At 38.2% G+C, this 288,358-nt stretch overlaps 1 protein-coding gene, 1 non-coding gene and 2 pseudogenes across 10 annotated transcripts; 2 read left to right on the top strand and 2 right to left on the bottom strand.

The window, feature by feature from the left end:
* Window positions 1-11,570: 11,570 nt before the first annotated feature.
* Window positions 11,571-14,997, bottom strand: LOC131400283 (G-protein coupled receptor 83-like; annotated as a pseudogene).
* Window positions 14,998-98,279: 83,282 nt separating this feature from the next.
* HEPH (hephaestin) lies at window positions 98,280-252,263 on the bottom strand. 9 transcript variants are annotated; one of them, XM_058536031.1, is made up of 20 exons: window positions 252,084-252,263; window positions 250,193-250,437; window positions 248,977-249,189; window positions 248,073-248,255; window positions 246,786-247,040; window positions 243,964-244,132; window positions 242,637-242,773; window positions 227,705-227,836; window positions 218,887-219,098; window positions 217,776-217,926; window positions 215,220-215,432; window positions 200,770-200,983; window positions 199,073-199,212; window positions 198,148-198,279; window positions 114,024-114,130; window positions 112,359-112,584; window positions 109,413-109,552; window positions 108,369-108,531; window positions 105,454-105,498; window positions 98,280-100,772 (listed from the first exon to the last, which is right to left on the bottom strand). In XM_058536031.1, the coding sequence occupies exons 1-20, from the start codon at window positions 252,257-252,259 to the stop codon at window positions 100,540-100,542; spliced, it is 3,486 nt and encodes a 1,161-aa protein (XP_058392014.1). In that variant the 5' UTR covers window positions 252,260-252,263; the 3' UTR covers window positions 98,280-100,539. The 9 variants fall into 9 exon arrangements, with proteins under 9 accessions (XP_058392014.1, XP_058392015.1, XP_058392016.1 ...); XM_058536032.1 differs by having other exon boundaries at window positions 98,280-100,769; window positions 252,084-252,250; XM_058536033.1 differs by having other exon boundaries at window positions 227,705-227,830; window positions 252,084-252,250.
* Window positions 252,264-268,464: 16,201 nt separating this feature from the next.
* LOC131401537 (U6 spliceosomal RNA) lies at window positions 268,465-268,564 on the top strand (annotated as a pseudogene).
* Window positions 268,565-284,339: 15,775 nt separating this feature from the next.
* Window positions 284,340-284,446, top strand: LOC131401516 (U6 spliceosomal RNA). Its single transcript, XR_009217715.1, has one exon. It is a non-coding gene; the product is annotated as a U6 spliceosomal RNA (small nuclear RNA).
* The last annotated feature ends 3,912 nt before the right edge of the window (window positions 284,447-288,358 follow it).

Raw genomic sequence — 288,358 nt, 5'->3', positions numbered from 1 at the left:
CTGCATCACATAAGTTTTAATGTTCTATTTCCATTTTCATTTGTCTCAAGGTATTTTAAATCTGACTTTTGATTTCTACATTGGCCCATTGGTTGTTCAGTAGCATGTTTTTTAATCTCCACATACTTGCGAATTTTCCACTTTTCTACTTGTGATTGATTTCTGTTTTATACTATCATGATCAGAAAAGATGCTTGATATGATTTCAGTCTTAAATTTATTAAGACTTGTTTTGTGGCTTAGCATACGAGCTATCCTAGAGAATTTTCTATGTTTGCTTAAGAAAGTTGTGTATTCTGTTTATTTTGGACAGAATGTTCTGCATCTGTTAAGTTCATCTGATCTATTGTGTTATTTAAGGCCAACATTTCCTTGTTGATTTTCTGCCTCAGTGCTCTATTCTTTGGTGAAAGTGAAGTATTAAAGTCCTCTACTATTATTGTATTGCTGTCTATTTCTCCCTATAGGTCTGTTAGCATTTGATTTATATATTTAGCTTTTCCTATATTGGGTGCATAAATATTTACCAATGTTGTATTATCTTGTTGGATTGATCCCTCTATCATTATATAATGACCTTTTTTGTCTCTTACTACAATCTTTGTCTTAAAGTCTATTTTGCCTGATATAAGTGTAGGTACCTCAGCTTTCTTTTGATCGCCATTTGCATGGAATGTCTTTTTCCATCCTTTCACTTTCAATCTGTGTGTGTCTTTATATCTGAAGTGAGTCTTTTGTTGATAGCATATAGATGGGTCTTATTTTTTTATCCATTCAGCCACTCTATGTCTTTTGATGGGATAAATTATTCCATTTACATTTAAAATACTTATCAATAGGTGCATACTTATTGCCATTTTATTAATTATTTTCTAATGTCTTTGTGATTCCTTTGTTCCTTTCTTCTTCTCTTGCTCTCTTCCTTCGTGATTTGATGCTTTTCTATAATGGTATGCTTAGATTCCTTTCTCTTTATATTTTGTGTGTCTACTATAGGTTTTTGTTTTTAAAGGTTACCATGAGGCTTACATAAAACAACTTATATTTATAACAGTCTATTTTAAATTGATAACAACTTAATTCTCAATGCATTCTAAAGCTCTATAGTTTTGCACCCCTCCAAGTTTTGTGTTTTTGATATCAGAATTTCATCTTTTTATCTTGTGTATCCATTAATAAATTATCATAGTTATAGTTATTTTTACTACTCTGATCCTTTAAGCTCCATACTAGCTTTATAAGTGACTAACCCACCACCTTTACAACATTAGATTTTTCTAAATCTTACTATATATTTACCTTTACTAGTGAGATTTATACTTTCATATATTTTCCTGTTACTTATTAGCACCTTTTAGTTTCAGTTTATAGAAGTCCCTTTAACATTTCTTGTAAGGCCAGACTACTGATGATGAACTCTTTCATCTTTCCTTGTCTAGAAAACTCTATCTTTTCTTCAATTATGAAGGGCATCTTTGCTGGGTAGAGTATTCTGGTTGGCAGTTTTTTTCTTTCAGCACTTTGAATATATCATGCTACTCCCGTCTCGCCTGAAAAGATTCTGAAAAATATGCTGATAGTCTTATTGGGGTTCCCTTGTGCATAAAAATTTTTTTTTTTGGTGAGGAAGTTTAGCCTGAGTTAACATCTGTTGCTAATCCTCCTCTTTTTACTGATGAAGATTGGCCCTTGGCCAACATCTGTGCCCAGGAGTATTGGCCCTGGGCTAACATCTGTGCCCATCTTCTTCTACTTTATATGTGGGACACCTGTGACAGCATAGATTGATAAGTGGTATAGAGGTCCATGCCCTGGATCCGAACCTGCAAAACCTGGGCTGCCAAAGCAGAGCACACAAACTTAACCATTACACCACTGGGCCGGCCTCATCACAAGTTAATTTCTCTTGCTGCTTTTAAGATGCTCTCATCTTTAATTTTCAACAATTTAATTATAATGTATCTTGCATGAGTCTCTTTGGGTTCATCTTTATTGAATTCTCTGGGCTTCCTCGATCTGGATGTCCATTTCCTTTCCCAGTTAGGGAAGTTTTCAGCCATTATTTCTTCAAATAAATTTTCTGCCCCTTTCTCTCTCTATTCACCTTCTGGGATCTTTATAATGTGAATGTTGGTCAGCTTGATCTTGTCCCTTAAGTTCCTTAAGCTATCTTCATTCTTTTTTATTCTTTTTTTCTTTTTGCTGCTCTGATTGGATGATTTCTACTGCCCTTTCTTTGAGTTAACTGATTCTTTCTTCCAATTCTCTAGTCTGCTGTGTTAAACTCCCCTAATATGTTTTTCAGTTCAGTTATTGTATTTTTCATCTTTGTGACTTCTTTTTTTTACTTTCTTATATTTTCCATGTCTTCATTGAAATTTTCACTTTGTCCATCCATTTTTCTCCCAAGCTTAGTGAGCATCTTTATGACTGTCATTTTGATGTGTTTTTCAGGTAAATCCTATATCTCTGTTTCATTAAGGTCTTTTTCTGAGGTTTTATCTTATTCTTTAGTTTGGAACATATTCTTCTATTTCTTTATTTTTCTTGACTCTCTGTCTTGGTTTCCATGCATTATAAAATAGCCACTCCTTATGTTGAAGGAGTGGCCTCATGTAGGAGATGAACCTTATCATTCAACCCTGTCCTAACTTTTGTTTGTTTCTCAAACCTTTGTGATTTTCAAGGAACCTACTTTATTCTTAGTGGCTCTCAGTAGTTGAGAGTGTGCCAAGACCAGTCAGTGTCCAAAAGGACAGGGGTCAGTCAGCACCTAGATTCAGGCTGATTGGAAGCCAGACCCTCAGGCAGCAGCCTTTCAAGGATGAAAATATACTTCTTTCAGGGGAAGAATGGGAGATATTGGCATTTCTTTCTGCTCCCTCTGCACTGAGCCCTGGGGTGATATCCATTTAAGAACTATTTCTTTATTTCTTACCATCCCATTGAACCTATGAACACAATCCTTGCTGAACACCAGAGCCAGGCTATCTAGGAATGTGTCTTCTGGGCAGCAGACACAAAAACCAAGGCTCCAGACATGTAAACATATGAGTAAGTAACAAGGTTCCTCCACTGCAGCATAAGAGAGGTGCTCATAGGAAAATTGCCCTGTGTCAGCCACCAGGCAAGACCTCCTGGCCATGGGGGACCAATGCCCACTACTGAAGTTGATCTTGCTCTGTCTCTTCTCTGTGTAAGTAAAGCATTGTTCTATCCAGTTCTTGACTGTATTGTGTTCTCCTTGAAGACTTCAATTCCAAGATGCAGTGGGCAGAAGTGTTCAGTGTCCTCCCTTAGTTTGGTAAGTGTTGTACAGTACTCTATTCCCTTGAGATGGTAAAAAAAGTATAGGTGGCTTTTATTGCTTATAAAGCTGCATTTCTATTCTTTTAAAGACTTTATTTGTAAGACCAGGCCAATTGTTTTCAATTCCTCAAAGAATTGGATTGCAGCCTGAATGATATCAAGGAGCTGACCTACCTGTCCAACTACATTACCTTCAATTTACTTCTTTATATTAGGGAGACGATTTCCAACTAAGACAGAAATCAAAAGATTCCTATGTTTTAGGAACATAGGAGCTGTGAGTCTGGAGTGTTTTAATAAATTGTTCCACAAAGCCTTCAGAATGTTTAATATCCCTTGGATACATAGTCCCATTTTAGCTTAGAAAATACGGCCTTAAAAAAGTGCTTATCAGGCTCTGAATATCAGTCTCCAATTCAGCCAACTTCTGACAATAGAGATCCTTTTAAAGAAAAAAATCCTTTCAACTATCTTATTATCAGGTTTCAGCCAAGACAAATAGTAAATATTCCTGACAGTACTGAACTCTTTAAAGAGGCAATTTTTGACTCATTTACTCTTAGAAGCTTCTGCATACAAACAAAAAATTAATCCCACTGTTTTTGTGAACTTTGGGATGCTTTTTTTCTCTAAGGCTCTTTTAAACTTACCTGTCCCTACTGTCTTACTTTACCAAGTCCAACCAACCTAGCTTATGAGCATGTGGTTAATTTTGATATCTGAGAATCTCATGTGTCTGGAGGAAGTCAAACTAGATCTCAAGGCTGGTTAGTTAGCTACTCATCCCCTTCTGGAAGTTCTCCTACCAGGTCTAAACCTTGAAAGTCCTACATTTGGTTTTATTGAGTGAGGCATGTTCTGTGCTCTGAGCATTTTATATTTGACCCCACCAATTCTGGGAGTCTTCTCCTCTTCCCACTCCTTTCCATTGAGGTCCCAGCATGTTTTTCTGGTTACTAAACCAGAAGGTAGAGATTGACTCCTCAGTGTTCTTGTGGAAAAACTGTTTGTCTCCTTTGCTAACCGGGAAGCTTTTCCAAGGCAGAGATTAAAAGATTTGCTTCTATGTTATACCTTCATACCTATCCACTCCCACTTCAATGCCCGCATGTTGAGCACATAAGTTTTCTATGGAAGTTGACTTTAGCTTATCATAGCTACTGTAGATCACAAATACTCACTGGTGTAAGCTACACCCAACCCTCCCCAACAAAATCCACTCATGTAAGAAGAGCTTGAAGTGTTTAAAATATATATTTTTAGTGTATGAATACATATATATCCTAATCTACTCCCGATTCCCATCCACCATGCTATTCACTATCCTGTGGTCTCTCCCCTCCCCAACCCAGAATCCACAATCAATCATTAAATGAGGATACAGAGGAATAGAGACACTAGTAGAGCATATTTAAAGCAATAATAACAAGAAAATAAGTAACACAAGCATCCCTGCTGGGAACCCAAAATAATGTCCACTCTCCTGTTGTAACAGGGATAGACTTTCCTCATTCACCTTTGTCAGGATGTACCATTGCAATTCATCAATTTCTCTGAAGGGAGCTTTATTTCCTGTGCCATTTAAACACTGCTGCTGCAACTTGCATACAAAGAATGTGGCAATCTCACAGTCTTCTTCCCTGAGAGTCTTCAGTCCCACACAGCCCACCCCACCACTAAGTTTAAACCACGTAGCTAGTGTGGGATGTGAGTGTGCACAAATGCCTAGGATGTTTCCATCACTCCACAAAGCTTGTGAGTAAGGACAGAGCAGTGGAAAAGGCTGAAAAGTTAAAAGTCATTAAGGTATCACCAAGTTCAGTTTCATCTCATGGTAGGGCCAGGATGTACTGCTCAGGCAGGTATTGGAGTAGAAAATAAACTTCACTACCTTATAAAGTCTAAAGGGTCATTTATTTTCTTTCTTTCCTTTTGGGGGTTATTTTTTATTTCATTTTATTTGCAATTAAAATTTTATTTTATTGAGGGATTTTTTTCTACTAGACTTTCCTACTTGAGTTCCAAGTTGCAAGTACAAAGGTCTTGAAAAACAGAGCCTCTTGTCTAAAGCTACAAAAAGGATATTTACAGTTTCCCAAGTCTTAACGAAGGCTTTACACCACTTTGCAATCAGTATTCTGAGTGGGAAACTCTCTAGATCAAAGGTCTTGTGGGCCAGCTGGATCTGTATCTCTCTCCTAGATGTTTTCCAAGATCACCCTATAAAAATACTCAAACTGATGGAAACTTTACTCATAGTAGGATCTCATGACAAAAGAATAGCTAGATTCACTCCTGAATTGTAAATTTCATTACTACATTTCAACTAGTCTCATTAATATAAATCTATTTATATAAATCCAAATACAGGCACTTCCTTCAGAATCTGCATCTCTAATGCCATAAACTTATGTACATCAAACTAAAATCTACATTTTCCTCAGTACTCACCTTGGGCATCCAGATAAGGCTATTTCTTTCAGCATCAGTCTTTCCCTAGGATACAAAAAGACTCCTTGCCAAGCTGTAGAACAAAAATAGTTGACCCAGTGCTTTGCTGTTTTCAAAGCATGTCTCCATTCACCAGCATATTTGCAAATGAAATCTGCATTCTTATCCAGACTCCCTGACAGTCTTTAGTTTTTCAATGTGGGGGAAAACACTGACAACAAACACTTTGGAAAACACCAAAAGGTCTTACTTTGGGAATAACAAAATCATCATCACATTTAGGATAGTTTTATTACTATTACAAGGGAAGCGAGTTTGAACTAGCCACAGAAATGTCTCTGAGCAAGAGTTATCAGAATAAACAACTTTATTCCCACTCTCAAACTGTCCACACTGGGTCCATCTCCTTTCCTTCCTCACATGGCCTAGAGGAAAACAGTGTCCATCAATGAGGCTTTGCCTCACAGTCTAGAGAGGTTGACAGCATTCAGCAATGGCAGAGTAACACACGTATGGTCCAAATGTGCAATTATGGTTCCAGATAGTCACTTGCTGAAGTAAAGGCATGTACCTCTCCTAGAGCAAAACTACCTATTAAACCATGTCATGGAGAAAAAAACACCCAAGCTTAGAAATTCCTTACAAGGTAGGCAAAGGGATTTCAGCCCTTTGTTCTCCTTCCTACTCTATGCGTGTTAACAACTGACTGAGCACATATCTCAATATCCTTATAAATTCCCAGTTGACTATCAACTTTATATGTAATCCTTTTTTAACAAAAGAGCATTTAGCCTTGTTTTCTAGCATGAACTAGGAAGATTCTTTTATGTTAAGGGCTTCTTGAAGCTGTGTGTCTATCTTTTTGTGTCTGTGTATATGTGTATGTTCCTCTGCGTATATTTATGTAATTATCTGTGTATGAATGTGTTTAGGTTCATGTGTATTCAAGTTGCTACTCCTTTAAGGGCTTGTTTTTATGTGTGTTTAAGCATAAAATTAAGTGGATTGTCTTTAGAACAATAAATATCCAATTAGTATTGTTATACACATTTGTTAGTAACACACTTGCCATGTTATGATGTCAGAAATGTGAGCGATACAACAGATTTTAATGTCAGGGTCAGTAACTGCAACAATGTACAAAATAGTCATATAATCACCCAGAAGAATGATGAAGGTGTTCAAAAGATCACAGAGTTTATTCGTTCAAACAGAAAATTGACTAAAAGAATGATGACTAAAAAATAAAATTTAGATTTGAAATATGCTTTATGAAAAGATCCGGTATGTTTGTTTTAAAATACAATAAATCTGTGTGTATGCAATTTTCTGTATGTGTGTGCATGACTGTATACATGTGGGGGGTTATGTGTGTTCATACAGGTGTGAATGTGTGTAGGTATGTGTGTATTTGTGTATATGTGTGAGTGTGTATGCGTACGTGTGTGTGTGAGATTGTGACAGCATACAAAGATTCCTCAACTATAGGAGGGGAAAGAATTCTCAGTGAAACAGGTCTTCAGCTCAGAACACCTAAGAGTGAATCTACATTACTCATACCCAGTGACTAATACATAAGATTGATTATCAGCATCCTAGATATATATGTGTTAGGGGATAAATTCCCCCACTCTGATCTGTCCCAGTGAGATGAGACATTGGATCAGCTGCATGCAGATCTTAGTCTCATCAAAGCGTTTCTCCAATGTCCTAGGTTGAACCAAGATTCAGTTTCTCAGCATTGGACAAAGGCTGATATACGCATTTGGATGTATGAAAGGGGAGAATTTGGCAACTTCTTCTGTCCACCATTGCTGTAACTCTCTTTGTTCAAGTATGCATTTTAAAAATGATGTCCTTCTGACAAGAAGGTGACACTACTAACACACTATCAGTAGGGAATACACTTTAAACTGTTTCTTTAGAAGTGAAAATAAATTTTGCTGGGCTATTCACACAACAGTTTTGCTGGGTCTTCCAGGTGGCTGATAATCCATGTTCAGAAAAAAGCTGGCCGAGGTGAGTGGTACAGTCTGTGTAAACAGACACACATGAGGTTTTAAAACCATGTGCCCATAGTTCTTTAGGACAATGCTCGAACCCACAGAGCTAAACAGTTGCATGTGGGTTAGAGCCTAGGACCTAGAGCTCATTAGCACCATGTTCCAACCAAATGAGCCTCCCAGCCAGTAACTATCTACAATGGTAGTACCCTCAGACTTGGCTGGGTGCTGAGTTCAGATTAGTTGCTGTTGAAAAAAAACCTAAACAAAACCCACAAGAAACTCAAACTAACAAGAGGCCTAATTCTTTAACCATCCTGTATATCACCAAAGCTGATGGGTAGACAAAGTCCTGTGAGTGTGGAGTCGAGGCAGCAGCAAACATTGAAGCAGGATCATCTGTCAAGCATGGAACATTCCAGATCTCTAGCCTTACTGAAGGTGAAAAAAGTTTGATTTTTTGGAGGATAGGGGTAGGAGTAAGAAGGGGATTTCCTGGGAATGAGAAAATATTAGGTGAAAATACAATAGCACAATAATTATTTAAATTAAAATGATAATTTATCATTTTATGTGAATTTCTCCTAAGTCTATGCAGGAGAAGGAGCATATCAGAGCAAGGTATGATTCCTCTAAGAAGCGCTGGGTACCTAGGGGCAATTTTACTCTGTCCTCTCCTTGCAGGGAGGCAAAACCCTAGACAATCTTGCCAAAAGAAGACTGGGAAGGACAACTCTCTGTCCTTAGATAGAAGAATAAGAAAGATTTACATGAGGAGGGAGGAAAAGATACCAGCAGAGATCACCAGTCACAAACACTACTAATCTCAACAACAGCTGAAGCTGAAAGGGGATGATAAGTGGATGCATAATTTATAATAGTGGCAACAGCAGATGTGGTCATCTACTCAGTCCAGGACTTCTCTAAATATTTAGTTTTGTACTTGTGTGAAAAAAGTTCTATATATATGTATTTTTAGTTTTGGTGGTGAGGTTAGGAAGGGAGAGGAGATAAAGTGTTCATTGATGAAACTGAAAATGGAAAGAAACAGAATTTAAACTATTGCTCTTTTCCCTCAAATTCTCCTTGATCTGAAAAAGGGATGCAATATTCTAGCAAATATGGAAATTTTCCAGAGACATCTCGCGTTTTGACTCCAAAAAATCCACTTTTCCTTGTCACTGGGTGGGATAAGACTAGCCAGAAGCTAAACTCCAGTTAATCTGCTTCATACTCCTAGAGCCTGGCTTGCCCTTTTCCAGAGGAAACTGAAGGATTCACAGAATTTTGAACAATATGTCTTTGTTAAGAAGAGAATGGTTAAGATGAAGAGAAGAAAGAGAAGATGGTTGAGGAGAAAGAGGTGGAAGCAGACACACGCATACACTCTAACCAGATGATGATAACCCATTCTCAAAACTGCTAAAGCCAATGGGGTGGTGCAATTGCTATGAAGTTCATAGCAAAGGCAGCAGCAAAAGTCTAAAGCCAGTCAGCTGGGGTTGGGACTTCCAAGAATCTCCAGGGTTATCCTGTGGTGATAAAAGTCTGTTGTCATTTTTAGTTATTTTATGTTTTTTAGAAGTTATTCTGCATCCTTGGGGGTGGCTATGGGAAAGGGAGTGGGGAGGGGAAATGAGCAATAGCTAAAATGCTATAGAATAGAAAGAGTTTGAAAAAACATAAGTGGCTAGAAAAGAAACATGCCGGAACTGGGTACAATTCCTCCAACGTGAACTAAGTCATGTTCTTGTGGGTCACTGCATTGTATTCACTTCTCAACGGACTCAGAGAGTATGGCGTAAGGCTGGACAATTTCTTTCATGATCCTTTGTGAGCCATCCTATCCCCCAGGACAGCATAGTGGGTACTCACCTTCCAATAGTTAGAATTGAATGAGAAAGAGAAATATAGAAGAGAAAAACTTATCAGTGGCCACTACTCACTCTGACCATTATACATTCCACACAGAGGCCTATGGAACAGAGACAGCAAAGTTTAAACCCAGAGGCAGCAGATTCCCAAATCCCCAGGCTTCCACTAAGGGTGAGAGAAGTCTGAATTATGAAGAAAAGAGAGGAATGTGGTTGGGAATAGATGAACAATAGCTAAAATGCAAAGGGAAAGTAGTAGTTTAAACTATGCATTAGAATTCAAAGAAGTAAAGGATGAACAGATAGACCGTGGAGGAGGAATGAAGAAAGAAAAAGAAATTAGAGAAGGAGTGGTGCTGAAGAAGGAACAGACTCAGGAGAAATGAGGAAGCCAGAGAAGGAAGAGGAAGGGCAAGGAGAGGAGAAGAGGTAAGAGGAGAATTGGGAAAAGTGGGGGGAGGAGTGAAGAGGAGGAGAGACGGGGAAGATGGACAGAAGTAGGGGGAAGTGGGGGAAGGAGAGGAGGAGGGGAACGAAGGAGACATGGAAAGATGGTGGGAGAAAGGGAGGAATTTGGAGGAAGAAGAAGGGGGAAGTGGGGGAAGGAGAGGAGGAGGGGAACGAAGGAGACATGGAAAGATGGTGGGAGAAAGGGAGGAATTTGGAGGAAGAAGAAGGGGAAGAGGAGAAGGAGGAAGAGAATGCTGGAACAGAAAGTGTAGAGGAGGAGAAGACCAAGGGGGAAAGGAGAAGGAGGAGAGGAAGGAAAGAAAGAAGCAGGGGCAAGGAGGAGATGAAAAGGGGGATGACGAGGGTAGTGAGGAAAGGAACCAAGAGGAGGAGAGGAAAATGAGGAGGAGGAGAAGAAATTTCACCCTCATTCTGGCATCATCCTGACATACACAGTCAGCTATGCCCTTCTAAATGCCTTAATAATATTGTCTCCAGATGAAAGGCAGTGGCAGGGGAAAGATGATATAATTACTTCCTCTTCATCTCTCCTGCTGAGTTGAAACCTGTGTAGCTTAGAAAGATGGACACAATTAAATCAACAGTGAACAATTACACTTTCTCTTTTTTCAGAAAATGGAAGGCAAAACTAGATAATACAAGTTTACATGAGACAAGGTATGATGTTAAATGTAGGGTCAAGAAATAGGGAGGATGTTTTGGAGTGCTAAATTGGGCACTTAAATTGTCAACACATTCAAAGGGAAGCTATCACCAAATTACTGTATTTGCAACCTGCGGAAGTAACCCAGGTGATGTGGGGTGAGCCATTAACTGCCTTATCTTTTCCTGTAAGATTTCTCATTCTCACTCTGCCATAAGGAAATAAGATATGACTATTTGCATTTACAAAGTGCTGTACGTTCCCAGAGCACCTGATAAAATTTCAGATACTATATCTTTTTCTTTTGGCATTTTCCTGGGAATATTTTGGGAACAATAGAGATACTGGCTTCTTGACCATCTAAATAAAATACAAATAAGAATCTCTGGGAGCTCTTAGCACCTGAGATGATGTGCATGATGTCAGAAGACAAGTGCCATGGCCAGGTGGGCACACAAAAAATGGAGAGGGGAACAGTGGCCAAAATCAGAGGTGGAATTCAGGACACCCCAAATCAGAGCGTAACTTTCCTTTGAGTGATGGAAAAACACCTCTGATGAGACTGGAGATCTAATATCTTCAGTTTACTCACTGTCAGGAGAGAGAAAAAAGTAGGAACGGGAAACAGGAGAAAAGACAGAGAAAAGGAAATGAAAGAGCAAGTGAGACACATATGATGGTTCATATGGCCCCCATCCCTCAAGTTCCAATCCGTCCCTCCACTCCCCCCATCATAAAAAATTAAAGAAACCAAATTATTTTGGCCCCACCCTATCTCAGAGATTTTGCAGATGGATAACCTATCGCGGTCTCGGCAGCTTAAACTCTAGGCACTGTTGGCTAGAGAAAGGAGATTTCTACCTCTGGGAAGGGAAGGGTACTGGGTAGCTCATTGAAATCTTTGAATTGTGGTAATTTGGGCATTCCAGGATTGAGATCCACCCAAGGAGGGTGGTGAGTGGGTGAGACAGAGCTAAACCAGCGGTGCTCCCCTCGCTGTTGGCTGATTCCACCTAGCAGCATCTTCTGGACTTCTGTGATGACTTTCTGAACTTCAATGTGGAAGCTATTGCTGAGCCAGCAGTAGATGTAGGGATTGTAGCAGTAGCTGCTAACTGCCAGCCAGTGGAGGAAGAAGTAGAGACCCTTGTGGCTTGAGATGGATTCACTGGATGGCAGCATCAGGTAGAGGTTGAGGGGAAGCCAGAAGATAGTGTAGACAAGCACCACCATCATCAACATCTTCAGGGTCTGCTTCTTCCCACGCTGGCAGATGTAGGTGTAGATGTTGATGTCATCAACAGCATTATGGATCCACAGCTTCTTGGCCACATGACCATAGATGACCACCAGCGCCATCAATGGCAAGATGAAGAAGAGCAAAAAAGTGCTCAGGTCAAGGTATTTCCATGTGGAAATATATGGGAAACTGAGGAGGCAGAACGTTTCTTCAGTTATGTTTCTAGGTTATAAGAGAGACAGAGAAAGAGAAACATTAACTTTATTTGCCTTTTCCCTAAGGCCCACAGCTAGGTGTTTTAAGGCAGTGAGGCCTTAAAGAAGAGACATATTTACTATTTGTGTGTACATTGGGCCTGAAGACTAGTTATAAAGCCGAGAGCTTTAGGGTTCACCTATTCCAGACCTCTCATGTGACATACAGGGAAGCCATGGACCCCAAACAGAAAGTGATATGCCTAACAACTCATTGTCATGAGAGTTCTTGGGTACTCTTAATAAATACCAATTTAGAGAAATTTATTGCCGTACCCATGTTTGGAAATGTGCTATTACAGCTCCTACTCCAAGGTCGTGTTTTGCTGGAATCCAAACACTGGCCAGCCTGTGTTCCTCTTATCGAATCTCCACTCGGTAAAGCTTTTGGTATATGGAATGTGGCAAAGCAGCATAGGTGCTAACAATCCAGATGAGAATGACGCAAACATTACCTTGCATTGGAGTAATTTGGGACTTCAGGGGATATAGCATCACCTGGAAGAAAAAGGACCCCACCACAATTCAACAACTCAAATTAGGGCTACTTATTAGCCATTCATTCTTTTGCAAAGGTGCAAAGACTTGGGAGGCGGGGGGTAATGTGCTTTCTGTACTAGTTCAGTAGACAGATGAGTGGCATTTTGTTTTATGAAAGAACAACATTGACTAGTGTCGAGAGAAACATTTCAATGGGAAGACAGGAATCCAAATGGACTGACTTCAAAGCTTCTGTTTCTGAGTAGGAAGTTCAGTGGAGAAGAGGGTTGGATGTCCAAAAGTGTGACTTATTTTTCCTTTATCATATATGGATGAGTAAGCACCCCACATCCCTCCATCCTTTCTTCCACTTGGCTCCCTTCATGCCCTTCTCCCTCCACCCGCTCCCACCTTGATCCCTCCATGGCTACTCTTCCCTCCCTCCCTCCCTTTTTTCTCCCTACCTCCTTCCCTCCCTATGTCCTTTCTTCTATTCCCTCTCCCATCTCCCTCCATTTCCTGTCACCTAGATGCCTCCATGGCCCCTTCCATCTGGATCCAGCCACAACCCCTTCAATCTTCCTCTATGTCCCTCCCACTTCATTTGTTTTCTGGCTCCCTTCCAACTGATTAACAATGTAACTCCTCCCAGCTTCTCATCCTCTGCCCCACCTCATTCCTTTTAAATCACTTCCAGCCCTCCTCCCAACTCCTTCTTCCTCAAGACTCTCTATGCCTTCCAACTTCATTTGCTAAGTCCTCATTCACAGACTTCATGCCCACATCCCAGACTCAACCCACCACCAGCCCTGAAGCCATACCCTCCTCTGACTCATCTCTTCCCTCTTCTTCCCTTAGCTGGTCCTGCAATGCAACAAATAAAAAATGTTTTCCAAAGGAGAAGGAGGGTACTTTTTAACCATTTGCTTATTGCCACATCTCTGTTCTCATAGCACCATATCAAAGATGGTGGCATTTTTATTATGTAAGATTTGATTTGGTGACGGTCTATATTTCACCATCTTACAGTCCTCCTAAATTATAGATATACATTCACATAGGTAGTCTCAAGGAACTCAAAGAACATTATAGATTATTTGTGATCTTAGCTGCTTCCATGTATCTAGAAGAACCTACCCTTTTACAAGACCTGAAGAGGCCTGGGAAACACATACCCAAGGTCAGTCCAGGGAAATAGCACAAGAGTACGGAGCAAAATGATTGAGATGGCATGTTATCTTCTCAAAAACCAAGGAATTACACAGATAGAGCACCTGTGGGAGAAAGGGCACAGTAAGGCATGGGAATTCAGCCCTGGATTTTCAACTCTTACAAGCTCCAAAACATAGGTAAAAGCCTCCTTGCTTCACCAAACTGGCATTGTCTCAAAAAGCAAATAAACGTTTTCACCTTGCAGTTCTCATGCACCTCTCATCTTTTCCAGCTTGAAGACACAGACCCCAAATCACAAACATTGTTAGCCACCTTCCAGTCCAAGCACTGCATATGAAAGATGAGGAAACCAACACTAGGTCTCTGTGACAAAGCTGGGACTCACATGTCAGTCCAAAGCTTACCTGCAACAGGGCCCCACTGCCTCCCTGGGCAACCTAAATCTCTCAGCATCTGCCAAGGTAGGAGATTAGCTCAGCAAAACAACCACAATCATGCCTGTAACAGCCCACTCCCCAGTTTCCAAACTCTTTACAACATCTCTGTTATTCCCGTCTCTAGGCGCAAACGCTCTCTGAATCAACCAAACCCACTCCACTCCAGCTCTCTTTTCTACCACGCAGCTCTCTCTGTTGCAAGTGCAAAGTTGTGTTTCTGCTGTCATGGCCTGTGATCATCCTCCTCTGAACACAGCCTACTATGGTGAAGGGAGGCCTGAGAAGAGCCACCATCATGTTGGTCATGGAGATATTGACTATGAGGAGGCTGGTGGCAGTGTGCACCCTATTGTATTTCATAATCACACGGTTTAAGACCCAATTGCCTAGGATGCAGCCAAGACCACTGTGGTGTGCCCTATCAATAGCCAGAACTGCACATGCTCATCCTGGGACACCATCTCCAAAGCCATGAGACCTGACGTATTAGCCAGGTTGCCCATGTTCCGGATGTGGTTGGGCAGCTTATGGATCATGGAGAGCACGCTATCACGACCTGAGTGGCAGACAGCAGAAGCAGCATTGGACATAAAGTGCAGCACCTGGGAGGCAGTGGAGGTAATCAGGTCATTAAAACCGCTTGGCCCTCTCAGAGCTTTGGAGGGTCAGCTCATCCCCGGTAGCTCATGGTGCCAGGCTTCAGGAAAGCCTCTCCGGGCAATTCTGTGGGCTGGACGACCAGCTTGACACCTTTGGAGAACCTCAAGGTCCGTAAGCTACTGGGTCAGGGAGTGCCTAGGGAAGAGAGAGGGAGAGGTGAGGGATCTCCACAGAGCGCTGGGCGAGCTCTGCTCAGCGTCAGGAAGCTTTCAGCAGAGAGGGTGCTCTCTAAGGTGTGTGTGTGGAGGAGGGAAAGAGGGAGTAGTGCTAGCCTCAGGGGACGAGCAAGAAGGAAGGCAAAAAGACTGGACCGCTGAACCGACTCGGAGTGGGCAAGTGCAAGGAGCTGAGCTGGGCAGTGGAGCACGGGGCGGGGGAACGCGGCGGGCTCCAAATACCCGACAGCTTGGGGAGCGCAGGCAGCGCCCGTTCTAAACTGGAGACAGCAGCGCCAAGTGCTGCCCCCACACCGCTCCTCCTTCGAGCAACCCAGGGTTGTTCCGACTATATTTCTGTTGCCGTCAATCAGTCTTTGAATCTTTCTAATGCCAGTCTGCGCCGCGGGCACAGCAGAGCCAGATGCTGCCACTAGCGCTCTGAACCAGTGCCCTCAGCGCCTTCTGCAGGCGCCCTTTATAGAAATTCGAGGGGCCCCGCACGGGAGCCGCGGCTGAAACCCCGCCCTGTCCATCGGGCTGGGGAGCCAAACTGGTTGGTAAAGTCTTTGCAGCTCCTGTCTCAGGCCCCCCTCCTTTCGCTGCACTTCCTTGGCTCCCCCTCCTCCTTCTTGCTGCATCTGGGAGGCAGGACTTGAGGGGTTCTCTAGACAACCTCCACAATCTGCCTTCTTCACCTATCCTTTTCCTTACTCTCTCTGGTTCTTCTGCACCAGTGCCCGAAATACTGGCTAGGAGCTGTGGGGCAGGGAACTAAGAGGGGGCTGTGGAGACTGCAGTGGCAATTGGACAGAATCATGATCTGACCAACAAGTTGCACGCCACATTCGGAGCCAGCGACCTGGGTGGCGTTGGCGGAGAGTGGTTGCCAGGAAGAGCCTGCACAGATTTGAAGGCTGTGCAAGAAGAATGAGTGAGGGGGCAGTCAAAGAATCGGGAGGGGACACCGTAGAGTCTGTGAGCCCAAGTAAGGGTCACCTAGAAGGGGGAGACTTTCACGATGATGATGCTGATGCATGCTCTGCTTTCTCCAATGAGCAGCCAGCAGCTTCAAAACCACATGCAGTGACCCTAGGGTTCTGAGTCTGGCCCCCTTGGGAGACACTGTAGTCTCCTCCAACACCCAGGGAGTACTACTTTGGGATCTGGACTGTGGCAGGTTAGTAAGAAGACTGAAGACGTGATCCCAAAGAGGGTTTAGAATTTGGGAAGCTTTTGTAAGTCAATTCTCGCACAGCCTGATGCTGCAGGGAAAGGGAGATGAAGTTCAGTCTTTGGAGTTGTGGTGGAAAAGAGGCTGGGGCTGGTGGTTTCGAGACTGACTATTTTCTTGGGAGTTTTAAGCTGCCTCCTGGAAAAGGGATCTGGAGACCCTTTAGCCACAACTAAAGCAATTGAGCTGCTTCCCTAGAGGTGCTTGGAGGGAACACAACAGTGCCCTGAACCTTTCAGGGTTTGAGTATCCTTTCCTTATCATCTCCCACCCCTCCCCCATCAATTTACAGGTAGAGAAATGGAGGCTTGGGAGTGAAAGAGCTTAAGGAAGGTCACAAAGATAATTAGCACCAGGACTAGAAGTGAGAAATGAGGAGACTGTCAGTCCAGGATGCTTTGCTCTGCAGTAAGCTGTCACTTGAGAAATTCTGGTATTTGTTTCAACTACAGTTTCAAGACTTCCTATCCACTCCCAATCACCAAGGGTGTGGAGAGAGCTAGCAGCTGCACCCTTCTTCTCCTAGAGGAGTCAATAAAGGAGTTACCTATTGTCAATAACTACTTATTAAAGCATAAGCAGAAATTCATTATCATCATCATCATCATCATCATCATCATCTTCTTCATCATCATCATCTAGGCATCAAAGATCCCCAAGCAGCCACAAAGGAGGCAAGCAAATTTCTGCCACACACATTGTGTGATCATGGGTGGGTGTTAGAGAGAGGCAGATTTCAGCTCTTTAGAAGGCTGCATTTGAGAAAAGTGGCTTGAGGTAGTTCTTCTTATTTTCAAGAGTAAAAATGATCATAATAATAGGCCCTTACCAGTGTAGAGCATCTTACAATCATGCAAGTACTTTCATAATCCTTACTTCATCTGATGATAATAGCAACCTTCTCAGGTATGTAAAGTTATCTCCATTTTACTGACAAGGCAAGTGAGGCTCAAACATGTGAAAGTGACATGCACCTGTTCATTGGACAAGATTTACCAAAATGCAGGAATTTTTGTTTTGTTTTGTTTTGCTTTACCTTCTAACCTCATATTCTTTTTCACTATAGCCTGCTATATCCCTTTCAGTAGCTGCTCGTAGTGTTGCAACATTTTTCTCTCTAAGCCTAGCCTGGCTAACTAACAAGCATATGGGGCTGGGAGCTTGAAGAGATCAGCATGGCATAAAGCACAGCCACACATTTCTGCATTGGCTGAGTGGGCTTTTTATGTATGCTACGGCATCCAACCCCTATTGGTCTCAGTGGTCTTTACCACTGCAGGTAGGGCACTGGCCTCCAAGACAGGTGAAGGAAATTGGCTGAAAAAAATGTTATAGATTCAGGAAGTATCCAGTGATGCTGTCTGGAGAAGGCAGTGTGCTTGGCTGGGAGCCTCTCTCATCAAAAGCATATGATTTCAAATAATTTTAAACACATAATGCATATTCTTTGCACAAGAGATCACAAAACATCCATCTGCCCATCATCTTCCCTTAGCTAGTGAATGGAGATTTAAGGAAGTTATTATTTTTTATGTTTCTGTATTTTGAAAGGGCAATGTTTACCAAACTTATACTGGGTACACTCTCCCTCCCTGTCTCACACTGCTGATCATCTCTTTGTTTAGTGAAAAGAACATTAGCCTTTGCTGCCGGGAGACCAAGGATTTTGACTCTCTCTCTTCTCCTAGCTCCCTTTATGAGCTCAGACAAGTCACTGAGCATTTCTGAGTCTCAGTTTTCTCAGCAGTAAAATGTGCATAATAATCTCTGTCTTGCTTCCCCCATAGCATGGTTGTGAGGCTCATACATGTTCACATATAGGGAAACACTGTTTGATGGTAAGGTATTGTTATTGTTGTGCATTCACACCATTGTTTAGCATCTGTCTAATTTGTGTACCCTCTCTCTCAGGTGCTCATCTCCCTGCCATAGCATTTCAACTTTTTTTTTTTTAAAGGTTTTATTTATTTATCCCCCCCCCCAAAGCCCCAGTAGATAGTTGTATGTCATAGTTGCACATCCTTCTAGTTGCTGTATGTGGGACGCGGCCTCAGCATGGCCGGAGAAGCGGTGTGTGCCCGGGATCCGAACCCCGGACCGCCAGATCGGAGGGCGCGCACTTAACCGCTAAGCCACAGGGCCGGCCCAGCATTTCAACTTTTGAACTCAGAAATTATTTTTCAAGTAATCATTGGGAGATGAGAGATGCTGATCATGGAGATAGTTCTGCTGTGAACTGAACTCAATTCTTTGCACTTGGGATCCAAATGGAGGAGAGTAAAAGAAAGATGACTGACCCCAGCAGACAAATGCGGTGAATAATTTCTTTCTCTCACTCCCATTTTGCTTCAGGGAACCAGCCTTGCGTATAACCACTAGCCCCTTGCAACTCAAAATATGGTCCCTGGATCAGCAGGATCCACATTACTTGGGGGCTCATTATAAATGCAAAATGTCAGGTCCCATTACAAACTAGTTGAATCAGAATCTGCATTTTAACAGGATGCCCAGGTACGCACATCAAGTTTGAGAAGCACTGCAATAACCCACATGTCCAAATGTGGCACTCATGGTTTTTAAATGCTTGTTTTAATTGGACTAAATGAGAAGTCAACTAGTCTTGCAAATAACAACTAGCCCACTGCTTTTCCAACTTGCCCACAAATTGGAATCACCTGGCTAGCTTTAAATACTACTGATGAGTGAGTCCAACCTCCAAAAGGTTTTATATAATTAGCCTTCTGTGGTTCTGGGTATTGGGGATTTTTAAAAGCTCTTCAAATAATTCTAATGTGCAGCAAAGTTTGAGAACCACTGCAACATTTGAGAACCATTGTCTAAAAGTGGCCCATATGGATATAGAATTACTTATTTTAGTTAGGATAGTTAGGTTATTTTCATTAAAATAAAGAGAAATTATTTCAGAATCATTAAAAGTAGAAAATGCATGGAGATAATTCTGAATTTCAAGTAAAATTGCCAGAAAGGGTACTCGTTAAGTGCAAAATAAAATATCCAGGGTAGAGAGGGTCTCTCCTTAGTTACTTAGTCCCTACCCATCCTCACATACATATTTGAAAGTTAAGAGTTATTCCCTGGCCTATAGAGGAAAGTATAAATTGAGCAGAATTAATTACCTAGGTGACTTACTTCTGGGTCACTTTAATAGCTGGAATGAAGCCATTCTAGATGTTGAGTTAAATAGATACATGGAGGCTCCTCCTCTGTGGTGCCTAATGAACCTTCTATCACCTGTTCCCAAGAGCCATGCCCACCCACACTGGACTTAGTGTGAGCTCAGGCAGCAGCATGCTGCATGTACCTCCATTTATCACTTGCCTGCTTTATGTTAGCTATTTTTTTCTGTGCTGTCTCTACTAATAGAGTCTTATTTCTTGGAGGCCAGGGCCTAAGTCTTGATCATCATTGTACTGCTGCTCTTCTGTATTCCCAGTCTCTGGCACATGCCTTGTATGGGAGAAATGCTCAATGTTTATCAAACTGCATTTAACTGAAATAGAAAGGAAATCTAAATCACAATCTTGTATTTACCAGAATTCACTGTCCTAGTCAGTGACAGACTCCCCACAGACTTCTTGGGGGGGAATGCAGACTGGCAAATTCTGTTCTTCTTTGCAACTGTGCATTAACTTGCCTGAGGCATGTCAAGAGGATGCCCACTGGCTCTGTCTCATTTCTATGTAGCTTGGTAGTCCTAGTTGTACCATGTGAACTAGCAGGACCTGCCCTGGCTTGTTAGAAGATAGAGAACTAGAGGAAGAAAACAAATAAGGTGAAAAATCACCTTACAGTTAGCTTTGGGAGCCAAAGCTAATTAATCAACATGGAAATAATGAAAGTTAACAAGCAGGAAGTTCTTGAAATTACTACGCCTGCCCAGGCCTTCTAATAATTCTGTCTAGGATCATTCCTCATAAAAAGCATTAGAGGTTCCCAAGTGGAAGAAATATTGATTGCCAAAGATAGAAGGTGCCTCAGTGATCACAGAGTGAGAGAACTGATGCCCAAAGAGCAGAAAGGACTTGATCAAAGTCACATAAGGAGTATAAAGATTTAGGTCTAGAGTTTCATTCACTAATACCTCATAACTATTCATTAATTACTGCCTTTTATGAAGACTTGTTAAGAAGGCCACAATAGAATAATAAAATACAGATTGTCCTTCTGTTATGGGGATCCTCATTCATTCAGTTAGTCATTCACTCAATAAGAAGTGCATGCTCTGTGATTTCATTGTGATAAGTACTGGGGAGATACACAGGCAGCCTAGTATTTAAGGTCAATTATTAAATGTAAATAGGTTACTCTGTTTGCTAGTTACAACATGAACTTTTGCATTTTTATGGCTTTTCACTGGTACCTGCCTTCTTATGCCAACATATCTGGGAGATGTTAACCCTGTCTTAGGGCCACAAAAAGGGCTACTTACAGCATCAGCTGTGTCATTTTCCTCATGGGTGGTGGAGGTGGTGCCCAGGTCTCCTTGCATTAGTCCCATATTTTGCCTTGATGATCATGCCTCATCAGACTAAGAGTTTCTCCAGGGTTGGAAGCATGGCTTTCCATTTCTCTTTTATGTCAGTATTTGGACTCTTTGTCCTAAAGGTACTATAGTTGTGCTGATGGTTAGAAGTCAGATAGATTCTCCTTGATCTTGAGGGCTAGGAGTGAAGGAGCCAAGAGGAGAATCACTTCCCTCATGTAGACACAAGAGGGAACAAGATGCAACCGTAATTCCAATCCCATACATATGAGATATTTTAGGACTGACAGAGGGCCTTTTAAAAATCGTTGTCTCAAGGCCTTACAATCCTGCAAAGTAGGCAGGGTAGAATTCAGTGTTCCCGTTTTACAATTCCAAAAACTGAGGTTCAGAGGTTAATGTGACTTGCCTAAAATCACAAAGCTGCTATGTGACAAAGCAAGTACAAAACCTGGGTAAATCTTCTGGTCAATCATCTAGAGCTCTTTTTCCTGAGGGCAGATCATCCCCAGAGGGTTTTAGTTTGGAAAATTGAATGAAGGAGAACAATACAATGGAAGAACTTTGCACCGGGGAGTGAGGAGACCTGGGTTTTCTTCATTCATTCATTCAATCCACAAGAATTTACTAAGCATCTACTCTATGAAAAGCCCTATCTTTAGCTTTGGGGTACAGAGATGACTAAGACACAGCTATTGACTTTGAGGAATCCACTGTCTAATGATGTGACAGACATGTCTACAAATCATTTCACTGGGGTATGATAAAGATATACCTAAGGTAGAAAGGGGGCACTCGTGATCTAAGGTGGCTTCATGGAAGAGTTTATGCCTGAACTGACCTAGTGAAACCTCTGCTTCTAAAGTAGATGATCTTATAAAAACCTTTCTTCCATCTTTACCATTAAGGATTGAGCTAGATAGTGTCTAAGGAAACACCCAGTATTTTTCTAAGAGGTTGTAGTTCAGAGTAGGGAAGAGTTACAAGTCTCTAAACTTTCAAAGGGACCAAGATCTCCTAATTATGTCTCTTAATTTTCCTACTGCCTTACTATTTGGAACCACTTGGAATGATGCACGGGTTACTTGGCCTAAGATATCTTGAATCACTAGCTATAGGTTGCTAACTCATTATTCCTGTCTACTCTCTTTTTCTGATTCCCACTGGCATAATGCTGTAATAAATGCTTTCATCTCTCACTTCTCTACCCGTACAACCCCCAATCACCATCTTGGACACCCCAGTCCCTAGCAGGCCCTGCCTTCTTCAGCATTTTAATTTATTTTATTTGCCACAAAGTTTTTAATACCTACTGTATGCCAGGTGTGTTGCTAGTTGCTGGGGATACAATCATGAACCAAAACAGACTCGGTCCCTGACTTCTCTGAGTTTACAGTTTATTAAGGGAGAGACAAATTAATTTTAAAAACCACACAAAAATGTAAAATTACAGGTAGGATAATTGCTAGGAGGGAGAAGTACATAGGGTTATGAAAATGTATAAAAAAAGTAGGACTTGACTTAGTCAAGCATGTCAGAGTAGGTTTCCCTGAGAAAGAGACACAAATTATGATGTTAAGAAAGAGCAGAAGAAAACCAGGTAAAGAAGATATGTGTGGAAAGAGTTGTTCCAGATAGAAAAGCATGTGCAGAGGCACTGTGGCAGGAGAAAGCATAGTTCATTTAAGAAACTGAAATAAAGGCAATGAGGCTGGAGCTGAATAAATGAGGGAAAATATAGTGAAAGAAGAATGGGAGAAATAGGCCAGGCCAGACCATGCAGAGTCTTTAGGCCATGGTAAGGATTTTGGTCATTATTCTAAGAGTAATAGGAAGCAACCATTAAAGTGGTTCTAGGAAAGGACAGGGCTAGCTGATATGATCAGACTTGTGTTTTTGGAACATCACTTTGGCTGCAGTACGGAAAACATGTCAAGTGTAGATTCAGAAATAACTGGTGGGAGGTCATTTCAGTAGTCCAAGTAAGAGGTTAGGGTTATGGTAATGGAATGAGGAATAATATTATTGGAAATAGTAAAAACATATTCAAGAGCTATTTAGGAAGTAGGTAGCATTGACAGGATGTGGTGATAGATTGGATGTGTGGCTGAGGGGGAAGAAAATGTCAAGAATGACTTCCAGGTCTCTGGATGGATGGTGGAGCCATTCACTGAGGAGAACTCTGGGAAAGAATCAGACTTGGAGAGCAAGATCATGTTGAGCAATGTGGAGATAAAGATGCCCTTGTGACATCCAAATAGAGAAGTCAAGTAGACAGTTGGACATAGAGGTCTACTGTTCAGAAAGAAGAATTGGGCTATAAATATAATTCTGGGAGTTTTCAACATATGAATGATAATTAAGGCCAAGGTCTTGGATAAGATCACCAAGGGAAAGAGTAGATACAGACAGAAAAGAGAATGGAAAGGTCTGAGGCTCACTAAGAACTCAGGGGCACCAGGTCTCTGTCCTGTAGAAGAAGCATATAGGTTCTGTGGGGCCCCAGGGTGGGAGGTAATGGAGTACTTTCCAATATCCTGAGCTCCTGAAGTGGAATTGGATGGCTTGGGAGATGGTGCATGAGGTCTGTACACAGAGGCTAGATGGCTTTCCACCAGAGATGTTCTACAAAGTCTTCAAGCATCAAATAAGCATCATCCAGTGCCAACGGTAGCACTGGATGCCCTCTAAGCTGCCATTAGGTCTTAAACTCAGGTACAATATTACAAAATGCCAGTTTACAATATGCAAAGAAGTAAACCAGTAATGTCTGTCTTTCGGGAAGAAACACTTGGCAGAAATAAAATGATCAGGGGTGTCCCAGATCTCTTGAATAGAGACCTTATCCTGGGTTCTCAAATACTTGAAGTGCTAAAGCTGACTTTGTTCTCTTCATTTGGTAGGCACCTGGTATATGGAAATACTGTAGACCGTCATAGTCTTTGCTTGTGTTCCTCTCTTGTGAATCCCACAATCAATCAATGAAATTTGGGATCCTGAATGACAGCCTCTTTTTGAAACACTGGAAAATTCCAGGAAGGAAATAAGTGCTTATTGAATACTCACCATGCTCTGGGTACTTTAAATCTCAACACAGCCAGGGAAGTAACTATCATCATCCCCATAACAGATGAGTAAACTAAAGTGCCTAGAGATCAAGCAACTTATCCATCACATAACTAGAAAATAGCAGAACTGGGATTTGAGCTCAGATATTCCTGACTCTAAGTCTAATGGACTGCATCTGAGCTCCAGGCCACTCACTTCTGCCTCATAAGCAAAATTTCCAGTGTCATTTACCCTCAGGGCCTTGCTCACTAGCTAATTTTTAATATTTTTATTTTGAAATAACTTTAGACTCATAAGAAGTTGTGACAATGTTATAGGGAGTTCCCATGTACCCTTCACCCAGTTTCAGTTTTCCCCAATGATAAAATCTTACCCAGCCATAGTACATTATCAAAGCCAGGAAACTGACATGGGAACAATAATATTATCTAAACTGCAGACCTTATTCAAATTTCACCAGTGTTTATACATAATATGTGTGTGTGAGTGTATATGTGTGCAGTTTTGGGAAATTTTATCAAAGGTATAGATTCATGTAACAACCACTACTGTTCCATCATGACAAAGAAATTCTCCTGTGCTACCCCTTTATAATCACACCCTCCCTCAAGTCTAACCAATGGTAACCACTGATCTGTTCTCCATCACTATATTTTTGTCTTTTTGAGAATGCCATATAAATGGAATCATACAGAATGTAACCTTTTGGGATTGGCTTTTTCAATTAGCATAATTGCCTTTGAGGTCTATCCAAGTTGTGTGCATCAATAGTTCTTTCTTTTTCATTGCTGAGTAGTATTCCATGGTATGAACATACCATAGTTTAACCATGCATTCATTGAAGGACATCTGGGTTGTTTGCAGTTTTTTGGCTTTACATATAAGACTGCTATGGACATTCATGAACAGGTTTTTGTATGAATATAAGTTTTCATTTCTCTGTGAAAAATGCTGAAGAGTGAAATTGTTGTGTGATATGGTAATTGCATGTTTAGTTTTATAAAAGACTGCCAAACTGTTTTCCAGAGTGACTATACCACTTTACATTCCCACCAGCAATGTATGAGTGATCCAATTTCTTCACATCCTTGCCATCGTGGAGGTGGGAACTATTGGCCTCTTTTCTTGTAAATGTAGTTCAGATTTGGGAAGCAAGTGACTGTAACCTGCCTTGGGGAGGTCTATGTTGGTGAAACATGTATTTCCTTTCTGATGATGACATGGTGCATTTCAGGTCAGTGTCTGCATTGCTGCTGGGTCATTTGAGGTTGCAGTATCTCCAAAGGAAAACCTAGCCAGCTTTTGCTCAGCCATAGAATCACAAAGTTTCAGGGCTGAAATAGCTCTTACAAATGGGGAAACTGAGATCCCAAATGGGAAGTGGAGTTACCCATGGTCACACCAAAGGTCAACAGTAGACTTGGACTAGAACCCAGGCTTCCTGATTCTTAGGACAGAGGTGAGGAAGAGCTGGGAAATAACATCTTATGGCTCAGTTCCATTGAGAGTATCAACCTTCTTACATCTCAAGTCTTTTCTCAGGACTGACAATGAGGCAACCCACTGGAATGGGAAAGGGAGTTCTTTCTTCCTGTCAATGCCACAAGAATGCAATGGGCATAATCAGAGAATACCAGAGATGAGGAAACTAAGGCCCAGAGAAGATATCTCATTTGTTCAATATCACACAGCCAAGAGTCAGTAACAGAACTGAGATTTAAACCCTGACATTCTTAGTGTTTTGTGTTTCATGGTGCCATGGATGCTTCAAGTTCTCAATCCAACAGCTTGTGACACAGGGCCAAGACTCAGGTCTCCAAATCCTAGTCCTAAGCACTTACAAATAGCCCATAGTCCTTTAGAGTGCATGTCATGACCTGCAGCTTCCATTTGCTCCTTCCTCTCAGTCTACTGGTCCCATTTCTTTCCTCCCTGTCAAAGGAGCATGCTCCTTCCTGATAGCAGTGAGAGAGTAAACTTGGCCTACAGCAGTAAAAGGGTGACTACAGAAAATATTTAATTACTCTCAGCCAGCTAACTGCAGCTAATCCTTAGAAATAGAGACTCCTCAGGTAAAAATTACTCTCTATCCAATACAAACCATAGTTTAACTTTTTCCTCCCTGAACATGATTGAGGAAAAGAGAGATTGAAGAGAGATTGCCTCTTCCAAACCTCTCATTGTATACTGAGGACTAGAAGAGGGGGTGGGACTCACCGAGTTTCATCCAGTTATAGGACAGCTGAGACTAGAACAGTAACTGCTAACCCTTATATAGTGCTAACATATTGCCAAGCACTGTTTTAAGTACTTTACATATATCAGTCTGTGAGGTATAATAAAAATTATTATCCCCATATTGTGGATGGGGAAACTGAGTCATATAGAGGCTAAGTAATTTGTCTGAGATCACACAACTAGTAAGTTTCAGGATCAGTATTAAAACTCAAGCTGGCTGATTCCGTTGTCTGGTTGAATAAGCACTACACTATAACACCTCTCTAGGCTTTCTGCTTCCTGGGCCAGTGTGCATTCCTCTGCATCAGGTTAACAGCTCGGACTCCAAGGTAGGGAAGGTCCTACCTGAGACCAGTAAAAGAAGTATTTCAGATGTCTTATCTGCTATTTAAGTCTTGGATGCCTTCTGACTTCATCTCCATTCATCTTTATATCCAACTAATTCAAATCTAGCTCTCTACAGGAAATAGTCTTCAACCACTCCACTCCCTATTAATCACAGAATATTGGAGTGGAAAAGCTGGGGTTCCCCACTGGATACTATTTGGTCCATACCCCACATAATACAAATGGATAAACCAGAGCCCAGAGTGGGGATAGGATTTGTCCAAACATCAATGTATTAAAACCTTTCCTTTGGTCTAGTAATTCAACAAATATTTACTGAGAACTTACTATGTGTGAAGTGCTGGGTATAGAGAAGTGAAAAAAACAGCCAGATATATATGCCCCTAGGAACAACAAACTAATGGGGGAAGACAGATAGTAAACAAATAAATGGGAGAGCAGTCAAGATGGCGGTGTAGGCAGATTCTGAAGTCACCTCTTCCCGCAGACATAGCCAATTTACAACTACTCTTGGAAAAATTACCCCTGATACAGAACTCAAAACTGGATAAGAGGAATTCCTGCAACAAACGACAATGCTAATTGAGGTGGAAGAGGCAGAAACTCCCTTCTGGAGAGATAAAATGCCACTTTCACAAGCTGCAGTGCCTCATGGCCACCCGGGAGCAGCCCAAAGGTATGCAGCCCTCCCTGGAGGAGCAGGGCCTGAGCCGGGAAGGAACCCCACTGTAGGTATTTTTTGGACGCAGCACAATCGAGATGAGTGGCATAATATCTGACTTTGCTTGCTACTAAAACATTGGGGACTACCCCCAGAAAAGCTGGCTCACAAACAAATTAAACTAGCTCTTAAAGGGCCCACACAGAAACTCACCCATTGCAGAAAGCAACCTAAAATCACCAGAAAGAAAGATACACAGCCCTTTGGTGAAAAGAGACTCACCTGATAGGCTCTGAGTGCATCTTGGTGAGAGGTGAGACCTCTCCAGGGACTGGGACATTGGCAGTGGCCATTGTTGTGGCCTGGTGTGGGCATGTTGACACAGATGCTGGCAGACACCATTGAAGTTCTCCCTGGGGCCTGCTAGCCCAGGGTCTGCCCCACCCACTAGAGCACCGATTTAATCCAGCTCAGCCAGGGTGGGCAGCCCACCCTAGGGACTGGCCTCAACCAACAACAAGCCCTCGGGAAACTTGTGGGCCTGCATAGATTGGTGACTGGGTTCTCCACAGGCTGGTGAGTGGGTACACCTCTCTGTGGGGCAGGGCGTGCGCAAGGAGCAGGTGGAGAATGTGGGGCAGTGGTGGAGTGTGTGGGGCACCCGCCTTGGAGAGACTGGGTCCACTTCAGGATGCTGGGGTGTGCACATGGGGCAGGACTACGTTGACTGTGTGTGTGGACCTGTGGGTGGTGAGGCTTGCCGGGTTCAGAAGACTTGTACTTCTCAAACAGCCACATTGGGGATCAGCTCTACCTTCCAAAGCCTGAAACAATTAGAAGCTCCTGTGCCTGAGGCCAGCCCCATCCAGCTGTAATCCTCAGAGAGCTCACAATAGTCCTAAAGGCTGGAGGCTTATAGCAATTGTAAGCCCCTGAGGCTATCAACCTGCCAGGCTGGGGGCCTACTCAACAGAAATACTGCAATAGGAATGTGCTATTAGAACTTGCAGCCAAATGTAGTGGGGCTCCGCAAAACTGATAAAGAGAGTGAAGGGCCTACAACAACAACAAGGAACTGAGCATAACAACAGCTGGCCAGAGGCATAGCTCAGCCTCCCTGGACACATATGGCAAGAGCAATCATGCCACAACAGAAGGACACGTGGAACCCACATAGGGGTCATTCCTGGAACATTAGGAACCGAGGGAAGTGCACTGCCAGGCCTCATAAGGAATCACTTATATAAGGTCAACTCTCCAAGAGCAGGAGACATAGCTGACCTACCTAATACATAAAAACAAGCACAGGGAAAGAGGCAAAACGAGGAAGCAAAGGAATATGTTCCAAGTAAGGTAACAAGACAAAACCCCAGAAAAGGAGCTAAGTGAAACAGAAATGAGCAGCCTACCCAACAGAGAGTTAAAACAAAGACTGTTAAATATGCTCACTGATCTGGGGAGAAGAATAGATGGACTCAGTTAGATCATCAACAAAGAAATCGAAGATATAAAAAAGAACCAATCAACAATGAAGAATACAATACTGGAAATGAAAAATTCACTAGAGGGACTCAAAAGCTGAGTAGAGGATACAGATCTGCCAGCTGGATAAAAGACTAGAAGAAATCACCCAAGCTGAACAGATAAAAGAAAAAAGGATTAAAAAGAGTGAGGACAGTCTAAGGGACCTCTGGGATAACATCAAGCACAGTAACATCTGTGTTATAGGTGTCCCAGAAGGACAAGAGCGAGACTAAAGGGCAGAGAATCTATTTGAAGAAATAATAGCTGAAAACTTTCCTAACCTAAGGAAGAAAACAGACATCCAGGTATAGGACGCACAGAGAGCCCCAAACAAGATAAACCCAAAGAGGCCCACACCAACACACATCATAATTAAAATGTCTAGAATTAAAGATAAAGAATGAATCCTAAAAGCTGCAAGAGAAATACAAGATACATACAAAGGAAACGCCATAAAGCTATCAGCTGACTTCTCAGCAGAAACCTTACAGACTAGAAGAGAGTGGCACGATATATTTAAAGTGCTAAAAGGAAGAAACCTACAACCAAGAATACTCTACCCGGCAAGGTTATCATTCAAATTGGAAGGAGAGATAAAGTCTCCCAGACAAGCAAAAATTAAAGGAGTTTGTCACTAAGAAACTAGTACTGCAAGAAAGGCTCAAGGGACTTATTTAAGGGGAAAAGAGAAGACCACAAATAGGAAAAATTACCTATTTCCATGATAAGACGGTAATGGATACAAATGCAAAAAAATGAGGTTAGATATGATATCAAAAACATAAAATGTGGAAGGAGGGGAGTAAAAGAGTAGAGCTTTCAGATAAAAGTCAAACTAAAGAGACTATCAATTTAATATAGATTACTATATATGTAGGTTACTGTATATGAACCCCATGGTAATCACAAACCAGAAAAATATAATAAATACCAAAAAAACGAAAAGAAAGGAACCCAAACATAACACTAAAGAAAGCAAACAAACCACAAGGGAAGAGAACAAGAAAAGAAAAAGGGAACAGAGAAGAACTACTAAAACACCGAGAAAAAAAAGTTAAAAAATGGCAATAAGTACATACTTATCAATAGCTACTTTAAACATCAATGGACTAAATACTCCAGTTAAAAGGCATAGGGTGGCTGACTGGATAAAAAAACAAGACCCATATATATGCTGCATGCAAGAGACACACTTCAGACCTAAAGACACTCACAAACTGAAAGTGAAGCAATGGAAAAATATACTGTATGGAAACAGCAAGGAAAAAAAGCTGGGGTAGTAATACTCATATCAGACAAAGTAGACTTTAAAACAAAAACTGTAACAAGAGACAAAAAGGGCACTACATAATGATGAAGGGAACAATCCAACAAGAGGATATAACACTTATAAATATCTATGCACCCAATGTAGGAGCACAAAATGTATAAGCTATTAACAGACATAAAAAGAGAAATAGACAGTAACACAATAATAGTAGGGGACTTTAACAATCCACTTACACCAATGGTTAGATCATCCAAACAGATCAATAAGGAAACATTGGCCTTAAATGACACTAGAACAGATGGACCTAGTAGATATATACAGAACATTCTATACAAAAACTGAAGAATACACATTCTTTTCAAATGTACATGGAACATTCTCCAGGACTGATCACATATTAGGCCACAAAACAAGTCTCCATAAATTTAAGAAGATTGAAATAATACCAAGTATCTTTTCGACTACAATGGTATGAAAGTAGAAATCAAGAATAGGAGGAAAATCAGAAAAGCCACAAATACATGGAGATTAAACAAAATACTACTGAACAACGATTGGGTCAACAAAGAAATGAAAGCAGAAATCAAAAAATACCTGGAGACAAATGAAAATGAAAATACAACATGCTAGAATTTGTGGGACAAGAGTGATGTCAGCATCATGGCGGAGTGAGCTTTCCCATGAACTCTTCCCCCGACAAGATACAACAAAAGCAACAGTCACAGACCAACAACGGAATCCCAGACAGTGAAAAGCCAGAGCAGAAGGATCCACACTGCTGCACATCTGAGAGCAGAACGTGCTGGGCCCCCGGAAGAAGTGGGGAGAGGTAAGGAGATTTCCTCTCCCTCCCCATCAGATCAGCGATCCCGGTCCGCGCGGCTCCCAGAGAGGGAGGAGAGGCGGCCCTCGGCAGGGAAACCGTGGCTCTTCGGACTCTCTCAGCCAGTGGGAAACTCCCGCACAGAGGACTCAGAGGAGCCACAGGCTGCCCAAGTGGAGCGTGCGCACTTAACTGCTTGTGCCACTGGGCTGGCCCCTCTAGCAACTTATTTTTTATGAAATCCTGACTTCTTATTTGAATCATCTAGGAAGCTTAGCAAAGACCAATGCCTGAGTCTCATCCCCAGAGATTCTGAATTAATTGGTTTGTAGTGTAGTCTGGGCATTGGGTTTGTTTGTTTGTTTGTTTGTTTTAAGTTCCCTAGGTGATTATGTGTAATCAAGGCTGAGAACCACTGCAGAGGTAATGATTACAATGTTAGAATGTGTAGGAGGGAAACTTGTGTGATAAGAAAGTAAGGTAGAGCCTGATTGTAAGAAATAAGGTAATTTCTAAGTTCCCATCTAGCCCTGAGATTCTAACACTGAATGAGCCTGAATGTGTTATCGCTTCTCGGGAGAATTTGGATTTAAAGAGGTCTATAGTACTCAGACAGTGATTAACCCCAAATGAATGAGTTCCTAATGGTGAAATTTTAGATCCTGTAGAGCCTAATGAGCAAGATAGTTTGGACTAGCCTTTACATCATAGCGTGTAGGTGACAGCCTATTTTTGTTCTCCCTCAACACTGGCCCAGGGGATGGGAGTCCCTGGGATTCCATACAAAGCCCATACAGAAGCCTTTGATTCCAGCTTATTGGCAATGAGCTGTGTTTAGGTTGAATGCAAAGTCCCATGAGTTTTCTCAAAATTTATGAGGATGGATATGAAGGGGGTATGGATAAAGATATGTGGTTATGGAGTAGGGGAGAAAAAGACAGAGACAGAGCTAATACAGAGAAAGTGAAAGGCAGAAGAGACAGAAGAAGAGTCAGAGAAAGACACAGATGGAGAAACAGAGACTAAGAGAGAGTCAGAGATAAACATACACACATAGAAGGAGGGAGATAAGTGAGAATATTTGACCAATAGTCCCATCCCATTTGTCATCCAGATTTGTCCACAAAACAGTTCTCTTTTCTTCTTCAGAGTTTCAAGAATTCCAGACAAAATTGTAGGACCTCTAGCCTTCGTCATATTTCCAGCCAGAAAAACCACCATCCTCCCACCAAAGACTCAATGTTTCCAGCACTTCCTGCTTTTCCAATTGAATCAGTCTTCTAGGTCAGATCTGTTGAAACTATAAGCCTTAGGTGGTGTGGTTAAATCCACACTCCAAATAGGAATCCCAATTACCACATCTTGACTTTTTCCTACCTAAGGAGGCTGAATGAAGACACCATTTCCTCAAGATTTTGGAGAACAGAACCACCTTAGCAAGAACTTCCATCTTTGGGGGCAAGGAGGACTATTTCAAACATCATCTTCAGCCTTGTCTTGAACTTCTGTCACTTTAAGAAGCAGAAAGGCTACGTCTAGGCTGGCTTGGCCCGTCCAGGACTTTAAAGGTATCTTGTCTTTTGACCATTTCCTGTTGGCTGCTCATTTGTCTGAATATTTACTTGGCAGGGACCCTGGTTTTAAGCCTTTAGCTTCACTGTACTTTTTTCTCCCAGACCCTTCCCATCTCTGTAAGTTTTCCCAGTGTGACCAGGGGCTGACTCTGGTTCCCTGATCATTTCTTTCTTGCAGCTTTGACTTCACTTCCAGTTTCTGAAGTCCCATGAGGGACAGTTGCACCCCATCAGGATCTCTAGCAGGGTGAAAATATGAGGCCCTGAATTATAGCCCTAGAATAGCCCACACCAGAAGCTCTTTGATATGTCATATTTCCTCTTCCATTTTGAGTAATTTTTCTGGCCGCACTATCATCTAGGGCCCCTCCAAAGCTATGCCTTTATGCTGCATCCCTGCCTTCCCTACTGCAGATCAGTGCACACAGAGTCCATTTAATTGGACACTTTCTACTCATAGTACACACACAGCAGAAATTCAGCCAATACACGCTAGTATAATCTTACCTGTTATATAAGGTTGGTGACAATTCTGAATAGTCATGGCATCTCTTCTGATTAGTTGGTGCTATTGCCACATCAAGTAATAAATATTTTGATTTCATGCTGGTTACAAACATCATGCCTCACAATAAATAACTTGGTAAAAGTTTTCCCAGTCATCCAAGTTTTGCTTCCTAAAATGTGAGTGTTCCACATCAATCCCAGAACCCTGAGGAGAATGGTCTCCTCTAATTCTACTCCTCCTTGATGTGTGGTTCTCAGAGGCCAACTCCTTCAAGCTGTCCCTACTTTAACACTTTCTTTCTTGGCTTTAAAGTAGTACTTATTAACCATTTGCTTCACTCTATCTTGTTTTTTAAAACAAAAGTTTTGGATTTTTCCCCTTGCTCTCAAACTTTGAATCTCTAAAGAAAGCTCTGTCATCTAAGACTCCCAGTCTTTTGTCCACATGTTCTAACCCCCTCCCTCATGATGTACCATTCAGGTTCTCTCTTAGGCATTATTATTTCTAAATTATAGAATCCTGGAATGTCAGAAGTGCAGGAGATCTGACAGTCTAGTCCCACCTTTTCATTTTCAAAATGTAGAGATTCCGAGGCCCAGAGATAGGAAGGATATTGTTTAAGATCCCAAATGGATTATGTGAAAGTTTTCTACCTGGTAGAGGACACCTGCACTTACTGGGTTCTGTTTCTCTACAGCAACATAACCTTATACCTTTTGTTTCTTGTTTTTATTTGTTTAAACAAATATATTGAGATATTCACTCATTTAAGGTGTACAATTCAATGATTTGGGGTATATTACATTATTAAATTTTTTAATTTGTGAAAAATATATATGACACAAAATTTGACATTTTAATAATTTTTAAGTGTATAATTCAATGACATTAATTGCATGTACATGATTGTGCAACCATCACCATTATCCATTTTCAAAACATTTTCATTAATCCAAATAGAAACTCTGAAACAATTAAGCAATAACTCCCCATTCCCCACTCCCCAGAGCCCTGGTGACCTCTAATATACTTTTTATCTCTCTAAATTTGCTAATGCTAGATACTGCATATAAGTGGAATCAAAAAATATCTGTCTTTTTCAAAGAACAGCAAATGTTGGAGAGGATGTGGAGAAACGGGAACCCTTATACACAACTGGTGGGAATGCAAACTGGTACAGCCTCTATGGAAAACGGTATGGGGATTCCTCAAAGAATTAAAAATAGAAATACCATATGATCCAGCTCTCCCATTACTGGGAATCTATCCAACGAACCTGAAATCAACAATCCAAAGAGGCTTATACACTCCTATGTTCATTGCAGCATTATTCACTATAGCCAAGAAGTGGAAGCAACCTAAATGTCCCTCGACTGATGATTGGATCAAGAAGATGTGGTATATATATACAATGGAATACTACTCAGCCATCAAAAAAGACAAAATCATCCCATTTGCAACAACATGGATGGGCCTGGAGGGTATTATGTTAAGCGAAATAAGCCAGAAAGTGAAAGACAAACACTGTATGTTCTCACTCATATGTGGAATATAAACCAACACATGGACAGAGAAAACTGTATTGTGGTTACTAGGGGCAATGGGGGTAGGGGGTGGGCACAAGGGGTGAAGGGAGACATATATATGGTGATGGACAAACAAAAATGTACAACCCAAAATTTCACAATGTTATAAACTATTAAAACATTAAAAAACATCTGTCTTTTTGTGTCTGGCTTATTTCACTTAGAATAATGTCTTCAAGGTCCAGCCATGTTTTAGAATGTGTCAGAACTTCATTCCTTTTAATGATTGAGTAATATTCCGTTTTATGTATATACCACATTTTGTTTATCCATTGATCTGTTGATTGACATTTGGGTTGTTTCCACCTTTTAGCTATGTGAATAATACTGCATCTGAACATTGTTGTACAAGAATCTGTTCAAGTCCCTGCTTTCAATATCTCTGGGTATGTACCTAGGATTCGAGTTGCAGGATTATAGTAATTCTGTGTTTAGCTTTCTGAGGAACCACCAAACAGTTTTCCATAGAGGCTGCACCATTTTACCTTGTCATCAGCAATGTATGAGTGTTCTAATTTCTTCTCATCCTTGGCAAAACTAATTATTTTCTGTTTTTGTTTTTCAATTAATACCCATCCTAAAGAGTATGATGTGGTATCTCATTATGGTTTTGGTTTGTATTTCCCATGACAAATGTTGAATATCTTTTCATGTGTTTCTTGGCCGCTTGTATATGTTCTTTGAGAAATGTCTATTTGAGTCATTTGCCCTTTTTTGAATTGGATGGCATATATTTTGTTGTTGAATAGTAGGAGTTCTTTATACATTCTGGATATTAAATCTTTATCAGAAATATGACTTGTGAATATTTTCTCCCATTTGTGGGTTGTATTTTCACTCTCTTGATTGTGTCCTTTGATATACAAAAGTTTTAAATTTTGATGAAAGCTAAGTTACCTATTTTTTCTTCTATTCCATATGATTTCAGTTTCATATCTCAGAAGTCATTGTCAAATCAATATTATGAACATTTCTTCTATGTTTTCTTCTATGAATTTTATGGTTTTACCTCTTAAGTTTAGATCTTTGATCCATTGTGAGTTAATTTTTTATACTGTGTAAGGCAAGGGTCCAACTTCATTCTTTTGGTATGGACATCCATTTTCCCAGCACCATTTGATGAAAAGACTTTTTCCTCATTGAAGGGTCTTGAGACTTTTGTCAAAAATAACTAACCGTATAGGTGAAGGTTTATTTCTGGGTTTTCTATTCTATTCCAATTGTCTATATGTCTGTCCTTATGCCACTACCACCGTGTTTTGATTACTATAGCACTGTAGCAAGATTTTATATCAGGAAATGTGAGACTTCTAACTTTGTTCATCTTTTTCAAGACAGTTTTAGCTATTCAGAATCCCTTGAGAATACGTATGAATTTTAGGATGTGTTATTTTATTTGTGTAAAAATGCCATTGGGATTTTGATAGGGATTGCATTGAATCTATAGATTGCTTTGGGTAGTATTGTCATCTTAACAAATTAATCATTCCAATCCATGAAGACAAGATGTTTTTCCATTTATTTAGGCCCTCTTCAATTTCATTCAGCAATGTTTTGTAGTCTTCAGTGTACAAGTCTTCACCTCTTTGGTTAAATTTATTCCTAAGTATTTTTTTTTTTTTTGCTATTGTAAGTGGAATTGCTTTAAAATTTTTTTTTAGATTGTTCCTTACAAGTTTATAAAAATGCAACTGATTCTTTGGTATTGATTTTATATCCTGCAAATTTTTTGAATTCATTTATTTGCTCTAACAATATGTTTGTGGATTCTTTAGACTTTTCTTCTTATGAGATAATGTCATATGTGAATAGAGATAATTTTATTTCTTCCTTTCCAATGTAGATTCCTTTCACTGCTTTTTCTTGCCTAATAGTTCTGGCTAGAACTGCCAATACTATGCTGAATAGAATGGAAAAAGCAGGCATCATTTCCTTATTCCTGATCTTAGAGGAAAAGTTTTCAGTTTTTCAACATTGAGTATGCTGTTAGTTGTGGCTTTTCAAATATGGTCTTTATCATGTTGAAGGAGTTCCCTTCTGTCTCTAGTTTATTGAGTGTTTTTATCATGAAACGATATTGAATTTTGTCAAATGCTTTTTCTGTATCAATTGAGATGATTATGTAATTTTTTCCCTTCTTTATATTGATGTGATATATTACATTGATTGATTCTCTTAAGTTGAAGCATCCTTGCATTCCGAGAATAAATCCCATTTGGTCATGATGTATAATCCTTAAAATAGTCTATTTAATTCTATTTACTAGTATTTTGTTGAAGATTTTTACATCTATATTAATAAGGAATATTGGTATGTAGTTTTGGAGGGAACATTTCCTTCCTTCTTCTTCAATTTTTTGGAAGAGTTTAAAAATTATTGGTGTTAATTCTTCTTTAAATATTGGCTAGAATTCCCCATGAAAGCCATCTGGTCCTAGGTTTTTCTTTGTTGAGAGTTTTTTTTTTTTTTTGTCCTTGCTCTCTAACTTTATTTTTTTCCAGTTTTATTGAGATATAATTGATATACATGACTATAAGTTTAAGGTGCACAGCATAATGGTTTGACATATATGTTGTGAAATAATTACTGCTATAAGTTTAGTTAGCATCTATCATCTTGTATAGATACGATAAAAACAGAGAGCAAAAAAAGAAGAAAATTTTTTTCCTTGTAATGAAAACTTTTAGGATTCACTCTCTTAATTTTCCTGTATATCATACATCAGTGTTAACTATCATCATCATGCTGTACATTACATTCCTAGTACTTACTTATCTTGTAACTGGAAGTATCTACCTTTTGACCACCTTTCTCTTTTCCCTCCTCCCCTCACCCCCCGCCTATGGTAACCACAAATCTGATCCCTTTTTCTATGATTTTTTTTTTTTGATTCCACATATAGGTGAGATCATACAGTGCTTGTCTTTCTCTGTCTGACTTATTTCACCTAACATAATGCCCTGTTGAGAGGTTTTTGATTACTGATCTATTTTATTATAGTTATCAGCTTATTCAGATTTTCTATTTCTTTTTGTATCAGTTTTGATAGGTTGTGTGTTACTAGGAATTTTTCCATTTCATCTAAATTATCTAATTTTTTTGGAGTACAACTGCTCATAGAACCTTTTATAATTCTTATTTTTGTAAAATTGGTAGTAATGTCTCTACTTTCACGTCTGGTTTTAGTAATTTGAGTTTTCTCTCTTTTTTTTTTTTTTTTTTTTTGTGAGGAGATCAGCCCTGAGCTAACATCCGCCAATCCTCCTCCTTTTTTGCTGAGGAAGACGGCCCTGGGCTAACATCGGTGCCTATCTTCCTCCACTTTATATGGGACGCCGCCACAGCATGGCTTACCAAGCAGTGCGTTGGTGCGCGCCCGGGATCCGAACCAGCGAACCCCGGGCCGCCACAGCGGAGCGCGCGCACTTAACCGCTTGCACCACCGGGCTGGCCCCCGAGTTTTCTCTCTTTTATCTTTGTCAGTCTAGCTAAAGGTTTGTCAATTTTGTTTATCATTTCAAAGAATCAACATTGGTTTCAATAATTTACTCTATTGTTTTTATGTTCTCTATTTTATTTATCTCTACTCTAATATTTATTATTTTCTTCCTTCTGTTACTATTGGGTGTAGTTTGCTTCTCTTTTACTAGTTCTTTAAGGATTTGAGACCTTTCTTCTTTAGAATGTATGCACTTACAGATATACATTTCCCTCTCATAACTGTTCTGATGCATCCCATAAGTTTTGGTATGTTGTGTTTTTCTTTTCCTTTATCTCCACGTATTTTCTAATTTCGATTGTGATTTATTTTGAACCACTGGTTGTTTAACAGTGTATTGTTTAATTTCCACATATGAATTTTTCAGTTTTTCTCGTTATTCATTTTTAGTTTCATTCCATTTTGATCAGAAAGACATTCTGTATAATTTTAATCTTTTCAAATTTATTTTTTGATATAAGTATACATTGTGAAATGATTACCATAATCAAACTTATTAGCATATCTACTATTTCACATAGTTATTTTTTTTTGTGATGAGAATTTTTAAGATGTATTCTCTTAGCAAATTTCAAATATATAATACAGTATTATTAACTATCACTATGCTGTATATTAGATCTCCAGAACTTATTCATCTTGCATAACTGAAACTTTGTACCCTTTGACCAAAATCTCCCAATTTCTTCCAACTCTTAACAACTGGAAACCACCATTATACTCTCTGCTTCTATGAGTTTGACTTGTTTAGATTCCACCTGTAAGTGAAATCACGCACTATTTATCTTTTTGTGCCTAGCTTATTTCACTTAGTTTAATATCCTCCAGGTTCATCCATGTTGTCACAAGTGATGGGATTTCTCATGTATTTTAGGCTGAAATATATATATATATATACACACACACTACATTTTCTTTATCCATTCATTGATCAAGGGACATAGCTTATTTCTGTATCTTGGCTATTGTGAATAATGCTGCAATGAACATGGGAGAGTAGATATTTCTTTGAGATACTGATGTCATTTCTTTTGCCTATATACCCAGAAATGGGGTTGTTTTATTTTTTTTAACTGTCGAATATATTTTATTTTATTTTTTTATTGTATGATTCCATTTGTGTAACTTTTTTTTTAATTTTTTGTTTATTGCAGTAACATTGGTTTATAACATTGTATAAATTTCAGGTGTACATCATTATACTTCTATTTCTGCATAGATTACATCACGTTCACCACCCAAATACTAATTACAACCCATCACCACACGTGTGCTGAATTATTTCTTTCGCCCTCCTCCCTCCCCCCTTCCCCTCTGGTAACCACCAATCCAATCTCTGTCTCTATGTGTTTGTTTGTTGTTGTTATTATCTACTACTTAATGAGGGAGATCATATGGTATTTGACCTTAAGGGAGTTCTGTTTTTAATTTTTTGAGGAGCCTGCATACTGTTCTCTACAATTACTGTACCAATTTTCATTCCCACCTACAACACAGAAGTGCTCCATTTACTCCACATCCTCACCAACACTTGTCTTTTGTCTTTTTTGATAGGAGCCATTCTAACAAGTGTAAGGTGATATCTCATTGTGGTTTTGATGTGCATTTCCTTGATGGTTGGTGATGTTGAGCAATTTGTCATATACCTATTGGCCTTTTGTATATCTTATTTAGAAGTTATCTATTCAGTTCCTTTGCCCATTTTTGAATTGAGCTATTTGTTTTCTTGCTATTGAGTTGTTTAAGTATGTTACGTATTTTGAATATTAACTCCTCACCAGATGTATGGTTTGCAAATATTTTCTCCCATTATGTAGCCTGTCTCTTCACTCTGTTCATTGTTTCCTTTGCTGTTCAGAAGCTTTTTATTTGGATTAAATCCCATTTGTCTATTTATACTTTTGTTACCTGTGCTTTTGGTATCATAACCAAAAAATCATTGCCCTGACCAATGTCGAGAAGCTTTTTTTCTATGTTTTCTTCTGGTAGTTTTACAGTTTCAGATCTTACATTTAAGTCTTTAATCCATTTTGAGTTGATTTTGGTATATGGTATGATCTGAGTCAAATTTCATTTTTTTGCATGTGGATATCCAGTTTTTCCAACACCATTTATTGAAGAGACTGTCTTTTCCCCATTGTGTGTTCTTGGCATTCTTGTAGAATATCAGTTGACTGTGAATGGATAGATTTATTTCTAGGGAGTCTATTTTATTCCGTTGGTCTACATGTCTCTTTTTATGCCAGCACTATGCTGCTTTGATTACTATAGCTTTTTAATATATTTTGAATTCAGGTAGTTTGATGCCTTCAGCTTTGTTCTCTTTCTGCATGATTGCTTTGACTATTCAAGGTGTTTTTTCATGCCATATAAATTTTAGGATTTTTTTTTCAATTTCTGTGAAAAATGCCATTGGAATTTTGATAGGGATTGCATTGAATCTGTAGATCTTTATGGGCAGTATGGACATTTTAACCATCTTTATAATCCATGAACACAGAGTGTCTTTCTATTTATTTCTGTCTTCTTCCATTTCTTTCATCAAGTTTTTATACTTTTCAGTGTACAGATTTTTCATCTCCTTGGTTAAATTCCCTCCTAAGTATTTTTTGATGCTTTCATAAATGAGCTTGTTTCCTTAATTTCTTTTTCAGATAGTTTATTGTTAATGTATAGAAAAGCAACTGAGTTTTGTATGTTAATTTTGTATCTTGCAACTTTACTGAATTTATTTATTAGTTCTAACAATTTTGGGGTGGAGTCTCTAGGGTTTTCTATTTATAAGATCATGTCATCTGCAAACAGGAACCATTTTACTTCTTCCTCTCCAGTATGAATGCCTTTTGTTTCTATTTCTTTCCTAATTGCTCTGCTAAGACTTCCATACTATATTCAATAGAAGTGGCAAAAGTGGACATCCTTGTCTTGTTGCTGATTTGAAAAAAATCTTTCGTCTTTTCACCACTGAATATGATGTTAGCTGTGGGTTTGTGATATATATAGCCTTTGTTATGTTGAGATATCTTCCTTTTATATCTAATTTGTTGAGTGTTTTTATCATGGAAGGATGTTAAATTTTGTCCAATGCTTTGTCTGCCTCTATTGAGATGATCATGTGACATTTATGCTTCATTCTTTTAATGTGGTGTATCACATTTATTGGTTTGTGTGTGTTGAATAATCCTTGCATTACAGGGAAAACTGTACTTGATGTATTATCCTGTTAATGTACTGTTAAATTCAGTTTGCTAGTATTTTGTTGAAGATTGTCATATCTGTGCTCATCAAGGGTTTGGCCAGTAATTTTCTTTTCCTGTAATGTCTTTGTCTACCTTTGTTACTAGGGTAATGTTGGCCTCATAAAATGAGCTTGAAATTTTTCCTTCCTCTTCAATTTTTTGGAAGAATTTGAGAAGGATTGGTATTAATTCTTTTTGAAATGTTTGGTAGAATTTACTAGTAAAGTCATCAGGTTCTAGGCGTTTCTTTGCTGGGAGGTTTTTAATTACTGCTTCAATCACCTTGCTCATTGTTGATCTGTTCATATTTTCTTTTTCTTCATGATACATGAAGAAATTTTATGTTTCTAAGGATTTTTCCATTTATTCTGTTATCTAATTTACTGGTATGTAATTGTTCATAGTCATCTCATGATCCTTTGCATTTCTGTGGTATCAGTTGTAATGTCTCCCCTTTCATTTATAAACTTGTTTGACTCTTCTTTCTCTTCTTGTTTTTTATTGCAGTAACATTGGTTTATAACATTATATAAATATCAGGTGTACATCATTATACTTCTATTTCTCCATAGATTACATCATGTTCACCACCCAAAGACTAATTAAAATCCATCACCACATACATGTGCCTAATCATCCCTTTCACCCTCTTCCCTCCCCACTTCCCCTCTGGTAACCACCAATGCAATCTCTGTCTCTATGTGTTTGTTTGTTGTTGTTTTTGTCTACTACTTAATGAGTTCATATGGTATTTGACCTTCTCCCTCTGACTTATTTCACTTTGCATAATATCCTCAAGGTCCATCCATGTTGTCACAAATGGCTGGATTTCATCATTTCTTATGGCTGAGTAGTATTCCATTGTGTATATATACCACATCTTCTTTCGCCATTTTTCCATTGATGGGCACTTAGGTTGCTTCCAAGTCTTGACTATCATGAATAATGCTGCAATGAACACAGGTGTGCATGTATCTTTAAAAATGTTCTTTGACTAAACACCCAGCAGTGGAATATCTGGATCATATGCTAGTTCTATCCTTAACTTTGAGGAATCTCCATACTGTTTTCCATAGTGGCTAAACCAGTTTGCACTCCCACCAGCAGGGTGTGAGAATTACCTTCTCTCCGGTAATTGTTGTTTCCTCTTGTTAATTATAGCCATTCTGATGGGAGCAAGGTAATCTCTCACTGCGGTTTTGATTTGCATTTCCCGGATAGTTAATGATGTTGAACATCTTTTCATGTGCCTGTTGTCCATCTGTATATCTTCTTTGGAGAAATGTCTGTTCAGATCTTTTTCCCCTTGTTTAAATGGGTTGTTAGTTTTTATTGTTGTTGAGATGTATCTGTGATTTATATATTTTGGATTTTAACCCCTTATCACATATATGGTTTACCAATATCTTCTCCCAGTTGTTAGGTTATCTTTTCATTTTGTTGATGGTTTCCTTTGCTGTGCAGAAGCTTTTTAGTTTGACGTAGTCCCATTCGTTTATTTTTTCCATTGTTTCCCTTGCCTAGTCAGACACGGTGCTTGAAAATATGTTTTCTTCTAGAAGCTTCATGGTTTCAGGTCTTACATTCAAGTCTTTAATCCATTTTGAGTTAATGTCTGTGTATTGTGTAAGATAATTATCTACTTTAATTTTTCTTTTCTGTGGCTGTCCAGTTTTCCCAACACCATTTATTGAAGAGACTTTCCTTTCTCCATTGTACGTTCTTGACCCCCTTGTCGAAAATTAGTTGTCCATAGATGTGTGGGTTTATTTCTGGGCTCTCTATTCTGTTCTGTTAATCTGTGTGTCTGTTTTTTCCCAGTACTATGCTGTTTTGATTACTATAGCTTAGTAGTATATTTTGAAATCAGGGAGTGTGATACCTCCAGTTGATCTTTTTTCTCAGGATTCCTTTGAACAGCAGTATTCGGGTTCTTCTGTTGTTCCATATAAATTTTAAGATTCTTTGTTCTATATCTGTGGAAAAATGTTGTTGAAACTTTGATAGGGATTGCAGTGAATCTATAGATTGCCTTAGGAAGTATGGACATTTTAACTCTGTTAATTCTTCCAATCCAAATGCACAGAATATATTTCCATTTTCTTCTTTCTTCAATTTCTTTCAATGATGTTTTATAGTTTTTAGTGTACGTATCTTTCACGTCTTTGGTTAGATTATTCCTGGGTATTTTATTCTTGTTGTTGCAGTTATAAATGGGATTGTATTCTTAATTACTCTTTCTGCTACTTCATTGTTCGTGTATAGAAATGAAACTGATTTTTGTATGTTGATTTTGTATCCTGCAGTTTTACCATATTCATTTATTATTTCTAAAAGTTTTTTGGTGGATTCTTTAGGGTTTTCTATGTATAAAATAATGTCATCTGCAAGTAGTGACAGTTTCACTTTTCCCTTTACAATTTGGATACTTTTTATTTCTTTTTCTTGTCTGACTGCTCTGGCTAGAACTTCCAATAATATGTTAAATAGATGTGGTGACAAAGTGGGCATCCTTGTCTGATTCCTATTCTTAGGGGGATATCAATCAGATTTTCACCATTGAGAATAATATTAGCTGTAGGTTTGTCATATATAACCTTTAGTATGTTGAGGTACTTTCTGTCTATACCCTTTTTATTAAGAGTTTTCATCATAAATCAATGCCTCACCTTGTCAAATGCTTTCTCTGCATCTATTGAGATGATCATGTGATTTTTATGCCTCATTTTGTTAAGTTCGTGTATCATGCTCATTGATTTGCAGATGTTGAACCATCCCTGCATCCCTGGAATAAATCCCACTTGATCATGGTGTATGATCTTTTCCATATGTTGTTGTATTCTATTTACTAGTATATTGTTGAGCATTTTTGCATCAATGTTCATCAGTGATATTGGTCTGTAATTTTCTTTGTTTGTGTGGTCTTTTTCTGCTTTGGATATCAGGGTAACGTAGACTTTGTAGAATGAGTTAGGAAGCCCCCCTCCTCTTCAATTTCTGGAAGAGTGAGAAGGATAGCTATTAAGTCTTCTTTGAAGGTTTCATAAAATTCACCAGGGAAGCCCTGTGGGCCTAGACTTTTATGTTGGGGGAGGTTTTGTTTACTGTTTTGATCTCCTTACTGGTGATTGGTCTATTCAAATTCACTGTTTCCTTTTGATTCAGTTTTGCAAGTTGTATGATCCTAAGAATTTATCCATTTCTTTTAGATTATCCAATTTGTTGGTATATAGATTTTTGTAATATTATCTTAAAATCTTTTGTATTTTTGAGGTGTCCATTGTAATTTCTCCTCTTTCATTTCTTATTTTATTCACTTGAGCCTTCTCTTGTTTTTCTTGGTGAGTCTACTAAAGGTTTGTTAATTTTGTTTATCTTTTCAAAGAAGAAGCTCTTGGTTGCATTGATTTTTTCTTTTTTTTTTAGTCTCTATTTCATTTATTTCAGCTATGATTTTTATTATTTCCTCCATCTTCTTATTTTGGCCTTTGTTCTTCTTTTCCTAGTTCCTTTAGGTGCACTGTTAGATTGTTTATTTGTGATTTTTCTTGTTTGTTGTGGTAGACCTGTATTGCTATGAACTTCCCTCTTAGAACGGCACTTGCTGTATCCCATTAATTTTGGCATGTCCTATATTCCTTTTCATTTGTCTCTAGATTTTTTTTTTTAATTTTTCCTTTGATTTCTTCATTGACCCAATCATGTTCAGTAGCGTTTTTTTTTTAATCTCCACATATTTGTGGTTTTTCCATTTTTCTTCCTGTAGCTGATTTCTAGTTTCATACTGTTGTGGTCTGAAGAGATGCTTGGTATTATTTCAATCTTCTTAAATTCATGGAGACTTGTTTTGTGGCCTAATATGTGATCAGTCCTGGAGAATGCTTCATGTGCATTTCAAAAGTATGTGTATTCTTCAGTTTCGGGATGGTATGTTCTATATATATCTACTAAGTCCATCTGGTCTAGTGTGTAGTTTAAGGCCAATGATTCCTTATTGATCTTCTGTTTGGATGAGCTATCCACAGGTGTAAGTGGAGTGTTAAAGTCCCCTATTATTATTGTGTCACTGTCTATTTCTCCTTTTATGTCTGTTAATAATTTCTTTATATCTTTAGGTGCTCCTATGTTAGGTGCATAGATATTTACAAGTGTTATATCACCTTGTTGGATTGTTCCCTTGATCCTTATGGAGTGCCCTTCTTTGTCTCTTGTTACAGCTTTTGTTTTAAAGTCTATTTTGTCTGATATAAGTATTGTTACCTCAGGTTTCTTTTCATTGCCATTTGCATGGAGTATCTTTTTCCATCCCTTCACTTTCAGTTTGTGAGTGTCTTTAGGTCTGAAAAGTGTCTCTTGTATGCAGCATATATATGGGTTTTATTTTTATCCAGTCAACCACTCTATGCCTTTTGATTGGAGCATTTAGTCCATTGACATTTAAAGTAGCTATTGATAAGTATGTACTTACTGCTATTTTCTTTTACTTTTTTTCTAGGTGTTTTAATAGTTCTTCACTGTTCCTTTTTTCTTCTCTTGCTCTCTTCCCTTGTGGTTTGATGGCTTTCTTTAGTATTATGTTTGGGTTCCTTTCTCTTAATTTTTGTGTATTTAGTATAGGTCTCCGGTTTGTGATTACCATCAGGTTCATATATAATAACCTATGTGTATAGCAATCTATGTTATGTTGGTGGCCTCTTTAGTTTGACGTCTTTCTAAAAGCTCTACTCTTTTACTCCCCTCCTCCAACATTTTATGTTTTTGGTATCATATCTAACCTTTTCTTTGTGTGTTTGTATCCATTACCCTCTTATTATGGAAATAGATAATTTTTCCTATTTGTGGTCGTCTCTTTCCCCTTAAATACATCCCTTTTAACATTTCTTGTAGGACTGGTTTCTTGGTGATAATCTCCTTTAATTTTTGCTTGTCTGTGAATATCTTTATCTCTTCTTACATTCTGAATGATAACTTTGCCAGATAAGGTACTCTTGGCTGTAGATTTTTTCCTTTTAGCACCTTAAGTATACCGTGCCACTCTCCTCTAGCCTGTAAAATTTCTGCTGAGATGTCAGCTGATAGCCTTATGGGCTTTCCTTTGTATGTAACTTGTTGCCTTTCTCTTGCAGCTTTTAGGATTCTCTCTTTATCTTTAATTCTGGACATTTTAATTATGATGTGTCTTTATGTGGGCCTCTTTGGGTTTATCTTGTTTGGTGCTCTCTGTGCTTCCTGTAGCTGGATGTCAGTTTCCTTCCTTAGGAGAGTTTTCAGCTTCTATTTCTTCAAATATATTCTCTGCTCGTTTGTCTCTCTCTTCTCCTTCTGGGACACCTATAACACAGATGTTAGTGTGCTTGGTGTTGTCCCAGAGGTCCCTTAGACTGTCCTTGCTCTCTTTAATTCTTTTTTCTGCTATCTGTTCATCTTGGATATTTCCTCTAGTCCTTCATCCAGCTCGCTGATCCATTCTTCTGTATCCTCTACTCTGCTTTTAAGTCTCTCTAGTGATGTTTTCATTTCCAGTATTGTTTTCTTCATTTCTGATTGGTTCTTTTTTATATCTTCCATTTCTTTGTTGAAATTCTCACTAAGTTCATCCATTCTTCTCCCAACATCAGTGAGCATCCTTATGACTCTTTGAACTCTTTGTCAGGTAGATTGCTCATTTCTGTTTCATTTAGTTATTTTTCTGTGGTTTTGTCCTGTTCCCTTACTTGGAATGTATTCCTTTGCCTCCTCATTTTGTCTCCTTCTCTGTGTTTGTATCTATGCAGTAGGTAGGTCAGCTACCTCTTCTGATCTTGAAGAGGTGACCTTATGTAAGTGATGCCTTATGAGGCCCAGCAGTGTGCTTCCCTCTCATCACCAGTTCCAAATGGTCCAGGAGTGACCCCAGTTTGGGTTGTGTGTGTCCTTCTGTTGTGGCAGGGTTTCTCTTCCTGTAGCTACCAAGGGTGGCTGAGCTGTCGCCCTGGCTGGATACTTGTAATGTTCAGCTGTGTGTGGTTGTTGTGGACCCTTCGGTCACTTTATCGGGTGTGGTGAGCCCCAGCACAGTTGGCTGCAAGTTCTAATAGCACATTCTTGTTGTAGTTTTTCTATTAAGTGAGTAGGCCCCCAGCATGGCTGGTTGTTAGGCTCTGGGACTTATAATTGTCATAGGTTTCTGGCCTATAAGGCTCTTGTTGGCTCTCTGAGGATTGCAGCTGGGTGGGGTTGGCCTCAGACACAGAGTCACCCAATTGTTTCAGGCTTTGGAAGGTGGGGCCAGTACTTTATGTGGCAGTTTGAGAAGACCAAGTCTTCTGCAGCTAACAAGCCCCATTGCCCACAGGGCCACACACATCATCAACATAGTCATGCCCCATGTGTGAGCCCCAATCCCCTGAAGTGGACCCAGTTGCCCCACAGCAGAGGCCTCACACACTCCACCAATGCCCCACACACTCCACCTGCTCCTCATGCATACCTCGCCCCACAGAGGTGGACCCATTTGCCAGGCTGAAGAGAATTAAGGCACCTAGCCTATGCAAGCCCACAAGTTGCCATGGGCCTGCCATTGTGTGGGGCTAGTCCCTAGGGCATGCTGAGCTGGATTAAATTGGTGATCTAGTATGTGGGGCAGACCCTGAGCAGAGAGGCTAGGGGGAGAACTCCCATGGCATTTGCCAACATCTGTGTCAGCATGCCTGTATCAGGTCACAACAATGGCTGCCACCAATGTCTCAGTCCCTGGAGAGGTCTCACCTCTAACCTCTGCCCCCAGAGCCTACCAGGTGAGTCTCCTTTTCACCAAAGAACTGTGCACCTTTCTTTCTGGTGATTTTAGGTTGCTTTCTGAAACAGGTGAATTTGTGCATGGGCCCTTTAACAGCTGGCTTTAATTTCCTTATGTCTCCACTTTTCTGGTGGTATTCCCCATTGTTGTAGTAGCCAGCAAAGCCAGATATTATGACATTCATCTGGGTTGTGCTGGATCAAAAAAAATGTCTATAGCAGCAACACTCCTTGACTCAGGTCCTCTACTCCTTCAAGGAAGGCTGCATACTTTGGATTGCTCCCGGGTGTCCATGAAGCACTGCGGCTGGTGAAGGTGGCATTTTTTCTCTCCAGAAGGGAATTTCTGCCTCTTCCACCTCAGTCAGGACTGTCATTTGTTGCAGGGGTTCCTCTTATCCAGTTTTCAGTTCTCCCTCAGGGACAATGGTTCAAGAGTAGTTGTAAGTCTGCTGTGTCGGTGGGAGGAGGTGAGTTCAGAGTCCGCCTACGCCACCATCTTGACTTCTCTCTTCTTTCTTTTCTCAGTCTACCTGAAATTTAGTCAATATTATCTTTTTTAAAAAAACTAACTCCTAGTTTCATTATGTTTTCTCTTGTTTTCCTAGTCTCTATTTCATTTATTTCTGCTTTGTTATTTCCTTTCTTCTGCTACCTTTGGGTTAAATTTGTTCTTTTTTTTCTAGTTCTTTAAGGTGTAAAGTTACATTGTATATTTGAGATCTTTCTTTTTTCTTAATGTAGGCATTTATTGCTGTAAACTCCTCTCTTAAAACTGCTTTTGCTACATCATGTAATTTTGGTGTGTTGTGTTTACATTTTCATTTGTCTTAAGATATTTTTTATTTCCTTTTTAATTTCTTCTTTGACTCATTTATTGTGCAGGGGTGTGTTATTCAATTTCCATATGTTTGTGAATTTTCCAATTTCCCCCTCTTATTGATTTCTACTTTTATACCATCGTCTTCAGAAAAGATCCTTGCTATGATTTTAGTCATTTTAAATTTGTTAAGACTTGTTTATTGCCTAACATATGATTTATCCTGGAGAATGTTCATCATGCTCTTGAAAAGACTGTGTGTTTTGCAGCTGTTGGATGGAATGTTATGTATATGTCTGTTAGATCCATTTAGTCTATAGTGTTGTTCAAGTCTACTGTTTCCTTCTTGATTTTCTTTATGGATGATCTATCCATTGTTGAAAGAGAGGTATAAAAGTCCCCTACTATTATTGTATTGCTATTACTTTCTCTCTTCAAGTTCTCCTAATATTGGCTTTATATATTTAGGTGCTCCAATGTTGGTTGCATATATGTATTTGTAACTGTTATATCCTCTTGATGAATTTCTCCCTTTGTCATTACATAATGACCTTGTTTGTCTCTGGTGACAGTTTTTGACTTAAAGTCTATTTTATCTGATATAAGTATAGCCACCCTTGCTTTCCTTTGGTTACCATTTGCTTTGAATATCTTTTTCCATCTCTTCATTTCGATCTTTTTTAAATTCATCAAGACATGTTTTGTGGCCTAACATATGGTCTATCCTGGATAATGTTCCATCTTCACTTGAGAAGAATATGTATTCTGCTTTTGTTGGTTGGAGTATTCTTTATATACGTGTTAGGTCAAATTGGTCTGCAGTATTGTTCAAATCCTCTATTTCCTTATTGGTTTTCTATCTGATTGTTCTATCTATTATTGAAAGTGGAGTATTGAAGTCTCATACCACAACTATCAATTTGTCATGTCAATTCTGTCAATGTTTGCTTCTTGTATTTCGGAGCTCTGAATATATATATATTTCTCTTAATTTTTTGGTGAATCAACACTTTTATAAGTATGTAATGTCATTTTTTCCCTCTTGTAACAGATTTTGATTTAAAGTCTATTTTGTATGATATTGGTATAGATCGTCCTGATCTCTTTTGGTCACTACTTTTTTGCATGGAATATCTTCTTATATCCTTTCATTTTCAACCTATTTGTATCTGTGGATCTAAAGCGAGTCTCTTATAGATAGCATAGAGTTTCATTCTGTCTTTTTATCCATTCTGCCAATCTACATCTTGATTTGAGAGTTAAACAATTTACATTAAAGGTAATTACTGATAGGAAATGACTTAATTTGCCATTTTGTTATTTGTTTCTACATATTTTTTAGCTTTTTTTAAAATTTTTTGTTTATTGCAGTAACATTGGTTTATAACATTGTAAAAATTTCAGGTGTACATCATTGTACTTCTATTTCTGCATGGACTACATCATGTTCACCACCAAAATACTAATTACAACCTATCACCACACACATGTACCGAATTATCCCTTTCACCCTCCTCCCTCCCCGCATCACCTCTGGTAACCACCAATCCAATCTCTGTCCCTATGTGTTTGTTTATTGTTGTTATTATCTACTACTTAATGAAGGAAATCATACGGTATTTGACCTTCTCCCTCTGACTTATTTCACTTTACATTATACCCTCAATGTCCATCCATGTTGTCACAAATGGCTGGATTTCATCGTTTCTTATGGCTGAGTAGTATTCCATTGTGTATATATACCACATCTTCTTTATCCATTTGTCCCTTGATGGGCACTTAGGTTGCTGCCAAGTCTTGGCTATTGTGAATAATGCTGCAATGAACACAGGGGTGCATGTACCTTTGTAAATTGGTGTTTTCAAGTTCTTTGGATAAATACCCAACAGTGGAATAGCTGGATCATATGGTAGTTTTATCCTTGATTTTTTGAGGAATCTCCATACTGTTTTCCATAGTGGCTGCACCAGTTTGCACTCCCACCAGCAGTGTGTGAGAGTTCCCTTTTATCCACATCCTCTCCAACAAATATTGTTTCCTGTCTTGTTAATTATAGCCATTCTGACGGGCGTGAGGTGATATCTCATTGTAGTTTTGATTTGCATTTCCCTGATAGTTAGTGATCTTGAACATCTTTTCATGTGTCTGTTGGCCATCTGTATATCTTCTTTGGAGAAATGTCTGTTCAGGTCTTTTGCCCATTTTTTAATTGGGTTGGTAGTTTTTTTGTTGTTGAGATGCATGACTTCTTTATATATTTTGGAGATTAAGCCCTTATCAGATGTATGGTTTGCAAATATCTTCTCCTAATTGTTAGGTTGTCTTTTCGTTTTGTTGATGGTTTCCTTTGCTGTGCAGAAGATTTTTAGTTTGATGTAGTCCCATTTGTTTATTTTTTCTATTGTTTCTCTTGCCTGGTCAGATGTGGTGTTTGAAAAGATGTTGCTAAGACCGATGTGGAAGAGCGTACTGCCTATGTTTTCTTCTAGAAGTTTCATAGTTTCAGGTCTTACATTCAAGTCTTTAATCAATTTGGAGTTAATTTTTGTGCATGGTGTAAGGTAAGGGTCTACTTTCATTTTTTTGCATGTGGCTATCCAGTTTTCCCAACACCATTTGTTGAAGAGACTTTCTTTTCCCCATTGTATGTTCTTGGCTCCTTTGTCAAAGATTAGCTGTCCATAGATGTGTGGGTTTATTTCTGGGCTTTCGATTCTATTCCATTGATCTGTGTGTCTGTTTTTGTGCCAGTACCATGCTGTTTTGGTTACTATAGCTTTGTCATTACCCTGATACCAAAACCAGACAAGGACAACACAAAAAAAGAAAATTACAGGCCAATATCACTGATGAACCTCGATGCAAAAATCCTCAACAAAATACTAGCAAATCGCATACAACGATACGTTAAAAAAATTATACACCATGATCAAGTGGGATTTATTCCAGGTATGCAGGGATGGTTTAACATTCGCAAATCAATCAACGTAATACACCACATTAATAAAATGAAGAACAAAAATCACATGATCATCTCAATAGATGCAGAGAAAGCATTTGACAAGATACAGCATCCATTTATGATAAAAACTCTGAATAAAATGGGTATAGAAGGAAAGTACCTCAACATAATAAAGACCATATATGAGAAACCCACAGCTAATATTATCCTCAATGGTGAAAAACTGAAAGCTATCCCTCTAAGAACATATTTTATAGCTTTTTTAACCCGTCATTTCCTTTACTATTGCCTTTCATTGTGTTTAGTTGATTTTTTAGTGATACATTTTGTTTCCTTTCTTATTTTCTCATCTGTACATTCTATAGATATTTTCCTTTTGGTTACCATGGAGATTATATATAAGATCTTAAAGTTATAACAATCTATTTTAAATTTATACCAAATTAACTTCATTCACCTATAAGAACTTGATTCTTTTATAGCTTCATTCCACCCACTTTATGTTATTGATGTCACAAATTACATCTTTATATATTGTGTACCTATTAACATAGAATTTATTATATTTTTTCTGCATTTATATTTTAAATCCCATAGAAAATAAAAAGTGGAGATATGAACCAAAATTACAATATTGGTTTTTGCATTTGTCCATATATTTGCCCTTACCAGAGGTCTTTATGGTTTTATATGGCTTCAAGGTACTATTTACTTTCCTTTCATTTCAATTTGAGAAAATACTTTTAGCATTTCTTATACGGCAGGTCTAGTGGTATTGAAATCCCTCAGTGCTTGTTTATCTAGAAATGTCTTAATATCTCCCTCAATTTTGTAAGACGATTTTGCCACATATATAATTCTCAGTTGAAAATTTTTTCCTTTAGCATTTCTCACTGTCTGTTGGTCTCCTAGGTTTCTGTTGGGAAATCTACTGATAATCTTATTGAGGATAACTTGTATGTGACAAGTTGCCTTTCTCTTGCCACATTCAAGATTCTCTCTTTGACTTTGGCTTTTGACAGTTTGATTATAATGTGAGTACTACTTGGAATTTGTTAACCTTCTGGATTTGTAGATCTATGTTCTTCCTCAAATTCAGAAAATTTTCAGTCATTACTTTTTCAATTAAGCTCTCTGCCCTTTTCTCTCTCTCTTCTACTTCTGAAACTGCCATAATGCATAAGTTAGATGCTTATGGATTATTGATGATACCATATAAGTCCTTAGATTCACCCTGAGCTAACATCTGTTGCCAACCTTCCTCTTTTTTTTTTTTTTACATGAGCCACCACCACAGCATGGCCACTGACAGATGAATGGTGTGGTTCCATTCCCGGGAACCGAACGTGGGCCACCAAAGCAGAACACACTGAACTTTTACCACTAAGCCATTGGGGCTGGCCCCATTCTTTTTTTTTTTTTCTTTTTTTCTTTCAGACTCAATGATTTCAAATAACCTGTCTTCAAGTTCATGGATCTTTCCTCTACCTGTTAGAGTCAGCTGTTGAACTTATCTGTTGCATTTTTAAATACAGATATTGTACTTTTCAGCTCCAGATTTTCTATTTGGTCCCACTTTATAATTTCTATGTCTTTGTTAATATTTTAATTTTGTTCATATATCATTGTCTTATGTCCTTTAGTTTTTTTGTCCATGTTTTCCTTTAGCCCTTGAGCATATGTAAGACAATTGTTTTAAAGTCTGTCTAGGAAGTCTGGTGCCTGTGTTTCTTTTTTTTTTTTTTTGATGTTTTACTGGTTTTTAACATTGTGAAATTTTGGGTTGTGCATTTTTGTTTGTCCATCACCATATATATGACTCCCTTCACCCCTTGTGCCCACCCCCCACCTGCACTGCCCTTGGTAACCACAGTACAGTTTTCTCTGTCCATGTGTTGGTTTATAGTCCACATATGAATGAGATCATACAGTGTTTGTCTTTCTCTTTCTGACTCATTTCACTTAACATAATACGCTCCAGGCCCATCCATGTTGTTGCAAATGGGACGATTTTGTCTTTTTTTATGGCTGAGTAGTATTCGATTCTATATATATACCACATTTTCTTAATCCAATCGTCAGACGAGGGACACTTAGGTTGCTTCCACTTCTTGGCTATGGTGAATAATGCTGCAATGAACATAGGAGTGCATAAGCCTCTTTGGAGTGTTGATTTCAGGTTCGTTGGATAGATTCCTAGTAGTGGGATGGCTGGGTCATAGGGCATCTCTATTTTTAATTCTTTGAAGAATCTCCATACTGTTTTCCATAGAGGCTTGGTGCCTGTGTTTCTTCAAGGACGGTTTCTGGATATTTATTTTGTTCCTTTCAATGAGGTATGATTTCTTATATCTTTTTGTGCCTTGTGATTTTTGTTGAAAATTGGGCATTTGAAAAAACAGCCACCTGTACCAGTCTTTACAAACTGTTAGGGAAGACTTTCACTAATTAGCAGAGCATGTTCTGAGCCTTGGAATCAGCCTGTAATGAAGGCTAAAGTTCTTAGGTCTTTCCTGTACATCCATTTGTCTGAGTTTCTGTGTGTGCTTTTTTCAATTTTCCTCTATATATGGCTCATTTTAAATGTCTTAATTTCCTAAGGAATTTCACCCAGGCTTCTTCTGAGGACTTAGATATTACTTGCATTACTCTACTTATAATACCTTGTCCCAGGCATCTAAGCTTTCACAAGCTCTTCCCACTGCTTCCTGCAGCTTTTCCTTGCCCAAGATCTGAGCTATGCCATTTTTCCCCATCTGAGCTCTAAGTCAAGCAAAACAGTGACAAGTCTCTTGGACAGCAAAAAAACAGGTTTGAACAATGTAAATAAGGCCCTCCTTACTTCTCTGTCTCCAGGAATAGAATCAGGAATTGGGCCACTTTCTCCTGACTGTGCTGCTCCATGCCAGGAAGGGGTTGTGCCAAGGTGAGTAAAAATGTTATGAAATTTCTTAACATTATGAACGTGGCTTGATTGAGCATTTGCTGGGTTGCTGTAGATTTTTTACTGTTTTCCATAGCTCCTTTAGAATTATTTTAGTCAGTCTCTGTTGTTTTTTAATGTCTCTGTAGGAGGATGAAGGCCTGAAGCTTCCTAGTCTGACATTTTGCAGATGTCATCCATTAACTTTTCAATTAAGATGATTGAGACTATTATTGTTATTGTTATTGGATAATTGGTTTTTACTTTATGTCCATTCCCAAGTCTCTATCTAATTATCTGTGGAGTACCCTAAGATCACTTTGTTTTGACTGCTGCCTCATGTAAACTGTACTCCTGCCCTTCAACTTCAGATTTGTGTCTTTTCCATAGAATAATATTGGTGATGGTAGCATCAGATTAAAAACAGGTCTTGAGTGTTTACTTTGGGCCTGGCATGGAGCTGAGGACTTTTACTTCAATTATCTCATTAAATGATCCAATTACCTTCTAGGGCAGTTACTCTCTTGTCCTTTCATTTTTATATTTGAGGAAATTCAGATTTAAGGGAGGGGAATTACTTATAATAGGTAATACCAGTAGTGATAAAGGGCTGGATTTTGAGCCCAAATCTGTCTGATTCCAAATTCCATGATTTTAACATCTTCCCTATGCAGTCCCCTCCCAAGGCCAATTGCCTTCCTTTCTGGACATTATCTTTCCCCACCTAGTGGGACTGCTTGCTCCTTCATCTTGAAATTATGCTGCTGCCTCTTATCAGCCTGCCTGCAAAAACTGTGGACTGCCATGGATGTAACTTTGCTGTACCCTGTGTAGTAGACACTGTTCTGTGCCTACTTAAGAACCATTCCCCACTTTTTTGTGAACACAACTCTGAAGTTCTTTGAATACTTTTCTTTCATGTGTTTTAGGAAGTTGCTCTTATCAACAGCTCTATCGAACAAGTTTCAATTCATCTAAGACCATTATGGGGGTCCCATTCTTCTTGTCAAAGATTTTTTTATGTATCAGCATATAACTAGACATGAGAGGTCTACTGGAGAGTTTCTGAGAAATTTTTTTTTTTTAAGGAAATGTTTTGGAGAAACAGTACGTTTTTATGCCTCTGGATATTGATAAATGAGGATATAGTGCCTAGATCTGCTGTTGTCTTCTTGGGGGGAGATCTTTCCTACTGAAGGTTCATGAGTAGAATTTTCACACTGAAAGAAAGGTAAATGAAGGAAAGAAATAAGTCTTTGATGACGTTTTGTGCCACTGAATTAACCAATCCAGGAACTGTCCTATCTTTGCACTTCTGGTTATGTGAAATGATAAATATATTCTGAGTCTTCAAGCCAATAGTTTTCCTTGACTGAATATTAGAAGCACCCAGGAACTTTAAAATAATATACTGATTCCTGGGTCACATCTCCACCAATTCTGGTTTAGTCTAGGAGTAGAACTCTGTTCAGGGTTCTATTTTTTTTAAACCTACTCTGTTGATTCTAATATGCAATCAGGATTGAGAGCCTCTGGTTTAAGCTATTTGTGGATGGAGGTATCTGTTACTTGAAGCTTGCTTTTCCAATCATATTGATGGCTTTGTCAGACCATTTGCACAGACCTTGTTCCATTCCTGGAATGTTCTCTTGGCCACCTACCTTGATTGAAGTACCTGGGTCACAACCAAGCAAGTTCCCAATTGGGCCATATTGGATGATAGTGAAGATCAAGGGAAGCTGGGAAAGGGAAAAGGCTTTCTATGAGGTAGCTGGAGTAGTGCAGGAGAAAGGAGTTATTTTCATCACTTCATTTCACTTCAACAAGCATTCCCTGAGCTTCTATCATGTTGACAGTCCTTGTGTTGGAATCTAGGGATATACATAGAGAGCAGACCTAATCAGACCTTCACAAACTTTATAATGTACATATAAATTACCTGTGGAATGTCTTAAAATGCAGATTCTGAATCAGTAGGTCTAGATGGCACCCAAAATTTTGCACTTATAACAAGTTTCCAGGAGATGCTGAAGCTCCAGATCTAGGGACCACACTTTGAGTAGCAAGGATCTAACCACCTTATTAGAGAGAGCACAAAGAATAATTAAATTAGTGTTATAATAAAAGCAGGAGAAGGTGATGTGGGAAACCAAAAGCTGGAGAGGACTGAATGAAGAAAGGGAGTCAGGAACAATATAACTAATAATTGATATTTAACTGCAGCTGGTAGACAAGGTATCCATACAATGGACTGGAAAAAATTTTAGTGTAAGAGTCAGGAAACCAATTTTCTAAGACCAATTCTGTCACTGATTCATTGTGTGATCTTCAACAAATCCTCTTCCCTTTCTTGACCTCATGATTGGGGAATGGAATGAAAAGATGATCTCTGACGTCCCGTACACTTCTGATGTTCTGAGTGATATTTTAATGGATAAATCTGCTGAAAGAAGTAAAAGAGACAAGAAAAGAGAGGAGATAACTGAACTGAGTAACAGCAGCGTCTAAGCCATACATTTTAAGTGGTGAACCTTACATGCTATCTACACACTGGTGATTCACTAATTTGTATCTCTGGCTTTACTCTCTCCCTGGGGTACAGACTCATGTACCCAACTCTATACTCAAACCTCTCCATCTTGATGTACAATAAACAACTCAAATTAACTGACCTTGATTGACATATTGGTTTCTTTGCTATCACAAAACAGCTCTTAGCCATTCTTTTTATTTTTTAATGTGTTTTTTTATTGAAGTTTTAATAGTTTTTAACATTGTGAAATTTTGGATTGTACATTTTTGTTTGTCCATCACCATATATATGACTCCCTTCACCTCTTATGCCCACCCCCCACCCCCATTGCCATTGGTAACCACAATACAGTTTTCTCTGTCCATGTGTTGGTTTATAGTCCACATATGAGTGAGATCATATAGTGTTTGTCTTTCTCCTTCTGGCTTACTTCACTTAACGTAATACCCTCTAGGCCCATCCATGTTGTTGCAAATGGGACGATTTTGTCTTTTTTTATGGCTGAGTAGTATTCGATTGTATATATATACCACATTTTCTTAATCCAATCGTCAGTCGATGGACACTTAGGTTGCCTCCACTTCTTGGCTATGGTGAATAATGCTGCGATGAACATAGGGGTGCATAAGCCTCTTTGGATTGTTGATTTCAGGTTCGTTGGATAGATTCCCAGTAGTGGGATGGGTAGGTCATAGGTCATCTCCATTTTTAATTCTTTGAGACATCTCCATACCATTTTCCATAGAGGCTGCACCAGTTTGTATTCCCACCAGCTGTGTATGAGGGTTCCTGTTTCGCCACATCCTTCCCAACACGTTGTTTTTTGTCTTGGTGATTATAGCCATTCTAACGGGCGTGAGGTAATATCTTAGTGTTGCTTTGATTTGCATTTCCCTGATGATTAGTGATGTTGAGCATCTTTTCATGTGCCTATTGGACATCTGTATATCTTCTTTGGAGAAGTGTCTATTCATTTCCTCTGCCCATTTTTTGATCGGATTGTTTGTTTTTTTGTTGTTCAGTTGTGTGAGTTCTTTATATATTGTGGAGATAAACCCTATGTCAGACGTATGTTTTGCAAATATTCTCTCCCAGCTGGTGGGTTGTCTGTTCATCTTGATTCTGGTTTCATTTGTCTAGTAGAAGCTCTTTAATCTGATAAAGTCCCACTTGTTTATTTTTTCTTATTTTCCCTAGTCTGGGTAGGCATGTCATCTGAAAAGATTCCTTTATGACCAATGTCAAAGAGTGTGTTGCCTATATTTTCTTCTATGAGTTTTATAGTTTCAGGACTCACCTTCAGGTCTTTGATCCATTTTGAGTTAATTTTTGTGAATGGCGATAGCAGATGGTCCACTTTCATTCTTTTGCATGTGGCTGTCCAGTTTTCCCAACAACATTTATTGGAGAGACTTTCCTTTCTCCATTGTATGTTCTTAGCACCTTTGTCAAAAATTAACTGTTCATATGTGTGGTTTTATTTCTGGGCTTTCAATTCTGTTCCATTGATCTGTGTGTCTGTTTTTTTAGTGGTACCATGCTGTTTTGATTACTATTGATTTGTAGTATGTTTTGAAGTCAGGGATTGTGATGCCTCCAGCTTTGTTGTTTTTTCTTAGGATTGCTTTAGCTCTTCGGGGTCTTTTGTTGCCCCATATAAATTTTAGTATTCTTTTTTCTATTTCCGTGAAGCATGTCATTGGGATTCTGATTGAGATTGCATTGAATCTGTAGATTGCTTTAGGTAATATAGACATTTTAACTATGTTTATTCTTCCAATCCACGTGCATGAGCTATCTTTCCATTTCTTTATGTCATCATCAATTTCTTTCAATAATGTCTTGTAGTTCTCATTGTATAGGTCATTCACCTCCTTGGTAAGATTTATTCCTAGGTATTTTATTCTTTTTGATGCAATTGTAAATGGTATTATCTTTTTGAGCTCTCTTTCTGTTAGTTCATTATTAGCATACAGAAATGCAACTGATTTTTGTAGATTGATTTTGTACCCTGCAACTTTGCTGTAGTTGTTGATTATTTCTAATAGTTTTTCAACGGACTCTTTAGGGTTTTCTATATATAAAATCATGTCATCTGCAAATAGTGAGAGTTTCACTTCTTCGTTACCTATTTGGATTCCTTTTATTCCTTTTTCTTGCCTAATTGCTCTGGCCAAAACCTCCAGTACTATGTTGAACAGGAGTGGTGAGAGTGGGCAGCCCTGCCTTGTTCCTGTTCTCAGAGGAATGGCTTTCAGTCTTTCCCCATTGAGTAGGATGTTGGCTGTGGGTTTGTCATAAATAGCCTTTATTATGTTGAGGTACTTTCCTTCTATTCCCATTTTGTTGAGAGTTTTTATCATAAATAAACAAAATTAGAAATGAAAGAGGAGAAATTACAACGGATATTACAGAAATACAGAGGATTATTAGAGAATACTCTGAAAAATTATATGCCAACAAATTGGACAATCTAGAAGAAATGGATAAATTCTTAGACTCATACAACCTCCCAAAACTGAACCATGAAGAAATGGAAATCTGAGTAGACCAATCACAAGTAAAGAGATTGAAATAGTAATCAAAAACCTCCCAAAAAATAAAAGTCCAAGCCCCAATGGCTTCTCCGGTGAATTTTTGCCAAACATTCAAAGAAAATTTAATACCCATCCTTCTCAAACTTTTCCAAAAAATAGAGGAAGATGGAACACTTTCTAAATCATTCTACAAGGCCAACATCACCCCGATACCAAAGCCAGACAAAGACAATACAAAGAAAGAAAATTACAGGCCAATATCGCTGATGAACATAGATGCAAAAGTCCTCAACAAAATTTTGGCAAACCGAATACAGCAATACAGTAAAAAGATCATACACCATGATCAAGTGGGATTTGCACCAGGGACGGAGGGATGGTTCAACATCCGCAGATCAATCAACGTGATACATCACATCAACAAAACAAAGAATAAAAACCATGTGATCATCTCAATAGACGCAGAGAAGGCATTTGACAAGATACAACATCCATTTATGATAAAAACTCCCATTCTTTTTAATTTCATGAAATTACACCACCATCAACCAGCTGCTCAAGCCAGAAACCTAGAGATCACTCTTGATTATTCCCTCCCTCTGTAATACATAAACCAACAGCAAATCATGTTGGTACTAGCTCTAAAACATGTCTTGAATTTGTCTACTTGTCTCTATTTCCACTGCTACAACCCCAGTGCAAGCTTCTGTCATCTCTTGCATAGACTATTGCAAGTCTACTAACAGATCTTCCTGCTTCACTCTTATCCTCTATATCCATTCTCCACAAAGCAACCAATGGAATATTTTTAAAGCAAACATAAAACTATGCTACTTCCCTCCTAAGAATTCTCTCTGTTTTCCTCACAGCACTATCTAAACTCATATGGTTTATTCATTTTCTTATTTATTTATTTTTCGTAAGCTCCCACTAGAATAGGAGCCCCATGAGAGCAGAGACCTAGTAGGTACTGTTGACAGCTTTGTTCCCTTCTCTTGGCACTATGCCAGGCAAAGGAATTCAATAAATATTTGTTAAATAATGGGGCCAGCCCGGTGGTTTAGCAGTTAAATGATCATGCTCTGCTTCGGCAGCCCGGGGTTAGCAGGTTCGGATCCCAGGCATGCAACGATGGACTGCTTGTCAAGTCATGCTGTGGCAGCCTCCCATATAAAGTAGAGGAGGATTGGCATGGATGTTAGCCCAAGGCCAATCTTCCTCAGCAAAAAAAAGGAGGATTGGCATCGGATGTTAGCTCTGGGCTAATCTTCCTCACACACAAAAAAAATGTTAAATGAATGAATCAAGAGACAAAGAGGAACCAAAGCAAAAGAAAGCTTTTCTAAGCAGGCATCCCCACTGTAGATTACCCTTAATATTTTCAAATCCCTAGAGGGGGCGGAAAGATAATTATCATCTACTGAATGTCAACTATGTGTCAGATGCTATAAGGGTAACTTACACATAGATATACAATTCCATAACTCCTCTGAGGAACCATTTTAAGTAGATAGGCCTACCGTTTACAGATGAGGAAACTGGGAACTCCATGAGGGTTTAAGTCACTTGTCCACAGTCATCCAGCTATATGTGGCTGAGCAAGAATTTAAAACTCTATCTGCCTTTTCTCAAGATTAGTTTTTTTTTTCCATTCCATCAAATTTTGCGCCCTTTTTCTCCCTCCCACTTGCTGATGTCTACCTGGTTCCTGTTCTCCCATCTCTTTGCAAGGGTCCTTGCAAGCACAGAGCCCAACATGACTGTCCTCATTTGATGCATCTTTGAGATTGTTTTATTGTGCTGGTCTCCACGGAAACCCCCAAGCATCATCCTCTAGAGAAGGGAGCTACCTATTCCCAAAGTATGCTAAGTGGATACCAAATGAGTCTAAGTGCTGAAATTATTTTCTAAGAAGTCATCCTGGGATATTTTTGGCCACCTGCCCAGTAACATGGTAAGAATTCTGTTGACACTCTGCACCACCTCATAAGAGCATGGACACCACAGTTATGAAGGTCATCATTGATCTATTTATTCAACAGATATTAATTGAGCATCTACTCTTCACCAGGCATGGTGCTAGAATATGAGGATGCAGATAGGTAAATTTTCTGCTTGCATGGAGCTTATTGTCTAATTTTGGTTAACAGACAATAAAAGGAAAGTAATAAAATAATTTTAGACAGTGATAATTGCTATGAAGATGATAAAGAGGGTAAGGAAAGAAAGAATAATGTAGGAAGGCAATTTTAGATAGGATTGGTGGTCTAGGAAGGTCTCTCTGAGAAAGTATCACAGATGAAATTGGAATAATGAGAAGGAACTGATAATGAGTGAATATGGCAGAAGAACAATTTAAGCAAAAAGCATAAGAAGTATAAAGACCCTGAAGTAAGAATAAGCTTGACATATTGAGGAACAGCAAAAAAGTGTGGCTAGAGTGGAATAAGAAAGAGAGGAAGTGCTATGAGATTAATATGGCAAAATTGACAGAGTCCAGATGAAATTAATTCAAAGTTAAATGGGAAGCCATTTGGTGGATTTTAGACCAGGGAATGACATAATTTAATTTACATTTAGCAGGATACAACAGGCTTAAATATAATTGATGGATTGTAAGGGGCAAGAGTGGAAGGACAAAAGACCCGTTATGAGGCTATTACTATAACCCAGGTGAGATATAATAGTGACATGGATAAGAATGATATGATGAAGGTAGAAAAAATTGAATTCAGAATATATGTTGGAGGTAGAGGGGAAAGCAGCATAGTAGTTTAGGAGTATGCAGAGACCCAGGAGTTTTGCTTTTAGCTTAGTCACTATCAGTTACATGAATTAGGCCAAGTCTGCTCCCCTCCTTTGGTTACAGTTGCCCATGCCTACTTTACCTGAGCCAGTTAAATCCATATAAAAAGAACACACATTTGGGTATTATTTTACAAAACACCTTTAAATCAATTTCCCCATTTTTATTTTGAGCTACACACACCTATGAAATGGGGGGGGGGATAATGAGCCTCAATTCACTGGTGAAAAAAATTAGGTAGAATAGGGTAGAATCCAGAAAGTGAAAGTCTCAAGGAAGCCATACAGCAGCTGTTCATTTGATGAAAACATCTGGGGCTTGGAGTCAGAATGCCTAGGTTTTAATCATAGCATGGACAAGTTATTTCCTCTCTCTGACTTCAGTATTTTCATGTGTCAAATACCTCCCAAAGTTGGTTAGCATCCTTGTGTAAACTCAAAGCTACCTGCAGCTCCAGGGCCATTGTTATAAAGATTTACTTTCCAACATATTCAGTTAGTCTTGACAGATGTTTGTTATAGCTCTGGAGGCTAAGTTCTCAAATTTGTTAGTTATTCAGTTGTGGCCTCTTGTTCTAGGAAATAAGGCCAAGAAGTCAAGCTTTACCTGATTTGTGCACATGAGAATAAAGGGAATGATCGTATGTTGGTTATCCACTCTGTGCCTGTCCCTTTGTACACTTTCACTCATTTAATCGTCACAGGAACTCCATATGGTAGGTTTTATTATTTCTACTTGCTACAAGTCACACAGTCGGTCAAAAATATATCCAGGCTGTCTGATTCCAATTTCCATGTTCTTTTCACTCTGCCATATTCTTGGTAGCCAGCTATTGCTTGGGTCTTTCTCATTTCAGCCAGATCCAAAAGGGGCTGACCTATCCAACTCCAGGAAATCCCGGGGATCCTACAGAGCTTCTGGGTCAGTAATTATATTCTGTTCACCTTGGTATACCAGTAACTGACATTGTACTTGAAACATTATAAATGTTCAGTAAAAGTTTATTGAATCAATGCATCCATCTAACCATCCATACACTCATCTACCCATACACTCACCAACCAAATATCTAGAATGTGGTGGTTAAGGACATGGGCTAGTAAGTCAGATTATCTGAATTTGAAGCTTATATTTTACTTTTACTAATGGGGTGATCTCAGGCAAGTCATTTAAACTTTCTGTCTTGGTTTTCTCATCTGTTAAATGGGGATAGTAATATTACCTTAAAGTTCTTAGAACAGAGCCAGACATGTAATAAATCCTCAATGATTGTTAATTCTTATTATTTCTAAGTGCCAGGTATTGTGCTAGACACTGGACGTACACTGATAAATAAAGCAGACAAAACCCCTGACCTCTTGGAGTTTACAGTCTAGTGAGGGATACAAGCATTAAATAATTAAACAAATAAATATGTAATTATAAATGTTCGTAAGTTGTAAGAAATAAATAAGCAGAACATAGTCACAGAGAATAACGGGTGTATGTGAACTATAGAGCCTATGAGAACCGGCATGGAAGGCCTCTCTGAAGAAGTAACACCTAAGCCTGAAGAAGGAGAAGAACCAAGCCATGCAATGAGCTGGTGGTATAAAAGAGGTTGAGGCATAAGTAGGATGATCATATTTCCTATTTTTTTCAAAACAGTCCTTATTTACACCTGTTGTCCCAGCATAATTATTATAGCACCTGGTTTGGACAATAAATTATATAGTTTACTTACGCATGAGGAACAATGTGTGTCTAAACCCTGAAAGGGGAAAATTTTTTGTATGTTGAAAGACTGAAAAGAGACAGGTGTAGTTAAGTGAGTTTGAAGAGGTAAACAAGAACCAGCATTAATGTAAGAGAGGAAGGAAGGAAAGGAAGAGGAAAGAGGACTAGCAACCCTTAGCAGTGGGTCAGCAAGTTGGGAATCAGGAGCAAGAAGTCAGTAATAGTGGGGTAGGAGCAAAGGGGAGCTGCCATTTCCAAGATTAAATCAATAGGTAGCCAAGCAGTAATTCAAGAGTCATTGCAATAAATTTGTTTTCCAGATTCATCAGACCTCAAACTGTGTTCGTTTGCTAGTTCAGAAGAATATCTTGTTTGTTTTTTTCAGTCATGTACTGAAGCAAGCAAGCGAGATAGAGACAGACTCCAAGTGAAGAATGACTCAGCCGATTAACTGCAAAAGAGCTCAGATCCCAGTGTTTATTAAGTACCAACTTTGCTTTCTGAGTGGGTAAAGACAGCAGTGTATGCTTGGAGACCTCCTGGGCTGTTGTGTGCAAAAGGAATAGTGGCTCAGAAATATTGCTGTGTCCACATATTGCTGTGTCCACGTGTCCTTGCACTGATCTATCTGGGAGAAGGGGCCAGAGTTGAGAAGCAGAAATTCCTTCAGGGCAACACATGAGGCTCTTCAGTGACTCCTTGAGGGTCTTTGAGCCAAAAAACAAGCTACCTGCACTCAGTCTTCAGGTATAGGAAGTGAAAATCCTTTAAGAAGGGTGACATTGGGGAAACTCGCAACCTGGAGGGGCTGAAGTCAGATGGAATACAGTGACTTGAATTCCAGCACTGACTTTCTGCTAGGCTGCGTGACTATGGACAAATCTCTTCAACTCTCTGACCCTCATTTTCCTCGTCTGTGAAATAGAGAGAAGTCAGGCCCATCACACTGGTGAAGTTAAAGTGAAAATAACTTATGTAAAATATCTATCATAATTTCCTGTAGGTAGAAAATAATCAATCAATTGTGGTCATTATTGATGATAATAATGATGACTACTACCACTACCACAAGCTAGTGGGGACAGTTCCAGTATTGCCCAGTCAGTCATACTTCAGCCATCACATTGCGTAGCCTTTAACTATTTCTGCTGAGATGTTTCTCTCGCTCCTCTTTAATGTCAACATTTATACTGCCCTTCTAAAATTTTTTTCCCTTGAGAGCCTAGCTAAAACCTCCTTTTCTCCAGGAAGCCATTGTCACTACCCCAGGTAACACAAAGTACACTCTCCCTAGAGCTTCCACAAATTACAAAGGCTTTCAGCAGCATTCATTTTGACATCTAATCCCATGCTGCCTGATATGATTTCATTATCTCATATCGTCTCATCTTCCCAATTCATTGTAAACCTTTCACTGATCCTTTGTATTTAAATTGAAAACAAGAATGCATCACTGCTGCACCCTCTTAACTCTTACTACAAAACAAGAGAATGCTGAAATTCTGACTAGACAGAGTAAGTAGATATCACCCAGCCTGTCTGCCATTACTTCCAGCATCATTAAAGAAACTGACATGTATCTACACTGAGTCTATCAGGTCCCTCCATTTCCTGTAAGTCTCTTGCCATTTCTTTCTGCCACAAAAAACCCAGCATGAATTTGCACTGTGGTACATTTAATTTCAAAAATGAAATTGACTACATAAAGCAGAGATATTTGACTGAGATGGAGGAAATATGAGGCAAAAGAAGCAATGAAAGCTTACAGGAAAATAGTTCTGGCTGGGCTGGAAATGAGGAAGAAAAGAGAGGAGAGAGCCTAAGTCAGTATCACCCCACCAGTCCACTCCAAACCCATCTCCTGACATCTTCCAGCCTTCCACAACCCCACCACCAACTGCATACATATTTGAAAGCAAGGTCATGTGGTGAGAGGAACAAAGGGAAAGAAAGATAGAAGACGTGAACTAGAGAGGAAATAGTACAAGAGAAACAGCCACCTAACAATAAAAGTTTTCCAGGTCATTCTGACTAATGTTGTCATGGGAATATTCACATGGCAAGTCGCATGGTTAGGGTTGAGAACAATGGATGGACTGAACAAAGAGTCAGAATCTAAAATTGTTTTCAAAGAAATACCACCTTATTGCTCTCATGTACGGAGCGTATTCTAAGGTCATTGATACGAAGGAAGTAACTAAGTGTGTGAAATGAGCTGAGTTAGAAAATTACAATTCACAACAGGCTTTCAGCAGACAATAATGTATACAACAGGTACAAATCCTTTACAATAGAAGACATAATTGCTGAAGCCAGCAATTGAAGAGATATGTAAGGCATAAAGTTTTTCCATAGACTTCTCAAGATATGTGGTCAATCCTATACTTTGGAAGCAGTGTGGTGCAATGGTAATATGATAAGCTTGAGAGCCAGATGGATCTGGGTTCAAATCCTTTCTCCATCACTTTGTTCCTTTTCCACTTTAAGTACTAATTCTGTGGTTGTAGTGCAGAGTTATTGTGAGGCCTAAATTAGATGCACAGTGACAGGTATATTGTAAATACTCTTCCTTGCTATGAGCAACAATTATCCTATGAGTCAATGTAAACCACACATGACTATACACTGGCTTTTTTCCCAATGTTCTCATACATTTTTGTATTCTCTCCAAGGGGTAGAACAGAGGCCTTACCTTCTCCTCTTGCCTATAACTGAACCAGGTAAACAGTGTGTACTCAATGCACACTTGGTGATTGACTAAATCTGACTTCAGCTATTACTTTGAAAAGTCTCTGATTTACATTTGGGTCTATCTTACTCATGAGTGAGATCCTGAGACTTCAATTCTGTACCATAAACATTATCTTCAGACACTTGCTGATAGTGGCACCTATCCTCTTTAGGATAGAAGCACCCAGCCTCTTTCCTCTAGGGAAAAAAGGTAGCAGTCTGAACAGATCGCTCAGTACTGGTGTTGTTTGTAACATTCTGCCTTCCAGAAATAAAGATAGAGTAAAAGAAAAGGAGTAAGAGAAGAAGGAATCTTTAGGTTCCTGACATTATTCTTGGACTTTAATAATCACAATGTCATAATCAACATAACCCTATGAGGCAAATTATTTCCATTTTACTGATGGAGAACTGAGACTCAGATAATTAAGTAATTTGTCCATAATTACACTGATGATAATCCAATTTAAAGTGAATTTTATGAGTGTGCATATGCATGTTTCCAAGTCAATGCCTGCATTGCTGGGAGAAGGCCAGATGAGGTGAGGCATCTTTGCTGGAAATCAGCCAAACTGGGGAAATTGACAAGAGTGAGTAAAGCACAATGTTTTGGCCCCATGAGGTTTTTTTGGGGGGGAGGCGGTGCTGTAGAGAGAACAAAACTTTAAGTTTCTAAGCAGAAAGGGCTCATTCACTTGTGTCAGCTTCAGGATGGTCCCAGGGAGGATAAACCTGCTGTCCCTCTGGCTATCACCACTGACAGGAAACCCAGCTTCCTCTCATCCCCACCCAAGCCTGGGAACATGGGCATGCTTAAAGCCCTGGGTTGAATATCAGCATTCACTTCTGTGTGTCAGCTGTTAGCTTAAAGGGTGAACATCAGAGTCAAGATTAGGAGGTGATGGGGAGGTGAACAATCTGACCTTCTTTATAACTTTACCTGTAGCTATCACAGATGATGATAACGCATGCAGCTTTGAGCTGTGGAGTATTTTTGAGCTGCTAAGGAAGTGTTCCATAAAACTCTAGTATTAATATTGTATAAGGCACTTTCAGGGTTGAATTCATCAGCTATCCCAGCTGGTTGAGGAGGCTGGAATCACAGTACTGTGATAATCTTGGCAACTGGGGTCATTAATAGGATCAATATCTAGTAGAAGAGGCTCCAGGATGATCCCCAGAGGAACAGGGCCACAGAAATTATGCCACAGTCTGAGTGTTTTTGTAGCATTTAATGCCACAATTCAGAGATGTTGTAAAATGACAGACAAAAACTCCAGTAAGCCACTATTTTCTCTCAACTTTAATGGTCTTAGTGTAGTAATGAATGATATATTGACATGGGAGCTATGCTCATCTGATTGGTAAGGCTCTTCCTGTCTAAGATCCAGTGCAGGTTTAGCAGTGTATCACATACCTTCCCTTCCATAACTTTTACTTCCCCCATTAAAAATAATTTAGGCTGAGTCCTTGGACATTTTCTCAGGAGCTCTTGGTGATGGAACAATCCTGTGCAAAGGAAGGACATATCTCATGGCACTGGGGGAGTAGATTCTACCAACACAACCCCAAACAACATCCCTAAGCAAGTACTGAAAGAGCTGTTAAGAGGCTTTCACATGACTCCTAAGGCCCCCAGCATTAAAAGAAACAGCTCGTGTTTATCCAAGTCACAATACGTGATCAACATATGACGAGAAAATCCATTTCCAAGTCCAATCATAACCAGAGTCCCAGGATAATTACATGAGTACGTGAATGTGAAATGGCTCCAGAAATTGTGAAGTGTTATTCACATGGAAGGAACTCAGAGCTGTCCATGTATGGAACAGGCTTCTTTGGGAGGAAGTATGTTCTCTGTCTTTGGAAGCATGCAAAGAGAAGCTATTACTCAGAGATAGTGCAGAAGGGAATCATGCATTTGGTGTAAAGTTTATGCTAAACGACCTATCAGGCTCTTTCTAACACTAGGAATCTGCCACTGTCTACTTTCTCCATTTTTTGTTTCAGGTATACAAAATAATGATTTGATATTTGTATATATTGTGAAATGATCACTACAATAAGTCTAGTTACTAATCTCTCCATCTTTGAAGTTTCTTCTTCTGGTCTGTGGTGAGGCCTTGGATATGAACAAGACTGCAAAGAGTAGAGAGGAGAGAGAGAGGTATTGCCAATACATGGCATAGGAATCAAGAAGGACTTAAGATTTCAATGGCTTCCGCATGGCCAGAGCAATGTTCAGGCCTTTGGCATGTGTCTATGAAGCAACTGCTATGATGCTAAAAGAGCTTTTCATAGCCTTTGGATGTAGTTCATGATGGGGATGATTCAAGCCGTTCAGCTTTGAGCTAAGCATTTCCTACATGACCATAGGCATTTCTTCTAGAGGCTCAGAGCCAGCAGAAAACTTCTCATCCTTTTCTTGGAGTAACCAGCCACCAGACGCCATGGGGATCACATCTCTTTTTCTGAACCATAGGGGTTGGGTTAGAGAAAATCCAAGTCAGAAGGTGCCTTAAAGGTCATCTAGTCCAGTCCCTTCTACCACATGGTATATATAGGAAGATTGGGGCCAAGAGAGGAATAGGTTCTTGCCTAATGCCACACAGAAAATGTGGAGCAGGGATATATCTAGATTCAGGTCTCCTGATTCAATAATTACCTAACCAAATAGGCTTTCCTTAGATGCTTAAGGAATCAATGGATTAGCCCCTATCTAAAACTCCACCTCACTTTCTCTGATACCTTCCCCCTCATCTGAGCTCATTCAAGTGGGAGGCAGTATACCTGAGAAGTGAGAAGTGTGGACTCTAGAATTTGCCTGTGTTTAAAGTTTGGATTTGCTACTTATTCAAAACCCTGGGAAAGGTACCTAACTTTTCTGACCCTCAATTTCCTCATTTCTAAAGTTGGTATAATAATATCTCATCAACCTTACCTCCTAGGATGCTTGTGATTTATAAATTAGTTAATTGCATGGGAAGCACTTAGAACAATGCCTGGCATTTAGTAAGTACTTAATAAATGGTGGACATTATTGTTTATGCAACTGATATCCACTGGATGGCTTTATATGCCAAGAACTGGGAAACAGATGTACCATGGAAAGTTATACTACAGTACGGTAGTAAATGCTACACTAGAGCTATGTGTCAGAGCCTATGGTAACATAGAGGAGTAGACAGCTTCTGTGGAGATGATGCATCCAAGTAGCTTGAAGTGGGGAGGAATATTCTTCCAGGCAGAATGACCAGCAGGTACAGAGGATGAAGAGCAAAGAGCACCCCTTGTTGCCCTTTGACTAATAGCCAAGTGCTCCTCAACCCTAACCTGGCTCTGAGCTATACCTCCCTTAGGTGCCTTCCAGAGTTGCCCTCAAGAGTTGCAAATGAGGGTTGCAGAGTTGCAGTTCTTCAAACCCTTTGAACTTGGTACAAGAATGCTAGAGAGGAGTTTAGGTCTGAGGGCCATATAGACAGAGGCAATCAGGCTAAACTGTACAGCAGTACAATTGCAGTAAACTTAAAGCCAGAAAACAATCTAGAAATTTCACCTTGGTCAAGTTCATAGGGCCAGTTTGCAGATAGACTTGGTAGCTGTGAATGGAAAGACAGCCATAATCAAGTGCAGAGAAATATCTCAAGACATCCTAAAAGTGTCAAGTATGTACCAAGCATTTACTCTGTGCTAGACACTGTTCTAAGTACTTTATATATATTAACTCATTTAATCCTCACACCCATCCTAGAAGTAGTAACTAGTATGCCAACTTTACAGATGAGGAAGGTGAGGCATGAAGTGGTTAAGCAATTTTCCCAAGATCTCACAGCTAGGAAGTTCCTTGGAAGATATTTGAACCTAGCCAGTATGAATCTAGACTCCAAGCTTCTAATCAGATCACTATTACCTTTTATTTTCAAATAAAACAACTCATGAGAATAGCAACAACAATGTTTTTATATTAAGATGCAGCACTTTACACTTGCTATTGAAATGAATTCTGATGCCTATTTGTAGGAGTTATTTTTACTATTTCTTTGTATGTGACTGAGGGACCCAAGAAGTACTGAGAAGGTAAGTAATTTGCTGTAGGTCATACAACTAGAAAGTAGAAAATTGCAAACCCAAACCACGTTTTTCTCAGTTGCCCCTAGATCTAGAGAGTTTCCATCACTTGATATGTGAGAAAAGGATAGAAAAAACACTTGGAAAATCTGTCAGTCGTGGTTCTTAGTTATAAACAAGAGAAAGAACTTATTAGAGAACATTAGGCAGCTCACAGGATCTCTTGGGGTATTTGTGGGTGGGGAGGGTATAGAGAGCCAGGTTGGGAGGTTACACTGCCACAAATAAGGCCGAGACCAAACCAAAAGACTACTAAGCAAAAATCCCACTGGGGACAGGAACTACAGGTTACACCATTGATGTCAGAATTCTCACCACCACATGTCACCATTGCTACCCTCCCCAGAAAGAGGATCATGCTTAGCACCAGTTTCCTCATACTGCCTTCTTCCAAAAAACATTCTCAAGTGGGTACAGCTGGTTAGTGGATCCTAGATTATATGCTTCTGCCTTAGCTTAAAGAGAGAATAGGAAAGCAAATTTCTGGCGTATAACTTGGGGAGGTGGGATTCGTAATGTGGCAAATTACCCCAATATATCAAGAACTCAAATATGTTGGAAAACAACAAGGCATGACAATAATTGCTACATGAGAAATATAAAATAGGATGGGTGAATATCAGATGATGTGGTTGGGGATAGAGGTAAGCACTAGATGACCCATCCGAACCTAAGAGTTTGGTGTGTGTGTGTGTATGTTTGGTTTCTGCAGCTTCTCTCATGTCCTTCTGCATGCAAATCCCAAAATCCCTTAACTCCGATAGCAAGTGCCTTACCCAGCACCTCCTCTATCCAGCAAACCAACAATATATAAAAAGCTACCATTGAGTAAAGAAATCAAAGTGTCTTCAGGGATCTTCTCTCTTGTCTCCAGGCAGGATGAATCTCTAACTTGCTCAGAAAGCTTGAGTAAACACTGTTCTCCTAGAACCACATGGAAGTACAATCCATAACTGCCTTTAGGATACCACTCAGGTATCTCTCAATCCTCAGGAGACAATTCTCCCTATTGTCTAACCTAAATTTCTCATACTACAATTAAAGCCCATCAGTTCCTGTATTGTCTAAGGAAAGAACTGGTAGCAGCTGCTATCCACTCTGTACAGGAACCCAGTGGGAAGAGCTTACAGATGACCATGAAGCTATCCAACCTTTCTTCCTTCCTCAGACTAAAAAAGCCCAATTTTTATTCTATTGAAATAATGAGGCAAGAGCCCAAAGATTTACTACAAGTAAGTCTATTGCAGTATTCTTTACATAAGGGGCAAACTGAAAATAACCTAAATGCCCCCAAATAAGGAAATTCTTGAATAAGTGATAAGTAAAATAATAAAACAGGGAAGATGGATAGGAAGTGTCAGGGAAGTAGAAGATTAAGTTAGAATGGTAGGTTAGGGCCTCACTGAGAAGACACTGTTTGAGTGAAGACTTGAAGGAGGCAAGGAAATGAACCATGCAGCTATCAGGAAAAAGAGCATTCTATATAAAGGGAATCACAATTCCAATCCCTGAGGGAGAAGGTGCCTGGCATGTTAAAGTAACTGCATGGAAGCCAGTGTGGCTGGAGCAGAGTGATCAAAATGTGAACAATAGATGACATCAGAAAGGTAATGGGTGATAATGAAGAGCCTTGCATATCACAGTAAAGACTTTGGTTTTTCACTCTGAGTTGGGAAGTCTTTGGAGAGTTTTGGAGCAAAGGGGTGACCTGATCTGACCTGTGTTTTTAAAGGATTACTCTCACTTTTGTGTTAAGAATAGACCCAAGAGTCAGAATCAGGGAGACCAGTCAGAGACTATTCCAACAATTTGGAAAAGAGGTTCTGGTGGCTTGACCAAGGTAATAGCAATAGATGTTGTAAGAAGTGGTCAGATTCTGGGTATATTTTGAAGGTAGAGCCTACAGGATTTGTTGATGAATTAAATGCATGTATGAGAGAAAGAGAGGAGTTAAGGATGATCCCAAGGTTTCTGGCCTGAGTAACTGGAAGGATGAATTTACCATTTCCTGAGATGGAAAAGAGTGCAGGAGAAGCAAGTGATATTTGCCAAGGGTGAATATCAGGATTTCAGTTTGGACTTTTCATGTTTTAGATGCCTGAGATGTCTGTTAGACATCCAAATAAAGACATCCAAATGGAGATGTTGAATAGGCAATATACATAAAAATAAGTGAAAGGACATACACCAAAATGTTAAAAGTGATTCTCTCTGGGTGGTGATAATATCTTTATTTGTACTTATGAATAGACATATGTATGAGCAACAAGCCATACAAGGAGTGGTTAAAGGAATTTAGCTCACTTATTCATTTAATTACTCAAGTAGTACATGTAATTTCTTTAATTTTCTAAGGAATGCACAGTAATTTTTTTATCTAGTTACCCAAGTAATACACCTATAATACATATGTTCCTCTGCTATTAAAATAAATAAACAAGCCCAATTCCTTACCAGTTCCTATATGGTTTGTAATTATTTCAGGTCCTTTCACTCTGAATTGAATATGCAACCATTGATGCAGACTCGTTCTCAGAGTGCTATCTGGCAGAAGAAAGAGGACTCTCAGTTATGTAGGAGAAAATCTCAGAATTGTGTATGGCATGGTCCGAATTAGCAAGTGAGACAAAACTTAGAGAGGGGCTCAGATATACTGCCAAAAGAAGACACATAAGTTGAGAGGGAAAATGCCTATGCAGCCAAGGGGATCAGAGGAGGAGAACCACAGGCCATCAGCCATTCAATGGAGAGGACAAGGTGCCAAGGCCATCTTGGCCTTCTATCTTCTCTCTAGTTTCATTGAGCCCTTTGGTCCTAATCCCAACATCTGTGAGTCCAGCTCTTGCTTTCTTACCTAACTCAATGCAGCTATTGACTCTTCTTGAGAATGAAGGGAAATTCTTGACAAAAGGGAAAGCATGACAAATAATTGGCAAGATGGATACCACAAAGCCCATGCCTTGCAATCCTTGATTTCACATCTATAAAATAGAGGATTAAACATGACCAAACTCCCAATTTTGCTATGTGGAATCAATGCAACAATGGTGTAACACAGGTTGTGCACATTAGAAAGCATTACGTAAAGAATAGCTGAAGTTCTGATTAAAAGTAGAACTTGAACAAATGACTCTCAATGAGGGACTCACATGTAATCACTTCCTCAGTTGGAGTTCTGCTTCAGTTTTGTCAGGAAAGAGACCCACTTATTATTTCCAACCAAACACAAGATTTTGTTAGGAACAGTTCTTTTGAAAAGACACTTATATGCATTCTGACAGATCAGTGACATTCAAGCATATTATCGCTCATTGACAGAAAAAGATGACCCAATAAACTGAAGCTGCTTCCACTATGCAAACAGATGTGCTTTTTTATTCTCTCCCAACAATACGGTGTCAACATGACCTAATGAATAAACTTGTTGATAGTGCCTTCCTGATTACTGACATTAGTCCAGGTAGCTCTCAGAAATCCATGATATATCCAGAGAACAATGGTCAATTTGCAGTCATTGAAGTCCAGGAAATTTGCCCATAGGCAGAGTGCTGGCCTCCTCATCCAGGTGCCTAAAATCTTCACTATTTGCAATTTATATAGAGGATAAAGTATTACCATCTGCGTCTGTTCTAAAATATAACTATCCACGATGAGGTAGTTCAATAAAGAATATATCTATGGAATTTCAGAGTTGAAATGGAATATCTAATCCAATCCCTCATTTCACAAAGGAGCCTGAGGATCAAAAGGAAAAGGAATTTGCTTACAGTCACAGATTAAATTAATGATGTAGGGAGGATAAGAACTCAGGTATCTTGAGTCTTACTCCAGTCCCTTTTCCTTTACATCAGAGAATCCAAGACAAATTAGCCCATAAATTCATATATAATGAGATATTAAGAGATGCTTCTCTAGGGTGGTTTAAGTGGTTTGGGTAGTTGGCATTGGGGTGGAGTGATGAAAATTGGCTTAATTCTTAATTCTTCCAGATACCCCCAAAGATCCCAGTGCTGAAAACAGCACTACTCTTTCCACTCTGAATTTTGGTATCAGAATGGCCCAACTTTACAAAATTGTTAGTTCTGTCTAGAGACTAGGAGTGAACAAGATGATCTTTACAAGCCCTTTCCAGTATCTCCACCCAAAGCAATTATGATTGTACCACCAGCTAAAGCCTAGGGCTAGGTACTGCCTCAAGTAGGTAGGGAGTTACTTTAAGAGCTGTGGATAGGTGAAAAGGTGGCCACCTTTTTCACCAGGCAAAATCTAATGACGATGCTGGGGATTTGCAAGCACCTCAGAGAGCTCCTAATCAACCTTGCCCAGACACAGATTGGAAATATTTTATTCCCACAGGACACTCTATCTATAGCAAAGTCTCCAAAAGAGCTCTTGAGGGGACAAGAAACAAAACTTTGGGAGTCTAGTTGCCATTCTATTACTCAGAAACAAGCAGTGCTGCAGTGAAAGCTGAAAAATACCTCCCCTCCGACAAGTCTGAGCCCAATCAGTTTTTTCTAAAGGAGTTAAGCTTAATCACATAGAAAAGGAGAACCAGGCACTTTCAGCCAGGACTTCAGGACAGTTTGGACATGACATATCTGCTATTCTGGCTAACATTTCATTTCTTTGTTTTATAAAAATTTTTTATTGATATCATAATAGTTTACAATATTGTGAGATTCCAGTTGTACATTATTATTTGTCAGTCACTACATAAATGCGCCCCTTCACCCCTTGAGCCCACTCCCCAACTTCCTTGCCCCTGGTAACCACCAAACTATTCTCTCTGTCTGTGTGTTAATTTATATGCCACATATGAGTGAAGTCATACAGTGTTTGTCTTTCTCTATCTGGCTTATTTCACTCAATATAATACCATCCAAGTCCATCCACATTGTTGCAAACGGGACAATTTTGTCTTTTTTTATGGCTGAGTAGTATTCCATTGTATATATATACCACATATTCTTTATCCAATCATCTGTTGATGGACATTTGGGTTGCTTCCACTTCTTGGCTATAGTGAATAATGCTGCAATGAACATAGGGGTGCATAAGCCACTTTAGATTGTTGATTTCAAGTTCTTTGGATAAATACCCAGAAATGGGATAGCTGGATCATAAGGTATTCACATTTCTAATTTTTTGAGGAATCTCCATACTGTTTTCCATAGCAGGGAAACTGTGTAACAGTTTTCATTCCCACCAGCAGTGAATGAATGTTCCCTTTTCTCCACATCCTATCCAACATTTTTTATTTTTTTTGTCTTGGTGATTATAGCCACTCTCACAGGTGTAAGGTGATATCTTAGCATAGTTTTGATTTGCATTTCCCTGATGATTAGTGATGTTGAATATCTTTTCAAAGGCCAATTGGCCATCTGTATGTCTTCCTTGGAAAAATGTCTGTTCATATCCTCTGCCCATTTTTTATCGGGTTATTTGTTTTTTTGTTGTTCAGTTGTGTGACTTCTTTATATATTATGGAGATGAACCCCTTGTGGGATATATGATTTGCAAATATCTTCTCCCAGCTGGTGGGTTGTCTTTTCATTTTGATCCTGGTTTCCTTTGCCTTGCAGAAGCTCTTTAGTCTGATGAAGTCCCATTTGTTTATTTTTTGTTCTATTTCCCTTGTCCGATTAGACATGGAATTTGAAAAGGTCCCTCTAAGACTGATGTCAAAGAGTTTTCTGCCTATGTTTTCTCCTAGGAGTTTTATAGTTTCAGGTCTTACCTTCAAGTCTTTGATCCATTTTGAGTTAATTTTTGTGTATGGCAAAATATAATGGTCTACTTTCATTCTTTTGCATGTGGCTCTCCAGTTTTCCCAGCACCATTCTTTGAAGAGACTTTCCTTTCTCCATTGTATGTTCTTGGCTCCTTTGTCAAAGATTAGCTCTCCATATATGTGTGGTTTTCTCTCTGGACTTTCAGTACTGTTCCATTGATTTGTATGTCTGTTTTTGTACAAGGACCATGCTGTTTTGATTATTATAGCTTTGTAGTATATTTTGAAGTCAGGGATTGTGATGCCTCCAGCTTTGTTTTTTCTCAGGATTGCTTTAGCTATTTGGGGTCTTTTGTTGCCCCATATGAATTTTGGGATTCTTTGTTCTATTTCTATGAAGAATGTCATTGGGATTCTGATTGGGATTGCACTGAATCTGTAGATTGCTTTAGGTAGTATGGACATTTTAACTATCTTTATTCTTCCAATCCATGTGCATGGGGTATCTTTCCATTTCTTTATGTTGTCATCGATTTTGTTCAATAATGTCTTATAGTTTTCACTGTATAGGTCTTATACTTCCTTGGTTAAATTTATTCCTAGATATGTTAGTCATTTTGTTGCGAAGGTAAATGGGATCGTATTCTTGAGTTCTCTTTCTGTTATTTCATTATTAGAGTATAGAAATGCAACTGATTTTTGTAAGTTGATTTTGTACCCTGCAACTTCACTGTAGATGTTGATTATTTCTAATAGTTTTCTGATGGATTCTTTAGGGTTTTTTATATATAAAATCATGTCATCTGCAAACAGCAAGAGTTTCACTTCTTCATTACCTATTTGGATTGCTTTTATTTCTTTTTCTTGCCTAATTGCTCTGGCAAGAACCTCCAGTACAATGTTGAATAAGAGTGGTGAGAGTGGGCACCCTTGTCTTGTTCCTGTTCTCAGAGAGATGGCTTTCACCTTTTCCCTATTGAGCATGATGTTGGCTGTGTGTTTGTCATATATGGCCTTTATTATGTTGAGGTGCTTTCCTTCTATACCCATTTTGTTGAGAGTTTTTTATCATAAATGGATGTTGGATCTTGTCAAATGCTTTCTCTGTGTCTATTGAGAGGATCATGTGGTTTTTATTCCTCATTTTGTTAATGTGGTGTATCAAATTGATTGATTTGCTGACGTTGAACCATCCTGCTGTCCCTGGTATAAATCCCACTTCATCATAGTGTATGATCTTTCTAATGTATTGCTGTAATCGGTTTGCTGTTATTTTGTTGAGGATTTTTGCTTCTATGTTCATCAGCAATATTGGCCTATAATTTTCCTTCTTTGTATTGTCCTTTTCTGGCTTTGGTATCAAAATGATGTTGGCCTCATTGAATGTGTTAGGAAGTATTCCATCTTCCTCTATTTTTTGGAATAGTTTGAGAAGGATAGGTATTAAATATTTTTTGAATGTTTGATAAAATTATCCAGATAAGACATCTGGTCCTGGACTTGTATTTTTTGGGAGGTTTTTTATTACTGTTTCAATCTCTTACTTGTGATTGGTCTATTCAGATTCTCGATTTCTTCTTGATTCAGTTTTGGGAAATTGTATGAGTCTAAGAATTTATCCATTCCTTCTAGATTGTCCAATTTGATGGCACATAGTTTTTCATAGTATTCTCTTATAATCCTTTGTATTTATGTGGTATCTGTTGTAATTTCACCACTTTCATTTCTAATTTTATTTATTTGAGGCTTCTCTCTTTTTTTCTTAGTGGGTCTAGCTAAGGGTTTGTCAATTTTGTTTATCTTCTCAAAGAACCAGCTCTTTGTTTCATTGATCCTTTCTACTGTTTTTTTTGTTTGTTTGTTTCAATTTCATTTATTTCTCCTCTAATTTTTATTATTTCCCTCCTTCTGCTGACTTTTGGCTTTGTTTGTTCTTCTTTTTATAATTATGTTAGGTGTAGTTTAAGATTGCTTATTAGGTATTTTTCTTGTTTGTTAAAGTGGGCCTGTATTGCTATGAGTTTCCCTCTCAGGGCCACTTTTGCTGCATCCCATATGAGCTGGTATGTTGTATTTTCATTTTCATTTGTCACCCGATATTCTTTGATTCCTCCTTTAATTTCTTCAATGATCCATTGGTTGTTCAGTAGCATGTTGTTTAGTGTCCACGTTTTTGTCACTTTCCCCATGTTTTTCTTGTAGTTGATTTTTAGTATCATGGCATTATGGTCAAAAGATGCTTGTTATGATTTCAGTCTTCTTAAATTTATAGAGCTTTGCTTTGTTTCCCAATATCTGGTCTATCTTTGAGAATGTTCCCTTCGTGCTTGAGAAGAATGTGTAATCTGCTGTTTTTGGATGGAGTGCTCTATATATATCTATTAAGTCCATCTGGAGTAGTTTTTCATTTAAGTCCACTATTTCCTTATTGACTTTCTGTCTTATTGACTATCCATTGATGTAAGGGGGGTGTTAAGGTCTCCTACTATTATTGTTATGTTGTTGATATCTCCTTTTAGGTTTGTTAATAGTTGCTTTATATACTTTGCTGTTCCTGTGTTGGATGCATATATATTTATAAGTGATATGTCTTCTTGGTGGAGTGTCCCTTTTATCATTATATATTGGCCCTTTTTGTCTCTCATTACCTTTTTTATCTTGAAGGCTACTTTGTCTCACATAAGTATGGCAACACCTGCTTTCTTTTGTTTGCCATTAGCTTGGAGTATTGTCTTCTATCCCTTCACTCTACACCTGTGTTTGTCTTTAGAGCTGAGATGTGTTTCCTGGAGGCAGCAAATTGTTGTGTCTTGTTTTTTAATCCATGCAGCCACTCTGTGTCTTTTGATTGGGGAATTCAATCAATTTACATTTAGAGTGATTATTGATATATGAGGGCTTAATGCTACCATTTTATCACTTGTTTTTCAGTTGTTATATATTTCCCTTGTTTCTCACTCCATGTGTTTTGGACTGCAAATTCAGTTTGGTGGCTCTCTTTGATAGTTTTCCCAGTTTTCTCTTTATTAAACATTTGTGTTTTTTTCTGACTTTTTGTTTAATCATTACTGTGCAGTCTGTATAAAAGATCACATAGATGAGATAGTCCATTCCCTGATAGCCTCTTGATCCCTTAGTCTAAGCAGGTTTCATCCCTTTCTTCTTGCCCTTCTAAGTTGTTATCACAACTTATTCCATTATGTGTTGTGAACTTGTGGTTAAAATGATGTGATAATATTTATTTTCAGAGTTTTCCTTCCCTTTATCTTTAGAGTTATAATTGTTTGCTAATCTGTTCTGATAGAGAGTTGCAACTTTCTGATTTTGTCTGCTTATTTATCCCCTTGCTCAAGGCTTTGTTAACCCTTTCTTTCTTTTTTTTTCGGGTATGAGGGCCTTCTTGATCAAGTCTTGTGGGGGGGTGTCTTGTGGCAATGAACTCCCTCATCTTTTGTTTATCTGGGAAAGTTTTCATTTTTCCATCATATCTGAAGGATATTTTCACTGGATATAGTATTCTTGGCTGAAAATTTTTGTCTTTCAAAATTTTGAATATATCATTCCACTCTCTCCTAGTCTGTAAGGTTTCTGCTGAAAAATCCACTGAAAGCCTGATAGGCCTTCCTTTATAGATTATTCTCTTCTGCCTTGCTGCCCTTAATATTTTTTCTTTATTGTTGACTTTTGCCAGCTTTACTAATATATGCCTTGGAGAAGGTCTCTTTACATTGGTGTAATTAGGACTTTTATTGGCTTCTGTTACATGTGATTCCAGCTCCTTCTCCAGGTTTGGGAACTTCTCAGTTATTGTTTCTTTGAACAAGCTCTCTGCTCCTTTTTCCCTTTCTTCTTCCTCTGTAATACCTATAATCCTTATGTTTCATTTCTTAATTGAGTTGGCTATTTCTCAGAGTATTTCTTCATTTCTTTTTAGTCTAAGCTCTCTCTTCTCCTCCATCTGAAACATTTCTGTGTTCCTATCCTCCAGATTGCTAATTCTATCCTCCATATTGTCAGCTCTGTTTTTTAAGGACTCCAGACTTTTTTTTATCTCATCCATTGTGTTTTTCATCTCTAACAATTCTGTTTGGTTTAACTTTATAGTTTTGATCTCCTTTGTGAAGAATTCCCTCTGTTCAGTAATTTGTTTCCTGATTTCATTGAACTGTCTTTCAGAATTCTCTTGTAGCTCGTTAAATTTTCTTATGATGGCTGTCTTGAATTCTTTGTCATTTAGATTGTAGATTTCCATGGCTTCAGGATTGATTTCTAGGTGTTTGTCTTTCTCCTTCTAGTCTGGAGTATTAATATATTTCTTTATACCATTTGATGGAGTGGATTTGTGCCAGTGCATAGTGATAATTTCTGGACGCAGTTTCCACCTGCCACCATTTGGGGGAGGGGCAGGAGCTCTGTAATCTGAGCCCGCTGCTGTGATCACTGTTGGCTGTGCCAGTCCAAGCCTGGGTCATTTCTTGGGACTGCAGCAGCCCTGTGGGGTCTCCTACCAAATGAGAAAGTAGTCACGCAAGGAGCTCAGGGCTGCTGTCACCTGCTTCCACAGTCCCACTGAGTTGTGCTCCCCACTCCAGGGCTGCAGCAGTACTAGGGGCATTCATGGAAGCCTGGGGTTCATTTGGTTTCTGCTGCCCTCTGCTCCCAGGTTGCACCAGCCATTGTGCTTGATGAGTGGGACCTCTCCTCTGGGACCAAGCCAAAACCACTCCCTAGGACCCTGGTGGGATTGTGGATTCTCCCACTGGATGAGAGAGTGATGACACAGGAGCTCAGGTCTACTGCTGCCTGCTCCCACAGACCCAGAGTTGTGCTCCCCACTTCGGGGCTGCAGCAGTACTATGGGCATTCATGGCAGCTGGGAGCTTGTTCACCCAGACTGGGATTTCAGCCAACTTCTGTTCCTAGGTTGCACCAGCTATTGTGCTTGGTGGGCAGGACCTCCCCTCTGGGACCAAGCCAAAGCCACTCCCTGGAACTGCATTGGGATTGTGGTTCCTCCTACCAGATGAGAGAGTGATCACATGGGGGCTCAAGGCTACTGCCACCTTCTCCTACATTCCCGCTGAGACACACTTTCCTTCTTTGGGGTCATAGCAGTACTATGGGCATTCGTGGCAGCTGGGAGCTTTTTCACTTTGGTGGCCACTCAGCCACCCTCTGCTTCTAGGTCACACCAGCCTTTGTGCTTGGTGGGCAGGGCTTCCCTACTGGGTCCAAGCCTGCACTACTCTTTGTGGGCCATGTGGCCCTGAGGGTCTCCCACTAGATGGGGAAGTGATCACACTGGGGGCTCAGGGCTGCCATCCCCTGTTTCCACAGTTGCACTGAGGCACACTCCCACCCTTGGGGCTGTAGTGGTGTTATGGTCGCTCCAGCCAGGAAAGTAGTTGCATGAGTGCACTGGGCTGCCTGGGGTCCAGAGGGTGCTCACCTATCTCCACCACCTCCTTGGGCAATAGTCCATCCACCTTCAGATGTATCGCTACCGAGGTCTCTCAGGCATCCTGATGTGCCATGTCGGTATCCTCTGCTGATCAATGAATGTCCTTTTAGTTGTAGTTTGAACGGGGAGATATAGAGGGAACAGTTCACTCTGCCATGTTGCTGAAATCTAGCATTTCATATTTTAATTAAAATTTTATTCTGATAATGGTAGATTCATATACAGTTGTAGAAAATAATACAGGGAGATCATTTGTGCTCTTTATCCAATGTCCCTCAATGGTAACATTTTTAAAAACTATAGGATAATATCAAAACCAGAATATTGACATTGATACAATCCACCAAATTATTCAGGTTTCCTGAGTCATGCTTGTACTCGTGTGAGTGTGTGTGTATTAAGTTCTATACAATTTTATTGCAAGTGTAAGTTCATGTATCCACCAGCACAGTCCAGAAACAGAACATTTGTGTCACCAGCAGCTTCCATCACAACCAACTTCTCTCATGTTGCTCCTATTATAGCCACACCCACTTCCCTCCCACAACAACTGCTCCTCCTGCCCTCCCCCATCCTAATGCCTGAGAATCACTAATCTGTTCTCCATTTCTATAATTCTCTGGAGGTTCATCCAAGTATTTTCATGACTTCCTCTTTATTGCTGAGTAGCAACCATAGCATGAATGTATCACAATTTATTTAACCATTCACACATAGAAGGACATCTGAATTGTTTCCAGTTTTTTGTGTCAACATATTTTCATTTCTCGGATTAATGTCCAAGAGTATAATTGCTAAGTTGCACGGTAGTTGCATGTTTCTTCTTTTAAGAAGTTGCCAAACTGTTTTCCAGAGTGACTGTACCATTTTATATTCCCACCAGCACTGTATGAGTGATCCAGTTTCTCTGCATCCTCACCAACATATGGTGTTGTCACTATTTTTTAATTTAGCCATTATGATAGATTTGTAGTTACATCTCATTGTGGTTTTAATTTGCATTTCCCTGATGCTACTGATGTTGAATGTCTTTTCATATGCTTATTTGCCATTTGTATATCCTCTTCAGTGAAATGTCTGTTCACGTCTTTTGCTCATTTTCTAATTAGATTGTTTGATTTTTTACTGTTGAGTGTTTCCTTTACTTTTTTAAAATTGAGGTGAATTTAACCATATTAAAGTGAACAATTCAGTGACATTAAGTACATTCATAATGTTGTGCAACTACCATGTCTATCTAGTTCCAAAACATTTTCATCACCACAGAAGGAAACCCACATACCTTAAACAGTTACTCCCATTCCCCTCACCCCTTAGCCCCTCATGATCACTAATCTAACTTCTATCTCTATGGATTTACCTACTCTGCATATTTCATACAAATGTAATCATAAAATATGTAAACTTTTGTGACCTTTTACATACCATAATATTTTCAAGTTTCATCCATGTTGTAGCCTGTATTGGTAATACATTCATTTTTATGACTTAGTATTCCGTTGTGTGTATATATATATACATATATATATGTGTGTGTGTGTATATATACCATAATTTGTTTATCCATACATCCTTTGATTGATATTTGGGTTACTTCTACCTTTTGGCTATTGTGAATAGTGCTATGAACTTACATGTATAAGATTTTGTTTTATATCTTGTTTTCAATTTTGGAGGTATATACCTAGGAGTGGAATATCTGCATCATATAGTAACTCTATATTTAACCTTTTGAGGAATTGTTAAACTTTTTCCACAGTGGCGGAACCATTTTACACTCCCACCAGCAATGTTCAATGGTTCCACTTTCTCCACCTTTTTCTCAGTCTGTTCAGGCTGTTATCACAAAATACCACTCACTGGACAAAGGGCTTATAAATGATAGACATTTATTTCTGACAGTTATGGAAGCTAGAAGTCCAAGATCAGGGTGCCAGCATTGTCTTTTTCTGGTGAAGGACCTCTTCTGGGTTGCAGGCTGCTGACTACCTGCCATGTCCTCACATGGTGGAAGGGGTGAGCTAGCTCTCTGGGGCTTCTTTTATAAGGGCATTATCTCATTCATGAGGACACTGCCCTCATGGCATAATCATCATCCAAAAATTTCACCTCCTAATACCAATACCTTTGGGCATTTAATTTTCAATATATGAATTTTGGGGGAAAACAAACATTCAGACCATAGCAACATCCTTGGCAACACTTGTGATTTTTGTTTTTTGAAAATTTTTATAGCTATCCTGGTGAGTGTGAAGTGGTACCTCATTGTGGTTAGGACTTTCATTTCCTTAATGACTAATTACATTGAACATCTTTTCATGTGCTTGTTGGACATTTTTGTATCTTCTTTGGAGAAATGTCTATTTAAGTCTTTTGTCCATATTTTAATTGGGTTGTTAGTCTATTTGTTCTCGAATTTTAAGAGTTCTTTATATATTTATATATATATTTTGGACACTAGACCCTTATAAGATATATGATTTGCAAACATTTTCTCTTATTTGTGTGGTTGTCTTTTCACTTTCTTGTTAATGTTCTTTGATGCACAAAATTGTTTTTTATTTATTTTGATGAAGTCCAATTTATCTATTTTTTCTTTTGTTGCTTGTTCTTTCGGTGTCATATCTAAAAATCTATTGCCAAATACAAGGTCTTGAAGATTTACCACTATGTTTTCTTGTAAAAGTTTTATGATTTTACCTCTTATAGATAGTCCATTGATCCATAATGACTTAAGTTTTGTACTGTTAAGTTTTGAAAGTTCTTTCTATATCTAGATATTAGTCCTCTATTGGATATAAAGTTTTCAAATATTTTCTCCCTGTCTGTATCTTATCTTTTCATTCTCTTCATATGGGCTTTCTCAGAGCAAAAGTTTTTGTTTCTGTTTTTAATTTTGATGAGGTGCAATTTATCAATTTTTCCTTTTATGGATTGTGTTTTCGTATAAAATCTAAGAGTTCTTGCCTAGCTCTACATCCAAAAGATTTTGTCCTGTAATTTATCCTTTTTCAGTTTTATTGAGATGTAATTGACATACAGCACTGTATAAGTTTAGGTTATACAGCATAATGATTTATCTTACATATATTGTGAAATGAATACCACAATAAGTTCAGTTAACATTTATCATCTCATATAGATACAAATATATATATATATATTCCTTGTGATGAGAACTTTTACAATCTGCTCTCTTAACAACTTTTATATATATCATACAGCAATGCTAACTATAGTCATCATTTTGTATGTTATATCCCTAGTACTTATTTATCTTACAGCTGGTAGCCTGTGTCTTTTGACCACTTTCATCCAATTCCCACTTCCCCCAACCCCTGCCTCTGGTAATCACAAATCTGATCTCTTTTTTCTGTGAGTTTTTTAATTTAGATTCCACATATAAGGGAGATCATACAGCATTTGTCTTTCTTTGTCTGACATTTCATTTAGCATAATGCCCTCAAGTTCCACCCATGTTGTTGAAAGTGACAGTGTTTCTTCACTTTTTATGGATGAATAATATTCCATGGTGTGTGAGTGTGTGTGTGTGTGTATACCAAAACTTATTTATCCATTTGTTTGTCATGGACACTTAGGTTGTTTCTATGCACTGGCTATTGTAAATAATGCTACTGTGAAATGGAGGTGCAGATCTCTCTTTGACATAGTGCTTCAATTTCCTTTGGATATATTCCCAGAAGTGGAATTGCTGGATCATATGGTAGTTCTATTTTTAATTTTTTGAGGAAATTTCATACTGTTTTCCATAGTGACTGTACCAATTTACAATCCCACCAACAGTGCCCAAAGTTCCCTTTTCTCCACATCCTCACTAGCGTTTGTTGTCTTGTCTTTTTGATGATAGCCATTCCAACAGACCTGAGGTGATATCTCATTAGGTTTGGATTTGCATTTCCCTAATGATTAGTGATGTTAGACTAGTATCTAGATATAGAACTTACTTCTTTATTTATTTTTCAGATAGTTCATTGTTAGTGTGTAAATAGACAACTGATTTTTGAATGTTGATTTTGTATCTTGTAACTATACTAAATTTGCTTTAGTTCTAACAGTTTTTTGGTGAAGTCTTTAGGGTTTTCTATATGTAATTAATGTCATCTACAAACAATTTTTCATCTTCTTTTGCAATGTGGATAACTTTTATTTCTTTTTATTGCCTAATTGCTCTATCTAGGACTTCCAGTACTATGTTGAATATGAGTGGTGAGAGTGGGCAAATTTTTCTTGCTCCTGATCTTAGAGAGAAAGCTTTCATCCTTCCAATGTTGTGTATGAGCTGTAGTGTTAGCTGTGGGCTTGCCATATATGGCCTTTATTATGTTGAGGTGCATTCCACTATATCCAAGTTATTGAGAGCTTTTAATCATGAAAGGATGTTAAATTTTGTCAAATGCATTTTCAGATTCTTTTGAGATGATCATATGGTTTTCATATTTTGTCCTATTAATGTGATGTATTACATATGCTGATTTACATATGTTGACTCGCCCTTGCATCTCAGGGATGAATATCACATGATCAAGGTGTATAATAATTTTAATGTCCTGCTGAATTTGGTTTGCTAGAATTTGTGGATAATGATTGCATCTGTATTTATTAGGGGTATTGACCTGTAGTTATTTTATTTTTTTTTTTTGTCCTTATCTGGCTTTGGATTCAGGGTAATGCTGGCATCATAAAAATGAGTTTGGAAGTGTTCCCAACTCTTCATTTTTTTGGAAGAATTTGATAAGGATAAGGGTTAATTCTTCTTTAAATGTTTGTAGAATTCATCCATGAAACCAGATGGTCCTGGGCTTTTCTTTTTGGGAGCTCTTTGATTACTGCTTCAATCTCTTTAGTCTTATTGGTCGGTTCATATTTTCAATTTCTTCATGATTCAGTATTGGTAGGTAGTATGTTTATAGGAATTTATCCATTTATTCTAGGTTGTCCAATTTTGGGTTTATAATTGTTCATAGTAGTCTCCTATGATCCTTTGTATCTTTGTCATATCAGTTGTCATGTCTCATCTCTCATTTCTGATTTTCCTTATTTGAGACCTCTCTCTTTTTTCATGGTTAGTCTAGGTAAAGTTTTGTCAATTTGGTTTATCTTTTCAAAGAACCAACTTTTAGTTTTGTTAATCTTTTCTATTGGTTTTCTGGTCTCTATTTCATTTATTTTCATTCTAATATTTATTATTTCTTTCTTTCTGCTAACTTTGGACATAGTTCTTCTTTTTCTAATTCCTTGAAGTGTAATGATAGGTTGTTTGAGTCTTTCTTTTTTTCTTAATGTAGGCATTTATCACTACAAACATTCCTCTTAGAACTGTTTTTGCTGCATCCTATGAGTTTTGGTGTGCTTGGTTTCCCTTTTTATTTCTTCTGTAATCCTTTTCTTGTTCAGGACTGTGTTGTTTAATTTTCATGTATTTGTGCATTTTCCAGTTTGCCTCCTTTTATTGATTTCTAGTTTCATACAATTGTGGTCATAAAAGATATTTGATATTATTTCTATCTTCTTGAACTTGTTTGGACTTGTTTTGTGGACTAATACAGCCACGTGCCACATAATGACATTTTGGTCAATGATGGACCACATACACAATGATGGTCCCATAAAATTGTAATGGAGTCGAAAAATTCCTATCATCATAGCCATTGTAACATTGTAGTGCAATGCATTACTCACATGTTTGTGGTGATGCATTGTAAACAAAGCTACTGCACTGCCAGTTGTATAAAAGTATAGCACATACAATTATGTACAGTACATAATATTTGATAATGACAATATACAACTGTTACTAGTTTAGGTATTTGCTTTAGTATACTTTTTTATCATTATTTTAGAGTGTACTCATAAAACAAAAGACTTTACTGTAAAACTATGCCATGTTACTCTAGCAGCACACATATATCTCATGTTTACCGTGTCTCTTGAGTGCATAATTTTCTCTTGTTCTTGATTTAATCTTGTGTTATTTTTGTTCATCATGGCCCCTAAGTGTACAAAATCCACTGCTAGTGTTGCCAGTAAGAGGCCATGTTGAGTGATCAACCTGGAAACAAAGTTAAAAGTGATTAAAGACTATGAAGGCGGAAAATCAGTGATGGTTATTGCTCACCAGTCAGGCATGTCCCATTCCACCATACCTATGATCTTGAAGAACAAAAACAAAGTGATAGAAGCTGCTTCATTGAAGGCAATGAAACTAACAAAACTTGAGAAGGGCCTTATCAGACATAGAGAAACTTCTAATGACCTGGATTGAAGACCAGACACAGAAGAACATTCCTCTCAGTACCATGACAATCACAGCCAAAGCAAAACGTTTGTTTGCAATATTGGAAGAAAAGACTGGTCCTGACTACAATTTAAATTTACTTCTAAATCTGCGTGGTTAAAACAATTCAAGAATCGTTATTCATTACATAATATAAAATTGAGTGGTGAATCTGTGAATGCTGATGTGAAGGAAGCTGAAGAATTTTTGGAAACTCTAGATAAACTGATTATGGAGGAAAATTACTTGCCACAGCAAATATTCAATATGGATTAAACCTCCCTATTCTGGAAGCAGGTAACCAAAATGACTTTCATCCATAAGCAGGCCAAGTAAATGTCAGTTTTCAAGGCTTTTAAGGACAGGATAGCAGTCTTGCTTGGTGGAAATGTGTCAGGATAAAATTGAAATCCTTTGTGATCTGGAACAGTGAAAACTCCAGGGCCTTCAAGCATATCAATAAGCACACACCGCCAGTGTACTACGGGAGCAATAAAAAGTGAATGACCAGCCTCTCTTCAAAGATGCCCTCCTGAATTGCTATGCCAGTGAAATGAAGAAGTTCTATTTTGAGAATAATATACCTTTCAAGATTTTGCTTATTGTTGATAATGCTCCTGGATATCTTCTTTTTATTGGTGATCTTAATCCCAGTATCAAAATGATGTTTTCTCTCCAACAAAATCTCTTTGGTCCAGCCAATGGATCAAGGATTTATAGCATCTTCTAAGGCCTACTACCGGAGAAGGACCTTTGGCTAGGCTATTGCTGCAAGTGAGGAAGACACTGATGCAATTTCAAAAGGATTACAACATCTATGACTGCATTAAGAATCTTGCTTGGACTTGGGATGGTGTCACCAGAAGTATATGAATGGCATCTGGAAGAAGACATTCAAGAAGTTCATGACTTGAAAGGATTTGCCAAGGATGAGGATGTTGCAAAAATCAACAAGGCTGTGGTTGAGACGGCAGAAAATTTTAACTTGGGTGTGGATGAGGATGACATTTAGGAGCTCCTAGAAGTGGTTCCTGAGGAATTGACTAATGGGGAGTTGCTGTAACTGGAACAGAAATGCATAGCTGAAGAAAAGGCAAGAGAAAAGAAAACTGCAGGAGAAGAAAATGAAGAAGCCCCAAGAAAATTCACAGTGAAGTGTTTATCAGAAGCTTCTGCAGACTTCAACAAGGACCTTAAAATGTTTGAAAATATGGACCGCAATGCAAAAAGGTTTTCGTTAATAGAGAGGAATGTTCATGGTTCATTAACTGCTTATAAGCAAATCTATGCTGAAAAAAGGAAATCAACTAAACAAACCACCATGAACATATTTCTGAAAAGAGCAACACCTCCTCAAGTAGGGCCTCAAGCAAGTCCTTCAGAAGGTATTCCAGAAGAAGGCATTGTTATCATAGGAGATGATAGTTCCATAGGTGTTATTGCCCCTGAAGAGCTTCCAGTGGGACCAGATGTGGATGTCGAAGACAGTGATATTGATGATTCTGACCTTGTGTAGGCCTAGGCTAATGTGTGTGTTTGTGTCTTAGTTTTTAAGAAAAAAGTTTAAAAAGTAAAGAAAAAACAATAAAAAGTTTTAGAAGTAGGAAAAAAGTCCATAAAATAAGGATATAAAGAAAGAAAATATTTTTGTACAGCTTAACAAGGTGTTTGTGTTTTAAGCTAAGTGTAATTACAAAAGAGTCAAAAAGTTAAAAATAAAAATAAAAAGTTTGCAAAGTTAAAAAGTCACAGTAAGCCTAGGTAACTTATTATTGAAGAAAGAAAAATATTTTTTATAAATTTAGTGTAGCCTAAGTGTGCAGTGTTCATAAAGTCTGTAGTGTGTATAGCAATGTCCTAGGCATTCGCGTTCACTCACCACTCACTCACTTAACTCACCCAGAGCAACTTCCAGTCCTGCAAGCTCCAGTGCCTTATACAGATGTACCATTTTTTATCTTTTATATCAGATTTTTACTGTAACTCTTCTATGTTTAAATATGTTTATATACACAAATACTTACCATTGTGTTACAATTGCCTACAGTATTAAATACAGTAACATGCTGTAAAAATTTTTAGCCTAGGAGCAATAGGCTATATCTTATAGCCTAGATGTGTAGTAGGCTATACCATCTAGGTTTGTGTAGATACAGTCTATGATGTTCACATAATGACAAAATCACCTAATAACACATTTCTCAACGTGCATCCTAGTTGTTAAGCTATGCATCACTGTATATTATTTATCCTTTAAAATTGCGTGCACTTGAGAAGAATATGTATTCTGCTGCTGTTCAATGAAATGTTCTGCATGTATCTTTTAGGCCCATTCTGTCTATAGTATTGTTCAAATCCACAGTTTCCTTAATCATTTTCTGCCTGTATGATCTATCCACTATTGAAAGTGGAGTATTGGTGTCCCCAGCTATTATTGCATTGCTGTTTATTTCTCCATTTAGTTTTATTAGTATTTGCTTTATATATTCAGGTTCTCTGATGTTGGGTGCATAAATATTTACTCTTGTTATATTCTCTTGATGGATTGACCCGTTTATAATTATATAGTATCCTTCTCTGTCTCTAGTGACCATTTTTTGCTTAAAGTCCATTTTGTCTGATCTAAGTATAGCTACACCTACATTTTTATTTTTAGTTACCGTTAGCTCAAAATATCTTTTTTCCCTCACTTCACTCTCAACCTTTGTGTGTCCTTAAAGGTAAAGTGAATCTCTTATAGGCAGCATATTATTAGATCTTGTTTTTTATACATTCTATGTCTTTTTTTTTTTTGTATTTAGCCAGAAGAAGACTTAGTGGGAAATCATTAGTAGTGTCTTCAAACACTTTATCACATTAAATCCCTATTGTGTATGGGAAATATTTTTTATTGATGTTTTAATAGTTTTTAACATTGTGATATTTTGGGTTGTACATTTTTGTTTGTCCATCACCATATATATGACTCCCTTCACCCCTTGTGCCCACCTCCCACCCCCATTGCCCCTGGTAACCACAATACAGTTTTCTCTGTCCATCTGTTGGTTTATATTCCACATATGAGTGAGATCATACAGTGTTTGTCTTTCTCCTTCTGGCTTACTTCACTTAACATAATACCCTCCAGACCCATCCATGTTGTTGCAAATGCGACAATTTTGTTTTTTTTAATGGCTGAGTAATATTCCATTCTATATATATACCACATCTTCTTGATCCAATCGTCAGTCGAGGGACACTTAGGTTGCTTCCACTTCTTGGCTATGGTGAATAATGCTGTAATGAACATAGGGGTGCATAAGCCTCTTTGGATTGTTGATTTCAGGTGCGTTGGATAGATTCCCAGTAGTGGGATGGCTGGGTCATAGGACATTTCTATTTTTAATTCTTTGAGGAATCTCCATACCATTTTCCATAGAGGCTGCACCAGTTTGCATTCCCACCAGCTGTGTATGAGGGTTTCTGTTTCTCCACATCCTCTCCAACATTTGTTGTTTTTTGTCCTGGTGATTATAGCCATTCTAATGGGCGTGAGGTGCTATCTTAGTGTTGTTTTGATTTGCATTTCCCTGATGATTAATGACGTTGAACATCTTTTCATGTGCCTATTGGCCATCTGTATATCTTCTTTGGAGAAGTGTCTGTTCATTTCCTCTCCCCTTTTTTTGATCGGGTTGTTTGTTTTTTTGTTGTTCGTTTGTGTGAGTTCTTTATATATTATGGAGATCAACCCCTTGTCAGATGTATGTTTTACAAATATTCTCTCCCAGCTGGTGGGTTGTCTGTTCATCTTGATTCTGGTTTCGTTTGTCTTATAGAAGCTCTTTAATCTGATAAAGTCCCACTTGTTTATTTTTTCTTTAGTTACCCTAGTCTGGGTAGGCATGTCATCCGAAAAGATTCCTTTATGACTAATGTCAAATAGTGTGTTGCCTATAATTTCTTCTATGAATTTTATAGTTTCAGGTCTCACCTTCAGGTCTTTGATCCATTTTGAGTTAATTTTTGTGATACATTCTATGTCTTTTTATTGGAGAACGTAAACCATTTATGTTTCAAGTAATTGTTGATGGGTAAGGATTTACTATTGCCATTTTGTTAATTTTATTTCTGAGTGTTTTGTAGATACTTTGTTCCTTGCTTCCTCTCATGCCATCTTCCATTGTAATTTGATGACTCTTTGTGGTGATGTACTTTGACTCTTTATCATACTACAGTTTTTCCTTTGTGATTATCATGAGGCTTACATAAAATATCTCATTGTTATAACAACCTATTTTAAGCTGAGAAGAACTTAATTTCAATAGCTTACAGCAACTTTATACTTTTGCTTCTCCCCTTCTCATATTTTAGGTTTTTGCTATTACAATATATGTCTTTTTAACATTGTATATGCAATAATAAATTATTGTAGTTATAGTTATTTTTATTATGTTTGTTTTTAACTTTTAAACTATAATTGTAAGTGATTTACACACCACCATTATAATATAGAGATTCTGACTTTGACTATATACTTACTTTTACCAGTGAGTTTTATACATTCATATGTTTTTATGATGTTAATTAGTATCCTTTCATTTCAGATTGAAGAATGCCCTTTAGCATTTCTTGTAAGGCAAGTATATTGGTGATGTACTCCCTCAGCTTTTGTTTGTTTGGAAAAGTCTTTATCTCTCTTTCATTTTTGAAGGATAACTTCACCATGGATATATAATAATATATATTATATATATATTATTAGATGACAGGTTTTTTTTTCCCAATATTTTGAATATACCATCCCTTGCTTTCCTTACCTGCAAAGTTTCTGCTGAGTAATTCACTAACAGTCTTATGGGGCTCCCTTGTATGTGACAAGCCACTTTTCTCTCACTGCTTTCAAATTTTCTCTTTGCCTTTGACATTTGACAATTTAATTATAATGTGTCTCAGTGTAAACTTTTTCTAGTTCAACTTATTTAGGATCCTTTGGGCTTCATTAATCTGGGTGTTCATTTCTGTCTCCATGTTTGGGAAGTTCTCAGCCATTATTGCTTTATACTGACTTTCTTTCCATTTCTTTTTCTCCTGTCCTTCTGGAATTCTCATGATGTGTATTTTATTTGTCTTGAAGGTATCCCACAAGTCCTATAGGCTGTCTTCACTCTTTTTCTTTTTGCTCTTCTGACTGTATAATTTCAAATGACTTATCTTCAAGTCCACTTAATTTATCATCTACTTATTGAGAATGCTCTTGAATCTCTCTTCAGTGCAGTCATTGTATTTTTCAGCTATATTTTCTGTGTTTTTATGGTTTCTATTTTTTGTTGTTGTTGAACTTCTCATTTTGTTCATGTATTGTTTTTCTACTTTAGTCATCTGCATGTTCTTGTAATTTGCTGAACTCCTTTAAGAGGATTATTCTGAATTCTTTGTCAGACTGTTTGTAGATCTCCATTTCTTTAGGCTTATTTATAGGATCTTTTTTTTTCCCCCAAAGTCCCAGTAGATAGTTGTATGTCATAGATGCACATCCTTCTAGTTGCTGTACATGGGGTGCAGCCTCAGCATGGGCGGAGAAGCGGTGCGTCGGTGCGTGCCCGGGATCCAAACCCGGGCTGCCAGCAGCGGAGCGTGTGCACTTAACCGCTAAGCCATGGGGCCGGCCCTATAGGATCTTTATTAATTTCCTTTGGTAGTGCAATTTTTACTTGATTCTTCATGATCCTTGTATCCTTGAATTGGTATCTGCAAATTTGAGTAAATAGTCTCCTCTTCCAGAATTTACAAGTTCACTTCAGCAAGGAAAGACCTTCACCAGTCAGCTCTGCTTGGGGTACTGGATGGATCAGCTGGAAGCATTCATGGACAGTTGGAGCTTTTTATTGAGGTCCCTAGTTGGGTGAGGCCACTGCCTATTTTCTGTGGTGGAGTACCACTGGCTGGGATCTGTGGTTGGGTGGATCTGCTGGTTGGGCTTTGTATTCAAGCAAAGCTTCTGGGTGGCCTTCTTGATTGGGCAGGCCTGCTGGGCTCTATAGTCCAGTGGGGTCACTATCTGGGCTGTGCAATCACCTTTGGTTGGACAATGTTGCAGGCTGTGTTCAGTAATCAGTCAGGGCTGTAGCTTGGGCTCTGTGACTGGGCAAGGACGTAAGCAGGGCTCAAAGTCTACACAAGGTCTCTGTTTAGGCTACCAGTTTATGCAGAGCCAAAGGCTATGCTCAACAGTTGAACAGGGCTGTTGGCTTGCCTCCCTGCCTGAGTGGGGCTGTAGGATGGGATCCTCAACTGCCCAGACTCTGGTGGGGCAGGACTGAATTTTATGTTCAGCAGTTGGGTAGGACTATGAGCTAGCTTCCCTGCCCAGCCAAGGCTGTAGAATGGGTTCCATAGCCAGTATACTTGGCACTCAATTCAGGCAGAACTGCCAACCAAGCTTACTGGCCAGACAGGGCCACTCCTTGGCTCTGTAGATGGACACAGTTGCTGGCTGGGATCACTGCTCTAGTGTCACTGCAAGCAGGAATATTGTCCACCAAAATCTAAGCACTGGTTGCTATAAGCCTCACCCCCTTCTTTGTCTCTATCTGATCCCCAGTGGTCAAGCCCTGCAGATTCCTCAGTGATGTCCATGAGGTGAGACCTGAGTGGACCTCCTTGTAAGCATCTCACAACTCTGGGGTAGCTGGACATCCACCTTGGGCTCTCTCTTCTCCCACTGGAAAAATCATAGACCCAGACAGGCCTTCTTGATAGGGTGTTGTCCCATTCTTGGCGAGGGGTAATGTGGCCAAAGTGAAACTGCTTCTTTTACCCTTCTAATACAGTCTTTCTCCATCTCAGTGTGGTGCTTCTGCCTCACCTCCAGGTTCTGGGATTTTCCAACAGTGTCTTGTCTATGGATAGTTTCTAGTTGGTTTTCTTGTGAGGGGGACTGAAGTTGGAATGACCTATGTTGCCAACTTGATGATGTCACCTCCTACAGATTCAGGAGTTGCAGTGATAACCTATTTCAATTCTGATAATGGTTGTTGCTGTCTTCTCTATTTTTATCTTTATCAGTCGTGCTAGTTTTATCATTTTTATTTTATGTTTATTGTTTTTTGAAGAACCTATTTATTGTTTCATTCATTTTTTCTATTATTTTCTTGTTTTCAGTTTCATTGATTTCTGCTCTTATTTACATGTTTTCCTTCCTTATGCTTGCTTTGGGTTTTTTCTCTTCTATTTATAGTTTCTTTATGTAGAAACTTATTTTATTAACTTGAGACCTTTTCTCTTTTCTAATGCATTTTAGTTCTATAAATTTCCCTCTCAGCAACTGCTTTAGCTGCATCACACAAAGTTTGATATGTTTTGTTTTCATTTTCAATCAATTTCATGTATTTTTTTAAATTTTCTTTGAGATGTCTTCTTTGATTCATGGATTACTCAGAAATGTGTTGTTTGATATCTGAGTGTTTAGAGATTTTCCTGTTGTCTTTCTGTTATTGATTTCTAGTTTGGTTCCATTGTGATCAGAGAACACATACTGTATGATTTCAATTCTTCTAAACTTGCTAATGTTTGTTTAATGGTCCAGCATATGGTCTATGTCAATGAATGTTATATAGTTTGAAAAATCATGTATTCTGCTATTCTTGGTGGAGTGTTTTATACATGTCAGTTATATTCTGTCAATTGATTGTATTATTCAAATCTTTTCTATCTTCATTTACCCTTATTTTTGCTTTTTCTATTTTTTTCTTCCTGATTTTCCAGGATTGTTTCTTTCATCATGTACTCTCTGTTGGAACAACTTATAGCCATCCATTAAGAGTAGGTCTGCTAGCAACAAATTCTTTTAGTTTTCCTTAGTCTGAGAATGTCTTTCTTTCCCTTTGATTTCTGAAGTATAGTTTCACTGGATATAGAATTTGTGATTGACAGTCCTTTCCTTTCAGCACTTGAAAAATGTCATGCTACTTCCCTCTGACCTCCACAGCTTCTGATAGAAACCCACTGTCATTCAAATTGATGTTCCCCTACAGGTAATGTGTTGTTTCTCTTGGAATGTTTTCACCATTTTACTTCTTTGTTTTTAGTTTCTAGAAGTTAGATATGCTATGTCTTGGCATAGATTTCTTTGGATTTTCCTATTTGGTGGTCACACAGCTTTTTGAATATGTAGACATATCTTTTGTCAAATTTAGAAAGTTTTCAACCATTATTTCTTTGAATATTCTTTCAGTTCCAACTTATATCTTCTCTTCTAGGAATCATATATATGAAGACTGGATCTGTTGCTTTTGTTGTCTAAGCTCCTGGGGCTCTAGTCAGTCAATCCATTTTGTCTGTTTGCATTGAGTAAATTCTATTGATCTGTCCTCCAATTCACTAATTCTATCCTCTGTCATTTCTACTCTACTACTGAGCCCATTCAGTAAGGTTTTCTTTTATTTCAGTTATTCTCTTTCCCAGTTCTATACTTTCCATTTATTTTCTTTTTTATAACTTTTATCACTTTGCTTAGATTTTCTATTTTTTTTCATTTGTCTCAAGAACATTTGCAATTGCTTGTTGAATAATTTTTATAATGGCTGCTTTAAAATCCTTTTGAGGTAATTTGAATATCTGATTCATCTTAACGTTTGTTTCAGTTGATTGTCTTATCTCATCGAAGTTATGATTTTTCTGGTTCTTGGTATGAGGAAACTCTAAGCCATACTAAAATAATCTATTTTAGGGCTGGCCCCGTGGCTTAGCAGTTAAGTGCACGCGCTCCACTGCTGGCGGCCCGGGTTCGGATCCTGGGTGCGCACCAATGCACCACTTCTCTGGCCATGCTGAGGCCGTGTCTCACATGCAGCAACTAGAAGGATGTGCAGCTATGACATACAACTATCTACTGGGACTTTGGGGGGAAAATAAATAAATAAAATTATAAAATAGTCTATTTTAGGAGGCAGTAACCCTATTTATGTTACCTTACAGGTCTTGGCATAATTTTGTGTTCCAATGACAATGTAACTTTCATAGACTTGGCTGTGTTATTTTATTTTGCTTGGTTTCTTGTATTCTTCGTGTCATGGGGCTCCTGTTAATCCCTGCCCAAGTCACTTATTGTCTCTGGGTAGAGAAAGTGATTCTCCAGATTGCAGGCACAAAGAATTTTTCCTGGGCTGGGCAGCTTGCTATGTTGAGATACCCCTTGAAGATGCTTCCCAGTGTCTAAGTGGGGGAGGAGAGTTTCTGGCCAGCAAAAATAAAGAGCAGCTTCCCTGGCTACTTGATGTCAGCAGGGCTCCTCTTCAATCCTTCTTTCCAGTGTACCCAGGCCCACCTGGCATTATCACTAGGACTCCTCTTTGATCTTGGGCTGCATTCTGCAAAGTTGGGTTTTGGGAAGATGCCCATTTACTCTGTTACCCTGTTCTTCTCAAAGCTGCATTTCTCTTATATCTTTTTGAGTCCTTATAGTGTTGCCTCTTTTTATTATTGCCAAGGTTTATTTATGTCCAGGGAGAGATGAGTCTCTGACATTTCATCTTACCTGGAAGCCTAATTTATACTTTTATAACATCACTTTTCTGCATGGAGAATCAATTGTAGGAGGCTAGAGGGAATGTGAGGAAAGCAAGCAGGTGACTAACACACGAGTCCCAGTAACAGACGGTTGTATTTTAGACTGAGGTGGTAGCAATGAAGATAGAAACAAATGAATCAGTTAAAGACATTTTGAAGGCAAAACAAACAAGATTTGGTTTGAGCAACCAAATGGATGGAAGTGCCACTTAATTGTCAAAAACATCTCCCACATCCCCACTTGGAGAAAACCCATCACAAAAATACATCCTTTTCTGAAATACATGGGCTTGAAGTAACATTCTCCAATCTGGATCAGGATTACACACACAGAAGAAATGTACCCCCACTCCACCTACCTCTCCTTGTCTCAGATTTGTGACCAGGACCAAGCTAACAGCCTCCTAGTTGGGTGCAATATATAACTATTAATTGACTGGAGTCTCCAAAGTGCACTAAGTTTTCAATATACTCCACATTAAAAATAGGCCAAAAGAGTTCCTCTGTTAAGTGCATTTATTATGCCATTGCTTAAATACTCTAACATTTGATTTTATAACTAGCAGTCCAAATGTTCCCCCACCTCCACCCCCCGCTATGTTTCTGAGATTTCCAGTAAAGTTCTCCAGAAAGCCACTGACCACAGTAAACCAAAATGAATGATAGGCTCTGACTTGTGTTTTCCCCTCCAACCATCAACATCATATGGCAACTGAACACCAGCCCTGTGGCTTCTACATTTGATCTAAAGGGATTGCTAATGAGGCAGACAAGTTGGTTGGGAAGACAGGAAATTTGGAGTCAATATGAGAACAAAATATGGAGATTAGTGTAGGTTTCCATGATATAGGGGGATGGAACAGGTATTTGGAATCAACCAGATAAAGGCTTGAATCCCTGGTCAGCTTCTAGTTGAATGGCCTTGGGTAAAATCACTTATTCTCTTTGTCCTTTGTTTACTCAAATGTGAAACAAAGTAGCCCTCTGATAGAACTAAGGTAAGTCAAATGCAGTCAGGTATTAGATGTTTTGTAATGTGTAAAGCACTATGTATTTCAGTTATCAACTTGACTGTCCCTGATGTCTCTTCTGTTCTTCACATGCCATGCAAAACAATATTATGTGTACTGCAGTAAGGGTGGCCCATCCCCACTCTATCTCTTGTCTGTGCTCTCTGACCAAGGTTTCAGAAAGGCTTGAACATGCAGGTGACAAAGGAATATTGCTTTAAGGTACCAAAGGGAAGTACTCTGCCCTATAAAGAGACCCCCAAAATTCCAAGGAGATCTCTCATACCCCCAAGTTCCAAAAGAGCCCACAATATCTGTGCCCACCTCTCCTTGCCCAGTGGACAGTTTTGAGCCTGGTCTCAGCCCTCTATTTCCCTCTCGCAACTTTTCTTGGCATTTGGAAGACTTTAGGCACCTATGGGCCAAAAGATAGTACCTGCAACTCTGACTTTGAGGCTTCATCTGGGGCAGCTTCTTCATTTCCAAAACACAAACCTGCAGGCTCTGCAAAAGATAGGCAGACCCATACTATACCTGCCCATCTCCCCACAGCTGAGTGCTCTCTGTTTCAATTATAGTCACAACCTCCCAGAGGCCACAGGGACCATCAAAATCAGCAAGTTCACTCTTACAACATTCTAACAAGTACTTTAATGTACAGGATTTTCTGCCTGAAATATGGAGAGGACCCTCAACATTCCCTTCAGTGAAACTATGCCTGGAACTTGGAGGACTGACTTTCTGAGGAGCTTCTGGCTCCACAGGTTGTAGATGCTAATGGCAACAGTATTCTATCCACCCACTTCTCCAAAATAGTCCACTGCCAAAAAGAATCAAAATAAAATTTGCATCTTGACATCTCACCCCACCCATTCCACATCATGCCTATGTTCTTAGTCCTTAGTTTAGATGTGAATTATCTTCACAGCTTACTTAGCCTCAGTTCATATTGAACTTACCTAGGTCCCGGAAAGCAGTAGAAACCTAATCAATGAGTTTTACTCTTGATATCTACTTTATGAGAAGGATCAGTTTTTAGAAATTTCCATACCTTCTAAGTGTCAGTGTATGATATAATCTAGCTGTTGAAATTTGTGATATAAGATACTAAAGGACTCACCTAGCCCCAGGTGTCCAAGTGGAGTAAAGAAACTAAAGAAAAAGGGAATGCATATCATCTCCATGTGAATAAATAAGCAAAGAAATCCCCAGACAAGTTTGAATCCCAACTCTGCCTCTCTAACTCCCATGCCTCTTTGACAGTGGGGTCAGCTGCTAGTCCATGGCATACTGGGAGTACATTCCAGATGTGTAGTTCCAGGATCCAGCTGTTACTGCTTGAGGGACAGAAGCTTGAAGCTGTCATCCAGGATGGACCTCCTGTTGCGCCGTAGCTTTCTCTGATGATGCTGGTACCAGACCACACCACAAAGGGCCAGAGCAATGAACAGGAGAATGACACCCATGGCAATCAAGACAGAGGCCAGCATCTCGATATCCTTTATAGGGATCTGCATGCCCAGCATCTTCACATTGCTTTCTCGAAGGTCTCTGGGGATTGCTGCTGAAATGGAACAAGAGGAAAATGGGCACTCTGAGCTGGAGATTACTTTTAAGGGGCACATTTTGCGCCTGGGAGAGGAGAAATAAATCCATCCAAATAGGACAGAATAAATGTCCCTATCCCTCAAAAGACCAGCTCATGAAGAAAGATTCAGAGATTACAGAAAATCAGGGTAATAAGATGTCACAACTGAGAAAGTCCTTAGGAATCATTGAGGCCACAATCCCCCCATGGAAAGAGCTAAGACTCAGAGTGGGAAGGGCCTTGATGTATTTCTTCTAATATATAAAGGCCTGTGATGTGTAAAAAATAATAGGATTTGGTTTATATGATTCCACAGAGTAGAATTGGGAGTAATAAGTGGAAACTTCAAGGAAGCAGTTTGACTCAATCATCTAGTTTATCAATGCTCACTTTGACCACTGGACCATGATAACAGCCTGCCACTGTGATGCCCAGTCTCTCATCTCTTTGGGTCATGACAACGCTGATGTTACATTGATCTTTCCAGATGAAATATCTCATTGTCTTAGTTCCTGGCATACAAACTTTTGATGATCTCCAATTAACCTATGGAGTAAAACTCAGACTCAAGCCAGGCATTCCAACTGTTGCAATCAGGCTCTAAGCTACTCTTTCTAATCCTATCTACCACAGCCACAGCCACTCATTCTTTGTTCTCCAGAATAGGTGATCCTCTTTCAGGCTTCCAAGACTTTCTTGGAACGCCCTTTGCCTGAACATCCTTTCTTCCTTTTCATCATTCTATCCCCAGCTTAAATGTTCCAGGTCTCTGCAAAGCTTTCTTTAATTCAGCTAGACAGTTAAAGGTCCTTTCTTTTGTTATCCCAAAGTATCTGTACTATTTGTACTCCTACAAGCATACTTCATTTTATTGCACTTTGTTTTACTGCTCTTCACAGATATTGCATTTTTTTTTTTTACAAATTGAAGGTTTGTGGCAACCCTGCATCAAACAATTCTATCAGAGCTATTTTTCTAACAGTATTTGCTCACTTTGTGCCTCTGTGTCACAATTTGGTAATTCTTTCAATATTTCAAACTTTTTCATTATTATTATATATTTTTTGATGATCTGTGATCAGTGATTTTTGATGTAATTGTTTTGGGGTGCCACAAACCGCACCCATATAAGATGGTGAACTTAATCAATAAATGTGGTGTGTGTTCTGGCTTCTCCATAAACTGGCTGTTCCCCCATCTCTGTTCCTCTCCTTGGGCCTCCCTGTTCCCGAGACACAACAATATTGAAATTAAGCCAATTAATAACCCTACAATGGCCTCTAAGTGTTCAAGTTAAAAGAAGAGTCACACATTTCTCACTTCAAAAGCTAGAAATGATTAAGCTTAGTTAGAAAGGCATGTCAAAAGCCAACATAGGCCAAAAGATAGGCCTCTTGTGTCAAACAATTAACCAAGTTGTGAATGCAAAAGAAAAGTTCTTGAAGGAAATTAAAAGTGCTACTCCAATGAACATATGAATGATAAGAAAGCAAAACAGCCTTATTGCTGATATGGAGAAAGTTTTGGTGATCTTAATAGAAGATCAAACCAGCTACAACAGTTTAGCTGAGGAAACTTAGGCCAAAGCCTAGTCCAGAGTAAGACCCTAACTCTCTTCAATTCTATGAAGGCTCAGAGAGGTGAGGAAGTTGTAGAAGAAAAGTCTGAAGCTAGCAGAGTTTGGTTCCTGAGGTTTGAGGAAAAAAGCTGTCTTCATAACATGAAAGTGCAAGGTGAAACAGCAAATGGTGATGTAGAAGCTGCAGCAAGTTATCCAGAAAATCTAGCTAAGGTAATTAATGAAGTTGGCTACTAAATAATAGATTTTCAGTGTAGACAAGACAGCCTTATACTGAAAGAAGATGCCATCTAGGTCTTCATAACTAAAGAAGAGAAGTCATAATGCCTGGCTTCAAAGTTTCAAAGGACAGGCTGGCTCTCTTGTTAGGGGCTAATGCAGTTGGTGACTTTAAGTTGAAGTCAAAGCTCATTTACTATTCTGAAAATCCTAGGGCCTCTAACAATTATGCTACATATACTCTGCCTGTGCTCTGTAAATGGAACAACAAGGCCTGGATGGCAGCACATCTGTTTATAACATGGTATATTGAATATTTTAAGCCCACTGCAGCGACTTACTTCTCAGATAAAAAGATTCCTTTCAAAATATTACTGCTCATTGACAATGCACCTGGTCACCCAAGAGCTCTGATAGAAGTATGCAATGAAATTAATGTTGTTTTCATGGCTGCTAACACAACATTCATTCTGCAGCCTATGAATTAAGGAATTATTTTGACTTTCAAGTCTTATTATGTGAGAATTACATTTTGTAAGGCTCCAGTTGCCATAGATAGTGATTTTTCTGATGGATCTGGGCAAAGTAAATTGAAAACCTTCTGGAAAGGATTCACTATTCTAGATGCCATTAAGAACATTCATGATTCATGGGAAGAGGGCAAAATATCAACATCAACAGGAGGTTGGAAGAAATTGATTCCTACTCTCATGGATGACTTTGAGGGGTTCAAGACTTCAGTGGAGAAAGTAACTGCAGATGTGGTGGAAATAGCATGAGAACTAAAATTAAAACTGGAGCCTGAAGATGTGACTGATAAAACCTTAACAGATGAAGAGTTGTGTCTTAAGGATGACCAAAGAAAGTGGTTTCTTGAGATGGAATCTACTCCTGGTGAAGATGCTGTGAAGGTTGTTGAAATGACAACAAAGGATTTAGAGTATTACATAAACTTAGTTGATAAGCAGCAGCAGAGTTTGAGAGGATTGACTCCAATTTTGAAAGATTTCTACTGTAGATAAAATGCTATCAAACAGCATTATATGCTATAGAGAAATTGTTCATGAAAGGAAGAGTCAATTGATGGGGCAAACTTCATTTCTGTCTTATTTTAAAAAATTGCCACAGTCACCCCAACCTTCAGCAACCACCACCCTGATTAGTCAGCAGCCATCAAAATAGAGGCAAGATCCTCCACCAGAAAAAGATTTTGACTCACTGAAGGCTCAGAGGATGGTTAGCATTTTTTAGCGATAAAGTATTTTTCAATTAAAGAATGTACGTTGTTTTTTTAAAACATAATGCCATTGTAAACTTAATATACTACAGTATAGTGTGAACATAACTGTTATATGCACTGGGAAACCAAAAATTTTGTGTGACTCACTTTATTGCAATATTCACCTTATTGTGGTGGTCTTAACCTGAACCTGCAATATCTCCAAGGTATGCCTGTATGTTCATGGGCCAAATGACATAATCCCCCCTCTCTTCTGGACTTAAGTCTCCTTTTTTTATAAAATGGGGATAATAACCACACTTAAGTCAGAGGTTTATTGTGAAGTTTAAGTGAGTTAATATTTATAAAATATTTAGCATAGCACCTGGAAGATAGCAAATGCACAACAACTGACAGCTGTTATTATTGTTCACCCTTTTTTACAACCTATAGCATCTGGTATTACAATTATTGTTTCTGTGTCTCACTCCATTTTTAGACACAAATCTCCTGGAAAGTAGTGACTATGTCTTACTTGTTTTGGTGTCCCTGGCACTCAGCATGTTTGATGAATGTATAACTAGATGAATGAATCTTCTTACAAAACTGAGAGAAGATAAAATATAATGAGTTCAAACAGAAGCTGAAAAACATCTTGGTTCTGAGTTTACATTCTAACACTTACTCCTCTTGTGACCTTGGACAAATCACTTTCCATCTCTCAGTTTCTCATGTAGGAAATTATTGGGTTTTATTAGACCAACAGTTTTGAGAGTTTTTTCTCCACTGTGGAACCTTTTAACAAGCAAGAGCTTATGAGGATGTATGCAAGTACACACAAATATGTATGTGTGCATATACAATTATATGCACACAGTATGTATATACACACAAATATAGCTGTATGTGTATATATACAAACAGATACATATATATGTATGGTACTCCACTCTCCCAGCCTCAACTTACCTCTCTCCAAGTCCTCCAGGAAATACATAGGCATATCACTAGGATTTTTCCAACTACAGCTAAAAAATCTCCAGACTAAACTGATGATTTCTAATATCCTTTTTAGTTCTCATAACTTTTGAATCTCTCTCAGTCCAGGTACAAATGGGGTGGAGAGTGAAAGCACTATTTGGACCTAAGCTGGATAAGACATGAATCTTTATTTTCTTGAAAAGCAGAAATGGCTGGTTCCAAAGAGTCAACTATTTGGTATCCCATAGAAGCAAGAATAAAAATAGCTGGTGCAGACTGTTTGGTATTTGTTCTAGTTTCACACTATCCCTGTGGGGAATTCATGTGTGCTACAGCTCCTTTGTGCCCAAGCCAGCAAGACCATGAATTTTCTCCCTCCTCACACATTAGGTGAGAGGCTAAGATAGCAGCCTTCAACTGGGGATAATGCTGTTTTCCCCAACTCAGGAGGTTCGGGGTGGGGGCCAAAGAGAATAAACCTGCTGAAGGAAGCTGAACCTCAGGTTCCCGGCTTCTGAAGTCTTATGGAAATCTCAGGATGCTTCCTGCTAGTATTGTGGTCCACCTTTTGTTTATGTGAATCCCATATTCTACAGGCACTGTACCTCCCCCCAAATGCACACCAAATATAATTACCCAGTCTGCATCAGTATCCCTACCTTTTCCAATCTCTTTGGTGATGGTGGTGATAGCGCTTAATTGTTCTGGAGGAAAAAAAAAATAAAAACAAGAGGTTAGTCCTGTTACTCTTCTACCAATCCACAGGCTTGCTGTGGGAGGTTAGCATTGGTTGGAGGAATCTCTTTGTGGTATAGTAAGCAAAATGAAGGTGCTGGAATTAACTACCTTATGGACAAAGTCAATATTGGTATGTGGATTTGATTTTGAGTAGTGACACAAAATATAAGAGCATAGGCTTAGGAGACCAAAAGGTAAGTCACCTCTCTGCCACTATGTACATATTTATTGGCACTTCCTCTATCCCTATTGCTCTTTTTGCCACCTTTTCCCACCCTCCCTTCAGGAAGCCCCTGCTCCTTGTCAAACCTACATCCCTACATATTCGACCTCTTCTCAGAATACTTCTTCCTCTTCTTGCTTTAATGAGGTTGAGATTTTTTCTGAGGACTATGCTTCTTTTACATCCTCTCAACACTGCTTTGAGATGATTGTTCCTCCCTTTTTTGTAAAGATCTATCTCTTTTGAGGTTCATATTATTTGGCTAGGAAAACCACAACCACTTCGTTCATTGTTACCTAGCAGTTCTCTTCCTTTGTGAAAGTCTTTGGTACCTGGCTCAGTCTTCTTCTTCCTCAATTCCCACCATAAGTGTTGACCCATCCAACACTCAGGCCTCACAATTTCTGGATCAATTAACTCCAATGACTTTCACATCTACTCCAATTCTATCAACAACTCCCGTGGTCACATTGGACTTGCTATGTGGAACTGCTCCATCTCAGAAATCTATAATCTAACAAAATCCTGCTATCTTTTTCGTGCTCTAATGCTATTTATTCCATTTAATCTGTTATTCCCTCTCATGAAGACCTCTAGCTCCTGGACACTTCCATTTTTTTTTCAACCTACCAGCTTTATCCTGTCTTTTCTTTTATTCCTGGTCAGGCTAAACTCCATGGTCTATCACTTCAACTACTAACTTCCAAGAGTGTTATAATCATCTACTGAAACTCCAGTAAGTATACTTTCCTTGTATTTTGTCTGGTATGCTGAATGCTGGTGGAGAAAAATAACACAATTGTAAAGCTTAGTATTCTTTGTGTCCAGTTTTAACTAAGCCCTCAATGCTGCCTGACAATTATTAATTTATTTTCCATCACTTAGACTAAACACTTTTCCCATCTCCAAGAGTAGTTATTTCAAACCTTTGCCCACTTTCCTCAAGCCTACCACCTATCCTTCATTTGTAGCAGATGACTCTGTCTCCTCCATCACAGATGAAACAGAAACCATAGACAAAAATATTCTACCTTTCTGTCAAGCCCCTCACCAAAACCTACACATTGATCTTTTTCTTTTCTGTCTTCTTTCTTCTTTTAGTAGAAGAAGTGATCATATTCCAGTCTAATCTTTCATTTTCGTTCTGGTTTTCATCCCTTCATTCCTCACCAGAAACCTTGTTCCAACAATTAGTATTTTCTTCCTTATCTGTCTTCAACTCTTACCTCTGATTGGCTTTTTAACACATATGTGGTTGCAATAATATCAGATTAGACCATAGCGGGATATAAACAAGGCAAACAGGTAAGATTTGTGAGCTGGCTTATTGTCATAGAGAGATATAAGCTATCCTTATTCGTGGAAGTTCCCTGATGATATGAATTGAGATAGACTCTCATCTATTAGATGGCCCATATTTGGGATGACCCATTATTACACACAGAGGGAATTTGGTTCTAATGAATGGCAAAAAACAACAAAAAATTCTGTGTGCCTATCTGGGTGGTAGGGAATAGTACTAGAGTAGTAAGTGCAAGCTACATTCTAGCAGTATGGGTTACTGGAAAACAAAGCTTTTCAAAGATACAGGAAATCAAAATGTACAATTATTTGTCTCCTTCCCTGGAGTAAACAGCAGAGGTGTATTCTCTACCCTGATTTGCTAAGCCTTTTTGAATGCACAAACACACTTTCCCACTTTCTATTCCTCCTGATAGATTGCCAATAGCTGTCAATTCCAGAATAGCTACCTCAATACCACCAGTTTTCAAAGAAGTGTGACAAATTTTTAAAGAAGCACAAGAGAAAAAAAAATCCCTGGATTCCTGTGGGCCCCAGTAGGTTCTATAGGGCCTCTTGGAAGGAGGATACTGCTGAATACTAGACTCAGGTCAAGAGGTTTAGGAGGTGAGACACTTAACCCTTTAATGACCCAAAGACACAAAATCCAAAACATCCTACCCTTCCACATTCTTGGTGATGATCAGAGATTGATTGGTAAAGAAACTACCCCAGCTATTCACTCTCCATATAAAAATTGTAAGTAAAAAGATTTTCCACTCATGGTAGCAACTCTGTCTGGGATAAGCTGGCCTGTAATCAAAGGCCAATATCTCATTCAAGCCTTAGACAGAGTTGTTCCAGGACAGAAGGAACTGCCTTTCACAATTCTCATGAAACAAATCAATTAATGGGTAAACGTTAGAATTATATTTTTTCTTTTTTAAAAAAGAACTCATTAGCAAGATTCTTTGAAATAGTCAGTACCTCTAATGAGTCCTAAAATAATAAATTCATATGCAAATAAAATGTATTTCAAAGGAAGTAAATCTTCACTATGCTGCAATGCATAGAACCCAACCAGTTTCAGGCTTGGTCAACCCATGTGAGCTCAACAGGTGTCAAAGTAATTAGGAGGGTGCAGGAGCAAGGGGGCAATGGAGAATGAGAAATATTGGTTGGGAGAACACCTAGAGGGGTGTATGCTCTGTCTTAAGTCCTGGTTCTTCTGGGATCAGAAGGACAGATGCAAGAGACTTTGGGGGATTTTCTGGTTCCTATAGGCTAGATAAAGTGCTAGAAGATGGCCCATCTTGGGTAGTTAGGCCTTACCTCTTTGGGACAAGACAGTAAAGAGGGTCTCCATGCCAGCATGGACGTGATCAGTAACATGGCAGTGTATAAGCCATGTCCCAGGGTTGCTGGCTACCATCTCCACAACCTCAAAGGTCCCTGGGAACAGATCAACCACATCTGCCCGGTAGCTCTCTCCATTCTGCAAGAGAGATTGGGGTGAGGGAGAGGAAGTCAAGGGTATAGAGATCACCTCAGAGCTGATAAGAACTAAAAAGCTTGAATGTCCACATCAGGGACATAGGACTTCAAGATTCGTAGACCAGAGAGCAACTTAAAAAGTCCACCACCTTATCTCTCTCCCCTGTGAACTCATCCACACAAACTGAATCAACAGAAGAGACTCTCTCCTCCTACTTTTTCTTAAGGTGTCCTAAAGTAAAAGACATTCTAGCTTCCTTTAGGGGGCTTAACACTAGTATATACAAATTTTTAAGCAGGCTGAAATCTGGGGAAATTTGCTTAGGCCTTGACTCCTAGGAAGGATCCACATATTTCCTTTAGAAATGGAACTCAATTTAGTCTTTCCTCCATGCCATCACTTTATCAACACTTCTGGATCTTTAAGTCTATATCAGTGCCAACACTGCCCCCTTCTCCAAAAACTAAATCATCTTCTCCAAAACCTATATGTTGTCCCATGCAGCTCTTGAATTGAATTTCTTCTTATAATGGATTAAGGACTTTTAGAGATTCTGAGACACCAGTCTGAAATTCCTTGCTCTTAGGATGACTGCTCACTGTGTCTCAAGTCCGTTACTAAAACCCAATTATATTGATTCCTTCAATCTCCTTACACCATAAATAAGCCACTTGTTTCTTCTATATCAGAGGGGAAAGCTAAGGCCTAGAGGGAAGTGACTGACCCTGGGATACAAGCCAAACTAGAATTCTCAGCTTAATGCTCCATGTACAAGACCTCTCCTCTTTCAACTGATTATTATCCTGTTCTTTGCTATTCCCTTCTTCTTCAAAACACTCCTCTAATCACCCCTGAGGGGCTCAGCCCTGTTTCCAGCTCACCCGATAGAGGAAGCTCTCTGCATGGAAGTGGACAGTATGTAGGTCAATATCTTGGCCCATGGCCAGCATGTACCAGGCCACTCGTTCTCCTTGGTACATGGTAAGACCCTTGAGGTTGGCATAGACCTTTCCATTAATGGCTGTAAAAGAAGAAAAAAGTCTCTTATATCTCTCATTTTGACTTCCTATTGCCACATCCCTAGGGATAGCCCTTATCATTTCTGATGATAGTAATAGCCACCTAACTTCTCTCATCTCTATTCCATTTGTCCCCCTCCAGTTTATCTTCCACATAGGTGTTATCAGGTTGCGCTCTCTAAATAACTAATCTGACCATGTCATTATGTTGCTTAAAATACTTTAACAGCTTCCTCCTGCCCAAAAGAGCAAGTCCATGGATCCTTAGCTCAGCCAACAATGTCCTTCAAAATATAGCCCCAAACCACCTTCCCAGACTTATCTCCCACTATCTAACACATTTATTCTAATTAGGGTGATTTCTTCATATGCATGTTCTTTGTGTCCTTGCTCATGCTTCTGATCTTTGAACCCAGAAATTTTGCCTCCTTTTATCTATATTTTCAAAGCCCAGTCAAACCTTTACCTTCTCCAAGAACACTTCTCTAATCTAGCTCCCTTCAGTACTTCCCATCCCTTGCATTCCCTTCCACCTCCGAACTCCTCTAGTACTGTCTGTACCACTCTTTGGAACTCACCAGAAACTGCTTTCTACATTTATCTATTTTTTAATTTGTGGAAGTTCCCATCTCCAACTAGACTGTAGGTTCCTAGTAAGCAGGAAATGAGTGTAAATACTATAGTACTATAGTTTCCTTGCATGTTTCAGAACACCCAGCAGACACCTGAGCCTACAATATGTATTTAAAAAAGACTTGTCACATTCTTGGAATTAATAATGATAAATTAATAATGATATTAATGTACGGGCCTCATTATCTGCCTCTTCCTAGGCCATATCCTATGCTCTAAAGACAACAAACTACTCATGACTATGTTAATTCACACTGTCAGGACTACGCCCAGGACACATTTCCCCACTACTTGTGTTCTTACAGAGGCAAGGTAATTTCTACTCTATACCCTAAAAGGGTAAATAATTGGAGGAACATTTACAGCCTGCTTTGTATTTACCCTCACCAAATTGTGAGTTTGAGAGAAGGAACTAAACGTACTCAACAGCCCCTTCTGAATCTTCTCTCTCTTGGATCAGTTTGACCACAGAAAGGGGTATAAACAGACTTACTATTCCATTGTGGGGAAGATTCTGTCCCTGCAAGGGAAGAGGGCTATTGTTGTCCATTTTGTCAATGACAGGGTGGAAAATCTATTCATTGCAGGGCGAGTATTAGCAAGCCCATTTAGTTGCAGAACTAAATTTAGTTTTCCAATTAGCCTTCACAGTAACCTCACATTTGATCTTAAACATCTCTGTCTCTTTCTCAATCAGTTCAGGAGTCTGGAAGGGAAGGGATGGATATATTTATTTGCCCTCAGACCTCAATATTATTTATATTTTATCTCCAGTACCAACACTCAGAAAGATCTCAACAAGTACCTGATAGACAGGTAGATGGATTGATACCTGAAGAATTTGAATGAATGAACACGTAAACAAACAGATAGAAATAAGCACTAGCCAGGGCCAGCCCCGTGGCTTAGCGGTTAAGTGCGCACACCCTGCTACTGGCAGCCTGGGTTTGGATCCCAGGCGTGCACTGACGAACCGCTTCTCCTGCCATGCTGAGGCCGCGTCCCACATAAAGCAACTGGAAGGATGTGCAACTATGACATACAACTATCTACTGGGGCTTTGTGGGGAAAAAAAAAAAAAGGAGGAGGATTGGCAATAGATGTTAGCTCAGAGCCGGTCTTCCTCAGCAAAAAGAGGAGGATTAGCATGGATGTTAGCTCAGGGCTGACCTTCCTCACGAAAAAAAAAAAAAAAAAAAAGAAGCACTAGCCAAACCCCTGCACTAGCAAGATCTAACTGTGTCCTCATTCCCTTTTTGTCCTGGGCAATTTATTTCTCTGATTTGACAAGAGCTAAAAAGTTCACTTTGTAAAGCTTGTGAATTATCTGTTCCAATGAGAATCATTCATATCTCCATCAAGAGGAAATAGCTAGAATCTGTATGACAATGAGACACTACTTTTGAGTTTCATTAGAGTCACTATCAAAGCTGCACCTTATCCTCAGATCCAAGAAATATTGCACTAGAAGGGACAGTGAGAAATTACTTTATACATTCCACCACACTTAAGTTCTCCCTCTCATTTAAGATTTTCTCTTATTTTTGAAAAGATACACAGATCTCTAGAACAAAGAAAGGCTTGGATGCACAATTTCCCTCCAAAATCAATTTGAGCATTAAAAGCTCTTCCTTGTATATAATATAAACCCAGTATGCTACTCTCTGAGGCTCTCTCTTTCAATTTTTCTATCTGTAAATTGAAGTTTTGTTTTAAAAATAGCCTAAACGACAAGCTGTCCATCTGTCTACTTTAAAGTCTATTGAAAAAGCAGATCTCAGATTCAGAGTGATAGATAAATAAGATAATATTGAGAGACTAAGGATTTTAAAGCAGAGGGCCCGAAGTAGCCAGATCACCAAGTATACTGAGGATCATAAATGTTCATCTTACCTTCTCTAACATGTCAAAATGTGCTAGTGTCATCACAGCAACTTTACAGAGTCAGCTTCTTGTTTCCTGGGCACCTGATCTAGTGTGGACCATCACATATCTACTTTGTGTATATAAAAGTACAATAGTAGGAGACATTTCTTTTAATTTGTCCTATTCCACCTTCCCATCTTCCCATCCTTTCAGGAATTATGCTCCCTTAGGTGGTGATGGGCCTATCAGATAACCCCATGCAACCAGTGGGGACTACTTTGGAAGAGGGATAAATGCTTTTTTACAGACCATGCATTTTATTGCTCTCCAAAAAAGTCTCATCTTGTAGGTTAACTCGGTCTGGTTCCTGGGGCCCGTGGGTTGCCACATTCTCCTCCAAATACCAAGACTGGTTCTCATCAAAGATCAAGAATAACAAGGCAAATTCTCTGTCCACGTCACTCCGTCCTCCATGGGGCTTCAGGATGCCTTTTCGGCAGATGGCCAAGGGCCCCACCAGGCCACTATACATGTCCTGAGGATGGGAGGAAGGGAGATAGAGTGAAAGAGTTGGGGTTGTTCCTGGGTGGCAGCACTCTACATGAAGGCAGGCTGACACCCAAGCCCACTGTACGCTCAGAACTTCATCATAATGACTTAGATTTATAAGCACCTCCACTATGTTATCTGAATTCATCTTTACAACCATCTTGGGACACAGGTAAGATGCTTTAGCTAGGTTGGACTATTCATTGATCTCCAAACCCATCAAGCAATTTCACAACTTAGTGCCTTTCTTATGCTGTTTCTTCCTCCTGTAATGCCCCTTTCACCATATCCCTTATTATATGGCATACTGCTCTTCAGCTTTCAAGGCTCAAAATACATGTACCTTCCATTGTGATGCCTTCTCCAGCTTCCCTATTATTCATCCCTTCCTCCAAGCAGAAGTAATCACTCCCTCATGGACCCTCATAGCACTTTCTATTATATGGTTTTAAGGAGCTGCTAATATTATGCTATCTTGAAAACATCCTTTTGTTATATTTATATTTACATTTACATTTACATATACATTTATAGTTGGCCCTCCATATCCACGGATTCCTCATCCACAGATTCAACGAACCATAAATCAAAAAGCCTACAATGGTTGTGTCTGTACTGAACATGTACAGACTTTTTTTCTTATTATTATTCCCTAAAGAATGCAGTATAACAACTATATACATACCATTTACATTGTATTAGGTATTATAAGTAATCTAAAGATGATTTAAAGTATACAGGAGGATGTGTGTAGGTTATATGCAAATATTATGCCATTTTATATAAGGGACTTGAGCAACCATAGATTTTGGTATCTGCAGAGGTCTGGGAGCCAATCCCCTATGGCTACCGAGGGATGACTGTATTTAATGCTAAAATTATGTTTATATTCATCTGTCTCCCCAACTAGATCATACTCTTTGAAGTTGGGAACTGTATCTTACATTTGTATCACCCAAAGCACCAAGTAAAATGCTTAAAATGTAGTAAGCTCTCAATAAATGATTGCTGACATCTGGCTGTGGCTAGGTGGCTAGATAAACCCATTTTCCAGATGAGGAAACAAAGGCAGAATGACTTGTCTAAAGTCACTCCAAAGGCAACATAGAACCGTATTTGGGGCTAGTACCCTGATCTCTTGACAATCAATCCTAGGCTTTTTAAATGAGACCATGTTGCATTATGGGATCTAAGAAGAGGAAACAAGGAACGAAATCCTCAGGACAAGTATGTGATACTTACCTGTTCCCTTCATCCCTCCTCCTTTCTATTAAAATAAGCACAGCATTTGAGGAATTTCCCCCAAACCCTGGGCTCCAGTGTTTCAGGGCTGGGCTGCTTATTATACCTGTTTAACAGCTTCTTTTTGCCAGGCAGTCTGCCCACTTCTGAGACTCACCTCTAGGGAGCTAATATTGTCTTTACCTTGATGGGATCCACTGCAGAATAATAGATCCAGGAAACACAAGCAGAATCATTGGGCCCAGGACCAGATCTTTCCGGGATATTCCATTGGTAAGTGACAACCTCACCTAAGAAGGGTAACGGAGATTTCCAGTTGGACCAGGTCAGAAATTTTTCTCAACTCCCAGGTCTCCCCAAGAAGCTGTGGTGGGTGAGTCTCAGGATCTTTAAGACCTTTCTCCATAATTTCCATACCAGTCCCTATTTTATTTTTGTGACTTTGTTCTTCACCCTCTTGGGACATCCTCAGCCTCTCTTCAGTTGTCCCTATTGTTAAAGGCCCAGATCCAATCCTCAGGTAAGGCAGCTCTGCTATTGTTTTCTCTGCTTATTATGTCCTCCCATCTTTGGCTCTGTTTTGGCCTCCTTTTCCTGCTGCTGCCTCCTATATGCAGCTGTTTCAGCAAGGCTCCGTCTCCAGTCCTCTTCACTTTTTCCATACCTTCTCCATGGAAACTTTCAGCCACATTTCTGATATCAATTATGATCTATTTATGGATGACTCTTAAATACCTAGCCTAACCTCCCACGTCATTAAGCTCCAATCTGAAATTTTCAATTATATACTGGGAATCTTTTGAAGATTGTCCTGACAGCACATCAAAAAATAAAATTATTATGAACTCACCTCTCTCCTTTGAAAAATGAACCCTGTTAATATGTGTTCCTTGTGTCTAGTAATAACATAAAAACCCTCCTACTTACCCAGACTCAAAACGTTAGTCTTCTTTGTGTTCCCACCTTCATACACTCAACATCCTACCAAATGTCAAGTCCCATTGATTGTACATCTACAATGTTTTATACTCATATTCTCCTCCTTCCAATTCTTAATACTCCTGCCCTAGTTTAGACCCTTATTTCCTCAAATGGACTATTACAAAACCTCCTAATATGTTTCTCTGCCTCCAAGTCTTGCCCTCTCCAATCTGTCTTCTAACTGATGCCATATTAATTTTTATAACAGCTCTATTGAGATATAATTTTCATACCATACAATTCACCCATTTAAAGTGTACAATTCAATGGTTTTTAGTATATTCACAGAATTTTGTAACCATCACCACAATCAATTTTTGAAAAATCATTACCACCAAAAATATCCATGCACTCCTTAGCCATCATTCCCTTTCTTATCCACCCACTCACTCAAGCCCTGAGCAACCACTAATCTACTTTATATTTATATAGATTTGCCAATTCTGAACATTTCATACAAATTTAATTACACAGGAGTGCCAGCAGCAAAATGACAGACTAGGGAGGTCCCAATGCTTGTTTCCCCCCACAATAACAACAAAAACAAGGAATATAAAACTATATACCCACAAAAATAGCTCGAGGGGGCTCCAGAATACAATTACAAACATGTAGCAACCCACTGGAGCAAAAAAAATTAAAGATGAACATGTAAAAATGTGTAGGAAGTATCTTTCCTATCTTACCTCAGTCCGGCACAGCTAGGCAGCAAGAGGGAACCTACATGGAGGAAAAGAAAAGCAGGAGGTCCCCAGCAGCCCTCACCACCAGGCAGTCTTTCTTGACACTGACCCCAGCTGACTGAGCTGCCTGGAGTTCATGCTCCTCTGCCACCTCTACAAGAAGGATCCTCCACCACTCTGCCCCAATGCAAGGAGAAGCTGTAGCTGCTCTCCCCCCACCAGAAGGAACTGCCATCACCTCATCCCCCAAGAAGGAGCCTACACTGCCCTGCCCCACACAAGAAGGAGCTGCTTCCCTGCCCCCTACCCAAGGAGCCACTGCCAATCTGCTCTCTTTTCAAGGAGCTACAGGGCTTCTGCCTCCAGCTCCACAAGGAGCCACTGCTACTGTGTCCTCCTAGGGAAGGAGTTGCCACCACTACTCTCCCCTAAAAGGAGCCACTGACACTGCATCCTCCCGAGAAGGAGCTAATGTCATTCCTTGCCCTCCCTACCCAGAAAGAACTGCTGTCCTTTCACCCCCGTCTCCTGACAAGGAGCCATCAATTCTGCATTCCCCGGGAGAAGGAGCCACTGCTGCTCTGCCCTCCCCAAGAAGGAGCCACCACTCTTTCACACACCCTCAAGAAGGAGCTATTTCAACTCCCCACCTGAAGAACCACTGATACTGTTCCCCTAGAAGGAGCTGATAACACCCCAATCCCCCAAGAAGGTGCCACTGTTGCCTCCTTCTCCCACAAGGAGCTGCCAACACTGTGTCCCCCCCAGAGAAAGAGCCACTGCTGCACTGACCCTCACACACAAGCAGCTTCTGCCACTTAGTTTCCCAAAAGAAGCTGGCTCTGCTCAGGTTCCCCTACTCAGAAGGAGCCACTGCTGCTCCACTTCCACGAGAAGTAGCTGCCACTTGACCTCCCTTCCCCAACAGGAGTTGTCCCTCCCCCAAGACATCAGCACCACTGCAGCAGTGAGAGGGCCAACAGCACAGAATTTTGGATCCACAGCTGCTTATGTGCATCCCAGACACAGCAGCAAGAGCTGGAGTTGTATGTGTGTGCTGCTGTGTGTGCACCCACATGTTGAATATGGTACCAAGAGGGATGCCCTCAGCCATGACTGTCCCATGGGGAAAAAAGTGAACAAGAGGATCCAAGTAGCCATCACCTTCGAGGACTCCAATAGCCCTTGCCACCACTGTGGACACCTGCAGACTTGGTCACTGAGGACAACTGCAGTATTCACTGACATCAACCTTATGTGAGGGACCTGCATGGAGACTATACCACTGTGCCCTCCCCAGAGCCAGAGAGAGTGCTGAACACCCACAGAGCCAAAGATACCATCCTCAGTCACCTGGTACCTTTGCATTCAACTGTGGATGAAGATATTTCCCCATAGAAGTCAGTCCATAAAGTCTGGAAGGGGTAACTGATCTTTCAAAAGTAGAGATATCAATGCAAGGCTATCATAAACATGAATAAACAAGGAAACATGACACTACCAAAAGAACACAATAATTTTGCAGTAACCAACCTTAAATCCATGGAGATCTACAAATTGCCTGACAAATAATTCAAAATAATTGTTTTGAAGTTCAGTGAGCTACAAGGTAACACAGATAGATAACTCAGTTAAACCAGGAAAAGAATACATGAACAAAATGGGAAGTTCAACAAAGAGATAGAAGTAATAACAAAGAACCAAATAGAATTTCTGGAGCTCAAAAATATAATGAATGAAATGGAAAATGCAAGAGAGAGCTTCAAAAGCAGACTCAATCAAGCAGAAGAGATAATCTGTGAACTTAAAGACAATTCATTTTAAATTATCTAGTCAAGGAAAAAAAGAAAAAAAGTGAAGAAAGGCTATGGGATTTTATGGGATACCATACAAACAAACAATATATGCATTATGGGAGTTATAGAAGGAAAAGAAAGAGAAAAGGGGGCAGAAAGCTTATTTAAAGAAATAATGGTTGAAAATTTCCAAAATCATTAAAATGAAACAGACATCCAGATTCATGAAGCTCAACACTTCCGAAACAAGATCATCCAAAAAAAAAAGGACTACACCGAGACATATTATAACCAAATATGTCAAAAGTCAAGTACACAGAGAGAATTTGGAATGCAGCAAAAGAAAAGTGACTTGTCACATATAAGGGAACCCTCATAAAACCAACAGCAAATTTCTCAGCAGAAAACTTGCAGTCCGGGAGAGTGTAGGATGATATATTCAAAGTATTGAAAGAAAAAAAAGTCAATCACGAATGCTATACCTGGCAAAATTATACTTTAAAAAAAAGGAGAGAGAAGGGTTCAAGATGGTAGTGTAGGAAAACCCTGAACTCACCACCTTCCATGGACACAACACATTTACAACTACATATGGAATAATTTTTCTCTGAAAATGACCTGAGCGCTGGATGAACAGCACCTCTATAATAAAAGATAAAAGGGATGCATCAAGATGGTTAAGAGAGGCAGACTCAGTCTCGCCTGGAACCCTACCCCCAGGCACAGTGTTTCACAATTTGGAAGGGATCCCAAAAATATGGAACTTTCCCTCAAGGCATGAAGGGACTATGTCCTATAACAGGTACCCCAACCCTTGGATCTGGGACCAGAAAGACAAGTCTCCAAGACATCTGCTTTTGAAAATCAACAAGGATTAAGTCCAAGGGAATCATAAAACTGTAGGGAAAAAAGAATTTACTCTTAAAGGGCTCATGATCCACTCACCCTGAGATCTCCTCACCCTGAGACCCAGCACAAAAGTAACAGTTTGAAAAGTGCCTAGACCATAAGTGAGGGAAAACCACTTACTAATCCTAAAGCAGCTGCCAGAGATGCAAAACCTGAAGTGACTTTCTCCAGGGATGGAAACACTGTTGGGCACCGTTTTTGATGCCTTCCCTCCAGCCTGATAGCACTAGTGAGTGTGCTCCATGACCCACCCACCCCACACAGCAGCCAAGAACCCACTCATAAAAGGCTTGCATGCAGATCCACTTGCCCTAAGATCCAGCACAAAAGCAACAGTTTGGAAAGTCTCTAAACCAGAAGTGAGGGATACTGACTTGCTAATCCTAAAGCAGCTTCCAGAGAGGCAGGAAACTGCAGTGACTTTCTCTGGGGACAGAAAAACTGGTTGGTGACATTTTTGCAATCTCATGCTAACTTGCTGGTGACAGAACAAGCAGGCACCATTTTTGGTGCCCTCTCTCTAGCCTAATAGCACTGATGGGCATGCTCTGTGCCCACTCACCCCACTCATCAGACACACTACAACAAGGATAGGTGAATGTACCATGCTCCACACTCTTCATGCAGCAACTGAGCCACAGCTAGGAATGTGAGTGCCCTAAGCCCTGCTCACTTCATGCAGCAGCTATACCACAACTGGGCTGGATGAGTGTATCACACCCTACTCTCCCCATGTAGCTGCTATGCCATGGCTAGGTGAAAGCCCTGAATCCTGCCCACCATGTAGAACAGCCACAACACAACTGGACCAGATGAGCTCTCTGAGCCCAGCCCAGCCCGAGTAGCAGCCATGCTACAACCTCACCAGGCAAGCATATCATGCCCCACCCTCCCTGTACAGTAGCTATGGCCCCTCTACAGCTAGCAGTGCATGCAATCCACATGTGGGATACCCCTTGAGTGCCAGACTTCCAATCTTCCAGGGAAGATTGCACTTCTGGGCCCCATGGATCACCTCGTACACAAGACCACACCTTCAAGACTGGAAAAGCATCTGTTTCACCTAATACATATAGACAAACACAAAGAGTCAGTCAAAATGAGGAGACAAAGGAATATGTTCCAAACCAAAGAACAAGACAAATCCCCAGAAAAAGACCTTAATGAAACAGAGATAAGGAACCTACCTGATAAAGAGTTCAAAGTCATGTTCATAAAGATGCTCATTGGTCTTGGGAGAAGAATGGATAAACAAGTGAGAACTTCAACAAAGAGATAAAATCTATAGTAAAGTACCAAACAGAGGTTATAACTGAACTGAAATTACACTAGAGGGATTCGACAGCAGAATGGGTGATGTAAAAGCAAGAATCAGCAGGTTGGAAGACAAAGAAATTAAATCCATCCAAACAGAGCAGCAAAATGAAAAAAGAATTTTAAAACATGAGAATACCTCAAGGGATCTCTGGGATACCATCAAGTGAAATAACATTGGCATTATAGGGGTTCCATAAAGAGAAGACAGAGAAAAAGGGCCAGAAAAATTATTTGAAGAAATTATGGCAGAAAACTTCTCTAATCTGGGAAAAGAAACAGACATCCAGGTCCAGAAAGCCCAAAGAGTTTCAAATAAGATGGACCCAAAGAAAACAACACCAAGACAAATTATAATTAAAATGGTAACAGTTATAGATAAAGAGAGAATCTTAAGCAGCTAGAGAAAAACAATTTATCACATATAAAGGAAACCCAATAAAGCTATCAGCAGATTTTTCAGCAGAAACTTTTCAGGCCAGAAAGGAGTGGCATGATATATTCAAAGTGCTAAAAGAAAAATCTTACAGCCAAAAATACTCTACCTGGCAAGGTTGTCATTCAGAATTGAAGGAGAGATAAAGTGTTTCCCAGACACAAAAGCTAAAGGAATTCATCTCCACTAAACTGGTCTTACAAGAAATGTTAAAGGTAGTTTAAAGGGAAAGGAAAAGGTCATAACTAGAAATAAAATATATGAAAGAAAAAAATCTCACTGGTAAAGGTAAATATATAGAAAAGGCAGTGCATCAATCACTTATAAAGCTAGTGTAAAGGTTAAAAAACAAAAGAAGTAAAATCAACTATAAATAGAATAATTAAGGAAAAGATATACAAAATAAAAAAGTATAAAATATGATGCCAAAAACATAAAATGTGAGAGGGGGGAGAAACTATAGAGCTTTTAGAATGCGTTTAAATTTAAGTGATCATCAACATAAAATAGACTGCTAAATATATATATATATACACAATGTTATATATAAATATCATAGTAACCACAAACCAAAAACATATTATAGATATGCACACAAAAAAGAGAAAGGAATCTAAACATAACACTTAGAACGTCATAAAACCCTAAGAGAAGAAAGCAAGAGAAGAAGAAAGGAACAGAGAAGAACTACAAAAGCAAGGAGAAAACAATTAACAAAATGACAATAAGAACATACTTGTTAATAATTACTTTAAATGTAAATGGAACAAAATTTTCCAATCAAAAGACAAAGAGTGAGAGTGACATCAGTATCATGGCGGAGTGAGATTTCCTGTAAACTCTTCCCCTGATAAGATACAACAAAAGGAACAGTCACAGACCAATAATGGACTCCTAGAGAGTGAAAAGGAAGATCGAAAAGATCAACACTGCAGCATATCTGAGAGTGGACCATGATGGGTCCCCTGGAGGAAGTAGTGGGCAGTAAAGAGAACTGCTCTCCTTCCTCATCAGATCAGTGATCCTGGTCCTCGAGGGTCCCAAAGAGGGGGGAGGGGCAGCCCTCTACAAGGAAATTGTAGCTTTTTGAGCTCTCTCAGCAAGTAGGAAAATCCCACACAGAAGACTCAGAACTGCTACAGGGGTACCAACAACATCTGAGCAATCCAGAAGAGCAGATAGTGAGAGGTGAGTGAGAAGCCCCCCACACCAGGGACCCAGCAGCAAAAAGAGTGAGCCCCTCCCTCGCGGCATGCTGGACAATGCAGCTCAGCCTACGAGACCAGACCAAGCGACCACTGTTCACAGTGAATAGATGGGGCAGAGCACAGGGGGCTCAGATTACACAGCCCTTAACCCCCACATGGTGGTGGCGGGTGGAAATTGCAGCCAGATATTTCCAGGATGAGGAAAAACAAAGCAAATATAGGAAACACAATGCAAAGGTACATGAAATCACCAGACCAGAAGGAAAATGACAAGCACCCAGAAACCAATCTTGAAGATACAGAAATCCATAACCTAAATGACAGAGATTTCAAAATAGCTATCATAAAAAAACTTAATGAAATATGAGATAACACAAACAATTCAATGAGATTAGGAGTTTCTTCACAAAAGAGATTGAAATCATAGAGAAAAACCAATCAGTACTGATGTAGATGAAGAACACAATTGAGGAGATAAAGGAGAATCTGGAATCTTTCAAGAACAGAGCCGACAATAGGGATGAAAGAACTAGCATTATAGAGAATAGGAATACAGATATGCTCCAGAGGGAGGAGGAGAGAAGTAAGACTAAAAAGAAATGAAGAAAGTCTCTGAGAAATATCTGACTCTATCAGGAAATGTAACATAAGAATTATAGGTATTCCTGAGGCAGAAGAGAGGGAAAGAGGAACAGAGAGCTTATTCAAGGAAATAATAGCTGAGAACTTGCCAAATCTGGGGATGGAGTAGGAAATACCAGTAAGTGAAGTCAATAGGTCACCTAAATATGTCAACAGGCAAAGGCCCACTCCACGAAGTATAGTGGCAAGGCTGGTTAAAGTCAATGACAAAGAAACCATATTAAGGGCAGCTAGACAAAAACAAAAGATAATGTAGAAAGGAACTCCCATCAGCCTCTCAGTGGATTTCTCAACAGAAACTTTGCAGGCTAGGAGAGACCAAAATGATATATTCAAAATACTGAAAGAGAAAAAGTTTCAGCCAAGAATACTCTATCCAGCAAAAATATCCTTCAAATATGAAGGCGAAATAGTAACTTTCTCAGATAAACAAAAGCTAAGGGAGTTCATGGCCATGAGACCTCCACTACAAGAAATACTCAAGAAGGCCCTCAGGCCTGACAAAAAGAGGAGAAAGGGAGTACAAAGCTTGGAGCAAGGAGAAAAATAGGTAGACAAAATCAGAAAATTAGTAGATCTTTAGCGGAATAGGTTAGCAACCACTTAAATACCAAAATCAAAGATCAAAGGAAAGAATTCACCAAAAACAAATATAAGCTCATCACTGTAAACACACAACCACAACACAAGAAAGAATAATTTGTAACAAGAACGACTTAGAAAGGGAAGATGAAAGAGATTGAATTGACTTAGTATAAGGAAATAAGAGACCATCAGATAATGGAGTATCTCATACACAAGATTTTTTATACAAACCACAAGGTAACCACTAAACAAATAATCAAAACAAAATCACATAAGATAAACAAGGAGAAAACTAGAAGAGTCATAAGACACAACCAAACTGAATTGGCAGTCCAAAACAAATGGGACAAGAAACAAGGGAATTGCAAAAGAACCAGAAAATAAGCGACAAAACAGCAACACTAAGCCCTCATATATCAATAATGACCCTAAATATAAATGGCTTGAACTCTCCAATCATAAGATACGGAGTGGCAGGATGGATTAAAAAGCAAGACCCAACAATATGCTACCTCCAAGAAACACATCTCAGTTCTAAAGACAAGCACAGGCTCAGAGTGAAAGGATGGAAGGCAATACTCCAAGCTAATGGCAAACAAAAGAAAGCAGGTGTTGCCATACTCATATCAGACAAAGTAGACTTCAAGATAAAACAGATGAAGAGAATCAAAAAAGGGAAATATATAATGATAAAAGGGACACTCCACCAAGAAGACATATCACTTATAAATATTTATGTACCCAACATAGGACCACCAAGGTACATAAAGCAACTATTAACAAACCTAAAAGGAGACATTAACAACAACACAATAATAGTAGAGGACATTAATACCCCACTTACATCAATGGATAGATCATCCAGACAAAAAGACACTAAAGAAACAGCGGACATCAACGAAAAACTGGAAGAGATGGAACTAGTAGACATATACAGAGCACTCCATCCAAAAACAGCTGACTAGACATTATTCCCAAGCACTCATGGAACATTCTCTAGGATGGACCATATGTTGGGAAACAAAGCAAGCCTCAATAAATGTAAAAAGACTGAAATCATAACAAGCATCTTTTCAGACCATAATGCTATGAAACTGGAAATCGACCACAAAAAAAAAAAAAAACTGGGAAAGTGACAAAAATGTGGAAATTAAACAACATGCTACTGAACAACCAATGGATCATTGATGAAATCAAAGGAGAAATCAAAAACTATCTGGAAACAAACGAAAATGAAAATATGCCATAGACGATCATATGGGATGCAGCAAAAGTGGTCCTGAGAGGGAAACTCATAGCGATACAAGCTCACCTTAACAAACAAGAAAAAGCACAAATGAGCAACCTTAAATTACAGCTAATAGAACTAGAAAAGAAAGAACAAAGAAAGCCCAAAGTTAGCAGATGGAGAGAAATAATAAAAATCAGAGCAGAAATAAATGAAATTGAGACCAAAAAAACAGTAGAAAGTATTAATGAAATAAAGAGTTAGTTCTTTGAGAAGATAAACAAAATTGAGAAAACCTTAGCCAGACTTACTAAGAAAAAAATAGAAAAGGCTCAAGTAAATAAAATTAGAATGGAAAGAGGAGAAATTACAACATATACCACGGAAATACAAAGCTTTAGAAGAGAATACTATGAGAAATTATATGCCAACAAATTGGACAAACTAGAAGAAATGGAGAAATTCTTAGACTTATACAACCTCCCAAAACTGCACCAAGAAGAAATAGAGAACCTGAATAGACCAATAACAAGTAAAGAGATTAAAACAGTAAACAAAAACCTCCCAAAAAATAAAAGTCCAGGACCAGACGGCTTCTTGGGTGAATTTTGCAAAACATTAAAAGAAGATATAATACTCATCCTTCTCAAACTATTCCAAAAAAAAAGAGGAAGATGGAATACTTCCTAACTCATTCTATGAGTCCAAAATCACCCTGATACCAAAGCCAGACAAAGACAACACAAAGAAGGAAAATTACAGGCCAATATCACTGATGAACTTGGATGCAAAAATCCTCAACAAAATTTTGGCAAACCGAATACAGCAATACATTAAAAAGATCATACACCGTGATCAAGAGGGATTTATATCAGGGATGCAGGAATGGTTCAACATCTGTAAATCAATCAACATGATACACCACATCAACAAAACGAAGAATAAAAACCACATCATCATCACAATAGATGCAGAGAGGGCATTTGACAAGATACAACATCCAAATATGATAAAAACTCTCAACAAAATGGGTATAGAAATAAAGTACCTCAACATAATAAAAGCTATTTATGTAAAACCCCAGCCAACATCAGACTCAAACGGGAAAGACTGAAAGCCATTCCTCTGAGAACAGGAATGAGGGAGGGCTGCGCACTCTCACCACTCGTATTCAACATAGCACTGGAGGTTTTGGCCAGAGCAATTAGGCAAGAAAAAGGAATAAATGGAATGCAAATAGGCAACGAAGAATTGAAACTCTCACTATTTGTAGATGACATGATTTTATATCTAGAAAACCCTAAAGAATCCGTTGGAAAATTTTTAGAAATAATCAACAACTAGACCAAAGTCGCAGGGTACAAAATCAATCTACCAAAAGTCGGATGCATTTCTGTATGCTAATAACAAACTAACAGAAAGAGCGTCAAAAAGATAATACCATTTACAGTTGCATCAAAAAGAATAAAATATCTAGGAATAAATATTACCAAGGAGGTGAAAGACCTATATAATGAAAACTACAAGATATTATTGAAAGAAATTGATGATGACATAAAGCAATGGAAAGACACCCCATGCACATGGTTTGGAAGAATAAACATAGTTACAATGTATATATTACCTAAAGCAATCTACAGATTCAATGCTATCCCAATCAGAATCCCAATGATATTCTTCACAGAAGTAGAAAAATGAATCCTAAAATTCATATGGGGTAAAAAAAACACCCCGAATATCTAAAGCAATCCTCAGAAAAAAGAACAAAGCTGGAGGCATCACCATCTCTGACTTCAAAACATACTACAAAGCAATATTATTCAAAACAGCATGGTACTGGTACAAAAACAGACACATAGTTCAATGGAACAGAATTCAAATCCAAGAAATAAAACCACACATGTACGGACAGCTAATTTTCAACAAAGGAGCTAAGAACATACAATGGAGAAAGGAAAGTCTCTTCAATAAATTGTGTTGGGAAGACTGGACAGCCACATGCAAAAGAATCAAAGTGAACCATGTGCTATTGTCATTCACAAAAATTAACTGAAAATGGATCAAAGACCTGAAAGTGAGACCTGAAACAATAAAACTCATAGAAGAAAATATAGACAACACGATATTTGACATTGGTCATAAAGGAATCTTTTCGGATGATATGCCTACCCAGACTAGGGAAACTAAACAAAAAATAAGCAAATGGGACTTTATCAGATCAATAAAAAGAAGCTCTTTATCAAAGAGCTTCTACAAGACAAATGAATCCAGAATAAAGATGAACAGACAAACCACTAGCTGGGAGAAAATATTTGCAAAACATATATCTGACAAGGTGTTCATCTCCATAATATATAAAGAACTCACACAACTGAACAACAAAACAACAAACAACCTGATGAAAACATTGGCAGAGGAAATGAACAGACACTTCTCCAAAGAAGATATACAGATATCCAACAGGCACTTGACAAGATGTTCAACATGACTAATCATCAGGGAAATGCAAATCAAAACAACACAAAGATATCACGTCATGCCCATTAAAATGGCTATAATCACCAAGACAAAAAACAACAAATGGTGGAGAGGATGTGGAGAAACAGGAACCCTCATACACAGCTTGTGGGAAATGTGAACTGGTGCAGCCTCTATGGAAAGTGGTATAGAGATTCCTCAAAGAATTAAAAATAGAAATACCCTATGGTCCAGCTATCCCACTACTGGGAATCTATCCAACGAACATCAAATCAACAATCCAAAGAAGCTTATGCACCCCTATGTCCATTGCAGCATTATTCACTATAGCCAAGAAATGGAAGCAACCTAAGTGTCCCTTGACTGATGATTGGATGAAGAAGATGTGGTATATATATATGCAATGGACTACTACTCAGCCATAAAAAAAGACAAAATTGTCCCATTTGCAACAACATGGATGCGTCTGGATGGTATTATGTTAAGTGAAATAAGCCAGAAAGAGAAAGACAAACACTGTATGATCTCACTTATATGTAGAATATAAACCAACACATGGACAGAGAAAACTGTATTGTGGTTACCAAGGCCAATGGGTCTAGTGGGTTGGCACAAGGGGTGAAGGGAGACATATATATGGTGATGGACAAACAAAAATGTACAACCAAAAATTTCACAATGTTATAAACTATTAAAACATCAAGAAAAAAAGGAAAAAAAGACAAAGGGTGGCTAAATGGATGAAAATAAAGACCCATGTATATGCTGCATACAAGAGTTCCAATTCAGATCTAAAGACACACACAGACTGAAAGCGAAAGAATGGAAAAAGCTATTCCATGAAAATGCAAATGAAAAGAAAGGTGGAGTAGCAATACTTATATCAGACAAAATAGACTTTAAATCCAAGACCATAATAAAGACAAAGAAGGATATTACACAATGATCAAGGGATCAATTCAAAAATAAGATATAACATTTGGAAATATTTATGTACTCAACATAGGGGCACCTAAATATATAAAGCAAATATTAACAGGTATACAGAGAAAAATTGACAGCAGTACAATCATAGTGGGAACAGTAGTACTCCACTTACACCAATGGATAGATCATTCAGACAGAAAATCAATATGGAAACATTGGCTTGAAACAACACATGAGACCAGGTGGAATTAATAGATATATACTGAACATTCCATTAAAAAAACAGCAGAATACATATTATTTTCAAGTGCACATGGAAAATTCTCCAGGATCGATCACATTAGGCCACAAAACAGGCATGAATAAATTTGAGACGATTAAAATCATATCAAGCTTCCTTTCTGATCACAACAGTACAAAACTAGAAATCGATTACAAGAAGAAAACTAGAAAAAAAACACAAACAAGAGGAAACTAAATAACATGCTATTAAACAACCAAAGGGTCAATGAAGAAATAAGAGGAAACCAAAAAATACATTGAAACCAATAAAAATGGAAACATAACCTTCCAAAATCTATGGGATGTGGCAAACGCAGTCTTAAGAGGGAAATTCATAGTGATGCAAGCCTATTCCAAGAAACAAGAAAAATCTCAAATAAACAATCTCATTTTACACCTAAAGGTACTACAAAAAGAAAAAAAATGGAGCCCAAAGTTATCAGAAAGAAGGAAATGATAAAGATCAGAGAGGAAATAAATGAAACAGAGACTAACAAAACAAAAGAAAAGATCAATAAAATTAAGAGCTGATTCTTTAAAAATATAAACAAAATTAATAAACCTTTAGCCAGACTCATCAAGAAAAAAAAGAGAGAGGACTCAAATATATAAAATCAGAAATGAAAGAAGAAAAGTTACAACTGATACCACAGAAACACAAGGGATCATAAGAAACTACTATGAACAATTATATGCCAACAAATTGGACAACATAGAAGAAATGGATAAATTCCTAGAAATATATAATCTTCCCAAACTAAATCATGAAGAAATAGAAAATCTGAATAGACCAATTACTAGCAATGAAATTGAAACATTAATCAAAAAACTCACAATAAACAGAAGTCCAGTACCAGAATTCACATTTGAATTCTACCAAATGCTTAAAGAACAGTTAGTACCTCTCCTTCTTAAATTATCCATAAAAATTAAAGAGGAAGGAATGCTTCCAAACTAATTTTATGAGCCAAGCATTACCTTGATACCAAAACCAGACAAAGACACTACAAAAAAAGAAAATTATAGGTGAATATCTCTGATGAACATAGATGCAAAAATCATCAACAAAATATTTGCAAACTGAATTCAACAATACATTAAAAGGATCATACACCATAATCAAGTGGGATTTATACCAGGGATGCAAGGATGGTTCAACATCTGCAATCAATCAACATGATACACCACATTAACAAAACAAAGGAAAAAAACATATGATTATCTCAATTGATGCATAAAAAGCATTTGACAAAATTCAACATCCATTTATAACAAAAGCTCTCAACAAAGTGGGTATGGAGGGAAAGTAGCTCAATATACTGAAGGCCATATATGACCTCACAGCTAACATCACACTGAATGGTGTAAAACTGAAAGCTTTTCCTCTAAGATTAAGAACAGGACAATGAAGCCTACTCTTGCCATTTTTTTTCAATGTACTATTGGAAGTCTTCACCATAGCTATTAGTCAAGAAAAATAAATAAAATGCCTCCAAATTGGAAAAGAAGAAGTAAAACTGTCATTATTTACAGAAGACATGATTCTTTATATAGAAAACCCTAAAGATTCCACCAAAAAACTACTAGAACTAATAAATGAATTCCGTAAAGTTGCAGGATACAAAATTAATATACAGAAATCTGTTGCATTTATATATAATTATAATAAACTATCAGAAAGAGAAATTAAGAAACCCATTAACAATATCATCAAAAAGAATAAAATACTTATGAATAAATTTAACCAAGGGGCTGAAAGACCTGTACTCTGAAAACTGTAAGACATTGATGAAAGAAATTGAAGATGACACAAATAAATGGAAAGATATCATGCTTATGGATGGAAGAATTTATATTGTTAAAATTTCCATACTACCCACAGCAATCTACAGATTCAACATAATCTCTATCAAAATGCCAATGGCATTTTTCATATAACTAGAAGAAATCACCCTAAAATTTGTATGGAACCACAAAAGACCCCAAATAACCAAAGCAATCTTAAGATAGAAGAACAAAGCTGGAGGTGTGACAATTCCTGATTTCAAACTATACTACAAAACTATAGTAATCATAGGTATATGGTACTGGCACAAAAACAGACACATAGGTCAATGGAACAGAATATAGAGCCCAGAAATAAACCCATGAGTATATGGTCAATTAATCTACAACAAAAGAAGCAAGAATACACAATAAGGAAATGACAGTCTCTTCAATAAATGGTGTGTGAAAAAACTGAACAGCTACATGCAAAAGAATGAAAGTGGACCACTTTCTTACAACATATACAAAAATAAACTCAAAATGAATTAAAGACTTAAATATAAGACCTGAAACCCTAAAACTTATAGAAGAAAACATAGGCAGTAAGCTCTTTGACATCAATCTTAGCAATATCTTTTTAGATTTATCTCCTCAGACAAGGGCATCAAAAGCAAAAATAAACAAATGGGACTACATCAAACTTAAAAGCTTTTGCACAGCAAAAGAAACCATCAACCAAATGATAAAGCAACCTACTGAATGGAAGAAGATATTTGCAAATGATATATCTGATGAGGAGTTGATATTCAAAATATAAAAAGAACTCATACAACTCAATATCAAAGAAACACAATCCAATTAAAAAATGGGTCCAGAACCTGAATAGACATTTTTACAAAGAAGACATATATATGGCCAACAGGCACATAAAAAGATGCTTAAAATCACTAATCATCAGGGAAATGCAAAACAAAACCACAATGAGATACCACCTCAAAACTGTCAGAATGACTATTACCAAAAGGCAACAAACAAAGGTTGGTGAGGTTGTGGAGAAAAGGGAACACTCGTGCACTGTTGGTGAGAATGTAAATTGGTCCAGCCACTATGGAAAACAGTATGAAGCTTTCTCCAAAATTTAAAAATAGAACTACCATATGATCCAGCAATTACACTTGTGGATATTTATACAAAGAAAACAAAAACACTAATTTGAAAATATATATGCACCCTTATGTTCATTGCAGCATTATTTACAATAGCCAAGATATGGAAGTAACCTAAACATCCATCAATAAATTGAATGGATAAAGAAGGTGTGGTATACATAGATGATGAAATATTATACAGTCATAAAAAGGAATGAAATCTTGCCATTTGCAACAACACAGATGGACCTAGAGGGTATTATGCTATGTGAAGTAAGTCAGACAGAGAAAGGCACATACTGTATGATTTCACTTATATGTGAAATATAAAAAACAAAACAAATTAACAAAACAAAATAGAAACAAACTCATAGATACAGAGAACAAACTGGTGGTGGCCAAAGGGGAGTAGTGTGGGGGGATGAGAAAAATGGAAGAAGAGGATTAAGAGGTACAAAATTCCAGTTACAAAATAAATAAGTCATGAGGATGTAATGTACAGTATAGGAAATATACTCAATAATATTCTAATAACTTTGTATGGTGACAGACGGTTACTAGATTTATCACGGTAATCACTTTGTAATGTATATAAATGTTGAATCACTATGTTGTACACCTGAAACTGATATAAAACGGCAAGTCAACTACATTTCAATAAAAAACAACTCCTTACCATGAATTTCAAGGCTCTACATAATCTCACTTATCCTTGTTTCTCTCTCCAAATTCATTTCCTACTCTTCTTCATCTTGATTAATATGCTACAGCTATACTGTCTCCTTTTAATTCCTTAATCACACTGAGATTAGTCCTGTCTCAAGATATTTGCACTTGTGGATAAAGCTGTCTTAAAATTTTGTTAATATAGCTGGTTCCTATGTATAATTCAAGTATAAGTCTAAATATCACTTTCTCAGAGGGGCCTGTTCTGACCATAGTAGCCAAGCTTTCACCCTTGTATCCAGAATACATAAAGACCTCTCAAAACTCAACAATGTGTAAACAAACAACCCAATTAAACATGAAACAAAATTTGAAAATACATTTCACTAAAGATGAAATAAGAACGACAAATAAACACATGAATTGTTTCAACATTATTAGCTATTTGGAAAATGTGAATTAAAACCACAATTAGATATTATCTGTCAGAATAGCTAAAATAAAAAATAGCGATAACAGCAAATGCTAACCTGAACTTGGAACAACTGGATCACTCATACATTGCTGGTGGGAATATAAAATTGTGCAGACACTCTGGAAAACAATTTGGCAGTTCCTCATAAAGTTACACATCCCCTTACTGTATGACTCAGCAATCCCACTCCTATGTGTCTGCAGTAGAGAAATGAGAACTATGTTCACCTAAAAACTTCTACACAGATACAGCAGTTTTATTCATAAGAGCCAAAATTAGATATAACCCAAATGTCCTTTAACAGTGAATGGTTAAACAAAATGTGGTGTATTCAGGATATATCCTTTGTCAGGATATATGGATATATCCTGTAATATATATTTCTGAAATATATATTTCAGAAAAAGACAAAACTATACAGATGGAAAACAGATCAGGGGTTGTCAGGGCAGTAGGGAGAATGTAATTGTTCTGATTCATAATTATAGTAGTGGTTACACTAATTTATACATATGTTAAAATTCATACAATTGTACACTCAAAAAAGTCAATGTTCTTGTAGAATAAAAAAAGAAAAACTACTACAGGAGTTCAGAAGTATTGATCACTGAAAAAGGTATTGCAGAAGAGTTAAGGCTTGGCCTGAATCTCAAGGAATGAGAAGTGCTTAGGCATGCACAGTTATAGGGGAAAGCATCAATTTTCTTCACTCACACAGCCAATGAATTTTATTGAACACATACTATGTGCTGAGTGTTTGGGATAGAGTAGTGGACAAAACAACATGATCCCTGTCCTCTTGCAATCTAGTGGGGGAGGGAAATAATATATAAGTAAACAAACAAAAACTTGTGGAATCACAAACTGGGGTAAGTGCTATGACATTGTGAAGATCCCTACCCTCCTCCACCTTCTTTTATCCTGACTATACGGTTTTACCCATCTAGCCTGAGTCCCCCATAGCCATGGTCAGCACTTGAACCATTCTTTTACAAATATCCTCAACTCTCATGTCCTCTTGCCTACTCTGTTACACACACTGCATACCCTCCACCAACCCCAATACCATTCATGATAACTTCCCCTAAATCAGTGTCCTCAAAATGTAGTCCCTGGACCAGCAGAATCTACCTAGAACTTGTTAGAAATGCAAATTATTGGAACCCTCTCCACACCTACAAAATCAGAAACTCTGCAATAAATTGTTCACTCAGCAATATATGGTTTAACAATCCTTCCAGGTAATTCTCATGCGTACTAAAATTTGAGTACCACTGCCCTCCCCAGATCTATCTTAACAATTTGCTTCCTCTGATCTTAGACCAGGAGTTGCTGAGCACAGCTGGAGAACATTGCACAACTCCATGTATTGCTGCCTCTTCAAGTTTATGATTTCCAGTCTCAGCTGTGTACTCAGTGATGTCTGGTAATTCTTTTACTTGCTCTTTATAGCTCCCTATCCTGTTCCTCTTGGTGACAATTCCAAACTTTCACCACACTCCCCAAGCCCCATCTGTTCCTTACCTCCTCACTCTCAACAGCCGACTTCATCTCCAATTCCACAGAATAATAATAATATCGGCAAACACTTGTATAGCATTTATAATCCCATATCTCATTTAATCCTCACAAAAATACTGAGAGAGATATTATTTTTAATTCCATTATATAGATTAAGTAACTGAGGATTATAGATGTTAAAAACTTTCTAAAAATAATACATCATAGCTGAAATTTGAACTCATGCAGTCTAGCTAGGGCATTCCACTCTTACCACCACGCTATGAATGCTCTCATCTCTTGTATTCCCACTTCCCATCCCATCAGCATATCTGTATCCATATCCACCAAGCCCTCCAGCCTCAGAGGGAGAAGTACTCCTATTCCACCTCAAGGCTAATACTTCCATGAGAGCTCTTAATCCCACTCCCTCTCATTTCTTGCCAGACTTGGATCTCCTCTCCCTCCTGGATCTTCAACATCTCTGCTGGCTCCTTCCCACATATAAATTATGCTCAAGTCTCTATTTTATCTCTCCTGTTACCCTCAAGCTACTTCCTTTCACAACCTATCTGTCTTCCATCACAGCTAAGCTTTCTGAACATTTTGTCAGCATTTACTATCTCTACTTCCTCACCTCCTATTCACCCCTCAATCCTCCACAATCTGACTTCTACCACTTCTACCACTCCACCAGAATTGCTCTCGTCATAACCTCTGTTATGGGTTGATTTGTGTGCCTCCCAATTTGTATGTTAAAGTCCTAACCCCCAGTACCTCAGAATGTGACCTTATTTGGAAATAGGGTCTTTACAGAGGTAATCAATTTTAATGAGGTCATTAGTGTTGCCCTTAATCCAATATTATTGTTTCCCTTATAAAAATGGTAAATTTGGACACAGAGACACACATAGAGGAAAGACAATGTAAAGAGACATAGGGAGATGATGGTCGTATACAAAATAAGGTCGGAGGCCTGGAACAGAACCTTCCTTCTCAGTCAGTCCTCAGAAGGAGGCAACTCTGCTGACATCTTTATTTTGGACTTCTAGCCTCCAAAACTGTGAGAAAATAAATTTATGTTATTTAAGTCGCCCAGCTTGTGGTACTTTGTTATGGAAGCCCTAGAAAACTAATACAACATCCAATAATTTCCATACTATCAAAGACAATAGATACTTTAGAGCCCTATGTGTTGTCCTGACTTTGTGCCTCCTGTCTCAAAGCTTAAACCAAAGCAATATGCTAATACATTGTCACCCAAAAATAGGCAAGTGCCTGACACTCTGATGGTGTTCCCAGCAATTGCCCAGAAACCTCCTCACTTAGCTCATGATTTCCTTCTATCCTGGTCCAGGCCTCTTTCTCCATCTTACTTTCTCCAGTCTCCCATTGCAGCTTGGCTCCTGCACTTTGGAACCCAGGTTTGACAGCTGACTGAATGGAACTGGGACTGTCTGACCCCTCGCATCTCCACTGAAGGCCCCAAATCTGACCTCATCCCTTCTTTTGCTATGAGCTACTTCTTTCTTTAACATGCTCCAAGCTAGGAAATTAACTATATGAAGTTTGTGAGTCATCTGTTGTAATGTCAAACATCCATCTTCCCATCAAGGAAAAGTAGCTAAAACCTGTGAGCCAGTGAGACACTATGAATCAGGCTGCATTAGAGTAACTATTGTAGCTATGCTTTGCTCACAGAGCAAAGAACTTATGCTAGTTCTTTGAAAGAGGAGAGGCTAATTAAAGCAAGTAAGTTCAAACCCATATCCTCTCTGGCACATCTCAAACTGGACTTCCTCAATGGGACCTTCTTCCCTACCTTTTCTAGTTTTAGCATCTCAAAATAACTTCCAATGTCAGCCTCTCTAGCTGGCTACCTAAACAAAGACTGCCTGGCTGCCCAAGGGTGTGGGATGGGGATGAGGATAGGATTCAAACATTATTCTTATTCTCTGTGGTATCTGACACCTTAAACCACTGATTCCTTAAAACTCTGTTTGACATCTACAAACCATTCATTCCTGGTTCACTAACTCACCTAACATTCCTTTTTGGTCCCTTTCATTAATTTATCTTTATCTACACATATCTTCTTTTAATTCTAGAATAAAAGTAATGAATAACTATATTTCTGGTGAATAAATAATATATGCACATAAAATGTGTATAAAAGCACAGAAAAAGGTCTAGAAAGAAACATACAAAATTAATGAGTTACCTCTGGCAAGATAGCTGAGATTGAGAGTGGGACAAAGGGAGCTTTTGCTTATCTTTACCATTTGAATATTTTACAATGAAAATGCATTCATGCACTACTTATACGATTAAAAATAAATTTTTAAAAATATATACAAATAGGTGCCGGTCCAGTAATGTAGCAGTTCAGTTCACACATTCCACTTTGGCAGCCTGGGGTTCACTGGTTCAGATCCTGGGCATGGACCTATTCACTGCTCATCAAGCCATGCTGAGGTGCCATCCTACATAGAAGAACAAGGAGGACCTACAACTAAGATATACAGCTATGTACTGGGGCTTTGGGGAGAAAAAATAAAAAGAGGAAGATTGGCAACAGATGTTAGCTCAGTACCAATCTTCCTAAAAAAATAAAATATATATATATATATATATTTGTGTGTGTATATATATATATATATATATACACACACAAATAAAACATATTCAATGCTGAATATTTTAGAAACCATGAAAATATAAAAAAGAAAATTAAAGACACTATAAAACATTATATAGACATTAGTACTCTCATATTTAAGTGCATTTCTTTTCACTGCATATAAATATATATAGGTCAGTAGGTACATGTATATGTATACCTACATATGCATATTTTCCTATTTTATAAAATTGAATTAAAATATTTTTAATATGGCTTTGGAGCATGACTTTTTTTTATTTAACTTTGCATAATCAGCACTTTCCAATGTTATTAAAACACTTCAAAAACATGACTATGATGGCTATATAAACTCTATATTTATGGATTTACCATAATTAATATAAATGGTTACTCCTTGGGCATTTGGGTTGCATCCCCTTTTTTTTCTAATAATGCTGAACGGTTATACCAATTTAAACCCCCAAGGGAGGTGCATGTTATATTGTGTCCCCAGTAACACTGAGGATTATAATTTTAAAATATCTTTGACAATTTGAAAACCAAAAAAAAAAAAGATACAAACACACACACACAAAGGAAGATTGGTTTTACTTGGAGTTCATTATCTGAAACCTCTCATGAGTCTTCTATACTGTTCAGCAGTCTTATTCTATTTTTCAAAAAAGCTTGTTTTTCCACCCTCTGAATCAACAATTTCATATATGCTCCTCTTGCTTCAAACCTTCTGTTCCAGTGCCCCACCTTGACATCACTGATGACCTTGCCTTGCATTTGAATCAGAAAACCAAAACCATCAGAAGAGAACTCTCATCATTTCAATGCAAAATATACAAACCTCTCTGACTTCTTGTGCTCCAGTTACCGATGTTAAAGCATCTTTTCTCTTATCAACTATCAATTCCCCTCATTCATGCTCTGGGTCTCATCCCCTCTCTATTTTCAGTTATCTTAATCCTTTAGATTATCTCTCTCTATCCCTTCCCCCCTTCTACATCATCATCAGTCTCTCTCTCTCTTTCTCTACTGGGTCATTGCCATTAGCATAGGAACATACTCTAGTACAGTACTATCCAATATAGTAGCCATTAGTGCCATGTGGCTAGTGCAAGTGAATTTTTAATTTTGTTTCATTTTAATTAATTTAAATGTAAATAGCTACTTGTGACTAGTAGCTATGGTATTAGACAGTTCAGCACTAGAATATTCCATTTAAATCCCTCATTGTATTCCACATTCCCTTTCAATTATGAAATCCCATCTTTTTACTACTTTTCATAGCCAAGCCTCCAAAAAAGTTGTAGATACTCACTACCTTCACCTCCACACCTCCTTTCACTCCTTAGTCCATTTAACCTGACTTTTGTTCCTATCACTCCACTGAAATGGCTCTTGTCAAGATCACCAGTGACTTCAATGGTACAAATATCCATTAGTTTCCTATTGCTGTGGTAACATATTACCACAGGTTTAGTGGCTTAAAACAATGCAAATTTATATTCTTACAGATCTGTAGGTCAAAAGACCAAAATGGGTAACATTGGGCTAAAATCAATGCATTGGCAAGGGTATGTTCCTTTCTAAGGCTCTAGAGGAGAATCAATTTCCTTGTCTTTTCTAGCTTCTAGAGGCTATCTGCATTCCTTGTCTTGTGGTTCCTCCCTCCATCTTCAAAGTCAGCAACAGCAGGTCAAATTCTTCTCACACTATATCATTCTGATCTCCTCCTCTGCCTCTTTCTTTCACTTATATGGACCCTTGTGTTTACAATGGATACACTGGATACTCTAGGATAATTTCCCTATCTAAAATCAGATGATTAGAAACCATAATTCCATCGGCAGCTTTAATTCCCAATTGCCATGTAACACAACATATTTACAGGTTCCAGGGATTAAGATGTGGACATCATCGAGAAGCCATTTTTTTGCCTAACACAATCTAATGGTCACTTTTAATTTCCAAACTCCTTCGACCTCTCAGCAGCATATGATTCAAGTGACCACAACCTCATTTTTAAAATACTTACCTTTCTTTGTTTCCTTGACACCATGCTCTCCTAGATTCTTCCTACCTTCTTAGTCACCTTTCCTACTCGACCTTTAAATGATTCAGTTCTCCAGAACTCAGTTCTTGTCCCTCTTTGCTCCACATACTCCCCTCAGTTAATTTACTTCAGTCCCATGGTTTGAAATATTATCCATATGTTGTTGAATACCAAATATATATCTCCAGGCCAAGCTTTCACCATTTCCATGCCTCAGATGTATATGTATATCTGACACTTTATCCCATGTAGATGTCTTATGGAAATCTCACACTCAACTTTGTTCACAAACCTATTGCTTTCCCCTTCAAGCCTAGTCTTCCCTACAACCCCTTCATTCTCATTTCTATGAATGGCATCACAAATTACCCACTTGTTCAAATAGGAAAAGCCAGGACTCACTATGAGTATATACTACTAAATTAAAGAATATTGCAAGAAGATATAACCATTATAAACAAATATGCGTCCATTATACAGGCCCAAAATACATCAAGCAACATCTGACAGGACTTCAGAGAGTAAATATTACAAAAATAATTATAGCTGGGTATTTTATTACACCCCTCTCTGAAAATGCTATATCAAGCAGAACCAAAATAAGCCAATAGGGCTCTGGACAATATGGCGGTGTAGGCAGACTCTGAACTCACCTCCTCTTGTGGACACAGCCAATTTACAACTACTCGTGGAAAAATTACCCCTGAGACAGAACTGAAAACTGGATAAGAGGAACTCCTGCAAAAAAGGACAATCCTAACTGAGGTAGAAGAGGCAGAAACTCCCTTCTGGAGAGGAAAAACACCACCTTCACAGGCCGCCAGCTTCACGGCCGCCCGGGAGCAGACCACAAGTATGCAGCCCTCCCTGGAGGTGCAGGGCCTTGAGCTGCGGGCGCCCCCGCTGTGGGTATGTTGTGGACCCAGCACAATTGAGACGAGTGGCATAATATCTGATTTTGCCTGCTACTAAAACATTGGGGAAGACCCCCAGAAAAGCTGGTTCACAAAGACATTAAAACCGGCTGTTAAAGGGCCCATGTGCAAAATCACCCGTTTCAGAAAGCAACACAAAATCACCAGAAAGAAAGGTGCAGAGTGCTTTGGTGAAAAGAGACTCACCTAATAGGCCCTGAGTGCATCTCAGTGAGAGGTAAGACCTCTCCAGGGACTAGCACATTGGGGGCAGCCATTGTTGTGGCCTGGTGTGGGCGTGCTGACACAGATGCCATTGGAGTTCTCCCTGGGGCCTGCTAGACCAGGGTCTGCCCCACCAGCTAGAGCACCGATTTAATCCAGCTAAGCCAGGGCAGACAACATACCCTAGAGACTGGCCCCACCAAACAACAAGCCTTCAGGCAACGTGTGGGCCTGTATACATTGGTGACTGTATTCTCTGCAGCCTGGCAACTGAGCCGACTTCAGTGGGGCAGGGTGTGCACAAGGAGTGGGTGGAGAGCGTGGGGCGGTGGTGGAGTGTGTGGGGGTCCTGCTGTGGAGAGAATGGGTCCACATCGGGAGGTCTGGGCACGCACACAGGGCAGGACTATGCTGACTGTGTGTGTGGACCTGTGGGCGGCAGGGCTTGTCAGCTGCAGAAGACTTGTGCTTCTCAAAGACCCACGTAGGGGGTTTGGCCCAACTTCCAAAGCTTGAAACAATTGAGTGCTCCCGTGCCTGAGGTCAGCCCCATGCAGCTGCAATCCTCAGAGAGCTGACAAGAGATCTAAAGGCTGGAGGCTTATAGCAATTGCAAGGACCTGAGCTTAACAACCTGCCACGCTGTGGGCCTACTCACTTAAAAGAAATGCTGCAACACAAATGTGGTATTAGAACTTGCAGCCAACTGTGCTGGGGCTTCCCACACCTGATAAAGAGACTGAAGGGCCAACAAAAACTACAAGCAGCTGAGCATTACAACAGCTGTCCAGAAGCATAACTCGGCATCCCTGGATGCCTACAGGGAGAGCAAACAGGCCACAAAAGAAGGACACACGTAGCCCCCATAGGGGTCAGCCCTGGAATATTGAGAACTGAAGGAAGCACACGGCAGGCCTCCTAAACCATCACTTATATAAGATCACCTATCCAAGAGCAGAAGACGTAGCTGACCTACCTAATATGGACTCACGACCACAGGAAAAGAGGCAAAATGAGGAGGCAAAGGAATACATTCCAAGTAAGAAAAAGACAAAACCCCAGAAAAGGAACTAAGTGAAACAGACGTGAGCAACCTACCTGACAAAAAGTTCAAACAAAGAGTGTTAACGATGCTCACTGATGTGGGGAGAAGAATAGATGAACTCAGTGAGAATGTCAACAAAGAGATGGAAGATATAAAAAAGAACTAATCAGAAATGAAGAATACAATACTGGAAATGAAAAATTCACTAGAGGGACTCAAAAGCAGAGTAGAGGATACAGAAGAACCAATCTGTGAGCTGGACGAAAGACTAGAAGAAATTACCTAAGCTGAACAGGTAATAGAGAAAAGAATTAAAAAGAGTGAGGACAGTCTAAGGGACCTCTGGGAGAACATCAAGCACACTAACATCCGTGTTATAGGTGTCCCGGAAGGAGTAGAGCGAGACAAGGGGGCAGAGAAATTATTTCAAGAAATAATACATGAAAACTTCCCTAACCTAAGAAAAGAAACAGACATCCAGGTTCAGGAAGCACAGAGAGCCCCAAACAAGATAAACCCAAAGAGGCCCACACCAAGACACATCATAATCAAAATGTCCAGAATTAAAGATAAAGAGATGATCCTAAAAGCCGAAAGAGAAAGTCAAGTTAATACAAAGGAAACCCCATAAGGCTATCAGCTGACTTCTCAGAAGAAAGCTTACAGGCTAGAAGAGAATGGCATGATATAGTTAAAGTGCTAAAAGGAAAAAACTTACAGCCAAGAATACTCTACCCAGCAAAGTTATCATTCAAAGTGGAAAGAGAGATCAAAAATTTCCCAGACAAGCAAAAATTAAAGGAGTTTGTCACCAAGAAACCAGTGCTACAAGAAACGTTTTAGGGACTGATTTAAGGGGAAAAGAGAAGACCACAAATAGGAAAAATTATCTATTTCCATGATAAGAGGGTAATGGATACAAATGCACAAAACAGAGGTTAGATATGATATCAAAAACATAAAAGGAAGGACGAGGGGAGTCAAAAAGTAGAGCTTTCAGACAGAGGTCAAACTAAAGAGACCATCAATTCTGTATGGAAGAAGGAAGGAACAGAGAAGGACTACTAAAACACTGAGAAAATAAAAGTTAAAAAATGGCAGTAAGTACCTACTTATCAATAGCTACTCTAAATGTCAACGGACTAAATGCTCCAATTAAAAGGCATAGCGTGGCTGATTGGATAAAAAAACAAGACCCATATATATGCTGCATACAAGAGACACAATTCAGACCTAAAGACACTCACAAACTGAAAGTGAAGGGATGGAAAAAGATACTCCATGCAAATGGCAATGAAAAGAAAGCTGGGGTAGCAGTACTCATATCAGACAAAACAGACTTTAAAACAAAAACTGTAAAAAGAGACAAAGAAGATCATTACTTAATGATCAAGAGAACAATCCAACAAGAGGATATAACACTTGTAAATATCTACTCACCCAAGGTAGGTGCACCTAAATATATAAAGCAATTATTAACAGACATAAAAACAGAAATAGACAGTAACACAATAATAGTAGGAGACGTTAACACTGCACTTACACCAAGAGATAGATCATCCAAACAGAAGATCAATAAGGAAACATTGGCCTTAAATGATACACTAGAACAGATGAAGCTAGTAGATATATACAGAGCATTCCATTCAAAAACCGAAGAATACACATTCCTTTCAAATGCACATGGAACATTCTCCAGGATTGATCACATATTAGGCCACAAAACAAGTCTCCATAAATTTAAGAAGATTGAAATAAAACCAAGCATCTTTTCTGACCACAACAGTATGAAACTAGAAATCAACTATAGGAAGAAAATCAGAAAAGCCAAAACTAAGTGGAGATTAAACAAAATGCTACTGAACAACGACTGGGTCAACGAAGAAATCAAAGAAGAAATCAAAAAATACCTGGAGACAAATGAAAATGAAAATACGACATGCCAGAATTTATGGGATACAGCAAAAGCGGTTCTAAGAGTGAAGTTTATAGCAATACAGGCCTATCTCAACAAACAAGAACAATCTCAAATAAATAATCTAACAATTCACCTAGAGGAACTGGAAAAAGAAAAACAAACCAAGCCCAAAATCAGTAGAAGAAAGGAAATAATAAAAATCAGAGCAGAAATAAATGAAATAGAGACCAAAAAAAGAAAAAATTAATAAAACCAAGAGCTGGTTCTTTGAAAAGATAAACAAAATTGACAAATCTTTAGCTAGACTCACCAAGAAAAAAAGAGAGAATGTACAAATAAGTAAAATCGGAAATGAAAGAGGAGAAATTACAACAGACACCTCAGAAATACAAAAGATTATTAGAGAATACTATGAAAAGCTATATGTCAACCAATTTGACAATCTGGAAGAAATGGACAAATTCTTAGAATCATACAACCTTCCAAAACTGGATCAAGAAGAAGTAGAGAATTTAAATAGACCAATCCCCAGTAAGGAGATCAAAACAGTAATCAAAACCCTTCCCAAAAATAAAAGTCCAGGACCAGACAGCTTCCCTGGTGAATTCTAACTAACATTCAAAGAAGACTTAATACCTATCCTTCTCAAAAACTTCCAAAAAATTGAGGAGGGTGAGAAGCTCCCTAGCATATTCTATGAAGCCAACATTACCCTGATACCAAAACCAGACAAGGACAATGCAAAAAAAGAAAACTACAGGCCAATATCACTGATGAACATCGAGGTAAAAATCCTCAACAAAATACTAGCAAATCGCATACAACAATACATTAAAAAGATTATACACCATGATCAAGTGGGATTTATTCCAGGTATGCAGGGCTGGTTTAACATTCGCAAATAAATCAACGTGATACATCACTTTAATAAAATGAAGAATAAAAATCACATGATCATCTCAATAGATGCAGAGAAAGCATTTGACAAGACACAGCATCCATTTATGATAAAAACTCTGAATAAAATGGGTATAGAAGGAAAGTACCTCAACATGATAAAGACCATATATGAGAAACCCACAGTTAATATCATCCTCAATGGTGAAAAACTGAAAGCTATCCCTCTAAGAACAGGAACCAGACAAGGATGCCCACTGTCACCACTCCTATTTAACATAGTACTGGAATTCCTAACCAGAGCAATCAGGCAAGAGAAAGAAATAAAAGGTATCCAAATTGGAAAGGAAGAAGTGAAACTGTCACTATTGGCAGATGACATGATTTTATATATAGAAAACCCTAAAGAATCCACCAGAAAACTTTTAGAAGTAATAACCAAATAGGGTAAATTTGCAGGATACAAAATCAACATACAAAAATCAGTTGCATTTCTATACACTAAAAACGAAGTAGCAGAAAGAGAAATTAAGAATACCATCCCATTTACAATTGCAACAAAAAGAATAAAATACTTAGAAATAAACTTAACCAAACGGTGAAAGTGCTGTACACGGAAAACTATAAAACATTGCTGAAAGAAATTCAAGAAGACACAAAGAAATGGAAAGATATCCCGTGCTCTTGGATTGGAAGAATTAACATAGTTAAGATGTCCATACTTCCTAAAGAGATCTATAGATTCAATGCAATCACTATCAAAGTTCCAACAACATTTTACACAGAAATAGAACAAAGAATCCTAAAATGTATTTGGAACAACAAAAGACCCCGAAGAGCTAAAGGAATCTTGAGAAAAAAGAACAAAGCTGGAGGTATCACACTCCCTGATTTCAAAATATACTACAAAGCTAGAGTAACCAAAACAGCATGGTACTGGCACAAAAACAGACACACAGATCAATGGAATAGAATCAAAAGCCCAGAAATAAACCCACACATCTATGGACAGCTAATCTTTGACAAAGGTGCCAAGAACATACAATGGAGAAAAGAAAGTCTCTTCAACAAATGGTGTTGGGAAAAGTGGACAGCCACATGCAAAAAAATGAAAGTAGACCCTTACCTTACACCATACACAAAAATTTACTCCAAATGGATTAAAGACTTGAATGTAAGACCTGAAACTATGAAACTTCTAGAAGAAAACACAGGCTTTATGCTCTTCGACATCGGTCTTAGCAACATATTTTCAAGCACCATGTCTGACCGGGCAAGAGAAACAATAGCAAAAATAAACAAATGGGACTACATCAAACTAAAAAGCTTCTGCACAGCAAAGGAAACCATCAACAAAACGAAAAGACAATCTAACAATTGGGAGAAGATATTTGCAAACTATACATATGATAAGGGATTAATCTCCAAAATATACAAAGAACTCATGCATCTCAACAACAAAAAAACTACCAACCCAATTAAAAAATGGGCAAAAGACCTGAACAGACATTTCTCCAAAGAAGATATACAGATGGCCAACAGACACATGAAAAGATGTTCAAGATCACTAACTATCAGGGAAATGCAAATCAAAACTACAATGAGATATCACCTCACGCCCGTCAGAATGGCTATAATTAACGAGACAGGAAACAACATGTGTTAGAGAGGATGTGGAGAGAAGGGAACTCTCATACACTGCTGGTGGGAGTGCAAACTGGTGCAGCCACTATGGAAAACAGTATGGAGATTCCTCAAAAAATTAAGGATAGAACTACCATATGATCCAGGTATTCCACTGCTGGGTATTTATCCAAAGAACTTGAAATCACCAATGTGTAAAGACACATGCACCTTTGTGTTCATTGCAGCGTTCTTCACAATAGCCAAGACTTGGAAGCAACCTAAGTGCCCATCAAGGGGTGAATGGATAAAGAAGATGTGGTATATATACACAATGGAATACTACTCAGCCATAAAAAATAATGAAATCCAGCCATTTGTGACAACATGGATGGACATTGAAGGTATTATGCAAAGTGAAATAAGTCAGAGGGAGAAGGTCAAATACCGTATGATTTCCTTCATTAAGTAGTAGATAACAACAACAATAAACAAACACATAGAAACAGAGTTTGGATTGGTGGTTACCAGAGGGGAAGGAGGGAGGGAGGAGGACAAAAGGGATAATTCGGCACATGTGTGTGGTGGTGGGTTGTAATTAGTATTTGGGTGGTGAACATGATGTAATCTATGTAGAAATAGAAGTATAATGATGTACACCTGAAATTTATACAATGTTATAAAGCAATGTTACTGCAATACACAAATAATTTAAAAAAATAAAGAAATAAAATAAAAATAAGATAAAAAAAGAGTATATCACCAATAAATATTACTTAAAAAATAAGCCATTATGTCAAAGTTCTGAAAAGTGAAATTAATAACCTTATGCTAGTACATAGGTACTTGCTATCTGCACTATCAACATCAGAATATTGCTATAAAGGTGTGCAAAAATTTGTACCCAAATTCACTATCCAAATCAAAACCCCATTATAATTTACTTGTTTGTGGCAGTAAAAAAAAATCTTAATTCCATTCTAATTCCTAAGGAATATAGATTGTACTATAAGCATACCTCAGCTCTCCTGACAGGATAACATTTTAAGTTCCTACTGCTTAAATGTGTGATGCATTTTCTCCACCCTTTCCCCATTTCTGTCCATAAATCATCACTGTCCAATAGAACATTCTATGATAACAGAAATGTTCTATATCTGTACTTCAATATGGTAACCACTAGCCATATGTGACTACTAAGTATGTGAAATGTAGCCAGTGTGATGAACTGATTTTTCATTTTATTTAATGTCAATTAATTTGAATTTAAATACACACACATGGCTTATGTCCACCATATTGGACAGTAAATCTCTAAAGTTTTAGCTCTTCATGGACTCCAGTATGTGCTTCTGTCAGATGCCTGGATGCACTACCAATCTCTTGTTGAATTCATATAATTCCTTTAACATATTATAGCTTATTTATTTTACATTATAGTATTTGATTATTGCAAGTTCATTGAGTTATGCTCACAAACCTAATCCAACTGATAATTTCACTAAGTGTTAAATAGGTAATTATACAGAAATCCTTGGAGGTCTGTTATAGGTGTTTTTTAGTACTTTAGTAATGGTTTGGAAAAGTGGTTGGGGTTCTTTGTTGAGCTGGAAATTTATCATTTTCCCCATTTGAAATAATGGAATAAGATTTCCACTCTCAGAAAATTTCCTCTTGAGGAAATAGTGAAAATCCTAAACACTGACAACAACGAATGCTGGCTAGGATGTGGAACAACAGGCATTCTCATTCATCACTGGTGAGAATGCAAAATATTATAGCCTCTGTGCAAGACATTTTGGCAGTTTCTTAAAAAACTACTCTTCTTACTCTTACCATAGAATGCAGCAATTGTGCTTCTCAGTATTTATGCACATGAGTTGAAAACTTATGTCCACACAAAAAACTGCACAAGGTTGGGGCCGGCCCGGTGGCGCAAGCGGTTAAGTGCGCGCGCTCTGCTGCGGCGGCCCGGGGTTCGCTGGTTCGGATCCCGGGCGCGCACCGATGCACTGCTTGGTAAGCCATGCTGTGGCGGCGTCCCATATAAAGTGGAGGAAGATAGGCACCGATGTTAGCCCAGGGCCGTCTTCCTCAGCAAAAAAAGAGGAGGATTGGCGGATGTTAGCTCAGGGCTGATCTCCTCACAAAAAAAAAAAAAAAAAACTGCACAAGGTTGTTTATGGAAGCTCTAATCATAATTGCCAATACTTGGAAGCAACCAAGATGTCCTTTAGTGAATGAATGGATAAACAAACTGTGGTACGTCCAGAAAATGAAATGATATTCAGTGCTAAAAAGAAATGAGCTATCACTCTATGAAAAGAGATGAAAGAATTTTAAAGAAGCCAATCCAGAAAGTCTACATACTATATGATTCCAACTATATAACATTCTGGAAAAGCAAAATATGGAGATAGTAAAAAGATCAGTGGTTGCCAGAGGTTATAGGAGAGGGAGAGATGAACAGGTGAATTACAGAGGATTTTTAAGTCAGGGAAACTATTCTGTATCATACTATAACTGTGAATACATGTCACCATATATTTATGAAAGCTCATAATCTGCAAAATGCTGAGAGTGAACCCTAACGTAAACCAGGGACTTTGGGTGATAATGATGTATCAGTGTAGGTTTATCAATTGTAACAAATACAGCACTCTGGTGTGGGATGTTGATAGTAGGGAAAGCTATGCATATGTGGGGACAAGGGGTATATGGAAATTCTCTGTACTTTTTGCTCAAATTTGCTGTGAATCTAAAACTGTTCTAAAAATTAAAGTCTGTTAAAATTACAGACAGGGAGAAAATAATTGCAATATAATTAATGAATGATTTGTTTCCACATTATATTAAAAATACGCCTTTAAATAAATTTTTAGAAAACCAATTTAATAGAAAAATGTCAAAAGGTGAGAAAAGGGATTTCAGAAATGATACAAATAGCCAATAAAATGGAAATATGCTCAACTTCAATGGTAATCAGAGAAATGTAAATTAGAACAAACTGAAGAGAGGTCTCCTGGGCTCTGCCAAGCCTGGGTAGAGTACCAGATGGAATCAGTCTATATTGGCTTGTCCTCCACTTTTATAACTGTGGAATACATTTCCCAGAAATTTCAGTGGTTCAATTCAGCTTTTCATGCTTTCTTTTCTCTGCCAGAGCTTGTAGGACTGTCACCCTGGTAGAGGATGGAGTGCAACACAAGACATCGAGGAATATGAAAAAGCAAAGAAACATTACCCCATGAAAGGAAAAACATTTTCTAATATCTGACCCCAAAGAAATGGAGATCTATCATTTGTCTGATAAAGAATTAAAAATAGTTGTTTTAAGGAAGTTCAGTGAACTACAACAAAACACAGAAAGACAATGCAATGAAATCAAGAAAATGATACACGAATGTAATGAGAAGTCTATCAGAGATATAGAAATCATAAAAAAGAACAAAACAGAAATACTGGTGCTGAAGAATACACTTAACAAAATAAAAAATGAAATGCGGACCATCAACAATAGACTTGATCAACCATTGGAAAGAATATGTGAACTTGATGGTAAGTCATTTGCAATTATCCAGTCAGAGAAGAACAAAGAAAAAAGAATAAAAAAGAGTGAAGAAAGTCTACCTGAATTATGGGAAACCATCAAGCAAAACAACTTATGAATTATGGGAGTCTCAGAAGGAGAAGAGAAGGAGAAAGGGATAGAAAGCTTATTTAAAGTAACAATGACTGGGAACTTCCCAAATCTGTGGAGTGATTTGGACAGCTAAGTTCATGAAGCTTATAGGTCTCCAAACAGATTTAACTCAAAAAGATCTTTTCCAAGATATTTTATAATAACACTGTCTAATAACAAAGACAAAGAGAATTTTTAAAGCAGTAAGAGAAAAAAGTCCTCATATACAACAAAACATACATAAGACTACCAGAGGATTTCTCAGAAGAAACCTTGCAGACCAGGAGAGAGTGGGATGATATATTCAAAATGCTAAAAAGATAGAAATTGTCAACCAAGAATACATTACCCAGTCAAGCTGTCCTTCAGGAATGGAAGAAAGATAAAGATTTTCCCACAGAAACAAAAAGCTGAGGGAGTTCAGCACCACTACACCTGCCTAACAAGAAATGTTAAAAGGAATTCTTCACGCTGAAATATAATTTCACTAATTAAAAACACAAAAATATACAAAAATATAAAAATACACAGGTAAAGGTAAGAATATAGTCAAATTCAAAATACTGGTGGTTTGTTAATTTACTTCTAATATAATGGTTTAAGGACAAAATTATTTAAAAAACTATAGTTTCAATAATTTGTTAATGGATACACAACATAAAAAGAGGTGAATTGTGACATCAAAAACATTCAAATGTGTGGGGGGGGTAAAAGGGTAGTTTTGTATGTCATCAAAGTTAGTTATTAGCATAAAATAGACTGTTATATCTATAAGATGTTTTATGTAAGCCTCGTGGTAACCAAAAGCAAAAATGTATAGTAAATACATAAAAGCTAAAGAGAAGAGTGTCAAAGCACACCACTAGAGAAAATCATCAATGCACAAAGAAAGACAGCAAAAGAAGATGAAAGGAACAAGCAAACTACAAAACAGCTGGAAAACAACTAATAAGATGGCAGTAGTAATACCTTATGTATCAATAATTACTTTAAATATGAATGGATTAAATTCCTCAGTTGAAGGCACAGAGTTGAATAGATTTTAAAAACAAGACCTAATCATATGCTGCCTACCAGAGACTCGCTTTAGCATTAAGGACACATATAGGATAAAAATGAAGGGATAGAAAAATATGTTCTATGCAAATATAAACCAAAATAGAAAAGAGTAACTATACTTATATCAGACAAAATAGACTTTAAGTCAAAAGCTGTAATGATAGACAAAGAAGATCATTATATAATGATAATGGAGCCAATTCTACAAGAATAACAATTGCAAATATAGAAGTACCCAATATTGGAGCATCTAAATATATTAAGGAAATAGTACAATATCTGAAAAGGAGAAATAGATAATACAATAGTTGTAGGGGGGTTAAATACCTCATTTCCACAATGGATAGACTATCTAGACAGAAAATCAATAAGAAAACATTGGACTTAAACTATCTTTTAGAACAAATAGACCTAACAGATACATACAGAACATTCTATTCAACAGTAGCACAATGCAAATTATTTTGAAGCACGCACAGAAAATTATCCAGAAGGATAGATTATATGTTAGGTCACAAAAAAAGTTGTCTTAAATTTAGGGACATTGAAATCATATTGAGTATCTTTCCCAACCACACTGCTATGAAATTAAAAATCAATAACTGGAGGCAAACTGGAAAATTCACAAATGCGTAGAAATTAAACACTCCTTAAAAACCAATGGGTGAGAGAATAAGTCAGAGATATCAACTATAGCTTTACACAGAGAGTGACAGCATCATGGCTGAGTGGGTTGTTCCTTTTATCAGTCCCCTCTAAGTTACAATGAAGCAGACATCCATTGACCAACAGAGGGTTCTCTACACAGCACAAAAGGACACCTGAGAGATTCTACAGATATACATATGAAGGTGGGTGGACTGGACACCCAGAAAGAAGTGGAAATATGGCAGCATTACCTCCCCCTCCCTGGAGGCAGTGATCCAAAACACATATCCACATGCAGTGGCCAGTGCAACTGTGACTGGAGAAGGGGGCATACGAGCCCATATGTGAATGCCCATGGAGCTGTGGTGGCCCAGCCCACAACAGTGCCTGCCAAGTGGTGGAAGCCCAGCCTATGCAAGTGTGCCCACCAAGTGGCAGTGGCCCCACCCATGAGAATGCAGTGCAGCCCATCAAGCACAACTATGAGTAGATGGGGTGGGAATGGAAAAAACAGCCCTTGCCACCCTCCATGGTGGCAGGAAGAATCTGCAACCAGAAGCATCAGGAACCACAGCAGAACCAGTGACCAAATCCCCAGTGGCAGCAACCCTGACACCACCTCCACTAGTAGCAGGGGCTGCAAACAAGTCCCTGGGTCTCTGGGCCCCTTCCACCAACAGAAACATTCTTGAACCCAGCACCCCTGGCAGCAGTGCAACCAGCAACCCAAGACAACCTCAGAACAGCAATGAAAGTGCTGTATGGGTCAGCAGCATCAGAGATGGTGGAGACCCAGTGGAGGAACACCAGCCAGGTGACCAGAACCAAAGTAACAAAGCGATACCCAAAAAAGACAGAATGATTACTACCACAAATACTCAAGCAGAGGATCAATTCATCAATCACCGTGAAGAACCACAGTAACACAGAGGAAGAGAAGGAAAATGGCAAATCTCTAGAAACCAAACCTGAAGTCACAGAAGATTACAATCTGACTGACTGAGTTCAAAATAGCTGTCATAAAGAAACTCAGCAAGTTACAAGAAAACTCAGAAATACAGTTCAATGAGCTCAGGAACAAAATTATTGACCAGAAAGAAAACTTCACCAAAGAGATTGAAGCTCTAAAAAAAAACCATACACACAAGGGCAGGCCCTGTGGCATAGGACTTAATGGTTAAAGCTGGTGCTCCACTTCGGTGGCCCATGTTTGCAGGTTTGGATCCCGGGTGAAGACCTACACCACTTGTCAGCTATGCTGTGGTGGTGACCTACATACAAAATAGAGGAAGATTGGCACAGATGTTAGCTCAGTGTTAATCATCCTCAAGCCAAAAAACAGGAGAATTGGCAACAGGTGTTAGCTCAGGGTGGATTTTCCTCAGCAAAAAAAAAAAAAAAGAAAGTAGAAATTCTTTGAGAAATATCCAACTCAATTAGGAAAAGTAACATAAGGATTATAGGTATCCCAGGGGGAGAATAGATGAAGAATGGAGCAGAGAGCTTATTCAAAGAATAATAGCTGAAAACTTCCCAAACCTGGGGAAAGAACTGGATATGCAAGTACATGAATTTAACAGAAATCCTAATTACATAAATGCAAAAAGCCCTTCTCCAAGGTATATAATATTAAAACTGTCAAAAATCAATGACAAACAGAAAATATTTAGGTCAGCAAGAGAGAAGAAAATAACCTACAAAGGAAACATCATAAGGATTTCAGTGGATTTCTCAGCAGAAATCTTACAGGCTAGGAGAGAGTGAAATGATATATTCAAAATACTGAAGGACAAATACTTTCAGCCAAGAATACTGTATCTAATGAAATTATTCTTCAGATATGATGGAGACATAAAAACTTTCCCAGCAAACAAAAGGTGAAGGAATTCATCACCACTAGACTTGCCTTAAAGAAATGATGCTGAAAGCTCTCCTATCTGAAACAAAAAGACAAACGTTTACAAAGCTTGGAGCAAGGAGATAAATAGAATAAGAAAATTGCAACTCTGTATCAGAATACATTAGCAAACATATACATAAATAAAGAATAGAGGGAAAGAAAGCATGAAAAGTAAATATAACCACTTCACTTAGGTCACAAACTCACAAGACAAAAAAGAATAATTTGTGACAACAAAAACATAGAAGGGCAAGAGGAAAGGGATGGAACCTGAATAGGCTAAAGGAGATAAGAGGCTATCAGAAAATGGACTATCTCATCTATGAGATCTTTTATACAAACCTCATGGTAATCACAAAATAGAAAATCAGAGCACAGTCACAAATCATAAATAATGAGAAAACCACCACAGAAAATCATCAAATGGAAATGACATACAGAAATACAACAGAAAAGAAACAAGGGAAATATCGAACAACCAGAAAACAAAAGATAAAATGTCAATATTAAGCCCTCATATATCAATAATCACTCTAAATGAAAATGGATTGAATTCACCAATCAAAACACACAGAGTGGTTGGATGGATTAAAAAACAATACCCAACAATATGCTACCTCCAGAAAACACATCTCAACTCTAAAGACAAACATAGGCTCAGAGTGAAGGGATGGAAGATGATACTCTGGGCAAACAGCAAGCAAAAGAAAGCTGGTGTAGCCATTTATATATCAAACAGAGCAGACTTCAAGATAAAAAAAGATAATAAGAGACAAAGATGGGCATTATATAATGATAAAAGGGACATTCCACCAAGAAGATGTAACCCTTATCAATATAAATACCCCTAGCACAAGGGCACCAAAGTATATAAAGCAACTATTAACAAACATAAAAGGATAAATTGACAGCAACACAATAATAGTAAAGGACTTTAATATCCCACGTACATCAATGGATAGATCATCCAGACAGAAAGTCAACAAGGAAACAGCGGCCTTAAATGAAACACTAGATCAGATAGACTTAATAGATATATATAGAACGTTCCATCCAAAAACAGCAGTATAAACATTCTTCTCAAGTGCACATGGAACTTTCTCAAAATTAGACCACATGTTGGGAAACAAAGCAAGCCTCAATAAATTTAAGAGGATTGAAATCACATCAAGCATCTTTTCTGACAACAATTCTATGAAACAAGAAACCAACTACAAAAAAAAGCTGGGAAAGTTACCAATATGTGGACACGAAACAACATGCTACTGAACAATGACTAGATCAAAGGAGAAATCAAAAAGTACTTAGGGACAAACAAAAATGGAAACTCAATATACTAAAACTTATGGGATGCAGCAAAAGTGGTACAAAGAGGGAAATTTACAGCAATAGAGGCCTATCTCAAGAAACGAGTAAAATTTGAGAAAAATCTCAAATAAATAAGATTACTCAACACTTAAAAGAACTTGAAAAATAAGATCAAACAAATCCCAAAGTTAGTTGAAGGAAGGAAATACAAAAAGCAGAAGAGAAATAAACAAAATAGAGACTACAAAAACAATAGAAAGGATCAATGAAACTAAGAGTTAGCTCTTTGAGAAGATAAACCAAATTGACAAATCCTTAGCCAGACTCACTAAGAAAAAAAAAGACAGGACTCAAATAAATAAAATTAGAAATGAAAGAGGAGAAATTACAATGGATACTATAGAAATACAAAGGAATATAAGATAATACTATGAAAAGCCATGTGCCAACAAACTGGATAACCTAAAGGAAATGGATAAATTCCTAGAATCATACACCTTCCCAAAACTAAATCAAGGAGAAATAGAGAATCTGAATAGACAAATCAGAAGCAAAGAGATTGAAACACTAAACACAAACCTCCCCAAAAATAAAAGCCCAGCACCAGATGGCTTCCCCAGTGAATTCTACCAAACATTCAAAGAAGAATTAATACCTATCCTTCTCAAACTTTCCCTAACAGTTGAAGAGGGGGGAATTTCCTAACTCATTCTATAAGGCCAACATTACCCTGCTACCAAAACCAGACAAGGCCAACACAAAAAAAGAAAATTACAGGTCAATATCCTTGATGAACACAATGCAAAAATCCTCAACAAAATATTAGCAAAATAATACAAAAATACATTGAAAGTATAATACACCATGATCAAATGGGATTTATTCCAAGGATGCAGGATGCTTCAACATCCACAAATCAATCAATGTGATACACCACATTAACTAAATGAAGAATAAAAGTCACATGATCCTCTCAATAGCTGCAAAGAAAACATTTGACAAGATGCAACATCCATTTATGGTGAAAACTGTCAATAAAATGGGTGTAGAAGGAAAGCACCTCAACATAATAAAGGCCATATATGACAAACCCACAGCCAACATCATACTCAATGGAGAAAAACCAAAAGCCATTCCTCTAAGAACAGGAATAAGACAACGGTGCCCATTCTCACCACTCTTATTTAACATAGAAATGGAAGTTTAAGCCAGAGCAATTAAAGAAAAATTAATAAAAGGGATCCAAGTTGGAAAGGAAGAAGTGAAATTCTCTCTACTTGTAGATGACATTATTCTATATATAGAAAACCCTAAAGAGTCCACCAAAATACTATTAGAAATAATCAACAAATAACACTAGTTTCAGGATACAAAATCAACACACAAAAATCAGTTGCATTTCTATAAACTAATAATGAACTAGCAGAAAACAGTCAAGAATACAATCCCCTTTACAATCACAACAAAAGGAACAAAATATCTAGGAATAAATGTAACCAAGGTAGTGAATACCTATATACTGAAAGCTATAAGGCATTATTGAAAGAAATCAAAGAAGACATAAAGAAATGAAAAGATATTCCATGCTCATGGATTGGAAGAATAAACATAGTTAAAATGTCCATACTACCTGAAGCAATATGCAGGTTCGATGAAATCCCAATCAGAATCATAATGACATTCTTCACAGAAATAGAACAAAGAATCCTAAAGTTTATACGGAAAAACAAAAGACCCCAAATAGTCTAAGGAATGCTGAGAAAAAAGAACAAAGTTGGAAGTATCACTCTTCCTGAATTCAAATTATACAACCAAGCTGTAGCATTCAAAACATCATGGTACTGGCAGAAAAACAGATACACACATCAATGGAACAGAATTGAGAAATTAGAACTAAAACCACACATCTATGAACAGCTATTTTTTGACAAAGGAGCCAAGAACCTACAATTGGGAAAAGAAAATCCCTTCAATGAATGGTGTTGGGAAAATTGGACAGCCACATGGAAAAGAATGAAAGTAGACCACCATCTTACACAATACACAAAAATAAACTCAAAATGAATTAAAGACTTGAATATAAGACGTGAATCCATAAAACTCCTAGAAGAAAATATAGGCAGTATACTCTTTGGCATCGGTCTTAGCAGTGTCTTTTTGAATACCATGTCTCCTCAGGCAAGGGAAACAAAAGAAAAATAAAAATATGGGACTACATTAAACTAAAAACTTCTTTACGACAAAGAAAACCAACAAAACAAAAAGATAACACACCAAATGGGAGAAAATATTTGCAAATCATATAACTGACAAGGGGTTAATTTCCAAAATATATAAAGAACTCATGCAAGTCAACAGAAATAAAAATGAACGTGTTTAAAAAACATGGGTGGAGGATATGAACAGACATTTTTCCAAAGAAGATATACAGATGGCCAACAGGCTCATGAAAAGATGTTCAACACCACTAATTATTAGAGGAATGTAAATCAAAACTACGAGATATCACTTTACACTTGTCAGAATGGCTACAATTATCAAGACAGAAAATGACAAATGTTGGAGAAGATGTTGAGGAAAGGGAACCCTTATACACTGCTGATGGGAACGCAAACTGGTGTAGCCATTATGGAAAACAGTATGGAATTTTCTCAAAAAATTAAAAATAGAAATACCATATAATCCAGCTATCCTACTACTAGGTATTTATCCAAAGAACATGAAATCATTAATTCAAAAATATATATGCACCCCTATGTTCATTGAAACATTTTTACAATATCCAAGATGTGCAAGCAACCCAAGTGCCTATCAACAGAAGAATCGATAAAAAAGATGTGGTTACACACACACACACACACACACACACACACACACACTGGAATACTACTCAGCCATAAAAGAGAGGAAGTTGTGCCATTTGCAACAACATAGATGAACCTTAAGGTATTACATTAAGCAAAATAAATCAGACAGAGAAAATAAAATACTGTATGATTTCACTCATATATGGAAGGTAAACAAACACATAGACAAGGAGAACAGATTAATGGTTACCAGAGGAGGAAGAGGTGGGGTAGAGAGAAAGGGGTAAAGGGACACACATGTACAGTGACAGATAAAAGCTAGACTATTGGTGGTGAACACGATGCAGTCTATACAGAAACTGAAATATAATAATGTATACCTGACATTTACACAATGTTATAAGCCAATATTATCTCAATTAAAAAATTATAATAAAATATAATTAAAATGGTACATTTTATGTTATGTTTTACCACTAAAAAAGTGAAAAACATAGCTCGACACAAAGGAAAATGGAAACACAACATGCCTAAACTTATGAGATGTGGCAAAACAGTATTAAAATAGAATTTTACAGTAATAAATGCCTACATTAAGAAAAAAGAACACCTCTCCAATAAAGGACCTACCTTTACAACTTAAGGAACTATAAAAAGAACAAACAAAGCACAAAGTTTGCATAAGGAAGAAAATAGCAAGGATTAGAGCAGAAATCAAATGATAGAGACCAGAAAAAGATAGTAAAGATCCATGAAAGAGTTGATTTTTTGAATAAACAAAATTAAACCTTTAGCTAGACTAATAAGAAAAAAGAAAGACAACTGAGAAAAATAAAATTAGAAATGAAAAAGAAGACATTGCAACTGATAGCACAGAAATTAAAAAGATCTTAAGAGACTACTCTGAACAATTGTATGTTAACACGTTGGATAATCTAGAAAAAATGGATAATTTCCTTGAAACATATAACCTACCAATACTGAATCATGAAGAAATAAAAAAGTCTAACCAGTCTAACATTGAGTAAGAAGATTGAGTCAGTAATCACAAACCTCTCTCAAAGAAAAGCCCAAGACCTGATGGCTTTGCTGGTGAACTCGACCAAACATTTAAAGAGGAATTAACACCAATCCTTAAACTCCTCCAAAAAATTGAAAAGGTATACTCCCAAACTCATGTTACGAGCTCAGCATGAAAGTCAAGATGAGAAAAATATACTGCTTTATTTACACATTCCATTGTTCTTTCTTCAATTCTAATATTCTAAACATCCTTGTTTTATCGTTACCACTCTCCTAAACAAGTTTTTCAACGTTTCTTTTAAGAAAGTCATGCCTGTGACAAATTCTCTTTGGTTTTCTTCTTATGAAAATAACATTATTTCACCTTAATTCTTTCCTTTCCATTTTACTGAGATATAACTAACATACCATAAAATTCCCTCATTTAAAGTGTATAATTCAATGTTTTTTAGTAAATTTACAAAGCTGTGCAACCATCACCAGAGTCTAATTTTAGAAAACTTTTATTATCCTCAAAAGAAATCTTACAGCAATTTTCAGTCACTCCCCATTCTCCCATGACCAAACCCCTAGTGACCATTAATGTATGTTCTGTATCTATTAAAAACAAAAACAAAAACTGAGGTACCATTTTTCACCCATCAAATTGGCAAAAATTAAAACAATTGATGAGAGTGTTGAAAAGCATCTGGAAAAAGGAAGACTCCCACAGAATGTTGCTGGAAATATAAACTGCAGTTTTCTTGAACTGCAGTTTTTCAGTTCCTATTAAAATTTAAACTGTATAATCTAGAACCATCAATTCACTTTCTAGTATGTATACTATAAAAATACATGTGCACCAAGAGGCCCCTTCAAAGATGTTCCCTGAAGCTTGTTATCAAACAAAAAATTGAAAACAATGTAAGCATCCATCAATGTGGAAATGCTTAAATACTGTGTGGTAAATATAGCCCATAGAATATTACACAACATTTAACAAGAGGTGAATATAAATGCATTAAAATGGTAACATTTTCAAGACATATTGTTAAGGTAGAAATAACAAGTTGTAGAAATATCTCTGGTGAAAGGCTCATGTTGTAAGAAGCAAGATAATATGTTAGTATATGTACATGTGGAAATAAATTTTAAAAGTAACTATGAGATATGCTTCAAAATTAAATTATTAATGTTAATCTCTTATGAAAAGAAAAAAAATACATCATGAAGAAGCATTTATGCAACTCCAAAGTCCATAGGACAAATGACCTATTTCTTCAACTAATAAATAGCACTAAAAAAGTGTAAGATGTGAGAAGTATCAGTATAAAGGTGGAGTAGGCATCTCCAAGCTCCTATTCCTACCTCAAAACATTGAAAAACAAGCATAAAAATGTGACAATCAACTTTGTCAGTATGCTGGAAAACAGTTAATGATTCACAGCAGCCTAGTAAATGCTGAATCAAGAAGAGCTTAGAATCAATAAGAAAGCTTTGAGGAATTATTTTTTTGCCTTTTCCCACCCCTCCCTGGTATGGCAGCAGTCTTGAAGACTTGAGCCCACATGCCCAGTGTGGAAACCTGGCCTCTGGCTCCAGCAAATTTTTTAAAAAATTTTTACAAGTCTATAGCAATATTTCGATGGTGATAGTTCAAGTAGCAAGTACCTATCTATTAGCTTAAGGTTATTAATTTCACTTCTCAGAATTTTGATATATTGGCTTATTTTTGCTCTGCTTGACATAACGATTTCAGAAAGGAGTGTATTAAAATCTCCAACCAAAATTCTTGTTTTAATTTTTATTCCATGAAGTCCTATCAGGTGTTGTTTGGTATATTTTGAGCATGTATTACTGGGTTTATAATATTTATAATGGTTATATCTTCTTGCAGTGCTCTTCCTTTACTAGTATATACCCACAGTTTTTATTCAAAAATTATTAAGTACATCTGTTCTAACCAGTCTGGGTTACCTGAAGGATGAACACAAGGTGCTTCTCTCTCTTTTGACTAACTCTGAATTCACCCAGAATGGACAAATGGAAGGTGTTTTTAAAATAAATTGTAAAATGGGTGAATAACCTAGAACCACCCGGGACAAAGAATTATGGTTCAGCCTCCAGCTTCAGCCTCAAAGAAAATCTAGGGAGACAGTTTCTTTGGGCAATTAGGGCAATAAAAACCATCCGTGTATGTGAGGGAATTTAGAAAACTCAGTATAACATAGATGCTCAAAAAAGACCTGAGAAGACCCTAAAGTTATACCACAGGCTGATCACAAGGTTCAGGGAAAGCTTGATTAAATGTTAAAAGAGGGCACTATCACAGAGCCAATCTGAAAAGACTGGAAGAGTTGTTTTCTCTCTTTCTCTCTCGGTTCTTGGCATTCAAGGAAATTTCTGTCAAAACCCTAGTTAAGTAAAAGCTAAGGAACGGGGACTTCAGTGATCATACACAACAAAGAATACAGTCTCTGCAAAAATAGTTGGGAAAAGTCACTCAGCAAATGGACTACTAAAGCCTTCAACAATAAAAAAAATTAGTAACCCCTGGGAAGAAGAGGATAATCTGATTTCCACAGTTACCACATTATATTCAAACACTCAAGTTTCAATAGAAATTCACAAGTTATACAAAGAAACAGGAACATATGGCCCACTCAAAGGAAAAAAAAAAATCACAAAAAATATCCTGAGGAAGCCCAAACATAGGATTTACTAGACATATACTTCATAGCATCTATTTAAATATGTTCAAAGAGCTGTAAAAAATGGACAAAACTAAGTAATTTTTAAAAGTATGTATGGATTAAATTAGAATATCATCATCAAAGAGATAGAAATTAAAAGGAAACAAACAGAAATTATGGAATTTCAAAGTACAATAACTGAAATTAAAAATTTAATTCACTAGAAGTGTTCAAAAGCAATTTTGAGCAGGCAGAACACAGAATCAGCAAACATGATAATTGGACAACTAAATGTATGTAGTTTGAGTAGCAGAAAGAAAAAAGAATGAATAAAAGTAAACAGAGCATAAGGGACCTGTGGGACAACATCAAGCAGGCTTATACATTATGGGAGTCCCTGAAGAAAAAGAGAGAGAAAGGGGCAGAAAGAATATCTGAAGTAATAATGACTGAAAAATTCCCAAATTTGAATCTATGCATGAATCTACAACCCAAAAATCTCAACTACCTTCACACAAGATAAACTCAAAGTCATCCGCACCAAGAAACATAATCTGTAGCAAAACTAAGACAAGGAGAGAACCTTAAAAGCTGAAAGAAAAATATTTGTCACATAGAAAAGATCTTCGAGATTAACAGCTGATTTTTCATCCAAAATCATGCAGGCCAGAAGAAATAGGGTTGGCATATTTAAAACGCTGAAAGAAAAAAAAAACTGTCAACTAAGAATTCCATATCTGGCAAAATGGTAACTCAAAAATGAGGGAGATGGGACTGGCACAGTGGCATAGTGGTTAAGTGCATGCACTCCACTGCAGAGGCCTAGGGTTTGCAGGTTCAGATCCTGGGCGTGCACCAATGCACTGCTTATCAAGCCATGCTGTGGCGGCATCCCATATAAAGAAGAAGATGGGCATGGATGTTAGCTCAGGGCAGGTCTTCCTCAGCAAAAAGAAGATTGGCATTGATGTTAGCTCAAGGCTATTCTTCCTCACAAAATAATAAATAAATAAATAAAATGAGGGAGAAATTAAGACATTACCATTTAAACAATAGTTGAAGAAGGTCATTACCACTAGATCTGTCTAGCAAGCAATGCTAAAGTGAAATCTTCAGGTTGAAATGAAAGGACACTAGACAATAACTCAAGCCAAATGAAGAAATAAAGACCTTTGTTAAAGGTAACTACATAGGTAAATATAAAAGTCAGTATTACTGTGCATTTGGTGTATAACCCCACTTTTTATTTCCTACATGATTTGAAAGACAAATGTATACAATAATTGTAGCTCTATGTTATTAGGCACACAAGATATAAAGATGCAATTTGTGACAACAACAGCCTAAATGTGGAGGGGAGTAGTATATGAGAAGTGTTTTTGTATGCTATTGAAGTTAAGTTGGTATCAACTCAAGATAGTTATAAAGTAGAATGTTAAATATAATCTCAATGATAATTACAAAGGAAATATATACACAAAAAGAAATGAAAAGGGAATCAAAAAATTTCACTACAAAAAATCGACTAAACACAAAAATAAGGCAGTTGTAGAGGATATGAGGGACAAAGAAAGGTATGAAATACAGAAAATAAATAGAAAGTGTCCGAGTAAGTCTTTCTGTACAGTAATTACTTCCAATGTAAATGGATTAAACTCTCCAGACTAATACAGAAATTGGTAGAATGAATTTTTAAAAATACGTGGCTCAACTATATGTTTTCTACAAGAGACTCACTTTACATACAAAGACACAAATAGGTCCAAAGTGAAATAATGGAAAAATATATTACATGTAAATAGTGGAATGGTGGCTATAGTAATATCAGAAAAAAAATAGACTTTAGTAAAAAATTGTTACAAAAGGCAAGTAATGGCATTGTATAAAGATAAAAGGGTTAATTCAAAAAGATATAACAATCATAAACATTTATGCACCAAAAAACAGAGCCCCAAAATATATAAAGTAAAAACTGATAGACTGTAAGGGAGAAATAGTGCTACAATAATATTTTGAGACATCAGTATACCACTTTCAGTAATGGATAGAATATCTAAACAGGACATAAATAAGGAAATAGAAGACTCGAATAGCACTATAAACCAACTAGTCATATCAGACATATGTAGAATATGCCACTCAACTACAGCAGAATACACATTATTCTTAAGAGCACATGGAACATTTTCCAGGACAGACCATCTGTTAGACCACAAAGCAATTCTCAATATATCTACAAAAAATTGGGATCATACAGAGTATTTTTTCTGAACACATGGAATGAAGCTAGAAATCAATAAAAATCTTGAAAATTCATATTTGGAATTTAAACAAACAAACATAGGCCAAAGAATAAATTACCAAAAAAAATTTTTTAAAGTTAAATATGAATGAAAATGAACACACAACATACCAAAACTAATGGGATGCAGCAAAGGTAGTGCTCAAAGAAAAATTTATAGTTGTAAATGCCTACATTAAGATACAAGAAAGATTTCATATCAATAATCTAACTTTACACTTTAAGGAACTAGAAAAAGAAGGGCAAACTAAACCCAAAGCTACCTGAAGTAAAGAAATATGGAATAATACAGTCAAGATAGTAAAATAGAGAACAGAAAAACAATAAAGAGTATCAATGAAACCAAAGTTTATTCTTTGTAAAGATCAAATTGATCAAATTGAAAAACTTTTAACCAGAAAGACAAAGAAAAAACAGACAAGACACAAATAACTAAAATCATAAATAAAGGTGGGAACATTACTAGCAACCTTGTGGAATTGAAATGGATTATAAGGGAATACTAAAAACAATTAGAGGCCAACAAACTACATAACACAGATATAATGGACAAATTCCTAAAAATACACAAATTACCTTTAACTTCTGCGAGTTTTTGGTTCCATGTCTAGTCATATGTTGCTCAATTGTGGGGATATGTTCTGAGGAATGTGTCATTAGGCAATTTTGTCATTGTGTGACTATCATAGAGTGTACTTACACAAACACAGATAGTATAGCCTACTACACATCTGGGCTATATGGTATAGCCTAATGATCCTGGGCTACAAACTTGTACAACATGGTCCTGTACTTAATACTGTAGGCAATTATAATACAATAGTAACTATTTGTGTATCTAAATATATCTAAACAAAAAGTTATAGTAAAAATATAACATAAAAGAAAAAATCATGGAGAGTGACGTCGGCATCATGGCAGAGTGAGCTTTCCCGTAAACTCTTCCCCTAATAAGATACAACAAAAATAACAGTCACAGACCAACAACGGAATCCCAGACAGTGAAAAGCAGGATCGGAAAGATCCAAACTGCCACACATTTGAGAGTGAAACGTGCTGGACCCCCAGAGGAAGTGAGGAGAGGTAAGGAGAACTCCTCTCCATCCCCATAAGATCAGCAATCCTGGTTCATGAGGCTCCCAGAGAGGGCAGAGGGGTGGTACTTTGTGGGGAAACCATAGCTCTTCGGGGTCTCTCAGCCAGTGGGAAACTCCCACATAGAGGACTCAGAATTGCTACAGGGTACCATCAACATCTGAGCACCTCAGAGAGCAGATAACGAGGGGCAAATGAGAAGTGCCCCATGCCAGGGACCCAGCAGGCAAAAGAGAGAGACCCCCCTCCTCACAAACCAGACACTGCAGCTCAGCTGACCAGACCAGACCAAGTGAGCCGTGGATCGCAGATCACAGCAAACAGCCAGGGCAGACCACAGGGGGCTCAGATTACACAGCCCATTACCACCACACAGTGGTGGCGGGTGGAAATTACAACCAGAGATTTCCAGGATGAGGAAAAACAAAGCGAATATAGGGAACACAATGCAAAGATACATGAAATCACCAGACCAGAAGGAAAATGACAAGCACTCAGAAACCAACCCTAAAGACATAGAAATCCATAACCTAAATGACAGAGATTTCAAAATAGCTATCATAAAAACACTCAACGAAATACGAGACAACACAGACAAACAATTCAATGAGATTAGGAGTTTCTTCACAAAAGAGAATGAAATCATAAAGAAAAACCAATCATGGGGCTGGCCCCGTGGCTTAGCGGTTAGGTGCGCGCCCTCCGCTGCTGGCGGCCCGGGTTCACGTCCCAGGCGTGCACCTACGCACCGCTTCTCCAGCCATGCTGAGGCCGCGTCCCACATACAGCAACTAGAAGGATGTGCAACTATGACATACAACTATCTACTGGGGTTTTGGGGAAAAAGAAAGAAATATATAAAATTATAATTAAAAAAAAAACAATCAGTGCTGATGGTGATGAAGAACACAATGGAGGAGATAAAGGAGAATCTGGAATCTTTAAAGAACAAAGCTGACAATATGGAGGAAAGAATTAGCATTTTAGAGGATAGGAATACAGATATGCTCCAGATAGAAGAGGAGAGAGAACTAAAACTAAAAAGAAATGAAGAAAGTCTCCGAGAAATATCTGACTCTATTAGAAAATGTAACATAAGAATTACAGGTATTCCTGAGGGAGAAGAGAGGGAAAGAGGAACAGAGAGCCTATTCAAGGAAATAATAGCTGAGAATTTCCCAAATCTGGGTAAGGAGCTGGAAATACCAGTAAGCAGAGCCAAGAGGTCACCTAAACATTTCAACAGGCAAAGGCCCACACAACGACACCTAGTGGTGAGGCTAGCGAGAGTCAATGACAAAGAAACAATATTAAGGGCAGCTAGACAAAAACAAAAAATAACGTACAAAGGAACTCCCATCAGGCTCTCAGCAGATTTCTCAACAAAAACTTTACAGGCTAGGAGAGACTGAAATAATATATTCAAAATACTGAAAGACAAAAACTTTCAGCCAAGAATACTCTATCTAGCAAAAATATCCTTCAAATATGATGGAGAAATAGTAACTTTCCCAGATAAACAAAGGCTAAGGGAGTTCAGAGCCCTGAGACCACCACTACAAGAAATACTCAAGAAGGCCCTCAGGCCTGAAAGAAAGACGAGAAAGGGAATACAAATATTGTATCAAGGAGAAAAATAGGAAGAGAAACTCAGAAAAATAGTAGATCTTTAGCAGAATAGGTTGGCAACCACTTAAATACCAAAATCTAAGATCAAAGGAAGAAATTCACCAAAAATAAATTTAACCTCATCACTGTAAACACACAGCCACAACAGAAGATAGAATAAGGTATAACAAGAACAACTTAGAAGGGGAAGAGGAAAGTGATTGAATTGACTTAGTATAAGAAATAGGAGGCCATCAGATAATGGACTATCTCATACACAAGATGTTTTACACAAACCTCAAGGTAACCACTAAACAAATAATCAAAACAAAATCACATATGATAAACAAAGAGAAAACTAGAAGAGTCATAAGACAGAACAACCAAACTGAATTGGCAGTCCAAAACAAATGGGACAAGCAAAAAGGAAATGCAAAAGAACTAGAAATTAAGTGACAAAACAGCAACATTACGCCCTCATATATCAATAATTACCCCAAATGTAAATGGACTGAACTCTCCAATCAAAAGATACAGAGTGGCAGGATGGATTAAAAAGCAATGTCAAACAATACGCTGCCTCCAGGAAACTCATCTCAGCTCTAAAGACAAGCACAGGCTCAGAGTGAAAGGATGGAAGACAATACTCCAAACTAATGGCAAACAAAAGAAAGCAGGTGTTGCCATACTCATATCAGACAAAGTAGACTTCAAGATAAAACAGATGAAGAGAGACAAAGAACGGAAATATATAATGATAAAAGGGACACTCCACCAAGAAGACATATCACTTTTAAATATATATGCATCCAACATAGGAGCACCAATGTACATTAAGCAACTATTAACAAACCTAAAAGGAGACGTTAACAACAACACAATAAAAGTAGGGGATCGTAATACCCATCTTACATCAATGGATAGATCATCCAGACAAAAAATGAATAAAGAAATAGTAGACTTGGGCCGGCCCTGTGGCTTAGCGCTTAAGTGCGTGCGCTCCACTACTGGCGGTCCGGGTTTGGATCCTGGGCACGCACCGACACGCTGCTTCTCCAGCCAGGCTGAAGCTGTGTCCCACATACAGAAACCAGCAGGGTGTGCAGCTACAACATACAACTATCTACTGGGGCCTTGGGGGAAAAATAGGAGGAGGATTGGCAATAGGTATTAGCTCAGAGCTGGTCTTCCTCAGCAAAAAGAGGAGGATTAGCACAGATGTTAGCTCAGGGTTGATCTTCCTCAAAAAAAAAAATAGTAGACAAATGAAAAACTGGACAAGATGGACCTAGAAGACATATACAGAGCACTCCATCCAAAAACAGGTGACTAGAAATTCTTCTAACATGCATGGAACATTCTCAAGGATAGACATGTGTTGGGAAACAAAGCAAGCCTCAGTAAATTTAAGAAGACTGAAATCATAACAAGCATCATTTCAGACAATAAAGCTATGAAACTGGAAATGAATCATGAAAAAATGCTGGGAAAGTGACAAAAATGTGGAGATTTAACAACATGCTACTGAACAACCAATGGATCATTGATGAAATTAAAGGAGAAATCAAAAAATATCTGGAAACAAAGAAAAATGAAAATATGCCATACCAAACCATATGAGATACAGCCAAAGCGGTTCTGAGAGGGAAACTCATAGTGATACAAGCCCACATTAACGAACAAGAAAAAGTCCAAATAAGTAACCTTAATTTACACCTAACAGAAGCAGAAAAAGAGCAAAGAAAGCCCAAAGTCAGCAGAAGGAGAGAAATAATAAAAATAAGAGTAGAAATAAATGAAATTGAGACCAAAAAAACAGTAGAAAGGATTAATGAAAAAAAGAGTTTGTTCTTTGAGAAGATAAACAAAATCGACAAACCCTTAGCCAGTCTTACTAAGAAAAAAAAAGAGAAAAGGCTCAAGTAAATAAAATTAGAAATGAAAGAGGAGAAATTACAATGGATACCACAGAAATACAGAGGATTATGAGAGAATACTATGAGAAAGTATATGCCAACAAATTGGACAATCTAGAAGAAATGGATAAATTCTTAGACTCATAAAACCTCCCAAAACTGAACCAAGAAGAAATGGAGAATCTGAATAGACCAATCACAAGTAAAGAGATTGAAATAATAATCAAAAACCTCCCAAAAAATAAAAGTCCAGGACCAGATGGCTTCTCTGGTGATTTTTACCAAAAATTCAAGGAAGATTTAATACCCATCCTTCTCAAACTATTCCAAAAAATAGAGGAAGATGGAACACTTCCTAAATCAGACAAAGACAATACAAGGAAGGATAATTACAGGCCAATATTGCTGATGAACATAGCTGCAAAAATCCTCAACAAAATTTTGGCAAACCAAATACAGCAATACATTAAAAAGATGTACATAAAAAGACACCATGATCAATTGGGATTTATAGCAGGGATGCAGGGATGGTTTAACATCTGCAAATCAATCAACGTGATACATTACATGATCAAAACAAAGAATAAAAACCACACACATGGTCATCTCAATAGACTCAGAGAAGGCATTTGACAAGATACATTTATGATAAAAACTCTCAACAAAATGGGAAGAGAAGGAAAGTACCTCAACATAAAAAACGCTATTTATGACAAACCCACAGCCAACATCATACTCAACGGGGAAAGACTGAAAGCCATTCCTCTGAGAACAGGAATGAGGCAGGGCTGCCCACTCTCACCACTCCTATTCAACGTAGTACTGGAGGTTTTGGCCAGAGCAATTAGGCAAGAAAAAGGAATAAAAGGAATTCAAATAGGCAAGAAAGAAGTGAAACTCTCACTATTTACAGATGACATGATTTTATATCTAGAAAACCCTAAAGAATCCGCTGGAAAACTATTACAAAAATCAGTTGCATTTCTGTATGCTAATAATGAACCAACAGAAAATAGCTCAAAAAGATAATACCATTTACAATTGCATCAAAAAGAATAAAATACCTAAGAATAAATCTTACCAAGGAAGTGAATTAACTATACAATGAGAACTACAAGACATTATTGAAAGAAATCAATGATGACATAAAGAAATCGAAAGATATCCCATGCACATGGATTGGAAGAATAAACATTGTTAAAATGTCTATATTACCTAAAACAATCTACAGATTCAATGCAATCCCAATCAGAATCCCAATGACATTCTTCACAGAAATAGAAAAAAGAATAATAAAATTTATATGGAGCAACAAAAGACCCCGAATAGATAAAGAAATCCTAAGAAAAAAGAACAAAGCAGGAGACATCACAATCCCTGACTTCAAAACATACTACAAAACAATAATAATCAAAACAGCATGGTACTGGTACAAAAACAGACACACAGAACAATGGAACAGAATTGAAAGCCCAGAAGTAAAACCACACATATATGGACAGCTAATTTTTGACAAAGGAGCTAAGAACATACATTGGAGAAAGGAAAGTCTCTTCAATAAATGGTGTTGGGAAAAATGGACAGCCACGTGCAAAAGAATGAAAGTGGACCACCTGCTATCATCGTTCACAGAAATTAACTGAAAATGGATCAAAGACCTGAAGGTGAGACCTGAAACTATAAAACTCATAGAAGAAAATATAGGCAACACACTATTTGACATTGGTCATAAAGGAAACTTTTCGGATGACATGCCTACCCAGACTAGGGAAACTAAAGAAAAAATAAACATGTGGGACTTTATCAGATTAAAGAGCTTTTATAAGACAAATGAAACCAGAATCAAGATGAACAGACAACCAACCAGCTGGGAGAGAATATTTGCAAAACATACATCTGACAAGGGGTTGATCTCCATAATATATAAAGAACTCACACAACTGAACAACAAAAAATCAAACAACTCGATCAAAAAATGGGCAGAGGAAATGAAGAGACACTTCTCCAAGGAAAATATACAGATGGCCAATAGGCACATGAAAAGATGCTCAACATCATTAATCATCAGGGAAATGCAAATCAAAACAACACTAAGATATCACCTCACACCCATTAGATTGGCTATAATCACCAAGACAAAAAACAACAAAAGGTTGGAGAGGATGTGGAGAAACAGGAACCCTCATACAGAGCTGGTGGGAATGCAAACTGGTGTGGCCTCTATGGAAAACGGTATGGAGATTCCTCAAAGAATTAAAAATAGAGATGCCCTATGATCCAGCCATCCCACTACTGGGAATCTTTCCAATGAACCTGAAATCAACAATCCAAAGAGGCCTATCCACCCCTGTGTTCATTGCAGCATTATTCACCATAGCCAAGAAGTGGAAGCAACCTAAGTGTCCCTCAACTGACTATTGGTCAAGAAGATATGGTATATATATATATATACACAATGGAATACTACTCAGCCATAAAAAAAGACAAAATCATCCCATTTGCAACAACATGATGAGCCTGGAGGGTATTATGTTAAGTGAAGTAAGCCAGAAGGAGAAACACAAGCAGTGTATGATCTCACTCATATGTGGAATATAAACCAACACATGGACAGAGAAAACTGTATTGTGGTTACCAGTGGCTATGGGGGTGGGGGTTGTGGTGAGGGGTGGGCACAAGGGGTGAAGGGAGACATATATATGGACAAACAAAAATATACAACCCAAAATTTCACAATGTTAAAAACTATTAAAACATCAATTAAAAAATAAAAGATAAAATCATGTTACACATATATAGGGCACTGGAGCTTGCAGGACTGGAAGTTTCCCTGAGTGAGTCAGTGAGTGAGTGGTGAGTGAATGTGAAGGCCTAGGAAATTACTGTACACTACTTTTGATTTTATAAACACTGTACATTTAGACTACACTAAATATATAAAGAAAAATTTCTTTCTTCAGTAATAAATTAACCTTAGCTTACCGTAACTTTTTTACTTCATATATTTTTAAAATTATTTTTTAACTATTTGATTCTTTTCTTATAATACTTAGCTTAAAACATGAACGCATTGTACAGCTGTACAAAAATATTTTCTTCTTTATATGCATATTCTATAAGCTTTTTTCTCTTTTTAAATTTTATTATTTATTTATTCATTTATTTGTGTGTGAGGAGATCAGCCCTGTGCTAACATCTGCCAATCCTCCTCTTTTTTTGCTGAGGAAGACTGGCCCTGGGCTAACATCCGTGTGCATCTTGCTCCACTTTATATGGAATGCTTCCACAGCATGGCTTCCCAAGCCGTGTGTTGGTGCATGCCCAGGATCCGAACCGAAGAACCCTGGGCCGCCGCAGCAGAGCGTGCACACTTAACTGCTTGTGCCACCAGGCTGGCCCCTAAATTTTATTTTTTACTTTAAAATATTTTGTTATAAACTAAGACACAAGACCACACATTAGTCTAGGTCTACACAGGGTCAAGGTCATCAATATCACTGTCTTCCACCTCCACACCTTGTCCCACTGGAAGCTCTTCAGGGGCAATAACACCCTTGGAGCTGTCATCTATGATAACAATGACTTCTTCTGGAATATCTCCTGAAGGACGTGCCTGAGGCTGCTCTTGAGGAGGTGTCACTCTTTTCAGAAATATGTCCATTGTGGTGCTTGGTTTCTTTTTTTCATCACAGATTTGCTCATAAGTAGATAATGCACCATGAACAGACCTCTCTATTAATGAAAACCTTTTGGTGTTGGGGTCCATGTTTTCAAAGTGTTTAATGAGCTTGTTGAAGTCTGCAGAAGCTTCTCCCTTCACTAAATTATCTTGAGCATTCTTCTTTTACTTCTCCTGCAGTTTCATATTCTCTTGCTTCTTCTTCAGCTATGTGTTCCTGTTCCAGTTCCAATAACTCATTATTCAATTCCTCAGGAATCACCTCTCAGAGCTTCTCAATGTCATCCTCATCCACACCCAAGTTAAAGTTTCTGTCATCTCAACCACAGCCTTGTTGATTTTTGAAACCTCTTCATCCTTGGCAAATCCTCTCAAGTCATGGATGAACCTCTTGAGTGTCTTCTTCAAGATGCCATTCATACACTCCTTAGTGACATCACCCCAATCCCAGGAAAGATGTTGTAATCCTTCCAGAATTGCATCAGTGTCTTCTCATTGTCTTATTCAGGTGCAGCAATAGCCTGTGTAAAGGACCTCCTTAGGTAGTAGGCCTTAAAAGCTTTGATCGAACTGCTGGATCAAAGAGGTGCTGTTTGGAGGGTTGGGTTGATATCGGATTAAGGTCACCAATAAAGGGGAGATGTCTAAGAGTGTTATCATCCTAAGCAAAATCTTGAAAGGTATGTTATTCTCCAAACAACTTCTCCATTTCACTGGCATAGCAATTCAAGAAAATCTTGAAAGATGAGCTGGGTCATCCATGACTTCTTATTGCTCCTGTAGCACACTGGCAGTGTGTGCTGTTGATATGCTTGAAGCCCCTGAGGTTTTCACTGTGCTAGATCACAAAGGATTTCAATTTTTGTCTTGTAACATTGCCCCCTAGCAGGACTGTAGCCTGGCCTTAAAAGCCTTGAAACCTGGCATTGACTTGGCTTCTTAATAGATAAAAGTCCTTTCAAGCATCAATTTCCAGAACAGAGAAGTTTCATCCATATCGAATATTTGCTCTGACAGGCAATTTTTCTCCATAATAAGCTTATCTAGAGTTTCCAAAAATTCTTCAGCTGCTTTCACATGAGCACTCACAGACTAACCACTCACTTATACATTGTGTAATAAATAACGATTCTTGAATCATTTAAGCCACTCAGAGGTAGCAGTAAAATCAACAGGGTAGTTGGGTCCAGCCTTTTCTTTCAATATCACAACTGTTTGTTTTGGCCATGATCTTCACAACGCTAAGAGGAATACACTTCTGTGTCTGGTCTTCAATCCAGGTCATTAGAAGTTTCTCTATGTCTGATATATGCTCTTATCAAATTTTTATTAGTCTCATTGCCCTCAATGAAGCAGATCCTTTAACAGCTTCTGTCACTTTGTTCTTATTCTTCAAGATCATACCTATGGTGAAATGGAACATGCCTGACTGGGGAGCAATAACCATCACTGATTTTCCACCTTTATATTCCTTAATCATTTTTAATTTTGTTTCCAGGTAAATCACTCAATGTGGCCTCTTACTGGCAACATTAGCAGTGGATTTTGTGTGCTTTGGGCCATGTTGAACAAAACAACATGAGATTAAATCAAGCACAAGAGAAAATAATGCAATCAAGATATGCAGTAAACATGAGATATATGAGGCTGCTGCTGGCATAACATGGCATACTGTTTTACAGTAAACTTTTTTTATAAGTAGAGTACACTCTAAAATGTCAATAAGTACAGTATAATAAATACATAGACTAGTAACAGTCATTTATTTTTATTATCAAGTATCATGTACTGTACATAATTATATGTGCTATACTTTTATATGACTGGCAGCACGGTAGGTTTGTTTACACCCGAATCACCACAAACACCTGAGTAATGCATTGCACTATGATGTTACAATACCCATGATGTCACTAGATGATAAGAATTTTTCAGCTCCATTATAATCTTACAGGACCACTGCTGTATATACACTCCATCATTGACTGAAATGTCGTTATGTGGTGTGCGACTGTATGTTGGTGTTCTGTTGTTCAGTGCATACACATTTAAGAGCTTTTTTGTTGTTTTGTTTTTGGAAATTGATCTCTTTATTATCCTGTAATGTCCCTCTTTATCCATGGCAAATTCCTTAGCCTGAGGTCTATTTTCCCTAATAATAGTATTAAACATGTTGGGGTTTGCATGGTACATCTTTGTCCATTATTTCATGTTGATCATATTTGTGCTTTTTTGTTTAAAGTGGGTTTCTTTTATACAGCATATAGTTGTGTCATTTTTTAATCCAATATCACAATATATGTCTTTTCATTGGGTGTTGACTGTTTAAATTTAATTGATTATTGCTATGGTTGAAATAAAATCTACCACATTGGTGGACTTTTTCTACTTTTTCACTTTTTCTTTGATTTCTCTTTTTTTTTCTGTCTTTTGCATTAATTGAGCATTTTATGTGATTCCATTTTATCTCCACTGTTAACTTAGTCTTTTTACCTGTTTTTAAAATCACTTTAAGAAGTACAATGATGTACACATGAAATTTTTACAATGTCATAAACCAATGTTACTGCAATAAACAAAAAATTAAAAAAATAAATAAATAAAAATAAAAAATAAAATCACTTTACTTATTGCTCTATAATTTACAAATACCTCTTACTTTACTCAGAATCTATCTTCAAATAATATTATATTTCTTATTATCTGGCCTAAGAACTTTAAAACTGTATGTTCCAAATTTACCCCTTCCATTCATTGTGCTTTTTGGTCATACATTTTACTTTCATATACACAAAAATACAATACATTGCTAATATTTTTTATTTTAGACAATCAGTCATCAGAGTACTTAACAGGAAGAAAATACATTTTATTTTTACCTTCATTTATACCATTTCCAACACTCCTCATTTCGTTGTATAAATCCCATTTGCTATCTGGTATCATATCACTTCTTCATGAATTGCTTTCTTTAAAATTTCTTGTGATATAGATCTGTAGGCAATCAAATCTTAGTTTTTTTTCTTCTGAGAATGTGTTTATTTCTTCATCTTATTTTCATAGTATACAGAATTCCCAGTTGATAGTATTTTTCCTTCAGCATTTTAAAGATATTACACCATAGTCTTCTGGTTTTTATGTTTTCTGATGAGAAATATGTCATAAGTTTCATCTTTGTTCCTTTATATGTAATGTGCTTTGGTTTTATCATTTCTGGCTGTTTTCAAGAGTTTCTGTTTCTCTTTGGTTTTTAGTAGATTTTACATGGCATGCCCCAGGGTGTTTGTGTGTGTGTGTGTGCATGAAAGCTTTTTGGTAATTATCCTGGTTGGTGTTCTCTGAGTTTCTTGAATCTGTGGTTTGGTGTCTATCATTAATATTAGAAAATTTTCAGCTATTATTTCTTCAAATCTTTCTTCTGCCCTATCTCTCTTTTCTTTCTAGCATTTCAATTTCTAGGTAGGTTAGAGTGTCTGATATTATCACATAGGTCTTAGATGCTTCATTCTGTTGTTTTTTTCCTCTTTTTTTTCTCCTAGTGTTTCAGTTTTGATAATTTTTATTGACCTACATTCAATTTCACTGGTCATTTTACAACACTTAGTGGTGTGAAGTGTACTGAAGAGACTGTTGAAGTCTTTCTCTCCTTAGAGAGAGAGAGACTGTGTTTTTTATTTCTAGCATTTCCATTTTATTCTTTCTTATAGTTTTCATCTCTCTACTGAAATTAACCACCTAATTTTGCATGTTGTTCACCTTTTCCATTAGGGCCTTTAACATATTAATTGTAGTTATTTTAAAATCACTGTCAGGCAGTTCCAACATCTATGCTATACCTGAATCTGGTTTGTTGATTTCTTTTTTTCTTGGGAAGTATGGACTGGTTTTGTGGAGGAACAGAATTTTGGAGTTCCCTAATCTGCAATTTTTGCTCATATCATCCAAATGCATTTTTTAAGTGAGAAGAATCTAGAACTCAAAGGCTAAACTGTATGATTCTGTTTTATGACATTGTGAAAAAGGCAACCCATAGGAATGTAGAACATAGAGAAAATGGTTACCAAGAGTGACTACAAAGAGGTAGCAAGAGGGAATTTTTCAGGGTAATGGAACTGTTCTGTATCTTGATTATGGTGGTGAATACATGATTGAATGCACTTTCACAATCTATGAAATTCTACACTACAATGAGTGAATTTTACTGAATATTGTTATGTTTTATTTTAATTTTAAAAATCCTATAACAGAAAAGTGAGGCTTTTCCTCTATTAGAAACCAGGGTCTTGACCAGGCCATAGTTTCTGCACTCAGAGCCTAGACTTTGCTTAGTTCCATCTTTTTCTTTGGCTGGGAGCCATGTAAGACATCAGGTGATTAAGTATTACAAAAGTATGGCTCAGCAATTGAAATATCTGAGACCTCAAAAATAATTTATATTAGAAATGATTGTCACACATATACAGCATTCTGTTCCAATTATGGACAAGATCCTTAACTATTTAAAAACAACTATTGGTGGCCCAGGACTAGAAGCGTGATTTATTGCTGAATTCTGAAAGTCAGGACTGTGGTTTATCATGGAAATTTTATAGATGCCTTGATTTCCATGTTATGCTTTTTAAGAGTGTATACATTCAATTTAATCTTACTGTAAAATCTAATCACTAGTGTGCAATATATATATTTTGACTTATTTTATTGAGGTCATATTGGTTTATGACATTGTGTAATTTCAGGTGTACATTATTATATATCAGTTTCTATGAAGACTGCATCATGCTCACCACTAATAGTCTAGTTTTTATCCGTCACCATACATATGTGCCCCTTTACCTCTTTCGCCCACTCCCCACCCCCTTCCCCTCTGGTACCCATTAATCTTTTTTGAAGAAGACTAAATAATTCTTCCTATAGCATGAACACAGATTGGTTTCGTCATTGTTGAAGAAGCAGCTTTTCTTCATTGACCTACTGAAGTTTGTTAATGCTGATGGAAGTGTCAGTGATGGACATAGAAGCAGCCTAAGAGTTTGGCATTAGGCAAAAGAAAGTTGCCTGTCCAAATAGACTACTCAGCAAAGGAGATTGCTCATAAATCCACCTTGGAATGTCCCTTGAAAATATCTGACCATTAAGGCACACACAAAAAGCAACTTTCTTTACCAGGGAATTAAGAAGCCTCATCATTATGAAGTTCTCAGGAAGCAGTCCAAGATGGCAACATAGAAAGATCCCGAACTTACCTCCTCCCATGGATACACAAAATCTACTGCTATATATGGAAAAATTTACTCTGAAAAACAGAGGAGCAGCTCCTTCACATCAGCAAACAAGAAAAGGGTCACATCAGAGTGGGTAGGAGAGCCTGAGATTCAGTCTTGCCATAAACCCCACCAGCAGCGCAATTACACACAATCAGGAGGGAAATCACAAACCTAGTGCTTCTTCCTGAGGAGTGAAGGGTTTTTACCCCACATCAGGCACCCAAAATTTCAAGACCTGAACCCCCAAAATATCTGGTTTTAAAAACCAGTGGGGCTCATGTTCACAAGCTCCAAAGGGATGTAGCAAACTGAGAAATACCTCTTAAAGGGCTCACATGCAGACTCACTCACCCCAGGTTCCAGTGCATAAGAAGCCATTTGAAAAGTGCCCAGACTTTATGTGAAAGAGATTCATTTGTTAATCTTAAAGAATGAGCCTGAGGATCAGGGAACTGTTGGGATACACTCCAGGGACAGAGGCACTGGTGGGAAGAATTTTCACACTCTACCTCTACCTTTCTAATGTTGGCAGCCACCGTTTTTTTCCCAGTGGGTGCCATATTTATCTGCCAACTGGCAGGCACCATCGTTGCACTCTCTTTCTGCCTTGCTGAGGCCAGTGGGTACCATCATTTTTTTTTCCTTCAACAGGTGCCCTCTTTGCATTCTCCCTCTGCCACACTTCAGAGTACCGATATATCCCGGAAGGGAGCTTTTACACATGTCTGGTGTCTTGGTTTTTATATCTGGTGCCCCAGTTTTGGAGGCTGCAGCCCAGGGTAGGATCCTTGAATGTCTGGCTCTTGAGGCCAGAGGTATTTGCATTCTTGGGTCCCAGAGGACTGTAACTATTGGAGAGACAATTCTTGGCAGACTACCTCCCCCAGGGCACTGCATAGATTGCAGACTAAAGCACATCCCCAGTATTTCTGAGAAAGAAGCCTATTTGCTCATCCAGCAGCTTTGGCTTGAGGGGCAGGCTTCTGGTCTGGCATACTTCTAGAGGCCTAAAGAGGTGCTCTCAGGGAGTTGGGGCAGGTAGATTCAATCTTCATTCTCCCTCTGCCTCACACTAGTTCACTGGTATCTCTCAGAGAAAAGCTTATATTCTTGGCTGGCACCCCAATTGTTGCAGCCGCTGCCAGGGGATACCTCTACATCACCTGCCTCTGGCGGTAAGCAGGGCTTTATGCTCACAAGTCCCACAGGACCATAATCAATAGAGAAAGAGTTTTCAAACAGCGACCGCACTCAGGATGCATCAACAGACCTAGAAGCACAGTCTTTCTGTGAAAGAGGACTATAAGCTTATTATCATAGCTGTAGCCTGAGGGGCAGGCTTCCACTTAAACACACATCTAAAGGCTGATTGTAAAACTATCCAGAGAACTCAGAAAGTGGGTGTATTCTTCACATTCTCCTCTATCATGCTCCAGAGTGCCAGTATCTCTTGAAAGGAGGCTGTTACACATGCCTGATGCTCCTGGTTTTAACCTATGGTGCCCTTATTTCTGAAGCTGCTGCCCAGGTGATGCCCCTTGAATGCCTGGCTCTGGTGGCCAGAAAGACTTGTGTTCCTGGGTCTCACAGGACTGTAACAGAGAGACAGTTCTTGCCAGGCTACCACCCCCAGGATACTGCACAGACAGCAGACTGAAACAAACTACTTTTTCTATAAAAAAAGGCTTATTTGTCCTGGAGCTTCAGCCTGAGGGGCAGGTTTCAAATTTGGCACACATCTAGAAGCCTACAAAGGTGCTCTCAGGGAAATGTAGGCCAGGGGACACCATCTTTTTGCTCTCCCTCTGTCTCATCACAGCTCACCAATATCTGCCAGAAAGGAGCTTATACACTTGTCTGGAGCCCTGATATTTGTGACTTGCCCAGCGGACACCTCCAGATTGCCTGGTCTGAAGACCAGCAGGGCTTAAGTTTGTGGTTCCACAAGACTTTATATATTTGCATACTTTAAAGGCTGCTTCCTGAGAGTTTGAATTCCAATCAGCTTGAATCTAAGTGCTGACTCAGATCTCACACCTTTGGACACTGACAGGTTTTGGCACACCCTGAACTACCAGGAGCTATTAAAACTAAAAAAGGCTGCTTGGACAATCACAAAAGTTCGAGAGACAACCAAGAGCTAGGGTAAGATTGAACAATAACGTTCATCTCCTACAGGATGCAACTCCTTCAAGGCTGGGAGAGGTGGCTTTTAATCTAATACATGTAAACAAACACAGATAGTCAGGCAAAATGAGAAAATAGAGTAATAGCTTCCAAACAAAATAATAAGATAAAACCCCAGAAAATAGCCTTAATGAAAAGGACATAAGTAATTTACCTGATAAAGAGTTAAAAGTGATGGTCATAAAGATGCTCACCAAATTTGGGAGAAGAATGCATGAACACAGTGAAAAGTTCAAGAAAGACATAGAAAATAAAACAAAATACTAAACATAAGTCATAGAACGGAAGAATACAATAACTGCACTGAAAATACACTAGAAAGGTCTCTACAGCAGACTAGGTAAAGCAGAAGAAAGAGCCAGTGAACTCAAAGACAGGGCAGTGGAAATCACCGAATCAGAGCAGTAAAAAGAAAAAAAAGAATTAAAAAACATTGAAGCTAGCTTATGGGACTTATAGGACAACATCAAGAACACTAACATTTGTACTATAGGGGTCCAAGAAAGAGAAGAGAGAAAGGGGCAGAAAACTTAGTTGAAGAAATAATAGCTAAAAAATTCCCTAACCTAGGGAAAAAAACAGACATCCAGATCCAGGAAGCCAAAAAGTTCCAAATAACATGAACCCAGAAAGAACCACACCAACACACAGTATAATTAAAATGTCAGGAGTTAAAGACAAAGAGAGAATCTTAAAAGCACCAAGAGAAAAACAAGTTGCTACATTCAAGTGAACCTTCATAAGATAATCAGCAGATTTTTCAGCAGAAACTTTGCAAGCCAGAAGGGAGTGGCACAATATATTCAAAGTACTGAAAGAAAATAATTCCAACCAAGAATAATCTACCTAGGAGTGTGACATTAGCATCATGGTGGAGTGAGTTGTTCTCTTAGTCTCTCCTCTTTAAGTTACAACTAAATGGACATTCATTAACCAGGAGAGGATTCCCTGCACAACACACGAAGACTTCTGAGAGATCCATGCAGCTGTACATCTGAAAGTGGGTGGGCTGGATCCCCAGAAGGCAGTGGAACTAGATGAGCACAATCCTCCCCCTCCCTGGCAGCAGCAAACCAGGTCGCAAAACCTCACACAGTGGCTGACATGACTGTAAGAGGAGGTGGGGACAGCTCAGCCTGCACTAATGATTTCAGAGTTGCAGCCCAGCCCACAGGAGTGCCAACCATGCTGCTACAGCACCGTCAGTGGAAATGCTCTACGCTGAATAGTGGCAGCTCAGCCCCCAAAAAGGTGCCAGCACACTGAGCACAGCACAGGTGAGAAGGCACTGTGCCTGCTAAGAAGGTGTCCCAGCCCAAGGTGCACAATAGCTCATGGGACTCACCAAGTGGTGGCTCAGCCCCTTCATGGGTGCCCCTTGCACTACTGCAGCAAGAGTAATAAAGTTCCCTGCCTGCTCAGAAGGCACCTCCACCTATGGAGCACAGCAGCCTGTGGCATCCACAGAATGGCAGCTCAGCCCCCAGGTGGGTGCTTCTCCCCCCTAGGACAGTGCAGGTGAGAAGGCGCTTCACCCACTCAGAAGTCACCATGCCTGAGGAGCACAGCATTCCATGGGTCCCACCAAGTTGTGGCTCAGCTCCCATGAAGGCATGCCTCCTGCCTAGCACATAGAAGCTCAGATGGACCCAAGCTGAGCATGGAGGCCCTGTATGGTACCCGAGCTGCTCCCCCAGCACGGAGGCCCTGCCCATGTAAATGCAACCTGCACAGTGCCCATGACCAGCATGGGAAAACACAGAGTAGCCCTACCTTACAATGTCCAGAAGACAGAGCAGGATCAGAAAACAAAACTCCTGTTCCTCACCAGTGGTGGCCAGTAGAATATGCAACCTGATGCTACCACAAATGTGCTGGCAAAGGACAAATTCATCAAATACCATGAAGAACTAAAGTAACACTTCAGAGCACAAGGAAAATGACAAGTCTTCAGAAACCAATCCTGAAGTCACAGAAATTGACAATCTAAATGACAGAGAAGTCAACAGAGTTGTCATAAAAAAACTCAATGAGTTACAAGAAAACTCAGAAAGACAGTTCAATGAGCTCAGGAATAAAATTCATGAGCAGAGGGAATACTTCACCAAAGAGATTGAAACGCTAAAAAAAAAAAAAAAAACAGAAATTCTAGATATGAAGAACACAAGTAATGAGGTAAAAAATAATCTAGATACCATAAAAAATAGAGCTGATGTTATGGAGGACAGAATTAGTGAATTAAAGGACAGAAATATAGAAATGCTACAGGTAGAGGAGGAAAGAATTAAGATTTTTTAAAAAGGAAGAAATTCTTCAAGAAACATCAAACTCAATTAGAAAAAGCAATATAAGTATTATAGGGATTCCAACAGGAGAAGAGAGGGAGAAAGGACCAGAGAATCTTTCACAGAAATAATAGCTGAGAATTTGCCAAAGCTGGGGAAAGAACTGGACTTACAAGTACATGATGCCAATAGAACTCCTAATTACATCAATGCTAAAAGACCTTTTCCAAGGCATACATTATTAAAACTGGCAAAAGTCAATGACAAAGAAAAAATATTAAATGTTGCAAAGCAAAAGAAACTAACCTACAAAGGTACTACCATCAGACTTGCAGTGGATTTCTCAGCAGAAGCCTTACAGGCTAGGAGAGAATGGAATGATATATTCAAAATACTGAACGAGAAAAAATTTCAGCCAAGAATAATCTATCCAGAGAAACTACCCTTCAGATATGATGGAGAAATAAAAGCTTTCCCAGATAAACAAAAGCTCAGGGTGTTCATTGCCACTAAACCTGCCTTACAAGAAATGATGAAGGAAGCTCTTCTACCTGAAACAAAAAGAGAAAAGATTTACAAAGCTTTGAGCAAGGAATAAACAGACAGACAAAAATCAGAGAACTGCAGCTCTCTATCAGAACAGGTTAGCAAACACTTAATTATAAAAGATAAAACAAAGGAAAGCATCAAAAATAACAATAAGCACTTCAATTTTGTCACAAACTCACAGGAAAAAAAGAATTTGTGACAACAATAACCCAGAAAGGGAAGAGGAAAGGGATGGAACCTTTTTAGGCTAATAGAGATAAGAGGTTATTAGAAAATGGACTGTCTCATCTATGAGACCTTTTTTACAAACCTCATGGTAACCAAGAATCAGAATAGAGCCACAAATCCTAAATAATGAGAAAACCATCACAGAAAACCACCAAACTGAAATGGCAGTCAGAAATAAAAGGGAAGAAAAATAATGATAATATAGAACAACCAGAAAAGAAGAGATAAAATGACAGTATTAAGCCCTCATATATCAATAATCACTCTAAATCTAAATGCATTGAATTCTCCAATCAAAAGATACAGAGTGGTTGGTTGGATTGAAAAACAAGACCCAACAATATGCTGTCTCCAGGAAACAGATCTTGGCTCTAAAGACAAACATAGGCTCAGAGTGAAGGGATGGAAGACAATACTCCAAGCAAATGGCAAGCAAGAGAAAGCAGGTGTTGCTATACTTATACAAGATAAAGCAGACTTCAAGATAAAAAATATAATGAGAGACAAAGAGGGGCAATATATAATTATAAAAGAGATATTCAACAAAGAGGAAATAACACTTACACATATATGCACCTAACAGGGGAGCACCAAAGTATGTAAAGCAACTATTAACAGACCTAAAGGGAGAGATTGACAACAACAAAATAATAGGAGGGGACCTCAACACCCCACTTACATCAATGGATACATCATCTAGATAGAAATTCAACAAGGAAACAGTGGCCTTAAATGAAACAGTGGAGCAGATGGACTTAATAAATATATATAGAACATTCCATCCAAAACATTAGAATACACATTCTTCTCAAGTGCACATGGAACATGTCAAAAATAGATTATATGTTGGGAAACAAGTCAAGCTTCAATAAATTTAAGAAGAATGAAATCATATCAAGCATCTTTTCTGACCACAATGTTATGGAACTAGATATCAACTACAAGAAAAAATCTGGCAAACCCACACATATGTGGAGATGAAACAACATGCTACTCAACAACAATTGGGTCCATAAAGAAATCAAAGGAGAAATCCAAAAATACCTGGAGACAAATGAAAATGAAAATACAACATACCACCTTTTGTGGGATGCAGCAAAGCGATTCTAAGAGGGAAATTTATAGCAATACAAACCCATCTTAATAAACAGGAAAAATCCCAAATAAATGATCTTAAACTAGACCTAATAGAACTAGAAAAAGAAGAACAACAAAATCCCAAAGTCAGTAGAAGGAGGGAAATAATAAAAATTAGAGCTGAAATAAATGAAATACAGACTAAAACACAATAGAAAGTAGCAATGAAACTAAGAGCTAGTTCTTTGAGAAGATTCACAAAATAGACAAACTCTTAGCCAGACTCACTAAGAAAAAAATGTGACAAGCCTCAAATAAATAAAATTAGAAATGAAAGAGGAGAAATTAAAACAGATACCAAAGAAATACAAAGGAATATAAGAGAATACTATGAAAAACTATATGCCAACAAATTTGGTAACCAAGAAGAAATGGATAAATTCTTAGACTCATACAACCTCCCAAAACTGAATCAAGAAGAAATAGAGAATCTGAATAGACCAATCACAAATAAAGGGATTGAAACAGTAATCAAAAGCCTCCCCAAAAGCAAAATGCCCAGGACCAGATTGCTTCTCTGGAGATTTCTAGCAAACATTCAAAGAAGATTCAATACCTATCCTTCTCAAACTACACCAAAAAATTGAAAAATATCAAACACTTCCTACCTCATTCTATGAGGCCAACATTACCCTGTTATGAAAATCAGACATGAACAACACAAAGGAAAATTACGCTGATGAACATACCTAAAAAATCCACAGTAAAATATTGGCAAACTGAATACAGCAATACATTAAAAGAATCATCCACCATGATCACGTGGGATTTCTACCAGGGATGCAAGGATGGTTCAACATCTGCGAATCATTCAACATGATACACCACATTTTAAAAAATGTGGCATAAAACCCACATGATCATCTCAATAGATGCAGAGAAATCATTTGACGAGATCCAATATCCATTTAAGAAAAAACTCTCAATAAAGTGGGTATAGAAGGAAACTAGTTGAACATAACGGAGACCATATATGACAAACCCACAGCCAACATCATACTTAATGGTGAAAAACTGAAAGCCATCCCTTTGAAAACAGGAATAAGACAAGGGTGACCACTCTTGCCACTTCTAGACAACATAATGCTGGAGGTTTTGGACAGAGAAATTAGGTAAAAAAAAAGGAAGAAAAGATATCCAAATTGGAAAGGAAGAAGTGAAATTCTAAATTTTTGGATGACGTGATTCTATACATAGAAAACCCTAAAGAATATAACATAAAACTATTAGAGATACCCAACAACTACAGCAAGTTTCAGGGTACAATATCCACTTACGAAAATCAGTTGCATTTCTGTACACTAATATGAAACTTGCAGAAAATGAAGTCAAGAATGCAATCCCATTTACAATCACATCAAAAAGTATAAAATAAAAAAAGAATTAATCAAGGAGGTAAAAGACCTATACAATGAAAACTAGAAGACATTATTGAAGGAAATTGAAGAAGAGATAAAGAAATGGAAAGATATTCCACGCTTATGGACTGAAAGAAAAACATAGTTAAAATGTCCATATTACCTAAAGCAATCTATTGATTCAATGCAATCCCAATCAGAATCCCAATGACATTCTTCACAGAAATAGAAAAAAGAATACTACATTTTATATGGAAAAACAAAAGATCCCAAATCGTCAAAGCAATCCTGACAAAAAAAAGGACAACACTGGAGGCACCACAATCCCTGACTTCAAAATATACTATAAAGCTATAGTAATCAAAACAGCATGGTACTGGCACAAAAACAGACACACAGATCAATGGAACAGAATTGAAAGCCCAGAAATAAAACCACACATGTATGGACAGCTAATCTTTGACAAGGGGCCAAGAACATACAATGGAGAAAAGAAAGTCTCTTCAATAAATGGTGTTGGGAAAACTGGACAGCCACGTGCAAAAGAATGCAAGTAGACCATTGTCTGACACCATACACAAAAATTAACTCAAAATGGATTAAAGACTTGAGTATAAGACCTGAAACCATGAAAATCCTAGAAGAAAATATAGGCAGTACACTCTTTGACATCAGTCTTAGCTGTGTGTTTTGAATACAATGTCTACTGAAGTGCGGGAAACAAAAGAAAAAATAAACAATTGGGACTCCATCAGACTAAAAAGCTTCTGCAAGGCAAAGGAAACCAGGAAGAAAATGAAAGGACAACCCATCAACTGGGAAAAAATATTTGCAAATCTATATTCGAGAAGGGGCTAATTTCCAAAATCTATAAAGAGTTCATACAACTCAACAACAACAAAATGAATAACCTCTTCAGAAAATAATATATAAATAACATACACAATTGAACAATAAAAAAACAAATAATCAGATCAAAAAATCGGCAGAGAATATGAACAGTCATTTTTACCAGGAAGATATACAGATGGCCAATAAGCATATGAAAAGGTGTTCGACATCACTAATCAGCAGGGAAATGCAAATCAAAACTACACGAAGATATCACCTTACACCGATGAGAATGGCTATAATCACCAAGATAAAAAATAACAACTGGTGGAGAAGATGTGGAGAAAAGGGAACCCTCATTCACTGCTGGTGTGAATGCAAACTGGTGCAGTCTCTATGGAAAACAGTATGGAGAGTCCTCAAAAAATTAAAAATAGAAATACCATATGATCCAGCTATCCCAGTACTGGGTATTTATTCAAAGAATATAAAATCAACAATTCGAAGAGATTTATGCATCCCTATGTTCATTGCAGCATTATTCACAATAGCCAAGATGTGGAAGCAACCCAAGTTCCCATCAACTGATGAACGGATAAAGAAGATGTGGTATATATATACAATGGAATACTACTCAGCTATAAAAATATATAAAATCATCCCATTTGCTACAATGTTGATAGACTTTGAAGACAAACAAACGTACGGATAAAGAGAACAGATTAGTGTTTACTAGAGGGGAAGGGAGTAGGGGGTTGTGTGAAGGGGTAAAGGGGCACATATCTATGGTGATCGATAAAAATTAGACTATTGGTGGCGAGCATGATGCAGTCTATACAAATACATGTATAATAATGTACACCTGAAACTACATAATGTTAGAAACCAATATGACCTCAATAAAATAATTGAACAAAAAGACTACTCTACCCAGCAAAGTTATCATTCGGAATTAAAGGAGAGGTTAGAAGTTTTCGAGAGAAGCAAAAGTTAAAGGATTTCATCACATCAAACAATTCTTACAAGATATTTTAAAGGGAGTTATTTAAGCTGAAAAGAAAGGATGACAATTAGTATTAAGAAACATATAAAAGTACAGATCTCACTGGTAAAGCTAAATATATAGCAAAGGCAGTGGAGTAATCACTTATAAGTCTAGTGTGAAGGTTAAAAGACAAAAGTAGTGAAAATAACTATAACTGCAATAATTAGTGAAGGGATATGTAAGATAAAAATATGTAAAATATGATATAAAAACATAAAAAGTGAGGGGAGAGTGAAAAGGTAAAGCTTTAGAATGCATTCAAATTTAAGTTGTTTTAAACTTAAAATAGACTGTTATAAATATAGCTTGTTATGTAAGTCTTATAGTAACCACAAAACAAAAACCTATAGTAGATACACAAAAGTTAATGAGAAAGAAAACCAAGCACACCACTAAAGAATGTTATCAAACAACAAAGGCAGAGAGCAAGAGAAGAAGAAAGGAACAGATGAACTACAAAACAGCCTGAAAACAATTAAGAAATGGAAATAAGTACATACCTATCAATAATTACTTTAAATGAAAATTGACTAAATTCTCCAATCAAAAAAATAGGGTGTCCAAATAGAGAAAAGAACAAGACTCAACTATATGCTGCCTACAAGCAACTCACTACAGATGTAAGGACACACAGAGATTGAAAGTGAAGGGATGGAAAAAGATATTCCATGCCTATGGAAGAAAAAGAAGGCTGGGGTGGCTACAATTATATCAGACAAAATAGAGTTTTTAAAAAAGAGTGTAATAAAAGACAAAGAAGGGCATTACATAACAATAAAGGGTTAATCAAACAACAGGATATAACATTTGTAAATATTTATGAACCCAACTTAGGAGCACCTAAATGTATAAAGCAAATATTAACAGACCTAAAGAGAGAAATAGACATGCAATAAAATAATAGTAGAGAATTTTAATACCCCACTTACATCAGTGGAAAGATCATCCAGGCAGAAAATCAATAAGAAAACATCTGTATTAAACAAGATGTTAAGCCACATGGACTTAACATATATAGAGAGAACATTCCATCCAAAAGCAACAGAATACGCATTCTTCTTAAGTGTATATGGAACATTCTCCAGGATAGATCATATATTAGGCCACAAAACAAGTCTTAACAAATGTAAGAAAATTGAAATCTTATCAGGTATTGTTCTGATGGAATGATATGAAAATAGAAATCAATTACCAAAAGAAACCTGGAAAATTCACAAATATATGGAGATTAAACAACATACAAATGAACAACCAATAGGTCAAGAAATAAATTTAAAAAAATGCCTTGAGATAAATAAAAATTAAAACACAACATACTAAAATTTATGGAATACAGCAAAAGCAGTTCTAAGAGGGAAGTTCATAGTAATAAATGCCTACATTAAGAAACAAGAAAAATCTCAAATAAACAATCTAAATTTACACCTCAAGGAACTAGAAAAAAAAGAATGAATGAAGCACAAATTTGGTAGAAAGGAGGAAATAAAGATTAGAGAAGAAATAAAATAGAGACTAAAAGGATAATAGAAAAGATCAGTGAAACTAATAGCTGTTTATTTGAAAAGATAAACAAAATTGACAATCCTTTAGCTAGATTCAGCAAGAAAATAAAGTGAGGGCTGAAATAAATAAAATCAGAAATGAAAAAAGGAGATGTTACAACTGATACCACAGAGATACAAAGAATCATAGGAGATTACTATGAAAAATTATACTACCATAAATTGGACAATGTAGAAGAAATGGATAAATTCCTAGAAGCATGCAACCTTCCAAGACTGAATCATGAAGAATAGAAAATCCGAACAGACCAATTACTAGTAAGGAGACGGAATCAGTAATCAAAATCCTCCCAAGAAACAAGTCTAGGACTAGACGACTTCACCGGTGAATTCCACCAAATATTCAGAGCAGAATTAATATCAATCCTTCTCAAAATCTTCCAAAAAATAGAAGAGGAGGGAACACTTGCAAACTCACATTATGAGGTCAATATTACCCTGATACCAAAACCAGTCAAGGACACAAGAAAAGAAAATTAAAGGCCAATACACTTGATGAACATAGATGCAAAAATCCTCGACAAAATATTAGCAAACTGGCATAAACAATACATTAAAGAGATCATATACCATGATCATGTGAGATTTATTCCAGGGATGCAAGGATGGTTAAATATTTGCAAATCAATCAACACAACACACCACACTAACAAAATGAAGGATAAAATAATATGATCATTTCAATAGATGCAGAAAAAGCATTTGACAAAATTCATCTATGTATGGTAAAAAACATTCTCAACAAAGTGAGCGTAGAAGGAACATAATTCAATAAAGGCCTTATATGACAAAGCCACAGCTAACATCATGCTCAATGGTGAAAAGCTGAAAGTTTTTCCTATAAGATAGGGAACAGGAAAAAGATGCCCCTTTTCATCACTTTAATTTGACATAGTATTGGAAGTCCTAGCCAGAGCAATTAGGCAAGAAAACAAAATAAAAGGCATCCAAATTGGAAACGACGAAGTAAAACTGTCACTACTTGAAGATGACAAGATAGAAAATTTTAGAGTCCACCAAAACACTGTTAGAACAAATAAACAAATTCAATAAAGTTGCAGGATATAAAATCAACATACAGAAATCTATTGCATTTCTATACACTAATAATGAACTATCAGAACGAGGAATTAAGAAAACAATCCCATTTAGAATTGTTGCATCAAAAAGAATAAAATACCTAGGAATAAATTTAACCAAAGAGTTAAAAGACTTGTACACTGAAAACTATAAGACATTGATGAAAGAAATTGAAGAAGACACAAATAAATGGAAAGATACTCCATGCTCACAGATTGGAAGAATTAATATTGTTAAAATGTCCATACTACCCAAAGCAATATGCAAATTCAATGCAATCCCTATAAAATTCCAATGGCACTTTTCACAGAATTAGAACAAAGAATCCCAAAATTTGTATGGAACCACAAAAGATTCCAAGTAGCCAAAGCAATCTTGAGAAAGAACAACCAATCCGGAGGCATCATGCTCCCTGATTTCAAACTATATTGCAAAGCTATAGTAATCAAAACAGTATGGTATTGGCATAAAAACAGACACATAGATCAATGCAACAGAAAAGAGAGCTGAGAAATAAACCCACACATATATGGTCCATTAATTTATGACAAAGCAGCCAAGAATATACAATGGGATAAGGATAGTCTCTTCAATAAATGATGTTTGGAATAATGGACAGCTACTTGCAAAAGAATGAAATTGGACGACTATCTTACACCATATACAAAAATTAATTCAAAATGGATTAAAGACTTGAATGTAACACTTGAAACATTAAAACTCCTAGAAGAAATCATAGGCAGTAAGCTCCTTGACACCAGTCTTAGTGATGTTTTTTTTGGATTTGACACCAAAAGCAAAGGCAACCAAAGCAAAAATAAACAAGGGGGACTACATCAAATTAAAAAGTTTCTTCACAGCCAAGGTAACCATCAGGAAAATGAAAAGGAAACCTACTGAATGGGAGAAAATATTTGCAAATCATATATCTGATAATGGGCTAATATCCAAAATATATAAATGACTCATACAACTCAATAGCAAAAAAAAAAAAAGAACAATCTGATTTAAAAATGGTTGGGGCTGGCCGGTGGCATAGTGGTTAAGTTCACGCACTCCACTTCGGCAGCCTGGGGTTCACAGGTTTGGATCCCGGGCGCGGACCTATGCACCACTCATCAAGACATGCTGTGGCAGGCGTGCCACATATAAAGCAGAGGAAGACGGTCATGGATGTTTGCCCAGGGCCAATCTTCCTCAGCCAAAAGAGGAGGATTGGCAATGGATATTAGCTCAGGGCTAATCTTCCTAACCAAAAAAAAAGAAAAAAAATGGGCAGGTGATCTGAATAGACATTTTTCCAAAGAAGACACATAGATGTCCAAAGGGTACATGAAAAGATGCTCAACATCTCTAATTATTAGGAAAATGCAAATGAAAACCACAATGAGGTATCATCTCACACCTGTTAGAATGGCTACTATCAAAAAGACAAGAAATAACAAGCGTTGGTGAGAATGCGGAGAAAAGAGAACCCTTGTGCATTTTGGTGGGAGTGTAAATTGGTGCAGCCACTATGGAAAACAGTATGTAGGTTCCTCAAAATTTAAAAATAGATGTACCATATGATCCAGCAATTCCACATCTGGGTATTTATCTGAAGAGAACACTAATTTGAAAAGATATATGCACCCCCGTGTTCATTGCAGCATTATTTACAATAGCCAAGACATGGAAACAACCTACAACCTAAGTGCGCTTCAATGAATGAATGTATAAAGATGTGGTGTATATATATATATATATAATGTATATATGTCTGTAACCAATCATTCTAAGTGAAAAATGGGCTGACAAGTACAACTGCAACACATTATAAACAATTAATTATAAAAATGTTACAAGTTAAAACTACAGCACTTTATGCCATTGATCATATATTATATATGATATATAATATATAATACATATGATATATAATATAATATATATATAATATACATATATGTATATAATGGAATGCTATTCAGCCATAAAAAGGAACATAATCTTGTTATTTGCAATAACATGGATTGATTTTGAGGGCATTATGCTAAGTGAAATAAATCAGACAAATACTATATGACCTTACTTACATGTAAAATTAAAAACAAACCTAAACAAGCTCACAGATACAGAGAACAGATTGGTGGTTGTCAGAGGTGGGGGCTTGGGGATGGACAAAATAAGTGAAGGGGGTCAAAAGGTACAAACTTCCAGTTATAAAATAAATAAGCCATGGGAATGTAATGTATGGCATAGTGACTATAGTTAATACTGTATCACATATTTGAAAGTTGCTAAGTGAGTAGATGTAAAAAGTTCTCATGACAAGAAAAAAAAACTTTTTGTAACTATGTATGGTGACAGATGTTAACTAGACTTATTGTGGTGATCATTTTTCAATGTATACAATTATTGAATCAGTATGTTGCACATCTGAAACTAATGTAATATTATATGTCAGTTATACTTCAATTAAAAAAATAAGCTTTGTCATATGGACCCATAATTGTTGTTGTCATTACCAGAGATGAACAAAGTGTCTATCAGACTGCTGTTGTCTGCGGCCTCAAAACAGACTTGAGGTTCTGTAACGCAGTGATGAGTACCTTTCAGGGGGCTGGTTAAGTATACCTGAATTTTTTCAAAATCCTAACCTGTGTGCCATCTTCAATGTATGGTCTCTATCATATTCATACATATCCAGTTGGCCAATCAGTTATAGAGAGAGCATTACTGAAGGTAGTTTTTATGATTTTTTGTAATCAATTGCATAAAGTGCTGTAGTTTTAACTCATAACATTTTTATAATAAGTTGTTTATATGTTGCAGTTGTAGTTAAGTCAGCCCATTTTTCACTTAGAATGGTTGTTTACAGATTTAATGATGTGAACACTGTTGATTTGGAGTTGAGCAGCTGTTTATATGCAGAAGAGAGAGATGATAGTTCTTGCTTATTGTGATACATGTCTCTGCATGTTAACGATATGTTGGTTAGCTCTTAAGGTACTAGAATCAATATACATGTATTTATATATGCTTCTGAAATACAATTTATGACTTAATCTATATGTTTTACAATTGGGGCTATTAAGTCTGACCACACATCACTATAATAGAATATGAGCTTTTCCAAAGGTGTAATTTTTCCATAGTATAACTTACAGTCTCCAAAAAAAAAAAAAAGTAAAACTGGCATCTATAGAATATACTATGTGCATTTATAACAAACTATTTTATATATTGTAATGTCAACATTTTTAAATTACATGTTTTACATTGATACATAGGGGAATTTGTCATTAAGGTGGGTGTACAGTTGCTCTCTTAGTAGATGATACTCGTTTTCATAGTAGTAAAATGTTATACTGCATTATTACTTGCATAATCCTAATTCCACCACATGTTACCCAACCCTTTAACTGACAATATGGACACTAAACTAGGATTTAGTAAGTATTTTATATTAAAATACAAGTTGTCCTCATGCCAGTATTCTGAAGTAGTAAGTGAAGCTTTTCAATAGTGGTATGATTGACCTCATAAATAGGTTGGGTTTTTCTTCTCTATTAAGAGGAAACTGATTGAATACAGGAGAGGTTGTATGCCTTCTGGAGTATGTATTATAAAACTCTTACAGTAAATTTTCATTGAGGAATAGGGGGAGGGGTAAAAATTTCAAGTTTATTAGAACCTATGCCATTTAAGATGGTTTGGGGATTAGGATATGTCTGGTATAACCATCTTGGAAAAACCGCTTAAGAGAGGTAGTCCTCAAAGTGATTTTAAAATTATCCCTTTATTAAAGGTTTTAGGTCAGTTATATTGACTAAAAATTTAAATAAATTTGTTTATCATCCTCCTCCAAAAAAGATCCATTGCAAAGAGTGAGAAATTTTAGCTGCAGCCCCCTTGAGAATAGGAAAAAGTTACCGCCACCATCACTAGTATTAAAGATTCTGGCAAACACTTCTGGGGAAAAAAGAAATTAGAAGTAGAAGGATAAAATACTCAATTTTTAAAGAACCAACAAACTATAGAACTCATAAAGGAACTCAGGAAGACTACCATATAAAAGTTCAACTTATAAAATCAATAGCATTTATCTACATTAAAATAATCAATTAGAAATATAATTTAAGATTAGCAACAAAAACAATAAAACATCCGTGGATTGACTTAACCAAGCATATGTGAAAACTTTTATGGAGACATCTTCATAACACTTTAAAAGACATAGAAGACTATCTGAATAAATGGAAAGCCATTCCAATAAATGAATAATATAAAGATGCCAATTCTTTTAAAAATAATCTATAAGTTCAACACAATGCCAATCAAAATTCCAATTGGATTTTGTTGAGGAATTTGATAAATTTCCTCTAAAATTTATATGGAAAAATAACACACACCTAAGCCAACCCTGAATAAAGGAGGTGTATCCTCCAAATATTAATACAATTTTCGAACCTATAATAATAAAAATAGTATGGTTGCAATAACATAATATTAGAAAAATACAACAGAATAAACAAATTGGAGTCTGAGCTATTTACTTAAAGGAACGAAATATGCAATAAATGGGACAAAACAAGTCAAAGGGAGAAAAGCTGAAATGCTAAAGACGTGGTATTGAGAAAACTTGCTCACTATATGGAGAAAAATTTAAACGGATCCCTAGCTAATAGCACATACAAAGGTAGAACTGAAGATCTGAATGTGAAAAATAAAATTATAAAGATAATAGAAGATAATATAGCAGAATATCTTTGTGACCAGAGGTGGGAAGGACTTTATAAACTAAACTTGAAAAGCACAAACCATGAGGCCAAAAATTGATGGATTTGATTATAAATGTTGTTTTGTTCAACGAACAACACCATGAACAAAATTAACAGATGGATGACAAATTGGGGAAAGATATCTGCAATGTATAAAACAGACAAGGAATAAATAACTAAAGTATAGAAACTCATGAATATCAAAAAGAAAAATCCATGTAGAAACCCCAATCCCTTAAGCCAATTTCCTCTACCTTCAAAATAAATTCAGAATTAAGGGGCGTCCCAGTGGCATAGTGGTTAAGTTCACATGTTCCACTTCAGTGGCCTGGCGTTCAGAGGTGTGGATCCTGGGTGTGTACCTACACACCGTTTATCAAGCCATGCTGTGGCAGGCATCTCACGTACCAAGTGGAGGAAGATGGGCATGGATGTTAGCCCAGGGCCAACTTTTCTCGGCAAAAAGAGGAGGATTGGCAACAGATGTTAGCTCAGGGCTAATCTCCCTCACCAAAAAACAAACAAACAAACAAACATATATTCAGAATTAAAACACTTCTCACTCTTTCCACTCTATCAGGCTGGTCTGAGCTGGATTAATCTAACCATTTTGGTCGCTCTTTACTGTCTAACTTACCCCCTGAGTGATCTCAACCATATTATAACTTTATCATCTACATACTGATGACTCTTAATTCTTCATCTTGAGTTCTCACCTCTCCTCTAATATCCAGACTTGTGTAGCCAACTACCAATATCTTGATATCTCCACTTGAATGTCTAATAGACATCTTAGACTTAACATGTCCAAAACTGAAACCCCATCTTCCCCTCAAAACCTGTGGCTCTAAGTCTTCCCATTTCATTAAATGACAATTCTGTCTTTCCATTGGTTCAGATCAAAAACCTTGGAATCATCTTTTTCTTCTTTTTTTTCCTCCCATCCATCATCTAGACCATCAACAAATCCCACTGGATATACTCTAAAAATATATTCAGAATATGACCACTGTTCACCACTTCCATCTATACCATGCTGGTCCAAGCTACCGTCATCACAACACCTCTCAACATAATTACTGCACTTCTTCCCAGATCATATCCCTGATTCCTCCCTTGCCTCCTTACAGTCTCTTCTCAACACAGCTATCAGAATGATCACATTAAAATGTATGTCAGATCATGTCACTCCTCTGCTCAAAATCGTCCAATGGCTTCCCAATCCACCTGAAGTCCCTACAATGACCTATAAGGCCCAACATGATCTGCTTCCCCCCTCCTCCCACTTTTAACTTTCTGACCTTTTCTCCTACCCTTCTCCCTGCTGCTCACTGAACTCTAGTATACCAGCAGTCTTGCTGTTGTTGATCACGCTAAATACACTCTCCCTTCAGGGCCTTTATCTTTGCTGTTTCTTTTTCTTGAAATTCCCTCCCCTTCCTCCCATACTCTTTCCATAGTTGCCACAGTCATTCTCATCCCTCAGGTAGCAAATTATATGTCACTGCTTCAGGAAGGTCTATTCACTTCTCCCTCCACCCTGTCACATTATCCTCTTCTGCTTCCTTTATAGGACTTACTGGTTTTGTAAATATATATTCATCTACTATTTTTCTTGCTTATTACCTGTCTTCTCCCCTAGACTAAAATTTATGGGGCCAGGGACCACATTGGTTTTATTAACCAACTTGCACTGCATTATTTATTAGTGACCCCAAACTTTTTTTCTTGTTTTTTTAGACATTTGTATTTCTTCTTTCATAAATTTCCTGTCTATATACTTACACATTTTTTCTTTTGCAATGGCCACTCTTTTTTGTAAGAACCTTTCATACAGTAACGATATTATATGTGTTACACAATCTTTTAGGGTCTCATATTTTTCTTTTAAACTGAGAAAAACCTATCCCCACCCTGATTCCAGATAAAAGTTCACTTATATTTTCTTTTAGTTTTTTTTATTTTTAAGCTATTTTACCATTAATACATTTGTAATTTATTTTAGCATGTGGTAATAGATAGAGATCTAATTTTATGTTTTTCAAGGAATAATGACTTGTCCTAAAATAGTATATTGATCAATTTTTCTTTTCTTCTGCTGAAATGCTAGATTTTTCTAATATTACACTTTTATATACACTCAGTGTTAGAGGCAAGAGTCAAGATTACAATGCTATGGTGATGGTATTAATTCAGGAGCATAAGAAAGCCTGGCTCTTATTACTCACTCCTTTCCTTGAGGCTCCTGAACTAAGGAAACTATAAAGAATAGTAGCCATATGAAAATCAAAGTACCAGTTCTTTATTAGCTGAGCCAGTGTCCACTCCCCTATTGCAGAACTCTGATAACAAATGAATTCAAGAACAAAGCTTTGACTTAAAGTTCTAAGCAAGGCTTCTTCTTTCTAGCACTTTGAAACTATGATGGTTAGATCTACAGTGCAGACACTGTTCTAATATACATAAGCAGTTCACCCAGTTGCAGGCACAGGTCAACTTACCACATGGAAGCAAGTAGTGCAATAGGGAGTGCTGAGATGAAAGAAACAGTGACCCTGCCCACTAGTAAAACATTGTTCAACAAACGTCCTTGGTTCTGACTAATCAGATTAATAACATCTCCCTTGTGAGAAACTTTAAGGAAGGAGGTAGAAGGAAGAAGTGTGGGCTAGTAATGGAGTAGTTGCATTCCTACTGCTGTTGACAAAGGCAGAAGTTAGGGTCTGTTTCAGGGACATTTGTTTAGTCCTATTGATTCTTTTTTTACAGTACCATGCTGCTTTAATTATTGTAATATATTATTGAGTTGTGCTAGTCTTCTGTCATTCATATTTTAAAATAACTTTTGGCTTTTCTTGTCCAGGTATTCTTTATTCTTTCAAATGAACTTTATGTACAACCACTTCACTTAAGTACAAAAATGCCCAGTTGTGATTTTGATTAGAACTACCTTAAATCTATAAGTTATTTAAGATAGATCACCTTTTCTTAAATAATGGTATTTTCCAAAGTTTCATTCTCAGTTCAATATTATAGTCACTCTACACACTATCTCACTGGGTGATCGCATACATAATCACAATTTCAACTTTCTTCTATGGTAGTTACCGATAACTGTTAAATCTCTATGCTTATTCCAGGTGTCTCTTCCAAATTACAAACCTACACTCAAATTGAGTGTAAACTCCTATTTTTATATGATCTCTCATTTTCACCTGGATGTCTTACAAGTACCTCATATCCAAGACATTCAAAATTGAACTTAATATCTCCCCCCTTTAAACAAACAAAAGCATTCCCTGTTTCCTGCATTTTTATGCTTCTTCGTGAGTAGTACCACCATTCAGGCACTTAATTAAGAAACCTGTTTGTTATCTTTAACTCCACCATGTCCCTTATCCCCTCAGCATCTGTTCAATCATCATATCCTATTGATTCTCCTTTAACATCTCTCAAACCTGTATAATTCTTTCAATACTCATTTCCTACCACCTTTGTTAAAGCCATTATCATCACTTGTATGGATTACTACAACAACATTCTAACTTGTTTCCCTGCTTCCAATGTATCCTGTCTCTCCTTTTAGTCATTTATTGATGATTTTCGTACCTGGAACACCATCTTCCTTTCCAACCCAATCCCCAGCATTCCTCTGAGTGACTTCAAAGTCTGTGTGGATGACTCATACAACACTCTAGCCTATTAGTCCTTTGAGCTTCTCAATTCCAGTATCCTTCACCTCCACTTTACTTTATCCCCTGGTCAAACCCCAGACCTTCTCATCACATGAAATTTCTCTGCCTAAGTCTTAAAATTAAACCACACTCATGGTTTCCACTCCCACATCTCCCAATTACTCTTTAGTTCACTCTAATCTGGCTTCTTTTCCCACCAATTTATTAAAATCACCAGCCACTCCCTTGTTGCCATATCCAATTGGAAATTTTCTGTTCTTATCTTATTTAACCTCTCTGAAGCAGCTGAAACTGTTGACCTCTTCATCCTTGAAATGATCTCCTTCTTAACATCTTTGTACCATCCTCTTCTTGTTTTCCTTCTAACGTCTTTCTCACTTTTTCTTAGGCTTACTTTTCAATGAGTACCTCCCTTAAAAATTGGTCTTCCTCAGGGTCTTATCCTAGGATTCTTACTGTCTCATATAATATACTATTCCAGGTGACTGTGTTCACTCCTTTGCCTTCAATTACTACTTAAATGTTGATGTGTCTCACATCTATTCCTTCAGATCATACCTTTCTCCTGAGCTCCAGACATTTATGTCTATTAGATACCTCTATTTGGTTGTCTTACAGACATCTCAAATTTGAAAGCAAACTCATCATTATCCAATCTCCCCCATCCCAAATCAGCATCTTCCCACATTCTCTATCTTGGTGAATGACATCACCGTTTACCTGGTTGCCCAAGCCAAAAATTGGGGATCACTTTAGCATTTTCCAAAACCATGAATGTCTTCAAGAATCCTTCTCTTTCTCCCCTTCAATATCCAATTAATCTCCAAATCATGTTGATTCTACCTCACTGATTTTTTTAGAATGTACCCCCTTTCCTCTACTCCAACTTTCATCTCTCCTAATATTGAGTCTTCATACATTGCATTCTCTACATCTGGAACTTCCTTTCCCTGGTTTTTTTTTTTTTCCATATTATCCCTTCACTTGTATGCTTCTTTCTCATCCTTTAGATCAGTGGCTCTCAAAGTGTAGTTCCTGATCCAGCAACATCCGAATGAACTGGGAACTTGTTTGAAATAACAAATTATTGAGCCCCATCCCAGACCTAGTGAATCAGAGGTTCTGGGGATTGATCCCAGGAATCGATGGTTTAACAAGCCTTCCAGGTGATTCTGATGCATGCTAAAGTTTGAGAACTACAGATTTAGTTCTCAGCTGAGATATCACCTACTCTGGGAAACCACCCTTAACTATCCAAACACTAGATTAGATCCTCTATTCCATACCTCCCTTGCACACTTTAAAAACTCCCATTTAACACTTAAAACTTTGCATTATAATTATAAGTTTACTTACTATTCTATCATAATAGCCCAAGACTTTTAGATCTTTTTTTTTTGGGGGGGGGAGGGAGAGCAGCCCTGAGCTAACATCCGTGCTAATCCTCCTCTTTTTGCTGAGGAAGACTGGCTCTGAGCTAACATCTATTGCCAATCCTTCTCCTTTTTTTCTTCCCCAAAACCCCAATAGATAGTTGTGTGTCATAGTTGCACACCCTTCTAGTTTCTGTATGTGGGAGGCGGCCTCAGCATGGCCAGAGAAGCAGTGTGTCGGTGTGCACCCGGGATCTGAAACCGGGCCACCAGTAGTGGAGAACGTGCACTTAACCACTAAGCCACCGGGCCGGCCCTAGCCCAAGACTTTTAAAGGTAGGAACAAGTATTATTTCCCACTGCATCCATAACTTCTAAAGTTGTTCCTGCACCCACTAGGCCTCCAGCAAGTATTTATTCAATGAACAAATGAATGGAAGAGAATGTGGTCAAGATTATGGTCACCCTACATTTAGTATTAGGAGCTTAATATATGACTGGGGTTAAGATTTAGTCTGTACCAAAGGGACAAGAACTTTAACTATGGCTGGAGATAAGGATCAGTTTGTGATCTGGGACAGGTCATTCTCTGGCCATGATTAGGAGCTCAGACTATAGTGAAGGTTAACTTCTGATCTAGAGAGGGTTAGAAGCTCAATCCATATTCAAGGTTAAGACTGGTATAAAGCTCCATGTGTGACCAGTGTTAAGGATATAGAAAAGACCTAAAGTAGGTAGCCTGTTCTGAGATTGAGAGAACTAGTATTTCATAGGGAGAAACTCAGGCTGTGGCTTAGTTCTGGATAATATTCTTGTTTCAGTTCTCTAATAGCATAATTTTTTAAAGGAGTAAGCCATAGGGCTGAAGCAGAGGTACTGCACATCTTTTGTCCCGTCACTAAGTGTTCTCACTCACCAGGCTCAGCAGCCAGTGGCCAGCCAGTGCTAGATTCTAGTACTCCATGGGCGTGCACAGAGTAGGAACGGCTGGCATTGTTCTTGAACACCACAGTTAGGATATCACCAACCTCTCCTGTGAGAAGTGGACCTAATATATACAGAAGAAAGAAAAGTTTCATTAGTGGGGTATTGAAACAGGGACATCAAAGGCATTAAAGAAAGGAACATACATAGAAGCTCCCTAGAATTAGGGGTTTGCCCTGAGATAGGATCCTTCTGAGACTGAAAGTCATCTCTGGCACCATTTTTAGACTCAGAAGCCCTTAAACAGATATTGCTGCCCACAGGATGAGGATACTTCAACAACAACATTGTGCCTCAAATTACCCTCACTTTTCTCTCCCGAACTCTCTCTATATAATAGCCCAAGTTTCTAGATAATCAGAGTTCTGTGCAATCACTATTGATAAAGAGTGAGTTTGGCATAGAGTACAGAATTCCTGGGCTCTCTTCAAGGTGCAGTGGGTCCCTTCAGTGTGAGGACAAGAATAAAAATACTTACTGGCCCCTACATAAGTGAAGAATCTGTAGCAATAATTAAACTGGGGTACAAGGGTAATACTGGTTCCCTGTACCATTTTTTTCTACTCTTTGATGTTCCTAAATTCCCTTGTCTTTTGCATTTGTAAAAGACCCTATCACCCTCAGAGAGCCCTAGACATAGAGGCCTGGAAAAACCTGGTTCAGGTTGCAGCGGAATTCATGAATTTCCCTCTTTGATTGCTTATTGTTTTGGCTAATTTATAAAATATGACTATAGTTCCAGTATATCATAGGGAAAAACTGATAATGGGAAATAAGGAGGCCTTCCTGACATAACATAGCCTCCCTAGGAGCAGCACAGGCTTCTAGACACTAGGAAGGAAGTGGAATTCCCTTACCTAAGATTCCTAAGTGCTCCTCTGGTCCAGTCCTTGGCCGAGGGATCCTGAATGTACCATCTGTGTACTCCCTGAATACAGCTTTCTTGTATCTGGAACCCAGGAGCCCATCCTTATCACTCAGGAAGATGTGACCATAACTAGAGGAATCCAAAGAGAAGTATCAACACCTGGCCCTCAACCCCTCATTTTCAGATATGGGGAAGCTAAGTCAGACTCAGTCTCATGTCACAAATAGAATAAGGAGGGGACCTATTCCTTCTAATGTCAGACTGCCCACCACATTGGCTGCTTAACTGCAATTAAAGATGGCAGATTTAAATATATATTTATGTTTCCTTGTTTTTCATCATCCATATATGAATTTGTAGTACAATTAATATGGTAAGAGCACTGAAATAAGAATCAGAAGCCTTGGGCTCTAGCTTCAGCCTTAATGATATCTTAGATGGAATTAGTTTGACAAAAGGACAAGGGACAAGATAGCAGGAAAGTACAAACTGATCCTACTGCTGGGGGGTAAGGAATGGGGAGATGTAGGGAGGAAATGAGATCTTACAGATTTCTCTTTGTGGGATGCTTTCCTGTTTAAAAAGAGCTTTATTATTCATTTTTTCATTTTACATTTCCAATAGGCTGATGAGGTAGATATGTCCGAGAAGTGTAATCAGCAGTTCAGAGGTGATTGAACTTATCTTCATTGATACTGTCGGCCAGAAAGGGAGCCAGGACATGTATTCAAGTCTGTTGCTCCTTTCCAACCACCTTCTAGTACAATTCAACTATAACACATCACTTTAAAGATGAGTAAACCAAGGCCCAGAGAAGGGAAGTCACTTTTTCTAAGTTGCAGAACAAGTTAGCAAGAGGGCTTCAAACTTCAACAACCAACATAAAGGGTAAACATTGGCAAAGGGTAGTGAGAGCACCAAAAGTAAACTATAGTAAAAATTGCTAAACTGTACCTCAGTTTCCATTCTCTCCTCCTTTTTTAGTAATAGAATCATCTAGGTTTTAGCTGAGCACATGGCTGCCTAGATTACACTTTCCAGACTTTCTTGAAGCTAGGTATGGCCATATGAATAAACTCAGGATAATTGGGTACGATAGAAAGTGATATATACAAATTCCAGGTCATTGCCTTTCAGACAATGCTGCTTGCCCCGGACTTCATTCCCCTTTCGTGATAGCTGGGAATGACTACAACTAAAACAGGATCTTAGTTCCAGAGATGAAAGCACCTGGACTGCTCATATTTTACTATTATGTGAGCAAGAAATAAAATTCTAACTTTTTTAAGCCATTCTGTTTTGGGATTTTTCTGCTATACAGCTTAGCCTGCACCTTAATAACATTTTGTCAAAGGACAGCTGAGCTAGGGGTATTTAGTGCCTTGAGTAAGTCCTCTATAAAATTTAAGTCCCAGTATAGGTGCTTCTGGTTAACCAAAGGAAAGGAGGCAAAGATTAAGAGCATGAGGGTGTGCGTAAGTTCTTTTACTTTAGCCCATAATATAGCAATATAGAAGCACTGAGTTCCAGCTTACCTGCAGTCTAGTCCCTGCTCCAGATTTATTGGTATCTTATTTGGTGACATTAGAGAAGTGCCTCCTCATCTCAGAATTTCAGTGTCCAACTTATCTGTCAAATGGTTCAGAGTCTCTGAAAGTGTGATCTCTTATTTTTTTGAAGCCTTACCTGTCCTTCTCAGATTGGTTGTGCCATTCAAGTTCCCAGCTCCTGTCAGGGCAATAATCCCATTCCACCTCTTCTGCCATGATGTAGTAGACTCTTGCAGCCTGATAGCGTTGATGAGGGGTGGCTTGGCGGCTAGGACACTGGGAGACATTATAAGTTGCCCTCATCCCTGCTTCTCTATGGCTGCCTGCCTGGCAGTAAATCTCAAATGTCCCTGAGGAAGGAATAGAGAGCAGAACTTGAATCAGAATACCACTGGGTAGATTGGTGTCAAGATGTCAGCATAGGCGGACTCTGAACTCACCTCCTCCCACAGACACAACAGACTTACAACTACTCTTAGAAAAATTACCCCTGAAGAGAACTGAAAAGTGGACACAAGGAACCCCTGCAATATATGACAGTCCTGACTGAGGAGGAAGAGACAGAAATTCCTTTCTGGAGAGGAAAAAGCCACTTTTGCAAGCTGCAGCACTTCATGGCTGCCTGGGAGCAATCCAAAGGTATGCAGCCTTCCCTGGAGGAGTAGGGGACCTGAGTGGGAGGGGGTTGTCACTATAAGCACTTTTTGGACCCAGCACAACCAAGATGAGTGTCATAATATCTGGCTTTGCTGGCTACTAACAAAAATGAGGATTACCCCCAGAAAACCAGTCAGACATAAGGAAAAAAAGAGCCAGCTCTTAAAGGACCCACACACAATTTCACCCATTCTGGAAAGCAACCTAAAATCACCAGAAAGAAAGGTACGCAGTCCTTTGGTGAAAAGAGACCAACCTGATAGGCCCTGGGTGCATCTTGGTGAGAGGCAAGACCTCTCCAGGGACAGAGACATTAGTGGTAGCCATTGTTATGACCTAGTGCAGGTGTGCTGACACAGACACTGGCAGACGCCATTGCAGTTCTTCCTCTGGCCTATTAGCACAGGGGTCTGCCCCACCCACTAGAGCATCAATTTAATCCAGCACAGCCAGTGCAGGCAGCCTGCCCCAGGTACTGGCCCAACCCAATAGCAATCCTTCAGGCAACTTGTGGGTCTTCATAGGCTAGGTGCCTGGATTCATTGCAGCAAGGCAAGTGGGTCCACCTCTGTGGGGCAGGCCATGTGCGAGGAGCAGGTGGAGTGTGTGAGGCATTGGTAGAGTATGCAGGGTCTGTGCTGTGGGGTGACTGGGTCCACTTCACGGGGTCAGGGCATATGCACAGGGCAGGACTGTTTTGAAAGTATGTGTTGCCCTCTGGGCAGTGGGGTTTGTCAGCTGCAGAAGACTTGTGCTTCTCAAACAGCCAGATAGGGGATCAGCCACACCTTCCAAAGCCTTTAACAATTGGGTGCTCCCCTGCCTGGGGCCAACTGCACCGAGCTGCAATCCTGAGAGAGTTGACAAGAGCCTTATGGACCAGAAGCCTATAGCAGTTGTAAGCCTCTGAGCCTAATAAGCAGCCACACTGGGGGCCTACTCACTTAACAGAAAAACTGCAACAGGAATGTGCTATTAGAAATTGCAGCCAACTGTGCTAGGGCTCCCCATGCTTGATAAATTGACTGAGGGGTCCATAGCAGCCACACACAGATGAGCATTACAACCAGCCAGCCAGGGGGACAGCTCAGCATCCCTGGGCATCTACAGCAAGAGCAACCCTCCCACAACAGAAGGACACACATAGCCTACATGAGGGTCACTCCTGGAACATTTGGAACTGGTGATGACAGGGAAGCAAACTGTTGGGCCTTATAAGACATCTGTTACATAAGGTCACCTCTCCAAGATCAGAAGAAGTAGCTGACATACCTAATACATAGATATAAGCACAGAGAAAGAGGCAAAATGAGGAGGCAAAGAAATATGTTCCAAGTAAGAGAACAGGACAAAACTTCAGAAAAAGAACTAAATGAAACAGAAATGAGAAATCTATCTGACAAGAGTTCAAAGAGTCATAAGGATACTCACTGATCTTGGGAAAAGAATGAATGAACTCAGGGAGAATGTCAACAACGAAATGGAAAATATAAAAAAGAACCAATCAGAAATGAAGAATACCATACTGGAAATGAAAAATTCACTAGAGGGACTCAAGAGCAGAGTAGAGAATACAGAAGAAGGGATCAGTGAGCTGGTCAAAAGACTAGAGGAAATCACCCAAGCTGAACAGATAATAGAAAAAAAGAATTAAAAAGAGGACAGTCTAAGGGACATCTGGGACAACATCAAGTGCACTAACATCCATGTTATAGGTGTCCTGGAAGGAAAAGAGAGAGACAAAGGGACAGAGAAACTATTTGAAAAAATAAGAGCTGAAAACTCTCCTAACATATGGAGGGAAACTGACATCCAGGTACAGGAATCACAGAGAGCACCAAACAAGATAAACCTAAAGAGGCCCAGAGCAAGACACATCATAATTAAAATGTCAAGAATTAAAGATAAAGAGAGAATTCTAAAAGCCACAAGAGAAAGGCAACAAGTTACATAAAAGGAAACCCCATAAGGCTATAGGCTAACTTCTCAGTGGAAATCTTACAAGCTCGAAGAGAGTGGCACGATATATTTAAAGTGCTGAAAGGAACAAACCTACAGCCAAGAATACTCTACCTGGCAAGGTTATCATTCAGAATGGAAGGAGAGATAAAGATTTTCCCAGACAAGCAAAAATTATAGGAGTTTATCACCAAGAAACCAGTCCTACAAGAAATGCTAAATGGACGTATTAAAGGGGGAAAGAGAAGACCACAAATAGGAAAATATGTCTATTTCCATGATAAGAGGATAACAGATACAAATGCACAAAAAAGAGCTTAGATATGATATAAAAAACATAACATATGGGAGGAGGGGAGTAAAAGAGTAGAGCTTTTAGAAAGAGATCAAGCTAAAGAGACCATCAACTTAATATAGATTCCTATATACATAGGTTATTATATATGAACCTCATGGTAATCAAAAACCAGAAACCTATAATAAATACACAAAAAACTAAGAGAAAGGAACCCAAACATAAGACTAAAGAAAGCCATCAAACCACGAGGGAAGAGAGCAAGAGAAGAAGAAAGGAACAGAGATGAAATACTAAAACACTCAGAAAAGAATTAACAAAATTGTAATAAGTACGTACTTATCAATAGTTACTTTAAATCTTAATGGACAAAATGCTCCAATCAAAAGGCATAGGGTGGCTGATTGGATAAAAAAACAAGACCCATATATATGCTGCATACAAGAGACACACTTCAGACCTAAAGACACTCACAAAGAGAAAGTGAAGGGATGGAAAAAATACTCCATGCAAACAGCAATGAAAAGAAAGCTGGGGTAGCAATACTCATGTCAGAGGAAATAGACTTTAAATCAAAAGCTGTAACAAGGGACAAAGAAGGGAACTACATAATGATCAATGGAACAATCCAACAAGAGAATATAACACATGTAAATATCTATGCACCCAACATAGGAGCACCTAAACATATAAAGCAATTAGTAACAGACATAAAAGGAGAAAGAGACAGTGACACAATAATAGTAGGGGACTTTAACACTCCACTCACACCAATGGATAGATCATCCAATATAGATAGAAGATCAATAAGGAAACATTGGCCTTAAATGACACACTAGGCCAATGGACTTAGTAGATATATACAGAACATTCCACCCATAAACCGAAGAATACACATTCTTTTCAAATGCACATGGAACATTCTCCAGGATGGATCACATTTTAGGCCAGAAAACAAGTCTCAATAAATTTAAGAAGATTGAAGTAATACCAAGCATCTTTTATGACTGCAACAGTATGAAACGGGAAATCAAGTACAGGAGGAAAATCAGAAAAGCCACAAATACACAGAGATTAAACAAAATGTTACTGAACAATGATTGGGTCAATGAAGAAATCAAAGAAGAAAGGCAAAAATACCTGGAGAGAAACGAAAATACGACATGCCAGAATTTATAGGAAACAGCAAAAGCAGCTCTGGGAGGGAAGTTTATAGCAATACAGACCTACCTTAAAAAACAAGAAAAATCTCAAATAAACAGTCTAACAGTGCAACTAAAGAAAGTGGAAAAAGAAGAACAAAGCCCCAAATCAGTAGAAGGAGGGAAATAATAAAAATCAAAGCAGAAATAAATAAAATAGAGACCAAGAAAACAGTAGAAAATATCAATGCAACCAAGACTTGGTCCTTTGAAAAGATAAACAAAATTGACAAAACTTTAGCTAGACTCACCAAGAAAAAAAGAGAGAAGGCTCACATAAATAAAATCAGAAATGAACGAGGAGAAATTACAACAGACACCTCAGTAATACAAAAGATTATAAGAGAATACTAGAAAAAGCTATATGCCAACAAATTGGATAATCTAGAAGAAATTGATAAATTCTTAGAATCATACAACCTTCCAAATCTGAATCTGAAGAAATGGAAGAAATAGACAGTTTGAATAGACCAATCACCAGAGAGGAGATCGAAACAGTAATCATAAACCTCCCCAAAAATAAAAGTCCAGGGCCAGACAGCTTCCCTGGTGAATTCTCCCATACATTCAAAGAAGAATTAATACCTATCATTCTCAAACTCTTCCAAAAAATTGACGAGGAGGGGAAGCTTCCTAACTTGTTCTATGGAGCCAACATTACTCTGATACCAAAACCAGACAAGGACAACACAAAAAAAGAAAATTACAAGCCAATATCACTGATGAACGTTGATGCAAAAATGCTCAACAATATAATAGCAAATAGAATACAACAATACATTAAAAGGATCATACACCATGATCAAGTGTGATTTATTCCAGGGATGCAGGGATCGGTCAACATCCACAAATCATTCAACATGATACATCACATTAACAAAATGAGAAATAAAAACCACATGATCATCTCAATAGATGCAGAGAAAATATTTGACAAGATACAGCATCCATTTATGAGAAAAACTCTGAATAAAATGGGTATAGAAGGAAAGTACCTCAACATAATAAAGGCCATATATGAAAAACCCACAACTAATATCATTCTCAATGGTGAAAATCTGAAAGTTATCCCTCTAAGAACGGGAACCAGACAAGGATGCCCCCTTTTACCACTCCTATTTACATAGTATCAGAAGTCCTAGCCAGAGCAATCATGCAAGAAGAAGAAATAAAAGGGATCCAAATTGGAAAAGAAGAAGTGAAACCATCACTATTTGCAGATGACATTATATTATACATAGAAAATCCTAAAGAATCTACTCAAAAACTTTTGGAAATAATAAATGAATATAGTAAAGTTTCAGGATAGAAAATCAACATACAAAAATCAGTTGCATTTCTATACATTACTAACGAAGTAGCAGAAAAAGAAATTAAGAATGCAATCCCGTTTACAATTGCAACAAAAAGAATAAAATATCTAGGAATAAACTTAACCAAAGAGGTGAAAGATCTGTACACTGAAAACTATAAAACATTGTTGAAAGAAATTGAAGAAGTCATAAAGAAATGGAACGATATCCTATGCTCTTGGATTGGTAGAATTAACATAGTTAAAATGTCCAAACTTCCTAAGGCAATCTACAGATTCAACGTAACCCCTATCAAAATTCCAACAATGTATTTCACGGAAATAGAACAAAGAATCCTAAAATTTATATGGAACAACAAAAGACCACGAATAGCCAAAGCAATCCTGAGAAAAATGAACATCTGGAGGTATCACACTCCCTGATTTCAAAATATACTACAAAGTTATAGTAACCAAAACAGCATGGTACTGGCACAAAAACAGACACACAGATCAATGGAATAGAATCGAAACCCCAGAAATAAACCCACACATCTATGGACAGCTAATCTTCGACAAAGGATCCAAGAACATACAACGGAGAAAGGAAAGTCTCTTCAACAAATGGTGTTGGGAAAACTGGACAGCCACATGCAAAACAATGAAAGTAGACCATTCCTTTACACCATACACAAAAATTAACTCGAAATGGAGTAAAGACTTGAATGTGAGACCTGAAACCATGAAATTTCTAGAAAAAAACATAGGCAGTAAGCTCTTCGACATCGGTCTTAGCAACATATTTTCAAGCAGCATGTCTGACAATACAAACAATGGAAAAGATAAATAAATGTGACTACATCAAACCAAAAAGTTTCTGCACAGCAAAGGAAACCATCAACATAATGAAAAGACAACCTAACAACTGAGAGAGGATATTTGCAAACCACATATCTGACAATGGGTTAATATCCAAAAAATATAAAGAACTCATACATCTCAACAACATAAAAACTAACAACCCAATTAAAAAATGAGCAAAAGGCCTGAATAGACATTTCTCCAAAGAGGATATACAGATGGCCAACAGGCACATGAAAAGATGTGCAACATCATTAACTATCTGGGAAATGCAAATCAAAACTACAATGAGATATCCCCTCACTCCCATCAGAATGGCTATAATTAACAAGACAGGAAACAACAATTGTTGGCGAGAAGGGAACTCTCATACACTGCTGGTGGGAGTGCAAACTGGTGCAGCCATTGTGGAAAACAGTATGGAGATTCCTCAAAAAATTAAGAATAGAACTACCATATGACCCAGCTATTCCACTGCTAGGTATTTATCCCAACAATATGAAAACATGGATGCGTAAAGAAACATGCACCCCTATGTTCATTGCAGCATTATTCACAATAGCCAAGACTTAGAAGCAACCTAGGTGCCCATTAAGTGACGAATGGATATAGAAAATGTGGTATATATACACAATGGAATACTACTTAGCCATAAGAAATGATGAAATCTTGCCATTTGTGACAACACGGATGGACCTTGAGGGTATTATGCTAAATGAAATAAGTCAGAGGAAGAAAGTCAAATACCGGATGATCTCACTCATAGGTAGAAGATAAAAACAACAACAAACAATCACATAGAGACTGAGATTGGATTGGTGGTTACTAGGGTGAAAGGGATGATTAGGCACATGCGTGTGGTGATGGATTATAATTAGTCTTTGGGTGGTGAACATAATGTAGTCTATACAGAAATCAAAATATAATGATGTACACCTGAAATTTATATACTGTTGTAAACTAATCTTACTCAATTAAAAAAAAAGAATACTGTGTAGCACCTGGAAGATTTCTCGCCTCTTTCTATGCATACAGCAGAGACTGGGTTGTTTCAAATAAGGTTCTTCTATACATTAGATAAAAGATTATTATAAATTTATTGAGAGCAATGAGCATAGAGGTTGTGAGCTCCAAAGCCACACTGTCTGGGTTTAAAACTAAACTCTGCCACTAGGATGACCAACTCTTCATTATTTACGTGGGCTTCCCCAATTTTAGCACTGAAAGTTCCATATCCCTGGAGGCTCCCCAGTTCTGAGCAAACTGGAATGGTTGGTCACCCTATCTGACACTTATTAGCTATATAACCTTGAGGCAATTTTTAAACCTCTGTATGTTTCAGTTCTCTCATGGTAAAATAGAGATCATTTTACTTCATTGAGTTGCTTTATAGTTAAATACAATAATGTGCACACATTGTTTAGCACAGTATATAGTAAACATTCAATAAGTGAAGCTATAAATAAATAAATAAAGCTGTAATAATTATTAATCCAAGGAAAGCATTGAGCAGTTGTCTCCCTTTTCTACCAAGTACCAAAGAAATAAAGGTGGGCTTAAATAGATATACAAAAAAAGAACTTCTTGATCACAAGGATGCTTACATCAGAGAACCTTGGAATGGCCTTCCCTAGGTTTTTACAATGAAATGTTTGGTTATCAGTCTTAAATATCTGAGTTGTGGAGCTGCCTGCACCTGACATGAAGCTCCAGGTTTCTATGCCAGGGACACTAAAGCTCATAGACTGTTGAATAGGAGAAGCTAATTTTCTTAGAACATTTTTTCATCATTCCTTCCCTTGATGCCCACTGCCTATCCCATCACTACAAACTCTTCTTCCTGGCTTTTAAAGGCCTCTGTGAGCTGGCTCCGAACTGTTGACCCAATCCTACTTTCCAATTTGTCCCAAATTCAACCAGTGCTCCAACTAAATCTGTCCCTGACTGTCCCTCTCACATATTTTATTCCTACCTTGGAATTTTCCCTCATATTGTTACTGTCTTTCTGGAATGTACCCGCCCATCCCTCTCCCAAATATCTATGAGAGGTCACTCATTCTCCAAGGCCTAATTTATGTTTCTTCTCTTCCAGAAAGCCTTCCCTGACTATTCTGGTCCTCATTGACCTCTACATTCTTCACCTCTCTACTCCTAAAACACTTTACATCTAAACAACATGGTTAAGGACTAAGTGTTTCTCTCTTTAAAAAACAATCCTTTCAACTAATTTATAGACTTCTTGAAAGAAAGAGTCTACATTTTTCTTTCCATATCTGCTTCCTAACGCTTCTGTTTCTCTTACTTCTCACACTTATTCCATCAGTAAATCCTATCAGTTCTTCCTTCAAAATTATCCTTCCATTTACACTCTCACTTCCATAGTCAAAGCCACCATTATCTCTCACCTGGAAAACTTCAATAGTGTCCCAACTGTCCTCTCTGCTTACTTCCCCTTCCCTCTTCAACAATTCTCCACACAGGATCCAAGGTCCTCTAACAAATATGACCCAGAGCACATTAGGTCCTTGCTTTACATGCTTCATTAATACTCAGAATACAATTCAAGATTTTGACTATGGTCTACAAGGCCCTACATAATATGACTCTTGCCAACCTCTATGACCTCATGTCATTTCAGTCTTCTGCTAGCTCACTACACTCCAATCATACTGACCTTCTTTCTGACCCTTGAACATGCTTGTTCCCACCTTAGGACATTTGCCCTTGCTGGTCTGTCCCCTTGTAATGTTCTGCTCAAGAGACCTTCATATAGCTCCTTCCTCCTCATTATTTAGGTCTCAGTTTTAATGTCACATTCTCAAAGAGGTCTTCTCTGAGCACGATCTCTAAAGTAATGCCCCTAGCATTTTATCACATCACTGTATTTTACTTCCTTAATGATATATATCATGATCCGAAATTAACTTATTATTTTATGTATGTTTTTATGTTTATTGCAGATCTCCCCTGAGAGTAAGGATCATGTCCATCTTTTCACCTTTCTACCCTATCTTAGCACATGGAAGGCATGCAATAAATATGTGTTGAGTAAATGAATGTGTGTGCAAGTGAATGACTGTATACACTATCCAAAAGTCATAGCACAGGAGTTAGCGTGGAGAAGAAAGCGTGATGATCACCGGAGGGGATGAGAACAAATAGAAGACATTCTGGGAGACTCATGTCCCCTTGGACTAGCATATCATCTGAATTTTCTCATATGGATATTGTTGTGCAAGCATGTTCTTTTTCAATATTCTCTATTCTTTGTATCTGACTCTCCTGCTACCTCTTTGACCAATCCTTTTCTATCTCCTTGTTCTGGCTTCTCTTCTCCCTCCTATCTCTTACATGCTGATTTCTGCCTTAAGTTTTCTTTCCTATCACTTTGTATGCTTATGGACTTGAACTATGAGAACACCCAAATCTCTCTCTCTAGCCTGGAATTTTCCAAGCATTACAATTCTACCCACAGCTACCTACTGTAAAATCCACACCACCTGGCTTTCACCAGGAACTTAAAACTCAATGTGCCCTCAAATAAGTACTTTCTACCCAAACCTCACTCCTCTGCCCTTGCATCTGTGTTTGTTCATTTGGTTAATGACACCACTATCCATCTAGGGCAAAAGCTGGAAACCTCAGACATCCTTTCTTCTTGCTCAGCCCTTCAGCAAAGCCCTGTCATTTATATCTCAAATATCCTTTAACTCTGCCCCTTCTCTCCATCCCTATTGCTCCACCCATGGGCAGGCTCTCATTGCCTCTTGCAAGAGCATCCTGCTCTTCCTCCCCTTAAACCCTACTTCTTGATGTTCCTCAACAGGGCTGATATTAGCATTTTATGTGAGATTATTCTTCATTGTTTAAGACTGTCCTACATACTGCAGAAAGTTTTAGCATTTCTGACCCCCACCCTCTAAAAGACAATATTACTCCTTGCAAATCCCCAGTCACTGTGACAAGTAAAAGTACCTCTGCACATTTTCAAACACCTTTTAGCATACTATCTAGAGTTGAGAACCACTGAATCAAATCAGTCTGTGCAACTTTCTCCAGGCAGATGCTGCTTTCTAAGTCACTGCCCATATGGTTCCTACTGCCTATAATGTCCTCTTCACCACCCATCCCTTTTCTTTGCCTGGTGACAGTTTACTCATTCTTAAAAGCTCAGTTTGAATGTCTGCTTTCCTAGGGAAGCTTCACTCCACAAGTCAAGCAGAATTGGTTATAGCTTCCTGTGTGTTACCATAGCTCTTGTCAGATAGTATCATCATAGCATTGTGAATGCTGTTTACATACCTATCTCCTATTCACACTAACTGTGATCTGCCTCATTCATTCTCACATCACTAGCATCTAGACCAACAAGTGGAAGAAAACAGATGTCTACTAAGTTTTGGGAAAATGTAATTGTAAAGGTAAGGGAAAATAAAAAGAAGTGAGGAAAAATAGAGAGGAAGACAAGGAGAGAGGAAAGAAAAGATGCAGATTGAAGGAAAAGGAAAAAGAAGCAAAAGAAAAAAAAACATGAGGAGGGGAAAAATAAAGAAGAAAGAAAAAGGAGCAAGGAAGATAAAGAAATAGAAAGAAAGAAGGGAGGGAAATGGAGATAAGGGAAGTCAAAAAAGGGGAGGGAAAATTAAAGGAAAAAAGAAAAGAAAAAAAGAAGGGAGAAAAGAGAGACAAGGGAAGGAAAAGAAGAAAGAAAAAAGAAGGAAGAGAAAAAAGGAGAGAGAAAAAGAATGGTAGGAGGAAATCAAAAAGAAAAGGCAAAGAGCAAGATGGGAGAAAAACAAACAGAAGGAAAAAAAGGACAGAATGAATAAAGAACAGGAAAAAAAAGAAGAGAGATATAAAAAGGGAGTCAAGAAAAAAAGAACGGAAGAAAAGAAGAGGAAAAATGAGAAAAAGGAGGAAAATGAGTGGGGAAAGACAAGAGGGTGGAAAAGGGGGGAAAAGGGGGACTAATGAATAAAGAGCGAGCTCCAATGGTGAAAGAGAGGAAAGAAACCCTGAGTGACGAGGGTAGTAATAAATATTCTTCTCGTCGCTGCTGAGAAATTGAACATGAATTTGGTGGAAAATAACACATTTCAAGCTCTAGCCTTTTCATCTGCCACTTTTCTTGGCTATTAAAGCTCTAGTATCAGTAGTTCTATTGGAAGAGCTGAGGTATATTATGCAGGATGATATCTTTGAATACAATATATCATTTCTATTAAATGTAATATAGGCTTATTAAAATTTAAAGCAAAGAGAAAAGAGGATTAAAAAATCACCAATAAACTCGCACAACTCAAACACTTAACATTTTGCTGCATTTTTTTCTGGGCATTTGTTTTTCTATTTTGTTAAACATAGTTGTAGACATCCACCACACAATAAGTTGAATCTCCATGGTGATGTTTTAAAGTCATCTGCAAAGCTGCTCAATTACCTATGTATATATACTGTTGAGGCCCAGGGCAGGCCACCTCAAAATATTTCACAATAGCATATTGATTATTTTGAATGAAAGTTACTTGAGAAGCAAAAAGGGCATTCTGACCCTCCTGTCTCTGTTCCCCCCTGAAAGCAGGAAATAAATCTCCCATGCAAAAAGGAGATAAATAAATCTCCCTGCATCCTTATCACCAGAACTAGGGAATTCAGGACCAAGAAGCCTGCATACACAAACCTTGCTAATTTACTACCTCAAACTTAAACTCTGCTTAAATTCCTCACTAACTACGTACCTCAAACCTAAGTTTCTTTGTCTTGTCAATTCTTCACAAATTTATGTTTCTTCAAGTAAAAGATATATATACTGCTTGCTTTGTTCACTCTCCGAACATCATTTCTTTATGGTCTCCAATAAGTACATATTAAACTGAGTTTTTCTCCTGTTAATCTGGTATTGTGTCAATTTTACTATTAGTCCAGCCATAAGAACACAAGAAGGGAAGAAATGGGATTTTTCCCTACCCAGACATTACCAATCCCCATAACTACTCCTTTCTATAGAATCCAAAAGCCAGATTCTGGTCCTGGCTTTTTTTAACTCGGGACTTTTGCTCTGTCTTTGGAGAGCTACTCACAATGGTCGCTCTCAATCTTAATGAGAGACCAATCCCCCAGAGGTGGAATGAAGGAGACCTCAAGTTCAAGAGATCATCTAGGAGTACAAATCAATAGGAATTGATGGAGAAGGGGAAGAAGGTAAAGAAAAAATAGAGCCAACATTTCTAACCTCAGCAAATCATTTCCCCCCTCCAGGTCTGTCTGCTTCTTACATTAGTAAAATAAGTGAATTGAAATTATCTCAATGGGGATCTACTAGTTCCAATGTTCTATGTCTTGGGAATTCTTCAGAAAGAGGAAAGAGTTTTGAAAGGTCTGGAAAATGCAAAGGTAAAAAGAGTTTGGGATTTTTCTAGTAAGAAAACTCAGGAATCTTGACCAAGAATAATCTTTCAAGCCTTTACTCTTATAAACCCATTCACTTACTCTACTCCCCATACTACCAATCAGAATGTTTTCAAGCCATCTACAGCCACCTTCCTTGGGCCTCAATGTGATAGAAAAATAAAGTCATTCATCTAAAGTAAGAGTAAGCCCTGGGGAGGCAGATAGACCTATTCCTGCAAAAGCTGGGGAGCCTGGTTAATTTATTAGGAGGGAGATTAAATCTAGGGTTTGGCTTTGGAACCAAGGTGAGAGAGAAGGGTCTTTCTTATTCAGAAGTTCCCCCAACCCAGGCCTCACTATAAGCACTTGTTTCTGTTCTTCCTTTCAGCTCCATTAACTGTTGTTTCTAATTTGCTAACAATAACTCTCTCTGACCAAGAAAGTATCCCAGGTACATGGGCAAAAATGAGGACCCAAAAAGTCCACGGAGACCACCTTTATGTCAAGTATTTGCCAAACCAAGTTACAGGCTGAAACAAATGTCGAGGAGACTTGTTTTGTTTAGGGATCTTTTTCCCAACTATGAATGGAATTTACAGAACTGAAATATTATTTTAGTAGGAACTTCATGGAACCAACAGATTTTTCTTACAAACACTATCACCACCTATGTTGTTCAAGCCCTGTAGAGCCGATTCCAATGCCTAGTGACCCTGTGTACAGCAGAGCAGAAACTTGCCTGGTCTTTTTGAGTCATCCTCTTTTTGAACCATCCTCTCACCTTCCAGTGTTATATCAGACAATGCTCTGCTGGTTTTCATGGCCAATTTTTTCAGAAGTCGGTGGCCAGGTCCTTTTTCCTAGTCTGTCTTAGTCTGGAAACTCTGTTGAAACCTTTCCACCATGAGTGACCATGCTGGTATTTGAAATACTGGTGACATAACTGAAGGCATAGCTTTCAGACTCACAGCAACACACAGCTGCCACAGTATGACAACTGACAGATGGGTGATATGCTTCCCTGACCAGGAAACGAACTTGGGCCTCTGAAGTGAGAGAACTGAATCTTAACCACTAGACCACCAGGGATGGCTTACTATTGCCACTTATTGCCTGGATAAATAATACACCCTAGGAACTGCAAAGAGAAATTACTGCTGCAATATGAAATGTCAGACATAGACGAAATCCGAAGAAACATTCTAGTCAAATTTCTTCATGAAAGAAAGACAGGAAGAGAGAGGAATAGGAAGAGGGAGATGGAGACTGAGAGAGGGAGAGAGAGGGGAAAGAAAGGGAAGAGAGGGAGGAAGGGAGGGGGAGGGACAGACAGAGAAAGAAAAGAAAGGAATAAATCTAGCTACAGAGAGGGGGAGTGATTAGACCAAAATTAAACAGCAAGTTAATGAAAGAGCCTGAACTAGAAATCCTGTGTTCTGGTTCCTGGACTGAAGCTGTTACAGCACACCCCACCCCACTCCCATCAGAGGTTTGCAGAAATTCTCACAGAATATCAGAGTTGGGATCACATGGGCACATCCCTCCCAGTGGGGATGTGCTTCCCCATGGACCTCCCTCCCAATGCAAGGACTGCATCTATAGAATCTCTACTTGGCCAAGGAGCTACACGGCCGAGTCCACTCTCTGCCTATATAAGAATTGCCCTGATGCTGGGCAACATCTCTACTTCTCTCCTGTTGTTCCTGAAAAGAGCTTCCTCAGCTCTTCACTCTATTCTGTCCGCAGCAGAGAAGAGAATCCAAATAACCAGAACATGGAGTGCACATTGAGGAGGGAGAAGACAAAAGTGTTTTGAAAACTTCCTAAGTACCCTCAACATGATTTTTATTTTCTCTTCACCAGCATCCCCCTCACCCAGCTCCATGCCCAAAAAAGCCTCTCAGCTTGGGGCCAGCTGCTAAAGCACTTACCAGGGTTGTCGGGCTGCATGATGGCCATAACAAAGGTGTGAGGAAAGAGCATGGCTTCACTCTTCCTCATGCCCTGAAGCTGCACAGTGTTGCCCTGGAACATAACCCCATGCACGTCAGTCTCTGTGCCCAGGCCGAGCAGGTGCCAGGCCACTGTGTCACCCTTGCACATGTCCAGCCTGGGCAGGTTAGAGAACAGAAATCCATTAATGGCTGGAAAACAAAAACACAAGATAGGATAGAGAGATGAGACCAGACTACTTGGGCACGGGCCAGCAGCATGGCATCAGCTCTGTACTATGGTTCCCTGCAACTTGAAATCCTTGAGTCATCCTCAACTCCTTTGCCTTCTTCCCTAAGCCACTTTAGTTCTACTTATGAAGATTTGCTTCTTTGAGATGAGGGCCCAACTGGTCTTTCTGGCCTCATCTCTTGCCTCTCCTCCACCATGATCCACATCCTGGCAAAACTGAACTACTCTCCCCTACCACAACTCATTCACACATACGCAAAAGCACCAACCTCTCCTATTTCCACTCTCTTGAAACTCTCCTCCCTTGGCTTCTATCGCACCACACTTTCTTGATTTTCTTAAAACCTGATTGTTCCTCCTTCCTCTTGTTCTCATAAAGTGTCGGGGTTCCCCAAGTTCCATATTCAGCTTTCAATCTGTCTTCTCCTCTTCATCTTCACTGACACTGCCATGGTTCTAGCCCTCATCATCTCTGGCCTGAATTCCTGCAAAAGGCTCCTCCCTGGTACCTCTGCCTGCAGTCTATCCTCCCACCCCCTCTCACACACATACATACACACATCATTACCCTGTTAGCTCTATTTGCCTCTGCATCTGCAAAGCCTTAAACATGGTAGTTGCTTAGAAAACACTTGTTGACTTTTCACATGCTGTTCCCTCTGCCTGGAATAATCTTTCCTTCTGGTCTCTCTCTATAGTAAACTGCTAATCATCCATCATGGTCCAGCCCAAAGGTCACCTCCCCTCTGAATCAGAGTTATTACTCTCTCTCTGGTTTCCATGAAATTTTTCCCTCACAAAATTCTGCCATATCACTGACCACAGAGTCCAGTGATTTACTTATAAATCTATCTCCCACACCATATTGGCCTAGCAGGAAGCACATCTTTTTTCCTGTATCTGGGTGACTGCTCAAGCACCTGGCAGTTTCCTGGTACTAATCAGGTACTCCATAAATTCAAACTGGAATGAAGTTGGTTTGCAGGACTGTCTTACTTTACCTGGTTGGTGTAACTGACTGGTGATGAGAACCAAGAGATGGAGCCAAAAGACAACACACTCATTCTTGACGCCCTCCCATCCTCCACACTCCTCTTAAAACTACAGGGAAACCTGCTTGAAGCTGACCCCTTTTCAGCGCCCCCACATCCACTGGAACCAGCTTTAATGAGTTGCCCTATTTGATAATCCCCTGGGATGCTGATGGGAACACTGCTAACCTCCTGATTCTGCTTTCCCCGCCTGTAATGTCTGATTACAAACCTATAGATGCTTCAAACTCTAGCTCAAGCACTCCCTTGTTCCAGGAATCCTTTAGTTGGATTGTTCCTCATTAATGTTCTCCTCCTCTGAACTCTATGTCACTTAAAAGCTGTTCCACAGAATTTAGCACTTACTTTTAGTCCATCTTGGATTGTTTTATAGTTGGTTCATAGATGTTATTAGTCATGTCTCATTGCAAAATTTTGGGAGCCCCTTGCAAATTGGGAACATGTCTTCCCATTCATTCACTCACCCACTCACCCACCTACTCATTAATCTTGTAGTTCACTAGATCAATAAACATTTACTGTGTATTAGACAGTGTAGAGGATACAGAGATAAGCAACAAACAATACTCACCTTTAAGGAGACTACATTTCAGCAGAAGTCAAAAGCCATGTAACAAATAACTACAATATGGAGGAGTGCATGAAACTTGCTATTAAAATAGTCTAATAAAAATGAAATAGTAGTTCAGAAGAGGGTGTTATCATCCTGAACTTGGGTGATAAGAAATGGTCACATAGGAGAGGTAGCTTTTGAGTAGGGCCTTAGAGAATGGGAAGAATTTCCATAGGCCAAAGACAAAGATATAAGGAGGGACATTTCAAATGGAAGGCAAAGCATTGCAAAAGAAGGAAGTCAGAAAAGTACAAGGTATGTTCATATAGAGAAAAATAGCCCTGTTTGGCTGGAACATGGGGTTGAGGAGTAAGATTAGTTGGTGATAAGGGAAAAAGAGAGAAGACTGGAAAGGTATCATCCCAGCTTACTCTCCTCACTTTCTAGTGGATTCCTTGGGTGTAATCCTCATTTCACAGTACCTTTTTCCAGCATCCTCCATACTGTGTAACACAGGACACAGCATAAGAAGATGTTAAGTATAAGATCTGTCATCTTAGGTTTAATCTTTCAAGTTAGCTTGTTTCTTGGGCAGAGATAATCAATGGGTTAAGTGTTATCAGGGATAGGTCATGATTAAGTTTAGGTTAGATTTTACTTGTAACCGTTCAGTTGTAGCTCAGGGCAACTTCTCATACCATGCATCCGATTGGAGTCTTGGAAACCCTTGAAATCCTCTAAGAGCAGTCGGGAATCCAACATAGCAGCTGCTTGATTGGCATTGCTGTACCAGCTCTTGTTCTCATCCAAGACAGTGAATAAGAGGAAGAATTCTCTATCCACCCCTTTCTGTAGGCCCAGTGAGAGAGAACAGAGAGGAGAATGACAATGGTTTCAGCAGTTGTGGACTATTCAGCTCCAGACCCAATGATCCCTAATTCTAATTCTTCCTCATTTCCTTTTCCAGACACACAGCCAAGCTCACATCTCCTACCTAGAGTTGCAGCTGTTGCTAGACAATTTTTCCTCAAGTAACCTCAAATTACAGGTGGGTGAAAGAGGTTAGAATAAAGCAACAAGACTGGAGGGGAGGAATGTATGAAAGGGGGCAGAGAAGAAGCAATAGATGAGGGTTATGGAGAAGAGTGTGATAGAAAAGCTCTTGGAGTTACCTATGGAGAGGAGTGGGGAAAGGTGGCTAGGAGATCAGAGAAGGACTCCAGGGGGGAAGGAATTAGAAAATGATAGAAAAAATAATTATAATTAATACACTATTATTTTTATTATTATTACTACTATTATTACTGTTAACATTTACTGAATGCTTACTATGTACCAGACACTGTGCTAAGCACTTTATATGGATCATTTGAATTAATCCTCACAGAAACCCAAGATACCTTCTTCCATCGTTAATCCTTTACTACAGATGAGGAAACTGAGGCAAATAGAGGTTAAGTAACTTGTCCAAGGTTGCACAGCTAGAAATGGTGGGCTGGATATAAGAGAAGACAAACAAATATTAATGCATATTTAGGAATTAGGAGCAAGAGTTAGGGCCACTGAGGTTGAAAAAATGAGGAAATGATGGAAGAATATAAAATAGATAGTACTAGAGACTAAGGAATATGTGTGTCTGTGAGTACAAGAATAGCATGAGGTCAGTAACTATTAATTTCTTATTCAATAGCTTGGTTACTTTTTTTCTATTCCCTTACCTCTAGAACCCAGTTCCATGCTTAACTCCCATTCAGCAACACAGCCTCATCTTTTCCAGACAGACTTTCCAGCCAGAAACCCTGGCAATACCTGTTTGCCATCTGCACCCAAGGCACCAGCCTTGCACACCAGCAGAGGGCCCACCAGACCAGAATTTGTATCTCTTATGGGATCTGCAGCAGAGAAGTACATCCAGGTGAGACAGGCAGGATCCTGAGTAGTAGGGCCAGCATGCGAGGGGACAGTCCAGCGGTATATTACTTTTTCAAAGGGCTTGGCTACTAAGCCAGGATGGGATGAGCCTGCAGGGAAAACATAAGACTCCTTACTCACATTGGCTAGAGTGAGGATCATCAGAGCTAAAATGTGGGGTAAAGAACATAAACTACAAAGGAATTTTGGAGCAGCAGCAACATGGAATATTGAATATTGAAAAAGATCCTGGGTAGGAGTCAAGAAACTTAGAGTTTAGCTTCAGGTTCTGTCACTACTGATTACATGAACTGGGGAAATTTAAACTTCCCCAGGTTTCAGTTTTCTAAACTCATAGGATCCAAGGACTAAAAGGGCCTGTAAAACTTATTTGGAATACCCCTCATTTGAAAACATATATTCATTTCCTCTTGTATCCCTACCTTTGCTTAAAAATCTCCAGAGATGGGAGATTCACTACCTGCCATCATAGCCTGTTTCATCTTTGAACGGTGCTGATTGTTGCACACTTTTTCTTTTCTATATGTATGTATGTACATGTGGATGTGTATATGTTACGTATGTATGTGTATATGTGAAAAAATATTGTCTGTGATTTCTTAAATGGACACAAGTCATGATCAGGCAATGCATAGAAATTTTATTTAAAAATTTCAAATGTATTAGAAATCAAAGAAGTACAAATGAGAATAGCTAGATAACTTTTTTGCCTATCAAATTAGTAAGATTTTACAAATTATAATAATCAGTGCTTGTGAGAAGTGGCTGGCTCAGATGGCACCTACACCTCTCACTCACCTATAAAAAGGGTAACTGTAAATGAGAATAGCCCTTTTGGAAAAATGTTGACAAAACGTATCAAAAGCCTTAAAAACGTTCATGCCCACAAGAAAGTAAGTAACGCAAAAAACATTGAAAAGAATGTTCAACCTAATGCAAATCAAATAAAAAGTGAATTTCGTTGCCGTTGTTTGACTACAAGGCTGACATTTGACAAAGATTAAAATGGCTGCACTGTGTTGATGAGGGTGTAAGAAAATGGGCCCTCCCTCTCAGTTACTGTTGATGGAACTCCAAATTGATGTGACTGCAAATTTTCCCAGAGAGAAATTTGGACATAGGTATCAAAAATTTTATTGTGAGTGCTCTCTCACATAGCAATTCCACATATTAAAAATATATTCTGGGTGACGTCAGCATCATGGCGGAGTGAGGTTTCCCATGAACTCTTCCCCCGACAAGATACAACAAAAGGAACAGTCACAGACCAACTACGGAATCCCAGACAGTGAAAAGCTAGAGTGGAAAGATCCACACTGCGGCACATCTGAGAGTGGAACGTGCTGGGCCCCCGGAGGAAGTGGGGAGAGGTAAGGAGAACTCCTCTCCCTCCCCATCAGATCAGTGATCCCAGTCCGCGTGGCTCCCAGAGAGGGGGGAGGGGGGGCCCCTGGCGGGGAAACCGTAGCTCTTCGGACTCTCTCAGCTAGTGGGAAACTCCCACACAGAGGACTCAGAAGAGCCACAGGGCTACCATCAACATCTGAGCACCACAGAGAGCGGATAAAGAGGGGCAAACAAGAAGCCTCCCATGTCAGGGACTCAGAGGGCAAAAGAGAGAGCTCCCCCCTCCCCACAAACCGGACCCTGCAGCTCAACAGACCAGACCAGACCTAGCGATCCATGGCAGACCAGACCAAGAGATTCATGACAGATCAGACCAAGCAATCCACGGCAGATCTGATCAAACGACTGGACCCATCGATCTCAGCGAGAAAAATAAAAACAAAAACAAAACAAAACTGCAGATCGCAGCAGAAAAACCGGGGCAGAGCGCAGGGGGCTTAGACTACACAGCCCTTTAACACCAGACAGTGGCGGCAGGTGGAAATTGCAACCAGAGATTTCCAGGATGAGGAAAAACAAAACCAACACAGGAAACACAATGCAAAATTGTATGAAATCACCAGACCAGAAACAAAATGACAAGCACCCAGAAATCAACCCCGAAGACACAGAAATCCATAATCTAAATGACAGAGATTTCAAAATAGCTATCATAAAAACACTCAACGAAATACGAGACAACACAGAAAAACAATTCAATGAGATTAGGAGTTTCTTCACAAAAGAGATTGAAATCATAAAGAAAAACCAATCAGTCCTGTTGGAGATGAAGAACACAATGGAGGAGATAAAGGAGAATCTGGAATCTTTAAAGAACAGAGCTGACAATATGGAGGAAAGAATTAGCACTTTAGAGGATAGGAATACAGATATACTCCAGATGGAAGAGGAGAGAGAACTAAGACTAAAAAGAAATGAAGAAAGACTCCGAGAAATATCTGACTCTATTAGAAAATGTAACATAAGAATTATAGGTATTCCTGAGGGAGAAGAGAGGGAAAGAGGAACAGAGAGCCTATTCAAGGAAATAATAGCTGAGAATTTCCCAAATCTGGGGAAGGAGCAGGAAATACCAGTAAGCAAAGCCAACAGGACACCTATATATATTAACAGAAAAAGGCCTTCACCACGACAGCTAGTGGTAAGGCTATCCAGGGTCAACGACAAAGAAACAATATTAAGGGCAGCTAGACAAAAATAAAAAATAACGTACAAAGGAACTCCCATCAGGCTCTCAGAGGATTTCTCAACAGAAACTTTAAAGGCGAGAAGAGACTGGAATGATACATTCAAAATACTGAAAGACAAAAACTTTCAGCCAAGAATACTCTATCCAGCAAAAATATCCTTCTAATATGATGGAGAAATAGTAACTCTCGCAGATAAACAAAAGCTAAGGGAGTTCATGGCCACGAGACTCCCACTACAAGAAATAATCAAGAAGGCCCACAGCCCTGAACAAAAGAAGAGAAAGGGAACACAAAACTTGGGGCAAGGAGAAAAGTAGGTAGAAAAACTCAGAAAAATACATCTTTACCGGAATAGGATAGCAACCACTTAAATACTAAACTCAAAGATCAAAGGAAGAAACTCACCAAAAATAATTTTAACCTCATCACTGTAAACACACAGCCACAACACAAGATAGAACAAGGTATAACAAGAACAATTTAGAAGGGGAAGAAGAAAGTGACTGAATTGACTTAGTATAAGGAAATAGGAGGCCATTAGATAATGAACTATCTCATACACAAGATTTTTTGCCCAAACATCAAGGTAACCGCTAAACAAATAATCAAAACAAAACCACATCTGATAAACAAAGAGAAAACTAGAAGAGTCATAAGACAGAACAACCAAACTGAATTGACAGTCCGAAACAAATGGGACAAGAAACAAAGGAAATGCAAAAGAACCAGAAAATAAGTGATAAAACAGCAACATTAAGCCCTCATATATCAATAATTACCCTAAATGTAAATGGATTGAACTCTCCAATCAAAAGATACAGAGTGGCAGGATGGATTAAAAAGCAAACCCAACAATATGCTGCCTTCATGAAACACATCTTAGCACTAAAGACAAGCACAGGCTCAGAGTGAAAGGATAGAAGACAATACTGCAAGCTAATGGCAAACAAAAGAAAGCAGGCGTTGCCATACTCATATCAGACAAAGTAGACTTCAAGATAAAACAGGTTAAGAAAGACAAAGAAGGGAAATATATAATGATAAAAGGGACACTCCATCAAGAAGATATATCACTTATAAATATATATGCACCCAACATAGGAGCACCAATGTACATAAAGCAACTATTAACAAACCTAAAAGGAGACATCAACAACAACACAATAATAGTAGGGGATCATAACGCCTCACTTACAACAACGGATAGATCATCCAGACAAAAAGTCAATAAAGAAATATTAGACTTAAATGAAAAACTGGACGAGATGGACCTAGTAGACATATACAGAGCACTCCGTCCAAAAACAGCTGACTACACGTTCTTCTCAAGCGCGCATGGAACATTCTCTAGGATAGACCATATGTTGGGAAACAAAGCAAGCCTCAATAAATTTAAGAAGATTGAAATCATAACAAGCATCATTTCAGACCATAAGGCTATGAAACTGGAAATGAACCATGAAAAAAAAACTGGGAAAGTGACAAAAATGTGGAGATTAAACAACATGCTACTGAACAACCAATTGATCATTGATGAAATTAAAGGAGAAGTCAAAAACTATCTGGAAACAAACGAAAATGATAATATGCCATACCAAACCATATGGGATGCAGCAAAAGCGGTCCTGAGAGGGAAACTCATAGCGATACAAGCCCACCTTAACAAACAAGAAAAAGCCCAAGGAGGCAACCTTAAATTACACCTAACAGAACTAGAAAAAGAAGAACAAACAAAGCCCAACCCCAGCAGAAGGAGAGAAATAATGAAAATCAGAGCAGAAATAAATGAAATTGAGACCAAAAAAACAGTAGAAAGGATTAATGAAACAAAGAGTTGGTTCTTTGAGAAGATAAACAAAATAGACAAACCCTTAGCCAGGCTTACTAAGAAAAAAAGAGAAAAGGCTCAAGTAAATAAAATTAGAAATGAAAGAGGAGAAATTACAATGGACACCAAGGAAATACAGAGGATTATAAGAGAATACTATGAGAAATTATATGCCAACCAAGTGGACAATCTAGAAGAAATGGATAAATTCTTAGACTTATACAACCTCCCAAAATTGAACCAAGAAGAAATGGAGAATCTGAATAGACCAATAACAAGTAAAGAGATTGAAATAGTAATCAAAAACCTCCAAAAAAATAAAAGTCCAGGACCAGCTGGCTTCTCCGGTGAATGTTACCAAACATTCAAAGAAGATTTAATTCCCATCCTTCTCAAACTATTCCAAAAAATAGAGGAAGATGGAACACTTCCTAAATCATTCTACAAGGTCAACATCACCTTGATAACAAAACCAGACAAAGACAATACAAAGAAAGAAAATTACATGCCAATGTCGCTGATGAACATTGATGCAAAGATCCTCAACAAAATATTGGCAAACCGAATACAACAATACGTTAAAAAGATCATACACCATGATCAAGTGGGATTTATACCAGGGACGCAGGAATGGTTCAACATCAGCAAATCAATCAACGTGAAACATCACATCAACAAAACAAAGAATAAAAACCACATGATCATCTCAATAGATGCAGAGAAGGCATTTGACAAGATACAACATCCATTTATGATAAAAACTCTCAATAAAATGGGAATAGAAGGAAAGTACCTCAACATAATAAGGACCATATATGACAAACCCACAGCCAACATCATACTCAACGGGGAAAGACTGAAAGCCATTCCTCTGAGAACAGGAACGAGGCAGGGCTGCCCACTCTCACCACTCCTGTTAACATAGTACTGGAGGTTTTGGCCAGAGCAATTAGGCAAGAAAAAGGAATAAAAGGAATCCAAATAGGTCACGAAGTAGTGAAACTCTCACTATTTGCAGATGACATGACTGTATATATAGAAAACCCTAAACAATTTGTTGGAAAACTATTAGAAACAATCAACAGCTACAACAAAGTTGCAGGGTACAAAATCAATCTACAAAAATCAGTTGCATTTCTGTATGCTAATAATGAACTAACAGAAAGAGAGCTCAAAAAGATAATACCATTTACAATTGCATCAAAAAGAATAAAATACCTAGGAATAAATCTTACCAAGGAGGTGAAGGACCTATACAATGAGAACTACAAGACATTATTGAAAGAAATCCATGATGACATAAAGAAATGGAAAGATATCCCATGCACATGGATTGGAAGAATAAACATAGTTAAAATGTCTATATTACCTAAAGCAATCTACAGATTCAACGCAATCCCAGTCAGAATCCCAATGACATTCTTCACAGAAATAGAAAAAAGAATACTAAAATTTATATCGGGCAACAAAAGACCCCGAATAGCTAAAGAAATCCTAAGGAAAAAGAACAAAGCAGGAGACATCACAAGCCCTGACTTCAAAACATACTGCAAAGCTATAGTAATCAAAACAGCATGGTACTGGTACAAAAACAGACACACAGATCAATGGAACGGAATTGAAAGCCCAGAAATAAAACCACACATGTACGGACAGCTAATTTTCGACAAAGGTGCTAAGAACATGCAATGGAGAAAGGAAAGTCTCTTCAATAAATGGTGTTTGCAAAACTGGACACCCACATGCAAAAGAATGAAAGTGGACCATGTGCTATCGCCATTCACAAAAATTAACTCAAAATGGATCAAAGACCTGAAGGTGAGACCTGAAACTATAAAACTCATAGAAGAAAATATAGGCAACACACTATTAGACATTGGTTTTAAAGGAATCTTTTCGGATGACATGCCTACCCAGACTAGGGAAACTAAAGAAAAAATAAACAAGTGGGACTTTATCAGATTAAAGAGCTTTTATGAGACAAATGAAACCAGAATCAAGATGAACAGACAACCAACCAGCTGGGAGAGAATATTTGCAAAACATACATCTGACATAGGGTTGATCTCCATAATATATAAAGAACTCACACAAACGAACAACAAAAAAACAAACAACCCGATCAACAAATGGGCAGAGGATATGAAGAGACACTTCTCCGAGGAAGATATACAGATGGCCAATAGGCACATGAAAAGATGCTCAACATCATTAATCATCAGCTAAATGCAAATCAAAACAACACTAAGATACCACCTCTCGCCCGTTAGAAAGGCTATAATCACCAAGACAAAAAACAACAAATGTTGGAGAGGATTGGAGAAACAGGAACCCTCATACACAGCTGGTGGGAATGCAAATTGGTGCAGCCTCTATGGAAAACGGTATGGAGATTCCTCAAAGAATTAAAAATAGAGATGCCCTATGATCCAGCCATCCCACTACTGGGAATCTATCCAACGCACCTGAAATCAACAATCCAAAGAGGCTTATGCACCCCTATGTTCATTGCAGCATTATTCACCATAGCCAAGAAGTGGAAGCAACCTAAGTGTCCCTCGACTGATGATTGGATTAAGAAAACGTGGTATATATATACAATGGAATACTACTCAGCCATAAAAAAAGACAAAATCGTCCCATTTGCAACAACATGGATGGGCCTGGAGTGTATTATTTTAAGTGAAATAAGCCAGAAAAAGAAAGACAAACACTGTATGATCTCACTCATATGTGGAATATAAACCAACACATGGACAGCGAAAACTGGACTGTGGTTACCAGGGGCAGTCGGGGTGGGGGGTGGGCACAAGGGGTGAAGGGAGTCATATATATGGTGATGGACAAACAAAAATGTACAACCCAAAATTTCACAATGTTTGAAACCATTAAAATATCAATAAAAAAACTCACTTAAAAATGAAAAATAATATATATATATTCTGAAGAAAAAACAATAAAAGTGTGCAAAGAAACATACGCAGGGATATTTGTAGTATAACTTATAACAGGGTGGTCTAATTTAGGATGGTTACAACTTATATTTTTTTAATTTATTCATTGTTCCTAACTCTTTAAATTTTCAAACATAGAGAAAACTATACAGGATAGTACAATAATTACCCTACCACCTGGCGTTATTAACGTTTTGCTATCTTTAATTTACCTACATCTATGTGTATATCTAAACACACACACACAAAGTTTTTGTTTGTTTGCTTTTGCTAAATCATTGGGAAGTAAAATGCAAGCATCATGACATTTTGCTTCTAAATAAGTCAGTAAGCATCTCCTATGTTACCACAATAACATTACCATACCTAAGAAATTATTCTAATATTATCTAACATCTAGTCTATATAAAAATTTCGAATTATCTCCAAAATATCTCTTAAGACTATTTTTTTATAACCAGGATCAGACGAGGTTTGCATGTTGCCTTTGGTGCTGTCTCTTTAATTTTTTTTGCCCTGTGGCACTGACTTCTTGAAGAGACTAGACCAGTTGCCTTGTAGAACGTACTTTTATTCTAGATTTATCTGTAACTTTGCCCTTTGTGCTTTCAGTATTTTTTGATATTTTTTGCTTAGGATTAGCATGTGTTAATATTATTCTGAGAGAAAACAAGAAAATAATTACACAATAATCCCACTTCTAGGATTTTCTCCTGAGACAGTAATCCAAATCAAACGTATGTATTCATTCATTCCAACATGATTTACAATATTCAGAAATAATTTTAAAAAGTCCTATGCGTCCAAACAATGGAGGATAAGGTAAATAAATTATGGCAAATCCATGTGATAGAGTATTATGTAGTCATTAAAATGTTTATATCATCATAACAGCATGGGAAAATGGACACAATATGATAAATGAAAATAGTATGATACAAAACTTCACAAACCATATGATCACAAGTCTATAAATATATACATTTTTATAAGCACATAAAAATATTAAAAGGTATATCAAAGTGTAATAGCAGTTTATTTATGAATGTATTTATTTTATAGTTTTCCATATTTTTTGAAATTCTATAATAGATATGTTATTTTTATAGTCAGAATTTATTTAAATATATTTAAAATAAGTTGTCTCTGATTGAGCCCAGATCTGCCTCACTATAATATAATACATTCATTCACAACTTCCACACATGAAATTAATTCTGCCTCCCTCTCTCTCTTTCCCTCCCTTATTTATTTGTCCTCTAAAGCTACCTGCTATTACCTGCAGCCCAAATTAGTTGGAAACACTGTCTGCTCACCATCATTGTACACAGTTCCCTCATAGTCTTTCTCATAAAAGACCCCATGAGGCTGTATGCTGAATGGCTGGGAGGCACGGTTGTAGAAGATCACCTGGATGGTGTCACCCACCTCAGCCCGTATTACTGGACCTGGAAAATAGGAAAGACAGATAATGAAAATGAAAACAATGGTAACCAGAGAGGATGGAAAGAAGAAAAGGGAAGGGAAAAAAGGAAAGTGAGAAAGAGAAATCCTGTCTTTGCAATGATAACAATAATCTCTTCCAAATATATTGCAATTTACAGTTATAACTGTGCTATAAAAAGCACTTGAAATCCATTATATTAATTTGATCCTCAAACATTATCCTAAGGTATACAGGGCAGGGTATATCTTCATTTTACAGATGAGGAAACTGCAGCTCAGAGAGGTGGTATTGATCTGCCCAAATTCAAATGACTGATTAGGAACAGAGACAGGACCTGAAGCCAGGGCTTTCTTCCATCCCACTGTCAGATCCAATCCCATTTCCTCTACCGTTATTGCCCCAGGTCCCATAGCTTCATTTCCTGGTAGGACTCATCTAAATATCTAAGCTTGCCTCAATCTTAAACTACTTTTGAGCAGATGAAATTATTATATCTTCTCTCCAGGCCCTGGACTAGGTGGTCTAGCCATGACTCCTTGACTTTTCTTTGCTCCTCTACCCACTACCTCTAACCTAACTTGGGTCCCCTTTGAGACCAGTCAGAAACACCAAGACTATACCTGAGCATTTATGCTAGCTCTAGCCATAGTTCAGAGTTTCTGGCTTGGTTTCTACTCAATTTCCACACCTAATGCTCCACCTCTGCTCAAAGACTTGGAATCAATACCCCACTCATATAATGGATAAAACAACCAGACAGAAGATAAGTAAGGAAATAGAAGACTTAAGCAACACAATAGACCAACTAAATCTAATACATACAGAATACTCTACCCAACGACAACAGAATATATTCTTCTCAAGTGCACGTAAAACACTTTTCAGGATAGACCATATATTAAGCCACAAATTGTCTCAATAGATTTAAAAAGATATCATACAAAATATCTCCTCGAACCACAATGGGATGAAGTTAGAAATCAATAACAGTAGGAAAACTGGAAAATTTAAAAAACTGTGGAAATCAAACAACACACTTTCAAACAACTAACGGATCAATGAAGAAATCACAAAAGATTTAAAAATACTTAGAGGCAAATGAAAATGAAAACACAACACACCAAAACATGAGATGCAGTGAAAGAGATGTTAAGGGAGAACTTTATAGCTATAAAACTATATATGTTTTATGTTATATGTTAAAAAAATAAGATCTCAAATCAACAACTTAACGTTACAACTTAAGGAGTTAGAAAAATAAAAACTAAACCCAAAGCTAGCAAAAAGAATAAAATAATAAAGATTAGGTTGGAGATAAATGAAACAGAGAATATGAAAAACACTAAGGAAAATCAATGAGTCTACGACCATACCACCCTGAGTGTGCCTGATCTCATCTGATCTTGGAAGCTAAGCAGGGTCAGCCTGTTTAGTGCTGGGATGAGATAAAATCAATGAAACCAAAAGTTAGTTCTTTGAAAAGATCAACAAAATTAACAAATCTTAACCTAGATGGACTAAGAAAAAAGAGAGAAAACATAAATTAGTAAAACCAGAAATGAAAGTGGGGAGGAGAGAAGTCAAGATGGCGGTGTAAGCAGACTCTGAACTCAACTCCTCCCATGGACACAGCCAATTTACAACTACTCGTGGAAAAATTACCCCTGAGACAGAACTGAAAACTGGATAAGAGGAACTTCTGCAACAACAGACAATCCTAACTGAGGTAGAAGAGGCAGAGACTCCCTTCTGGAGAGGAAAAACACCACCTTCACAAGCCACCAGCTTCACGGCCGCCCGGGAGCAGCTCACAGGTACGCAGCCTCCATGGAGGCGCGGGGCCCTGAGCCAGGGAGCGCCCCCGCTGTGGGCATTTTGTGGACCAAGCACAATAGAGACGAGTGGCATAATATCTGACTGTGCCTGCTACTGAAACATTGGGGAGTACCCCCAGAAAACCCAGTTCACAAAGAAACTAAGACCGGCTCTTAAAGGGCCCATGCGCAAACTCATCCATTTCAGAAAGTGGCCTAAAATCACCAGGAAGAAAGGTGAACAGTGGTGTGGTGAAAAGAGACTCACCTAATAGGCCCTGAGTGCATCTCCTTGAGGGGTGAGACCTCTCCAGGGACTGGGACATTGGCGGCGGCCATTGTTGTGGCCTGGTGTGGGCGTGCTGACACGGATGCCATTGGAGTTCTCCCTGAGGCCTGCTAGCCCAGGGTCTGCTCCACCCACTAGAGCACAGATTTAATCCAGCTCAGCCAGGGCAGGCAGCCCACCCTAGAGACTGGCCCCACACAACAACAAGCCCTCAGGCAACTTGTGGGCCTGCATAGATTGGTGACTGGATTCTCTGCAGCCTGGCAACTGAGTCGACTTAAGCAGGGCAGGGTGTGCACAAGGAGCGGGTGGAGAGTGTGGGGCAGTGGTAGAGTGTGTGGGGCTCCGGCCTTGGAGAGACTGAGTCCGCATCAGGAGGTCGGGGTGCGCACACGGGGCAGGACTGTGTTGACTGTGTGTGTGGACCTGTGGGCGGCAGGGCTTGTCAGCTGCAGGAGACTTGTGCTTCTCAAAGGCCCACGTAGGGGGTTTGCCCCACCTTCCAAAGTCTGAAACAATTGGGTGCTCCTGTGCCTGAGGCCAGCCCCACCCAGCTGCAACCTTCAGAGAGCTGACAAGAGACCTAATAGGCTAGAGGCTTACAGCAATTGTAAGGCCCTGAGCCTAACAACTTGCCATGCTGGGGGCCTACTCACTTAAAAGAAATACTGCAACACAAATGTGGTATTAGAACTTGCAGCCAACTGGGCTGGGGCTCCCCATACCTGATAAAGAGACTGAAGGGCCCACAACAAGTACAAGCAGCTGAGCATTACAACAGCTGGCCAGGAGCATAACTCGGCCTCCCTGGGTGCCTACAGGGAGAGCAAACAGGCCACAACAGAAGGACACAGGTAGCACATATAGGGGTCACCCCTGGAATGTTGAGAACTGAGGGAAGCACACTGGAAGCCTCCTAAGGCATCACTTACATAAGGTCACCTATCCAAGAACAGGAGACATAGCTGGCCTACTTAATACATAAACACAAGCACAGGGAAAGAGGCAAAATGAGGAGGCAAAGGAATACATTCCAAGTAAGGGAACAGGACAAAACCCCAGAAAAAGAACAAAGTGAAACAGAAATGAGCAACGTACCCGACAGAGAGTTCAAACTAAGAGTGTTAAGGATGCTCACTGATCTGGGGAGAAGAATAGATGAACTCAGTGAGAATGTCAACAAAGAAATGGAAGAAATAAAAAGAACCAATCAGAAATGACAAATACAATACTGGAAATGAAAAATTCACTAGAGGGACTCAAAAGTAGAGTAGAGGATACAGAAGAACGGATCTGTGAGCTGGAGGAAAGACTAGAAGAAATTACCTAAGCTGAACAGGTAATAGAGAAAAGAATTAAAAAGAGTGAGGATAGTCTAAGGGACCTCTGGGACAACATCAAGCACACTAACATCCGTGTTATCAGTGTCCCGGAAGGAGTAGAGCGAGACAAGGGGGCAGAGAAACTATTTCAAGAAATAATAGATGAAAACTTCCCTAACCTGAGAAAGGAAACAGACATCCAGGTACAGGAAGCACAGAGAGCCCCAAACAAGATAAATCCAAAGAGGCCCACACCAAGACACATCATAATCAAAATGTCCAGAATTAAAGATAAAGAGAGAATCCTAAAAGCCGCAAGAGAATATCAAGTTACATACAAAGGAAACCCCATAAGGCTATCAGCTGACTTCTCAGCAAGAACCTTAAAGGCTAGAAGAGAATGTCACGATATATTTAAAATGCTAAAAGGAAAAAACTTACAGCCAAGAATACTCTACCCAGCAAGGTTATCATTCAAAATGGAAGGAGAGATCAAAAATTTCCCAGACAAGCAAAAATTAAAGGAGCTGGTCACCAAGAAACCAGTGCTACAAGAAATGTTAAAGGGACTGATTTAAGGGGAAAAGAGAAGACCACAAATAGGAAAAATTATCTATTTTCATGATAAGAGGGTAATGGATACAAAAGCACAAAAAAGAGGTTAGATATGATATCAAAAACATAAAAGGAGGGAGGAGGGGAGTTAAAGAGTACAGCTTTCAGACAGAGGTCAAACTAAAGTGACCATCAATTCTGTATAGAAGAAGAAAGGAACAGAGAAGGACTACTAAAACACTGAGAAAAAAAAGTTAAAAAATGGCAGTAAGTACATACTTATTGATAGCTACTTTAAAGTCAATGGAATAAATGCTCCAATTAAAAGGCATAGGGTGGCTGACTGGATAAAAAACAAGACCCATGTATATGCTGCATACAGGAGACACACTTCAGACCTAAAGACACTCACAAACTGAAAGTGAAGGGATGGAAAAAGATACTCCACACAAATGGCAATGAAAAGAAAGCTGGGGTAGCAGTACTCATATCAGACAAAATAGACTTTAAACCAAGAACTGTAAAAAGAGACAAAGAAGGGCATTATATAATGATCAAATGAACAATCCAACAAGAGGATATAACACTTGTAAATATCTACGCACCCAATTTAGGTGCACCTAAATATATAAAGCAATTATTAACAGACATAAAAAGAGAAATAGACAGTAACACAATAATAGTAGGGGACTTTAACACTCCACTTACACCAACGGATAGATCATCCAAACAGAAAATCAATAAGGAAACATTGGCCTTAAGTGACACACTAGAACAGATGGACCTGGTAGATATATACAGAGCATTCCTTCCAAAAACCGAAGAATACACGTTCTTTTCAAATGCACATGGAACATTGTCCAGGATTGATCACATATGAGGCCACAAAACAAGTCTCCATAAATTTAAGAAGATTGAAACAATACCAACCATCTTTTCTGACCACAATGGTATGAAACTAGAAATCAATTATAGGAAGAAAATCAGAAAAACCACAAATACGTGGATATTAAACAAAATGCTACTGAACAATGACTGGGTTAACGAAGAAATCAAAGAAGAAATAAAAAAATACCTGGAGACAAATGAAAATGAAAAGACAACATGCCAGAATTTAAGAGATACAGCAAAAGCGGTTCTAAGAGGGAAGTTTATAGCGATACAGGTCTATCTCAACATACAAGAAAAATCTCAAATAAACAATCTAACAACGCACCTAAAGGAACTGGAAAAAGAAGAACAAACCAAGCCCAAAATCAGTAGAAGAAGGGAAATAATACAAATCAGAGCAGAAGTAAATGAAATAGAGACCGAAAAAACAATAGAAAAAATTAATAAAACCAAGAGCTGGTTCTTTGAAAAGATTAACAAAATTGACAAACCTTTAGCTAGACTCACCAAGAAATAAAGAGCGAAGAAGCAAATAAGTAAAATCAGAAATGAAAGAGGAGAGGTTACAACAGGCACCTCAGAAATACAAAAGATTATAAGAGAATACTATGAAAATCTATATGCCAACAAATTCTACAATCTGGTAGCAAGGGATAAATTCTTAGAATCATACAACCTTCCAAAACCGGAACAAGAAGTAGAGAATTTGAATAGACCAATCACCAGTAAGGAGATCTAAACAGTAATCAAAAACCTCCCCAAAAATAAAAGTCCAGGTCCAGACGGCTTCCCTGGTGAATTCTACCAAACATTCAAAGAAGACTTAATACCTATCCTTCTCAAACTCTTCCAAAAAATTGAGGAGAGGGGAAGCTCCCTAACTCATTCTAGGAAGCTGACATTACCCTGATACCAAAAGCAGACAACGACAACATAAAAAAAGAAAATTACAGGCCAATATCACTGATGAACATCGATGCAAAAATTCTCAACAAAATACTAGCAAATCGCATACAACAATACATCAAAAAAATTATACACCATGATCAAGTGGGATTTATTCCAGGTATGCAGGGATGGTTTAACATTCGCAAATCAATCAAAGTGATACACCACATTAATAAAATGAAGAATAAAAATCACATGATCATCTCAATAGATGCAGAGAAAGCATTTGACAAGATACAGCATCCATTTATGATAAAAACTCTGAATAAAATGGGTATAGAAGGAAAGTACCTCAACATAATAAAGACCATATATGAGAAACCCACAGCTAATATCATCCTCAATGGTGAAAAACCGAAAGCTATCCCTCTAAGAACAGGAACCAGACAAGGATGCCCATTCTCACCACTCCTATTTAACATAGTACTGGAAGTCCTAGCCAGAGCAATCAGGCAAGAAAAAGAAATAAAGGGATCCAAATTGGAAAGGAAGAAGTGAAACTGTCACTATTTGCAGATGACATGATTTTATATACAGAAAAAACTAAAGAATCCACCAGAAAACTTTTAGAATTAATAATCGAATATGGTAAAGTTGCAGGATACAAAATCAACATACAAAAATCAGTTGCATTTCTGTACACTAACAACGAAGTAGCAGAAAGAGAAATTAAGAATACCATCCCATTTACAATTACAACAAAAAGAATATAATACCTAGGAATAAACTTAACCAAAGAGGTGAAAGATCTGTACACCGAAAACTATAAAATATTTCTGAAAGAAATTGAAGAAGACACAAAGAAATGGAAAGATATTCCGTGCTCTTGGATTGGAAGAATTAACATAGTTAAGATGTCCATACTTCCTAAAGCCATCTATAGATTCAATGCAATCCCTATCAAAGTTCCAACAATGTTTTTCATAGAAATAGAAGAAAGAATCCTAAAATTTATATGGAACAACAAAAGACTCCGAAGAGCTAAAGGAATCCTGAGAAAAAAGAACAAAGCTGGAGGTATCACACTCCCTGATTTCAAAATATACTACAAAGCTAGAGTAACCAAAACAGCATGGTACTGGCACAAAAACAGACACACAGTCAATGGAATAGAATCGAAAGCCCAGAAATAAACTCACACATCTATGGACAGCTAATCTTTGACAAAGGATCCAAGAATATACAATGGGGAAAAGAAAGTCTCTTCAACAAATGGTGTTGGGAAAACTGGATAGCCACATGCAAAAAAATGAAAATAGACCCTTACCTTACACCATACACAAAAATTAACTCAAAATGGATTAAAAACTTGAATGTAAGACCTGAAACTGTCAAACTTCTAGAAGAAAACATAGGCATTACGCTCTTCGACATCAGTCTTAGCAACATCTTTTCAAACACCATGTCTGACCGGGCAAGAGAAACAATAGAAAAAATAAACAAATGGGACTACATCAAACTAAAAAGCTTCTGCACAACAAAGGAAACCATCAACAAAACGAAAAGACAACCTAACAATTGGGAGAAGATATTTGCAAACCATACATCTGATAAGGGCTTAATCTCCAAAACATGTAAAGAACTCATTCATCTCAACAACAAAAAAACTACCAACTCAATTAAAAAATGGGCAAAAGACCTGAACAGACATTTCTCCAAAGAAGATATACAGATGGCCAACAGACACATGAAAAGATGTTCAAAATCACTAAGTATCAGGGAAATGCAAATCAAAACTACAATGAGATATCACCTCCCGCCCGTCAGAATGGCTATAATTAACAAGACAGGAAACAACATGTGTTGGAGAGGATGTGGAGAGGAGGGAACTCTCATACACTGCTGGTGGGAGTGCAAACTGGTGCAGCCACTATGGAAAACAGTATGGAGATTCCTCAAAAAATCAAGGTTAGAACTACCATATGATCCAGCTATTCCCCTATTGGGTATTTATCCAAAGAACTTGAAAACACCAATTTGTAAAGGTACATGCACCCCTGTGTTCATTGCAGCATTATTCACAACAGCCAAGACTTTTAAGCAACCTAAGTGCCCAACAAGGGACAAATGGATAAAGAAGATGTGGTATATATACACAATGGAATACTACTCAGCCATAAGAAACGATGAAATCCAGCCATTTGTGACAACATGGATGGACATTGAGGGTATAATGCAAAGTGAAATAAGTCAGAGGGAGAAGGTCAAATACCGTATGATTTCCTTCATTAAGTAGTAGATAATAACAACAATAAACAAACACATAGGGACAGAGATTGGATTGGTGGTTGCAGGGGTGAGGGGGGAGGGAGGGGGGGTGAAGGGGATGGTTCGGTACATGTTGTGGTGATGGGTTGTAGTTGGTGTTTTGGTGGTCAACATGATGTAATCTGTGCAGAAGTGGAGGTGTAGTGATGTACACCGGAAATTTTTACAATGTTGTAAACCAATGTTACTGCAATAAACAAAAAATTAAAAAAAAAAAGAAAAAAAAAGAAATGAAAGTGGGGACATTACTACCTATTTTACAGAAATAAAAATGGTTATAAGATAGTACTATGAACAATTGTGTGCCAATGAATTGGATACCCTACATGAAATGGACAAATTCCTAAAACAGAAAACCTACCAAGACTAAATCATAAAGAAACAGAAAATCTGAATAGACCTGTAACTATTAAGGAGATTGAATCAGTAATCAAAAATCTCCCAATAAAGAAAAGCCCTGGACCTGATGGTTTCACTGGTAAATTCTACTAAACAGTTAAAGAAGTAATACCAATTCTTCTCAAACTTTTCCACAAAATTGGAGAGGAGAGAATACTTTCCAACTCATTCTATGAGGCCAGCATTACCCTGTTACCAAAGCCAGACAAATACATTTCAAAAAAAGAAAACTACTCACCAATATCCCTTATGAACATTGATGCAAATGTCCTCAATAAAATACTAGGAAATCTAATTCAGCAGCATATTAAAAGGATTATACACTATGACCAAGTGAGATTTAGTCCTAGAACACAAGGATGGTTCAACATACAAAAGTTGATCGATGTAATACACCATGTTAACAGAATGAAGGAAAAAAACACATGATCATCTATATTGATGCAGAGAAAGCATTTGATAAAATTCAACACCTTTTCATGACAAAAACATTCAAAAAACTAGGAATAGAAGGAGACTACCTCAACATAATAAAAGCCATATATGAAAATCCCACAGTGAACATCATACTCAATGGTGAAAATTTAAAATCTTTTCCTCTGAGATTCCTCAGGAACAAGGCAAGGATGCTTGATTTCACCACTTCTATTCAACATACTACTGGAAATTCTAGCCAGAGCAATTAGTCAAGGAAAAGAAATAAAAGACATCCAAATTGGAAAGGAAGATCTCAAATTACGTCTGTTTGCATTGATATGATACTATATGTAGAAAAACCCTAAAGAGTCCACAAAAAACTGTTAGAGCTAATAAATGAATTCAGCAAAGTAGCAGGATACAAAGTCAACACAAAAATTCAGTTGTATTTCTATACACTAACAATGAAATAATCTGAAAAATAAATTACAAAAAAATTCATGTGTAATAGCATCAGAAAGAATAAAATACTTAGGAATTATCTTAACCAAGGATGCAAAAGACCTGTACAATGAAAATTACAAAACATTGCTGAAATAAATTAAAGAAGACACAAATAAATGGAAACACATTCCATATTTGTAGATTGGAAGACTCAATATCATTAAAATATTTATACTACCCAATTTAATCTACAGATTCAATAAAATCCCTATAAAAATTCTAATGACAATTTTGTAGAATAGAAAAACCTATTCTAAAATTTATATGGAATCTCAACAGAGCCCAAATAGCCAAAACAATCTTGAAAAAGAAGAACAAAACTGGAAAACTCACACTTCTTGATTTCAAAATTTACTATAAGCTACAGTAAACAAAACGAGGTGATACAGGCATAAAGACAGACCCATAGACAAATGGAATAGAATAGAGATCCCAGAAATAAACCCTCACATATATGGGGACGTTCTTTTAAACAATTGGTGCTGGGAAAGCTGGATTTCCACATGCCAAAGAATGAAGTTGGAATCTTAACTAACCCTATATACAAAAATTAACACCAAATAGATCAAAGATCTAAATGTAAGACCTAAAACAATCCTACACCTATAAGACAACATAGGGGGCCGGCCCCGTAGCTTAGCGGTTAAGTGCACACGCTCCGCTACTGGCAGCCCGGGTTCGGATCCTGGGCACGCACCGACGCACCACTTCTCCGGCCATGCTGAGGCCACGTCCCACATACAGCAACTAGAAGGATGTGCAACTATGACACACAATTATCTACTGGGGATTTGGGGAGAAAAAAAGGAGGAGGATTGGCAACAGATGTTAGCTCAGAGCCAGTCTTCCTCAGCAAAAAGAGGAGGATTAGCATGGATGTTAGCTCAGGGCCGATCTTCCTCACAAAAAAAAAATAAAATAAACAAAATAAAATGTTAAAAAAATGTTAAGACAACATAGGGCAAAATCGTCACAACGTTGGATTTGGCAATGATTTCTTGGATATGACACCAAAGGCACAGCTAACAAAAGAAAAAAATAGACATAATGGACTTCATGAAAATTTTAAAAATGGGCGTAAAAAGACATTATCAACAGAGTAAAAAGGCAACCCACAGAATGAGAACAATATTTGCAAATCATATACAGGCACACCTAGTTTTATTGTGCCTTGCTTTATTGCACCTTGCAGATATTGCGTTTTTTTACAAATTGAAATTTTGTAGCAACCCTGCATCAAGTAAGTCTATCGGTGCCATTTTTCCAAAGCATTTGCTCACTTCACATCTCTGTATCACATTTTGGTAATTCTCGCAATATTTCAAACTTTTTCCTTGTGATTATATTTGTTATGGTGGTCTGTGATCAGTGATGTTTGAAGGTACTATTGTAATTATTTGGGGGCACCACAACAATGCCCACATTAGACTGTGAATTTCATCAATAAATGTTGTTTGTGTTCTGCCTGCTCCACCAACTGGCCAATCCACTGTCTCACTCCCTCTCCACAGACCCCCGCTATTCCCTGAGACACAACAATATTGAAATTAGGCCAATTAAAAACCCTACAATGGCCTCTAAGTGTTCAAGTGAAAGGAAGAGTCACATGTCTCTCACTTTAAATCAAAAGCTAGAAATGATTAAGCTTAGCAAGGAAGGAATGTCAAAAGCTGAGATAGGCTAAAAGCTACAGGCCTCTTGCACCAAACAATTAGCCAAGTTGTGAATGCAAAAGAAAGTTCTTGAAGGAAATTGAATGTGCTACTCCCGTAAACTCATGAATGATAAGAAAGCGAAACAGCCTTATTGCTAATGTGGAGAAAGTTTTAATGGCCTGGATAAAAGATCAAACCAGCCATGACATTCCCTTAAGCCCAAACCTAATCCATAACAAGGCCCTACTCTCTTTAATTATATGAAGGCTGAGAGAGGTGAGGAAGCTTCAGAATAAAAGTTTGAAGCTAGCAGAGGTTGGTTCATGAGATTTAAGGAAAGAAGGCATCCCCATAACATAAAAGTGCAAGATGAAGCAGCAAGTGCTGATGTAGAAGCTGTAGCAAGTTATTCAGAAAATCTAGCTAAGATAATTAATGAAGGTGGCTACATTAAACAACAGATCTTCGTGATCATGGTATCTTCCCTGCCAGGTAAGTATCTTCAATGTAGATGAAACAGCCTTACATTGGAAGAAGATGCTCTCTAGGATTTTCATAGCTGGGGAGGAGAAGTCAGTGCCTGGCTTCAAAGCTTCAAAGGACAGGACGACTCTCTTATTATAGGATAATGAAGCTAGTGACTTTTAAATTGAAGCCAATGCTCACCATTCCAAAGATATTAGAGCCCCTAAGAATTATGCTAAATCTACTCTGCCTGTGTTCTATAAATGGAATAACAGAGCCTGGATGACAGCATGTCTGTTTACAACATGACTTACTGAATATTTTAATCCCTCTGTTGAGAACCACTGCTCAGAAAAAAAGATTCCTTTTAAAATATTACTGCTCATTGATAATGCACCTGTTCACCCAAGAGCACTGATGGAGATGTACAATGACATTAATTATGTTTTCATGCCTGCTAACACAACATCCATTCTGTAGCTCATGGATCAAGGAGTAATTTAGACTTTCAAGTCTTACTATTTAAGAATACATTTTATAATGCTATAGCTGCCATAGATAGTGATTCCTCTGATGAATCTGAGCAAAGTAAATTGAAAAACCTTCTGGAAAGGATTCACCATTCTAGATGCCATTAAGAACATTTGTGATTCATAGGAAGAGGTCAAAATATCAACACTAATAGGAGTTTGGTAGAAGATGATTCCAACCCTCACAGATGACCTTGAGGGGTTCAAGACTTCAGTGGAGGAAGTAACTGCAGATGTGGTGGAAGTAGCAAGAGAACTAGAATTAGAAGTGGAGCCTGAAAATGTATCTGAATCGCTGCAATCTCATGATAAAACATCAATGGTAGAGGAGTTGCTTCTTATGGATGAGCAAAGAAAGTAGTTTCCTGAGATAGAATTTACTCCTGGTGAAGATGCTGTGAAGATTGTTGAAATGACAACAAAGGATTTAGAATATTACATAAACTTAGTTGATAAAGCAGTGGCAGGATTTGAGAGGATTGATTCCAATTTTGAAAGAAGTTCTACTGTGGGTAAAATGCTATCAAATAGCATTGCGTGCTACAGAGAAATTGTTGATGAAAGGAAGTGTTGATCAATGCGGCAAACTTCACTATTATCTTAGTTTTTTTAATTGCCACAGCCACTCCAGCCTTCAGCAACCACCACCCTGATCAGTCAGCGGCCATCAAAATCGAGGCAAGACCCTCCACTAGCAAAAAGATTACAACTTGCTTAAGGCTCTTATGATGGTTAGCATTTTTTTAGCAATAAAATATTTTTTAATTAAGGTTTGTAAATTTTTTTAGACATAATGCTATTGAACACTTATTAGACTACAGTATAGTGTAAACATAACTTTTATATGCATTGGGAAACCAAAAAATTCATGTGACCTTTTTTATTGTGACATTCACTTTACTGTGGTGGTCTGGAACTGAACCCACAATATCTCTGGATATGCCTGTATCTGATAAGGAATTAATATCTATAATATATAGAGAACTCTTACAACTCAACAACAACAACAAAATAAACAACTAAATAAAATATGGGCAAAGGACTGAACAGATATTTTTCCAAAGAAGATATACAAATGGCCAATAAGCACATCGAAAGATGTTCAACATCGTTAATCATTAGGGAAATGCAAATCAAAACTACAGTGAGATACCTCTTCATACCCATTAGGATGTGATTATCAACAAAGACAAACAAACAAACAAAAAGCATCAGTAAGGATGTGGAGAAATTGGAAAACTTATCCACTGTTGGTGGGAATGTAAAATGGTACAGCCACTGTGGAAATCAGTATGGTGGTTCTTCAAAAAATTAAAAATAGAATTACCATGTGATCCAGAAATTCCACTTCTGTGGATATACCCAAGAGAATTGATTGCATGTCTGAGATAGTTATATAGCCATATTCATAGCAGCATTATTCCCAGTAGCTAAAATGTGGAAGCAACACAAGTGTCCATTGATGGATGCATGAATAAGCAAAATGTAGTATATACCTACAATGGAATATTACTCAGCCTTAAAAAGAAAAGAAATTCTGTATTATGCTACTGCATGGATCAACTCTGAGGACATTATGCTAAGTGAAATGAGCCAGTCACAGAAAGATAAATATTGTATGATTCCACTTATATGAGGTACTTAGAGTAGTCAAAATTATAGAGACAGAATGTAGCATGGTAGTTGCCAGGGGCTGAAGGGAGGAGAGAATGGGTAGTTATTGTTTAATGGGTATAGAGTTTCAGTTTTATAAGATGAAAAGAGTTATGAAGATGAATGATAGTGATGATTGTATAACATTATGAATGTATTTAATACCATTGAACTGTATACTTAAAAATGGTTAAGATGATAAATTTTATGTTATGTGTATTTTACCACAATAAAAATAAATTGAAGAAAAAAAAAGAAAGACTGGGGACCTATGCTGAACACCAGCTAATGATAGGTCCTTAATACTCACTGCCCACCCTCTTTCCCAAGATGGGTTTCTGCTTCTTATAGCTCCTTATCCAGCTAATGAAAAGCTTATTGCCCATGTTCAGATCTCCTAGAATCAACTGCCACATACTTATCCCCAGAATATTGTCCATTACATTACTTTCATTTCCAATTTTTTCTCCCATCTGATCTATTTTGTTTCCTGGCTCCACCAAGTGACTAAACCACAACCAACTTTGCTATACTAATCTCAATACCGTGCTTTAGACCTTCTGGATACATTCTGCAAGGTCAGGCTCTAGGCCTTGTTCTGCACCCCTCACCATTGCAAGCATGTATGCATGTCATGCCAATCTACTCCTGGCACCATATTACCAAGAACCTGGACAGGCTTACTGCTTTATATAGTCCTTAACAAATATATCTAGAGAAGTACTTCTAAAAGTGTGACCTGTACAACAGTGCTACCAGAAGATGTTCACTGAAAAAAGGTTCAGTAGTAAAGTAAGTATGAGAAATGTTACATACTCTATTCCCATTTGGAGATTCATGATGAATAAATAAAAATCCAATGCTCTGAGAAGCCCTGCAGCAAAGAACACTATTTGACTATGTTTAACCTAGTGTTTTGCAAACACATTCAGACCCATAACCCTTTTTCACAAAACACTCATCTCTTAGAACTCACTTTGGAAGATGCTGATCTAGAGTGTGCCTCTGAGTTGCACCCAGGCTCCAGTTTCCAAGTCTCTCCCAGTTCTCTGGCTCTAGTCAATGAACTTCACAAGTTAAAAATTCCTCACCCAGGATTCCAAGATGTTCATCTTCCTCCAGCTGCACCTTTTCCTGGAATGTCTCATCTTGGAAGGCTTCATATCGGACTTTCCAGTAAGTGCCCCCAATTCTGCTGGAGCTCTTCTGGAAAAATTTATCTGAGCCACTAGCATATAAGTAGGCAAAAGTCACATGATTTAATTATGAGACCCCCCAACTCACCCTTAAGCTCATCAAGTTATGGATCTTTATTGTTAGGAAGGACCTCAGAGATCATCCAGGTTACCTTCCACCCAGTGAAAATATCTCATCTGGTGACACCACTAATAAGTGAAATATAGTTTCTGCTTGAGCCATTCCAAGGTTAGGGAAATCATTTTCAGAGAAAGCAATTCTTCTTACTTTGGATAGTTTTAATGATTGGAGTTGTTCTTTATAGTAGGCTGAAATCTTCTTGCTTGTAAGTTCCAGACACTGGGACTAGTTCTACCCTCTAGAGTTAAGTAGCCTGACATCTGTCCTTAATCATCCTCAGGTACTCATGATCCATTCTCCCCTTAATCAAGAATATCCTTCATTCCACAATAAAAGCCTACTAATTTAGCAGGCCTAGTTGGAGATTCTAGAAGCCATCCTGAGACCCAAGTGCCTACTTTCCTACATTTTCTAGAGACTCATTCTATTTCCTGCTGGAAGAATAAACATGATGGGTGCCCTAGGATATTCCCCCACAAACTCTTCTGTGAAAGACCTGGAATCACTGATAGCTCAGTGAGTTGGCATAACTTAAGGCCTAGCAATGGAATAGGGCACTAACCTTCTGCTCTGTCTTTCCCACATCTGAGTCATGGATGAGACAGGAAAATTGGGAGAAATTTCTCCAAAAGGATAGGCATGGAATGGACACAAGGCAGCTTGTTTCCCCTCTTTCTACATTTCTCAGAGTGTTTTTTACACTCCTGATTAAATGCTTCCTTCAGACTATGGAAAAAAAAGGAAGGAGCAAGGAGGTAAATATTGGGCAAAATAAAGAAGAGACAAAGAAATGTTATTTCAACTGATCTGGGTCCCACCTGGGCCTTCTTTTCTGAATGTGGCCTGGGATTATAGCAGGACTAATATCAAACTCTGCTTGGACCCTTTGCTGGGGATATGACATCACCCTACAAGAAGTTTTGTAGCTCCCCAAGAGCAAGCTCTCCAGGAGGCCACAGGAATTTGGCTAACAATGGTGTAACTTAACTCCAGCCAGACAATGATTGTGACACCCAAGTGAAGTGAGAGATTTCTGGGGGGGAGTAATAGGTTTTTGGATCTGGGCCCAGGAGTAAGGAGAGGGAGCCCACTGCCTCTTACCTGCCTGGCTCCCTCAAATTCTTCCGAGTACTCCCATCATGCCCCATTGGGCCGTAGTCCCATCGAATCTCATGGGCCTCAATGAAGTACTGCCGGACTTTGCCTGTGAGTAGGTTCACAGGAGGGGCCATGGAGCAAGACTTGACCTTGTAGAGTGCTTGCATACCATCTGGAGGAAGAACATCAAGGCTGGCCTCATTCCACCCAACAGATCTTCTACCCAGACAACTCACCTTCTTCATTCTCCTAATGTTTTCCCCTCTCACCCTCTACTAGGCTCTTTACCCCTGTCTCCAAATGGGCCACTTTCTCTCACTCCTCAAGAACCTGGCTGGGAAAGAGAGAGCCTAGGTGGGAATTCAAGCATCTCCACCTGCTCACTGACACTGACTCTACCAGATCCTCATTCCTGCCTCTGCAAAAGGCTTACATTGTAGAAACATCACAGATATTGAAGTTAGAATACCTGAATTTGGGCCGGCCCAGTGGCTTAGCAGTTGAGTGCGCATGCTCCGCTATTGGCAGCCCAGGTTCAGATCCCGGGCGCGCACCGACGCACCGCTTCTCTGGCCATGCTGAGGTGTCCCACATACAGTAACTAGAAGGATGTGCAACTATGACATACAACTATCTACTGGGGCTTTGGGGGAAAAAAAGGAGGACGATTGGCAATAGATGTTAGCTCAGAGCCGGTCTTCCTCAGCAAAAGGAGGAGGATTAGCACGGATATTAGCTTAGGGCTGATCTCCCTCACAAAAGAAAAAAAAGAATACCTGAATTCAAGTCCAAGCCTTATCACTATCTGTAGGATCTTAGGCAAGTCATTTCCTAGATCTGAGTTTTAATGTCTGTTTTGTAAATGAAGAGAATAGGAAAATCTACCCCACTGGGCTGGTGGGAGCATCAAATTAAAAAAGAAGAGTAAGTTATTTATAAAGTTGGAAGCTTCCAAAATAATAGAACATATTCTATACATGGAGATGAAGCTTCAGACTTGGGACTGTCAGGAAAATGTAGATTTAAGTAGTGTCTCCAAATGTGGAAGATGTTACATGGAGGCATAGTGGTAATGGATGATACTACCTTATATTTCCTTGGCAACTTATGGAGGTCATTCAGGTACATTATCTCATTTGAGCCTCACAACATCACAAGGAGATTTAAAATTTGTAAATTAGAAATCTGAGGTGTGAAGAAAGAGGAGGAAAAGACATTCATTTTTTGTGTGTGTGTGTGAGGAAGATCAGCCCTGAGCTAACATCCGTGCCAATCTTCTTCCACTTTATGTGGGACTCCACCACAGCATGGCCTGACAAGCAGTGCATCGGTGTGTGCCTGAGTTCCGAACCTGGGCCGCCAGCAGCAGAGCGTGCCCACTTAACCGCTACCCCAGGGGCCGGCCCCAGGATATTCAATTTTGTTTAATATGTATTATATGTCAAGCCCTTTGTCAGGTGCTTTATGTATGTTGTCTCCTTCAATCCTCATTAACCACCTTATAAAACAGAATTTTAATATCCCCTTTTGCAGATGAAGAAAACTAAGGATCAGAGAAGTTAAGTAATTTGCCCAAGATTACACAGCTAATCAGTGGTGGAGTTCAGACTTAAACTCTTATCTTTTAACTGCAAATTCGAGTGCTCATTTTCTTTTCTTATATTCACTATCTTGGTCTCATCATTCCCCTAGTTTCTAAGATTCAAAATCACATCATCTCTCTGAAACTTCACTATAACTTTAGGAGGTAGGAATCATTATTGCAATCCCCAGATGAGGAAACAGAGGCTGAGAGAAGTGATATGACTTGCCAAAGGTAACTAAGCAACTGGTGGAACCAGGATTTGAATCCAGGCTTGTCTGGCTCTAAGGCCCATGCTTGTTCCTCTATTGAGCTGCATCCCTAACCTCCATCCACATTCATAAGCTTACCCAGGCACACTTGGGACTGAGGACAGACCCTGGATGATGGAGCACAAGTAACTGACCCCTATTGGGTCAAACCTACCACCAAAGACTCATTATCCCAAGAGTCTATAACTTCTCACCTACTCAAATCCACTTTCACAGACTTACATATCACTTTTCTGACACCCACCTAATTTACCATACATCAAATAATTCTAGAAAGTGAGAACTAAAGAGGATCTTAGAGACCATTTAGACCAAATCTCCCATTTTATAGATGTGACAAATGAGGCCTAGAAATGGGAAAGGACATTTCCAAAGTCATATGGTGAGTTTTTCACAGAGCTGAGACAACTCAATCTTCTAATCACTTATCTAGTGTTCTTTCCATTGCCTCATATGTTCCTCCTTTCCTCTGATGTGCCTCAACTCACTATGCCATTACTTCGACCATTCTCCCTCTGAAAACCAAGCCTTCCATCCCTATTGCTATTGGGTCCCAACTAGAGTGTCACTACTTGCCTACAATGCTCCATGATCTCCTGTAGAAGCCTCACTTTTCTTTAACTAATCTCTCCTTCACTGTCTGTTTAATCAGTTCCAGGTCTTAGTTTCTTAGAATTCTGAGCAAAAAAAGGGTAGCTTAAAAGTCCACTTATCCATCTCTGTACCACCTTATGTTAGAAATGGGGAAGATGAAACCCAGAAAGTTGTGCTCAAGGTCACCCTGCAAGTTAATGTCTGAGCCAGGAAGGAACCTGGGTCCCCAGAATTCTAGTCTAGTGTTTCATCCTTTATATCTAGCTGTCACACCTGAAAGACCTATCTTATGGCTTCAGGCCAGAAGCCCAGGTTCCTGATGACCATTATTACCACCTCCCTCCTATACCTCAAGGGTCAGAGATATTGGATTTCACCTTGCAAGTGACTATTCACTTGACAGCTAATTAACCATGTGCCAGGTTCCTGGGGCACCATTTCAGCAGTGACAAAGGTGGCTGGAAAGATGTGAGCCACATCAGTGCGGTGGCCTCGAATGGTAAGCATTTGTCCATGGAAGAAAGCTGTGTGGACATCTACTTCATTGCCCATGCCAAACAAGTGCCAGGCCACACGCTTCTGTGCACACATGCTCAGGTCAGGTACATTCCCAAAGACAAAGCCATTGATTGCTGCAAAAGAAAACCCAAAGAAAATATCAGAGTTAGGAAAGAACAGCACAATGGGAGAAGACTTACCCCCTGACAATAACAATAGATAACATTTAGATGATGTTTTAAAGAGCACACTGTGCTGACCAAATGTGTTATTTCATTTAAATCTCACAAACAGCCCTGGGAAATAAGCAGATATACTTGGTCTCATGCAAAAAATAAGAAAACCAAGGTTCAGATAGACAAAGTTACTTCTCTCTCAACGCCACAGCTATTAAGTGGTAGAGCCAAGATTCCAACCCAGCAATCTGAGGAAGCTTTCAAAGGAATGGGGTTTATTGTGCAAGCTATTCTTTACTTCCAAGCCAATTTCCTTCTGGAATTTCCACAGGACAATTGTCAAGTTAGCTAATTAATTATCATGGTTATTACAAGCAATTGTTATAAAACCCAAGAGAAATCTCAGCTGTCCATGCCATCCCTTACATATTCCCTCTGAATTTTCACCTCCCCTTGGCACTGTCTGGCTTTGAGCCCACCTCTGTCACCAAAGGTAAGTAAATCATTCCCTTAACTAAACAAAAGCAAAATAAACTTGTTTCTATTCCTTAAATCAGTTCTCTGCCCATGCCTCGGGGCTTTTGTGCCTTTAGTTAATTAACATTGTGAATTCCCTTATAGGCAACCATTTTTCTCCACAAAGTGGGTAATTCTTCCACCTTGCCTCCCTTTTAGAACAAAGTGACTGATCACGTAGTGTATGACTTTGGAGTCAACAGCCTGGGCTATTCCACGTTATGAGGCAGGACAGCTAATGGCAAATGCACAGGCTATTTAGTCAGACAGCTATGCTGCTAAAATTTTATCTGCTGTGTAATCCTGGAGCCTCAGTTTCCTCAGAGGTAAAACAGGGAAAAGCCACCTACTACCCCTGGTCATTGTGAGGATTAAAAAGGACTAGGTATGTGAAAGCACCCAACAAATGCTAGATCCAGTGGAGACCCTCCATCAGTGTTCACTGTCACGGTGTGGCTACCTCCTCCAGCTCACCATGCATTCTATTGCTCTCCTGAAAGGCCTCATCTTCTTTGTCCACTGAGGCAGGGTCTGAGCAGTAAGTGAAAATGTTCTCATCGATATGCCAGCTAAGGTTCTCATCTATCACACTGAAGAGCAGGAAGAAATTATTGTCCACGTCCTGTCGCCGAGGAATGGAGTTCCCATCCAGGGTTCCTAGGATGAGTAAGAATGGTGCCCTTGAGAATCTCCTTTCCTTAGCAACAGTAAGCTGCAAGGGGGACTCATAAGAAATGAATAGGAAGAGAGGGGGCCTTAACGGTCTGTTAGCAACAGAAAAGCAGATAGAGTCTTCTGTTGCTAATTTCTATTTCCAAACTCCCCAGATAAAACCACCAATTCAGTTGAGCCTAGGACTTGAAGGTGGGACACATAGGATCTAGAATAATTCCCCGCTACCACCCCTGCCTATGTCTTCAACCCAGGGTCTTAACTTGACCACACTCCTGCAGCGCCTAGATCTCCAGGCCCAACTATACATTAAACATATGCTATTTTCAACCAAGTCCACAATCCGCCCCAAATCCTGATTGCTACACTTTGAATCCTCTCCACACTTAAACTCTTACCACACAACTTACTTTTATGTGACTTGACTCCCATCATTACTAATTCAAGTTTTTAAGTGAACTAAGAAAAAAATAAGAAAGTAGAAAAGTTTTGTTGGTTTTAGGGTTTTTTTTAGGGAACAAAAGGTAATGAAATAGAAATAATAGTGGAAAAAGGGTTTGGCGGGGTTTATTTCTGCTAATAAACAAACGTGCTGCTATATTAATGCTCCTCAGGCTGCTGCTCAATATGTAGGTGGTTCAACTATATCACTGCTTCCCCTAGATATTTCAAATTGCATCTCATAGCTCACCCTTGGGGCCAGTACCTCTTTTACAGGTGATAAGAGGTCCAATGAGGCCAGTCGCAATATCTCGTGGAGCATCTACATGAGAATGGTAGATCCAGGTGAGGCATGCTGGGTCAGCATCAGTGGGTGCATGTCCTTCTGGAATGGTCCAGTTGTAGATGTGGCTGCCTCCCGGTGGAACAGAATCATCAGCTTTTAGCTGACCAGAGGAGCCATCTGGGTATAGGGAGCCTAGAAAATGAAATTGCACATGCCTAGTCCCAGGTTGAGTGAGATGGAATCTGGCAGATATAGAAGCCAAGAGAGGGCTGACATATGGGACACCTAGGTCCAGTCTTGTGAAAGGTAGAGTTCAAAGGTCAAGCACAGTGTTCCTCATAGCCTGAGGAGGGCACAGATTCAGGTAATATCTAGTTAAAGAACCCCACACCTCAGATCAACAATGGGTAGGGAGGTGGCAGCCATTGGGGAAGGAGCTGTGGCCATGGAAAGTGCTGCACAGCCTGATCTAGTAGTGCCCTAATGCAAAGCTGGTGTCATGGAGGCAGGGAAGAAGACATAATTTCCTCCCTTCAAGCACTCACTTTGGAAAACAGAAAGCAGACAATCATAAAATTTCAGTCTAAAGGCAACTTAATACTCAGTTGGTCCACTTTCTCATTTTATGGAAGAGAAAACTGAGGAAAAGTAACTTTTGCCCAAGGTCATACAAGAAGTTAGTGGCCAAGTCAGGACCTTATGATTTCCCTCTCTATTCTCCTCACTCACTGTTGTGTCAGTGTTATAGGCCATTGGGCCTGGGATACTAGGAGATACGGTTGAGTAAACTCAACTCTCTCTTAATAAAAAAAAAAAAATGGACTTTTTGGAAGACCGTGGCACTAGAATAATGCTCCCTTACATTCACAGCACATTCTCCTCTTTGCAAAGCACAAATATTTTATGAAAATGCTATTCAAGTAATTCTTTGTGATAAAATGCGCATTGAATCTCCACATTCCTACTGAAGAATCTGAGGCCCAGAGAGAGTCAGTGACTTGCCCAAAGTCACACCATATATGAATAACAGAACTGGTAACAGTACCCAACCATGTTTTTCTGAGGAGAGTCCCTGCCACCTCAGATCATAAGGAAGGAAAGACTATCTTTCTTCCCAGCTTTTCTCTCTCAGATGGCAATAAAAGAAAAGTGATATTTTCTGCCAGCAGGAGAAAGAAAGGGTGGGCTGATTTACCTTCTGAGTCCTTCTCATAGAAAACACCATGAGGGTGGATGGTGTAGGGACGAGTGGCAAAATTCTTCAGGTGGATAAGGATGACATCTCCCACCTCAGCCTGCAACACTGGCCCCAAGAAGCCCAACCAGGCAGGCTGGGCCATTTCATCCATGTATGAACCATCCTTATATTCCTTGTAGATGGTCTTCTTGTAGCTGCTCCCTATCCGGTTCTTGTCAGACTTTAGGAAGCTGGAAGCTACTCTAGGAAGGAAGGAAAGACAGAGTCAGAATTTTGCCACAATCTTCAAACCTCTGGAGGGTTCTTTTCCAGAGGAGGCCAACCAAAAAGTGTCCATTTTTGTTTAGGGCAAAACAAGAGGAAAAGGGATTGTACTGATCAAAACATGAAAGCTTCAGGTTAGAATCTAACTGTTAGACAATGGGAAGTATTAAGTTAAAGCATATGAAATTGCTAATATTTGACCACTCAACCTACAAAAAAGGCAATTTCATGTGGTTCAACCAAATATATAGTAATGGGGAGACAACCAACTATGGACTGACTCTTTCTAAGTGATCAACTCCCTGTCCATGTGGCCTGACTTAGTGTTGTCCTGCTATACATGGGAGGTCTTGTAGCCTAGTGGTTAAAAACACAAGCTCTGGAGCCAGGATGGTTCCAATAAATGCTGATATTGCCACTTCCAAATATGTGGGACTTTGAGCAAGTTACTTAACCTCTCTGTGCACAATTTCCCCATCTGTAAAATGGAGATAATCACAGTACCAAACTCATATGGATGTTAGTGGTGACTAAAATAATTAAAATACATAAAGAGCTTAGGACAGTGCCTGAAAAATAGTAAAAGCTTAATAAATGTTAACTATTACTTCAAAGTATTGGGGATGGGGGATAACTAACTTATCCCTCAAGGACACTTTTAATACAAAGACTGTAACTCAAAAACTAGATGGATAGAAAGATGGTTTGTCAAAAAAGACAGCTGTTTTTCTTACTCTAATTCTTCTTAGAGAGGTCTGGGATGTTACAGTCAACTTTGGAAAACTTTGAGGCTTTGAAGAGACAAAGTGATTCATGACCACAAAAGATTCTTTAATATATCCACTCTTTTTTTTCAACAGATATTCGGGGAGCACTTGCAAGGCTCTAAGATCAAGAAAGGTTAATCCTGTGGGAACTGTGAAAGGCAGAATGGTGAGAAGAGTACAAGATTTGCATCCACATTACCCAGGTTCAAATCCTAGCTCTTTCATTTACTAGCTGTGAGACTTGGGCGAGTCACTTGATCTCCCAGAGCCTCAGTTTTCTCATCTACAAGAGGAGATTCATACTCACCTCTCAGACATTTTGTAAGAATTAGGTGAGATGAAGTATGTAAATTTCTAGTATGGTGCCTGTCACAGATAGTTACATAAGTGATAGCTATTACTGCTATTTCTTTGATTTTAAGGCTTACTTTATTTTTTTACATTTTCACACATCTGAAATCAGTATAGGTCCATTGAACTATGGGGCATATTTCCACCACACGCATCTTACAAACACTGTAAATATTTCATGTTTCTCTCTCTCTTTTAAAGCTAAACAGCTATTATTAAAACAGCAGTGTGGATATCATCTTAGAGTCAAGGGAATATGGAATTACCGTTAGGACTCTAAAAATGCTGAGGCACCTCAGTGTGGGAAAGCAGACTCTATATGAGATACTGGTTCCTGAGTCAACTAGCCTTCTTCTCAGGAAATGTGCCACTGGGTGTATGGCCCAGAGAGATCAGGAGCTGGTTGCTACCACACCCTGGCAAAAGGTACTCAAGAGGCTACCTCTTGACCTCAAGGGTGTCCCCCCACCAACTCCAGCTCTAATTTCACAAGAGATTAAACCTACATGTCACTGTCAAGAGGCTGGTTGGTGATGCCATTCCTTCCCTTGGGAGCATAGTTCCACTGCACGTCCCGGACGCCCAGGTAGTAGACTCGAGTTACCCCATCAGTCAGTTGGGGCCACAAGGGTTGCACGAACAGCAGAGTCCAGAGGAGGTGGCCTCGCTCCATGCTCCACATTACTCTGGAAAACAGGCAAATGAATAGCTGCTGATATGGAAGAAAGAGAACAAAGGGGCTTTGAATGTGTCTGGAATACTAAAGAGGTAGGAGCCAGACCGAGTGACTGAGAAAGCAAAAACCAATTAGCCCAGAGGCTCTACTTTACCTGATTCCTTTCAGTTCAACAAATGTTCAATGATTTCTACACACTGGACTTTGGAGGGAAATGTTAAAAAATCACTTGTACAGGGGCCGGGCCCGTGGCTTAGTGGTTAAGTGTGCATGCTCCTCTACTGGCTGCCTGGGTTTGGATCCTGGGCGTGCACCAACACACTGCTTGTCGGGCCATGCTGAAGCGGCATCCCACATACAGCAACTAGCAGGATGTGCAACTATGACATACAACTATCTACTTGAGCTTTGGGGAGAAAAAGGGAAAAAAAGGAGGAGGATTGGCAATAGATGTTAGCTCAGGGCTGGTCTTCCTCACAAAAAAAAAAAAAAGATCACTTGTACTGATAGTTATGTATCACTTCTTTCAGAAGAGAAATCTGGATCCAGTTCCTTCAGCAGTATAGAAGCAAGAATGTACTCTGGCTCAGGAATCAGGAAACAGGCACCAGAAGCCTGATTGGGCCACTGATTCACTCAATACCTGAATCAAATCACTAATTCTCCCTGTGCCTCTGTTTTCATTGTTGCCACTTTTCATCCTCTTTGAATTGTGTTTAAAAACAAATGAGAATTCACCAAAAGACATTTACTAGAATGTTCATAGGCCCCAAATGAAAACAGCCAAACAGTCCATGAACACTAGAAGGAATGAGTAAATTATACTTTATTTGTACAATGGAATTCTATATAGCAAGGATAATGAACAAACTATAATTACACCTGAAAATATGGATGCCTCTCACAAATGTAATGTTGCAGAAAGAAACCAGACAGAAAAGAGTACATCCTGTATTATTTCATTTATATAAAGCACAAAATCAGACAAAACTAATATATGCTATTAGAAGCCAAGATGGTATTTGTCCTTGAGGTAGAGATCAATGACTGGGAAGTGAAGAGGAGGAAGGCTTTTAGGTAATGTTCTGTTTCTTGGTCTATATACTGGGCACACAGATGTGTTCAGTTTGTGAAAATACATTGAGCTATGAACTTAGCATTTGTGTGCTTTTCTGTATGTATGTTATAATTCAAAAAATGTGAAAAATGAAACAAAACAAATGGGAATATGTGAGGGAAATATTATTAACTTCTCAGCAGTAATGTTTTCTGCTGGTTCTCTGCTATGCACAAGCCAATTTCATGGGTCCAATCCTGAGTCAGAGTCAGAACTAAATCTCCATCCTCTCATTTCAGTACATGAGCCAGGAAGTTAGATTCTTGGGGCGGGAATGAAGCACTCAGTCATACCATACACAGCTACAGTAAAACACAGAAACACAGACAATATAACATAAATGCACATATATATGCACTTGCATACACATAGGTGCATGCAGTCTTATCTAAAGGCAGAGATGCACAGACTTGTATCCATACACAGACCACACAGTCACTTTCATAATAATGATAATAAATCAATATTTATTGTGTGTGTGTGGCATGCCAGACACTTTTCTAAGTGATTTACATAGATTAAATAATTTATTCTTCACAACCACACTATGAAGCAGATGCCATTATTATCCCCATATTACAGGAGAAACTGCAGAACAGAAGCATAAAGTAATTTGCCCAAGGACACCTAGTTAATAGCATAGTTGGGTTATGAGCCCAGTAATCATGGCTTCACTGTCTATGTTCTTAATCACCATGCTATACAACCTTCCACAAAACATACTTGTACACTCACATGCATATACACAAAAAACATGCCTTAGAACCCTCAACAGGGAGGGAGTGTCCTTGATTCAATGGAATTCTGAATGCATCATGGAACTCCTTCAAACTTCCTTCTCAGAGAGGTGCCAGCAGGGCCGTTGTGCCTTAAACTCACTTACCTAAAGAGAAAACTGTCCCAGGTAAGAGTTTTACAATTGGAAAAACACATGGTAAGCTTGGAAATATTCCCATAAAAGACTCATACCGACCTTCAGCATACAATGAACAAGCATTCAAAGGTGGTGACTGATGATCAAAATGGCTAGACAGTAGAACCTGGGAAAAGAATACTACCTAGCATTTACCCAGAACTTTCTACTTTACACTATGTTTTTCATATCTGCCATGTTATTTACCTCTCAAACTCTTACTAGATAAGGATTGTTTTCCCCGTTTTGCATCCATGGCACAAGCTTTGGAATCAGACTACCTAAACGAATCCTGGCTCCATTTTTCCTAGCTGTGTAACTTGATACAATGTTTCACTTCTCTAGCTGTAGTGTTTTTATCTTTGAAATGGAATTAATACTATTAGCCACATCTCAGAGTAATGAGGATTAAATGAATTAAGATCTGTAAGTACATAGAACACAAATAAGTACTCAAGTGCACAACTAAGTAATCAAAAAGTATTAGTGATTATTATTATTACAGATGAGAGAATAGGTTTAGAAATGAAACTTGCCAAGATCACAAAGCTTTAACATTTTATGGATAGCCACAACACACTCATAAGTTCCCATATACAGTAATACACACTAAGCACACAGGAATGTGTATATGACTGAGATTAGTCTCTTTGGAAGCAACATGATATAATGAAAGGAACAAGAACTTTTGAGTCATATAAACTTAGGTTTGAGTACTGTTTTCAGTTGTGTTTGAATGAGACAGCATTGGGGACCTAGTAGGCACCTGATTTTCTTTCCTTCTAGTCACTGACCTAATTTTTTTCTTCCCAAATCTACATTTGTTGTTGCTATTGTCATTGTTGTAATTGTTTTTAATTTGGTTTTATCATACACTAAAAGAACAGAAGAGAGAGAAAACTCATAAAATTTCTTTAGAATCACCTGGCTATTTCATGATAAAATTGAAAGACTTCAGACCGTAGAAAAAATAGGTTATAGTTCTAGATTAATCATTTATTAGTTGTATGACATTGAGCAAGTCACCTAATTTCCTGAGTCTCAGTTTCTTTTTCTCTCAAATGGAGATAATCTCTGCTTTGGGCTCATTAGTTTGCTATGAAGAGCAAATGAAATGAAGGATGTGAAAGCCCTATGTAAACTTTTCACTTGGGCAGGGCTATTTTCTCTCAGCTGAGCCCACAGGAGCAAGTTTCAGAGGAAGGCCAGACTGAAGATGGAAAATGAGAGGGAAAGATAAAAGGAGAAATGAAATAGGTAAGGTGAGCAAGAGTCCTGGGAGTAAGTTAAAAATGAGGGCAGAAGGAAGAGGCGCTCAAAGGAGGAGAGAGAGAGCAAGAGCTAGAGAGAGAGAGAGAATTTCTAGGCTACTTGGAATTAGACATAGTTTAGTTAATACACACTGATACTAGCCCAGGGAGAAGGTCAGCCGGCATCAAGTCAAGCCTCTCTTACCTTTACCTTACCTTCCTGTCATCCCAGTATCACCTGGGCCTGGTCCCCATCATCCATAACAATTTGCATCACTGTTTTTCCTAGAATTTACAAGTTTTTCCTTTAATGAGACAATGCTTTTTTCTCTCCCTCCATCTCTCTTTCTGAATTGGGCTAGACTGAGCTAGACAGGCTTATCCTAGACAAAGGATTACTCAACGGAACATAGGAATGCCGAGCTATCCTTGGGGTCCTGTCTCCAATCTCAGCAGTCTGTCAAATAGAATCCTCCATCAAGATGGACGGTTTGGTCCTCTGCTTTCTTAATGTTTTATGTCTCTTTCTTCACCCTGTGACTTAAAATAGGTCCCAGATGGGTATTTTCTCACCTTTGGTAGGTATAGGTCTTTTTTGCTGAGAGGGAAAATGAAGAGAGTGTTGAAAGCCTCAAAGGGTTACAGATAGTACAAGGACAATTTATATTATTCTTTAATCATTATCATGTACCCTAGCATGTCAGAGGTGGGGAAATTGAGGCCCAGTGAGGAAGAGACTCACCTGAAGTCCTGAGAGCTAGTACTAGAACCTAAGCCTCCTGATCCCCCAGCCTGACAATCATGTCCAGCATATCATTACAACACCATTCCTGGGACAATATGATTTAACCACATATTTCCATTTGTATTAAGGAGGTTGCTTTATTTCCTTATACCCTAGTTGTGATATCATAGAAACCATACTGATTTGAAATTGGAAGACCTGGATTCAAATCCTGTCTCTTGCCTGTAGTAGTTATGTGACCTTTCAACAAGTCAGTTTCATCTATTTGAGTCTCATTTTTCTCATCCAAAAATAGAGATGATATTTATCTCACAGAATTGTTTTGAGGCTCAAACAAATAATGAATATCTGAGCCCCTAGCAAAAGGCTTGGAATACAAGAGATGGTCAGTAAAAGCTGAATACCTTATAGATTCATACATCCATAAAGACCTTTAGAAACCATCTTTTTTCAACCCTTGCTGTGACACATAGAAAACTGAGGCCACAGAGGTGAAGGAGTTTTCTCAAAGTTGAGCAGCCAGTTACTGGCAAACCCAGAATTTGAAACCATGTTTTCTAAAATATTTCTGCTATTTAGACACTAAGTGTGAAAAATAATTTAGACTTTAAGCTGATAGCTTGGTTCAGCTATCATTTTTGGCTTACTCTCTGCCAATTTGGATCTCAAAATTTGAAACCAAGTGGTTGTTTTTAAGTGTTTGAGCCTTCTATTTATGTAGTCCTCAGACCAATCACCTCAATAAATCCCTCAACCTGTGAGACAGAAGATGAGCTCACCATTTCAACAGGAAATTTAATTACTCGCTACAACTTCAGGATTGTCTCTGAAACAGTCAAGCCAGTATAGTCCTGGCCATTTTGGAGAGAAGAACAAAAGGAGCCTATTGTCCACTTTAACTTGCTTACACACCCAGCCAAGCTTCCTCCAACTTCTCAGCCACTGACTTTCTCTCCCAGTGGCCCAGAACTCCCCTAAACCCAGCTGAGTAAAAGTTTTTGCAGAGAAAGGGAGGTGATATAGGGTTTGCGAAGAGAGGAAAGAAAGCTTACCTTTGCTAGAGAAAACCCTTCCATAGTCTTGTCAGTGGCCTAGTGATGCTGAACTGCAGACCCCTGTATGAGTCTGCCAGCCCTGCTCAGTCAGTATCCTGGGTTACAGGGCCGTTCTTATAAATTAAGTCCAGAGCCCCAATTTGGCAGATTTTATGGGGGTGGGGTGAGTAGATGAGGGGGCAGTGCTGGGTGCTCTCTTTTCCAGAAGCTAAACTACTGAAATGTCTTGTTCTGGGCTGGTTTGGTACAAAATCTGGGACAGTTCTTTGACCATATCTGGGTGTTTTCCAAATCCTGGTTAGGATCTCAGAAGGAATTACAAGTGAGTGGGCTGCTTTTCTCTTATCACAGCTTGCTAGTTGGTCTTTGCTGAGAGGAGGAGGAGAATGCACTGTCAGTGTGGTCAGTCAAAGCTCACAGATGGATTCCAACAACCCCATTTAATAAATAGGGCCCTTTGCAAGGGTTACTAGATGTGGGAAGAGCCCCCATCTCCACCAATGCTTTCTCTTCTTGCTGTAAAGCAATTATCAGCCCAGCCTGGTATTCTGAGGCAAAGACTGCTTGTTAATAGAGAAAAATAAAACTGGTAATGAAACAAAGAGCTTGCTACATGCCAGATCCTATGTTAACCACTTTACATGCATGCTCTCACTTAAATCTCATAATTATCCTGTGAAATGAACACTCTAATTCTCCTCATTTTACAACTAAAGAAAACCAGGCTCTGAGGAGGAAGGTAACTTGTTCAAGGACACACAATTAGGAAGTAAAAGAAAGGGGAATTTTACTGGGTCTGTCTAGACTCTTAGCCACCACATTACCACACTGTGCTGCTTAGGCAAGAAACACAGAGAGCCCTTTTGAGATGAGGGAATTGACTTCACCATTGTTGAGTGCCTGCTGTCCACCAGTCACTGCTAGATTTTGTGTTAGTTAACTCTGCCTCTGTCATTTCCAGCAGCTCCTAGAGTGAAACCCCAGGGCTGTATTACCGACATTTTCCATTGAGGAGACTGGATGTAGCTAAAAGATAGCCTGGATTAACATAACTTAATAGCCTAAAAACTAGGAAGACCCAGAAGAATTGGAAATATTAAATTAAAAAAAAATAACTAAACTGAAAAAAAGCAAAATGAGCCCTCAAATTTCTAGGTTAACTGGAGTCTGGATTTGTTTAAAACCAAAGACTGTCTTTGCTCCTGCTGGAAAGAGAGGGTAGTGAAAAATCACTGGCCTGGGCCAACTGACCTAGGTTCCAGCCCTGGCTTGCTCTGGAAGTAATCAGCTATGTGGCTTTGGTCCAGGCCCTTTTCTTCTCTGAGCCTCAGTCCTTCCATTTGTACAATGATGGCCTTGAAGTAAATACGGACCCTTGCAGCTCTATAAATTTACATATCTAGAAGTCCATGAAAAACACACATTCTTGATACTAAAAGTGGAAGAGAAAGAAGTTTCAAAATATAAGGAAAGAATGGGTGCAGAGTAATTCGTGAAAAAATGTAGAGAACCCCATACCTCTTTGGAAAGGATTGCATCTATTCACGAGACCCAGGTATAGGAAAGAGACATGTATGATGGCGGTTCCACCACCTAGTATTCTTACTTTATGATGAGGAGATCTTGGCTAGGAGCAGGTTCTGTTCTTCTAGTAGGCTGGACACATTTTTCTCTCCTGGATTTAAAGTGTCTGGAGCAGGGTCCAGGGAGGAGGACTTTCAAAGACTGAGCTAGTGGGGCAAAGTCTGCGTCATAAACCACTGAAGGTACTTAAAGGTGCCTGGATACTTAGGAACTGACCCCACAGACTAGCCCCCAGGCCAAACCAAGTAAAAGTACCAGTAGAGAGAAGCAAGGAGCCACTAGCCTCAGCTCCCTCAGAAATGCTCAGTGATCAAGGGAAGCTGGATCAGACCACAGCAGCCCCTGTGGTTTTCTGCCTCTTCCCCCACTTGGCACAGATGTGGACCTTGAAGCTGGAGGGGGAAGTTGGGGACCAAACCCATTAAGCTGGGATCCAAGTCCAGACTCTAAGGCATTTATGACAGGGAGGGGGTGGGATAAGGCCTCTGCTCTGACTCATGAAAGACAACAAGAAACAGGTCATATAGATGTACTTGAGTCAATATAGTGAAGGTGGCAAGAGGCCAGCTAGGCCAGGTTTTCTGAGCTTGTATTATTCATTCAGCAACTTAGTAAGAGGGCACAAAATGCCTTCCTCTTCTGCAAATCCTGGGAATATTTCTGGTGCCTTTCCTCAGAGGTCACATTAAAAAAAATTTTAAGTTGATACCTATAGAACGGGGGTTGGTAAATTATTTCAGTAAAGGGTCAGTTAATAAATATTTTATTTGCAGAACATATAGCCTTTGTCACAACTACAAAGATAGGCCACTGTAGCATGTTGGGTATATCCATGTGCCAATAAAAGTTAATTTACAAATACAATCAGCAGGCCAGATTTGGCCCAGGAGCTGTAGTTTGAAAACCCCTACTATAGGCTGTTTTGCAATATAGATATTTACAATATGGCAACACTATTAAGAGCATAGAAACTAGAATCAGACATCCTGGATTGAAATTCCAACTCTGCCACTTCCTGATTCTGTGACTTTGGAAAAATGATTTAATCCTCCTAAACATCAGTTCTGCTTCTGTAAAATAGGGATAATAATAGTACCTATTTCATAGGGCTGTTATGAAGAGTGAAATAAAATTATACATAAGAACTATTTAGCACAGTGACTGGCACATAATAAATGTCCGAAAATGAGTTATCATTTTTAAATGTTCAATAAAGAAATAAATCTAAATTCTTCTTTTCTCATTCTTAGAAAACAAGTTGTATTAATTCATGGTGAAAAGAAAGAGTATTTCAAGAATGCTGGCTTTAAGTTCCAGATATGATACTAAAGGAAACACAGTGATCCAGAACAAGTCATTTTGCCCTTGAGGAACTCAGTTCCCTCACCTGTAAAATGAAGAAAATGGTCTAGATTTGTCATTTTTCACAATTATTTTTAGTGGCAGAACTAAGGAAGGTTTTTTAAGATACTGAGTTCCTGCTTCAGTAAATCTGGGGTGAAGCCTGATAATTTACATGTCTAACAATTTCTCAGGTGATGTGGAAGCTGCTGGTCTGAGGAACACACTTTGAGAACCACTGTTGAAGTCTAAGGGACTCTTGCTCTGAAGATCACCCCTTGCCAGCTAATTTACATCTGCAGGCTGATCCTTGAGCACTCGACACCCCTGGTCTTCAGGTATACGATCTTTGGCCCCAGGTAAAAAATATTTTCCCTTCAGCCTCCTGGTACCTCATTCATGTGGAGTCACCCTGAGTATCCTCCCAATACCTATCTGCCCACTCTCTTTGCCCCAGACCCTTTCTGCCTTCCTGGGTGAACTTCTCCTTCCCCTCCAAGCTCTGTTAACATGTCTTGTTTTCTGGCTGCCTTCCTTGAAGAGCTTTATAAATGGCATCAGCTTCTATTTCCAACTCTTCTCTACATTCTCATCTGGCTTCCTGATTGTCAGCTCTCAGCATGAACAGTCTGGTTTGAATCTTGACTCTGCCTCTCCTAAAGTGTGTGATCTTGGGAAAGTCACTTGAGTTCTCCAAGCCTCGATTTGTTATCTGTAAAATCAGGCTGTGAAAATAAAATTGAAGAATGTCTGTAAAAAAGCCTAGTGCAGCATCTGTCACATAGTGAGTGATCAGTAAATGATAGTCTCTTTTTCCTCACTTTCTCTACTTTCCTCACACCTGCCTACCCCCACCCCTACTACTAAGGAGCTGGCCACAAATAAGAAGGATAAAACAATGTAGGAATAAAGTCTTTAATTAGCATAAAAGGACATGATAAGTGAGTGAATGGAGGCCCCAACAAAGTGGTATAACATTTAAGAGAACAGAGAGGTCATTTTCTTTTTTTTTTTTTTGCTAAGCAAGTCATAATTTAATATCTCCATGTTCTAAATAGCATCTTCACACTTAAAATCACACTTACATCTTAGGCCTCAGACAAGTCAGTTCATGGGTCTGTGCCTTTGCTTTAGGGGTGCCTCTAAAATGGTACCAAGATGTTTTTTCAAAGTCTTCTACAACCCATCTCTTGGTGTGTATTCAGTGTCTACCGCAGATCAGAAGATGAAAAGGGCTGGGAGCCAGTACCAATGGAACCATGAGGTTGGCTTGGTTCATTTTTTTTTTTATTGGTTTATAACATTGTAAAAATTTCAGGTGAACATCATTGTACCTCTATTTCTGCATGGACTACATTTTGTTCACCACCAAAATACTAATTAGAACCCATCACCACACACATGTACCAAATTATCCCTTTCACCCTCCTCACTCCCCCCTTCCCCTCTGGTAACTACCAATCCAATTTCTGTCCCTATGTGTTTGTTTATTGTTGTTATTATCTACTACTTAATGAAGGAAATCATACGGTATTTGACCTTCTCCCTCTGACTTATTTCACTTTGCATTATACCCTCAATGTCCATCCATGTTGTCACAAATGCCTGGATTTCATCATTTCTTATGGCTGAGTAGTATTCCATTGTGTATATATACCACATCTTCTTTATCCATTCGTCCCTTGATGGGCACTTAGGTTGCTTCCAAGTCTTGGCTATTGTGAATAATGCTGCAATGAACACAGGGGTGCATGTACCTTTACAAATTGGTGTTTTCAAGTTCTTTGGATAAATACTCAACAGTGGAATAGCTGGATCATATGGTAGTTCTATCCTTGATTTTTTGAGGAATCTCCATACTGTTTTCCATAGTGGCTGCACCAGTTTGCACTCCCACCAGCAGTGTATGAGAGTTCCCTTTTCTCCACATCCTCTCCAACACATATTGTTTCCTGTCTTGTTAATTATAGCCATTCTGACGGGCGGGAGGTGATATCTCATTGTAGTTTTAATTTGCATTTCCCTGATAGTTAGTGATTTTGAACATCTTTTCATGTGTCTGTTGGCCATCTGTATATCTTCTTTGGAGAAATGTCTGTTCAGGTCTGTTGCCCATTTTTTAATTGGGTTGGTAGTTTTTTTGTTGTTGAGATGCATGAGTTCTTTATATATTTTGGAGATTAAGCCCTTATCAGATGTATGGTTTGCAAATATCTTCTCCCAATTGTTAGGTTGTCTTTTCATTTTGTTGATGGTTTCCTTTGCTGTGCAGAAGCTTTTTAGTTTGATGTAGTCCCATTTGTTTATTTTTTCTATTGTTTCTCTTGCCCGGTCAGACGTGGTGTTTGAAAAGATGTTGCTAAGACCGATGTGGAAGAGTGTACTGCCTATGTTTTCTTCTAGAAGTTTCATAGTTTCAGGTCTTACATTCAAGTATTTAATCCATTTGGAGTTAATTTTTGTGCATGGTGTAAGGAAAGGGTCTACTTTCATTTTTTTGCATGTGGCTATCTAGTTTTCCCAACACCATTTGTTGAAGAGACTTTCTTTTCCCCATTGTATGTTCTTGGCTCCTTTGTCAAAGATTAGCTGTCTATAGATGTGTGGGTTTTTTTCTGGGCTTTCGATTCTATTCCATTGATCTGTGTGTCTGTTTTTGTGCCAGTACCATGCTGCTTTTGTTACAATGGCTTTGTAGTATATTTTGAAATCAGGGAGTGTGATACCTCCAGCTTTGTTCTTTTTTCTCAGGATTCCTTTAGCTATTCGGGGTCTTTTGTTGTTCCATATAAATTTTAGGATTCTTTGTTCTATTTCTGTGAATAAATGTTGTTGGAACTTTGATAGGGATTGCATTGAATCTATAGATGGCTTTAGGAAGTATGGACATCTTAACTATGTTAATTATTCCAATCCAAGGGCACGGAATATCTTTCCATTTCTTTGTGTCTTCTTCAATTTCTTTCAGAAATGTTTTATAGTTTTCGGTGTACAGATCTTTCACCTCTTTGGTTAAGTTTATTCCTAGGTATTTTATTCTTTTTGTTGCAATTGTAAATGGGATGGTATTCTTAATTTCTCTTTCTGCTACTTCGTTGTTAGTGTACAGAAATGCAACTGATTTTTGTATGTTGATTTTGTATCCTGCAACTTTACCATATTCATTTATTACTTCTAAAAGTTTTCTGGTGGATTCTTTAGGGTTTTCTATATATAAAATCATGTCATCTGCAAATAGTGACAGTTTCACTTCTTCCTTTCCAATTTGGATCACTTTTGTTTCTTTTTCTTGCCTGATTGCTCTGGCTAGGACTTCCAATACTATGTTAAATAGGAGTGGTGACAGTGGGCATCCTTGTCTGGTTCCTGTTCTTAGAGGGATAGTTTTCAGTTGTTCACCATTGAGGATGATATTAGCTGTGGGTTTCTCATATATGGTCTTTATTATGTTGAGGTACTTTCCTTCTATACCCATTTTATTCAGAGTTTTTATCATAAATGAATGCTGTATCTTGTCAAATGCTTTCTCTGCATCTATTGAGATGATCATGTGATTTTTGTTCTTCATTTTATCAATGTGGTGAATTACGTTGATTGATTTGCGAATGTTAAACCATCCCTGCATACCTGGAATAAATCCCACTTGATCATGGTGTATAATCTTTTTAATGTATTGTTGTATGCGATTTGCTAGTATTTTGTTGAGGATTTTCGCATCGATGTTCATCAGTGATATTGGCCTGTAATTTTCTTTTTTTGTGTTGTCCTTGTCTGGTTTTGGTATCAGGGTAATGTCAGCTTCGTAGAATGAGTTAGGGAGCTTCCCACCCTCCTCAATTTTTTGGAAGAGTTTGAGAAGGATAGGTATTAAGTCTTCTTTGAACGTTTGGTAGAATTCACCAGGGAAGCCGTCTGGTCCTGGACTTTTATTTTTGGGGAGGTTTTTGATTACTGTTTCGATCTCCTTACTGGTGATTGGTTTATTCAAATTCTCAACTTCTTCTTGATCCAATTTTGGAAGATTGTATGATTCTAAGAATTTATCCATTTCTTCCAGATTGTCGAATTGGTTGGCATGTAGCTTTTCATAGTATTCTCTTATAATCTTTTGTATTTCTGAGGTGTCTGTTGTAACCTCTCCTCTTTCATTTCTGATTTTACTTATTTGTGTCTTCTCTCTTTTTTTCTTGGTGAGTCTAGCTAAAGGTTTGTCTATTTTGTTGATCTTTTCAAAGAACCAGCTCTTGGTTTTATAAATTTTTTCTATTGTTTTTTTAGTCTCTATTTCATTTATTTCTGCTCTGATTTTTATTATTTCCCTTCTTCTACTGATTTTGGGCTTTGTTTGTTCTTCTTTTTCCAGTTCCTTTAAGTGCATTGTTAGATTGTTTATTTGAGATTTTTCTTGTTTGTTGAGATAGGCCTGTATCGCTATAAACTTCCCTCTTAGAACCGCTTTTGCTGTATCCCATAAATTCTGGCATGTCGTATTTTCATTTTCATTTGTCTCCAGGTATTTTTTGATTTCTTCTTTGATTTCTTCATTAACACAGTTGTTGTTCAGTAGCATTTTGTTTAATCTCCATGTATTTGTTGCTTTTCTGATTTTCTTCCTATAATTGATTTCTAGTTTCATACCGTTGTGGTCAGAAAAGATGGTTGGTATTATTTCAATCTTCTTAAATTTATGGAGACTTGTTTTGTGGCCTAATATGTGATCAATCCTGCAGAATGTCTCATGTGCGTTTGAAAAGAACGTGTATTCTTCGGTTTTTGGATGGAATGCTCTGTATATATCTACTAGGTCCATCTGTTCTAGTGTGTCGTTTAAGGCCAATGTTTCCTTATTGATCTTCTGTTTGGATGATCTATCCATTGGTGTAAGTGGAGTGTTAAAGTCCCCTACTATTATTGTGTTACTGTCTATTTCTCTTTTTATGTCTGTTAATAACTGCTTTATATATTTAGGTGCACCTACATTGGGTGCATAGATATTTACAAGTGTTATATCCTCTTGTTGGATTGTTCCCTTGATCATTATGTAATGCCCTTCTTTGTCTCTTTTTACAGTTTTTGTTTTAAAGTCTATTTTGTCTGATATGAGTACTGCTACCCCAGCTTTCTTTTCATTGCCATTTGCGTGGAGTATCTTTTTCCATCCCTTCACTATCAGTTTGTGAGTGTCTTTAGGTCTGAAGTGTGTCTCTTGTATGCAGCATATATATGGGTCTTGTTTTTTTATCCAGTCAGCCACCCTATGCCTTTTAATTGGAGCATTTAGTCCATTGACGTTTAAAGTAGCTATTGATAAGTATGTACTTACTGCCATTTTTTAACTTTTTTTTTTTTCTCAGTGTTTTAGTAGTCCTTCTCTGTTCCTTACTTCTTCTATACAGAATTGATGGTCACTTTAGTTTGACCTCTGTCTGAAAGCTGTACTCTTTAACTCCCCTCCTCCCTCCTTTTATGTTTTTGATATCATATCTAACCTCTTTTTTGTACATTTGTATCCATTACGTCCTAATCATGGAAATAAATAATTTTTCCTATTTATGGTCTTCTCTTTTCCCCTTAAATCAGTCCCTTTAACATTTCTTGTAGCACTGGTTTCTTGGTGACAAACTCCTTTAATTTTTGCTTATCTGGGAAAATTTTGATCTCTCCTTCCATTTTGAATGATAACCTTGCTGGGTAGAGTATTCTTGGCTGTAAGTTTTTTCCTTTTAGCACTTTAAATATATCATGCCATTCTCTTCTAGCCTGTAAGGTTTCTGCTGAGAAGTCAGCTGATAGCCTTATGGGGTTTCCTTTATATGTAACTTGACATTCTCTTGCGGCTTTTAGGATTCTCTCTTTATCTTTAATTCTGGACATTTTGATTATGATGTGTCTTGGTGTGGGCCTCTTTGGGTTTATCTTGTTTGGGGTTCTCTGTGCTTCCTGTACCTGGATGTCTGTTTCCTTCCTTAGGTTTGGGAAGTTTTCATCTATTATTTCTTGAAATAGATTATCTGCCCCCTTGTCTCGCTCTTCTCCTTCTGGGACATCTATAACACGGATGTTAGTGTGCTTGATGTTGTCCCAGAGGTCCCTTAGACTGTCCTCACTCTTTTTATTTCTTTTCTCTTTTACATGTTCACCTTGGGTAATTTCTTCTAGTCTTTCTTCTAGCTCACAGATCCGTTCTTCTGTATCCTCTACTCTTCTTTTGAGACCCTCTAATGAATTTTTCATTTCCAGTATTGTATTTGTCATTTCTGATTGGTTCTTTTTTATATCTTCCATTTCTTTGTTGACATTCTCACTGAGTTCATCTATTCTTCTCCCCAGATCAGTGAGCATCCTTAACACTCTTAGTTTGAACTCTCTGTCAGGTAGGTTGCTCATTTCTGTTTCACTTAGTTCCCTTTCTGGGGTTTTGTCCTGTTCCCTTACTTAGAATGTATTCTTTTGCCTCCTCATTTTGCCTCTTTCCCTGTGCTTGTTTCTAAGTATTAGGTAGGTCAGCTACGTCTCCTGCTCTTGGATAGGTGACCTTATGTAAGTGATGCCTTAGGAGGCTTCCAGTGTGCTTCCCTCAGTTCTCAATGTTCCAGGGGTGGCCCCTATGTGGGCTACATGTGTCCTTCTATTGTGGCCTGTTAGCTCTCCCTATAGGCGCCCAGGGAGGCTGAGTTATGCTCCTGGCCAGCTGTTGTTATGCTCAGCTGCTTGTAGTTGTTGTGGGCCCTTCCGTCTCTTTATCAGGTGTGGGGAGCCCCAGCACGGTTGGCTGTAAGTTCTAATACCACATTTGTGTTGCAGTATTTCTTTTAACTGAGTAGGCCCCCAGCGTGGCAGGTTGTTAGGCTCAGGGCCTTACAATTGCTGTAAGCCTCCAGCCTATTAGGTCTCTTGTCAGCTCTCTGAGGATTGCAGCTGGGTGGGGCTGGCCTCAGGCACAGGAACACCCAATTGTTTCAGGCTTTGGAAGGTGGGACAAACCTCCTATGTGGGTCTTTGAGAAGCACAAGTCTTCTGCAGCTGACAAGCCCTGTTGCCCACAGGTCCACACCACTGCCAACACAGTCCTGCCCCGTGTGAGCGCCCCGACCTCCCCAAGCGGACCCAGTCTCTCCACGGCGGGAGCCCCACACACTCCGCCACTGCCCCACACTCTCCACCCGCTCCTTGTGCACACCCTGCCCGCTCAAGTCGGCTCAGTTGCCAGGCTGCAGAGAATCCAGTCACCAATCTATGCAGGCCCACACGTTGCCTGAGGGCTTGTTGTTGGGTGGGGCCAGTCTCTAGGGTGAGCTGTCTGCTCTGGCTGAGCTGGATTAAATCGGTGCTGTAGTGGGTGGAGCAGACCCTGGGCTAGCAGGACTCAGGGAGAACTCCAATGGCGTCTGTGTCATCATGCTCACACCAGGCCACAACAATGGCCGCCGCCAATGTCCCAGTCCCTGGAGAGGTCTCACCCCTCACCGAGATGCACTCAGGGCCTATTAGGTGAGTCTCTTGTCACCAAAGCACTGTGCACCTTTCTTTCTGGTGATTTTAGGATGCTTTCTGGAACGGGTGAGTTTGTGCGCGGGCCCTTTAAGAGCCAGTTTTAGTTTCTTTGTGAACCGGGTTTTCTGGGGGTCCTCCCCACTACTTTAGTAGCAGGCAAAGTCAGATATTATGCCGCTGGTCTCGATTTTGCTGGGTCCACAAAATGCCCACAGCGGGGGCGCTCCCCGGCTCAGGACCCCGCGCCTCCAGGGAGTGTGCGTACCTGTGAGCTGCTCCCGGCAGCCGTGAAGCTGGCGGCTTGTGAAGGCGGTGTTTTTCCAGAGAGGTAATTTTCAATGGATACGTGCCAGGATAACCTTCATAAATGACTGAATGACATCATTTTTCCTCCCACTCCCATTCATCAAGCCAGAAACCTGAATATCATCCAAGAATCCTATGCTCTCTCTCACTCTCCACATCCATTCTTTTGGCAAATCCTGTCATATTTATATACTAAATGTCTTTTGAATCCACCCCCTTTCTCCATCTCCACTGCCATAGCCTTGGTCTGAGCCATGCTCACATCTTGATTGGATTACTGTAATAACATCCTCATCATTCTTTTTGTCTTCATTCTTGCCCCCACAATCTACTTTTCAAGTAACAGCCAAAGCTATCTTTTGCAAAATACAAATGTGATTATATCTCCCCCTTACTTAAAATCCTCCAGCAGTGCTGTCTTGTTGACTGAAATTGGAGCAATACAGAGATTAACAGGGCCCCTGGGTAAGGATGACATTCAAACTGATGATATGTTCTGTGTGTGTGTGTGTGTGTGTGTGAATGCACCTATGGAAATATCATTAAGTAAAAGACAAGGCACAGAGGAATGAGTATCTTGTGTTTGCATCATACACACAGACACACACACACTTATATGTATATACTTATTATAGGAAATCATCACAAAAATATTTTTTATAATTTTATTTATTTATTTATTTTTTCCCCAAAGCCCCAGTAGATAGTTGTATGTCATAGCTGCACATCCTTCTAGTTGCTGTATGTGGGACGCAGCCTCAGCATGGCCGGAGAAGCGGTGCATCGGTGTGCGCCCGGGATCCGAACCCAGGCCGCCAGTAGCAGAGCGTGTGCACTTAACCGCTACGCCACGGGGCCGGCCCACAAAAATATTTTTAACAGTAGTTTCCTTTAGGGAGAGTGACCTGGTTGGGGAGGAGGGTGACTTTTGTTTTTCGTTTTGAACTGTTTGAATTGTTAAGCCTCATACATTATTTATTTTTTTTAAGTGAATATAAACTCACTTTTGTTTCTTTCTTTGCGTGAGAAAGAAATTTATAATTGTTGTCTTAAGAAAACTAATGACTTCTCATTTTCACTAGGATAAAGGTCAAACTCTTTAACATGGCCTATATGGCCCTTTGTGATCTGGCTCCTTCTAATCTTTCTAGCTCACTGCTTCCCTTCCTCACCTCATACCTTATGCTCCACCCATGCCAGAGTTCTGTCAGTTTGTCAAGGTACCGTGTACTTACTCTTACCTGCAGACCTTATATTTTGTTCTAGCTGGCTCAAACACTCTTCCCCCTATTCTTCCTCCCACTCATCTTTTGGGTCTCAGTTTAGATTTCGCTTCCTCCAAGCAGTCTTCTCTGACTTTCTGTGTTTCTCATTTAGGTGTTTCTGCCATGTGCTCCCAATGCACCCTGTATATTTAATCAAAATTTATTGAAATTGCTCATTTAACTGCCTGTCTTCACAGCTTATAATGGAATTTCTGTGAGGTCAGGGATCACATCTTTCTTGCTTTCCATTGTTGCCTTAGAGCCTAGCACAGCACTTGATACAAACTTGGTGCTCAATAAATATTTGCTAGATGAATGAATGCATGAATGATGAATAAAAGAATGAATTAGGCAGCCTTTGAGCTGGGCTTCATGATTAGCAAAATCCTGCTAGAAAACAGCTGCATTTGTAACCTTTATGTTTGGGGATGTGACTTACTTAGGACTTTTGCAGTTTTAAGGTTGACGTTGTTGTACCTAATAGTTTCACTGTTTGACCAACGAGCCTGTTCCCAAAATGCCTATGTATTTGTCATGGCCAGTCCCTCTGTTATTCTGATTGACCCATTGTAACTGGCCCAGCCCTGTTCCTCTAAACATCTGACCCCAAAATCTTTCTGGGTTACTTTGGGTTAGAGTGAAAAAGAGACCTCAGAAGGCATGGAAGGTGTTTGCTTCCATATTAGATTGTCTCACAGAGCTCTTAAAGAAGCTGCATTTACCTGTTTTATATTTTGGGTTAAGAAGCCACGTAGATTTTCATTCAAAGAAAGAGTTCTTGGCAAAATAAACCTGAAAACTCCCAATACAGCATTCTTTCCAAATGGCTATACAAACTCTGCTTGTATGCCTCTAATAACTGAGATCTCATGATCTCCCAAGGCAACACATTCAATATCTGGATTACTTTTCCTTATGTTAAATAGCCAAACATATGCCTTCTATCTTCTGTTCACTGGTTCCTTTTTCTATTGAATTCAGGATTCCTGAGCAAAAATTCTAGTCAATGCCATCTCACCGCTTTTTAACAGCAAAAGAACCAGCTCTCTGGGAACCTACAATACAGTGCTGGCTCCCAAGCCCCATCTTTTCTTTTCTTTGTTCTCATGCCAATACTTTCTTCATTCCCAGAGAACTGTGTTAGAAAATACCATGATGGTGGCTGGGCTAACCACTGGCTGGAGAAAGTGGTCATCTGCATGATATGACTTAAGGGACTCGAAAAAACTTACCCTGTCTCCAAAATGACAGCTTACTTTGGTGAAATTGTACCCAGTAGTGAAGACTATATTCCAGTCCTCACTATGCCACAATACCATGTGTGACCTGAAGTGGGCTATTTTCCTTCTTTGGCTTCAGTTTTCTCACTTGTAAGATGAGAGCCTTGTATTAGCTGGTCTCTTCCAACTCTTACATCCTATATTTCTATGATTCAGGTTTTTGTATCAGAGCCCACCAGCATCTAGAAAGCATATGCAGGTGTCTGAACACAACTTATAGACTCTCTGTGTTTGCATGAGGGACTTTATGGCAAGTTCCTCATTTGGGAAAATGAATTGTGTGCAATTTCAAACTCTGGATCTCTATTCTCACGCAGGCATTCTCACAATACAGCCACTCTTCCAGGAAATGTGAGCACAATCAAAGCTCAAGGTATAACCTAGGCTGTGGCAGATGGGTCCTTCCTCAGCCCTGCTTTCCAAACCATTTGATCTACTCCTTTGGCTACTTGTTATCCTGTTACAGTGGTAAAGACAGTAGATGGGAGGGGTTTAAGTAGGCAAAGTAACACCTTCCCCAAAGATGTTCATGTCCTAATCCCAAGAACCCGTGAATATGTTATATTACATGACAAAGAATAATTAAGGTTACAGATGAAGTTAAATTTGCTAATCAGCTGATTTTTAGATGAGATTATCCTGGATTATCTGGGTGGGCCCAATGTAATCACAAGAGTGTTTTAAAGTGGAAGAGAAGGCAGAGAAGGAGATCAGAGTGATGAAGTGTGAGAAGAACTCAATCCACTGTTGTCAGCTTTGAAGATGGAAGAAGGGAGCCATAATCCAGAGAATTCAGGTCTCTAGAAGTTTGAAAAGGTAAGTAAATGGATTATTTCATAGAGTCTTCAGAAGGAATGCAGCATTGTTGTCATCTTGATTTTAGCCCAGTGAGACCTATTTTAAACTTCTAACCTATTAGAATTGTAAGACAATAAATATGTGTTGTTTTAAGCAACCAAGTTTTTGCTAATTTGTTACAGCAGCAATAGGAAACTAATATAGGGGTCAATAGACAACTCTGAGTCCTGCTATTGCGACATACTAGCTGTGTGATATTGGGAAGATTTCTTTTCCTCTCTAATATTTAGAGTACTCATCTGTAAAGTGAGGAAAAACCACCTTGCTTACTAATATCACATGTATCCCTGAAGATCAAATAAAGTAAAAGTACCATATAAATGTATCGTGAAATAGTTCTGTACAGCAAAAACATCATAAGAGAAGTGGAAGGATGAGCAATAGAACATGAAAAATATCTGCCACATATATAACAGATAATGAATTATTATCCAGAACATATATATATATATATATATGTAATAGGCAAAGTACATAAATAAAAAAAGAAAACTCAAGTGGAAAATAAACACATGAAAAAATATTCAAACTCACTAGTAATCAGAGAAATGCAAATTAACAATCAAAGTAGCCATGATACCATTTTTCACAATGAACCATATAGGTTAACCTTCTTAAAACATTTCAAAAATTGATAAAAGTGCATGCAAATATGTGAGGAAACAAGCACTCTCATACTCTAATAAAAACTATATATTGGTGGAACTGCCACAGAGAATATTTTTTTAATATCTACTAATATTTAAAATGTATATACCTTATACTACAGCAATTCATACTCTTAGATATTCACCAAAATGGACACAAATGGACAAGGATATTCATTGCAGCATTGTCTATAATAGCAATAACCTTGAACAAGTAAAGTATATTATCATGTACATTGTTATGCAACAGTTTGAAATGAGGCAAAAAAATAAAGATGGATTGATGGATGGATAGAAGAATGTATATATAGATAGATATGTTATAAAGCAAGCATAAAAAAATATTAATGGTAGAATCTAGTTTGTAGGCATATAGATATTCTCTGTAAAATTTATTCAAGTTTGCTGTATGTTTGAAGTTTTTCATAATAAAATAATTGAGGGAAAAGAATATGCTGATTAGACGAAGAAAACAATATTGACAACAAAAAGTAATGAGTAATATTTGTGTTACAAATATAGATGTAGATATAAGGCAGACTAGAGCAGGTGAAGAATGATACGATACCACTTGTGTTCAAAAATATGATAATATGGGGCTGGTCCCGTGGCCTAGTGGTTAAGTTTGGCACACTCCACTTTGGCAGGCCAGGTCTGGTTCCTGGGCGTGGACCTACACCACTCATTGGCAGCTGTGCTGTGGCGGCGACTCACATACAAAATAGAGAAAGATTGGCACAGATGTTAGCTCAGGGCGAATCTTCCATAGCAAAAAAAAAAAAATTCTAATATGACAATATTATGCAATTTCTTTAGGTGCAACATGTATGTATTTGTACAGTTACAAAATAATATATACAATTGCATAAATTACATATACTATCACAGAAGATATGTCATTTATGTAAAACACAGACACACAGACAAACTAATAAAATCATAGCAATAACCTACAGGGTAGAGGACAGTGTGTGTACATCAGGATTGAGGTGATGGCCAAGGTGATATTAGCCTAATCTGTAATGCTTTAATATTTTACAAAAATAATGTTACCAGAAATCACTTTACAAATAGTGTTAAAATATAAATATATATATACATACATGTACTTATTCTCCCCATTAAGGACCCAAGCTATCTGTGGCAGGCATGAATTATGATTACTTATTGCTCCTTTCCACAGAGCCTTCTCCCCAAGGATCCCTTTCCTCCTGGGGCTTAACACTTAATCTCTAACCCTCAGAAGACTAAAGCCCTCACTCCCTTTAACTCCTGGTCAAACCTATGAAGTGATTAAGTGTGAAGGCTCTGAAAACAGCCAACCTGGAATTGAATCTTTCAATTCCACTTCCATTCTCTGCCACTTCCTAGGTGTGGACCTTACACAGGTTACTTAAACCTCATTGTGCTTCAGTTCTCTCATCTATAAAAGGAGATAATAATACCTCACAGGGTTGTTTTGAGGATTACATGAATAAATATATGGTAAGTACATAGAATGCCTCCTAGCACATAGAATATTCTCAATAAATATTAGCTAGTATTACCTGTGAAATCTGCATAATTTTGACTAATAGTTCTGACTTCTATGGTTTAGTCAAAGGCAGTCGTTATTCTTGCTTCTCTGATTCATTTAAAATTTATAAGAAATTTAAGGAGACTTTTCTTTCTGAAGCAACGATTACATATAAAAATAGCGTTAGGCTAAAAAAGTTACAGATGCCAAAAGGCAATGTCGGTTTATACTCAGAGCCTAGTTTAGGAGTATAAACATGTTTGACCTCCCCCCACCTCACTTGAAATGCTTTCCCTCTCACTTTCCACTAATCCAAATCCTGCCTATCATTTAAGGACAAGTTGAAATCCCACCTTGTCCAGAAAGTCTTCTCTGACTCTAGCCTTCATGAATTGCTTCCTCCTCCAAATCCTAGAGCATTTTAGTTGGTATTAAGCAGCATAGCTTTTAGTCCAATAATGTCTCATATCACTTTCTAGTAATTTAGTGTGGGAGTTTTGTCTTAGGTATGAGAGTAAGATATTTATCATCTCCCTAATCACCAGGATTGAGCCACATGATTCACATGACAGGTTTCCTTTCCTTCATTACTACTTCTAGTGATGGAAAGAAATGCAGTAGGCATTGCAAACACATAGTGGTCTGATTGCTGAGCCAAATGTGAATGAAAATGTGTGAGTATTGTTTAAAAGTAGGTTTACTGGATTCATTATGGGGGTCTCTTAGGGACCAGCATAATCTTCTTCACATGATAAATATCTGTTGAATGGATGCATCAAGGAAGAGTAATGCTGGCACACACTATAAAAAGTATAAATTAGATCCACTAAAATCTAATCATGTAATGAATACTTAGATTAAAGTTGCTATTCTGGCAAAAGGCATGGTTTCAGGGAAAGCAAATACTTTGCTTCAGTTTTTTAAAATAAAAACTTTATACTGGATAAATATTCATCAAGAGAGAATTTTTTGGTAGAGTTCACCTGTGAAGCAATCTGGTCCTGGGCTTCTAATTGTTGGGAGATTTTTGATTACTAATTCAATCTCCTTGCTCATTATTGGCCTGTTCAGATTTTCTATTGATTCATGATTCAATCTTGGTAAGGTGTGTTTTTCTAGGAATTTTTTCATTTCTTCAAATTATCTAATTTGTTGACATATAATTATCGTAGTAGTCTCATGATTCTTTATATTTTTGTGTATCAGTTGTACTGTCTCCTCTTTCATTTATACTTTTATTAATTTGAGTCATCTCTCTTTTTTCTTAGCATAGTTAATGTTTGCCAATTTTGCTTGTCTTTTCATAAATGGAACTCCTAGTTTTGTCAATCTTTTCTATTGTCTTTCTAGTCTCTAATTCATTTATTTCTGCTCTACTCTTTATTATTGCCTTCCTTATGCTAAGTGAAATAAACCAGACATAAAAAGAAAAATACTGTATGACATCACTTATATCTGAAACCTAAAAATAAAAAAAAAGCTAATTCCATAGAAACAGAGAATAGAACAGTGGTTGCCAGGGCCGAGGGGAAGAGGAAAATGTGGTTACATAGGTCAAAGCTTACAAATTTTCAGTAATAATAAGAATAAATTCTGAGGATTTACTGGATAGCATGGTGACTACAGTTAATAATATGGTATTGTATACTTGAAATTTACTGAGAGTAGAACTTAAGCTTTCTTACAACCAAAAAACAGTTAACTATGTTAACTATGTGAAGTGATGGATGGATGTTTTAATTATTTTGATCTTGGTAATGTTGAAATTCTACAATGTATGTAGATTGATAGATAGATATCAAATCATCACCTTGTACACTTTAAATATATACAATTATATTTGTCATTTATTCGTTAATAAAGTAAAAGAAGGTAATCGGTAAAACAAAAAAAAAAAAAGAGATTTTTTTTGATCAATAGAGGGAAGTTTCTGGAAGCAAGGTTGAGCTCCTGTTATGTGATAGTTTTGTTCAACAGAAGGAAATTTCTGGAAAGAAGAGCCTGTTCTGTGATCTGAAATAGGAAGAGTCATCAGTGTAAAATACAGAATCCAAATTCCCCTCAGTCACGGAAATGACTTAGTACTAAACAAATACTTCATTCCGTTAGTAGACTGGAGAGAAAACCAGTGATGTAATGTTTAAATACATGTAACTATGACTTGCATTTTTATACCAGTTTCCTTATAAGTCCCCTGTAAACTCACTTTTTTCTTTTAGATTTCTCATCTAGAAAAGTGAAAGGAAAGTGTTTCTAAACTCTGGGCACTCTAAGTAAGTCATTTCTAGGAGACAATGTGCTTGAGGGGCTTTGTAAATTTCAAAGTGATATGTAAACACAAGGGACTTTTTGTAGTATTCTTCCATCACTCACCCCTCTCAGTCACCTATATGCCATTCTGTAGCCATGGTTATGACCACAATTCATTACCTGATTATGCCACTCTATGTCTGAAATGCATTTAAAAATGAAAATAAAAAGGACCAAGATGACCTCTTTTTTCAATATCTTATAAATCTCTTTTAGAAATATTATCCTCCTCCTTCTCCAACTGTCTCTCCTGTTTCTCACTTGTTCCTCTCCCTCACTAATTCCATTTCCTTGCATCCATTTCTACCAAGTTTTTCTTTTTTCTCCATCTTGTTTCTTTCTCCTTTCTTTCGCTCTCCATTCCCATTTTCTCTCTATTCTTCAACCTTGTTTGCTGTTTCAATCACTCCCTTCCCTGACATCTCTCACAACTTTCTCTTTTCTGTTACTAGCTTCTGTGCGTGTCTCTGCCTCTGTTTCTCTGTATCTCTGTTGGTTTCTCTGTCTCTGTCTTTCCTTATTCTTTGCTGATTTTTTCTTTAACACACCCTGACTTAGCTCAAATCTCTCAAATGCTAGATTTCTCCTGAGGAATTGTAATCTAAACTTTTTTTAAAATTGATGTTTTAATAGGTTATAACATTGTGAAATTTTTGGTGTACATTTTTGTTTGTCCATCACCGTATATATGTCTCCCTTCACGCTTTTGCCCACCCCATACCCCCCTTGCCCCTGGTAACCACAATACATTTTTCTCTGTCCATGTGTTCGTTTAGATTCCACATATGAGTGAGATCATACAGTGTTTGTCTTGCTTTTTCTGGCTTATTTCACTTAACATAATACCCTCCAGGCCCATTCATGTTGTTGCAAATGGGATGATTTTGTCTTTTTTATGGCTGAGTAGTATTCTATTGTATATATATACCACATCTTCTTGATCCAATCATCAGTCGAGGGACACTTGGGTTGCTTCCACTTCTTGGCTATAGTGAATAATGCTGCAATGAACATAGGGGTGCATAAGCCTCTTTGGATTGTTGATTTAAGGTTCATTGGATAGATTCCAAGTAGTGGGATAGCTGGATCATAGGGTTTTTCTATTTTTAATTCTTTGAGGAATCTCCATACCATTTTCCATAGAGGCTGCACCAGTTTGCATTCCCACCAGCTGTGTATAAGTGTTCTTGTTTCTCCACATCCTCTCCAACACCTGTGTTTTGTCTTGGTGATTATAGCCATTCTAATGGGTGTGAGGTGACATCTTAGTGTTGTTTTGATTTGCATTTCCCTGATTATTAGTGATGTTGAACATCTTTTCATGTGCCTATTGGCCATCTGTATATCTTCTCTGGAGAAGTGTCTGTTCATTTCTTCTGCCCATTTTTTGATCGGGTTGTTTGATCTTTGTTATTCAGTTATTTGTTATTAACCCCTTGTCAGATATATGTTTTGCAAATATTTTCTCCCAGCTGGTGGGTTGTCTGTTCATCTTGATTCTGGTTTCGTTTGTCTTGTAAAAGCTCTTTAATCTGGTAAAGTCCCACTTGCTTATTTTTTCTTTAGTTTCCCTAGTTGGGGTAGGCATGTCATCCAAAAATATTCCTTTATGACCAATGTCAAATAGTGTGTTGCCTATATTTTCTTCTATGAGTTTTATAGTTTCAGGTGTCACCTTCAGTTCTTTGATCCATTTTGAGTTAATTTTTGTGAATGCCGATAGCAGATGGTCCACTTTCATACTTTTGCATGTGGCTATCCAGTTTTTCCAACACTGTTTATTGAGGAGACTTTCCTTTCTCCATTGTATGTTCTTAGCTCCTTTGTCAAAAATTAGCTGTCCATATATGTCTGGTTTTATTTCTGGGCTTTCAATTCTGTTCCATTGAATTGTGTGTCTGTTTTTGTACCAGTACCACACTGTTTTGATTACTATTGCTTTGTAGTATGTTCTGAAGTCAGGGATTGTGATGCCTCCTGCTTTGTTTTTTTTTTTCTTAGGAGTGCTTTAGCTATTCAGGATCTTTTGTTGCCCTATATGAATTTTAGTGTTCTTTCTTCTATTTCCATGAAGAATATCATTGGGATTCTGATTGGAATTGCATTAAATCTGTAGATTGCTTTAGATAATATAGACATTGTAACTATGTTTATTCTTCCAATCCATGTGCATGGGATGTCTTTCCATTTCTTTGTGTCATCATCAATTCCTTTCAATAACATCTTGTCGTTTTCATTGTATAGGTTTCTCACCTCCTTGGTAATATTTATTCCTAGATATTTTATTCTTTTTGATGCAATTGTAAATGGTCTTATCTTTTTGAGCTCTCTTTCTGTTAGTTCGTTATTAACATTCAGAAATGCAACTGAATTTTGTAGATTGATTTTGTACCCTGCGACTTTGCTGTAGTTGTTGATTATTTCTAATAGTTTTCCAATAGATTCTTTAGCGTTTTCTAGATATAAAATCATGTCATCTGCACATAGTGAGAGTTTGACTTCCTCGTTGCCTATTTGGATTCCTTTTATTCTTCTTTCTTGCCTAATTGTTCTGACCAAAACCTCCAGTACTATGTTGAATAAGAGTGGTGAGAGTGGGCAGCCCTGCCTCACTCCTGTTCTCAGAGGGATGGCTTTCAGTCTTTCCCTGTTGAGTATGATGTTGGCTGTGGGTTTGACATAAATAACCTTTATTATGTTGAGGTACTTTCCTTCTATACCCATTTTGTTGAGAGATTTTATCATAAATGGTTGTTGTATCTTGTCAAATGTCTTCTCTGCATCTATGGAGATGACCGTGTGGTTTTTATTCTTTGTTTGTTGATGTGGTGTATCACGTTGTTTGATTTGCAGATGTTGAACCATCTCCGCGTGCCTGGTATAAATCCCACTTGATCATGGTGTATGATCTTTTCAATGTATTGCTGTATTCGGTTTGCCAATATTTTGTTGAGGATTTTTGCATCTATGTCCATCAGGGATACTGGCCTATAATTTTCCTTCTTTGTATTGTCTTTGTCTGGCTTTAGTGTCAGGGTGATGTTGGCCTCATAGAATGAGTTAATAAGTGTTCCATCTTCCTCTATTTTTTGCAATAGCTTGAGAAGGATGGGTATTAAATCTTCTTTGAATGTTTGGTAAAATTCACCAGAGAAGCCCCTGGTCCTGGACTTTTATTTTCTGGGAGGATTTAGATTACTATTTCTTCCCTTTACTTGTGATTACTCTATTCAGATTCTCCATTTCTTCTTGGTTCAGTTTTGGGAGGCTGTATGAGTCTAAGAATTTATCCATTTCTTCTGGATTGTCCAATTTGTTGGCATTTAATGTCTCATAGTATTCTCTTCTAATCCTTTGTATTTCCGTGGTATCCTTTGTAATTTCTCCTCTTTCATTTCTAATTTTATTTACTTGAGGCTTTTCTCTTTTTTTCTTAGTAAGTCTGGCTAAGGGTTTGTCAATATTGTTTATCTTCTCAAAGAACTAATTCTTTGTTTCATTAGTCATTTCTACTGACTCTTTGCTCTCAATTTCATTTATTTCTGCTCTGATTTTTATTATTTCTCTCCTGATGACTTTGGGCTTTGTTTCTTCCTTTTCTAGTTCTGTTAGCTGTAATTTAAGGTTGCTTATTTGGGTTTTTTCTTGTTTGTTAAGGTGGGCTTGTATCGCTATGAGTTTCACTCTCAGGAGCATTATTGCTTCATCCTATGTGATTTGGTATGGCATATTTTCATTTCCATTTGTTTTTAAATAGTTTGTGATTTCTCATTTAATTTCATCAATGATCCATTGGTTGTTCAGTAGCGTGTTCTTTAATCTCCACATTTTTGTCACTTTCCCAGTTTTTTTTTTCCTGGTTGATTTCCAGTTTCATAGTATTAGGGTCTGAAAAGATGTTTATTATGATTTCAATCTTCTTAAATTTATTGAGGCTTGCTTTGTTTCCCAACATATGGTCTATTCTTGAGAATGTTCCATGCGCACTTGAGAAGAGTATGTAGTCAGCTGTTTTTGGATAGAGTGCTCTGTATATATCTACTAGGTCCATCGTGTCCAGTTTTTCATGGAAGTCCACTATTTCCTTATTGACTTTTTGTCTGGATGATCTGTCCATTGATGTAAGTGGGGTATTAAGATCCCCTAATTTTATTATATTATTGTTAATGTCTCCTTTTAGGTTTGTTTATAGTTGCTTTATGTACATTGGTGCTCCTATGTTGGGTGCATATATATTTATATGTGATATGTCTTCTTGATGGAGTGTCCCTTTTATCATTATATATTTCCCTTCTTTGTCTCTATTCACCTGTTTTATCTTGAAGTCTACTTTGTCTGATATGAGTATGGCAACACCTGCTTTCTTTTGTTTGCCTTTAGCTTGGAGTATTGTCTTCCATCCTTTCACTCTGAGCCTGTGCTTGTCTTTAGAGCTGAGATGTGTTTCCTGGAGGCAGCAGTTTTCCACGTTGACACTCTGTGTCTTCAGATTGGAGAGTTCAATCCATTTACATTTCGGGTAGTTATTGATATATGAGGGCTTAATGTTGCTGTTTTATCACTTATTTTCTGGTTCTTTTGCATTTCCTTTGTTTCTTGTCCCATTTGTTTCGGACTGCCAATTCAGTTTGGTTGTTCTGTCTTATGACTCTTCTAGTTTTCTCTTTGTTTATCATATGTGATTTTGTTTTGATTATTTGTTTAGTGGTTACCTTGAGGTTTGTGTAAAAAATCTTGTGTATGAGATAGTCCATTATCTGATGGCCTCCTATTTCTTATACTAAGTCAATTCAATCACTTTCCTATTCCCCTTCTAAGTCGTTCTTGTTATACTTTATTCTATCTTGTGTTGTGGCTGTGTCTTTACAGTGATGAGTTAAATTTATTTTTGGTGAATTCCTTCCTTTGATCTTTGATTTGGTATTTAAGTGCTTGCTAACCTATTCCCGTAAAGATCTACTATTTTTTTGAGTTTGTCTACCTATTTTTCTCCTTGATCCAAGATTTGTATTCCCTTTCTCCTCTTTTTTTCAGGTCTGAGGGACTTCTTGAGTATTTCTTGTAGTGGGGGTCTCGTGGCCATGAGCTCCCTTAGCTTTTGTTTATCTGGGAAAGTTACTATTTCTCCATCATATTTGAAGGATATTTTCGCTGGATAGAGTATTCTTGGCTGAAAGTTTTTGTGTTTCAGTATTTTGAATATATCATTCCAGTCTCTCCTAGCCCATAAAGTTTCTGTTGAGAAATCTACTGAGAGCCTGATGGGAGTTCCTTTGTACATAACTTTTTGTTTTTGTCTAGCTGCCCTTAATATTGTTTCTTTGTCATTGACTTTGGCCAGCCTTACCACTAGATGTCGTGGCGTGGGCCTTTGTCTGTTGACATATTTAGGTGTTCTGTTGGCTTCTCTTACTGGTATTTCCTGCTCCTTCCCCAGATTTGGGAAATTCTCAGCTATTATTTCCTTGAATAGGCTCTCTGTTCCTCTTTCCCTCTCTTGTCCCTCAGGAATTCCTATAAATCTTATGTTACATTTCCTAATAGTGTCAGATATTTCTTGGAGACTTCCTTCATTTCTTTTTTAGTCTTAGTTCTGTCTCCTCTTCCATCTGGAGCATATCTGTATTCATATCCTCTATAATGCTAATTCTTTCCTCCATATTGTCAGCTCTGTTCTTGAAAGATTCCAGATTCTCCTTTATCTCCTCCATTGTCGTCTTCATCTACATCAGTAGTGATTGGTTTTTCTTTATGATTTCAATCCCTTTTGTGAAGAAACTCCGAATCTAATTGAATTGTTTGTCTGTGTTATCTCATATTTCATTGAGTTTTTTCATGATAGTTATTTTGAAATCTCTGTCATTTAGGTTATGGATTTCTGTGTCTTCATGGTTGGTTTCTGGTTGCTTGTCATTTTCCTCCTGGTCTGGTGATTTCATGTACCTTTGCATTGTAGTTTTTGTATTGGCTTTGTTTTTCCTCATCCTGGAAATCTCTGGTTGCAATTTCCACCTGCCGCCACTGTGAGGGTGTTAAGGGCCTTGTAATCTGAGCCCCTTGCACTCTGCCCCACATGCTCACTGCGATCGGCTGGCCACTTCGTCTGGTCTGCTTGTCTGAGCTGCAGTGTACAGCATGCGGGGAGGGGGAGCTCTCTCTTTTATCCCCTGGAACCCTGGCATGGGAGTCTTGCTAGCCCCTTGTTCTCTGCTCTCCTAGGGTGCTCAGATGTTGATGGTACTCCTGTAGCAGGTCTGAGTCCTCTGTGTGGGAGTTTCTTATTGGCTGAGAGAGCCCGAAGAGCTACAATTTCCCCACAGAGTGCCACCCCTCCCCACTCTCTGGGAGCCACGCAGACCGGGATCGCTGATCTGATGGGGAGGGAAAGGAGTTCTCATTACCTCTCCCCACTTCCTCTGGGGGCCCAGCATGTTCCACTCTCAGATGTGCAGCAGTGTGCATCTTTCCAATCTTTCTTTTCGCTCTCTAGGAGACCATTGTTGGTCTGTGACTGTTCCTTTTGTTGTATCTTATAAGGGGAAGAGTTTATGGGAAAGCTCACTCTGCCATGACACTGACGTCACTCCAATCTAAACTTTTTGACATGTAAATTTCCATCACTTGATAGTGTTTTATCACAATCTCCACCCCTCATAGAGCTACATGCCATTATTTATAGTGATGTTAAAATATTTCTCTGTAAAAAACTTAACTTTAGTTTTTTGCAAAGTTGGTGACACTTTATATTTTATTTCATCTTTTTGAAAAGAAAAAATAATAGATTAAAAATATAGGCATCTTTAATCAATATTCGGAAATAAAGTACACAATGACATGAATTCTTTTCTTTTTTGCCCTTTTATGTATTTTTTCATTTTTTCAATTATTTTATTGAGGTCATAATGGTTTATAACATTGTATAATTGCAGGTGTACTTTATTATTTATCAGGTTCTGTATCAACTGCATAGTGTTCACTGCCAATAGTCTAATTTTATCTGTCTTCATACATATGTGCCCCTTTACCCCTTTGACCCACCCCACAACCCCCTTCCCCATTAGTAACCACTAATCTTTTCTCTTTTGCCATGTGTTAATTTATCTTCCACATATGAGTGAAATCACGTGCTGTTTGCCTTTCTCTGTCTGGCTTATTTCACATAACATAATAATCTCAAGGTCCATCCATGTTGTTGCAAATGGGACGATTGTCTTTTTTCTGGCCGAGTAGTATTACATTATATATATATACCACATCTTCTTTATCCATTCATCAGTTGATGGACACTTTGGTTGCTTGCACACCTTGGCTATTGTGAATAATGCTTCAATGAACATAGGGGTACATAAGCATAAGTGTCTGAATTGTTGATTTCAAGTTCTTTGGATAAATACCCAGTAGAGGGGTAGCTGGATCATATGGTATATCTATTTTTAATTTTTTGAGACATCTCCATGCTGTTTTCCATAGTGGTTGCACCAGTCTGCACTTCAACAAGCAGTGTATGAGGGTTCCCTTTTCTCCACATTCTCTCCAACATTTGTTATTTTTTGTCTTGGTAATTTTAGCCATTCTGACGGGTGTAAGGTGATATCTCATTGTAGTTTTGATTTGCATTTGCCTCATAATTAGTGATGTTTAACATCTTTCCTGTGCCTGTTGGCCATCTGTATATCTTCTTTGGAAAAATGTCTGTTCATAACCTCTGCTCATTTTTTGATTAGGTTGTTTGTTTTTGTTGTTGAGTTGTATGAGTTCTTTATATATTTTGGAAATTAATCCCTTGTCAGATATATGATTTGCAAATATTTTCTCCTAGTGAAGGCATTTTCTTCTCATTTTGTTCATGGTTTCTTTTGTTGTGCAAAAGCTTTTTAGTCTGATGTAGTCCCATTTGTTTAATTTTTGTTTTGCATCCCATGCCTGAGTAAACATGGTCTTTGAAAAGGTGCTGCTAAGACCAATGTCAAAGAGTGTACTGCCTATATTTTCTTCTAGGATTTTTATGGTTTCAGGTCTTACATTCAAGTCTTTAATGCATTTTGAGTTAATTTTTGTTGGTGGCACTTTAAATGCAGTTGTTCTAGTTATCACAATAGCAAGGAAAGAAATAATTGCCCAGGCTGAAGCAAATCATTTGGGAAGATTCCTTCAGAATATTGAGTAAACATTAAAAAATTAGGATTCTGAGCATTTCTGCTTCCTTTTCTTTTCTATGACATCAAACTGTAATGAAAAGTCAGGTGGCCTGGAATTAGTCCCAGCCTTGGTACTAAATTTTTCTTCTCTTTATGACCACAGAACTCTCATTTAATAGCAAGAGCCTTACAATCCCCATCAGATAAATGAGAAAGTTAAAAAACCCTGGCCACCAGACTCATATCCAATCTCTCAAGATCAAATGAGTACTTGCTTTGGCAGCACATATACTAAAGTGGGAACAATACAGAGAAGATTAGCATGGCCCCTGTGCAAGGATGACACTCAAATTTGTCAAGCATTCCGTATTTCTATAACTGAGAGAAGCACACTGCTGGGCCTCATAAGGCATCACTTATATAGTGTTGCCTCTCCAAGAGCAGGAGATGTAGCTGACCTACATAATACATAAACATAAGCACAAGGAAAGAGGCAAAATGGGGAGGAAAAGGAATATGTGCCAAGTAAGGGAACAGGACAAAACCCCAGAAAAGGAACTAAGTGAAACAGAAATGAGCAACCTAACTGACAGAGAATTCAAACAAAGAGTGTTAAGGATGCTCACTGATCTTGGGAGAAGAATGGATGAACTCAGCGAGAACGTCAACAAAGAAATGGAAGACATAAAAAAGAACCAATCAGAAATGAAGAATACAATACTGGAAATGAAAAATTCACTAGAGGGATTCAAAAACAGAGGAGAGGATACAGAAGAATGGATCTGAGAGCTGGACCAAAGACTAGAAGAAATCACCCAAGCTGAACAGGTAAAAGAAGAAAGAATTAAAAAGAGTGAGGACAGTCTAAGGGACCTCTGGGACAACATCAAACACACTAACATCCATGTTATACATGTCCCAGAAGGAGAAGAGTGAGACAAAGGGGCAGAGAACCTATTTGAAGAAATAATAGATGAAAAGTGCCCTAACCTAAGGAAGGAAACAGACATCCAGGTACAGGAAGAACAGAGAGCACCATACAAGATAAACCTAAAGAGGTCTACCCCAAGACACATCATAATCAAAATGTCAAGAATTAAAGATAAAGAGAGAATCCTAAAAGCCGCAAGAGAAAGTCAAGTTACATACAAAGGAAACCCCATAAGGCTATCAGCTGACTTCTCAGCAGAAACCTTACAGGCTAGAAGAGAGTGACATGATATATTTAAAGTGCAAAAAGGAAAAAAACTATGGCCAAGAATATTCTACCCGGCAAGGTTATCATTCAAAATAGAAGAGGAGGTAAAAAGTTACCCAGACAAACAAAAATTAAAGGAGTTTGTCACCAAGAAGCCAGTACTATAAGAAATGCTGAAGACACTTATTTAAGGGGAAAAGAGAAGCCCACAACTAGGAAAAATTATCTATTCCCATGACAAGAGGGTAATAGATAAAAATGCACAAAAATTAAATTATATATGATGTCAAAAACATAAAATGTAGGAGGAGGTGGGATAAGGAGAGGAGATTTCTGATAGAGGTCAAACTAAAGAGCCTGTCAACTTAATATAGATTCCTATATACATAGATACCTATATACATAGGTACCTATATAGGTACCTATATAGGTACCATAGGTACCTATATATAGGTACATAGATACCTATATATAGATTCCTATATACATAGATTACCTTCAGTAATCTATGTATATAGATTCTTATATGTATATAAGAATCCCAGGGTAATCACAAACCAGGTGCCTATAATAAACACATAAATAAACAAGATAAAGGAACCCAAACATTATACTAAAGAAAACTATCAAACCACAAGGGAAGAGAGCAAGAGAAGAAGAAAGGAAAAGAGAAGAACTACTAAAAGAATGAGAAAAAAAGTTAAAAAATGGCAGTAAGTACATACTTATCAATAGGTACTTTAAATGTCAATGGACTAAATGCTCCAATTAAAACACATGGGGTGGATGATTGGATCAAAAAAACCAAGACACATATATATGCTGCATAAAAGGGACACACTTCAGACCTAAGAACTCTCACAAAGAGAAAGTGAAGGTATGGAAAAAAATATTCCAGGCAACTGGCCATGAAAAGAAAGCTGGGGTAGCTATACTCATATCAGACAAAATAGACTTGAAAAATAAAACTGTAGAAAGAGACAAAGAAGGGCATTACATAATGATCAAGGGAACAATCCAACAAGAGGATATAACACTTGTAAATATCTATGCACCCAACATAGGAGCACCTAAATATATAAAGCAATTATTAACAGACATAAAAAGAGATATAGACAGTAACACAATAATAGTAGGGGACTTTAACACTCCACTTACACCAATGGATAGATCATCCAAACAGAAGATCAATAAGGAAACGTTGGCCTTAAATGACACACTAGAACAGAGGGACCTAGTACATATATACAGAACATTCTATCCATAAAATGAAGAATACAGGTTGTTTTCAAATGCACATGGAACATTCTCCAGGATTGATCACATATGAGGCCACAAAACAAGTCTCCATAAATTTAAGAAGATTGAAATAATACCAAGCATCTTTTCTGATCACAACGGTATGAAACTGGAAATCAACTACAGGAAGAAAATCAAAAAGCCACGAATATATGGAGATTAAACAAAATGCTACTGAACAGCAAATGAGTCAATGAAGAAATCAAAGGAGAAATCAAAAAATACCGGGAGACAAATGAAAACGAACATAGAACATGCCAGAATTTATGGGATACAGCAAAAGCGGTTCTAAGAGGGAAGTTTATAGCAATACAGGCCTATCTCAACAAACAAGAAAAATCTCAAATAAACACTCAGACAATGCACCTAAAGGAACTGGAAAAAGAAGAACAAACAAAGCCTAAAATCAGTAGAAGAAGGGAAATAATAAAAATCAGAGCAGAAATAAATGAAATAGAGACTAAAAAATCAATAGAAAAAATTAATAAAACCAAGAGCTGGTTCTTTGAAAAGATAAATGATATTGACAAACCTTTAGCTAGACTCACCAAGAAAAAAAGAGAGAAGGCACAAATAAGTAAAATCAGAAATGAAAGAGGAGAAATTACAACAGACACCTCAGAAATACAAAAAATTATAGGAGAATACTATGAAAAGCTATATGCCAACAAATTGGACAATCTGGAAGCAAGGGATAAATTCTTAGATTCATACAACTTTCTTTAACAGGATCAAGTAGAAATAGAGAATTTGAATAGACCAATCCTCAATAAGGAGATCGAAACAGTAATAAAAAACCTCCCCCAAAATAAAAGTCCAGGACAAGATGGCTTTCCAGGTGAATTCTACCAAATATTCAAAGAAGACTTAATATCTCTCCTTCTCAAATTTTTCCAAAAAATTGAGCAGGGGGGAAGCTCCCTAACTCATTCTACAAAGCTGACATTACACTGATAAAAAACCAGACAAGGACCACCAAAAAAAAGAAAATTACAGGCTAATATCACTGACGAACATCGATGCAAAAATCCTCAACAAAATATTAGCAAATCGCATACAACAATACATTATATGGTTATGCACCATGATCAGGTGGGATTTATTCCAGGGATGCAGGGATGGTTCAACATCTGCAAATAAATCAACTTGATACACCAAATTACCAAAATGAAGAATAAGAATCACATGATCATCTCAATAGTTGCAGAGAAAGGATTTGACAAGATACAGCATCCATTTATGAGAAAAACTCTGAATAAAATGGGTATTGAAGGAAAGTACCTCAACATAATAAAGACCATAGATGACAAACCCACAGCTAATATCATCTTCAATGGTGAAAAACTGAAAGTTATCCCTCTAAGAACAGCAACAAGACAAGGATGCCCACTCTCACCACTCCTATTTAACATAGTATTGGAAGTCCTAGCCAGAGAAATCAGGCAAGAAAAAGAAATAAAAGGGATCCAAATTGGGAAGGAAGAAGTGAAACTGTCACTATTTGCAGATGACATGATTTTATATGTAGAAAACCCTAAAGAATGCACCAAAAAACTTTCAGAAGTAATAAACAAATATGGCAAAGTAGCAGGATACAAAATCAACATACAAAAATCAGTTGCATTTCTATACACTAACAACAAAGTAGCAGAAAAAGAAATTAAGAATACAATCCCACTAACAATTACAAGAAAAAGAATAAAATACCTAAGCATAAACTTAACCAAAGAGGTGAAAGTTCTGTACACTGAAAATTGTAAAACACTGTTGAAAGAAATTGAAGAAGACA

The sequence above is a fragment of the Diceros bicornis genome, chromosome X (assembly GCF_020826845.1).
Source record: "Diceros bicornis minor isolate mBicDic1 chromosome X, mDicBic1.mat.cur, whole genome shotgun sequence".
NCBI lineage: Eukaryota > Metazoa > Chordata > Mammalia > Perissodactyla > Rhinocerotidae > Diceros > Diceros bicornis.
Note: the sequence above shows the minus strand (reverse complement) of the source record. Positions and strands in the feature narration are given on the sequence as shown.

Excerpts from the sequence above, each read along its gene's own strand:
- HEPH (XM_058536031.1), bottom strand. The coding sequence starts at position 252,259 with ATGTGGAGCATGGAGCGAGGCCACCTCCTCTGGACTCTGCTGTTCGTG. Across the intron at positions 198,280-199,072 it reads GGAGCACTTAGGAATCTTAG|GTCCACTTCTCACAGGAGAG; the intron begins GTAAGGGAATTC and ends TGTATATATTAG. Across the intron at positions 100,773-105,453 it reads CACCAAAGAGATTGGAAAAG|CAGCAATCCCCAGAGACCTT; the intron begins GTAGGGATACTG and ends GTTCCATTTCAG.